The sequence below is a fragment of the Cynocephalus volans genome, chromosome 7, assembly GCF_027409185.1.
Source record: "Cynocephalus volans isolate mCynVol1 chromosome 7, mCynVol1.pri, whole genome shotgun sequence".
Taxonomy (NCBI): Eukaryota; Metazoa; Chordata; class Mammalia; order Dermoptera; family Cynocephalidae; genus Cynocephalus; species Cynocephalus volans.
In genome coordinates, this window is record NC_084466.1 from 76,822,450 (window position 1) to 77,110,807 (window position 288,358).

Sequence of the window (288,358 nt, forward strand, 5' to 3'; positions counted from 1 at the left end):
CTAATCATAGAGTATTAAAATTGTGAGCTTTTATGAGTCACATCTGACAACACTGTCCTTGAGTGCAGGGACATTATTACTTCCATTTTTGACCCTTAGCACTTAGCATAGAGCCTGACACTTACTAAAGGCCCAGTAAATGGTGCTCGAGTTAAATGGAATTGCATCTTGCTCATCTCCTTGCTGCTTCCCCTGCTGATGTAAAGATTGTCACAGCAAAGTGACTAAGCAAGTGTGTGAACTCTGAAATCAAAATACCAGCTTTGAATCCCCGCTCTTCACCAACTGTGTGACCTTGGGGAACTTACTGAACTGTTTTGTCCTCTATTTCTTTATCTGTAAAAACAAGATGTAAATATTAAACACCTTCTAAGGCTGTTGTGAACATTAAATCCTTGTCTGTATTTATATCTATGTCTACATCGATAGCGTGTATTTATTTTAATTATATAGACTGTCTTTCTCATGCCTTCCCAGTGAGAGAACAGACCACTAAATGTCACGATATACAAAGAGAAAACCTCCTACCCTTCTAAATCCTCATAAATGTGAAATCAAAGATGAGGGTCATGTCCATAAAGAAATTACCTTAGCAAATATAAGAGTGTAATTTGCATTGTGCATTATAATCTGCTCAGTCAAAATTTGATTATAAAGTGATCTGATTTCCCACCTTTTAAACATTGCTGTATGACTTTTATGAAAAATTCTGCAAATGTCAGGAAAAAAAGTATTTTTTTATCTGTATTTTTAATGCGGATTATTTTATAAGGTGCTTTAAATATGCTATCTTATTTGATTCTCGTAAGAACTCTGTAAGGAAAATCAGATCTAGTGTTTTGCAGTCCAGCAGTATGAATAATAGACAGTTGGGAGCACGTACACTGTGTGAAGTGCATGTTTCTAATAATCAGCACAGATTTTCAGAGAATGAAATTCTATCTGAGAACCATGGGGCAGGGGCGTGGATGATGGAGGAAGTGGAACTGTGGGTAGGCCTGGGGAGGGGAGACTGAGGCAAAAGGGAAGGGGAGAAAGGGCAGAGAAGGGCAGGAGCAGAGGGGCCCCAGCTGGATGCATTTGGGGGGTTCGGGGAGACGAGCTCACCATGTGTTACAGTCTGCTGGTCTGAGCTACCGATGTGGAGGGCCCTGGAATACCATCTGGCACTAAACGGTTTCCAAACATTCCTACCAGAGCTGTACTGGCCATTGTAAGTGGCTTTCAATATAGGACTGTGTTCATTTGGTTTTAGATATGTGATTACTGATTTACCCATTTAGTCGATTTCTGTTTTCCTCTGGTGAGTAGCACACTTCCTGCTCTAAGTGTAGGATTTTCTCTTCTGATATGGATTATCCAGGAATATTGTATAAACTTTTCTAAAAGTATGAGGGTACTTCAAAAAGTTTGTGGAAAAATAGAATTAAAAAATAATATGAATCGGGGTCCATGAACTTTCTGAGGCCCCCTCATATGACCCATAGCATGCCTTCTCATTTTCTGTGCGGCTGTGTGTGTGAACATGGAAGGTGGCGGGGGGGGGGGAGGACTGTAAGAGGTAGGAGTGATTTCAATGCTCTGCTGAGATTTTGTTTAGTCCCATGTGGCTAAGATAACATTTTTCTATCATGATGCAAAAACCACTAAAATTAATAAGTAGAATAACAGTCTTAGTAGTGATAATTCTGGATAGATAGATGAGTTCTTACCTTCCGGAGTAAGCCCGATATTTTCCATTCGGTATCATTAAATTTACACACATACCTCTTACTAAGTCCAATCTTTCTCCCAAATATCCCTTCATATCAGAAAAAAGACATAAAATAAAATTAAATGTTTTTACTAGAACATTGCTCTTGTTTGCTAGTTCAGATTTTTAAAGCACAGTTATCATTTAACAGCCATTCTCAGAGTAATCTTGGGAGAAAAATTATGCATTAATTATTGTTGGGAAGACAAGCTTACAGCTTTTGCTTTATTTTGTTCCAAACCTTCAGGAGCAACAATAACAAAAAATAATAATAATAATTGTTTTTATTAACAATGAAAAAAATCTGGCAAAGAGAAATACATAAATTACAACAAAAAATTATCATCTGAGAATAAGTTGGATACCTTAAGAGTCTTAATAACTTCCGCTTATGTGCTTAATGCCATGTGGCATGTTACTGATCAAGCCCCCAGGGTATATCTCATTGCCTTCCAAAGCCCACCACCTCCTTCCCTAGAGTGGTCACCTGTCTGTCCCCAGACCTAGCATCCTAGAACTCTCAGCAGCATTTACACTGTTAACTGGAGGGCCCTGGACCTCCCTGAGGCCTTGGCGTCCATCACAGTGCAGTGTCCTGGGGCTTCTTTTACCTTCCTACCTGCTTCTCCAGGCTCATTGACTCCTCGGTCGGCCCCCTCCGTGCAGGCATGGCCTGAGGACTCTTTTCCTTCTTTGGTCTATTGGCAGGGAGGCATCGCACCCACTCTCAAGGCTTCAACCTTCATAAAGATCCACATCTAGGTGGATCTAAGCCTGCATCCACCTCCCTCTCAAGTTCTAATCCCTCGTTCTTGATTCCGGGCTGGACACCGCCCCTGGCGGCACATCTACCACATGCTCCGTTCCATTTCCTGCTCACCCCCACTTCTGGAATGTATAAGTCTCCACTAGATCATAAACTCCAGAACTCTCCAGTAGATCATAAAGTCCATGAGGGCAAGGCTTTTTGTTGTCATCATTTCCGTTTAAACTTGGATACCCTCAGCACTTAGAGCAATGCCTGGCACATAGTCGGCATTTGGTAAATACTGAAGGAAGGCATGAGTGAATACCACCCCGTCTCTACCCACTGCAAACCAGCCTAACTCTCCTCTTCATCCTCTTAGCCACCTGCTATTAAAGTTTGGGCTACCATGATATTTATCATCCAAACTGGGACATGTTTTTAGCATGAAGGGGGGTTCTCTAAGTAATCCTGCTGGGATAACAGGCATAGACTTGGGACGTCTTAGGCAAACCTGATTGAAAGCTTACCCTAATCCTTGGCATTTCTTACTTTTTCCTCCCATGTGTTCACCTGTGTTCACAGCTGCCATGACAGACACACACCTGCCTCAGCATTGCCCCCTTGCTTGGCTTTCCCTTCATACCCCCATTCCCGCCTGCCTGTTCAGGCCTCCTCACGTCTAGCCTGGTTACTATCAACAGCCTCTTGACTGATCTCCCTGAGCCTAACCAGTCTCCCCCGTGTCTGTCTCTGCCATTCTATCCCCACCTATATGTGATCGCCAGATTAATCTTCCAAGGGACAGCTCCAGTAACATGAGTTTCCTACCGAGAAGAGTTGCACTGGTTCTCCATTAACACTGTAGTAAGTACAGACTTAGAACTTTCAAAGTCCTCAACCTTGGACCAATCTACATTTGTAGGTCCATTTGTATACTTGAGACCCAAGCCCTCGAAGCAGCCTGGGGGCCTATTAGAAATAAACAATTCCCTGGTGATCTGTATACACTTTAATGTTTGAGCACTGCTCTACACTTTAACCCAGGTAAAGAATAGAATCACAGTTCTAAAATCACACCCCAAGATTTTAGATTCCATGCTTTGCTTACACTGGTCTTTTTTTGTGGGACACCTGTCCCACCATGTCTACTCACTGAAATTGTGCTAATCTTCCAAAGGTAAACCCTAACCACTACATATATACTCTATCAAACCTTTCCTGTAACAACTAATATTATTTTTGCATTCTCTGAACACTGTCATATTCTATTTCTGCTGTCTTGTTACTATCTCACTTATCTTGAATTATCGAGGTATGAATTTTATACACACACTCATCTCCCCACTATATTATAAGCCCAATATGTTCAGGAACTGTTTTTTATTTGTCTGTTTGGTTGTTAGTTGGTTTTTAATAACGGTAAAATATGCATAACAAAAATTATCATTTTAACCATTTTAGAGTATATAGTTCTGTGGCATTAAGTACATTCACCATGATGTGCAACCATCACCACCGTCCATCTCTAGAACTTTTTCATCATCCCAAACTGAAATTTGCACTCATTAAACATCAACTCCCTGTTCCCTCCTCTTCCCAGACCCTGGCTACCACCATACTACTTCCTGTCTATGGATTTTGGATTCGGCCACTCTAAGTACCTTGCAGAGGCCAAGAGTAGACTTCTCCTTCAGCCCCCTGAAGGTTCTCTGAAAAACCAACTAATAAACACAGACTAATATGAAGAAAAGGCATAAAAAATTTTATTATATCATAGTTCCACGTGACACAGGAGCCTGAAGAATGAAGACCCATAGGGAAAACTCTCTGTTTTTAGGTTCTATGAAGCAGGCACAGCCATGCAGAAACATGATTGGACAAGAAAAATGTGATCTAATGCTAATAGACTGAGTGGGGAAACCCAGCAGGGTCTGCCTGTTCAGATTCCTCTTTGGTCCGTGTAGCATTCCTTCCTCCAGGGTATGGGATAGGGCCCTTTCTGGAATGGGGGTCTGATGACCTACAAGCAGACAAGGTAGGTCAGAAAGTTTCTTTATGCCCAGCTCCAGGACGGTGGGGGTGAGGGGGAAGATTAGAGTATAATTTTAGTCTTTATGGATGGCTTTGGGGAAGGGGTTCTACTTTCTATGACCCGCTTTGGGAAAGAGGGATTCTAGTTCTATGGCTTGCCTCAGGGGAAAATGAGGCAGCGAGACAGGAGGACAGGAGAAGGTCAGAGGACAACTTTGCTTTCAAGGCTGCTTCTGAGGCCTTCACTTTGGGGTGTCACTTCCTGAGCCCCAACACTCTCACAAAAGTGAGATCATGCAATATTTGTCCTCTTGTGTCTTGCTTATTTCATTTAGCATAATGTCTTCAAGGTTTATCCATGTGGTAGCAGACACCAGAATTTTCTTTCTTTTTAAGGATGAATAATACTCCATTGTATGTATGTATCACATTTTGTTTATCCATTTGTCTGTTGGTGGACACTTGTGTTGCTTCCATCTTTTGGCTATTGTGTATAATGCAGCTATGACTATGGGCAGAAACATCTGTTTGAGTCCCTGAGTTCAATTATTTTGGGCATATATCCAGAAGTGGGATTGCTGGATCATATGGAAATTCCATTTTTAATTTTTTTAAGAGTGTCTATACTGTTTCCATAGTGGTTGCACCATTTCACATTCCCCGCAGCAGTGCACAAGGGTTCCAGTTTCTCCAAGTCCTCACCAGCACTTGTTATTTTCTGATGTATTTATTTATTTATTTAAATAATAGCCATCCTAATGGTATGGGTCTGAGATGCTATTTCATTGTGGTTCTGATTTGCATTTCCCTAGTGATTGGTGGTGTTGAGCAGCTTTGCATGTGTTTATTTCCCACTTGTGTATCTTCTTTGGAGAAATGTCTACTCAAGTCCTTTGCCCATGTTTTAATTGGGTTGTTTTGTTATTGTTGAGTTATAGGAATTCTTTATATATTCTGGGTATTAACCCCTTATCCAATATATGATTTGCAAATGTTTCCTCCCATTCTGTAGGTTGCTTTTTCCCTCTGTCCATAGTGTCCTTTGATACAGGAATTGTTTTTGTATCCCTCATAGAACCTACTACAGTGCTTTCCAATGTTATCTGATTAATATTTTACATTTTTAATTTAACTGAGTTCTTAAATGATGCTTAATTAATGATTTATCACTGTACTTAAATTTATGAGGAAATCTGACTAAATATATATAAACTTTGCTTTAAAATTATTTGGGACAAACCCAGTGAGATTGAGAAACCCCAAATATAATCATGAATATTTCCAGGCTTGAACTCTGTTAGGGAGTTCAAAACATTTACTAACAACTCCCCATCATTGTCCCTATATTTAGAATCTTGACACTTCCACAGGGAGGTTTGAGTATTATTTGCTGTTGTATCGCAAGGAAGAGATGAGAAATTATTTGTGGGACAATCAGATGCAAACATTTAAATTCCTTGTTTGGCTAGGAGCTGGACCATGATCAAAGAAGAATGGGAAATAGAAAGTAGCTCTGAAAGAAATAATTGTCAAGGAAATAAGGATGTTTATAAAAATTCAAAATGTACCCTGAAGCATGACTCCTGTTGGTCTTACTGCAATCAGATGTATCACTGATATGACAAGAATGAATGAGACAAGCTAGCGAATATTTGTGGCATAAAAAGAAAAGGATAGTAGGCCCTTTATTATTTCTGAACTGCATTACTTGGCTAGTGTGTAAGCCGAGAAAGCTACTAATAGTAGCCATAACAATTCTGTTTCAGTTTCCTTTCTCACACTCCGACCTTTTTGCTCTGTTTTATTTTTAGTTCAAGAACTTTCTACCACAGATTATCATTAGACCATAGAGTCGCGGTGGGTGTGTACTGCCTCCATTCCATGCCCTCTGTAAAGTAGTTTAATGAAAATTCCGATTGTGCTTGTTGGTTCACATTTGAAAGGATGACATAAAACTCTTTTGAGTAATTAGCACAGCACCCCAACAATAAGATAGTTGATTTTATTAAAAGGTCAAGCAAGTGAAAGTTATTTAGAAGGCATAAGAGATTGCCTTCCTTGGGTCATTTTTATTCGGAATTATGAAACAACTTCAAAGGCATGAGTCAATCACTTAGCATTTCTGGTGCAAAACATGCCCTCTGAGTAAATGTGGTTCAATGACAGCGTCTCCACTGGATTAACATAAATGAGAGCTAATAATGGTGCATTCACGCACATACGTAGGTGTGTTTAAAGGGCATGTGTGGATACATTAGCCGGGGTCATACTTAGTCTTTCATTAGAACTGCCTGTTTACTCATCCCCTGACTTTATGATGAATGATCCATTTGGAACGACTTTTTTATGCACTTTCAGACATACAAAGGTTACATATTTTCCCCTGACTGCTTACATCTAATGCTTTAAACTTTTTTTTTTTTTTCTGGCCATTATAGATGAATTCACTAACTGTTATTTTGAAGTGATTTATCTGATAATTTACATTAAAAGAGATTAACACTAATAGAGAGTCAGAGAGAGGAATCTATAGGCCTTCATGTTTCTGATTGGTTGCAAGTTAAGTCTAAAATGTGGCAGGTGTTTCTGAGACACAATCTATTGTTTTAAGTTTCTTTGAGCGTTAATTGGAATTTAAACAGAAATAAATGTTGTGACTACATTTTCCCAATTTCAGTTCTGGAATAGAAGTAATTTGATATTGTATAAAACGCCTAAATTGAACATGAGGAGTTCATGCATTGAGTATCAAGCATGTACCTGAAATCATATAACTGTACAAAAGAGACCTCAGAGAGTTTCTGTTCTATTTCTCTCACTATACAAAGGAGGGGACAAATGCAAGCCAGTGAGGTGAAGGGACTGACCTCACGTTCTCTAGCTCACTAACAGCAGCACCGGGATGAGAACTCGGGGGACAGGAAGCATCCTGGTTCAGTGCCCTTTTCACTATTGTGTGTTGTCTTCCTTCAGTTAATCCTTTGCATAGCACTATATTAATCAATTCTTGCCTTTTTAATTAGAACAAACCATCTGTAATGATGGAAGCAACAGCTTGTTTCTGTATTAAATATTGAAATTTTCCTCATCCTAACCTCTGCAATGAAAAAAGAATCCTTAAAATAGCCAATATTTTTAACAAGGCAATAAGATGCTTGATAAGTTTTGAACATAACCAGCGCCATTTAGGCAAGGCCAAGCACAAAATGGCCACCAGCCCCTGTCCCCTTTGCCTTAGGAGAAGCCTCATGACTTCTGTGAAATAGAAACCCTTTTGGCTTCCGCATAGGTGCAATTTTCCACCCCAGTTGCATCGGCCAGGTGGAGCTTACACACTAGTGTAATGCTCCCCCTCGATTGCATCAGCCAGCCCTGGTGCCCTACAGCCTGTATAAGCTCTCCCACCCTGACGCCTGGTGTTGCTCTTCACTTTGAGGGCAGCCCTGGCTGCTGCTCTCTATTTTGAGTGCAGCCCGGCAGGTTTCTTTTCTTTAATAAAGCTTGATTGGTACCCGGCATTTCGGTTCACTTTCTTTCAATGCTATCTAGTGTGACATCCTTAATGACATCCTCATACCCAAAATTCATAATGGTTGACATTTATGCACACGGACCCAAGGAGGGCACGCTCTCTTAGCAGATTTTTAGAAAGGACATAGTGTGTAACAGGTGTTTAAGCAAAGCAGATATGAAAAGAAAGAAAAAGTGCTGACCTTTTCTACAGTATGCTGTCAGATGCTAGCAAGGGTGGAAATAGACAAGACATTGATAGCATTATAAAATATCTCTTTGCTCAGAAGATGGTAGAAGAATTGACATCGAAGAAGGAAAGAGAACTTAATCATCTCTCCTATTGAGGATGAACCAATTTAAAGTCCTGTTAGCAAATTTTATACCAGTTTCTTTAGAAATGACGTAAATTGATCCCAAACTTTGAGACAGATTTTAGATGAAACTAATTATTTCTTTGAAATTATCATTATAGTCAAGGCAAATATGTCAAATGAAAGCAGAGCAACATTCAGAAAAGATACACCTATGAATGCTACAAAAAGACCAGGAAATCTATTAAATTATAACTAAACACTAAAATTCTAGGATATTTAAAAAATGGTATTAGTAGGTTTTCACTAGATATTAATTTCTCATTGCCTTTCTGAAATTAATAAAACTGTTCAAACTATTATTCTCTACTTCCCACATCCAGCTAAGAATGAGAAAGCTGTGGTGAAATTGAAATTCAGCTAAAGTGGTATCAGCAGATTTTCACTCTGTATTGACTTCTTGCTGCTCTTTTGAAACTAATCGCACTGTGCAAACCATCATTCCCCAGTCCCCAAACTCAGCTGAGAATGAGAAAGGAATGGAGATTCAGAAAAAGTGGCCCATAAATACCAAAATTAATTCCCTCTTCTAGGAGGGTCAAATGTGGTAAGCATAGCTGTCTATAATAGATTCACTTCAAAGAGCTCTTAGTGGTTGACAGTTATATGAGAATGTGCCAGGCCCTGTTCTAAATGCTTTATAAATATGACCTATTTAATCTTGACAACAGTCCTATGAGGTAGGGGAAATTATCATCCCCATTTTACAGATGATAAAGCAAAGACAGAGGAGCTATAACTTGTTCTAGCAATGGCAGAGCTCAACTGGAAACATCCTGGATAAAGATCATGAACAGTGTGCTTATACACTTTATCGTGTAACTTAGATCCATTTCTAGTATTCTGTGCTATCATGATTATTTTTTGAATATAAAACTCAAATCGCCTGGAGAAATTAAAAGGTTATGAAGCTATCAATATTTCTTGAATCATTTAACAAATATTTACTGAGGGACAACTGTATGCCAGGCCCAAGGAGTCTCTATTCCATTAATAATAAGTGGCTCCCAAAGCAAGATAAACTCTTCTTCCAACTACTTTTAAAATTATCTCTACCTAAAATATATATGTTGCACATACATGTGTATGTGTGAACATATGCACACATCTTTTTAAACAAAGAGAAAGTGAACTTTCAGATATTTCTTTGTATACAAACCTAAAACAAGTGGCAGTGATCAGAAGACAAATATGTGCTCAAGTTGATTTCCATTTGCCTTGAACTGCTAGACCTGTTTCCATTGACTTTGCTCAGGACAGATAAATGAATATCCATTAGAAAAGTTTCTTGACTTACATGCCAGCTCTTTTGGAGTGAGCATTATTTTTTTGGTCACTAACACTGAAATGGAATAAAAGTGGTAATTTTTAAAGGTATTTGAAGGGATACAAGCTAAGTAAAGAGAGATGCATTTTCATTGCAAAAGACCAAATTTAATTTGAGTGTAAAGATCAAGGTGTAGGTAGGGTTTCATTTGTGTCAGCAGGAAAAGAGAACGACGGCACCTGCTAAATGTCTCAATGCTTTCAGAAGCTGACAGAAGTAGAAGAAAGTACTTCTGAAGTGGTGTCTGGGATGCCCATGAGGCTAAACAGAAACACAGATATTAACCCACCTCTAGGTTTGCCAGATGAAATGCAGAACAATACAAATACAGATATATCATGTGGATCGTTTTTACAGTAAAGAATTATTTGCTGTTTACCTGAAATTCAGATTGAACTGGGCATCCAGTATTTTCACTTGCTAAGCCTGGCAGCCCTACTCACTGCCCAAGTCTGCAGAGCACCCAGCTCTGAGCTACTGGGGGCTCCCATAGTGTTGGTCAGAGATTCCAGTAGGGGATGTGCATGGTGATAGGGTGGGTTGTGATGGAATCTCTAACAGGGAATACTGGGAAGGTCTTCCAGAAGGCCGTCTAGTTGGAGGCTGGAAACTCCTGCTTTTCTATCTACCTCCTGGAAGACACACTAAATGTTGGGCTGGCTCCTCTTCATGGTCCTGACCTGGCCCTGGGGTTGGTCTCCTGCTGTCACATCCAGCTGTCCAGGGCAGCTCTCATTCTCAAGCTTTCCTAGTCTACACTCTTGTTTACGATCCTTCAAGGCACAGGTTCATTAGTACTTATATTGCTGTCTCCAACACCAAGCACAGATCCCAGGATATAGCAGATGTTCAATAACTGTTCTGCAAATTTAAGGTTTGTAAAGGTTTTGTTGTTGCTGCTGCTGTTTCCTGCTAATAACAGTAAGGAGAAAACAGAGATAAAAATTGTTCCCTCCTAAAACACTCATTACTTCTCTTAATTCTTCAAAGCCTGTAGAATAAAACAGAGTTGCAAACAATGTCATTGTACTATGTGCCCAACGCAGTGTCTGGTACATAGGAGGCATTCAACAAATAGGTGTTGAGTGAGTGAATGAATACTAATTATGATATTTAAGTACAATGAGGGCTGGCATGAGATTTATCTATATTTCTCAGAAACACCATTTTATTGAAAGAGCTTTTCTGTATTAAGGGAGCTAGGCCAGGATGGGGGAGGGAAGCTGGGACATACTAAGAGTTGGTGGTGGGTGCTATGAGGAAGTGGGGCGGATATTACTCATGGGGTTTACTCCCCTAAGATAAGACGTGTTTGAAGTAGGGGGAGAGACTGAGGATACAAGCAGTACCAAACAGCAGTAATAGAAGTCAGGAGGAGGAAGGAAATCCCAAACCATGTTATCAAGAAGGGGAGGAGAGCTCCTACAGCTACTGGGCCCTTTGGGCACTTTTTCCAAAAGACCTTATATCTGGAATTGACAGACCTACATTGATATGCATTAGTTAGAGATTACTCATCCTGTGTGAGAGATTGATAAATTCTTAAATTCACCTAAAACAAGGAACCTTCTTAAATGTAGTTTGATTTGAAATACTTGTCACATTCCACCTAAATATTGGGTATAGGCAGGGGAAAAAAATAGTCAATTATAAATGAGTTTTCCCCTGAATCATCTCTAATCTATTTACATTATACAATAAGGCAAAAGCATGTTAGACAGGTAGCTAGCTGCCATTTTACCTTGGGACACTTTTCCCACCAGGATGAAAGCAGAAATAGAACAGGTTAAAGCAAATTTATTAATACGACACTCAAGATTTAAGCAAATGGAAGTTAAACTGTAAAGAAAGGTTTTTAATATACAAGACAAGCTTTATTGTTTTTACTGTCTAAAAATTTTTTATCCTTCCTTTTTCTTAAAGAGTTACCCGCCTTCGGGAAGTGATAGTTTTAATCTTTTTTCTTTGTTGCATTTAACTGGACCATAGATATCTTAGACTGAATTTAATTGAAGCCAGCTTGTATGTGGCATTGATTAACTGTTTAAGGCTGAGATCTGTCTGCAGGTTTCAAAACTCAGCTTGAAGTTTTTACCCATAAATGTCCTTTATTAGAAATAAATTAAAGAAAGAGCCCCAAACAACTGGAAACATTCTTTTTTTATGTCTAACATACATTTTGTAAAAGAAAAATGGTCAAAATTAAGCCATTTGGACTAAAATATAGCTCATCTATGACCTGATGAAAGTTGTGCTTTTCCCTTTTTCTTGATATATTTCCTCCAGAGTGACAGGAGGGGCATGAATGTGCATGCTGTTAATGCTGTCATGAATCATTTAGCTATATACTGATTGAATATATTTTTAAAGCAGACTAGGACTACCAGACACTTAAACAGTATTCTTTTACAGCACATGGATAACCTCCTTTCATAACCACTAAAAATCCTTCATAGAAAATAAACTTTTAGCTTGAATACAGAAGGTTAGCTTTCATAATAGTTCATCTTTGAATCCCCAGAAAGAAGCTCCTTTCACTAAATGTTGATATAATATCCAGCCTATCAAATGAAACCAGTGTTTAATGCTTATGAAACTCATAGAACTGTGCAATTGTGCTGTTTTATAAGGCATTAATCCAGAGATCCAATAATATGTACAGTGAAGTTTATCTTGACAGAGAAATCAACTCATTCCTAAGTAAAATAGCCAGACAATACTATCCTTGTTATTGAGCTGCAGGTGTTTAAAAAGCTAAGTGAACTAAAGGGGAAAACTTAACAGTGTCACATGGTGATGAAGGAAGTAAGGCTTGGTTAGTCGGTTAAGGAGGTGCGTAGGAAATTTAGAGGAGAAAATAGAAATCTAAAATCAAAAGCAGGTGCCTGGTTAAGTTTTTATGGCCTTACTGGAAATTATGAGAGCTAAGGTCAGAAACAGGAAGATTAAAATAGTTATGTCTAAGAATCTTTTTTAGAAGAATGAAGTAAAAGTTTTGGAGGTAACCTTGCCATAAAATCCACTGTGTCCAGATTAACTACAGGGAAATCCAGTTATCTAAGAAGCAAAATACTTCCTATCAGCCTCACAAATATTTATTAAATCCCTTCAGGGTGCATAACACAGTTCTGTCCTCTATCCTGTCTTTCTTAAACTAACTATAATATGAAGGTACATCAAAAAGTTCATGGAAAGATTTATGTTATCTTTCAATTCTATTCTTCTGTGTGAACTTTTGAAGTACCTTGTTATAATCACAGGAAGTACTGTTTGCAAGCGTTTTTAACAATTGTAGCCATATAAATTATATATCCATCTACATACTGAGCAAGTTTAAGCTATTCTGTGTCTGTGATAGGATACCTAGAAAAAAAGCCATATATAGCCTTAGGATAAAAGTCACCAATTAATAGTAGTAAGAAAACATTTGCTTAAAATAAAACCATTGATGGGCGAATTTTATAATATGCTAATAATATCTCAATAAATATGTTTAAAAGAAACATGAGGATGGCACAAAAAAATAAAATAAAACCTTGTGACCAGTTAGCTCAATTGGTTAAAGTGCGGTATTATAACAACAAGGTCATTGGTTTGGATCCCTGTACCAGCCACCTGCCCCCCCCCCCACAAAAAAAACAATAAAATAAATAAATAAAACTGTTGAAAAGAAATTAGGAAAAGAACAGATCAGATTTGTGAGCAAGGGTAATTAATGTCTCAAGTGAAAACTGTTTTGTTTTATAGTTATACCAAGAAAAATATATTGAATAGAGAGAAGACAGAACAAAGTGTTTTACTGGTCAGATACCCGACCTGCAATGAATTTATAGTTTGTATGTGAGGGTTACAGTGAGCATGATTTATTCTACAAGGTATTAAAAACCAAGGAATTGCATTTAGTATTTAGCTCTCCCCTTATTCATTTACAAAGTCGCTTTGATGAAATCATGGCAGTTCATCTGCTAGACAATCTTGTGTTCACTTTTGGCTGCCACCACCTAAGGATCAGGGACGAATCTCGAGTCTTGCTACCCCACCTCATCTTCTTTGGCAGGGCTTTCTTCTCCAACCCGGACTGCTGTCATCCAGCATCCCGAGCTGTTCCAATGCACAGATTAACCTCATAACACTGCAATGAAATACGGGACACCAGCTGCCTGCTGTCGATATGCACAAGTGTGGTTTCATGTTACTTGGTTCCCTTTGCCCAGTTTAAAGGCTCTAAACAATGCCTTCCAGCAGCTGCTCTCTCCAATTGCCGTTACTCTGTAGACTCCTCTCCTGGAATCCATTGAGGCTGTGGTGTTTGCTCCAGCTCTTTATACCATTCCTCCCAGACCCCTATTCCTTAATGTCCCCCTTCCTTTCTCTCATCTCCAGGGAACCAGGGTCTTTTTCTGCTTGAGGCTCAGATGGACCTGAATCAACTCGTTTTGTCATCACCTTGCACTAAAGAGGAAGGCACCCAACTGATTCTTACTCTAGAGTTTCTACCTCTCTCCAGATTAAACTCTAGCAGGTTCTGTTGTTACTCCAGCCCTCAGGTATCAGCACACCGAGCCCCTCTCTGTTCCTTCTGATTTCATCTAACCACTGCCTTTCTGCTCTTATCCGCGCCCTATAGCTTTTTACCTCCTCTTTCCTTTTCTTAATCATCATTCTTTTCACCTTTAAAACCACACACAATTGCCCACAAGGCAGTCGTATTTTTCCCCTAGATGAGGCATTATTTATTTTACAATATTATACTCCCACTCAGAGACTCACAACAAGCTTGCATAGTAAGTTTACAGTATACTCTTATGTGTTAAAGATAACCCAATTTTATGTATATAGATATAGATATAGATATAGATATAGATATAGATATAGATTTATATATTTATATATATATATATTTAAGATACTGATGACTATGCATTTATATTTTCAAACAGAAAACTCCGGACTCCAATGCTGGTTTGGGTAAAGGGATGGCATTATTTATAACAAGCTCAGCCTTCTCTATGGTTAAAGGTAGATTTGCAGGGAGGGTGGAGACCCTAAGAAATGTTTTAAATTAATCAGCTTGATTAAATATGCCCCAAATATTGTTAGTTACATTCACCCATAATTTATTACTATTCTGAAATCTGTCCTTCTTGGCTATTTTATCAATTATGACTTAGTATCTACATGTTTGTGTGAACATTTCCTAATTTCTATCTTTTAATGGATTAATGCTAAATATTTCAACATTTGAAGGGTAACACAAGGGACACCTAGCCCTAGCCCACTGTATAGTCCCAATTTTCAATTCTCAATTCATTCAGTAAATATGTATTGAGAATTTACTTGTATTGAGCACCATTTGGTACTAGGGATACAGATGTTAAAAACCCATTTTCTACCCTCAAGGGGGTTACAGTCCAATAAGGGAATGAAACTGTTGCTTTATGGAGCTTCAGTGTATCTTTAAAAAGGAAGAGTCAGTGTCTTCCAGGCAGGAGGAACAGGTGCAAAGGTCCTGAGGCACAGACAGTGTGGTGCATTCAAGGAACTGCCAGCTCCTTTACTTCCTCTGTGCAGCATCAGACCAGTATCGATGGAGAGGATGAGAGGGAGGAAGGTGAGCATGGGTCTGGAGGGGAGTGATGAAGCTTTGAGATAGCCATTGCTGCTATCCCTGGGACATAGGAACCAGACTCAGCTAGAGACATGGCAAGGATTTTGCTGGCGATTCTCACCCCATCATGTCACCAGTCTGTGCAGCTCTGGGACTTCACTGACAGCATGTGGTGGCCTGGACATAGAGTGGATCTATGGGTTTTGCCAGACAGGCATGGAATAACTAGAAACTAAAATAGCTGTGTGTGTGTGTGTGTGTGTGTAACGAGAAACTGGTTAAAAGTCTGGCTCATAGAGCTTAACCCCAGGCTAGGAGGGCAGGAAGCCAAGGAGAGGGGCTGATTAAGTAAAGGAAAAACAAAAGTAAAGATCATGAGACAAGATGAGGAATGCTAAAAGGATGCGTGGTTGTTGTAGAAGCTGAGATACAGGTTCAAAATTTTGGAAGCACTGCAGGTATGGGCGGTGACTTAGCCCAGGCTGTGTCCATGGGAATGAATAGGTGAAATGTAGTGGAGACAAAGGTCCCTGGGGCTGTGAGCTGAAGGATTTAAACTCCCCAGAAGATACAGGACAGGCTCATGTAGCATTGAGAATTCCCGGTGATGACACGTGCTTTCTTGGCAAGTCAGGCACCATTTCTTCATTTATCACATACATTTATTGAGCATCTATTTTGTGCTATACCCTGCTCTAGGTGCTGGGAATCAGTGTCCAGAGAGAAAGACAATGTCTTTGCTCTCATGGAATTTATAATCTAGCAAAGGGGCAAATCAGGCAAGAAACAAAAACAAACACAAAATATCACGTGGGCATAGGCTGTGGTCAGAGTTAGTGGGGTTTGATCACGGAACGGAGAATAAGGGGGCGTGCTCACGTAGGTGGTCAGCAGAGGCCTCGTTGGAGGTGATCGCTCTGCTGAGACCTAAAAGCTAAGAAAATAAAATTCAACAACATTTGTATGTTTTTTTGTTTATTTGTTTTGAAAACACCATGTGTCAAGCAGTGTTCCTGGCACTGGAAATGCAAAGACATAAAACAGAGACCCAGAATTACACAAATAGAATAGAAATATCAGTAAAATCAGTTAAATCCAAAAGATCTCTCAGGACTCCAAAGACAATTCTGAACTTTTAATTTTTCCCTAATTAGTGTCATGTGCTTTCATTTTAAATGGTACCTGCAAATTTTTTTATTAAAAAAAATTTACACCAAAAATGTATTGGCCATTTATTAGCAATAAATGGCCAATCGGGCACAACTGAAGTGATATAGAAAATGTAGTATTTTATCATATGGAAGGAAAATGTGACAGAAGAACCATATATATTAAATGATAAAAGTAATTTTCATTGCCCCAGATACTCTAAAATGTAACTCTCGTCACATTTACGACATTACCAGAAGTCACTAACAGAAAAACGCCTAAAAATTTTAAAAACAACTACTTTTGAACTATTCCTGTTGAAGAAATAAGGATTTGCATCTTGAAGTTCACACTTTCTAAAATATCATAAATTGAAATACACTTTCTATTTACACTCTTTAGAGTTTTGTTATTGATAACATGAAATGTCACAGGGTATTGACAGGACTCAGTCTTCATACTGCCTCACTATATCTGAAAGAATCAGGGACTGGGGGAATTGGAGTTACTTTGAAGTAATCATTCCCTTAAAATGGGATCAGTCGCAGAAATCATTTTAGATACCAGACTTTTCCCAAGGGCTTAAAGATAGATTTGAATCAAAGAATGAAATAGGTTTAAACTCATTACTGACAGAGATGACATTTCTTTAAGGATCATAATGTATTGTTCGACAGTCTTCAAAATTCTACAAATAAGGGGGGAAAAACCTATCACGTTACAGGGACAAGGTCTTTGGTAGCTACATCTATCACATTACAGTCTCTGAAGAATGCACAGGAGCCATGAGGGATACAGTGACAAATGTATTTAGAGATGGAAGAGAACTTTTGAGTCTTGGCCCTGCATCTCCTCAGCTGATAATTTTGTTCAAATTGTAGAACTTCTCTGTTCCTTTGCCGGTTTTTTACTTTGTTTTTAAGTGAATGCCTACCTCCTCATGTGTTTATTATATTTAATAAGTGTTTTATCCTGGATAATACTAAACTAGAGCAAGAGCTTATCAATGATAAAATTCCTAAAGAACATGCCATCCCTACCCACATTCACTAACAAGTTGGGAGTTACTACTGAGATATCTTCAAATGTTTTTCTCTAGAAGGTGGAATATATGCTGCCTGTCTTTAAAGATGCCAAAGGTTTTCTCAATACATATTTGTATAATAAATGTAATCGAGGTGGAGGATTACCCCAGGGGAGAGAATAAGAGTCCCAGCCCCTTCCAACTATCCACACCAAGAAACATACTTATTCAGCCTTAAATCATGTAAGCAGTTGGAACACAAGGCACCAAAGGAAACCTGTGTAACTCAAGGATAGGGACCCTTGTTGAATAAATATATTTTTAAGCATGTAAGTAGGAAATGTACCTGCTCTAAATGTAGATTCTCCCTAATCTTTCATACTATTTAAAATACCTTTCATTTTGTCATACTTTGAATTCATAAAACAGTCTCACATATAATTCAACTTTGATCAGGGTAGAACAAAATGTTCTTTTCTGCATTTGACAGAGAAGTAAATCTACATTTAGGGAGGTTAAAGAGCTTCTACCACTCCTGCTGCTTATCATTCTCAGAGAACTGAATCCTATTTTTATACCTCCCAAATTCATTGCTAGTTTCCACCGCTCTGTAAAGACTTCTTGCTGTTTAGCATGTTACTATTCAGAATTTAGCTGGGATGGAATCTCATGAGAATTACAGAAATGGTTTAGATGAAATAATAACAGCAGCAGCATTTAATGAATGTTCATTATATCCCACATAGCATTCTAAGTATTTTGCATGTATTGTTGCATTTGACCCTTGCAAAAAACTCTGTGAGGAAAGCAGTATATATCAATGCAATAAAGGCAGGTTGTGTAGTAAGCTAAATTTACTCAAACTTTATGAAACAGACGGACTGAAGGATGCCACAAGTGAATGCAAAGATGATTTCAATCACTAGAAACTTCTTCTGTCCAATAGGCTGTGAGTGTCATCAGAGATTTGTGAGACACTCACCTAGGGTCTCCCATGAAGTAAGGATAGTCCCCAAAAGCATACATGAAAAACATAGAAAGAAATTAGAATATCTATAAAGTCAATGAGATATTATGATGTGACATTAAGACTGAAGATTCAAAGCACTTACCTGTCTACATCAGGAAAATACTGAACATAGCCAACATTATTAATCGGCAGTGCAGACCTTACAGCTAACACTAACTTTTGCTTTCAAGGACATGGAGCCTGAAGCTTTTTTAATTAACAGAACAAAACCCCCCAAAAGCAACTGAAACCATTAGCATTACAAGTCCAGCAGATCTAGAGCGTGGCAACGGGGCACTAACACACACCAGAGCATGCACAGATTGGCGACTGTGAGCCACGGGCCCAGCACAAAAAGTCAGAACTTTCAGTGACATTTTTTTTAAATGAAGAAATAAACAATATGAGATTGCATTTCAGAATCTTCAACAACAAAGTTCTGAAATGTAGCCTGAAAGATACACCAGAGGAAGAGTTGCTCCATCCCTTCTCTCTTGGGAAGGGAACACACAGGGAAGAGTTCTGAAAGCACTTTACTTGTCCTGCCCGCAGGAGCAAAGAGAAATGGGTCCCTGCAAGGAAGGTAATTCCCCACAGTAAAGCTGGAAACAACACAAAATAAGGCACCGTCATCACAGGCTCCCAGCAAAGGACTCCTGACCTGGTACAGTTAGAGATTGGGCTCCATTCTTAATCAAAGGTTTCCAACAACAAAAATCAGCAGAGAGTGGAATGTACTTCTAGACCCTTCAGTAATGGGTGATGGTACAGAATCAGAGTTGAACATGGAAGTGGAAGAGATAAGTTAATGGAATTGCAGAGTCGTTGGCATTCAGACATGTAGGAGGGTGGGTGGCACATCCTGCTTTTTGCCTGTGGTTATGAGTGAATATTGATGGGCCTTAATCATACAGCACTAAGAAAAGGAGAGAGAAAAATACCTTTCTTTTCCCATTTGCCCAAGTTGTTCATCACAGGATTATTTGTAATCTCAGAAATTTGAGAGAAATGTCCAAAATTATAAAAGCTTTAAAATAAATTATGGTGTGTCAATCCAACAGAATTTTATATATATTCATTAAAAACCATATTTTAAAAGATAATAAATGGAGAAAATGCTCACAATCTAATACGAAGAAAAAAAAGAAAAGAAATTTGATATAAAAGGCATCCAATTTTTTTAAAATATGCAAATTAAAAATTGCAAAGGAAAATTTACAAATATTATCATCTCTTTCTTCCATGTAGTATTACAGGTGATTTTAATGTTTCTATTTACAGTTTTTGTGTTTAAAAAATAAATAATCGTCAATAATATAATCATGTATTACTTCTATATTTTAAATTAATACACTTTATGTAAGAAGAGAGAATAATAATTACTGACAGTGAAGCAATACCACCATAATCATAATTAAAATTTACATTTATACTAAGGAGCAGATCCTAGTGGTAACTAGTCATCTAAAACTACAGGAATATTCATATAGTCAGTAAATGCTCCTACTATGTGGTTCACTGAAAAAGGCACAAGGGATTCAGAAATAGAATTACTAGTCTCAAGTGGAGGGATTTAGGACTGGTAAGGTGGCTGAGAGGGGACAATTACACATAGTCTCTGGGACAAGTGCTCCTCTGGAGGTGGCCCCACAGCCCATAGCACTGCAGGAACACAGTGGAGGAGGAACCATTTAGCCACTGGGATTTGCAAAAGGCTTCCTGGAGGTGACATCTGAGTTGGATCTTGAAGGATGAGTGAAGAAAAAAATTAGGATAAGGCATTCCAGCAGAGCTAACAGATAAAGACATAGAGTGGAGGAAGAGTAGTGGCTTTTCCATGTGAGTCTCATTATGCTGAAATTTAAGGGAGCAAAAGAGAAAACCTGAATTAACCCAGCTACTATGTGGATGGAGAGGTAGGGGAGGACTGAAGCAGTAGAATGACGGGTGGGGAGCTTAGAATGTCTTCCTGATTTCTTTCTTAGACACTAGGTGGGTGGTAGCATCTCTTGGCTAACATAGGAAATAGAGATGGAAGAACAGGTTTGAGGGAAAGTTTGGGAAATATCCATTAGAAAGGCAAACGATATATGGCCCTAGAGCTCAATAATTCATCTAATATACAATTTTATGGAGCATGACCATGAAGGACTGCTCTAGGCACTGATGATGCACAAGTGAGTAAGACAGACAAGAACTCCCAGAGCTTGCAGTGTGCCTGGGAGACAGACCACAAACAAACAAACAAGCAGAATGTCCAGAAGTGATAAGTGCTATAAAGAAAATTAAACTGGATGCCATGAGAGGGAGTAATGGGGTTATTCAGATTGGGTGTCAGGAAAGGCTTCTTGGAGGGTCTCAGGAATGATTTGGACTAGGACGGAGATGTAATAAGAGTAATATTGTTGGTGGCATAGATTGAATCTTTTCTATATGCCAACTGGTTATTTCATTTAATCCAAAGTACAGTTCTCTAGAGAGGTATTGTTGAGGGGTAGAAACACGCCCACGGTTAAAAGGGACTCTGCCTCCAGCCACACTCAAACACATCAACTTTCTGTCTGCACCAAGTTGGGCCTTAAGAAGGGCCACATGGGGTCTGGTGTGAGAAGGTGGAACCCAGGGGAGGGTGTCACCCAACAGCCACAAGACAAGACCGTGTCAGGAGGAAGGGAACGCTCAGGAGTGTTCAGTCGTCCACATGCCCAGGAAATAGCCACAACAACTTGAAAATGTCCACTAGATTTAGCAACCAGATGATTATTGGTGGCCTTGGCAAGAACAGTTTCAGTGACGGAGTGAGCAAGCCCAGATTGCAGTGTCGATAAGGGAAGACTCCTTCTCCAAGAGACGCAGGACAGAAGCAACGTGCATTATCATGGTGGTGGTTGTTTTGCTTTTGAGATGGTTTAAAGAAAGGTGAGGCTTGAGGGCTGAGCCTGACAAGAGGGAAAGGCCGAGAGTATAGGAGGTGGACAAAGCAACTGATGTTGCAAAGCTTTGGGTGGGACAAGAAGAGATGGAAAGCAGAGCACAGGCTGGAAACTAGGTCTTAGGCAGGAACTGTGACGCCTCTTCCATTGTGATGGGAGGGAAGGTAGGTGGGGGAGGGAAGTGCCTGACTGCTTTTCTCTGAAGTAGGTGGCATTTTCATCTGCTCCAGATGCAGGCCCAGGGTGGGGTGGGGGTGGGGGTGGAGCGAGTACAGGGTTCTATTTAAGGTTCAGCTTTGAAACAGATCTTGTAGAGGAGAGTGGATGCTAAGGACCTAGATAAAAAACTCCAAGTAGCCCTGAGGTTCCCATTGAGTTTGGGACCCCTGCATTCTCAGCAGTGCCATCTGCACAGCTGTGAAATTTCCTCCATCGGGGTGAGCAGCCAGGCCCTGCAGAGAGCCAGGCCATGCTGTGTGGCACAAGCTGCTCAGGCAGCACCTGTCCCGGGCAGATCACTTCAGTCTTTCATCTGGCTTCTCCTGGACAGTCCTCGATTCATGGACAATTCAACAGCCAGCACTAAACAAATTTGCAATGCCAGAATTTATTTTCAAATTAGTCATTTAAGGAAAATCCCTAATCCACCACATCTGAATATAAAATACGTCAAATATGTATAGAAAGTAGTAGGGACCCAGGCTCTTTAGAGCTAAATGATCACTAAAATAACTTGCATGATCCTTGTACTGTTCTATGTGTATATAATGTTACAACTATGGCCTCTGTTTGATTCAATTAGAGATCCCTTTGAAAAGTCAAATACACAGCTTCCTTGGGAATGTCATTATTAAACATTTTGTTGTTATACTATATAACTTTATGATAACACAAATCTTGCTCCTTACCTAGCATTTCGTTACCACTACATGCATAGAAAACACAGAATGTAATCAAAAGGGTATTTGGCATGGGTCCACAAAGCAATCTGGATTAGTCTATAACTGGCTGCCACAGTTTCAAGTCCATTTCTGATCCGTGACTTATTGCTTCATAACTGACAATTTCAAAGCTTTACCAGGATGGTACAAAAAACCTCGTCATTACTTTCTAGCTCATTCTGAAGTGTGTTTCATTCGTGAACATTTTTGAATATTTAAAATAACAAAATAAGATAATAAAGACTATTTTTGCAATCATTTCCCCCCATTTTCTACCAACAATATAAACTGATGGAGGAAATATTTACTAAAAGTATAGAATTGTAGAGGGGATAATTTAAGTAACTGTTAGTTTCCACTCCTTAAGTCAGTAGCAATTTTTATAATTGAGGGAGGATTGAATTTTTTTTTTTTAAATTTTCAAACTTCACAAATGGAGCACCTGAAGTTAAAATAAATGGCTGACTAAATTTTAATTCTTATTTGTCAGTTAGAAAGACATTTAGAAAAAAAATGAGATTCAAGCAATTTTACTGTTTGAAGAATTCAGAGATTCCCTTTTGAAATATTTCTGTTTCCCTCACCAAACTTGCAGGGTAAGACATTAATCACATCAGTAAGTTACATCAAATGTTGTCACAATCACTTTCTCTGAGGTCCTGAAAGTGCATTAGGAACAAAACCCAGGACAGTCTCTGGGGGAGCCCAGGACAGTGACTTGGACACCACCTCATAAAGTCGCTCTCAAAGAGCCAGTGCATTACCTCCCTCTTCCCTACAGGAATCAGAGTTAATTTCTAAGACTACGCTGTTTTTGACAAAATACCTTAAATTCTTCTATTTTTATATTTCGCATCCTCATAACATCAACTTCTTTAACTGCATACAGATTTTAATACTGTATAAGTAGATGCCAATCTACTTTATGTAGCTTCCCTATATTTAATATTCAGAAGTTACTTGCCTCCTGCACCATGGCTATGCAATGGAAATAATATTTTGACTCTTTTGACCATTTTAATGTGATTATTGCAGCAGGATAATTACTTCACTGATGAAACTGGGCAGGATTAACATCTCATGAGAGGGCACCACTATGGAACTCCAAAAGCCCGTCAGCCGGACTGAGTAGCTGACTCCAGGTGACCTGAGTGCAGGAGCACTGTGGCGAGTTAGGGACTGGGGCATGTTTTTGTTATAGTTACTGTGTTGGGGACGGTTTCTGGGACTGAAAATGGAAAGTATCAAGAAATAGACGGAGCGGGGCACAAACCCTGACCTCCGGGTGGAAGTGGGCAGGGCGGGTGGAAGCTCCGCGAGCGCGGCCACGGGGACGGGGACGGGACGGGGCTGTCGGGTTCGGGGAGGGCGGGACGGGGGAGGGCAGGAGCGGAGGAGGGAGGCGGGAGCGGAGGGAGGCCGGGGAGGAAAGTGGGATCGGAGCACGGAGCTGCGGGGGTCCGCGCGTGGCGGCGCCTCCCAGCGCGGGGCCGGCCCCTGCGGCGTCGGCGGCGGGTCCCGGGACCCCGGCGGGAGCGCCGCGCCTGGCCTGTCCGGGGGCCGGGAGTCTGAGCCGCGGGCCAGGCGGGTCGTTCGCGATGAGGACGGATCTACGATGACCAGCAAGCGGAAGCCTTTCCCAGCGCAGCTCAGGAGGTCCATCAGTGAGCAGCTGCGGGACTCCACGGCCAGAGCCTGGGATCTGCTGTGGAAAAACGTCCGGGACCGACGGCTGGCAGGTCGGTGGCCCCGAGACTCCGGGACCCGCGGGGACGGGAGGACGCCCGGGCCCGCCGCCCTGCCGCGCGCGGGGCTCCCGGGCACAGGTTCCCGCCCTGGGCCGCCGGTGGCTGCGGGGCAGGGGTGCCGGAGAGTCCTCCTGTGCCGCCGCCTGCCCGTCCCACCCCGGTGGGTACGTGCCCGGCCCAAGCGGCCCTCCGCCGGGGCTGCCCCTCTCCCCACCTCGCCTTTTCCCCGCGGGCACGTCCACCGAGGGCGTGGGAGGCAGAGTCAAGCCAAGGCACGGGAGCGGGTGGCAGGCTCTGCCCGGCCAGCCTTCCGAGGACAGGGGGAGGGACTGGAGAAGACAGGTGGACAGCTGGTGCAGCTGTGGACAGGTACAACCTGTCCAGCTGTGGGTCAGGAATCCATTACCCACGACTGCGAGAAAGAGAGGAGGTGGTGACTGTGAGCCGAGGGGTCCTTAAAAATCTTTGCTTAGGTCGGAAGGCCAGCCCCCTCCTGGGACCTCCGCCAGCTTCCCTCCGTGGTCTCTGTGCTGCTCCAGGAACCTCTCCATGTAGGGCCCGTGGGTGACTTCAGTGCATGGCCTGGGCCTCCTCTGAGCCATTCTTGGGAGCTTTAGGTCCCTTCAGTTACTGCATCTGGTGCACCCCAATAAGAGAAAGTGGCCCACCTCCACAGCACTGTTCCTAGGCTGTGTAGGGCTTAGGATCTCCAGTCCCCAAGTGTGAGTGACCAAAAGATGCATCAGGAATTGGAAGAGGTGTGGTTGAAGGGGCCTGGTGGTGACCATGAGTCCAGTGTCTGGATCTTGTTGCCTCTGTGTCTTCTCCAGCACTATCTCTTCTGTTGGGCAATGATCACAGGGGTGGCAGAGAGTTCTAGAGAAGAACAGGGTTTGAAGCCTGGGCAGAAGGAAAGGATGTCACGGGTGAATTGCGAGATTTAACTTTCTTTGGGCCCCTCCCCCTTTCATTTATTTAAACTGTGAAACAAGAAGTCTGCTAAATGTTCTGCCCTTGAACCCATGCAACCACATCTCTCCATCAGCCTGACAGCATCCTGGAGTCAATGCCCAGAGTATATCACCTTGAGCAGAAAGTCCTTATCAAGCTAACTAAAGTAGAAGTAAAGATTACAGATGATTCCAGCACTCAATGATGTGAGCATAAAATGTTCATCCCATATTTTCTGCCTAACACAGTGGCCCCATTTAGTAAGCACCCAAGAAATAAACTTTTTTTTTAGTCTGGACCCAGAAATAAATTGTGGTAACCCAGAAGTTTTGACTGTTGACTTTTAAAGACCTGTATGTGCATTGTAGACCTCAACTAATAACAATTAATAACTCTCTCTGTTTTCGTGCTAAATTGTATAATCTACATGATGGAGAGTGTTAGAGAAATTTTTGTGGTCTGGTAAACTTTTGTTGCTTCATAACTTCAGAATGCTGACTGCAGATGTCTCTTTCATAGCTTCTGTTATTTAAGTTTGTTAAGTTTGTTAAATCAATGGATCCTCATGAAACAAGAAGTCTTTCCAGGAGGGCTGCCAAGGCTGTGCTGGGTTTTTATGGAAGCCAAGAGCAAAGATGACCACAGCCCTGTCTTTTTCAAAAGATCTGGAAGGAGAGAGTATAATGTAAGGACTTAAAACTATTAAGATTGCCCAGGAGAGCCATACATTCACATGAATTTTAAACAATGCAGTGAAGGTGGCAATGGAGGGAAAAAGTATTGATTCTGGGAAATAAACTAGAGGTAGAGATTTTAAGGCCATAAATGTATAGAAATTAAGGATAAAAGTGACTTTAGAATGGTAAGTATAAGAGTTGTCTCAGAATAGTGTATTTTTAAAAATAGCGGCACGAGGTTTTAAAATGTTTAATCAGAATATTAATATCTGCTTACCCACAATCTGCTCACTACCCTGCTAACAGTGAATGCCAGCAGGTTATTCAACTGGGACCAAACAATCCTCTGTGAAGCAGACTTCAAATTCTGCTTCTCTAAGCGCGCTGGGATTCTTGCCACAAAACCAAGCCAACTCCATGAAGGAGCTTTTAGATGCAAATTGATTTCCTTGGGTTTTCTTGCTAAGGTAGCTAAAATATGGAACTTTGGCCATGAGACACTGAAATACTTGAGTTATTAATGTTGGCATCAATTCTAGGTGAAAGTGTTCTTCATTTGTAAAAGTGTTCTTTAAATAGTTCAGCTCACAATATCAGAATAACCAACTATATGAATGCACTCCCAGAGGGCATCTGCCCTGCCAAGAGATGATATGAGGTTATTGGCTTTTGTCTGTGTTTTGTTTTTTATCTTTTTCTATCACATAAAAGTTTTGTTTAACTTGCCTAAAGTTTTTTTCTTATTACACATAGTCAATGAGACAGTGTTCAGAGTACTTTATAACAAACTTGCGTTTGTTTTGTAGAGCCTTCTGAAGGCACTGGATTCTCCCTTTTGCTTGATCACATCCCAAGGAAGGAAATCTTTATTCTAACTCACTCTTACTTCTCTTCATGAAAGGATGTCTTGTCAACTGAACAGAAAGACCAAAAAAAAAAAAAAAAAGTAGAACTGTTTCAGTATATTGAAGCCTGTGGATTTCTGTTCTGTGGGACCATATTAGGGAAGGAGGGGATCCATAATTGGAAAGAGCATTTCTTAACATAGGTCACAGTGACACAATCATGAAACCATTGGGAGCAGAAGATATGAATGATGTTCAAATATGTTCACTTCATTGCAAAATTATAAAAGGGAGTTAAAGAAGAACTGATATTGGGAGCCCTTGGGGCTTTCCAATTCTGTGGTAGCTGCTAAATGTCCACCAGATTGTGGCATTTTTGCTAATGCATACTTCTTCATTCCCCAAAATTCTGTTCCCCATGGGGGTGAGCAAGACTTTTTCTCACTGTCATTTCAATATTCATTATTGCAATAATAGTGGTAATTGTTTATTTCCAAACGGACAAAGTTGGTCAATGTTCAAAGCAAGATTTAAATTCAGATCGTCAGCCAAAAGGCCATCATGCCCATTTCCTATTGTGCCACACTGCCTTCTCCCTAGGCCTTGCAGAGACACGTGGATGCCCAAATCCTTACTGAGGCTCTCCATCACTTGCAATCAGATTAAAAAAGAATAGCAAAAAAAACTGGAAAAATTATTCCTCTTTTTTCCCTCCTAAAGTGACAGTGATAACCCTATGCACCTAAAATACTTTGTACCCTGGTCATCCCATTGGGCTGGATAGCATATGGGCTTATAGACATTTGAAACAAACTCACAGCCATACATCTAGCTTGTCAGGCCCCTATGTGTTCACCCCACCCACTACCATTGCAAGCGCAGGAAGAAGGTGCAGTTGGAAACCTAAGTGCACAGCATGTTTCTTCAGGTGGGTGAGCAACAAACAGGTTCTTTCAGCTTCCCCAGTTTCCTAACCAGCCACCACTGGTGACAATTTAAAACTTTTATAGCATCATTAAATTCTCTAGGCAGAAGCATACCCTTTAGCTTTTGGTGTTTGTAAGCAGCTTGAACTACTTTTCATATGTTAAAGTCTGAGAAAATCCAAATGACTTTTTCTGAAGGTTTCTGCTCCTGTATTTTAAAATCCTACTCTATTTTAATGGAAATTTAATCCATATGTTTGATTCCTTTATACTCACATAACAATATTTAGGTAGCTTGTGAACTAATTGATGTCCAAGTCTTTTGATCTCTTTTATAGTCTCATTTTAAGTCACTTCTACAAGACACAGGAAGTTATATTGCTGCCAAGAATATACTAACTTAAAACACTGAAAAGTTTGAGTTTTGTTAGAAACATTAATTCCACCAAATTTCAGTGAGTTCTTATCATGTTAAAACAGGTTCATTCATTCTCAAAGTCAACAGTAACATCCTGTGATGTGATGTAAACATGAGATTTGGATTTTAGTGCAAAACAGGATCAAGAATAAAACATGAGCCATAAAAAAGTTCCTTATTAAAATCTAAATATGTTCCATGATATCAAAAGTACAGGATGATACTAGTCGATCCTTTTCATGTATTTTATATGCTTTTTATTATCACTTTACTTCAAAGAATAGGCCATCCTATTCTGTCGGGGTTTTTTATAAAAAATATCTCTTGAGATGGGAGTACATTTAGATGTGATTTATGTTAAAAATAACCCAAAAAATTGAAGTCAGGTAAATAAGCACTACAGTCAGAAAAGGAGAGTGCATCACTTATAGCAGGGTTTTCAACCTTTGCTATACATAGAATTATCTGGAGCCTTTGAGAAGTACTAATGCCCTAACCCTCTCCCAGAGATTCTGATTTGGTTCAGATGGGGCATGCGTATCAGTATTTTTTAAAGCTCTACAGAAGGTTCCACTGTGCAGTCCAGGTTGAGAACCATTGACTTACATTAAGTACCACATAACTCGCAGGATTCTGGGTGCAGTACAAGGTCATATTCTAAGCCTCTAAGAAAAGTTTTGCTTAAATTAAGTCAGAATGAATTTGTCATATTACAGGGATAGAAAAAAAAAGTAGAATAATAAAAAAAGGTGGGAGGAGTCGGTGGGAGGAGATGATGTCAGAAGCATAGACAGGGTCAGATTAGGCTTTGTTGCCAGGGTGAGAAGTTTGGGTTTGGTTCTATGTGTGGTAAGAGCAAAGGACTTTAAGCAAAGTGACAAGAACTGAATAAATTACTACCGGTAGTAGTCCAGGTGAGAGACCAACAGTGATGTGGACTAGGATGACAGGGATGGAACAGAGAGAAAGGGACAGATTTGGAATATGTCTTAGAAGCAGAGACAACAATGCCGACGGATTGGTTGTTGGAGGTGAGGGAGAGAGATTCCTAGGTTTTAAATAAGAGCAAATTAATGGAGCATAGTGCTATTGGCTGAGATGGGGACAGTGGCAGGTTTGCATGGGAGCAACGAGGAGTGATGAGTTCTCTGTTGGCCATATTAACTTTAGAATACCTATGAGACATCCAAAAGTAAAAGTCAAAGAATTGGGTGTACAAGTACATATAGGTTTGAAAGGAGAGTCAGAGCCAGAGATATAAATTTGCGTGTTATTGGCATATGACACTCTATAAAACCTTGGAACTGGATGGGGCTACGTAGGAAGAGAGTATAGATAAGGAGAAGGGGCCAGGGACCAGATTCTAGGGCATTCTTTGTTTAGAGCACAACATTTGAACATAATTCCTGGAGAATTAGAGAGATAGCAACAGTGTTCTTAAATTCAGCATTCTTCTAGCATGATAGTAATGCTATATTAAATAATCTTTTGTTATGGATTTACTTATTTGGTCCCAGAACTGTGGATGACTAAAAATAATCATAAAAAATATATACCTCACTAATAAAAAATGTCTTTTAATTAAAAAATTACATTACTAAGTAAAAATAAAATTTTTATTTATTTATTTATATTTTTTAATTTCTCAGTATACATTGTAGCTGATTTTCATGACCCTTTACCCGTTCCTCTTCCCCTCTCCTTCTCTCCCCTCCCCCCCATATCATATCTGTTCACTTGTATTAAGAAGTTCAAGGAATTTTTGTGGTTATTCTGTCTTCTTCCCCCCCCCCTTTATTTGTGTGTTTATTTATTCATTTATTTTTAGCTCCCACAAATAAGTGAGAATATGTGGTATTTCTCTTTCTGTGCCTGACTTGTTTCACTTAATATAATTTTCTCTAAGTCCATCCATGTTGTTGCAAATAGCAGTATCTCATTCTTTTTTATAGCAGAGTAGTATTCCACTGTGTAGATATACCACAGTTTCCTTATCCACTCATCAGATGATGGACATTTGGGCTGATCCCCACTCTTGGCTATCATAAATAGTTCTGCAATAAACATGGGACTACAGGTATCTCTTTGTCATGATGCCTTCCATTCCTCTGGGTATATTCCCAGCACTGGGATAGCTGGGTCATATGGTAAATCTATCTGCAATTGTTTGAGGAAACTCCATACCATTTTCCATAAAGGCTGCACCATTTTACAGTTCCACCAACAGTGTATGAGAGTTCCTTTTTCTCTGCAACCTCGCCAGCATTTATCATTCACAGTCTTTTGGGTATTAGCCATCCTGACTGGAGTGAGATGGTATCTCGAAGTGGTCTTGATTTGCATTTCCCAGATGCTGAGTGATGTTGAGCATTTTTTCATGTGTTTGTTGGCTATTCATATATCTTCCTTTGAGAAATGCCTATTCAGCTCCTTTGCCCATTTTTTAATTGGATTATTCATTTTTTTGCTGTAAAGTTATTTTAAAATTTTAATTTTCCATGCCAAATCTCGTCTGCTCTCAGAAAATAAAAATTTTTAAAGAATATTTGAAAGAAAGACTTCAAGTTGTCTTCCCACCATGCTTAAAAAAAGAAAAATGCAGTTAATTAAACAAAAAATAATCTTAGCATGACCACTTCTCTGGTTACTATAACTTGCTGGGCCCACATATAATGGGGTAAGAGCTTTATGTTGGGCAGGTGACTTCTCCAGTGTCATGATACCTGGGAAAAATCTGAACAAACCAAGCTTGGCTCATTGAAAAGGTTTTGTAGATTGATTTTTGCAATATTGCATACAGTTACTGACCTATACCAGTTATGTTTTGCCCATAACAAAGCTAATTGAGGTGAAATTTCTCAGAGAAAAATAGATAATGAACATGTTAAATTTTTGTGTTTGTAAGGAGAATAACTTAAACTTTGCCTAAATTATCTGTAATATGCTGGTTAACTCTTGAAAGCAACACAGTTTCCTCCCGGAATTGGAACAAAGAAAGACCATGTTCATTAATTGGTGGTGGCTGTTCTGAATAAGAGACACAAGCGCAGTTGACTCAAATTCCTTGAGAAGACTATTCGATATGATTTTTTTGTAAGTCACCAACTTGATCATTTCAATATGGAGTGCATGTCTAGTGAAATTAATATCTACTTCTCCTTTGTGCTTTTTAAATTTTATGTTGAACAAAACGGCTTCTAAACTTAATTTTGCTTTGAGACTTTGTAGTTTTCTGGGGTTTATCCAACAGTATATTTCTGTTCTGTTCTTTTGTACATTTAGTGATATTGCAAAATAAAAACAAAAGTGGTTTGAAAAGTATTACAGCATTCCAGGGCTTTTTTCAGAGTCCTTGAATGTTTAGTCTTAAAACAGTTGAGCTGAAGGACAAACATTTTTGTCATGTTTGTAATTAGTCAATAAGTATTTATTGAGCTGTGAAATAGCATCCTCATCAAAGCATGTTAGGTCAGTAGTGCAGGATATTAATTCAGTACTGTGGTTGTATCCTAGCAAAGCACATAAATTTTATCTTGCTACTCAAATCACTGAACTCATCTATTTGACCAGAAATAGAGCTAGCTTCCAGAAATTGCAAAAAGACAGTATAGAATGTGCCATGACTATACAATATTGTATTTGCAAATCTGCTGTGTCAAGCCATCTTTCATTCTCAGGCAGAATATATCCTTAGTAGTATTGTTATCCAAAATAAATTTTTCAGAGTGTTATGGTTCTGTTATTTTGTGCAATAGAGCATATATTATCTATATTTCCTCATGACATACTGTGTTGAATACTTCTTTATCCTATATAGGAAATTAAGTGAACAATAAAGACAATTGCACAACTCCATAAAAATTAATGCATTTACAAGCAATGATATTAAATTGGTAAGTCTTATAATATGCTTCTTACCTTCTCTCCATCTGGATAAAGTGGAAACATTTTCAGGTTCCTTGAAGAATTTTTGGAAGTAGTTTCCACTGAAATGTAATATTTATTATTAGAATAACAACATAAAAATATGAATGTTAGAATAACTGGAAAGTGTAACAAGTGTAAGTTATACTACTCTGTCACTGCATGGGAATGTATGGGTTGTCACAATGACATCAGGAAGATGGCAAGGTAATGCTTCCCTCCCCTGCTTGATGTTGAGTTGTATTCATCACAGACGCTTTAAGAGCAATGATGAATTTCACCTTACCTAACCACAAGGAGTTGTCCCCACAGTCTTGTGAATAAATTGCATCTTTCTTTTAGTGCCAAGAAAAGACTTCATAAGCAATAGACATAAAAGAGGGGCAATTGTTAGAATGAAAATAAGTCAAAAACATTTTTGCAAATTTCAATGATTTCTATTCTTCTCAGAAAGAAAGAGAGGCTTTATGCTGAAATCTAGCTCTTAAATCTAAATCAAAGCAATAATGACCAATGAAAAAGTATATGCTTAACTTTTTAGATAGCACCATAGAAGTGGAAAAGGGACTGAAGCTATTTGGGATATCATATGTACAAAATCACAACTGTAGAATGGGTGATTGACGTCTGTGAAATTAGCATTAGTTCAGTCCTAATGTTGAAATAAAATATTGCCACAACTATGGCTACAGTGCTAGGAGCATAGATTGCCCAGTGTCTTACATGCATGTCGTTTAACTTTTGGTGCATACAACCATGTAGTGGAGAGTGGGGTTGTGGTGTTGGGGCATGATGGAAGATTGCCGGCACAGCATCGTGACCTAGCAGTAAAGAACAGCCACTGGAGCCAGGACTACATGGGTTTGAATCCTGACTTCACCACTTAAGCAGTGGGTCCTAAAGCAAGATAGTTAATCTCGGTGTTCCTCAGTTTCCTCATCTTTAAAAATGGAGGATAAGCATAGAGTTGTTATGAGGATTAAATGAGTTAATATTTTCAAAGCACATAACACAGTGTCCAGCCCATAATACATGCTACATGAGGTTATTTAGAAATATGTATATTTATGGAACAGAGTAGCAGAGACATATGTTCCTGATAAAGGAGATTCTTTTAGTCCCAATCTTAAGCCTCCCACCTCCCTTCACTTCTGGGTTCCTCTGCCTTGTTCCTGTATCTTATGAACCCATTCTAGATTTCATGTTCAAGGATTTCCATGTTCTAAGGCATTCATCTCACTCTCCTTGCTCTAATTGGATTAAAAAGTAAATAAATAAAATGCTAAATGTGTTCTTAGCATGGTTGGCAGTATGTTGTATAGATCCATTAGTGTTATAGCATGAATCATTCATTGTACTAACATTTTGTCTTTATGAAAGATCATCAGTTATGGTTTGTTCATCAAAATCACCATCAACTGTAGAGCTATGCAACTAAGAATTCATTCTCATGCCCATCAAAATCACCATCAACTGTAGAGCTATGCACCTAAGAATTCATTCTCATGCCCTTGGCCTAAATGGAATTTGATGGAGAACTAATTAAAATGAGAAAAATTAGGCTAGATAATCTCTAAGGTCCCATTTACCTTTAAAGATCTTTGAGTTTATAAAACTAAACCATGACTCTAAAAAAACAGCTTCCTAAGTCTTTTAGTTCCTTTTCTGTGTATATTTCATGTGATATTCTGATAGGTGAGACAGAGGAGAGAGAAGCCCAGAAGTATATCCCAGGAAAACTACCAATGTCATCCCCAAGAGGCTTTGGCTACCAAACTTATATCAACAATAGCAACTTATAACGGGTGCCTTCTGCTGATGGAACTACATCTGCCAGAACTGGAGCAGGAACAAGAAGGGGGCACAAACTAGGAGTCCAGAGCCTGCGAACACCTCTCGAATCTCAACAGTCTGTGCTCTACAGTCAGGCAGGGCCAGCTTCATGAGCATGTGACTTGTGTGGTCACTTGGGGTCCCATGCTTAGAAGGGCCCCTCGTTTGGTTTAATGCTCTGTGGCTGCCATCTTGAAATTCTTAGTAATCATTGAAAGGAGGGCCCACATTTTCATTTTACACTTGGCTCTGCACATGATGTAGCCAGTCCTGCACTCAGCAGAAGCCAGTCCCTTGCAGAATCATGGCTTTCTTTGTGAGTTCACCTTCATTGGTGACTTTGTATTATATAAGTAGGATAAAAGCAACCCGTAAGTCACAGGATATTAGATCTGGAAGGGATCTTGGAAGCCTTCCCTTGAGCATCTACAATCAACAGTCCACATCCTGTGTGCCCCTTGCTCTTAAGGAAGGTGAACTCTGAAGGAAGAAAGTGTGTTTGCTTGATTTTATTGCTCATTGATTCTGACAGCATCATTATGAAGCAAGGGAATAGCATGACTCGTGGTGTTTGCAGTTATAATGATTACATTTCAGTTGTTACATATATTGAAGCAAATATTTTAATTAGTTTTTTTTTAAGTAGGTATAATAGGAAATTAAAATAAGGCACAACTCTTGGTGTGCTAGATTTTGAGATCTTTATTTTGGAAACTTCTTAATTAAACTGTTCCTTAATTAAATATTTATTTACAATACTTATAATAGACTAATTCATTAAACCATTTCTGTTGAAGCTATTAAAGCTAATTCCTATGTAGGTTTCACCTAAAATACTTACTAAAGAAAGGAAATTAGGAGAAATAGTAATAAAGCCTATCATTTATCGCCAGGGATTTTCAGTGTATATCTGCCAACATTTTATTTTGTCATTGCACCCATCTGTCTCTGGGAAGAACACTAAAGCTAACCAGAGTCTAGTCTCATAAAGCTGCACAGGTTAAATCCTCCTTTGCTAACAGAAGCTATACATAAAACTCCTTATTTAACAATGAAAAAAATATATATATAATTATATATAGGTATATAAATATATAGATATATAGATATTCATCCTTTGTTTGAAAGTTAAATTTATTATTTCATGCAAAGTATTTCTGGAAAACTGAAAAAAACAGAGTGCATACATTTTCATTTGCTCTTAGGCTGCTTCATCCAAGAATATAGTTGAGGAGTTCTAAATAGTAACATAAATACGTAGGTGTATTCTAATCAGCCAATTCTAGACCATGTTGGAAGAAAGTCAACCCACCTAACAGCAGGGCTCTGGCATCTACCTGAGCACAGATGGAGGTCCAGGAAGAGCATCGAGTGACAGTGGCTTGGTAAGCCTGTTCTGTGTGTCTAACTCTGAACACGAGAGATGTATGAGATGCGTAAGCAGCTTTATCAAAGAGGTCTAATGAGTTTTACCTTCCAGATAAGAGATGTTGAACAGGTTGGAGTAAAACTTTAATATCACAGTCATCAGTATTTAGAAGTTGGAACTATAGGATCACTCTGGAAAAGGTCTCCTGTATCAATGTTCGAATATAATGATTTGCTCACTTATCTGTATTTGCCCTCAGGCTGAAAGTTCCTCCATGGAAAGGATAATGTCTTATTTATTTCGGACTTGCCAGCTCCTTAGCATAGTAGCTGGGATAGAGGTGCACCGTGAATGCTTTTTGAGTGGATGAATTAATGATATAATATTAATGGCTACTCTGCATTGGACTTACTGTATGCAGGCATTGTGCTGAGGACTTCATGCATTTTCTTATTTAATGCCCTTGTTTCTCAGCAGGCATTAACAGGGTCACTGTTAGCACATACAGCACCTTGCTGTGATTCGGAAAAAGGCTTCCCCTCAGGGCTGATGAATTAGAAAAAGGTGCTTCCTGTGAGAAAATGCAGCACCATGAGCATGCTGCTCAGCAAATGCACCCTGGGCTGAATTTCAGCGTACACAACTGTGCACTGTGGCCCTGAGTACTGTTACTATCCCCACTGTATGGGTGAAAAAACCAAGGCGTGGAGAGGTTAAGTGACTGTTCCAGGCATGTACCCACTACTTGTAGCTATGTAGGTTTGTGCAAGTGGCTTGATTCTCATGATCTGTAAGATTTGTGAGATTTGGATGACTCCCTGATCACAGTCCACTCCTTAGGAAGGCATAACAAGTCATGGATGACAATGTGGAACCGTTTTCAGAGTCCTGCCCCACTGTCATCTGAAGGTAACCACAGGGTGTGGTAGAGGCAGCTGACTGAGGCATGCTGGCATCCCAGGGTCTCCATGATGGTAATGATGATCCTGAATACTTGTGTAACACTTTACAACCAACTGTTTGTCCATTAATGTAACAGAACAGTGGCTGAAAATCAATTGACTCTCACAAATGTCCTTTGAGGGAGGCAGGGCAGATGCCATGATCTCTATTACATTAATGAGACAAATGAGGACAAGAAAAATTATGTGAGTCCAGAGGACCCCGGGGCCAGTGAGTGGCAGAAGAGATTTGAACCAGGCTCCTGCTCCAGCGCTTGCTCTCTCGGTCACCTTCCTGCTGCCCCATATGGGCTCTGCTCAGTCCAGGTCCGTCAATTGCTGTCAACTAAAGCGTAGTTCCCAAACCTGACTGAGCATCACGGCTACCCAAAAAGCTTTTCAAAACACAGGCTCCTGGACTCTTCACCAGACCTATTGTGTGTGTGTTGGGGGGGAGGGGGATGTCTGTATGTATTTTTTAACAAACTTCCTGGGTGATTTGTTTGTTTGTTTGCTTACAGCCTTCCTGGCACTGTCCTCCCACCAGCCACTGGGAATGGCCCTAAACTCTCATGGCTATTTCAGGCTCCAGGCCTCCAGCCGTGCACTGTCTTCCAGGTCTGACACTTGTCTCTCCCTTCTGCCCATCTACATCTTACCCAATTTTCAAGGACTGGCTCACGTCCCTCATGATTTTGTTACCAGTGCCACTGTGGTTATGCCACTCCCATGTCACGAGGGTCACCCCCTGGCATGCCTGAGTGCCCTGTGGACCTGCGAAGGCAAGAGGCCTGGCCCTCAAGTGGGCCCACTGTGTTTCAGGCCCCTGATTCAGCATTTTTCCATATGCCATCTTCTGAACCATCTCAGCAAGACACCAAGGTCATGTTCATCATCCTCACTTTAAAGATGGGGTATGTGAAGGAACTTGGCCAAGGTCAGCATAGATTGTAATTGCAGAGCAGGTCTCATCTAGCTTCAAGTTCCTGCCTTTCCATTCACGCTGCTGAGTGATGCTGTCTCGTCCTTGTCTCACTAGCAAAATTCCTTTTGAACTAGAATAGAAAAACTTCATCTTACATTTTTAAAAAACCTTTCACCTCTTGCTGTATAATCCACACAGTAAAATAACATAGTAGTTGAAGAAATGAAAGAATGTCTTCTCTTCTTTTGTGAATCACTGCCTAGCAAGCTTCAAAAAGATGAATTGATATTGATAGAGATATGATGTTTATTTATTTAAGAACTTCAGTATTACTAGGGAATTCCAGCCAACATCCTGTTCTTTCTTTTCACTCAAAGAACCACGAAGTGTTAGAGCACACAGAAGCTTTATACAGTCATCTATTGTATCCACGGGTGCCCCATTTATGGAGTCAATCAACTGAGGATCAAAAATATTTGGAAAAAAATAACATTAGAATAATAAAAATAATACAAATAAAAAATATGGTATAACTATTTACATAGCATTTACATTGTATTAGGTATTATAAGTAATCTAGAGATGATTTAAAGTATACAGGAGGACGTATATAGGTTTCATGCAAATACTTGTATTATGCCATTTTATATCAGGGACTTGAGCATCCGTGGATTTTGATATCCAAGCATCCTGGAACCAATCACCCCCACCATACCGTTCATTTTAGAAGACTTGGTTGAACCTCAAGGATGTTAAATTAACCTGTTCCAGGCCACATATCTCATTAGTGATAAATCTGAGATTAGAGTCCAACTCCGAGTCACACCAAGAGACTGTTGGGGTTACAGGTAGGTTCATACTTGGTCACCCATTCATAAGCAAAGTTCCTATTTCTGAAATCAATCTGCTTGAGTACAAACTTTTATGGTAACTTACTTTAAGAGCAGAGCCTTTCCCGTGAGATGTGTATTTTAAGTGTTTATTGACAGTATGTCTCACTGACTTAGTGACGGATTTAAGGCAGGACTATCTGACTGAAGGACATTAAAGTCATCTGCTTGCTCCCCCCTAAGTGCCGAGTTCACTGCCAGTTACCCCAAACCCTGCCTGCCCTGCCTTGATCCCACCCCAGTGTTGGGCACACCTGCCAGCTTTGTGGGTTTATGCAAGATAACCTTTCCCTATCCTCCAACCTCCTTCTAAGATGGAATTGGAAATTTTCACTTTACAGTGAAAGGAAACTAACATTACTGTTATTTCATGTTAGGGTGGAGAAAATGGACAAGGCAGAGTTGAAATTTAAACATTGTTTGTGATCTCTTTACGATGGAAATGTTCTTTTTCAGCCATTTTATTATTTATTATATTGAGCTAGAGAAAAAAATAATGAGGTTTTTGAAAAGTCCCTCAAATCGTACGACTTTGTTTTCATGGAGACTCTAAGGTTCTCATTCACGTAACTTATTCAACAAATATTGATTAAGCACCTGCTATACCAAACACTGTCCCAGAATCGGGGATTCAGTGCCGAACACGACAGACAAAACCAATGCCCTACCGAGCCTCCATTCAAGTGGAGGAGACAGATACTCATAAATAAAGATATCATATGTAAGTGTCATAAATAACAATATGAAGAAAAACAAACAATGTGAAGGAGCTGGAGAATGAATGGAGGTGGTATTTTGGATCTTATGGTCAGAAAATTGTCTTAGCCACTTCGGGCGGCTATAATAGAATACAACAGACTGGGTGGCTTAAACCATAGACATTTATTTCTCACAGTTCTGGAGGCTGGAAGTCCAAGATCAGGGTGCCAGCATGGTCAGGCATGGGTGGGGGCCCTTTTCCAGGTTGCAGACTGCTGTTTTCTGGTTGTGTCTTCACATGGCAAAAGGAGGGTGAGAGAACTCTCTGAGGTCCCTTTTATAAGGTTTCTAATCCCATTTATGAGAGCTCCACCCTCATGACCTAATTACCTCCTAAAAGCCACACCTCCTAATACAATCCCATTGGGGATTGGAATTTTAACAGATGAATTTGGGGGGGACACAGACATTCTGTCCATTACATAAGGGTTCTCTGGGGAAGTCGCATTGAAGCAGAGACATTCAGGGATCTAGGGGAAAAGAGTGCTGTAGGCAAACGGAATAGGGCAGGGGTCAGTCCAAAAGCTGGACCTGGGGATGTGTTCAAGAATAGGCGAGGGGGTCGGTGGGGCTGGGGTGCAGCGAGCAAGGGGAAGATCTGTAGGGAATGGGTGGACAGCTAGCCAGGTCCTCTGCAGCCTTGTACCAGGGAAGGAATTCAGATAGGATCTTGGGTATGATTTGCTGTGAACAGTTACTTGGTTTATGATGTAAAAGGTGGGAAGGAAAGACAGTAGAAGCTAAGAGTAGAAGCAGTGAGACATTTTAGAGGCCTTCTTGAAATACCAAATTTAGTTCATGTCTCGGTTAAGCCAAAAATACTCTGTTGCTAGTCACATAAGGGCCTATCACTTAATTAGGAGGATGGAGAAAATAACCTCCAACCTTCAGTTTTTTATACAAATGGGAGAAATTAGCTAGAGTCATTCATCCATTTAAAAACATTTATTGAATAAATATCACATGACAGATACTCTGCTATACTCTGCACTGAGAATAAAAACATTAAAAAGATACTGACTAGCCCTCAAGGAACTCATGGACAAGTACAGTAGAAGAATAACAAGATGTGGAGGTGGGTCAGGAGATGGAGCGGCCTCACAGAGGAGGTGGCCTCTGAGTTGGACCTCAGAGGAGAGCAATTGCTGTCTAAGGAGAGGAAAGAGCAGAGCACATGCAAAGAGACAGGGAGGCGTGGAGCAGCACGAGTACTTATGTGATATTGCTGGGATGTGGGGTACAGGAAAGAGAGCAAGTGAAGACAAGGCTGGGAGGTGAGCAGAGCCAGACAGCTGAGCTTGCAGACCTCACAGACCTCATCTTTTGGTGCAGTACCAGACAGTCTGCGAATTCTTTTCTAATTCTGGGATTATATGATTATGTGAGTCCATTTTCTTTTCTCCATTGAACTCAAAAGAAGCCCCTGTTTATTTTTATACTCATCCTCTCTCTAAATTACTTTGCTGTCCAACTTTACAGAATAACCATTAGGGCCTCTTTTCTCACATGGACGTTGCAAAGAGCTTGAGGTCCTCCACGGCTTTTGTGGAACCTACAGGAGCTCCTGGGATTCTTGGTTTCCAGTCCCTCGGGAAATCTTCTCTCTAAGTCTTGGTGCAGTTGCTTGAGTTTGCAAGTTTAAAGTTAAAGTGAGTGTCAGATGTGCCTGTGGTGTATTACAGAGAGTGGGTAGTCTCTATTTTCCACAGGGGAACTATGTAAATTCTTGATCTATTTTTCAGAGTTATTTAAAAAGGACCCTCTCAAAAAGAGATCTGAAATAGACCTCAAAGTCTATACTTATTCATCTGTAAGCATTTATTGATGACCTGCTTTATGCAAGATTGTGTTCCAGGTACTGGGGACACAAAATTGAATAAGTAAAAATCCTTTCTTTCAAGGAGCTTATAACTATTAATGACTTCTTAACAATTCTTACAACTATTAATGACTTTTTACAATTCTCATAAAAAATCTTAGAATTCCATGACTTTAGTATATTTACGGAATAATTTTAGGTCAATAGTTAAAAAGATTTTATAAAATTTTATTAGAAATTTTTGAGTTCTTTGATTATGCATAAGTTCAACCTCTCATGGAAAGCTGGATTTATCTATCTAACTTACTGACTTGAGGCAATAAAAAGAAAAAGGCTGAAGAAAAGTACTAATTCATGGTGCTCACTTGAGAATCTGCATTGAACAGCTGCATTGTAATACTTACCCTTTTTATTCACATGGAGTTGCTCTCTGGAATCTTCAGATATCTGTGGTCGCCCGAGGGCTCTTCAAATGTCACCAGGGCAACAACAAAGTAACACACATGAAGCAGGCTCTCTGTGATATTCTTTATGAAAAGCATTGAATGAGATTATTGCATAACAAATCATCTGCATATGAAAGGCCGTGAACTGTTAGAGAACCCAACTGAAAACAATGCTGAACTTGATTCCTACCTCCGCTAATAACTCACTGGCACCCTCAGAAACTTGTGACCCAAGTTCCCTATTTGGAATGTGGGAAATATTAATACTGTCCTTCTGACCTCAAGGGAATTATGAGTTAAATTAGGGAGATTGTTAAAATGGTTAGAGAAAAACACCCATCTATCCCTTAACCACATTCCTCTTAACCTTTCTTGGCCAACCTTTCAAAAAGATTGATGAATTTCTCCACTCTGGTTGAAATCATTGCTCCCCACCATGGAGATCCTAGCAAAACCAACACTGGTTAGTATTGATTGAGTCCTTACCGTGTGTCAGAGATGATATTATGCACTTCACATGCATTATTTTATTTTATCCTAATGGCCTGTAGGGTCAGTACTATTAAATCTCCATTTTACAATGAGGACAATTCGACTTTAAAAGGTTTTGTGATTCTTGGCCCAGGGTTTCAAAGCTAAGGAGTATTCTGAAGCACATATTACAACCAGATGATCTGTCTTGGGAGCCCTCAAACCTCCATATCTATTAGGATAGAGGAAACTACTTCATTTCACATTCTCTATCACAATTGTACCTAGTTCTTGCTTAATCTAGAAACTATAGATAGAAATCTTTATTATACGAAAGATAATTTCTACAGACTCAGTTAAGTATAACAATTAAAGGGCCCTGTGGAGAGATAGTAGGAGTATATGAAGAGTAAACACCATATGTTGTTTTAGGCATGATTAAGCCAAAATAAGACAGATTTCTAAAAATATACATACGAGAGTACTTCAAACAGTTCATGGGGAAAAAGTCACAGAAAAATAGACTTAAAAGATAATATTTATCTTTCTACGAACTTTTTGAAGTACCTTGTATACCAAAATATTTGTATCCCAATGATATTAGCAACCCACACCCTTATCCCAAGAATGCTTGAAGCTCTTCTCTGGGAACTGCCAGCTTTTGAACTGCACGGGACTGTGAGCATCACTCCTTTTTGGTTAGATTTTAATTTTAGATTCTTGTAGAAGACCAACCACCTTCTTTCTACCAGATTTGACCATGAAAGACTTAACTGCTTTAAAGAGCAAGTCCATTCTCAAAGTGCAGAAATTTGGCACCATAACTGTGTAGTTGAAAGGGGCAGATTTCCCCCTCCTTTTAAATTGTATTTATTTATTGATTTACAATGATAAAAATAACATGTTGATTATAAAACTCACCCAAAGATAATTAGTGCATACTTCTAAAGTGTATGCAAAAGAGCATTCTGAAAATATTTCAAGTGGGCCCGCATTTTAAAAATAAATATGGTCTCCCAAGAGAATTCCTTTAATAGAGACAGCATATATATGGCTATTGTATGTATTTTTAAATGAAAACATTGCTTTATAATTATGTATCTAATCATGGATAAACATACAACTATTTCTTAGGTGCACCATTTTTATTCAAGGAAAATTATAATCGCTACAACTTTTTGAGTGCTCACCATGTATCAGGCACACATGTTACTGAATTTAATACTTAAAACAGTCCTAGCAGGTCAGTATTATACTCATTGTTCGTATGATACAGCCAAAGTTCATTGAGGCTTAGGAACTTTAGCAAAGTTTCATAGCTAGGACAGTCGTCCCAGAAGACTCATGTGCTTAACCATGAGGTGCTCAAGGTGGACGAGCAGCACAGTTATCTGCTTAAATATACAAAATAAATGATAAGAGCACTGCTTGAGTGTTAGTGGACTACTAGAACTGAGGTGAGATAGATTCCTAAGTTAATAAATAAGATAACCCATGTGAAAGCATTTAAACAAAGTCATTTTGTTAATTCTCAAGTTTTAGTACAAAAGAACATCTTCAAGTTGGGTTTTCAATATACGTAATTTGGGGTCCACTTATCAGAAAGTCAGATTGAACAGATTGGGGTTCAGGAACCTGCATTTTTAAGACACTTTAAAAAGAGAACTGGAGGCTGTTGATCTGTGAGCCCCACTTTGAAATCACCCTTATGGCACGTAGCAGATGCTCTCAGTGTAGTTTCCTTTCCTTTCCCTAAATGTCTGAGTACAGGAAGAAAACCAGACAACAGTCTAAAACGGGAAACTCAGTGAGTAGGGTGCTGTGTCTAGTTTACATTTCTTTATTGAAATATACCAAAATGAAATTTCATTTCAAATCTAGCTTCTTACCCTGACGACCGCTTTGTAAAACTTCAGTGTACTAAAGTGGTGTTTAAATGAAGAAAGTTCTCGCAGAAAGCTCTGCTTGATAAATCTCTTCAGAGCTCTCCCAGCATAGGGAGCAGCTAGAGCAGTGCCAGGTGGGGATGAGGGGGATTTCCTGTTTATTCCTGTTACCTATTTAAAATGACTTTCTACATCCTGTCATTTTAGCAGTTGTTCTGAAAGGAAGCTCTTCTATTTAACTCCACTGAAATGTGGTGCTTGTGTTTTGGAGGAGGGGGAGATGGGGATAAATCTCCTTTGCAGTTTTCATCAGTTGATGAATTATACGAGAGGGTACTTCAAAAAGTTCATGGAAAGATTTGTATTATCTTTTAGTTCTATTTTCTCACGAACTTTTTGAAATGCCCTCCAAAACTCCTCCAGCTTCACTTTTCTGCTTCTCAGTAACAGTGACGATTTTTGCCTTCATAGGACAGACGAGGACTTTCTAAGGTTCGTCAATTATGTGACAGACGGTTATTTTGGGAGGCAGCGTATGCATTTTTGACTCATTTTCTTTTTCCTTTTTTTCTCTCTTGCAGTGTGTAACACTCGGATAGTTTAATTCAGCCCATAATGGGAACAAGGGAAGGGAGTAAAAAGAGTCTTTAAAGTACCTCAAAGGAAAAGGTTTTATCAAGAGAGGGATTCAAAATTCTAAGTTGTACTAAGATTTTATATTAATTTTGAATTTTCTTTATTAACTTTCTTTCTTCTCTAGTATAGAATGATGAGGAGGTGTCTGTGGGCAGAACTGTTGGGTGGTTGGTGGCAGGAAGCAGAGGGTGTGGGAAAGGCCGTCATCCTATTTTCTTTTGGAGCTACTCAGGCCTGATGTATCAGCCATTTCAGGGTCTGGCAAAGGCTAGAGATAAGAGTTAAATTGAACCTTCAGTTATTCAGCATCAGTAGGACACAGTGTTGTTTATACTAAAAGTACAGTTGTGCCAGTGAGGTTTTGGGAAATAATGACAAGCTGCCTGTGATACTCAAACAAACTATGACAAACTTTTCCATGTAGACGTTCAGAATCCTTTCAGTTTACTTCGAGAGAGAGAGAGAGGGGCTGGCTGGTTAGCTCAGTTGTTAGAACATGGTGCTGTTACACCAAGGTCCAGGGTTCAATTCCTGTACCAGCCAGCCGCCCAAAAAAATTTTTTTTATTTTTAAAAATCACAGAAGTGAGAGAGAGAAGAATATATATATACTTTTGATATACAGAAAAAGAAAAAAATAAGCAGAAGTAAAACACAGTTTCCAGGGTCTATGAACGCAGGGCCAGTAGGAATGACATTTGTTGCATAGCCTGGGGAAGCAGCACCCATTTTGGAAGGGAAGGTTTTACGGATAAATGCGACATGCATGTAGAAGATCAACATATGAGAACCAATCTGCAAGTACTTATTATCACCTTCAACATACTCAAAAGACACAGGTAACCTTTTTATAGATAATGCAAGTAGAGTTTTTTTTTAATTTAGGCAATGCAAAATGCTTTAATCCCTTGAAAACATACAAATTACAAAAATCACATGTAATGGCTCTTCATTAACACCGAGTAAAAAATAGAAAGCAGTGAGATCCATGGGGGGATATGAAAGAGATGAAACACTAAACATCTCTTACCTTGGAGAATTTACAAGTACGTTCAAGTTGTTTTTGTGAACAGGGTATGGAGGATTTTTTAAAAAATAGAAAAGCCGTCATGACTACCTTGACTTTGATGCTCAAATAATTCTGTATTCAACATCAGCTTTTGGCTTTGTGTTTGATATAGTTGGGTCACAAAGATACATGTTTACAAAATCCATTTAGAACTTTAAATTCTTTATAAAGTAAATCCCGTTTCTAAGTTGGTATCAGCCTTCAGCCTTGGCATAAGGAGCTTTTGTTATATAGGACTAGAGGAATGCCCCAGCTGGGGAAATGCAAGTTAATAGATTCAGACAGATGGATTTTGATGAGAGTCTGCACTGTTCACACCCCTTTGGCAAATGTTTTTGAATATTCTCAAGTAACACACTTAACTTGGAAACAAATATGGATTTGCTTACTTTAGAGGCAATAGTAATTGTTATCATTAGTAATATATAAAAATATCTCTTCTGTTTTTGCTTTGTAGATACTAATTTCATATCTCACATTATATCTCTAGACCTTTTGCTGCCTTGTATATACAGAGAAAACACACTTCAAATTTAAAACCAGGCTTCAGCACAAAATTATTTCAGCTGTTGTGAAATATTGTGCTTTATCTTTTTTTTTACCTCCCCCTGCCCAAAGTCAGAGTAATCGTCAGCTGTGGAAATAGCCTTATGAAATCCCCAAGAGGAATGCAACCTCCTGTGGCTTTTTTTCCTCAGTGGAGACTGTGAGACCAGACCAAAAGGGAATAACACTAGAATAGAGGTCAGACTGGCTCAAGGAACAAGATGGCTTTTCTTACTGACGCCATTTTGTAGACCCGATGGTCTCTTCATGAGCAGGAGGCATATCTCTGGACATACTCTTTTGCCAAAGTCCATTTTCTCCTGGCATTAAGTTAATGGAAGGCTGGAGAATCAAGTTTAAAGTATAGGAAAATGGGAAAGCAGAAGACTGGAGATAGTACTTTGAGGTGGTATAATTAGAACATAAATACAGGTATTCATATATTGAGTGTCTCTTTCGGGCAAGGCACTTTGGGTGCCTCAGGTACAGCTGAAAAACAAGAGCTCTCATAACACTTGCATGTGGTCTAGGAATAGATTGCCTTTATGTGACAAATTGCACAATTATGTAATTACAGTTGTAGAAGTGCTGTCTATGAAAAGAAGGGTGCAAGAGGAGTGTAGAATGGGGACAGACAGCATCTGTAGGGGTGGAAGATGCATCTGTGAAGAATGGCATTTGAGCTAAGTTCTGGAGGGAAATAGAAATTCCTTAGGAGGAAGGGTTAGGAAGAGCGTTTCAGGCAGTGGGAATGGCATGTGCAAAGGCTCAGAGTCAGGAAAGCTCTTGGGTCACAGCAAGGACTGGGAGGCAGTTGGTGTGGCTGGAGCACAGGCACTCAACAGGAGAGGAGGCTGGTGGGCACCACTGACACCGCCTTGCACACCCTTGGTGGAGGCCTGTTCACATAGTACTCTACAGTGCCCCAAGTGGTGGCTCTGGTTGGTGCTACTCATTTCTGTCTAGAAGAAAAAATATTGGGACTCCAAATTTCTTCTTTTATTCTGTTACAGTTTTTACTTGTATCTTTATTTCCATTTCTAAATTTCTCTTTTAAAAAGTGATTTTTAAAAAATCATGCCACTGCTTGTTCATATGGCCTCGCAATTTTAACTAATTTAATATCTACAGGAACCTTGTTTACATTGTATATCTTTCAAAAATTGGACTATTGGGCCGGGCCGTGGAGCACTCAGGAGAGTGCGGCGCTGGGAGCGGAGAGACGCTCCCGCCACGGGTTCGGATCCTACATAGGAACCGCCGGTGCACTCACTGGCTGAGTGCCGGTCACGAAAAAGACAAAAAAAAAAAAAAAAAAAAAAAAATTTGGACTATTAGTTCAAATTGGTAGGAATGTGAACTATACTGCATGATCATAACGTGTATGGATTTCAGTTTTAAAGAAGGCAGTCTCCTCTTTTTAACTTCTGGAATGCCTGGTTTATACAGAGGAAAATAAATCAACTCTTGTGCACCAAAATAGAAGGCTTTCCAGATCCTATTTCTGAGGAGTGGGATACAGTTTTTGCATCTTTTACATCACATCTGCGCCTGCAACAGCTGTCAGATCATTCCTGAAACTCCAGCATTTGTTCCTGTTGTCAGATGTTCAACATTTTTATGAGCAGATGTTGAGTTTTAAGTTTTATTTGAAGAAAACATGCTTTTCCAAGTTGCGAAATATAATTTCTGGTTCATTTGTTAGGAAATGAAAATATCAGATACATTTTTTAATGTACTTACTGTGGCTTAACTTCTCAAACTCTGGAGAACAGCGTAAACAACTTTGAGAACAGAGGGCTCCTGTAGCCTGTGGGACCAGATTTACCAATTGCATTGTTTTGAAGGCTCGTGTTACTAAGACTTAGGGCTATTTATTTGTACACTGTGTACATTACGAGGAGATATAAACCACTCTTGTTGATTATTGTCAACAGATTTGAAAAGTTATTTAAGTGAAGATATTAAATACCATGCTGGGTAGTTACGTAAAATTGGTAAATGAAGTCAATTTTGAAATGAGATATGTGTTAGGCAGTTGCATACATGCTAATATCAACACTGTGACTAATGAGTAGTGAATTGATGGTATGTGCTGAACACCTACTTTATTCAGAACATTCTTTTGCTCACAAGTCATAGCAGAAAAATAAAAAGAAATTAGGTGGCACAGTCCTCTAATAAGTAATTATTTAGTTAAATAAAAATTTAACCTGCCACACAAAATATGCATCCATGATGATACTTAAAAAGTAACAAAATTTACCAAAAATTACAAATGGGTGCTCTGCAAACTGAATTTATAAATACTGAAAGAACAGAGAAGAAAAACACCTATTAGCAAGGATGCTTAGAGAATGCCTCACAGAGGAGAATATTGGCTTGGCTGGAGAGGGAGAAAAGCTGTGGCACTGAAGGTGACCTTAAAGATAACGCATTGATTGGACTGCAGCACTATCTCTGTTGTTTCATCTGTAAGATGAGGGTGATAATATCATATAAAGTATATAATATTTTGCCAAAAACAGAGGGCTAAATCATAGGGTCTCTCAATAAATTGTCCAATTTTAAAGCTCTAATTGAAGCTGATATTGTTGAAAGTTCTTTGAGTCTGATCAACCTGGGTTCAAATCTTGGCTTCATTGTTTGACATTGGGCATTACTTACTATTTGTGTGACATTGGGCTCCATTACTTACTAGCTGTGTGACATTGAGCACTACTTACTAGTTGTGTGACATTGGAACTTACTTTGTACTGAAGTACAAAGACAATATACTAATAAATCAATAAATATATCACAGTGTCAAGTAGAGGTAAGTGTCTGAGAAGAAAAATCAAGCAGATTTTATAGAATAAGGAGTGTGTGGGGTTATTTTAGACAGGATAGTGAGGAAGACATCTCAAGGAAGGTACTATTTGAGGAGAGATCTAGATAAAAGGAGAGAATGAGACTTGAGGTCAGGGGTGCTAGTGTTCAGGGCAAAGAGAACGTGGGGATGTGGCGCAGGGCAAGGATGGAAGCAGGGCTGTTGTGGTAGTCAGTAGGTGAGAGGGTGCCGGTTTGATGAACCTGGGGGTGATAAGAAATGGTTTCACTGGAGTGCATTTGAAGTGCAGACCATCAGGTGCTGGCTGGTGGGTTGGTTGTAGAATGACTCCTCAGGATTTGGTTCAAGAAGCCATTTAATAGGACAGAGAAGCCTAGAGAGGTGCATGATTTGGATGGCTGCAGAGTTCTGTTGGGGACATGTTAGAGATCCAGGTGCAGACAACAGGCCAGCAAGATACAAGTCTGGAATTGGGATGAAAGAGTAGAACCAGGGACATCATTTTGGGAATCATTAACTTACATTTAGTATTTAAGGTCAGGATTGGATAAGCAAATCACCTAGTAAGTGAGTATATATAGAGAAGAAAGGAGGGCAATGAGTGAGCCCTGAAGGACTACGACCTCAGAGGTCAGCAAGGAAGGAATCTCACGACAGAAACCGAGGTGGCAGGAAAATCAGGAAAGCACGATATCTCAGAAGCCAAGAGAAGAAAGAATTTCAGGAAAGAGAGACAAGTGTCAAAAACTTCTGAGAAGTCAAGAAAGATAAGGACCAAGAAATTATCATTGGGTTGGCCATATTGGATGTCACCTGTCACTTGACCTTGACAAATGCTGTTGCATTGGGGTTGTTGGGCAAAAGCCTGATGGAGTGAGTTCATGATAGAGGGGGGAATAAAGAACTGAAGGCAGTAGATGAGTCCTGGGTAGGTGCTGTAGTACATGCTCAATAAATATATTGAAGCATGTATTTTAATATTCAATTTAGAGGCAGCACAATAGATTGGAAAGAGCACAAACTTTGGAGTCAGACAAACTTGAGTTCAGCTCCCATCAATAGCACCTACTTGCTGTGTGACCTTAGGCAAATCACTACCTAAGTCCCTGGGCTTTATTTTCCCTCATCTGTAAAACAGAGATTATAATACCAATCATGCAACACTGCCGAGAGGACTATAAATAATGAATAACCCATCCTGGGACAGCTTCTGAGACACAATAGTCATACTACAAAGTGTAAATCTTATATTACTAATTTGTTTTCATTTACTATTTCATTACTACTTGTTTTCATTTACCAATCAGAACCAGGATTGCTGATATTCCACATTGCTTATTACAGACAAATCTGTAGGCTTTATAACCAGATGGCTGGGAAGACTTTGCAAAAGAGGAGGAGTCACTTTCATGTTTTGGTAGCTGATTGGAAGCTTTCTTGGTAAAGAAGATAGGGAGGCATATTTCTGATTGGGGGTACCACATGTGGATATAGCAGGTGTGTCAAGGGGCTGCCTGCAGGGAATTAGAGGAGATTTGTTTCGAGAGGCAGGCTGACGGTAGAATGAGAAGACCCTTATGAGCCATGCTAAAGTAAATGTGATCCTCATACAATCTTTAAAAGATAAGTTATACATCATGACAGTGATTCCCACTTTTTTATCGAAGCTCAATGCCTCAATAGATCTGAATTTTAAAGCAGCCACACTTGCTAGCTAGAAGAACCAGGTGGTAAATAGAATGCAAGACAACAGCCTGGCATGCACTTTAAAGGTCAATTTACAACCGTTTGAGAGCAGCACAGCTGCTCCCACAGCGCTGGCTCCTGGATGGCAGCGCGATGGAACTCATGATTCCAAAGGGAAAATGTTACATAAGGTTTCCAACTGACTTTTTTTTCTTTATTCTGAGATTTTAGCCTTTCTACTTTTTGATGTTTAAAATGTTAATTGTTTTAATGAAATGATGGTGGTGGTGTTGAATGCCTTCACCTAGCAAAATTAAAAGGTAGTTTAACACTAGTTTTACTCCCCTGAATTTTTGAAAGTTATTCTCATCTATCATATCCCAAAGTTAGGGATCCTCTGTCTTAAGGCACACTAACCCTGACATCTGCCATTGGTTCACTTAATTATAGGGTTATTACAGAGTTTCTAATTACCGTTTCTGTTAGTAGATGATGACTCTGCCAAGCAGGGGTCTTTATGGGTGTTCTTCTCAGGCAGGCGACAACCACTCCAAAGTCCCTAAAGGAAGTTTCCATATACATACAAAATGTGAGGTCTGGTACATGCATATTAATTCACAGCTGTGCTATTTAACTTCCAACCTCTATTGAAAGAGGTTGACCAGATGCTCAGATCAGATCATACTAAATATTCCTGCAAATCTTTCTCAGTTCAGTCAAAGCATTTGATGAATTGGATGAAGTGGAAAAGTGAGGTTTTGCCAGGAGCTTTCATGTGCTAAGTCAAATTTTTATAGTTTTTACTTCACACTGGTATTACAAAGACAGGCATCCAAGGGGAACTGTTTTAACTACAGTAAGCTCATTTTAGTTTACATCAATGAAGATGAGCATATGTCTGCTCCTTTAAAATATTTTAGAAAGTGTCTTGTGTGGTTTCTTACCAAGGATGTTATAGAGTAGACACATCATCCAAATCTTATGTAAACCTTTGTAACTGTCAATGAAAAAGCAGGCTCTCTTCAACTTAAAAAAAAAAAAAATTGTGTGTCATTTGTTTTAGCTCTTTCTCCTATCTATAACCTAAATAATTCTTAGTCAATCACACGTACTCTACACAGAGTATATTACCAGGTATTGGGATTATAAAAGATAGAACTTCTAGTCTCAAGAACTTGATTACTAGTTTTTAAACAGATTATAAAGCACCAATAAAAGCTAGTACAGGGGAAGGACACTAACTTTGGTGTTCAGACAGACCTGGTTTTGAATTCTGGTTCTACTAGTTAATTTTCTTCTTTTTTTTTTTTTAATTTATTTATTTATTTATTTTTTAAAATTTTACATTGTTCATTTTAGTGGAAGAACTAAGAAGCCAATATAACATAAGACAGTACATAATTCAAAAAATAATTTACCAGCCCAGTAGCAGTGAGTACACTTAATGCCCAGATTGAGGCTCATATACCAGGGTACTTCAAAGACTCATATTATTTATTAATTCTACTTTTCCTCAAACTTTCTTTTTTTTTTTTAATTTTATTTTGTCGATATACATTGTGGCTGATTATTGCTCCCCATCACCAAAACCTCCCTCCCTTCTCCCTCCCCCCCTCCCCCCCAACAATGTCCTTTCTGTTTGCTTGTCGTATCAACTTCAAGTAATTGTGGTTGTTATACCTTCTTCCCCCCCCCGGTTTTGTGTGTGTGTGTGTGTGTGTGTGTGTGTGTGTGTGTGTGTGAATTTATATATTAATTTTTAGCTCCCACCAATAAGTGAGAACATGTGGTATTTCTCTTTCTGTGCCTGACTTGTTTCACTTAATATAATTCTCTCAAGGTCCATCCATGTTGTTGCAAATGGCAGTATTTCATTCGTTTTTATAGCTGAGTAGTATTCCATTGTGTAGATGTACCACATTTTCCGTATCCACTCATCTGATGATGGACATTTGGGCTGGTTCCAACTCTTGGCTATTGTAAAGAGTGCTGCGATGAACATTGGGGAACAGGTATACCTTCGACTTGATGATTTCCATTCCTCTGGGTATATTCCCAACAGTGGGATAGCTGGGTCGTATGGTAGATCTATCTGCAATTGTTTGAGGAAACTCCATACCATTTTCCATAGAGGCTGCACCATTTTGCAGTCCCACCAACAATGTATGAGAGTTCCTTTTTCTCCGCAACCTCGCCAGCATTTATCGTTCAGAGTCTTTTGGATTTTAGCCATCCTAACTGGGGTTAGATGGTATCTCAGTGTGGTTTTGATTTGCATTTCCCGGATGCTGAATGATGTTGAGCATTTTTTCATATGTCTGTTGGCCATTTGTATATCTTCCTTAGAGAAATGCCTACTTAGCTCTTTTGCCCACTTTTTAATTGGGTTGCTTGTTTTCTTCTTGTAAAGTTGTTTGAGTTCCTTATATATTCTGGATATTAATCCTTTGTCAGATGTATATTTTGCCAATATTTTCTCCCACTCTGTTGGTTGTCTTTTAACTCTGTTAATTGTTTCTTTTGCTGTGCAGAAGCTTTTTAGTTTGATATAATCCCATTTGTTTATTTTTCCTTTGGTTGCCTGTGCTTTTGGGGTCATATTCATGAAGTCTGTGCCCAGTCCTATTTCTTGAAGTGTTTCTCCTATGTTTTCTTTAAGAAGTTTTATTGTTTCAGGGTGTATATTTAAATCCTTAATCCATTTTGAGTTGATTTTAGTATACGGTGAGAGGTATGGATCTAGTTTCATTCTCCTGCATATGGATATCCAGTTATCCCAGCACCATTTGCTGAAGAGGCAGTCCCTTCCCCAGTGAATAGGCTTGGTGCCTTTGTCAAAGATCAGATGGCAGTAAGTGTGTGGGTTGATTTCTGGATTCTCTATTCTATTCCATTGGTCAGTGTGTCTGTTTCTATGCCATTACCATACTGTTTTGGTTATTATAGCTTTGTAGTATAGCATAAAGTCAGGTAGTGTTATGCCTCCAGCTTTATTTTTTTTGCTGAGCATTGCTTTGGCTATGCGTGGTCTTTTATTGTTCCATATAAATGTCTGGATAGTTTTTTCCATTTCTGAGAAAAATGTCTTTGGAATTTTGATGGGGATTGCATTGAATTTGTATATCACTTTGGGTAGTATGGACATTTTCACTATGTTGATTCTTCCAATCCAAGAGCATGGGATATCTTTCCATCTTCTTGTATCCTCTCTAATTTCTCTCAGCAGTGGTTTGTAGTTCTCATGATAGAGATTTTTCACCTCCTTGGTTAACTCAATTCCTAAGTATTTTATTTTTTTGGTGGCTATTGTAAATGGGCAGGCTTTCTTGATTTCTCTTTCTGCATGTTCACTATTGGAGAAAAGAAATGCTACTGATTTTTGTGTGTTGATTTTGTATCCTACCAGTTAATTTTCTGATGCTCTTTTTCTGTAGCATAGGAACAACAAAACCAATCTTATTAGGTGCTCGATTATATTACTGGTTGTTACAAAAATTAAATGAAACACTATATTCATTCACTTATCAAATGTTTATTAAATTCCCACAATATGCATAAACAATAATACTTAGCAAAGAGCCTGGAATATGGTAAGTTCTTAATCACAATTGAAATTATTTCAAATTTTATTCTTTGTCTTGATTCAGATAACTGGTTTTCTGCCATAATCCTTTCTTCCAAAGTCCCTATCTTGGAAACATGTCTAAACCTTTCTCCTTTGTTCTCCACCATGGGCTGGAGTCCTGCTCCAAATCATTACTGTGCCTGGGAGTCACTGTGGACCTTTACCTGCTTTGTCTGTTGCCTTTGAGTCAGCACCACCTTGGAGCTTCTCTGGACTCGTGGCTGTCTGTCCAGTTCTTACCCCTCAGCTTGGGCTTGGCCTGACATCTCCCACAATTAGGTTTGCCCTCACCTCCTACCAGTGCCAGTTCCTACCAGTGATCCTCACTCTGTCATAGTTGACTGTGCCACGTGTAACTCTCAGCATTGATAAGCCAATGGCAGGGCTTACTTACAGATAGCAGTTACAGATGGCATGTGACGACAGCAAGGTGTGTGATGGAGATACACAGGAAAGGATTCAAATATATAACTATAATATTAAAAATGTCATTAAAGAAAGGCTGAGATTGGCTCAAAGAAAGTTGAAGAGCATTTCAAGGGGGATGCAAAATGGCATCTGTAAATGCTTGGGGAAAGGAGATAATGAGGGTTTTTTGCTAGGCAAAAGTGAAAGTTTTCAATCAAGGTCAAGTAGCTATGAAGTCAGTCAGTTAAGGAGATTTACTTGCCCTAGAGTAAGAAGACTCTGCCCCTTCCTAGCGGTATGATCTTGGTCATTTCTAGTTTCTCAGCGTCCGTTTTATTACTGGTACAATAAGCAGGAGGAGCAGCTGAAAAACGCAGTGTGGGGTTCTGTGGGAGTGCCATGGAGAGCCAGCCCATTAGAGAAAGGTGAAGTTTGGACAAGTAGATTGTGGAATGCTCTCCAGAAAAGGTGACTTTCAAGATAAATTTTTAAATCTGAGTAGAAATTCACCAGAAGATGGGAAGGAGGGAAGATGCTCTGGCAAGGCTGAGTGGCATGTGCAAAGGCATATTTAGGCATGAAAGCACAGCAAGCTAGAATCAAAAGGCCTAGGACTGTTGGCCTCAAATCGGGGTGCCTGAAGGACATACAAATGGAGTTGGTGGCTCCTACTTATTGGGTTCATGTGGATTTTTAACTAATAAAGCAAGCATTTATTCATACTACATAGTAATGAAATTTCACCATGGGTAGCACACTCTTTATTACAAATCCCTTATTTTTCTAAAAACAAACATCTGCAGCAATATATTCATGATATATTTTTTTTAAATTCCCCAACAATAACATTTTAAATTATATTTATTATTTACTGGATGCTTAATTCTTATTTATGTGTGTTTCTAGATGATCTACAGTATTTTGCAAATATCCAACAGCAAATTTGGCCATTTTACAAAGATATTAAAAACAAATTATGAGCTTGGATTAAGAATTCTGATTCTACTAACTGGGATCTAAACATTTTGGAACTCACTGTGATTGGCTTAGAATTGCTATTACCTAGGAAGATGTTATACTTAGGAAAAGACTTCAAGTAGAACTCTGATAAATCTGGCTCAACAAATTGATTGCACTTCATGGAATTTTTGTTCTTTATTATGACAAATTTTCTTGTTACTTTCATCTGAATGAGCTGTTCCGAAATGAAATTCGTCTCCGAGTCCAACAACAGGTATTCGCAGACTTATCTATCCGGCAGAGTTTTTGTTTGTTTTGGTCTGCAGAGGAAAGCCATGTTGCCACATGTCTACTCAAATAAATCAACACTACCATCTCTCAACTGACTCATTTGGAAGGAACAAGTTCACATAGCAAAAAGTATAACATATATCAGAAAGTATTTACTCAAAAAGGATTGAGAGCTGGCAGATTCCCCACTTTCTCCTTGTTTCACTGATGCTGGTGCATGACCTTTGTCTGCATCCTGAGTCAAGCACAAATGCTGAAATGCAGACCATGGAAAACAAGAGGATGGGGCAGGGTGGGGGGAAAGGTAGAACAGGAGGGAGGAGAGAAAAGGCATCTTTTAGTTTCTCAAGATAAGAAGTTAGGTACAAAATGCCCCTGACAAGGGAATTTCAACTTGAAAGACTGTCTTCCCCAGCTAGGTGGCATCTAGAACCTAGGATTGCCATTCAGAGAAGAGGAAAAAGGAAACAAGAAAAAGCATTTTTTTCTTAGGGCAAACTGGGTTGTTTCTTTTTTAAAAATGCACGATGGGTCTGGCTGCTTAGCTCAGTTGGTTAGAGCACGACCTTGAAAAACCAAGGTCAAGGGTTCAGATCCCCATATCGGCCAGCTGCCAAAAAAATAAAATAAAATAAAACCCAACAAAAATCAAGGACTTTATGTAAGACCCACTAGGTACTGAGAATTTTACACAACAGGAGCAGCTCATGAAATTGTAATACAAGTAGATCATTGTACAAAATATGTATATATTGAAACAACACACTATACCCCATAAACATGTACAATTAAAAATAATTAAAATAAAATTTTAAAATGCACAGACTTAAGTATGGAACCTCAGCCTCATAGTCAAAGCAAAGGAAACCGTAAGATAAACAGTAAAAATGTTTGTTGATTGCAGCTTATGTACTTTTTGTGAAGCAAACATGGATTTCATGAAATGCTTCAAGCACAACCTTCTAAAGAAAAACAATAATCACTTGTTATGATAGGAACTATATATTCAACTGTGAACAAATCCTTTAGCATCATTGTTTTTTCTTATTGTAACAGCATTAAGTGTTTTTCAGGGACTGAATTAATCACACCTTTTTTCTTTTAGCAAAGTACTTCACAAGATAATCCACATGTAAGAAAAGCATAGTATAAAGAGTGACTCTTGCCTATTGAGTTGCTTTCCACCTATGGTGAGAATGGGACATAGCCCTACCCCTGGTCTCATCTCCTCTCGTGGCTGCCTGCTCTCTCTGAACCTGCCAGGTGCTCTTGAATCTCTGAGCCCTGGGAATTTCATCTCTGTGTCCCAGAGCCTAAAAGGAGTCCACTAAATATTTTTTCGACTAAATGAACAAAGAAACGAATAAAGTGATAAAGATTACAACTAAAATTTACAGTTTACAAAGTACTTACATTATCTGATTTAATACTCAAAATCATGGTACGAGGTAGATAACTCCTGTCTCCATTTTACAAGTAAGGAAACAGAAGCTCAGAGGGGTTAAGTAGGCTGCCCAAGAGCACAGCTGATAAAGTCACTGAGCTGGGACTCGAACCCAGTTCTTCCCCAAATCCCATAGACTTTCTGTGGCATCCTGCCACCTCTGAGAAGTGTTGTACAAAATGAGTAGAAGGAGAAAAAATAATATCTGCTATATTGAAATTTATTCAAGGGGAAATAAGAAAGCAATCTATTTTCAAAAAGTTCATAATATTGATATTTCATGAATGCCTGCATTCATTTGATTGTTGTTCTTTATAATAAAAGAAGAAGAACCAGCAATTCGAGTTTAATATCACCGGAGAGTTGGCAGAGTTCTATTAACCTGCCCTGCTAGGTTGCCCTCAATGATGTAATTACTGCTATTTGTCAGTCTGTGCAGATGGACTGAATTACAGCCTAGGGATGTGTAACTTTCACTTACAGAGAAGGTGGCTGGAGAGCGCAAATGTTCCATTGTAATCCTAGGAAAATATTTTTTAAAATATATTTCCTTTTTGCAATCCCATATGACTTCCTTTCTCGCAATCTTTGGCTGCTTTATACCTGGAAGAACTACCAGCATCTTTGTTAACAAAGGGGGAATTAGAGCCATCAGTGCATCCAGAAAGGTGTCAGCAACAAGTCTCCCAAGAAGCAAGTGAGTGTCAGCTGCGTGCTGCCACCTAGACTTGCAGGGGAAAAGAGCAACCACAAAGAGTGGCGCTCAGTGTGACCCTGCTTTCCTAACTGTCCAAAGGTTGGGAAGCGGAGGCTTTGCCAGTCTCTATGTCTTCTCTATACATTCCCTTCCTTCTCTCAGGGGAGCACAATGTCAATAGACCCTACATAAAGGTTGTGACCAAGAAGATTCCTATTTTTATGTGTGCTTTTCAAAGGGAGAAGTGATGGGTGATGAACATAAAATCTGGGCCCCTAATGCATATCTTAGACTTTAGTAGATACAGGGTCTACATGCAAGATGTAGATGGAGAAAATGTATGCCAACCATTAAACTGGATCAGAAGCCCTCCCCAAATCCCTTACTGTTCATCCACACGTGCGTGGCGAGGCCTGTGTGTTTCCATATGTATTAGTCCATTCTTGTTGCTCATAACAAAATACTTGAAACTGGGTGATTTAAAAAGAAAATGAAATTTATTGCTTACAGCTTCTGAGGCTGGGAAGTCCAAAGTCCATGTGGTGGTGGTGACAGTCATTCAGGGATCTCACATTGCAAGATGGTGGAAGCAATGAGAACAAGACAGACTCTCCTCTTCTTTTAAAGTCCTCAGAACCATGCCCCTGACCACCATTTTTAATCCATTCATTACTTCACGGTCCTACAATCCAATCGCCCCTTCAGGGCTCCACCTTTCAATTACCATAATAGAATTTCCCACCCTCTTAACAATCACAGTGGGGGCTAAGTTTCTAATACATAAAACTTGGGAGACAATTCAAGCTTCAGTGAGTTTTGGGGGAACATAACTCAATCTACTACACCATAGAATCCTGTGCTTTCATACATCATAATACTTGCATTGTTAGTTGTTCTCCAACCCGTGCAGGGAGGGCTTGTGTCCTTTGTTTCTTTATGCTCAGTATTTTGAATAGTTCATGGCACATGAACTATAGGAATTCACTCATAATAAACAAATAGTTGTTGAATTAATGGGTAAAACATGTAAAATCAACCTGGATATTTTTTACTAATGGAGACACTGATTGCTGACTTACTATGCACTCTACAAGGTATTTTATATTCTTGATTAAGAAACTATGTATTTACTCTGCGTAAGATATTCTACTAGTCACTGTGGAAGGCACGGGGATGTAAAAGATATGAGACTTCACCCAACCCTAGTTTTATCCCCAGGCTTATATAGAGCATTCCTCTTTAATTTGCCCTGAATCTTCATTTTTCAATTCTTTGAGGGCTTAGTGACTGGGATAATATAGGACCTCATTAAATGTTTGGTGAGGGCATGGATATATGAGCCTGCCTGGTACTTGTGGCCAGTTTGACATCAAATGCTTGGGATGAGTAGCTGGTGGGGCACTGATGGAATCCTGCAAGCTCTCACAGGCTCTTTTCCTCAGCCAGTTGTGGTCAGCATTCTTTACTGATCCCTGAAGGCAGGTGCTAACTGTATTCATTTTGTTCCCCTTTACATTCTCAGTCTCAAACACACAATAGGTGATCAATAAATATTTGTTGAATGAATGAAGTTTTTAATGTTTCCTTTTTTAGTCTCTGTAGAGGAGAAATTAAAAGCAAACAAATAGCTATGATGGCAAATAGTGTTAAAGGGAAGTAAAATAAAACATTTTGGGGGGGCTCACTTGTGGCCAAGACAATGTCCTATTGTGTAGGTACAATATTTTTACATAGAAAATTTATAAATTTTAATAATATTTTGGGCAGATCTTAAAGAGACAGGTAGAATTTCAACAGGTATAGATGTTGAAGAGGACATTTACTTTTACTTTTTAAAAGAATTCATACTTTAAAGTTACAAAATTTCTTGATTTAGAGAGGTAGAGTTTAAAAATTATACAGAATTCTTATCTTTATGTCCACAGGGAAAATCAAGTATTTTTAAGCTGAATATTTTTATCACATGGAATGTTGGTCAACATTTCTTTTTAAGATTTAAAAGGGAGGGACTTCAGAATTTAATTTTGTGAAATTACTTTGAAGCATGAGAACACATTCCTACAAGAGTTTGAATTATTTGGGTACCTGAAAATAGAAGTTAGGTCTTTTTCAGAACTAAAGTTCATCTAAATTGATGAGATCTTTAAGAAAAATCATTTTACTTTTAATGATAAATCATATCAAAATATGATATAAATAAAATAGAAACAAAGCAATGCCTAAAACACTTACCTAACCATGTTTAGACATCTGTGGCTCAGTAGCAAAATCAAAAACCTCCAAACTAAGGGCCCTCAGCTTGTGCCATGTCTGCAGTTAGCAGATTTCACAACCTGGGAAAGTCCACAAACTCATCATCCTTGCTGATGAAAAGAAGGAGTTACATTATAACATGACTTGTCAAACTTTATTATACTCATAAGTCACCTGCAAATCTTGTTACAATGTAGGTTAAAATGTAGGTCTGGGCCAGGGTCTGAGATTCTTCATTTCCAACGAGCTCCAGGTGATGCCAAGCTGCTGTGCTGACCTCATTCAAGTAACAAAGGATTAGAAGCCCTTTAAGATTTCCTGCTGCCACGGGGTCCTAGGCAAGGTTTCCAGGGTTCCAGTGTGAACACCATCATCAGATCTCAGCCAGAATGGTGGCTCAACTATAGAACGCATCTAGGAGTCCTTCTCATTGGATGTGCACGATGCTTTTCATCCCTTTACCACTTCGGCTTAAAGGACTGCCCGCTCTGGATGTCTGTGGCATGCAGTATACTCTCTTCATTGTCCCTGTTTAAGTGCCAGGATATGGTGCTACTTAAATTCCAGTGCATAACAGAATGTGCTTTGTGTGACTTCAGCCTCTTGCAGGAATCTAGCAAGTAATTATTGCACTGTCAATCAGAAATTCTAATAATTTATTCAGCCCTGCTCTGTGTCAGAGACTCATAAATGCAAGGTATGTACCATCATTGTTTACTTTGAGGATGAGGACACAGAAGCTGAGAGAGATAAAAGGGAAGTCTAGGATCACCCAACCAGTAAGAGGAGCCAGGGTTTGAGCCTCAGTGTCACAGGCTCCGTTCCACGTCACCTGTCCAAGGGTGGCAGGAGGCTGATCAAGAGGGAGGTGCAAAGATGCACATGGAGTATTGTGGGTTTCAAGAAGTTTCAAGGTAAGGGCAGTAAGAGATGACAAAAGCCACTCAGAATGAAGTGCCCAGGGACTGTGCCAGAAATGATTCTCCTGGATGTGCAGAGGAGGGAGGAGGTGGTATCAGCAGGAATGGCCAGGGAAGGCCCCAGAGAAAAAGGCCTCTGAGTCAGGTCTCAAAAAATGAGTTGGAATTGAAGGAGTGAGAGAGCGTTCCACAGGCAGCAGGGATGGGGTGGGCCCTCTTTCCTTCCAAACAGGAACGATTTCAAAGGTTTTAAAAGCAGCAACCAGGAAGTTCACCTTGACAGGCCTTTAATTCTAGACTGAAGAATTTAGGCTTTTTCCTTTTCTCAGTGGGGGATCTCTTGATGTTTTTAAACAATGTACCAGAACTGTATTTTAGGAGATTAATCTGACATCTACATGTGTGAACAACTGGAGCAGGAAGATAGGAGGTTAGTTTCCTCATCTGCAAAGTGAAGGAAAAATGGTCAGTACCTCCCAGGGTTGAGGGGTAGGTGAGATATGCAGGTACAGCATTTAGAATGGTGCCTGCCACCCAAGTGACCAAAAACGTGAGCTTCAGTGCCTCAGTGGCCTAGTCATAAGGGTGCATGAGCCCAAATTCTGCATTTACTTACATTCAATAAATATTGCAGTCAATTCTTTACTCTTAGAGCCTCTTAGAACAGTGTCATGCATGCAGAAGGAACTCACTGTCGTGTTGCTGGTGTCCTCACTATTCTGCTCTCCTCTCTTCCTCCAGGTAGGTATGCCTTTGTGTCACCTTTTTTCTAACTTTAACTATCATCGAGGCAGCACAATGACTTTCTTTTGGCTTCATGTTGCCTTGATGCTTGTATCAATCTTTCCTCCTTTAATTCAACTCCAGTCATTGCATAAGAAGTCTTTCTGAGCATGCTCTGCCTACAGGCAACAAGTGTGAAGACAGGGCTACAGTTCTAAGAACAACTTAAAAATAAATGGGTGAGTCCAAGTTTTCCAAGAAAAGGACGCTCAAGGTGGAAATTCCCTGCAGAAGAGCTTGATTGGGAACATGTTTGATGTGTATCAGCAGCTATGAGTTTTCATAGGTTACTCGTCCTCTGTAAACTGAGATTTAACATAGTGAAGTAAAAAGCATGTCTGACATCTTTAATTAGAGCAGAGTCAACTGCAGAAGAGAGAAGATATGGGATGGAAGAGGAGGGGTAAAGTGACCACCAGGGCACTAGGTCCCCATGTTTCGTCCTCACTGGGTGGTCAGATGCCCTGGTACAAATCACCTCATCTCTCACATAGAGTGAATAGACAGATCTTAATCAAATAACCATCGTCCCCAAAATGTCACAGTGCAGCTACGCCGGAGGCTACCAGAGAGATGTACAGGTGCTACCTAGAGAGACAGGGACTGTGTCCTAAAAGAGAGGAGTGTTGAACAGCAGTTGATTATATCACCATAGGGGTGGTTAGTGTGATAGTACAAGAAGAGAGAACTGCAAGGCCAAAGGCCTCTGAAGGAAAAAGCCAATGTCCCTGGAACCCAGAGACCAAAAAGGATGATGTGATTTTGAAGCTAGAAGAGGCAGTAGGGGAAAAAGCAAGCAGGTACCAGTGAGCCCTTTTAAAGGATTGTTTTAAAGGATCGTTCCCATAATCAATAAAATGGAGGGCTTAAATTTATAATTTTTAAATCTTTGAAAATTATAAAATGCTCAACAAACAGAAGGCAATTTTATCATCATGTGTATTGTCTTTCTGAAAGAATTGCACCAAATATCATTATACAGCTTTAAAATAGGCATTGTAAATAAGAAAGCATTTATTTCCACTCCTCAAGGAATCAAAGAACAAGGTTTGGCTGTATACTAGGGTCATGAAATACTCTCCAAAGAAAAGTCTAGGCATTCACCTCTTTGGTACATACAAAGTTGGTCATTTCACAGAATCATAAGTTCTTAGTTTAGAAGGGACCTTCCCCACTCACCTATGACAGTTCTGATGTGGTTGGCCACACTAAAATTGAAAGCCTCTAGTGATGAGGACCTGCTAGCTATTGAAAACAGCCTAGTCTGTCTTTATACCTAGAACTTGTTTCAAAGTTCTCCTTCACATTTTGGGTCAGAACCTGCAGCATAATGGGAGGGTGTTCTAAGTGCTTCACGTACATAATCTAATTTAACCTTCACAAGACCCTCAGTTTTATAGATGATACAACACAGATGCAGAAAAATGAATTAACTCTGTTTGTCCAAGCTCATATAGTTAATAAATAGCAGAGGCTGACAATGAATGTAAGTTGACTTGACTCCAAAGCCAATTCTAGGTATTCTAGAACTATACTTTAGAGCCACTAAAAAATAGTTTGCGGGGCACAGCATCCTTTGAAGATCTGATAAAATCTAAAGACCTATGCTCTAGAGAAGTGAATATACACACAACATTTTGTGTGCAGTCCCAGGAATCCAGTGGCCCACAGATCACAAGTTAATAACACCCATGCTATTATGTTCATTGGTTAGAACCTAAACTTCATTAGGACAGAGTTCGTGTCTGTTTGATTCATTGATTCATTCCAAGGATGAAGAACTTTGCCTGACACAGAGTAGGCATTCATTAAATAGTTTTAAATGAAAGTGATTCCAAATGCCTGGGCCCATTTGCTAGTTACTAAGAGCAGGATATAAAAGTACAGTATAGAAGGGGTTGCCTCTGTGCAGAACTCAACAGAAGCACAGAAAGACTTCCCAATCCTGACCACAGAGGACCTTAAGGGACTTCTGAGGTCCAGGATGGGGAAATTATGGGCCAAGTCTTGTTTTGTTTCATTTGTTTTGCATTTTTACCTTAAAGACACTTTCTCTTCCTTCACCTTGAGAAAAGAGCAATGTCTTTAATATTCCTTTTAAAATTCGAATTTGAAGCACACTAGTAGAAATAGCACTTCCGGGAAAACGTTTAGGAAGTATTTGGATAAAAGCATTTAAGACTATTTTGTCCAAATGGTTCCTACTGTCACCACTGTGTTATGCATTTTGTTCATTGTTGTGAGACTAGAACTTTAATATGCCTATGTGCATTTGTAAAGCTGAAGAAAATATCAGCTCTTAGGAAATAATTGTAAGGATATTATATGATATATATTCCAGGTTTTAAAACCAGGAATAGGTAAAAAGATAGTTTCTTAAAATGTATCTAGAGATTGGGTCTGTACAGTTGACAGTTCTGGCCATGTCCATTGAATTTTTCCCCAAAAGGTGACATTCAAGAAGAGATACAAAATCTTTTTTAACTAGTTTGTTTTTTCTTGGGTTAGATTTTGATCCAGTTGAAACAAAGAGTGGGAAAGGAACTGATAATTGTATATACCGGGTCTGCTTGTATATATACGAGATATGTGTGTGCACATTTAAACATATATCTAAACCATTTTGTAGATACAGAAAGGGAGCCCCTAAGAGGCTAAACAACTTAAACAGCTAGTAAGTGGTAAAGGTGGAGTGATATTTGGTGTTTTGCAACAGGAGAGTAATATGATTGCAGTGGTATCCCGAGAAGCTAAACATTCTGTGGTGCTCAGGGTCGACTGAAAGGGGATGAGGAAGATGAGACACAGAGACCGCAGTAGGACTGTCAGTCCTCTGGGCAGGAGGGCCGGTCCCTGTGTGACGGAGGCAATCATGCAGGAAGGAATGGATGTGAGAGGCACTTTGAAAGAGGAACCAGTAGACTTTTGTTGTTGTTTTCTCTTTCCTAGAAGAAATTATTTTATTTTGAACCCTGGGGTTTTTCCTAACAGCATTAGGCACTAAGAGAGTTTAAGCCACATAAGACAGTATCTATCATCTTTGTGCAGGTTTTTCTTTTCCGTCTGCCTTCCATCTGCAATCCACAGAGGCAGCTGGAAATAAGCTGAGGCTGAGGCTCCTGTTCCACACCCCCTAAGATAAATCATTGGTTAGGCGTGATTCCCTCATTAGTTAAGGAATATAATTAGTCATACAATAGAATATTGAAAAATGGAAATTTAAGAAACATCACCATAATGCCACCATCCTAAAAATGATCGTGATTATCTTTTTAGTATGTTTCCTTCTAAACTCTTTTTACTATGCATTTTTTAAAAATTGTAACCATAGTATATATACCACATTATTTGTGACCTACATTTTTCACTTACAACAATGATTGATTAATGCAAGGCTGGGACTGGATTTTCTAAAGCAATCCATATTGAGAAACAAGCCAAGGCCAAGGACAGCCCTTGAAACCCCCAAAGTCAGGGAATGAAAGAGGGTGTTTTAAGTCCATTGAAAACTAAGAGTAGCTTTTGGTATGTTTTATCCTTCTGCGCAACCAACACATTTTTGGTGCTCAGTAAGTATTCTCCTGTGATTGATTAGTGCCAAGTCATCTTGGTGGGGCAGTGCAAGGAGAAGGTAACCATGCCTGGCTAGCTGTGTTGTACTTGGTCTGTTTAGACAGGTCTGTGCTGTAAGACACAGGGTGGCCAGAGGCCACTGCATGCCATGATAAACATCAAGCTCGGAAGATGTAAGATAAGAAATCTCAGGAGAGTCTCTGCATATTTATACACTCACATATATTCTCTGACAACAACAACAAAAAACTCCTCTAGAAAGTTTGTATAAAACGGGCACAATGATGGCTGCGCCTGCAGGACATTAAGCTAAGTGAAATAAGCCAGACACGGAAACACAAATACTGCATGATCTCACTCATATCTGGAATCTAAAAAAGTTGAACTCACAGAAGCAGAGAGTAGAATGGTGGCTACCAGGGATTAGGTGTCGGGGTGGGGGTTAGGGAGATGATGGGAAATGTTGGTCTAAGGATACAAACTTTAAATTATGAGATGAATAAGTTCTGGGGATCTAATGCACATCATAATGACAATAATTAATAATACTATATTGTCTAGTTGAAATTTGATAAGGGCAGATTTTAAGTGTCCTCACCCCACACACATGCAGATGGTAACTACGAGTGGTGATGCACGTGTTAATTAAGTTGACTGTGGAAATCAGTACACAGTGCATACAATATGTCAAATCATCACACTGTATACCTTGAATGTACAATTTTATCGTCAGTTAAATATTAAATAGGCACAAGATGCAAGCAATACCCTTTGCTTCCCTTAATTGAAAGGAGCACCAGGATGAGGAACCTTCAAGGGAAGCTAGCGTGGGTCTAGGTTTAGCAATCTGCTTTGTCTTAGAAAGCAGAGTTGCACCAATTTTGAAAAGATTAGACAAAGGATAGTGTGTTCCACAATGCCAGAGTGCCAGTGGGTACAGATTGAGGGCATCACACATGTGCTCTTAATCCAAGCCTTCCTGGCAGACCACCCTTCCCTCCACCCAAGGCTACAATCTCTGGATTCAGTCTGCACTCCCAATTTCTTCCCCATTATTCACAGCAGTCCTTCTTCTAAAGGGTTTTCTCTAGGCCATAGCCATAATTATTTCCCCAATTTAGCATGTATCTCCCCAGTTTAGAACTCTCAGTGGGGAAAAAGGTGGATGAATCAAGAGGAACATTGTGGGTGTAGCCTTCCAACTTGAGTCTTTGAATCCTAGAGTTATCTATATCATGGTGAGTTTTTTATTTTATTTTAAAATATTTAGTTGACAAAAAAAGATTTATATACTCAACGTATACAACATGATAATTTGATACACATATGCATTGTGTAGTGATTACCACAATCAAATTAACACCTCCATCACCACCCATGCTGTATGTTAGATCCCCTGTATCATAGTGGTTTGAAATACTAATCTCTTTTATTATTTGAAGGAGGGGGTATAGCAGATGGAAGTATTGGTGTAGTTTTTCCCTTTCATAGGCATATTTTTTTCTGATATTTTCTTCCTTGTCTTCTCACTCGGGGATGCATTTCCCGAGGCTCAGTGCTAGACCATGTTTTCCGCTGTGCAGAAGGACTCTACTTTGCTCTGATTTAGCTGTGCCTGCTCTGCCCCCATAGCACCCTTACACACCTCTATCGTAGCATCAGCAATGCAGTCTTGTAACTGTAACTGTTCCATCTTTTGTAGTTATAAGTCATTATTCAGAAGAGGGACAGTGTCTTATTTATCTTTGTACTGTCAGTGCCTAGCTCTGTGCCTGGCATGAAGCATGCATTAGAAATATTTAACTAAGAAAGGGTAAAAGAAAGAAGTCATGTTACCATGAGTTAGTGGCTTTGTCTCTACTTATGACAAAAAACATGCCAGCAAAAGTCATATTTTAATTACACCAGAATCACCTCTGGTTAAATTATTCCTGCCAACCAAAAAGAGAAACCTCCCCTGGCTCCCTAGACATAAGCCCTAAAATGTGTCTTCCCAATCACCTCAGAGCTTAATACCTAAATCCAGACCTTTAGACAGCTGTTTTACTACACTCTCAAATTCTCAGTGCTCCTCTCTTTACAGGATGTTTTCAAGGTTGTTGCTCTTCTTTGCACCACTGTCCGTTCTTTAATGATTGATGGTCTTATATCAGGAATAAGGAGGAAAAACATTTCTATCATATTCTTTAGTATCCTGCTGAATTTATCCAAGAATGTATATGTGGTTTAAATATATAAGAAGTGCAATTGCATTATAAATCCCACACCCTTATTCCTCCACAGCTTATGGCCATGGTTATTTCCAAACTTTACTCAATGCCCAACTGTTGCATGGCATCAGATGGGAAGGATTTCTACATAAAAATGGAGACCAAATCCAGGGCAATAGGTCAGCACATGATCTTAACAATGGTGTACACTTCATTGGGCAATCCCAAACATTTATGAAACAGAAAATTAAAGCATTTTCCAAAAGTTTCATCATAAGATTTCTTTTGTGCCCAAGCTTCCATTTTATATTCAAGTTATAATTCAACATTAAAAAATATATGTATTCACTGTTGTTCAAGATGGGGAAGGAGGTTATAGAACTCTACCTGATATAAGTGAGGACAAATCTCCAAGCAAAGACAAATTCCACCTGAGCTACTAAAAAATCTCTTCTAGTAATCTAAGCAATCCTTTAAAACAAAGAAACAAACAAAGCAAAACAAATGAACAATTGCTTTTATTTTCAATTAGGGAAAAAATAAGTAGGTTTTAGAAAATACTGGACAGTAAATTAATTAAAATCTCCAGCAAAATGATTGAAAGAATTACTAAAAAGATATGTATGAGCATGATGAAACCAAGGTGCATGTTAACACAGATACAGTTTGGGTCCCCAAGAAAGAATAGAACTAAATTAACACAGTTTCCCATCTTGGCAATGTAGCAAGACTGGCCGGTGAGAGAAAGGTGGTAGACACGGTCTGTGATCACCTCAGCAGTTTCTGCCATGATATCCCTATAGAAAAATATAGGCTAGAAAACAAATTGTCTTGGAGAACTGCATCTGATCAGGTAGCTGCTTCCATGAGACATAAACCAATTGACTGAAGTCACTCAGAAGAGGCATGTGTTAGGGTCAGGTGAAGGTTTCTGTATCTGGCTGAGTGCTGTTCAACGTTTCGAGTAAAGGCATGGGAAGCATCCTCATAAAATTTGAATCTGATACAAAGCTACTGTAGATAACTAAAATTTGTGATGCCCTTCAGCCCCTCTTTGTGGAGCAAGAGGTTGCTCATCCCTCCAGGCTCCCTAATTCTCACAAGGGACCTTAAACTGCCATCTGTTTGACAGTCAAAGCATATACATTTGCCACTAACCAATAAAGCAAAATATATGTACTTAAAGCTCTTTCCAGAGAATAAAACCTTGAATTATCTGCTGTCCAAGCCTTATGCAATCTGAGTTGTAGTGTCGACAATAACAACAACAACCATAGTATTTATGATGATTGCCTACAAAGTATGCATCCATCCCTCTAGGCATTCTGAATTCTATCTTTGAAAAAATTCCGATCGTAATTATTTATTCAATCACTTATTCAACTAATCACTATTAATTTCCTACCCTATGCCAGCCTTTGTGGTTGGTACTAAGTGCAGAATGTGGATGAAATAGACATGGTCCGTCCACAACAGTCTACTGGGGAAAGGTAGGCAACACACAGTTCAGAGAGCAAATACATATGTAATTGCAGATTGGGAAAGGTGCTACAGGGACAACAAATAGGGTGCTGCTTCCTTGCCTTAGGTGAATACGGATGGCCCTCATGAGGATGTCACTTAAGCTGATTCTTGAGAGCTAAGGAGTTGGTGATGGGACAAGCTCCAGGGAGAGCATTCCAGACTGAGGGGTAGCACAAGGAAGCCCAGCCAAGCAGACTAGCGAGCCTGGAGCTGAGGGAGACAGGGGAGCAGGGACCAGATTGCCTAGGACCTTGTAGGCCGTGTGAGGAGTTTGGATTTTCTTCTAGTGCAATAGAAAACTGGAAGAGTTTTAAGCAGGAAAATGATGATATGACCTCATACATGGGTTAAAAGATCACAGAGGACAGCATACTAAAGCCATGATTTTTGGAGGCCCTCATAGAAATTACTTTTCCTGAGTAGTGCTTTGTTATACTATTACTGACATTGGAGGATACAGTTAAGAGACCACAGATTAAGTTTAATTACCATACCCAATATTTTTAAGGGTACTGATTCTTTATGAGGATCCAGGAAAATCTTCCCTGGGGTCACAATACCTGTCTTTTATCTTATGGATATGTTGAATTTTGCAGTCAGCCTTGTTTTCTTTTTGCTTTGTCTGAGAGGAAACTGAAGCCATATTTTCATGCACCTCCAGCAAGTGCACAGGGTTGTGTGGCTTGTACTTCTATGAACTGACTTCATCCCTGCTTCATGCTTTTCCTGGCCTTGCTCTACCTTTTCCCAAACTCACTTAGTTGTTTATTTTTCACTTTTATAATATAGATATTTTTATCAGCCATCAGAAAGAACAAGGCAGAAATAAATAGTTGGAGAAGAAAGTCAAGAATTGAAAGTATCTCAACAATTCCTGGAAGTTTAAAGACCTATTCTTAAGTTCAAAAGGTCATTTGTTAAGTATGGGATAGACAACACTCTTCTAACAGCAGATTTATGAAAATGCAGGAACACCACACAGCTTAAGCATTAGATCCGCTATAAAAGAGCATGAGAGATGGCCTCCCACACACGACAACACGTGCTGTAAGGGTGAGTTTCTTTTCTTTCTTCCCTGGCAGACGTTCCCTTTAGGGCAGGGACCAGATCATATTACCTTTATATCTTCCGTAGTTACAGCAGTGCTCTGCAGGCCATCAGTCAATGTTGAATTCATGATTGAGTGAACATAGATTATAAAAATAAACTCCCCATAAACTCAGATGGGATCAGCAAACATGCAGCGCCCTGACTGCAGGAAGTATGCACACATCCTACCTTTGACTACGTGTCTAGAACTCGAAGTTGAGGGTAGGTGCCGTATTTTTAAAGGGATACTGATAGACTGGAGCAGATCCAAAAGAGAGCAATCAGCTTGATGACTAGTTATAAGTCATATCGATGTCGAAGGCAGGGTCTTGGGGGGTGCCTGAGAGTCAGCCTCAACCCACCCGTCCTCTTACCAGGTGTTGACTCCACCACAGGAAAGAATTCAAGAGCAGAGTCACAGTAGAAAGTGAGAGCAGGTTTAGTATAATGAATAGGAGATACAGAGTTCACAGAGTGTGGCCTCGCTCCAGAGACCAAGCAGGGCCCCACCAAGGTTAACACAAAATTAAGAAATACACACTTCAAGTTGAGTACAGAGTGCAGGCTGGCTCAAGAGAGTGAGCAGCTGCTTGGTGAAAGTAAGTTTGATACTAAAACAAAGAAACACACACTCCACAGACAGAGTGCTGCATGGCTCTAGGAAAGTCAGCAGCAGCCCACCTGCTCCTAGGATTCAGCTTTTATAGTTTCACTATCTAATGAATATTCAATTAAGAGGGTGGTTCTCAGTTATGTAACATAGTTTTGCATGTGCTCAGTTGGTCTCTTTTTGGAGCATGTTCATTGGGCAAATCCTATCACATGCACCAAGCATATTCATGAATATTCTGTGCTCTCTAGCACCTCTAGGTCATTCAGAGGATAAGCTCCACTTTACTGAGCATGCTCAGCTACTAGGGTTATATAACCCCTCTCTACTGAGCATGCCCAGACACTGGATTTGCATAAACCAGCCCCTTGTGGTCTCATTCTCCCTGTGTTGGTGCTGAAAATAGGTCCACCTGGCAACAGTAACTTTCCTCTAGGGAGGGCCTAAAGGAGGGGCCTGAACCCTTGGGGAATGATCTGAAACCCAGAGGCTTGTCCTGTAACCAGAGCTGGGGAAAGTGAGCACCTTCTATCTCAATGTGGTTTGATGAAAAGGAATATTTGGCCTACAAAGGAAGATTCTTGTAAGGGATATGTTGGTTGTCTATGAACATCTGGGGGCTGGCCGATTAGCTCAATTGATTAGAACACAGCCTTGTAACACTGAGGTCATGGATTCAGATCCCCATATAGGACAGCCACAAAAAAATAAAAACAAAAACATCTGAAGGACAGTCCTGTGGAAGAAGGAATAGATCTTTCCTGTCTAGTTCCAAATGGCAGAATTAGAGCCAGTGGAGAGAAACTGTCAGGAAAAACTTTATTAAACACCCTGGGGTCCTCTGTGAAATAATACACCCTGAATATGCAGATAGAGTATTAATTACTTGATCTCACAGGGGAACTCTACTAGTAGTTGATTGGCTGGATTAAAAGATGTTGAATATTCCTTGTAAGTCTAAGATGTAAAAACTTTTGCCTATAGTAGTTGCAACAAACAAATGGATTCCACATGAGCATGTAAGAGCCTCATCTAATTAATGTGCCACATAACGACTGTTTACAGGTATTAACATGACTGGTAACACTAAAGGGTTTCATGTTAGTCATGAAAATGTTTCTGACGGCAGTAGGTTTTAACTGAGTCTCACGGGTGGAAGAGCAGGCAACCACATAGTTCCAGATCCATGAGACAACTAAGTAAAAGAATTTTGGTTTGGCTGGAATGGTTGGATGTAGGCAGTGGTCCCAGGACAGGTCAAACTGGATTGCTGGCCATATGAGCTGGAGCTGATGGATGGGTGGCCAGGGTATGGTATAAGAGCAAACACATTCTCCAGGAGGCCTGTAGAGGGGAAATTCACCAAAGACAGTAGGGAGGGCTGAGAGAAAAAATAAGGGAAATCGATTACCACCCACAAGTATTTGCGCTGGGTTATGGACTCCAAATGGGAGCCATGGTCTAGAACTGGAGAAGCTGACCAGAAGAGGATCCAGTCTGAACCCTCCCATGGAAAGTCCTGGTCATGCTGTGAGTGTTAGTTTCACTGTCTTGCCTGCAGTGGGCAATGGGTGTGTGGTACCTGCAGATTGGGAAGATTTATTGGCACAGAGTTGGGTGCACACATCACTAATCAACTGGTAGAAAAATCTCAAAAACTGAGCTTCAGAGCCCACAGAAAGGCTTTGGCATCACCCCACAAGGTTTGGGTTCACGTAATTTCAAAAGCAGCCCTCCAGATCTGATCTGCATTTTTCTGTCTGCCACTTGTAATCTCAAACATTTCCCTACTTGGCAGAACTACCTTGGCTCCCTCCAAGCAGCCTGACGAGGAGGCTGGAATGTGTGTGAAGGAGGAGAAGGAGCTGCAGACAGATGAGAGCACAGTGAGCCATTCCTGGCTTCTGTAAAAGCCCTCCTTAGCTTTCTGCCGCATGTATACAAGATTCCATTGAGCACTAATCTAGGATCATCTATCAAGAGACTGGAAAATGTTAAATACCAAAAGTTTTGTTTAGAGGTCAAATTTCAGACTTTTGACTGTATTTGGAGTGTTCGTATCGAGAATGAATGCCATGGAAAAGGCGAGATGTATGCAGATTTAGCCTTGAGGACGAGCAGAAAGCAGAAGACAGACAACCTGCCCTGCCAAAGAGGAGTCATCAACGAGGCGTGACGCTGTGCCTGGGCAGTGCTGCTTCTTCACTTTAGGACTGGGGGTGGGGGGAGAGTCCCTAGTCCTCAGCTCTGGGTTACTCCCAAGAGGGCCCGTGGCCCTCACTTATCAATTAAGGGCTCTGAGCTCTGCATAGCTTCCTCTTAAGTCTCCCAGATCTCAATCACCATCCCATTGGATGGGAATTTTAGCCATCCCATACCCATCTTTCTATTTAGACATTCCAGTATCACATACAATTAAATAGGATTAGATGATTTTCAGTCTAGTTCTTCCAAACTTCTCTCCCCTATCTGATTTTCCCAACACTGTTTTGGTGCCACAGTTTTTACCTCCCGGTCCCTCATGTGTAGTGGTGAAAGAGTTAAAATGTCATTGGCGTAGAGATCTACAGTGGCTCTGCACTTGCTTGCTGGATGACCTGGGCCACGTGTCACCACTGTGCATTTAGTTTCCTTTTCTACAAAATTGGCTACCTCAGAGGGTTGCTGTGATGACTGACTAAAAGCAGGAAATGCAAATAGCTTAAGGCCTGCGCACAGTAGGTGCTCAGCACCGTCAGCTTCTTTCCCTTTCCCTTCCCTTCTTTTTCACTCTCTTTGGTTCCCGATATTCATCTCTTTATCCTATCCCTGAAATGAAGATTGCTCTTGAGGACCAAATTAGGAGAGAGGAAAAGTAGGTAAAAGCAGAAAACAAATGCCATTCATTTTCCTCATTTTTAAAGGAATTAGAAAGAAAAAAGCCTTGGAAGCCTCAATCCTGAATGATGCACTTGTGTTTTTGGCACTCCCCCTCTCTCTAATTCCTCACGACCTCACTCACTGACCAGTGAAGGGGTCAGTGACATGCACAGAGCACAAGCCCAGAACCACCAGCAGCGCTTTCCTGCATCTGCTAGAATAGAACTGCCCACCCCAGTGGTCATTCTACCACTGGGATTAAGTGGATAAAACTCATTAAAAGGGTACAGGTTTCATAGCAGTGGCAATACGTTAGCATGAAACAAGCTATTAATGACATGCTCATGACAAAATAACATTACCTGTCTGCTTTATTTTTAATCTATATTTAGTGATTTGGAAATACAACATGGCAAAAACGTGGATGTAAAGATACTACTTGGACATAAAATAAAATTTCAGAAAACTTATAATTGAAACAGGGAAGACATGTTCTTGATACAGAATCCTTCATAGATCCCCTTATTAAAACACTGACTAAGTTTTTGAAAAATTAGGCTTTATCCTAAATTGTCTTTCTTTCTATCAGGGAATAAATTTTTTTTATTAATTTGACTTCACTTCTTATTTTTCATTGCCAATCTCTTATGAAATATTATTTTTCATGTTGCATCTGCTTACATGTCAAAGAATACATACTTATGATCTTGATGTTTCAGAACAAAATGCCCTAGGACTTTCAACATGTTCGTTATTATGCACAGAAAGGAAGCACTGTAGGTTTTTTGTGTGTTTGTTTGTTTAAGTAACTTGGCCATGTACACTGTAGTGCTTCTCAGAAAGAATCATTCCATTTATTTTTAAAATGCAGCCAACTCAGCAATGAACTGCAAGGTTAGCATTGGGAATGGCCAATCTCTCTTTAAGTGTTATTCAGAGCTATAAAACAACTACATATTATTTCTTGCCTTTTCCTCACCCTTACTTGGCTTCCCTGAAATGTCCAATGTTCCCAAATTCCATGCTCTTCTCTTCTTTCTGTCTCCACCTTTCTTCCATTCTCTCTCAGAGAGAAAGTGCTAACTGCCAAGCGTCTGGCTTGAACAAAAGGTCTATGACAGCGATACCCCCAATGTTGGACTGTCAAGCCAAAAGCATGTACACAAAGTGGCTGACATTAGCATCTTTATCAGATGGCTGCCAGTGCTGACTCTCTGGGCTTGGCTAAAGGACCTTCCAGGCTTCCAATATGGCAGTATAAAGCTCAACCTTCCTACCATCCACGTGCTTGCTTCTGGCAGACCAGTCGCTAGATCTTAGATCCCTTTTACCTTCTACAAAGGATGCCGTGCAACAGGATAACTTCTAATTAAATCCTAAATAAGAATAAAAAGTGCAAATATAATCTAGTGAGATTTTTCTTTCTTTTTCTATGATGCCAACTTGAAAACTAACACTTGCCTACTTGCATGGTCATCAGAGGAAGCTCCCAATTGGCATGACAGAGTATGCTGTAGAACCGGGGCCTGGAGACCTCAATGAACTTGTTCATTTCTGTGGTGGGGCAGTTACACAGGATGAGCTGCGTCTCACAGTCGAACCAGCAAAAATTCCCACACAGAAAGGTGTTAAGGCTGACCACCATCAGAGAGCTGTAGAAATAAGAGTTGAGGTCCGAATTAAGTCCTATTAAGCTTTCAGTTGAGAGTTTCTCATTATTAGGACTATAAATCCCCAGCCATGCTATGTTTTAGTTTGAGTCAGCCAAAGGTAAAAGCAACTTAGCCATATGCTTCATTATCAAAGAATTTTATTCATTCAGCCCCAGGCTCAGAATTCAATAACATGTTTTCCGTGGACTTTTTTTCTCTTTGCATCAAACAATAGTAAAGAGGAAAAATAGGGGAAAAAACTCTAATTACTCCCATATGCATACCAGGATAAATTGAATTACTAGAAGTTTCCTTAAACACACACTCAGGTTCCCCATCTGCACACATGTGGGCATAGACTCTCCTGCAAAGTCCTTCCCAGCCTGTCTGTCAGAACCACACCCCTCGTTATTTTTTAAAGCCTCTCCAAATGTCTCCTTCTCTAGATGGCCTGCTATTTCCCCCCCAGCCAAAAATAATACTGCTCACCTAGCATTGTGTTTTGCATAACTTCTTTATTGATCCTTAGTAGGTTGCTGACTGTATCTTTGCAACTTCTGCAATACTTCCTGGCAGCGTCTTAAATGTGATAGGAACTTTATAAGTACTTTGCTTCTTGCTGATTAAAAATTGGGGAAATAGAAAAATTAAAGGGGAACGGATGCTTAATAAATAATACTCGTGCACTTTGCCTCTCTGAGTCTTAACAGCCCTCCACTTCCCATCGCGGGCGGAACAGGAGTCTGCGGTGTATTTTAATTACTCTTGGCATTGAAGCACTTGAAGTTTATTTTTCCACTGGAAAAGCTTTATTTGATTCATTTCCTTTTATTGGAGGTTGATCATTTCTACTCGGCTGTTTATGCTTATCTGAAGTAATTTTTTAGTGCAGACGTTTTCTCACATCTGGCTTTTACCTGGCTGCAGCTGCCGGTAGAAAGCGAAAAGGCTTTCCTTAACTGTTAGGGCTTGAAAGCCGTGCTGCGCCCAGGGCTCGTTTCGCGCCTGCTCTTGTCTTCGGCCCCTCTTTTCCTTGCGCTCCTGCAGGGCGTGCGCTTGCCCTTCGCGGCCGCGGCAGCTCTGGGGCGTGTCGGACACTCGCGTTCGCTTCCAGCGCCGTGCGGGGATCGCAGCTGCCGGGGCTGCCTCCTCGGGGTTTGGGGCTGCCCGGGAACGGTCCTATTTTCCTCTCTCTCTCTGATTGGCTCCCCGAGGTCATGTGAGGGCCCGGGGGTTGGAATTCTGAGTTGTGGCTTCTGGCATTCCTTTTTCTTTTTAAAAATCGCTTGGTCTGTTGAGCTCTCCTGGGCTTGGTGCCTCGCGCTTTGGCTGAGACTGGAGACAGAAGGAAAGAGCCACGGGCAGAGGTGGCAAGGGACAGTCTGCCGAGATGTTCAGTCAGGTGTCCAGGGCCCCAGCTTCAGGCTGCTACTATCTAAATCCCATGACACCTGAGGGCCAGGAGATGTACTTGCGATTTGATCAGACGACAAGACGCTCTCCTTACAGGATGAGCCGGATTCTAGCGCGCCACCAGCTAGTGACTAAAATCCAACAAGGTGAGTTGCCGGTAGCGGAAAGGCTGTTGCTAATTCTGATTCTTGTCGGCTCTCTTTCACGCTAACCCAGTTGTTTAAATGATTGTTTTCACTTTGCAGTACACGGATGTCTGTGCCTCACCGCATGTAACTTTCAAAAATAACTTGAGGCTGCAGTTTTAAGCAAACGGTGACAGCACTCAGCTGCCACATAACTCCACATAAAGTGCACAAAAAACCTTCGCGGTGGGATGATAAAACATAAATTCCAGAACTTACGTGTGTCTGCAGAACGGATGAGAAAGATTTACGCGGTGTGCATTTTAGGAGCGTTTCTACAGGTTCCTCACACTCTGTCACATTTTAAATGTGGACACTTGTTTATTTAATTAAGGAATTAAATTAGGGGCGGAGAACTAATGCTCGCTCTGCGCAGAATATTTAGAACATCCTTATGAAGGAGGAAAATGAGGAATTCTATTCTTAAGGCCATTGGGCTGACAACTAGAATCACGTTCTCTTCCTGTTTATTTGATTATGTCAGTAGTTGCCTCCGATTTGTTGATACTGTTTTGCGGGTAAAGGATAAATGTGTCTGTGCGCCTCGAGACAAGCCCTGTGACGTGGCCACGGAAGCGCTAGCTTCCTAAGGCAATGGAGAGAGAATATGGATCACAAGCTGCTAGAAGTTCTTTTTTTTTTTTCTTTTTTCATTCTCAGCCAAAACAAGAAAAAAGAAAAAACCAGCCTAGAAGCCTGTACATTACTAAAACTTATTATTCTTTAAAAAAAAAAAAAAAAAAGTTTACAACATACTTCTTATAGGGTAGGTCCGTAGAAAGTAGAAAGTGAACATTCCTGAGAAGCCTCTCCCTGGTATCCATTTAAAAGACACATACACAATCCACACATGCACAATCAGTAAATGACCACCCCCTCCCAGACCAAAAAAACTAAATTGTTATGTTGTGCTGCGTAAGTCTATCAGGAATTTCTAGGGCCATTATAAAAATACAGTTTTCACTTAAATAAAGGAGTTTAAGATTAGATTGAATGTTAGAGGGGAAGTTGGGGTTTGTAATCATGAAAATCTTATTGTAATGTTTCCAAAAGGAACAATATGTATTCTAGTGAGCGGCACTCAGTGAGATTGTTTCCCTGGAAATTAGGATTTGTTTGTAAAGGTTCAGGAACTGGTTATGTGTGAAGGATACTGATCCTACATACCGGTTTGATTTCAGGAAGGATATTATGTCATTCCATAAACTCTGTGTGCAGATCTTGATTGAATAGAAACAAAAGTAATTATTTCCCTGGCTTGATTTAAAAATACTTTAGGCTTACAATAAAAACCAGCTCCATTCTAGTTTTAGAAACTTCTGACAGTGGTGCTTTACCAGATGCCATCATCTTTATGGACATAGGGGCTTAATAAATTTTTGATGATGATCTGTCATCTATAATCTGTAAATGTTCCTTAGCATGCCTGTAGAGTGCATATCACATTAGAAATATCACATAGAACTAACCTCCTTAGATGGGTTTACGATAATTGATTTCACTAAAAACTTATTTAGGTTCTTCTTGGAATGAGAGTTGTTTTTCCATTGAAGATTTGAAGTTATGAACACACGCATTGTCATTGAAAGTGCCCACTCGCACAGACATATGAGCACTCTAAGTCTGTGGTTCATTTTGCCTAATTAGAGAGTTTGAGGATTCCCATCTTTTTATATTAGACAATGAAATGTTGAAGCCAATGAATGTCTAAAAATTAAAAGTGACAGTTAAGACCATAGGGAAACATGGACGAATTCTAACAGTCTAGTGATTCAGAAATCATTATCTGTTAATATCATACTACCATTTAATAAGACAATGAGAAAGCAGATGCAAAATGATTTTATTGCATTTACTGAATTAGTGGATTGGTTTACTGTCATAGTAGAGAATATTGATTGAGCATTTACAGTGTATCAGGCAGTGCTCTGAGAGCTCTCTATAAATTTTAATTTACTTTTTCCTCAAAAAAATCCTTGTTGGTAAGTTCTGTTACTGTACCCATTTTATAGATGAGAAAACAGAGGCATATAAAGACTTGTCCAAGGTCACGTAGTAAGAGCTGGTATTTCAATACAGCATTATATTAACATAATTTGGGGCATCATTACTTATGATCAGAATTTTTCAAGGCTGTTGGGAACGATGCAAACATGAGTAAGTTGCTCCCCACTGACCTCATTAGAGTGAGATAATCATTGAATGGCATGAACATGATTCAGTGGTGGATACACTCCTGGGGAGAAAAAACAAGAAATAAAGGAATCTTTGATGATGCACAAGGTCAAAATTTGTTACCCAAACGCAGGATGAATCTGAACTTGCTCATCATAGGGTACACTCCAAAATACATGCATCATTTCTCTAGCCTTTTTTAAAATTTTTTTTTTATTTCTGGAGTTGCAAGTCCAGTCAAATAGAGTGTTGTTTTGCAGACTGAAAGTTTATCATCAGTCATACTGCCCATAATCCCCACCCCACATTCTTGCTTGACTCAATAGGGAAATTGTTGTAGAAAGAATGGAAATAATAATGGTCCTTATTTCTGTCCACTGGCAGGCGCTTGGAATGGGTAGGAGAGAGGATGCGGAGAGGGTGGAGGAAGACCGTGTTATTAGGTCAAAGGAAGGGAGAATGTTATTTTTTTTTCCAATTTTTTATTGTGATAAAATATGTATAATATTAAATTTTATCATCTTACCTATTTTTAAGTGTGCAGTTCAGTGGTATTAAATACACTCACAATTCGTAGCGTTGTGCAACCATCATCACCACCCATCTCCATAATTCTTTTCACCAAGCAAAACTGAAACTTTATACCCATTAAACAATAACTCCTCATTCCTCCTTTCTCCCAGCTCCTGGCAACCACCAGTGTACTTCCTGTCTATATGGATTTGAAAACTCCAAGTATCTCATATAAGTGGAATCATACAGTATTTGTGTTTTTGTGACTGGTTTATTTTATTTATCATAATGTCCTTGAGGTTCATCTATGCTGTAGCATATGACAGGATTTCCTTCCTTTTTAAGGGTGGGTAATATTCCATCGTATGTCTATACCATATTGCTGTTTGTTTGTTTGTTTGTTTTTTGATAGCAGCCATTCCAATGGGTGTGAGGTGGGAGAATTGGATTTCTATGTCATTATTTATTGGGTGCAGGTGCACCCTGTCTAAGTCTACACACACACACACACACACACACACACACACAAGCACACACACATGATTTGGAAAATCTAAATCTAAGCAGATACATAAATGTGATTACTTGCTGTGAAAGAATTTTTCATACTATTAAACTTTTTGGTTTACTTTAAATGCTTCAAAACAGTGTGATGTGGCCCAGATGGCAGTAAAGTTCACTGAACCAGAAAAAAAAGAGACAGATGCAGGTTCTGTTTAGTCTCACCTTCATTTCTTTCTTTACAATGGCCAGTTTCAGAACTTCACTGGGCCTTGGTTTCTTGATGAGAAAATAAAGTAGTTGGACAATGATTGCCCAGGTTTATTCTGGTTCTTAACTTTTGCAGTTAACTCAGTAACTCCTTGAACAAGAGTTTAGAAAGCAGGGAAACTTAAACCTAATGTAATAGAACCTATAAAGGAAACAGAGCAACTTTATTATGTGGGATAAATCAAAAAGCATGTAATTTTTCTACTGCTTGTCAAGGAAATGGTAAAGTGGAAATCAGGTTTTTATTCTACTTCTGCCACTAATTTATTATGTGATCTGGGAGAAGTCACAACTTCTCTGGATTTTCTTTCCTCTTTCCATAAATAAAGGGGTTGGATTAAATTATCTCTAAAATTCTACGACTCTGTGATGGCAGGTATTACTTTAAGAGAAAGACAATTCTTATTTACATATTCCTCATTACTTCATTCAGCATGTACCTGAACGTGTGTCTTTGATCCTGTGTAACGCTCTCATTACCCATTTAATAGGAATGTTAGGAAGTCCAGTCTTGTGGACAACTTAAATATCAGCATAACTATAATTATAAAGAAACTGTGGAGACCTTTATTTCTCAGGCGTCCAGAACTGTAAAGTGGAGTTGTTGCATTGCCTGACCTATAGCAAGGACAGTAGGGACTGCAGAATGCCCGTGTGTGTCTCCTCACAATGAGACTTCTCTTCTTGATAGAAAATGTAGAATCTAGAAAATTTATTACAAAGGAAAGTAGTGAAAGTTGGATTCTAATTTTCATTGATTTTATATCTATTGACTATTTTTATATAGATAATAGCACCTGCGTTAAACTCAACTAGAGTAGAACATGCTGGATTGTCGTATGTCCCAGGGAAAGCAAGTGGGCATGGGTGGTGCATTCTCCTACATTACTCCATCAAATGGTATCTTGGGGATTTGCCCAACCTAAGTGGTGAGCACTGCCCACGCCCCAGTGGGTGAGACCACCACCAACTGCGTAGCATCAGCCTAGATTAAACAGTCATTTGTTCTTTTGGAATTGCCCTTTCTCTATGTTTAGTACTTTCTTACCCAACTACTTGCAAAACTGGAGGGTGTATACACTGGCAGAAAGACAGATGGAGCACAGAAAACAGGCTGAGAACACATCAGTCGTGTATTGCTCAAGTTCTTCATTTAAAAAAAAAAAAATAGAGTGGCGACAGTCATAAATTCACATTTCACAAATCAGAGCCTCTTTCTATTCAGGGCTGGGGATTGAAGGGCCTGCACAAAAAGGAGACTGTTTAACCAAAGTTACAGGAAAATCTGTTAAGCGAATAAAGTCAACTAACTTTGCATAACATTTTAAAAGTTATTATATAGTAAAAATGTGAGCAGTCAAGAAATGAGTACTAGAAGGAAATTAGCAAAAGGAGCAATACGCTTATAGACATATGAAACTGAAGACTTTTACTTTACACAGATTGTAGGTTCAATAGCTACACATCACTGCTTTTATTAGCTCTAACTTTATAAACACACATCCCAGACGCAGGCAGTTGCCAAATTTGGATTCTGTGACATTAGTTTGAGTGAACAGAGATTCATTTTCCTCGTATCTTCTCCCCCTCTATCATGAGTGCTTTAGTTCTTAGTTCTGGACAGTGGTCAACTCTTTCTAGTGCATGTTTCCTCATTTCCTTGGCAACTTAATCATGGACAGAGACAGAAGCGCAGGTTAGAAAAAAAAAAAAAAGATCACCACTCCTGGTTTTAGCAATATCAACTGATGACCTCTTCTATAAAGGGGAGTAAACAGGTGGGGATTTAATGAAGAGAGGACATTAATGAGATACGTTCTGTCTTTGCGCTTCCCTAGCTACGAGAACACAGCGGAGAGACTGTTGAAAATACAAGAAGATAGGAGAACCCTACCAGGATATTTGAATGACACAAGGATCATAAAAATCATTTGTTTCCTCCCCAGAGGCAATTGGAATATGATTTTGTTGTGAGAAAAGTTATCATATATTAATTTACATTCCACCTCGTTACCTAAAGGATTTGAGGCAGTTTATAAGAGAATATACAAGTCAATAAGATTATAAAAAGATAAATCTGATGAAAAGAAAAATGTCAATCAATTAATAAGATAAAATTAGAAAGAGATATTCATAGAAATATAAAGTATAATGTCCTGAATAATTATTAATAATGGACTGCAAAGTTGGCTTGAGCTTCCCTCTTCTAAGCAAAGAGAAAAACATGATTGAGGGAAGGTTTAACCTGTCCAAAAGGTAAAAACATGCCAGCACGGCTTTTCCTGGGACTTGATATTTGGGAGCATTTTCTCCTAAGAAAAGAGATGTATGAGAGCAATTTCTCATACAAATCTCATAAAGGGAACACTATAAGTTATAGTGAATGGTACTTTCAGCCTTCCTACAGTGGATTCAACAGCAAGTCTCATTTGATTATTTCTTATAACATCCTGCAGTGGAAGTGGGGGCATCACCATGAATTATAATTTAGTAGAAACATTCTGGGATGAGGTGGGTGGGTGTAAATAAGGAGGTTCAGGTTTGCAATCCTCTGACACTCTGTCTTAATCTAGGAATAGCATGGTGACACTCTGGAGGCAATTTCTCAAAGTCTGCTTCACAGACCATTAGTCCCATTAGATAGATATTCAAGGGGGTAAAAGTTTCTCTGGTTAAGTAATTTGGGGAAGTGCTGTATCCTCTTTCCCTTCTTGGAAATTCACACTTGTGAAAGGCTCAGAGAATCCTGCAGAAAGTAGTTTAGCTTTGCCTACATTGGTATATTTCAACATGAAATCAATTTCCATTGGATATCAAGAAGAGACATCTTGCAAAACCCATGTTCCCTGGGGAACACAATTTAGAAATGTTGATTTAGGAGAGAGAATGGCCTGTGGCTCGTTCAGATAGTTCTCTTTGTAAATATTTCTTGCTTGGATTGAACAGGAGATGGTTGAAGTTGTATTTTGGAAAGTAATGTTACAACTATTCTATGTTTTCAAAGAAGGCCAGCTCCATATACTTTAAAAATCAACTGGGTAAAGACAAAATGGCCATCTTTTTATGAAAGTTAACAACTAAACAAAGATTCTAACCTGATTAGGCAGCCCCCGAGTATTTGTTGGGCAGAAAACTGAGGGAGTCAGTGTATGGGCAGAGTTAATAATTATAACATAAAGAATACAACCAGTCCTCAAATAACTCTACAAGAAAGGCATTGCCGGGGCAAAAGGAAGAAATTACTGCATCCTAGCTCAGATTTGTCTAACCTATAATAAAGCTGAAGTCCTGGGTGGGTAATGAAGGAGTCTGACATTACTGCAGCTGATTCAGAATATTCCATTACTGCTGAGAGGTGGAGTCACCGTCCCACAGTAAAGATGGAAAAGATGCAGGAAATTCTTCAGGACTCTCAAATTCTCCCTGACTGTAGGTGACTTTGTATATGGACTCACTGAAGCTCAGGCATTGATGGGTGGCTCAGAGTCAGTTTCTGACTTCATGGTTCAAAAATATCTTTGGTTATGTGAAGCCTCTCTCAATACAACAGAATAAAGTGAACTGGTAGAAAATAAATAATTTTAATTAGTAGAATCTGTTTGGTTTAGTTGATAAGCAACTTATCAATTCTCAGGAAGCCTGCAAATATTAAGTTATTTTTCTTTCTGCTGGCTAAGAGATAACACATTAGCATGTACATTGTGAATGATGCTTTTTGAGAGAAATTCACAAAATATCAAAAAACTACATCAGAATGCATGGGCATCCTCCCCAAACCCCATGTTGAAAAGTCACACGACTGGAGCCATCTCTTGGGAATGGTGCAACCAAGGGCAGGACAGACTACCATGAAAATGTATACACTATTGCTTGAAAATACATGAATTCTCTTTTTCTGAGAAGCTTGGGATCGAAAGGAATTTAAAAGGAGGACTTGGAAAATAACTTTAAAATTATAGAATATGTTAATGCTGTTAGAAAAAGGAAGTCAATAGAAATAAATCCAAAATGTCTGGCTAGACTCCCTCACAAGACATAGAAATCCTGACAGTTTTAGAAGTCTGTCAAAGGCAGAGCTGACTAAGATACAAATGGCTTGTGCTGCTTTGCCTAACAGTCTGATAACACACAAGAATAAAACAGAGATTATAAAGGAACTTGGCAGTCGTAGACCCAATTTACATGTCAGTATTTTGAGCTGAAGTAGGCATTCTCACCCTGCATTCCAGTTCTCCCCTCTCTGGTTAATTTTGAACATCCTGCGTAGGTATGGCAGGAACTTAGGATTAGTGCTCAGTCTCTATCCGTGGATGGTGGCATCGAACACACATTCGCATTCACCCAGTGACACACTGCAAAAAAGCATGTGTAATCATGAAATCATGTTTTCCTCTAAAGGTTTTACTACCCCCAATTTATTTATAATATTTAAAATGATTATGAGAAATAAGATTCACAAAATCCAGCATTAATGACATTTCAACCTTTCCCACCCAAATAAGACTAAAGTTCTTAACAGAGAAACTTAAAGCATCTCTCCCAGACACATTGAGGGACACAACACATTTCTTACTAAATGCATTTCTCAAAATAGGGACCGAGATCCATTGCAAGGCCCTGATTGTTCAGACTTAGACAAAACCACGTGTTGAATGTAACAGGTTCTTAGTCATCAAACCACATTTTCTACCATTGATCTTCCCTGGGGAGGAAGATCTGCTAACCCCATTCCCTGCCAATTGCATCCCCATTATTAGCATTCCACTGCCTGCTGTGCTTTTACGCGGAAGGTCTAAGGCAGAAAAAGCTGGCTTCCTAGAAGAAGGATGGAAAAAACTTGACAAGAAAGAAGGGAAATTAGTCTTCCAGGATATCTTGAAGAAGCCTGCAAACGAATTCCACTGACTGAGTTCATCATCTGCTGGTCCCAACACTGAGTGTGATACGATTCTGGATTTGAATGTTAGGTGTTAGCAGCAGCCAGGGACACCAACCCATGGGGGTTGCCTGGAGCAGCTCATGAAATGGTAGCACAGGGCGTAGAGAGAAGGATGTTTGCTTTGTTTCTTCTTCTGTGATGGTCTTCCAGGAGTTATTCTGGTGGCCGGATGTTGAAACCTCTGTTGTTCTTAGGGGCAAATACTGAAGCACATTGGTTGAATTTTTAAAAACTTCCTTCTGTTTTACAAATAGTCCTTTGGGATCAAGAATGTCCCAGGGACACCGTCCATTCAACCCAAACTACAAACTTTCTGAACCTACAATTTGGAGCGGTTGGAGGGCCTTGGAATCCTGCAGCTTGAACTTGAACTCTAGCTCTACATCTTCTTAGCAGAGTGACCCTATTTAATGTTTCTAAGCTTTGGTTACCCTATAGGCAAAATGGAGCTCATTATAGTAACTATCTAAGAATTATTGCAAGGATTAATTGAGAGAATATAGTTAAGCACAGAGCACAGTGCCTGGCATGTACTAAGTGCGCAATATAAGAAAAAATATATATTAAACATCCACAAATATGTGACCCTTCAAGATACTGTATCTAATGTACAAAGAGTAAATTATGTACTCCGTACAATGTTTACTCAGACAGACAGACATAATACCATGTTCTCTTTTGTTCTCAAAAAGTGTCCACAACAAATTTGAAACAAAAGAGGATTTTTATCTTAAACTGTAAAGAAAACCATTGCCTTTCCCAGGTGTGGTTTCCCATAGACAGCTATCACTCTCTTGGTTGCTCTGAACTGGCCGGAAATAGCGGGGTGAGGCCAGGTTGCAACTCATATAGATAAATAGCAAAGCCTTGTCGATCTTCACCTTCCGGCAGTAAAAGAGACAATTCTTGGCAGGAAGTGTCCCTGGCTCATGGAGTCACTTAGTAGCAAACTGTAAAGCTGAGAGAGGGCGGCAGTGCTGGAGGAAAGGGGCTGTGCTGTCATTAGACACACACCAGAGTGAAGGGCCAGAAGGGGGCAAACATCATTAATCGGTAATAGATAGCACATTATAGATGGGGTATTCAGGTTTAAATTGTATTCTTTAGAACCCAACTATCTGTTTAACAGTGACCTTTTAAAAGCAATCCTAAAACCATTTATGCTCCTCCAGTGAAAGCAGCATATGCGGTAGGAAGGCCACCCAACTGGATCTGGGGTGACCTTGGGTAAGTCACCTCAGCCTACTGGACCTGAATTTTCTCTCACATAACATGAGTTGTAAACTTATCAACCTGAAATTGACATTCCAGAAAGCCAGTTGCACAAAGGCTAATGCTACGATAGTCATGGAAAATAACCTCAAAATGACAGAATCTGCTTATGTTGTTAATGGACTGTATTAGTTTGCTGGTGCTACTATCACAAAGTTCCACAGACTTGGGGGCTTAAACCACAGAAATGTATTTTCTCACCCTTTCTGGAGGCTGGAATTCTGAGAACAAAGTGCCGGCAGGATTAGTTCCTTCTGAGGCCTCTCTCCGTGACCTGCAAATGGCCATCTTCTCCCTGTGTCCTCACACAGTCCTCCCTCTGTGTGTGTCTGTGTCCTGACCTCTTCTTATAAGGACAACAGTCATATTAGATTAGGGCCCACTTTATGACCTCATTTTACCTTAATCACCTCTTTACAGGCCCTGTCCCCAGATACTCAGATACTGTCTCATTTTGAGGTACTTGGGTTTAGGACTTCAACATACGAATTTTGGGGAGACACAATTCAGCCCATAACATGGACCAAATGTTTTTCAATCTTATTTGTCACGTTGAAAAAGAGAAGGAAAATTAGTTTTTAGGGTGCCTAGCTTACCAGCCACTGTGCTAGCTGCTTGCATGTTTTTGTCTTATTCAATACTCATGACACCCTTGAAAGTGAGTAAAGTACCCCCTGTTTTCAGCAGACAGTATAGACAAAAGATAATCACAAGCTGAAAGAAAATGAACGAAAGAATAAGAGTATATATGAAAAAAAATCTGAACTCCCCAAATTATTGTTATTTTCTAAACTGATGTTAACTTTAAAAGTTTTTTTACAATTTCTTAGAAACTCCAGTTTTCCATGTCTTTATGTACAGAAGTAAATAGAAAAAAATTCTGTAAAATGTATATAAACTTTCTAAAGATGAGTTAACAACTTAAAAACTAAACTGTCTCTTTCTCATACTAACCAAACAAATTATTTAAGAAACTTTAGTTGCACATGTCCTCTAAGGATTTCATTCCTTTTAATTGAGGAATATTCTTCATATTCAGTACTTCAGCTGTGAAAGACTGCATGGGAATGTGATCATTATCATTTGTTGAAATTTGTTCTTAGAGGTGAATGGACAAAAATCTTGACAAATAAGCATTATGGCTTCTTCTGCTTCACTTATTTTATGGGATGTGTATACTGTTAGGTCCCCCTGCATTTAGGAGGTCCGCCACAGAGAATAAAAATATCAGTTAGTGCAGTCTTGTACGTCATAACTTAAATGCTAATCTTGAGCCTCGTATAAGCCTTGTTTTATAGGATGATATTTGATGCCTGCATATGGCATCTTGTAAACCCTGAAAAGCTATTGTAGTGTTAATTCCTTCACTGGCATAATGCATGACAGTTTGTGGAGCAATTCTACAAGCATCGTCTTTCTGAATACATGTATAAAACAGTATTGCTATCTTGGATTAGGAAGCTTTGTTCCCTCAAGTCTGTCTTTCAGTCTCAGAGACCTGACAAATGCATACACAAGTTTTCCTCCTTTGAAATGTTTCTGATTTCATTTTCCTGAATCATTTCTTTGGAATGAAATTTCGTTGTATGGAAAAGCAGGTTCGCCCAAGTGAGCTCTATAGATAAGTGTGGACTCACTCGATACAATCAGGAAACTTGGTGGTAAGCAGCTGCAATTGTAAAACATTAACCATAGAACAGATATTGTTTCAGAGTCCAACCCGCCCCCCCCACCATCTAGAGTAAAATTACTTCCTCACCTCCAGTGTTGCAATTGTATTTCTGAAGAAGCCTTATATTTGTTTGTTTCTCAGTGAGGTTTCTACCGTCACTGTCCCTTTCTCCATCTCTGGTTACCTTCACAGAGGTGGCCCTGGACACTGCAGCTTCTACTCTGTGAGGCTTAGTGCTTTGTTCCCTAATGCCAGGAATGACGTTCGGTGGAAACCAGTTCTTTTCAGCTCATCAGCTGTCAGTCGTGCGTCCTTGGGGCTGCTTGTGTCCATGCACCTGCACCCAGGGACCCAGGGACATTTCCACTGGGTCACCCAACTGAAAAGACTCAGGGTTCATCATGGAGAGGCAAGTTGCCAGCAGAGTTTATCAACGTTAAACTCACTTAGATGAAATATTTGGGTCTGGGATTGATCATCTGACTTTTATATTTTACTCAACAATTTTTAGCTTTGGAACATTTTCAAATTTAAAAACTGTAACAATATACCGATAGCTACTCTTATTGAGGGATCATAATGGTGTACAGGGACTGTTTTCAGCATGACACATATTACTCTTTTATTTCACTTTTGCAAAGACCTAAGAGTTAAGTTTACTTATGTGGAAAATAAACATAGGAAGGCCTAACATTCAGGTCTGACTATACTCATTTTCCACATGAGGAAACAGAGGCTCCGAGAGTTAAATAAACTTTCCCAAAGTTGCACAGCAAGCATGTGGCAGAGCTGGGCTTTGATCTGAATGATTTAGGAGCCCACGTTATTCCTGACTATGCAGCCCCCTCAGCCTCATAATTATAGGCAGACTTGTTTACTGGAACAAAAGGTTTTTTGTTTCGTTTTGTTTTTCATCATTATAGACCTGGTCAGTCCTCCCACCCAAACCAACCCCTCAAGATGTTGGAGGACTTCATTGTGCCACCAAAACCAGCCGCAACTCTGTGTGGCCCTCCTATGCTAACTGCCCTCCCGCTGCCCTCTTGAGGGCTGGCTGGCAGCTCTCTATCATGAGCACTCCGTCCAAAGTAAATGTCAAGGCGACAGGATTCCTTGCCAAAGGCTAGAATCCAGCATGGTTAGGTAGGAACGAGCATAAAAGTGGGGGAAAGGACAATCCGACCTCCTTTCCCCCAGCCTCCTTGCTCTACTTTAGACCCTTCAAAATGCTTCCCTTCTTCTTAGAAAGTGCTGGTGGTGGAGTGTTCATCCTCCTCAAAGCTTTCTCAGGGTCCATGGAGCTCAGGGGCTCACATGACTTTGGAGTGGGCCTTTTCAGACAAATGGGGGGTGGAGCAAGTGAGGAGCAAGGTGAGAATTGGATCAGACCTAAGTTTTCTCTGCACTGTGGATCTGGAACTTATCAGTCCTATAGCACAAGGTAAGCGCCTATCAAATGAGGGTCCACATTTCCAGAGAGACAAGTCCTGGGTGGAGAGTTTTTCCCCAGATTTTACAATTCTGACCTCAGTCATGGCTGAGGCCTGCAGACCAGAATAGTCACAGTTGTACTCTGCACTTGGTGCACAGTAGCCAGTCAGAAGAAAATATCAATGTTCTGCCAACTTCTGCTGTTTGTGAAATCTTGCCAGAAGCAAAACAGGATCAAAAATAATAAACAGACCTCCTCTCTTGCTGCCTGGCTGCAATTTACATAAAGAGATTGATGAACTGACTGCGCTTGTGTGAGTGTTCGGGGAAGGGAATTTTGAAGGAGAAAAGGTTGATTTTGGGGTGCTTGGTTGCATGTGATTGAAGGTTTTCTTGAATGATTGGGTTCCAAAGAGACAACCTATACTATAGATAGTGCTGCTTCTCCAGTATGAGCAGCCTAAATTGTGGACAAGACATCATGACACATGAATTTCATGTAGCCACTAAACTTCTGCAGAGAAGGGAATGAATCTTGAAAACAAAGGAACAATGTGGTCCCTAAGTAGAAGATTTACACTTCCAGTAGAGTGAGAGACCTAACCTGTATGGCAAGCTCAGGGAACTGGGAGACAGGAACTCTGGGGTCTACGGCACTTTTGTCCTAACCTGGTGACCGTGAATATTTTTATCGAACCTCTTGGTGCCTCAGCTTTTTCATCTATAAGATGGGAATAATATTAGTAATAATTCAGTAATATTACCGAGGAAAAGAAAAATCTATGTGAAATTAATTCAAATAGAAGGCATGGTGCTCCATTTTGGTGTGGCTTAGGGATACTGGGCACTTGTTGGGGACCGCTGGACTTCCCTGAACACAGGAGCCACGTACAGCAAGACCCACCTCTCTAGTGTCTTCGGTTGGACACAAAACATCACCACACTTGCTGCTTTTCCTCAAAAAATAATTCCTGTCGCTCCTCAGGATAAGGGACTAATGTGTCACTCTGTGGCTTTGGTTTGTTTATAACTGGTTCCCAAAAGGGCAAAGTCTAGTAATTCTTAGCTCCATTTTAAGTCTTTTTTATATATTTGATATACTGTGACTGAATCTCTGAAACTAATTAGGGTCATTTCAATCTCTAGTTTTCCCTCTCACTTTTCTTCCATTCTGAGGTGTCAATACTTTTATTTTGCATTTTTACTCAGCTAGTAAAAGTTGGGGGGGTTGGGGGTTGTTGTTGTTGTTGTTGTTGTTGTTGTTGTTGAGAGAACAAAGCCTTTTAAAGTGAAATATATTGTATAATGGACTCAGGGACTTTGACACGTCCAAGTGTCATAAATCAAATGCTTTCAGAGTTATGAATTTCTGAATATAAACAGGGCTTCCTACCTAAGGCTAAGCTTTTGTGTGGATGGCTGCTGCTTTAGGCAGGACAGCCTGGTGTGGCTGTCTAGCCAGAGGTCTACAAGCCCCTACGGTGGTCCCAGTGGGTGGTCTGGTCTGTGGAACTAAAGGAATACGATGTCACACTGCCCAGGTTGTCTACTGGGGGAAGACACGCCCAGTGGACTCTTTTGCCATTCTGCCCAGCACGGCCCGGGGTGAAACATCTTAGGAAAATACTGTGAAAGGTACAAGGAACACATGCTTTATAAACATATACCTTCAAGTGTTTGGGTTTTGTTTGATAGTTTGATATCAGTTCTATTTTGTTTGTTTTAAATATTTGCGTGCACCAGTCATGGTAGATTTCAGGGCAAAGGGCAATTACTAAGCTGAGACTTGAGTGGAAGTCTTTGAAAATTGTTAAGCACCCTATATATTTGGTTATTATTTGAAAGGCTGGGGATCTTGAATGAAGTGGAATTTGAGGGGGACCATGAATGAAGAAGGAAGGCGCTTGTTTGGCAGAGGAGCATCTATGCTCCTAGAATGGCTTGCACAAATCTTTTACTCTGGCAAAAACTGAACCCTACAACTTCATTGACTTCTTCCTTACACATGAGGGTGAGACTGACTTCTCCCCACCTCCGCAGACACAGGATGTCCCTGAGGTCCCCTGCAGCCTTTGACCTAGTACAGCACATGTCTTGTTGATAGCTTGCTCTGCTCAGTGAACAGCCATTTAAATAAATTACCATGTTTTGTGATTGCTGTTAATAACTTGACATGAGAGTTATGAAGCTTTCAGGTCTTTGATTTATCAGAGAAAGAATCTTTCAGATGTTTTTTCTTTGGCTTTGGAAGGCTGTGCATTTTTGGAAACATGTAGTTTGTACATGTAGTGTGCGTTGCTGAAAAGCGTGGGCTTTGGCGTTCTGTGGACCTGGGTTCAAATCCTAGTTCCGACTCTCATTAGCTCTGTGATCTTGAGCAAGTGCCATGACCTCTGCAGGCCTGTTTCCTCATATAAAATGAGAAGAATAGTAATGTCTACCGTCTGAAGTTGTGGTGAGAATGAAGTATTATCTCATACAAAATGTCATTAGCACAGTGCCTGTCACCTACTCAAGTTCAATGTGTGTGACTCTAAAAAGAAAACAAAAAGACACTAATAATAAGCAACATGGCCCATTCTGCTATGGGTTAACTGCTTGGGAGGAAGATAAAGATACCCAACCTTTGGTAATTATATGAAGTGGAAGCTAAACAAGGGCCACAGTCATAAAGGATTTGAAATTAAAGGGTCTAAAGTGTCTAAAATGTCCTCAAAGGAGAAAAAGTGTGACAAAGGCAGCTTAGAAACTATGCAATTTTAAACAGGGATTTTCTTAATTAGATTTACCTTTGCAAGCAGGTAGCTATCAAACTCTGGGTACAATAGATAATAGTTTTAGTCATTACGCTAGTGAGACAAGCCCCCATAAGTCAATGTATGAACTTCATCTCTGATATGAAGCTGATAGAAGCCTGTCTAACCTTTGATGGTGCCTTCCCTTAATATTTCAAGTCTAACTTCCTAAACTGAAGCTCTGAATCTTTAAAACACTCGCCTTAGTAACACAGTTCATTGGAAACTAGTGATACATCCTCCTGACTTTTCTCATAAGATGTAGTGAGATAAGACAGAGGAAGCCTTTTGCTCCCCACTCACCCCACCCTCAGGGTGCAAAGAAAAGAGACAGCACAAATGGCAGGGACAACGTGGCTTCAACCTCAAATCCCCTTGGCTTCTTTGCAGACAGCCTTTTAAGTCTTCTGTTTTTACTAAGTTTTGCTAAACTCAAAACATTGAATCTTGAATTTGCCGTAACCCACTCTGCTGACTTGCAGAAAATGAAGTGCATTTACGGTCCTACCGGTTTTGTATGTAGGAACATAGTCATTCATTCACTCACTCACAAAATCATTTGTAAAATACCTTCTCTGTGCCAGGTACTGTTAGGTCATTGGGATACAACAACACATTAAAACACAATCCACACACAGCTTAATGGGTGGACCTTAAATAGGCTCCACAGAGTGTTATAGATGCAGGGATGTAGGGAGAGCAGAGGCCCAGTGGACGGGTTTAAGTTCTAGCTGTAGCTGTTGGGTTGTTGTTGTTTTAGGGTTTTATTGTCCTATTGCTTCAGTTTCCATCCCTTTGTGGAAGGTGTTCATGATTGGTATTACTGGGGGGCAGGGTGGGGAAGGATTCTTACCAGCTGTTTGGGGAATCCTGAGGTTAAGACCTCATATTTTTTTGTTTGGTTGGTTTTTTTTGCCCCATTGGTTTGCCACGTGTAGTTCTTAGAATTTGAATAACTGCATTCTGGTCCAGGAACATGGAATCCTCTCCCTTCTGTGAAAAACATATTGTTCTTGAAAACTCAGAGCCTGTCATCTACAGAGAGCTCACCTCTGTGCTAACCCTGTTACACTAGAGTTTGTGTTCCCCCCAGAAGAATTAGGAAAAGATAGAGGTGAATGTCTCATGAAATCAAGTTTAATAACAGCAATAACTAGCACAAATATTTGAGGGCTACATTTTAGAAACAAATACCACTTTTTCTGCCTCACCCACTCTAGTGGAGAACCTTAGCCTTGTCAATATTTCAACAAATATATGTTCAAAGTTGACTGTGTGCAAGACTTTTGCTGGTATTGTGTACAATGCAAGAATTATATAAAACATGGTCACTACCCTCAAGGAGATTACAATGGAGTGAAATAAGACATATAAACCATCGTAAATATTGACAGTTCAAGGGAGTATATGGTTTGGTGACTAACAGCCTATCAAAACCGGCACTCCATGGAAGTGCCTCAGGAGGACAGTGTGGTCGGCAAAAATCACAGGGAGTTACCCTAAGCAGGGCAAGAGAATGAGTTAAGTATGACTTGAGTAAGTAAGTATGTAGTCCAAATCCAGTGAAACGTGGGGTTGCAGGAAAGAGAGTGATAAAGTTGGAAGAAAAAGTTCGAGGCCATACTGCAGTGAGTTTGAAATTTATTAGGTAATGAGGAGCTTATGAATAGAGAAGTAATGGGATGAAAACAGTGGTTTAGAAAGTTGAATACTTGCACATGGGCTTGAAGTGATCGGATTGAATGTAGTGAGAAGGTAATGGTTACTGAGCATGTGTTTTACACATGTCCTGTCTAAACATGATATATCATTATCTCATTTAATCCACAAAATAGTAGGTACCATCAACGTTCCCATTTTAAAGATTTAAAAACTGAGGTCCGGAAAAGCTAAAGTAACCTGTTCAAGTTAAACCCGAGGGCCGCGTGACGCTGAGTCTGAGTGCTTCCACATGAGAAATGAGGATCTTAACTGTGGTGATAAAGAAATTATAAACATAGGATATAGCTCCGTAACAATAGAAAATATTTATGTGCTTTAGAAAATTATAATGTTTCGAATACCTAACGTATCTCTGCATGCTTTCTCCCCACTCACCATTGAAGAATCTGTTAATTTGAATTTATTACTGTGCCTTCTCCTTGAGATTTTGATTCTACTTAGAGACACCTCTTCAGTGATTTGTGTTATCAGTAATTCTTACCTGATAAAATCTGGGTCACCCTACAACAGAGGTTTTACCAGACATGCACATTTCCTTTCTACTTTAGGTATGATTCTTTTAAAATTTTATTGATAAGGAATAAATAAAATCAAATACTAACAAGAAGTGAATTTAATATGTGTGGTAAGGAGATTTAAATTTTAAACCCCTAAACATTACAAATTAGCTTAATTAGCTATTTTATGTATTTTTTTTAAAAGCCTTTTCTAAAAGTATAATGTACCCGAATAAAAATATAACATGGTACCTGAATTTAGAAATGTGAGTAAACCAAAACACTAGTTAAATTGGGCCAACTTGTCTGAAATAGCTGGAAACCATGAGATTAATTTGTAAAGAAACTCAATAAGCAATTGTCCCTATAGGACACCTGTTCTTGTTTTTATACCAAATTCTTATGTGGTCAACACGTGATCAAGAAAAAGGATTTCAAATGTGAACTCTTCCAGAAGTAATTTAAAGATGCTTAAATATTTTATGAAGTATGAAATGGCACATATTTTTGCCTCAGGCAGGCACCCCACTGACAGAGAATAAAAAATACTCATACAGTATTTTATAAGAGCTATTAATATGAAGTTTTACTTCTCTACCTGAATTGTAGTTGATGTTCGGAATCTAGATACAGGTTAAACCCAAACTAAATGGGGTGACAAAGCCTTCAGGTAAGAGTTTGTGTGTTTCCAGGGGAAGATGCCACATTGGAGACTTGCTTACTCAGAAAATGTACAAATGGCACGCAGTCATCCACTGTGCGCTCTAGCCCCTCTGTACACGTTGTAGCTTCTCGCAAACGCTAGTCTCTTCCCTCCTGTTTAGAAAGCAACTCTTCACCACTTCCCTCAAGTCCAGTCCACTCTTATCTTTCTTCATCAGGACGGTTATCTCTGCAGAGGAAGATCAGCAGAAAGTTACAGAGGGTCAGGCCAGGACTCCCTCCTTGGCAGGTTATAGCACACTGTTCCCTGTGACCTCTCCCAGCACGCAAGAACTGGAGGTCACTGCCCAGCCTCTGCCAGGTTCTTCTCAAGAACAGGCTGCTTCCCACCCAAAAACCATCTCCTGGAGGTTCATGGCTTCCCAAGGGATTGTTCTTCTCTCAAGGCTCACATGCAGTGTCCTTGTCTGATATTTATATGTGAATGCAATTCTTTCCTGCCGATCAAGCTGCTGTATATACATGGGTGACATGACAGAAATCACAACCTCTGCCACTTGCATGTGTCAGGAAGGACCTCTAGACACCACTGGTAAAACGTGGACCATGCCCAGTAGCAGACCCATTCCCTGAATGTTTCTGAGGCCACCTCCAGCCGAGCTCATCCTACAGAACCCACATTCCTAGGGAGCACATTCTTTGGGCAGCGGTGGTTGAACTTCACAGAGGTGTGTTCCATTACTGTTGCTGCTTAACAAACTACCCCAGACTTCATGGCATTCAACAACCATGTCATTATGCTCATGGATTCTGTGGGTCAGGAATTTGGAAAAGATGGTGGAGATGGCTTGTCTCTGCTCTATGGTGACTGTGACTTGAGCAGAAAGACCTGAAGGTTAAGGATGACTCAATGACTAAGCCCTGTGGTCATGCAAAGCCTCATTCACTCACATGAGTGGTAGTTGATGCTGCCTGTCAGTCAGGAACTCAGCAGAGGCTGCCAGCTGGGATATCTATCTATGTCCTGCCCATGTGGCTGCTTAGGCTTTTTTCTCCCCACATGGAGACAGAGTTCCAAGAGTAAGCAAGATAGAGGTGCATGCCTTTTTATGACCTAGCCTCAGAAGTTGCATTGTGTCGCTTTTACTGTATTCTGTTAGTCAACATGGAAATAAAGATTTGCCCAAGTTCAAAGGGAAGGGACACTATAGTTCATAACAGCAACAAGATATGTTTGATGCATTCAATAATTCTGGGGTTTTGTTATTCTTGCTGGCATGTGGCTGGCACCTGAGTGATTCATGTGGCTTAATGCTACAATTAGAATCATCATGCAGTGTGGTTTTGTCTCAAGTGTGAAGAGAGTGCCCGGGTGACATTCCATGCACGCTTGTACATTGTACTAATTCTTTGGCTGTGATTGCATGAATAGTTACATGCATCATCTTGTGCACTTTGACATTCTTCATCTCACTAAGCCCCATAGCCCTGTGAGATAGCGAAAGAGGATACATTCCCGCCCCCTGCCCAAGTTTAAAACAAAATCCAGAATCTCCAAGGTTTACAGTTGGAAAAGAATCTCCAAGCAAGGCTAAGTGGTTCTCAGTCTTATTCCAAACCCTGTTTTCCACACTAAGTTCTCTCATTTCATTCATAACTGTTTTCTTTGCTGCTCACCTCAATCCTTAGGGGTAGAATTAACGTGTTTGGGTGATGTTTTATTGACAATTTAAATGAGATGGGGTTCCTTTACAGCAGTGGTTCTCAAGTAGGGGCAATTTTGCCCTCCAAGGGACATGTGGCAATATCTGGAGATGCTTTTGAAGGTCACATGGGGTAGGGGGTGGTGTTCCTGGCACGTTGTAGGCAGAGGTCAACGATGCTACTACTGAACTTCCTACAGTCTGCAGGACAGCCCTCCACAACAAAGAATGATCCCGCACAAGATGTCAGTAGAGCCACTGTTGAGAAACTCTGCTTTACAGGGAGATTTATAATCCTTCTTATAAAATCCAGGAAACTGGAGCTTAGAGAGCCTAAGTGGCTTGCTCAAGATTTCACAACTAGTAAGTGATGGAGCCAGAATTTCAACACTGTCTTGAGATCCTCAGTCTCATTTTATTTCCTTATGATACTTGTGCTATCCCTGCCTATAGGAAACTTGGAGGGAGAAGTGGTTTCTCTCACTTGTCTCAAGTCCTGGGCATTGTGAAGTCCACCACACCCATGTTATAAGCGTCAGTCCCCGGGATGGACATTGTGCTCCCGCAGTTTGCTTGACTCTTCAGGAGGCGAGGACAGTGCTCACGTGGGCATAGCAAGGACTGGGTGGGAACTGGACTCTGACCTCCCAGACTGAGACTTATAAATAGCACCTGAAAGACTGGAGCTCAAGGTGCTTATGCATGCGCGTGTGTGTGCACGTGTGTGTGCACCCGTATGGTCTGGGTGTGCTGTGGGAGGGCAGTAAGATCTTATCTTACAATGACAAGCAAACAGCTAATTACTTGTAATTTTGGAGATAATTGTTTTCTCCTGTAAACATGCTGAACAGGAAATTAATTTAAACCCAAGAAAGTTCAGATGATCTGCAGATTGTCAGGAAAGAGACGCTCGTTATCCCCTTAGAGCCCCCCTCAAGTCTAACAGGCAAGCTGACAACTGCAGCTGCTGCGTGGCGCTGCCACCACTGTGAGAGCCCCACCCCACCCCCAGACCCTCTAGTAACTGGAGAGAGAACAGTACAGAGTGTCCGGCAAGGGAAGGCCCCAGGCAGGCGTGGCCCAGCTCCCTATTGACACCTGATTCATGCCACCGATCAGAATGTCTCGCTGTGAGTCATCTTTCTGAGAGGCCCATTCATCACTTTGAATTCCATGTCAGTGCAAGAGTTGGCTTCACTCAGCCTTGGACAAATGAGTCTTCGGGTAATAGAGGATAGTTAAAATGTCAGGCAAATGTTATCTCCAGTGACAGACTTGGCCCCCCCTGCTCAGTCTCTTTAGCTTCCCAGTTTGAGGCAGCCTCTCTTCATTTCCAAAAGGGAGGATAAATACAACCCAGATGGTTCGCTTAGATGAAGCACCTTGCTCTCTATCTTCTCCCCGATCGTGGGCCGAAGTTCACTAGGGAAAGCCTTCTAGGCTTGAGCAACAGAACAAAAGGCCTGCCCTGCCTTCCGAACCCAAGCGGCTCACACATACAGTGTTTTAACTGTTCTAGAAAGAATGAAGCATTCATAAGCCATTCCATTTTCAAGAAAAAAATTTCCTGTGACATTTTAATCCCCTCTTGTACTGGAGCATTTTTAGAGTTTTCTCCTGCCAGTCATCTTGTGTGTTTTGTATCTTTCCCTTTTAGCTGAATTGCATATTATGAGCCATGACCCACAATAAAAAATAATGCCACTGTGATCAAATGAAAGTCTCGTTCTTTGGGTTATTCTGGGCTATGGGTCAGCATATAAATGCTGACCTCTGAATGTCCAAAGATGTTATCTGATTGAGGCTTATGTGGAGAGAACAGAAATGAGCTATGAGATGAAAATGACCACCTTGAATCTCCAATTTGGATTATGTTGCCATGAAATAGTTTCTATAAATGATATGAGTGGGTGCCATAGCATTTTTTTCTAAAATGAGAGCTGGCTTATTTCTGAGATCTCTTGTCTGCTTATGGAATCATTGTAGATACTCTATCTAATTTGGAGTTTCTCAACTTCACCGCTACTGACATTTAGGGGCCAGATAACTCTTCTTCATGATGGCTGTCCTATGCATCTTACCTTCTAGAGAGCAGAAGACATCAGCCCCCCCAAGTTCTGAAAACCAAAAATATCTCCCAATATTTTCCAATGATCCCAGGGGGACAAAATCACCCTGGCTGAGAATCATGGGTCTAGGTAAAAGAAGAATACCTAGATACATATAGATGAATTCATTCCTTTTTTCAGTCCTTTGACAAATGTCTCTTGAATGCCTACTCTGTGCCAGAATCTTCTCTGGAGACTGTAAATTGAGAGGTGAATAGATCCTAGTTATTGCCCTACAGGGAAGACAGACATGAATCCAAATAATTACATGAGGGACGTCCTCTAATAAAGTCAGGAATGATTTGGTTGGAAGTTCAGAGGAAGAGGTCTTAATTCCCCTTCAAGTTATCAGAGTTATTCTCCGTTTATTCAGAAAGTACTTATATTTTCAGGGAAAAAATCCTGTTTACCAAGCTATTACACTATAGAGAGTTTCAAAACTAAACTCGTGAATTCTTTATAAATGTTTTGGTAAGGGAAATTTTAATTATCAAATGTAGATGAAATGCCCTAATATCTAGATAATGATTGACGTATAAAATGTATGCATGAAACATCTGAATGAATTGATTGGGTTTTGGAGGCTCAAAGGGCTGGGGGAACCCCGAGTTTGGACAGAGTCCAGGCTTGTTCCCAAGAAGGTGTCTGTCATGCTTTGAAATCACTCTTTTCACCTTTTGTTCACAGTAACAGAGAAAAGTGGATGTTTACACTCCTTTGGGTGTCAGATTTGATAACCTCCTCATAAAATGTTGAGGACAGTAAAATGAAATTGGAATAAACCTGCCTCCACTGTTGAAGAAGACTCGTTGATTTCTCCTCACTTAGAGCTATAGCAAGGAGCAGAGTGCCCAGCCCACCAGCCGGAGACCCTCCCCTTTCTCTTTCGTTGCAAATAAGCATGAAGATGCTATTATAAGGGATGGTTTTGAATCTATGCGAAGTTATACTTAAAATCATTTATATGTTTTCACCATGTGGGAGCCAGTTGTTATTTAACCATTAAGAACTCTGGCTGGGGAGTTAGACAGACCTGGGATTAAATCCAGGCTCTGCCAGCACTAGCCGTTGACCAGAGACGAGTCACCTAACCCCACTGTGTCTAAGGTTCCTTGTAGAAATCGGAAGAATAATATCCACCTCAAAGGGCTGATATGAGGATTGTATGAGATATTTACAAGTTGCCTGTCTAAGTGTTTGGTGAACGGGTGGTGGCAGCAGTATCAGTGACACATCACCTGCCATCCCCCTCACACCAGTGGCCCGTGATCCTGTGCTTGAAAATGGTTGTTTTAAAGATAGAAAGGAGCAAAAACAGGAAGCGTTACAGGTCCATAGAGTAGCTGTATTTATTAAAACTAAAGACTGAAGATTAAAAACTGTTGACTTTCTAATGTGAAGGAGCCACTGGAGGTTCTTCAGCAGAGCCAAGCCAGTGCAGATGAGGGTGGGTGGCATTTGTCACTGACTTAAGAGCTGATGCATTTAAGATGAGCTGCAAGAGAAGGTGGGATTGGAGAAGGGGACATCCGGAAGGTCATCATAGCCTAGAAAAGGCTGGTATAAGTAGACGTAAGTCAAGTCTTTAATTTGCTTTCGGTTCACATATAATTCGGAATATCAGTAATGATTTCTAAACTCAAGCAAAGCTGGTATCGCTTTTTGGTGGTTTTTTGGGCCTGTCCCCACCATAAACAGAGGGGTCCTCTGCCCTTGATCCCTGAGACCTAATGAGAATGTGCTCAAACCACTTTCAGGGCTCTCTTTGCGCGACAATTGTGTAGATGAGATGGAGGATAGTAATGTGGGGACAAAGGAAACATCCTCCCCAGGGCTGAGATGACATCACATCATGGAAACTGACACCCAAGCAAGTGGGAGGTTTAAAAGTGGGGACATTGATGAGAGTGTCATTTTGAGGAGGTCCTTTTCTGTGAATATTCTTGTCTGGATATTCTCCTTATTGATATATTTCTCTTTTAATTGTTAATTTCTACCAAAATCTCAGAATGGGGATATTGTCAGCCCCTATGAAAATGGGGGCCATATAAATCTTACCAACTTGTTCCTCAGAAGATCATTTCACTTATCCATTCCCCCGTGTATTCATCCTACATTTGTTCAGCACCTGTTATAAGCCGGGCAAGACCTGAGCCCTACCCTCCACGAGCTTCCATTCTAGTGGGGGTGGGAGAGGTACTGAGACCATGGCAAGACAGGACGAAAATACAGTGGAGGTGTGAATGCAGGGTGCGGTGGGAAACCCAGAGTCCACGCTAAATGCTCAGGGAAGGCGTCCAAGATAAGACATGCTTCCACTGACTTCTGAAGGAGACACCCAAACAAAGATAGAACAGAAAGATTTTTTTTTTCCAACATGACACTCAAAGAACAGACAGAGGTTTGTAAGAGAAAGATCTCATGCGCTGTGTCAAGCAAAGTGCAAAAGTGTGTTCTGTTCTAGGAAGAGCAAGTTCAGGACAAAGCTCATTTGCTTTACGGAAGCGGAGGCCCAGGTAGGTCCCTGTGGCTCTGTAGTGACCGTGCACAGAGACTTCCATCAAACGGATCACTGCAGCCCTTCTCTAAATCAGCCTGGCCATAAGTGTGTGTGGCTTTGTTTGGTTCTTGTGTGGAAATACTACGCATGAAGATTTCACTGAAAATCTTTAATTGAAATTTTCAAGAATGGTTCTCAGAAATATTCTGCTACTCTGCATTTAGAAACAGCCTGCCAAGTTCTGTAATCCATCCGGGTGCCTTCCAGCTAGAGAGGTGCGAATAATACATACTAAAAAGGCTGGCCTTTAGCGCCTTCCCCCGCATTTCTTTCTTTCTTTCTTCCTAATCTCCAGAACGGAAGATTGCACAGTCTCTTGTGATAATATGTTCCTGTGTTATTAGTCTTTGCAGCCATTAAACTATTTCTCAGTTTAATCACAATCCAATTGAAACTTGTTCTCTTTCGTTCTTTGCAATTAAAAACGCAGAACAACTGCTCTCTAGCACATCAATTTTTTAGGAAAACAGTTATGGAAGCATTTGCTGCAGTGACATCGTATGGTTGGGCTATTGCTTGCTTTAACTATACCGCATGAGTGATGAACCCAGTTCTCCTTGGCAACCAGAACCATTGATGCTAGAGCCAGAGGAGGACGCTTTGAATAAATTTTGTAGCTGGAAGGAGATTTGCAAATAAGGGGCTCTCACTCACTAGCTTAACCCAACGAGCTGATAAAGGGGAGCTGTCCATTTAAAATGAATCAGAGCCTTATCGCATTCATATAAAACAAAATGACTAAATGAAGCAGCTGGAAGATTATGGTGAGTTTTAATTATCTTTTAATAGCCAAAGGGCTCTTGCCAACACATGCTGATAACCTGTCAGTTGTTATATGCCATATAATCTCCATTTATGAGTCTCAGCTGTTACAAATTGGAAACTATATTTACAGTGATGATCTTTCCATGTTAAATGCAAATTCCCTAAAATTCGGCCTTCCTGCTTTGTTTCTGTTGCCCTCTTGTGTGGAATTGAAAAGGCTGGCAAAATCTGATAATAAACACCAACCTCCTTTTTGTTCATAACTTATGACTCTCATTATGAGTATAATAGTCCCAATTCTTTAAAAGTAAGGGTGAAATCATTTCTGGGGTTCATAGAATTTATTTCTATAAATTGCCTACAAATCGTTTTCTAATGGTTATCCACATTTTTTGCAAGTCAGTCTGTCACCTTCTCCTCCTCTCCTTAGGGTTATGCATCTCAAGTGTTTTTGAGTTCCAAGTCTCCGAAGCAGCTGCTATAATGTCCACCACATTCCATCCAGATCCCTGTATTCCATATATACATATAGATACATCTATATATACACAACGCTTGGCATTCAGTACATGGTAGGTCGAGTGAGAAGAGGCTTCTGAAGTTACTGACCCCTGCATGCTGGTCTTCTTGTCTTGACCTCTCTGGTGTCTCATTTCTCTGCTTCTCTTGACTATTTTCACGGATGTCTTTGCTGACAACTCTTGTTCCTCCTCCCAACTCTTGTTCCTCGAATTTAGTTCCAATTCATGGCTTTTATTAATAGTTTTAAGTGGATGGTTCCCAAATTTACATCTGGAGATCAGACCTACACCTTTCTTCCAGTTCCATATTTCAAATTACCTTAATTGAACATTTCTAATCATATAATCATTATCACTTCTAATCAATACGTTTAACAACTGAATATATTAATTTTCCGTCCTGAACCTTTTCCTATTCTTATTTTGGTTACAGCTTCATTTGTTTTTCCCATATTCTTGATTTAAAAAAAAGCTTAGAGTCTTTTTAAAATTTTATCTAGCTTTTATATCCATAATCAAGTCTCTAAGGACTACCATTTTTTTCTTTGAAATATCTTTGGGATCTGCATAAGGATTGAATTATTCTTATTTCTACTGCAAACATTGTGGTTCAAATGAAGAAACTTCTCTATTTACTTTCAACTTTAAAAAAACTTAATATACTCTTATAAACAAATCGTGCTTTATCAAAACCCTCATTGGGCCTTCGTACACCTGTAGATCAGGTTAGCAGCAGCAAGTCATCGTTTTCATCTCTGTAACCATTTGCTGATGTGCTTGTCTCATTGGAGCCTAACTAGGAAGGGTTTCTGCAGTCATTTTGAGCTGGTTCTGATTTGATAAATGCAAAAGCAGTAACAGTTCAAAATGCAAAAGTAGTTAAAAGTGCTATGATTACCATGGAAACAAAAATAGAAGTTTTTGAAAAAAATTGAAAGGGAAGAAAATGTGCTGCATGTGGACCTGGGATGAATAGTTGGTTTGCTGGTAGTTAAACTGTCAAAGGGCTAATGGAACATGGGTAAGTTATGTAACAAGCAAAAAGTGTGGAGTTCATGTGTCCGGCAGTGATTTGCAAGAGGGGAGGAAGTGAGATTGACAGAATGGCCACACTATGGAATGCAGGGCTGGAGGAGCAGCCTCAGCCTCCCAGCCAGCAGGAGCCTTCCCGAGAAGGCCGAGCAGGTGGAGGGCAGTGCATGAAATAAATGCACAGCACCAGCTGGAAGAGTCTCTTAGGTGCCACGCCTGCACACATGCATCCACACGTCAGAGTGTCACAGCTCAGGGCTGGTGACAGACCCAAGGCATGTTCAGAACCTGGAACTCCATGAAACCAAGTTTGAAAATTAATTTTGAAAATGAATCCTTTTTTATTGTTGTTGAGTATATTCTTGACTCCTTTAGTATTTCAGTAGCCTAGTTAACTAACCCAGTGGGAAACTGATCAGATGAAGATAATCAGTTATGTGTGTACATTTATATTTTTTACTTGTACTTGATATAAAAATTGACCTGAACATATATATCCTTTCTTTGGAGATTATGAAGGCTCTCATGCTACCTGTAGACCATCATTGTGAATGTCAGTTTGGGGGAACATAAGTAGAAAGGCCTGTAATTCGTGCTTTCTCCTTAACTCAGAAGAGGTAGAACCCCTGGAGGTTTCTTCCCTCCGTAGCTGCAAGCAAGCATCTGTTTGTATGCCGTGAACCAGCCTTTCCCTGCCCTGAAAGGAGTGTGGCAGAGAGGGAGTATGAGGATGGAGATCTCTCTGGGTGCGACACTGGCCTCTTGGTGATAACAGACATCCTTGGGCTCACGCTAGTTCGGTCTGACTCTAGCAGCCTTGGCAGATGTGGCCTTTGTAACAAGAAGAGAGGATTCATCTCCATGAAATAAATTACCAGCAAGGCTTACCACACCATGAACACTTTCCCTCCTGATTCTCCTCCTTGTGTAGACTCGGGGGTAGGGTGGGTGGCACGGGTGTGCTTGGTGGCAGTAGAACCTGCGAGCTCTGGAGGACGGAGTTGGCTCCAGTCGTGAGTGGTTCTCTTTAGAGAGTGGGGCACATGGTAAATCTTCATCCTTAGCTTTGATAATAATGGTGAAAGTCCCACTTAGCATCTTAAATATGAGGATTTATCTAGCCCTTATTATAAACCAAGAACAGATGTATGATACTAGGGCCCTTCTGTGTATGAATGATACACACATCTGTTTATACATCTCTATGAGGTTTCTGACTTTGTGTATTCAAGGTCACTCTTAAACACTAGAATATAGGTAACACCTGTGAAGGGATTCAGAGACCTAAAACAACACTAAGCAAATCAGTAATAATGACAATACATCACAATGATACTGTCTTACAGCGTCACAAAGGTGCTAACAGTCATGTGCACCCGTTCTCTCTTTAATACTGTCAACCTATTGTCCTGTCTTCACTTCACATCCACTGCTCAGGTGTCTGGCATGTCAGGTGTACAGATTACCCTCTCTGCAGCTGACTAGGCCTCATGCTGTGCCTCTGACCTCAGTCAGCTTTGCACCCACTACCTGCTCAGCCTAGTGTCCCATCTGCTAGGGACCAGCCAGCCTGCTTTTCCTGGGACTCGGGGGCTTCCCAAGACATTGGCCTTTCAGTGCTAAAACTGGAGCAGTCCCAGAGAAACCAGGATGGCTGGTCACCCTACACCTGACAGCCATCATCTCGATAGTGCATATATTCAGCTGCAGCACTAATACATTTTACAAATTGATCACCAATGGGCAGTGCACCTGGAGAGGGTGTGCAGTCCCCCTGGGGACTGTGACAGGCCTGTTCAAAGTCCTCTTTATCTTTTGTTTATTGCTCAGCAAGCTTGTTTCCATAAGGGAGACCTGTACTTTTTTTCCATTTGGTCTAGTTGAAATCCAGACATCATCTGTAGATTCATACCATTTAGAAAGTTTAATTCTAGGTTTTGATGATACGCTTACAAATCAGAGCTACACCTGACATAATCAGTAGAACTGGCCCATGCGCTGGAGGGGGTCACAGCTGGATCAAGGGCCACAGGAAGCACACAAGGCCACAGAGCCATCAGCAGAGCTGGTGAGAAGGCCACCCTGCTCGCGGCACTGACCGGCAGCTGCACCCTCCCCAGGGACATCTCCCTTACCCCCCAGTGCTGCAGTTAGAGCCGAACGTCATGCACAAGGTTATAATAAGTGCTTCAGCAAGGATTGTAATAACCCTTGTTGTGGGTGCAGCCCTCATTTAGTGTCCAACCTAAGTTCTCTCTGTTCTTTGGCAAAATTGTGTTTGTCCTGGCTGAAACATTTACGGCATATATTCTTCCCAGCCATGTTTACACTGTCCATTAGCTTCATATAGTTGTAAAAATGGTTTGTGTATTAAGATCTGTTCTCAATTGCCAGAAGTTGAACTCAAGAGCTAGAATAGTGAGCATCACACCCTAGAACCATGACTGAAAGATGAATATAGGCCCTTCCTTTCTACCAAGGTCCAGGGAGTCTTTCAGGTAGTCCATTTGTCCACAGTCAGAGACCTAAGACCCCAAAGGCCATCCTTGGGGCAGGTCTGTGGTGACGGAGGGCGGCGAACACACACAGTGTTCTGGATGTCGAAAATTAAGGTTCTTTTTCAGTTCTTGGAAATATCAGGTGATCCTGGGATCTAGGTGTCACGGAAGAATTGTTTGGTGGTAACCTTTTTATGTGTCCCTATAGTAACCCCAAAATGTGACCAGGCTGACCTAGGTCAGCTGTTCCGCAAGTGGCATGGGCACAGGTCATACCTTGGGGAGCTCTCTTCTGTCTTCTCGACCTCTCCAGCTTTCTGGTACTCTCAGGCAAAGGGAACACATTTCCATCCCTGACAGCCCTAATCATACCCCACACCAGCACCACTGTAAAACTGTGACTTTCGCAAAATCCAATATTATTGGAAAAGTCCTTTTGGATGAAAATGTTGCCAAATAATGTGAAAAAGGTAGAAAAATGTCTAAACAAATGTTCTTCCAGATGCAGTCTTCAATTGTGTGATTTTGAGCAATTTCCCTCCCCACACCATCACTGTAATTTAAGTGAAACATACACCTGCTGGGTCAATACTATCAATAGTGACAAAATTGGTTTTCCTCCAGCAGCATCAACATCATGTTGGAAGCCTTCTATCCATAGATCTTGAAGGTCAGGGTTTATAAAGTGAGAGCTGCTCCAAGCGGAGACTGGTTGTTTAGTTCATTTGAAAATATGCAGAAGGGAGGGACCTAAACACAGCCCACAGAGTGAAAACCTTCTCAGTCACTTGGTGTGGTTAAAAACAGTGACAGAGGGCTGAGGTGCAGCTGCTCACTGTTCTGAATGGAATGTCCAGCACTGCTGTCACTGCTTTCACGGCAGCTTCTTGAGGCCCCGGGCATCCCAGGGAGCCTCTCCACCTTCTCATAGCCCTCTTGACAAAAATAGGAAGTTTGTAGGGATGTGGCCACCAGGGAGGGAGTAAAGACAGGACATTCCAAATAAAGGGCAGCTTCTAAGACGTAAAAGCTACTCAAAATCTGGGACAAATTGTTTATTTAACCAAAATAAATTGAATTGGAAGATGATTGTGTTTCTTTTTTTAGTACCAGAGGGTCATTTATTATGTGGGAAATATTAAATATAGTAATGATATGAATATCTTATTTAATATGTAATTATTTTTATATCTGTAGCCTTTCAAGATGAATAAAGCTTATTGTTTTGATTTTTAAACTTTATCAGAAATCTGCAGAGATAGAGTTTTGCTATCTTGCCTAATTTGAAAAGAAAGGGAATTTACTTTTGAAATTGCTTTCAGGATTAGGTGTTACTTTTTAATTTAAGTAGTCACATTACTTGACAAGCTAAATAGGGTGCTAAATCTAAGGCTTGCAAGAGCAGACTTTTAAAATCTCCATCTAACATTACAAATGTGTTTTGTTATAGCTTACCATCACGGGAAGAAATAATCCGACATATAGATATGCCTGTACTTTATACAAATAGCCCATTAGATAATGTATTTTCTTTTGACAAGGAGAAACTTTTGGAAGTATAAACACATGCAGCCACTTACTACAAGTCTACCAGCCTCTTACGTGGGGCCGAGATAATGATGTCTTGTGTACTTCCTCTTTTAAAATACAAAAATAAATGACACAGAGACCAAACACTCTGCAAATTAGTGGCTATTCAGGCTTTAAAACTGTACTGAATGCACATGGTTTTCTGATGACGACCACAGCTGGGGTAGATGAATCATCCTAACCTGGCAAATGATTTAGAAATCTCCCATTTTAATGAAGTGATTCATTTGGAAAGAGAAACAACGCACTGAGCATAAGGCCCAGATACTCCAGAAGCCTGAAGTGGCTCCAAGCCACGTAGTCCCGTCGTCTGATCCTACTGGCAGCCCTGAGAGTGGAGCGAGGGAGACCCAGGCAGCCCACACGCAGGCGCTGCCTCCTCATGCTGGATGTTCCCACACACCTCCTCTGCCTGGATTCTCAGGACGATCCTGAGAGGTCAATGTCTCAGTATTTTACAAATAAAAATAGGAGGCTCAGAGAAGCTAAATAACTTGTAACTGAAGTGGACTCCAAACTGTGCATCTTGCAGCTCCCTGATCTTACCCTGTTCTCTCTTCTTTCTCTGTAATGTCTCCCTGCCCTGCCCTTTCCTTCCCTTTCCTCCACCTCCTTCCTTTTCCTGTCTTGTCCCCATGTCTCCCATCCTTTTATTCTTTCATTTATTCAAAATATTTGGAGCTTTCACACCATGGCAGGCCTGTGCTAAATGCCAGGATTCAATAGTGAGCAAGACAAAGGAGGGCTTTACGCTCATGCAGCCCACAGTCTAGCAAATAGGAGCAGAAGTGTGTTCCTTAGAGGCTAAAGGTGGGGAAGGGGCACATAGAAGGGGTGCTTCCTAGAAACAAGAGCTAGTGTCTTAGTTGGTAGACTAAGAATTTTACTTTACTCATTTATTTGTTTCTTTGTTTGTTTGTTTGTTTATATTCAGGATAATTAGTGTTTTCAACATTACACAATATAATCATCTTTCGTGGCCCTGTACCAATTTCCCGCTGACCTCCCCACCCTCTCACCCTCTCCAACCTCTGGTAACCTCAGTTCGGTACTTCCTTTTGAAAGTTCAACATATTATTGTGATTATTGTATCTTTCTTTCTTTTTTTTTCTCTTTTTAACTTGTTTATTTTTATTTTTTTAGCTGCCACTTATGAGTGAGGACATGTGGTATTTCTCTTATCATGCCTGGCTTATTTCACTTAACATAATTTTCTCTAAGTTCATCCATGTTGCTGCAAATAGGAGAACTTCATTTTTTTTTTATAGCAGAGTAGTATTCCTTTGTGTAAATATACCACATTTTCCTTATCCAGTCATCCATCAATGGACATTTAGGTTGGTTCCAATACTTGGCTATTGTAAATAAAACTACAGTAAACATGGGAGTGAACATATCCCTTCGACATGATGATTTCCATTCCTTTGGGTATATACACAGCAGTGGGATTGCTGGGTCATATGGAAGCTCTATCTGTAGTTGCTTGAGGAACCTCCGTACTTTTTTCATAGTGGCTGTACTAATTTACAGCCCCACTAAAAGTGTAGGAGGTTCCCTTTCTCCGCATCCTCACTAGCATTTGTTATTCTCTGTCTTTTTGATAACAGCCAGTCTAACTGGTGTAAGATGACATCTCAATATGGTTTTGATTTGCATTTCCCTGATGCTTAGTGATGTTGAACATTTTTTCATGTGTTGGCCATTCATATATCTTCCTTTGAGAAATGCCTATTCAGCTCCTTTGCCTCTTTTTTAATCAAATTACTTGTTTTTTACTGTTAAGTTGTTTGAGTTCCTTGTATGTTCTAGATATTAATTCCTTGTTGGATGCATGGTTTGCAAATATTTTCTCCCATTCTGCAGATTGTCTTTTGGCTGTATTAATTGTTTCTTTTGCTGTGCAGAAGCATTTTAGTTTGATTTAATCCCATTTGTTTATTCTTTCTTTGTTGCCCATGCTTTTAGGATCTTCTTCATAAAGTTTTTGCCCAATCCTACTTCCTGAAGTGTTTCCCCTATGTTTTCTTTTAACAGTTTTATATTTTCAGTCTTTTATTTAAATCTTTAATTCCATTTTGAGTTGATTTTGGTGTACAGTGAGAGGTACAGTTCTAGTTTCATTCTTCTACAGATGAATGTCCAGTTTACCCAGCACCATTTATTGAAGAGGCAGTCTTTTCCCCAGTGTATGTTCTTGGTGCTGCCTTTGGTGAAGATCAGTTGGCTGCAAGTATATGGGTTGATTTCTGGTTCTCTATTTTGTTCCATTGTTCTGAGTGTCTGGTTTTATGCCAGTACCGTGCTGTTTTGGTTACTGTAGCTTCGTAGTATAATTTGAAGTTATCTAGTTTAATGCCTTCAGCTTTATTTATTTATTTATTTATTTATTTATTTATTTATTTTTGCCCAGGATTACTTTGGCTATTCAGGGTCTTTTGTTGTTTCATATAAACATTAGGATTGTTTTTTCTATTTCTGTAAAGAATGTCATTTGTATTTTGATGGGGATTGCATTGAATCTGTAGATCACTTTGGGTAGTACAGACATATTCACAATGTTAATTCTTCCAATCCGAGAGCATGAAATGCATTTCCATCTTTTCTGTCATCTTTAATTTCTTTCAGCAGTAATTTGTAGTTCTCATTGTAGAGATCTTGCACCCCCTTTTTTAAACTTATTCTTAGGTATTTTATTTTGGGGGTGACTATTGTAAATGGGCTTGCTTTCTTGAATATTTTTTGTTAGTTTGTTATTGGAGTATAAAATACTACTGATTTTTGCATGTTGATTTTGTATCCTGCAACATTACTGAAATTATTTATCAGCTCTAAGAGTTTTTTGGTAGAGTCTTTAGGTTTTTCTGTATATAAGATCATGTCATCTGCAAGCAGAGACAGTTTGACTTTATCTTTTCCAATCTGGATGCCCTTTATTTCTTTCTCTTATCTGATTGCTCTGGCTAGTACTTCCAATACCATATTGAATAGGAGTGGTGAGAACAGACATTTTTGTCTCCTCCTGTTCATAAGGGACAAGATTTCAGCTTTTCCCCATTCAGGATGATATTGGCAGTGGGTTTGTCATAAATGGATTTTATTGTGTTGAGATATTTTCCTTCTATACCTAATTTGCTGAGAGTCTTTATCATGAAGTGATTTTAATTTTGTCAAATGTTTTTTCTGTATCTGTTGAGATACTTATATGGATTTTGTCCTTGATTTTGTTGATGTGGTGTATCACATTTATTGACTTGTGTATGTTGAAACATCATTGCCTCCCTGGGATGAATCCCACTTGATCATGGTGTATAATTTTTTTGATTAGCTGCTGCATTCTGTTTGCTAATATTTTGTTGAGAATTTTTGCATCTATTTTCATCAAAGATATTGGCCTGTACTTTTCTCTTTTGTTGTTGTTTCTCTGTCTGGTTTTGGTATCAGGGTGATGCTGGCCTCATAGAATGAGTTTGGGAGAATTGCCTCCATTTCAATTTTTTAGAATAGTTTGAAGAAAATTGGTATTAATTCCTCCTTAAAGATTTGGTAGAATTCACCAGTAAAGCCATTTGGCCTTGGGCTTTTCTATATTGGGAGACTAAGAATTTTAAAAGATTTCGACAAGATGGGACAATAGACCAAGACACTGGTCGAAATTAAGCAGGAACAAATGTTAACCCTTTCACTGACATTTATCATTATATAAATACAGAATAGGGAATACTTGAATTCGTAGATTTCAGATGAAGTTTGAACCCCCAGCAATATGAAATAATGTGTTAAGAAAAGATGAAGTCTTAAGCGATATCTGTACCAGCATGGATTCCAAAATGAGGGTGCTGGCAATTCCACATCACATCTCGAACTCACTGCAGGGCTTTTTTTAAGGGAGACACTGGTTACAGGATAGTATATATTGTTTTTGAGAGAATAAAATTCTCCAGAATTTTATTTCCCCTGGCAGAAGGTGATAGACACCAACTTAATTCTTATTCATTTCTTTCACTTAATGAGCTTTCCCACAGGGAACTTTTGGCTTGGTGGATATGAACTAGGAGGAGATACTTGGCATCCCACAGTAGCTGATTTTCCTTAACAATACTTAACAACATCTGCTGCTCAAAATGTTTAGGGTACAATTCTCCAGATTTCTTTTTTTTTTTTTCTTTTACTATTTTAGTGTGATCAAGGAGACAAGATAAGCATGTGTAATGCTACTATAAAACAATAGGGAATTAGTTTATGATGGCTTTGGGAATAGAGAAAGAACACAGTATGAGAGTGTGGAAAGAACACTGGCGCTGGAATCAAGCACCTGGGTTTGAGTACCAAATCTGCCTATGTTAATTGTGATACAGACGAGTTACTCAACATTCTCTGAGCCTTAGTTTCCATATTTGTAAAATAATAATACAAATATCTGCATCTCAAGATTGCTGCAGCCATTTGAAATAATACTGATAACAGCTGGCCAAAGTGCCTGACACATTCATTGCAGGTGGCTAAGGAAACCTTGAGGAAAGAAATCATTGAAAGAAAGTAGAGATAGTCAAGGAAGAATTATTGGAAGAAATGTTTTTTGGGATTCATCCTTAAGAAATCATGAACATGGATTGACCGAGTACTAGGAAATACATCACAGGCAGAAAAAAATGAGAAATGAAGATATAAGGTGAAGACTTTGTGTAGCTGCTGTTGTGTTTTCTCTTCAGTCAATGGGGGCATCATTTGATAGCATGTTCCCTTGGGGTTGAAGTTCATTGACAGCCGTTTGTGGCCTGTGATAATCTCTAAGTATATATTAATTTCTCTGCTCCTAAATCCTCACACCATTTAAGAAATGGTGTTATATTTTTCTCAACTTGTTTTTCCCATTTCAATTTACAAAACTAGCAGTCACTTTGATATCATGTAGAAGGTCAAATATTTTTCATGAGAATTTCCATGAAACACATTGTAATGACTGCCTAAAATATAGTGCTCATTTCTGTTCCTTTATCAGAAACATCTGGCAAGAGGACAAGGAGTTTTCTTTTCTTTATTAGAAACTACTGCCCAACTTATTAGTAAAAAGCAGCTTATTTTAAATTTTAAAGAAAGCTAGATAACCTGCCACCCTAAAATCTAAGACTAGGGAGCATCAAGCTCATTCAAGAGATACAACTAATAATTTAAAATATTAATTAAAATACAAGTAATTCAGGTGTTCGGGGTTAATAAGGGAAAAGGTATTAGCGATAAAGAGATGAAGTGATTGGAGAGGTGAAAGAAGAAAGGAAGGAAGAAGAAAAAATAAAATATGGACAAAAAAGGGATAAGAAAGGTGAGAAATGCAAAAAAAAAAAAAAGAAGAAGAGAGAAAAGAAAGCACAAGAAAAGAGAGACAGAAGAAATACAGTGGAGGAATAGAGGAACAGGTGTGGCCAGTGTAGGGGCCACTCTTCTTCCTGCTGGAGCTCTGCTGCCCGGCACCCAAGTTTTGACCCAATGGGAAGGTCGCACTAGAGTCTGAAGTGCACGCATCCCTTACACATTCCCACATGCCCAGGATCAACCCAGACTTCCAGTTGTAAGTAGTGCCTAAAAATTCCCTTGTCATTAAAAATCTATCAAGTTACATTTTCTTCTTCCTCTTCCGTCTTCCTCTTCCTCCTGATGACAGTTCTGACCCACTCAAAACTCAAGACTACAATAGGAATCTAAGTATAAAATGTTGTATGTCCATTTATTCAAAATTAATTTTTAATTTATTTTAACACTTACTTGCACGTGTTTGTGCGGTATGGTGTATTGTTTCAGTACACACATACACTGCACAATGATTCACTTAGGGTAGATAGCTTAGTTTTGTATCCAGTAGTCCACCCCTTCTCCTCCTACCTGCACCCCGGGCCCTCGGCCTCTGGTAACCATTATTCTACTCGCTACTTCTCTGAGAACCACTTTCTCCCCCTTATTTTAGATTCCCCATATGAGTGAGATTATGCAGTATTTGTCTTTCTGTGCCTGACTTACTTCACTTAACATGATGGTTTCCATTTCATCCATGTTGCTGCAAATGATAGGATTTTCTTTTTTTTAATTGCTGAATAGTATTCCATTGTGTATATATACCACAGTTTTCTTTATTCATTCACCCACTGATGGGTATTTAGGTGGATTCCATCTCCTGGCTACTGTGAATAGTACTGCAGTGAACATGGGAGTGCAGGTGGCTTTCTGATATATTGATTTCATTTCCTTTGGGTATATACCCAGTAGTGGGATAGCTGGATCGTAAGGCAGATCTATTTTTAGTTTTCTGGGGAACCTCCATACTGTTTTCCACAGTGGCTGTACCAATTTACACTCCCAACAGCAATGTAAGAGAGTTCCTTTTTCTCCACATCCTCGCCTGCATTTATTTCTGTCTTGTTGATAATAGCCAGTCTAACTGGGGTGAGATGATATCTCAGTCTGGTTTTAATTTCCATTTCCCTGATGATTAGTGATGCTGAGTATTTTCTCATGTGCCTGATGGCCGTTTGTACGCCTTCTTTTGAGAAATGTCTGTTCAGATCTCTATTAGTCTGTTTTTCTGTTGCCATAACAGAATACCTGAGACCTGGTAATTTCCAAAGAAAAGAGACTTATTTGGCTCATGATTCTGGGACAACTGCAACAGGCTTGGGCCTCAGGCTGCTTCTACTCATGATGGGAAACAGCAGGCAGCCAGCGGGTGCAAGGAGATCACATGGTGAAAGAAAGCAAGGGTGAGAGGGAGGGAAGGTGCTAGGCTGCTTTTAACAACCAGCTCTGTCAGGAACTAGGAGAGGAGAACTCACTCACTACCTGCCCCCCTCCCACTGGAAGGCAGTAATCCATTCATGAGGGATCCGCCCCCATGACCCAAACAGGTCCCAACACTATCAAGTTGGGGATCAGATTTCAGCATGAGCTTTGGGGGGACAACTTATCCAAACTCTATCAAGGTGCTTTGCTCATTTTTCAGTTGAATTGTTTTTTTGCTGTTGCATTGTTTGAGTTCCTTATATATTCCGAATAATAGCCCCTTGTCTAATGTGTAACTTAAAAACACTTTCTCCCATTCTGTAGAATATCTCTTTGCTTTGTTGATAGTGTCCCTTGCTGTGCAAAAGCTTTTTAGTTTGATGTAGTCTCATTTATGTATTTTTGCTTTAGTCTGTGCCTTTGTAGTCTAGTTCAAAAAGCACTGGCCACTCCCATTTCATGTAGCATCTCCCCTATGTTTTCTTCTAGTAGTTTAATAGTTTTGGGTCTTAAGTTTAGGTCTTTAATCCACAACTTTTTTTTTCAGCCTAGTTGGGTCTTGAAGTGCAGTAATGTAAGAACCCCTGAGAAAATAATGTAAATTGCCTGAATGAAAAATCCTTTACATCAGTGGTCCCCAAACTTGTCGGCACATTAGAATCAAATGGCCAGCTATTAAAACTTGCAGTATCTGTGCCCACCAACGGGGGTGGTCTTAGGTGGGGTCACACCATCCATTACTTTGTTAGCACCTTGGGTGATATGATATGATTGATGTGAAGCCCATGTTGCAAATCATGCATTTTGGGCCATGGCGACAGAGTGTGTGAATCATGGTTCCTGCACTTACCAGTAAGGGCCATTCATAGATATATTACTGGGATAGATAGATAGATAGATAGATAGATAGATAGATAGATAGATAGATAGATAGATAGATAGATATGTTTTATATATATATCTTAAATTGCAAAACTATATATAGTAAATGTAATAGATATATATAATAAATAATAGGCATATATTTATTGTTAGCAAATTGTAAGACTCTATGATAAATGTTACATATTATATGTAATATACACCCATATTTTAAAATCTTTGAGTCCCCAGAAAAATGTCTCAGAAGACTTGCTGTAAAACAGTGAGAGGGCACTGGTCACGTGGCGCAGTTGTCCTGGCAATGGTGTGGAGAAGGCTCCATGCTGCACAGCATCTGCTGATCTGCCATTTGACCACAGTGCTCATCCCCTTGCCCCATTGCCTGCCATATCAAGCACTAATTCCTCCCGCAGAGGATTCTCTGCCTCCTGGCAGCCTGGCTACAGACAGACTCAGCCACAACACACTTTCTCTTCTGGAGCTTTTTCCAGCCATTCATTTAAATTGGACCAATCTATAACTCGCCATCACCACACCTCCATCTTTGTCTACTGAAATTTTATCCATCCCTCAAGGTCCTTTTCTGTGAGGCAAACTTAATTCTCTTGCCAACAGATACAATCCTTTCTGTCTTTGAAATTCTACTACATACTGTTTCTCTCTCTCTCTCTCTCTCTCTCTCTCTCTCTCTCTCTCTCTCTCTCATTTTATTTGCATTTGTTTCATGGTCATGAATATTTTTATCTTATTTGTTTAATAAGCTGAGTGAAGGTTGAGAATATCTTCTATAACTTTGGACCCTCGGTTATGCCTAGCTAGCACAGCATTCTGCACAGAAAGCTCTCAACAAATATTTATTAAATGGAATTAATAAAATCCCAAAAAGATGTTGATTGAGGTATAAAACTGATTGAAATACGAAACCGAAATTTAGGTGGTGTATTTGTTGAAATAAATCAGCAGTTTTAGAAGATGGTTTTCTATTCCTAAACATACAGACTTAGTAAAGACACAGGCAAGAGCAGCTCATGGTCTCTAATGCTTTCCAGCCAGCATCAACCAGAGACCCCGTGTGCATGTTTCTGGGGTGCATTGGTGCATACGAGTGAATGAATAGATGATGTTCTAGCCAACCCTAACTTAATGACAGTAGCACTTCCCTCTTTTGTGAAACAAGACAGTCACTTGTTCATTTCAAACCTTCCTTCACTTTGATGCTCATGTCTTAAATTATAACCCTGGGATTTACGAGCTTTTGCTTCAGAATATAGACAAAGCATTTATGTCTGTGAACGCAGTGCAATTGCCCTGGTACCCAAACACCAAACAATGGATCACAATACCTAAGAAATTGCCAGGCTTGAGCTTACTCTTTACAGTGTTCCTCCGGATCACTGGCCCACACTTCCCCCTTCTTGCACCCTCAAAATATCCCCACTTGTACAGTGAATGAAATGAAATTGCTGTCCTTAGGCCATATCGTTCTGCTGCTTACAGTGCATCTAAAAGTAGAATCTGGCCTCCCGAGCTTACCAGTTAATTTAATCAACCTCTTTAAATTCTTTTTTTTTAAAGGAAAGAATGAAAGAAATGAAAATCTATTTTAGAAACAAAAATGTGTCTGTGCAGCTTTCTTTTCACATAGAAGACAAAGGATCTTTCCAACAGGACAGAATGACAGTTCTACTTATCTTGCCTGCTCAGAAATTAGATCACTGACATATTTTCTGTTGAAGGAGAAACCTTATCTTAGTGGCTACATTTCAGAATCAATCATCTGCATTTCAGTCCTGCCCCCTCCACAAGCAGGGAGCATTATACAATTTGTATGTTTCAATTAGGTTGCCATAAAAAATGAGTAGCTCCAGGGCATTAGTTTATTACTGGTATCCAGCCAATGTTTTCTTTTGCTAAATGAAATTCTGAAAGCCTCCTTTCTGAGCATAATCACCTTAGGGTACCCACAGAGTGTGGCCCCAAATGATTCAATTACAGCTAATAGTCTATCTCTTCCCTGAGCACAAGACTCTAAAAACCCATCTGCAGTCTTTTGCATTCACAGGCTATGTTTTCTTTCATAAACTTTCCTGCAGGGATGTAAATGCAGATGAGGGTTATGTTCTGTAGACCTTCTCACTGTTGTATCTTCTGTCTGATCTGCTTTTGTGAAGTGCAGTGTTGTGTCTTAGGACAAATTTTCCTCAGTGTATGAACAAGTGAGTTTGTGCATCAGTTATTTCAAGTGAGAAACATTTCCCCATAGAATCAATAGCATCAAAAGTGTACTGAGTTTCCCACTCACCAACAAAAGCATATTTAACTCATAGTAAAATTCACCTCCACAGTATTAATAGTTTACTTTTATTTCTAGAGAAAAGGAGCTAATGTTTTCAATAACTTGAGCTGTCTGGGGCTGCCTCTGACATGCAGCAGTTCCCTGCTCCCCCCCAGTGATAAGGAGATTTGTCCTCCCTCTCTTCAGACACAACTCATTGTGGTGGGTGTGAGTGCAAGGATATGTCAGTTACCTACTGATATGTGACAAACCACTCCAAACCTGATGACTGAAGACAACAATCGTTTATTGGTTACCAGTTCTGTATGTTGGCAGTTTGGGCAGATTCAGCTGGTAGCTTCTTCTGCTGGTCTCCCCTGCTCATGCAGCAGCCACTCACTAGCAGCCTGGTGGAGTCTGTGGCCCAGTATATGCCTAGTAGTTGGTTTCAGCTGAGCTGGAAATTGAAAGACCTCTTCAGGCGTAAGTTGCACAACATCATTTCTGCTTCATTTGTTGGTCAAAACAAGTCCCATGGCCAAGCCCAGATTCAAAGGCTCTTGTTGATGGGAGGAAGAGCAAGTTCAAACTGCAAAGGGACATGCAGGGATGAGAGGAATTACTGCAGCGGCTGTGTAAAGAGTCTCCTCTGGGGGTGGAAGGCAGGGTGGTGAGAGCTGAGGGGCAGGTAAGGAGGGGGAAGGTGACTGGTGACCTTGAAGTTCAGAGGACCTGGGTTCCAATTCATTTTACTGCTTCCCATGTGACCTGGGAAAAATTATTAACCTTAGTGAATAAACAGTTAATAAACACTTTAATTTCCTATCTCTTGAGAATAATTCCTCTCTGTCATGATTGTTGTGATAATTAGAGATAATGCTTATAAACCCATCTAGCAAAGTACCAGTTACATAGTGGCTGTCAGTAAGCAATTAAATTAACACTTCCTGTATCCCCGCCCCTTACATCACAAGAGAACAAGAAGGGATGTCTTTGATTATTTTTATTGGATGCTAATCAGGCATTTTGGAATCAGCTCATGCACAGAGAACTCACTAACTCTCCTCCTAAGCCTCCCCCATCCTGATTCGCAGCTTTCCCAGATTAAGGTACTACCATCCAGCTAATGGCAGGGGTTAGGGGCCCGGGAGCCGGCACGCTGTTTCTCTTACCCCACTCCTGCCTGTTGGCTCCTGCTTTTCTCCTTTAAACCAGTGTTTATGAGACACCTGAGATCTGCCAGGCCTGGGTTTAACAGGTAATGAGGCTGACACTGTTCCTACCCCCAAGGAACTTGTACTCCACTGATACTATGAGTGTCTCCAAGTTCTGTAAAGGAAACAAGATGTGACGAGAAAAAGTAAGGACCTGGAGAACCCATTTTTGCCCACCCTCTATCTCCACAGCACCCCGGTGGCATCTGGGATGCTGTTGTCCCTGGCCTTGTCACCAATGGCCTCACAGCATGGGTTCTCTCCCCTTCACAGTTTGTCCTCCAAACTGTTGCTAGAGATATTGTTCTAGAAAAAAAAAATTATCTTTAATTCCCTACTTTAAAATCCCTATGACTCACAAGATTAAAACCCCAACTCCTAAGGTGGTATCAGAGGCCCTTCACTCTCGGCCTCGGAGGCAGCCCTTCCCTGGCCCAAGTGCTCCGCACCCTCGCAGGGTGCATTCCTCATGAGTCCTTGGATGGGTCACACTCTTGCAGGAACCTGTGCCCTCGCTTCAGGGAAAGTCCCTACTCTGAAATGCACCTCTCTGCTGTCTACCTTCCCCTCCTGTACACACAAAGTTTCTATTTACTTTTGTATTCAGGACTTTAGAACATAATAAGAACTCAGTAAATGTTTGTTGAATGAATGTGAGCACAGTCAGAGGTAGGAGGTAGTGTGACTCGAGGGACAGGCAGCTGAGTATGTTAGAGTACTGTGAGGGGAAAGTGGGGCACATGGCACTGCAGGGCGGGGGCTGGGGATGGGGTGAGGGGAATCCTTAGCAAAACAGCTTTAGAGAGGAAACAGGTATTCATTCCCTAGCCCGAACAGTGAGAAAGGAGAGTCGCGATGGAGAGGTGTTTTCTGAGAATGAATACATGCTTCCAGAAAACAGCAGTTTGGAAGAGACCGGGATTGTTTTTATTGTACAGTGAGCAGTAGTATGTGGCTTCTAACTTATAGAGATTAATAGGTCTTGCAAGCTACAGGAACAGAAAAACAGACACAGACCAATTAAGCCTCCAAATATATCAGACCTAATACATAATAAAGAAAAGGTGTTTTTAAAATAGTTTGTACCTTAAAGCTATTATTAATTCCATACTATTTAATTTTTTTTCCACTTGTGTATATATTCAGACTGAAATTACCTAGAAAATATGTCTGAGGCAGAAGTAAAACTTTATCATAAGCTAAAGCTTTTGTTATAGTTTAGCATTAGTACAAAGTTTAGTTTGCAGTTTTATTCTTTAACAAGGTTTAAGTTATTCCTTAGCTAGATTTAAACATTCATTAGGTTCCTTTTACTCATTCCATTGTTTTTATATTTATTGGTGTCTATTAGTGCTGAGAAATAACTTCGGTCTATTTGCCATGAATAGAGGTCTATTTTGACATTTAATTGATTATAGAAATCAATGGTCCTAAAGTGGTTTAAACACAGTTTTACGCCCATAAGCTCATGGAATTCTCACAACACCTTTGTATATATGACAGAACACAGGTTCATCATTTGTGATATGATTTTAATAACAGCACCCTACACAAGGCATTCAGTTGGAAAGTAAGAAAGAAAAGTATCTCTGTTTGCAGGTGACATGATTTCATATGTAGAAAACCCTAAGACTGCACCAAAAAATGGTTAGAACTAATAAGCAAATTCAGCAAGATTACGCTATATGAAATGAGCATCAGTTGTGTTTCTGGTCACTAACAATGAGCAATCTGAGGAGGAAATTTAAAAAACAATCCCACTTACAATAGCATAAAAAAGAATAAAATACTTAGGAATAAACTTAACCAAAGAGGCAAAAGACTTGTCTATGGCAAACTACAAAAACATCGTGGAGAGAAATTAAAGATATAAGTACATTCAAAAACATCTGGTGTCACGCATTAGGAGACTTAATATTACTAAAATGTTTATCCTACCCAAAGCCATCTAGAGATTCAATGCAACCCACGTTCTACTTTCTGTCAATATGAATTTGCCTGCTCTAAGGACCTCATATAAGTGAAATTGTGCGGTATTTGTCTTTTTGTGACTGGCTTACTTAACTTAGCGTAATGCCCTGAGGGTTCATCCATGTTGTGGCATATGAAAGATTTCCTTCTTTTTGAGGCTAAATAATATTCCATTTTAAGTATATGTCACATTTTCTTTATCTTTTCATTCATCAATGGACATTTAAGTTGCCTGTACCTCTTGGCTATTGTGAATAATGCTGCAGTAAACATGGGGTGCAAATATCTTGTTGAGATTTTATTTCATAGAATAAATTTTATGATTTTAATTCATTCGGCTATACACCAAGAAGTGGCATTGCTGGATCATATGGTAACTCTATTTGTGTTCTTGAAAGACATAATTTGGTCTAACTCTTTTTGTAAAAATGCTAATTAAGTATTATTTCTCTAGACAATAAACAGTTCTCTGAATGTGGCTTACTCTGATTTTGATTGCCAGGTAGACTGTTTCATTTGATTCTGAGCCATAAAGACTTTTTCTTCAATGCAATTGGTATAGTTTATTTTAACAGCAAAAATCTTTTCAGAGGAGATACGATGTTTCCCAGAGCCTCTGTCGAGATTGTAGCAGGCTTTTTCTTAAAAATCTTGGACATGTGCACTCAAGTGGGTGTTGGGAGATGGGAGGATGAGTGGAGAGTGGAAGTTTTTGATCAAGGGATCACAGGAACATTTTCCTATCACCAAGGCATAGGATTACTTGGAGAAGCAAGATGTTGGAGACAGGAAGACCAGAAAGAGTCCGTTGCAATAGTTCAGGTGGGAAGCAAGGCTGATCCAAAACAGGTCAATGGTGGAAACAGAAATAAGATATTACAAAGTGAGGCTTGTTTACTTTCTCGAAGGCAGGGCCCGAGTTTTAGAGCTCCAGCACTAATACAGTGCCTTCCCCCAGCAGGCACTCAATCTGTCCATGTCAATAAATTTATGAACTGATTAAAAGAGAAGGTAGAAGAAAAACAAGAATTACAAGATGACATCATATTTTATTTTGGTGTTTTTTGTGGTGTTTTGTTTTGTTTTTACCTAGTTAGCTAAGAGTGGTGATTCCATTAAGAATATTGAGTGTGTCAAGAGGACAGATCTGACTCCTGGGAAAGACAATGAGTTCAGGTTTGGTCGGGGTGCATTTGATGGTCAGGTAGAAGTTGGGAATCTGAGACTGGGATTTGGAAAGAGGGCAAGGGTGGAGTTTCAGGAGAGGTCCAGAGTGCAGAAAGGGATTAGGACATCATCATTAGGCAGAGAAAATTGAGTTCCTCAACATGGGTGAGATTGTAGGGGGCTGGTGGAGGAAGTAAGGAGAAAAGGTTAATGTGCAGATTTTTGCAGAAGAGGGAGAGAGAAGAAAACTAAGTAGAGAAAACCAAAAGTAATTTAAAAGGGTATATCCGAGGGAAGAAAAAATTTCAAGTAGAAATCAGTGGTCAGAAGAATTAAACTTAGAAGGGGGGATTGAAATGTTTAGGAGAAGCAAATGAATTTGTACTGGCCTCAGAAGATGCCCATAATTTAATTTCTAAAAATTAACACATTCAGTAACATAACAACATTGAAGAAAGCTCTTGGGTAGCTATCGTGAGCCAGTGGGATGGGGAGGCACTGTCCTCACTGTCTTCAAGGGACTGAGGACTGGTTGATCCCTGATGGGGGGTTGCTTGCTGTCACCTCAAAGCCAAGCACTAAAATCATTCCAGTATCAGAGGATTCAAGTTAATAAAAGATTTCTCTTCCCATTATCCAAATAGGTGTGCTTTCCTGACCAGCTTCCTTATGCTCAGTGTTTGACCGTCATACTGCTGAGGAGATGGGGGGGGGGGGTTCCCGAGAAGATTGTTGCTGAAAGCTTCTGATTTAGTGCTCAAAAATTTGGAAATCTCAGCATGTGTACAAAGGCTTAAAGGGATTATCTAGGATGAAATACTGAGATCTGCTACTCAGCACAGGAGATTTTCCTCCAAATCTCTAACACTCAAACAGTCATGCAGCCTCATCAGACCCGGTGGCCTCCTGGCGTCTGTCCTTCCTTACCCCTCTCCTCAGAAATACTGACAGTGCGAATGAGGTATGTCCTGCTTGTCATCCATCAGAGGAGAATGTAAATCAGACTTCTGTCACAGATTTTGATCATGACTTACAAGCCAGCCTTAAATTTTATCTTCCGAAAGAAATGATATGATTCAGTCTCAACAATCTGAAACATTCAACAATAGAATGATTCGGTGTCCAGAAATCAAAGGCATTGGGGGTTCTCTAGAATGCCAAAGATAAAGATAAAGCACAAATTATTCACAATGTGTAATGAAAACAGTAAGTTTTCATCATTTTAAAACTATAGAACATGCTGGAAGATAGGAAGATATGTATATGTATGTATTTATGTGAACTGATTTGGGGAGTTTTCTTTTCTTACCCCAGTCGGGTCATTTCTGTACTTTCTCATTTAAACTGTGAGAATGGCCCGATGTTAATCTGCTACCTGAAAGTCAACATACCCAAGCACATCTGTACTATTGCAGCGTCTCTCAAACTTCACTGTACATTGGAATCCCCCGGAAGCCTGATCAAAACACAGCTCACTGTGTCCCACCCCAGAGTTTCTGATTGTGTTAAGTCCGGAGTCTTTGCATTTGTAGCAAGTTCTCATGTCAGAGGTTTCCACACTTTCTTGGTTCATGGTGCCCTCAATGTCTCAGTAATTTTTTCACAGTCCCCTTAAGTAGGGCTGCCAGACTTAACCGGGTAACCCTATTCCTAGAGTTACAGGTGCAGTCGTTAAGTAATTAGGTCCAAACAACTTAAGAAGTATTTATGTTCAATATTTAGTAGCTATTTTTTAAAATATACTTAAATTGAAAAAATATATTTTATCTCATTATTAATAACCACAGCTACTTAATCATGGGACATGTGCTCTGGCTGGACACTGCAGTTTCTAAAACCTCGCAATCAGGTTGGACATCGTCACCTTTTATTTTTTGTCCCACCCTGATTTTCACACAGCACCTGCCTTTTATCACAGCAACTGCTGGAAACTCAGCTTCACTAGATACAGCTTCATGGAAAGGAAGGTTGTTGAGAAGATCTCATGTTGAAAGCATGGACTACCTTGAATAGCATCTGCCCAGTGTCTGATGGACGTCCAGTGTCGCTCAAAGCTTAAATACTCCATGGCACTCCTGTGAGTTTGCTGCAGTGCCCGAGTGCTCTGGTGCACATTTTGGACCTGGGGGCTCAAGTGCTGCTGATGCTGCTGGTTTGAGAACTCCACTTTGAGAACCACTGTACGAATGGCTCAAAGAGACCAGGAGGAAGAAATTTTCTGAGCTTTTTTGCACTTTCTATGACAATACTTAAGATCCTTAAAAATGTTGGACAGCAAGAGATGCAGATAAATACATACAAATATACCATGAATGACTTTTTATTTTTGTAGAAGAATTAATAGGAAAGGAATCAGAGAATGAATGAATCAAGATACCACAAAGAGTTATCGTTTTGAAGGTAGAAGCAGTTAACGATTGTGTGCAGTTGTTAAGGGACATTTACAACACGATTTTTTCTTCATAACATTTTTTGGTCATAACTAATTAAACCTGACAATGCAGTGAGCTAGGTAATGATTACTGTCCACAAGAAACTGACACTAGGGTACTCCAAAAAGTTCATGGAAAGATTCATATTATCTTTTAGTTCTGTTTGTCCATGAACTTTTTGAAGTGCTCTATCAGATTAGGTGACCTGCCTTAGGCCAAAGAGAGCTTAATTTGATGGAAGCAGAATGCTAAAATCACATTATTTTAACTTTCTTCAAAAAAAAAAAAGAAAAAACTGGCCTATCATTTCATATCATTCAAAAATTCCCTCAAGCTTCACCGTTAATTTTTACAAAAATTATGTAAGGTGGGTGAATACCAAGTAGCCCCATATTACTGATAAGTCCAAGGCTGGTTGTGGTCATGTGCAAGCAGGAGAATGTCACCGAGGCACTGAGAGCCCAGTGAGTGAATGGATAGAAAAGACAGAAAAGTTTGTAGACACTGAACTACACAGAGAGAGGAAGGCTGCTGGCTACCTTTGCAAATAGCCGGCATTGGGTTTCTGCATCCTCAGGAGCATTTTTTCAAAAGAAGAAAATTCAAGGCTCTTGAGGACAAAGGGATGGAAAATCAGCTTATGACAAGAAAAGTGGGTACCAGTCAATAGTACTTCATGTCAAGGAGTGAATGTTCAACTTCTGCTTGATTGAATCACTACTTCAGTGGGGGCCAGAACCAACAGGTTAAAGAGAGCGTATTCAAACACAGCCAGCCTACTAAATGTTTCTGTGTACACATGTACTTTTAAGCCGTGTGTGTGTACAACGATGGCCCTACGTGTCTTCGGCTCATCTACAGTGCCTCAATCTGCAGTGCCTGGAACAGTGCATGCCTTTTGCATAGAGCAATGCTCGATATGTGCTGCTGAGGTTTCTGGAGTGTGGTTGCAGGATTCTGGAGGGAAAGAGAAGAGATGAGAGGTTATAATTTGAGTGGTTGTTTTTCAATCTGTCCTGGAATGTATGAGATGTAATACACCCGTGATCTAGATGATCAAACAGAGTATACACCAAGATGACACCGAATCATGAGATTATTAAAATCTTCAAAGTTTCAGGCAAAGTTCAGTCATCTCAAAAAGTTAGAGAAATGCCACAGGGCCTGTTGTCAAAAAGAGGGATCTGCAGAGTGAGTCCCAGTGTTGCCCTGCTGGCCAGGTGACCAAGGCCATTCTTTAAACTATCAGTGTCCTACCTTGTGGGCCTACACAGAGCTCAAAAGTGAGATAGTGAACATGAGAGCACACTGTTAGTTTTCTGTTATGCTCTCTTCAGCTCAGCATCCAAAACACAGCTCCTCCAAATCTGCCATCCCTCACTCATAATGCAGGGCTCTCAAACGCCCGTGCCTACAGGGCAGGGATCAGCCCGAGTCCCATGTGTGCCATGGATGTGTCCTAGGACTTAAAGCTCTAGGGTACGTGTCCAACCTATAAAGAGCCACTCAGCTGCCACCCATGTGCCAGCCCGAGCCTCGCCTTCCTGGTGCCTTGGGCAATGTGCTGCCCTGTGGGAGGCTGGCCCTCCTGTCCTGAACATCTTCACCTTTCCCGGAACCTAGTGCCTGGATGGCTGCTGAGCCAGCAGTCCTAGGGCCGGCCCAGCCCCTCATTACCACCCTGAGTCCACTGCTGTGGAGACCATGTCACCGTATCTCGTCCTTGAGATAAATTCTAATTGTCCTTTATAGTCGGGGTAATCAACTGTGGGGTTTCCTGGGAGACAGGACCTTCAGCTTTAAAATTGGGATGGGAGATCACCCTACATACGGCCCAGCTTAAACTCTCTCTTCTTCAGAACTAATGTCCCAATCTGTCCAGTAGGAATGGGGTACTATTTTCTCTCTTCCTTATATGCCCATAGCATTCGGATTATGCCTCCATCGTAACCCTTCTCAAATACTGGAATTCTTTCCCCAGTCTTTCTGTTTCCTTCACCAGCTTTTTTACACCTTATAGTTGTGGCCCTTGTGTCCTCCATGGTGCCTTACGGGTGCTTTGCACATCGGGGGTACTTAACAGTACTTTCATGAACTTTAGAAATTAATCATTCAGATACAAAATGAGTAAAGACTGAACTTCGGCGTCATAGTGGACTAAATAAACAGTGTTTTAGAAGAGATAATGTGATTCTCAGATGAATCAGCATGAAGGTTACAGGAAACAGGCTGAGATTTCAGAGAAAGAGAATTCCGTGCATGAAAAAGCAGCTCTTGACCGGAGGGTGATGGGGGAAAAAGTGGGGAGAGCTTGCAAAACTCTACTGTCAAAATCGTTAAACATTGTCTCATCGGCGATGTATCTTGGTTTAAGATGAAGATTTTTTTGAAAGAAAGAGCTAGACAGAGTTATGTTGGAGGCAACATTTCACCTCCAGGGAACCCAGTGGGCTCAGATGAGTATACTTTATATTTCCACCAGGAGGGCCCGCACCCATTTCCCTTTTTAACCAAGGTAAGACCTGCATGTACTGGCTTTTTCCTGTCCATGTTGTGATCGTTTAGTTTCAGAATTCAGGAGTGTGACAGAGACACTAACTAGCAGCAGGGGATGATATTACACTATAGCTGAATAATTTTTCTGTACAGGATTTATTTGGAGACACTCAGACTCAGTGAGTTACCATTTGCCATGGTCTTCACTGAGGAACGCCAGCCCCAGCCTCCTCCTTCACCATGTGGACTGACCATCTGCTTGCAGTAATTGCAAATTCACTTCCAGGCCTCATAAAGTCTCCCTGTGTTCTTGCACATCTTTGAAATGCTGCAGACAATGGCTCTTCTCTGCAATGGAGCAGCTGGCACACTGCAACAGCTGTGGGATCCACCAGGGCTGGTCTGCTCTATTCCTGGCAGCAGGCAACGGCGCGTGCGCACTCTCCAGAAAGGCCTGAAAATTGTAAACCCATTAAGGCTTAACTCCTAAGGGACAACAAAGAGAGCTGCCTTTCACTGTGAGCTCTGTGTGGGATCACAGAGGCTTCTGGCACTGGGGCTTGTCCTTAGGGCCAGGGTGATCTGTAGGGAAAGTTACGAGCTTCTGAGGGAATATTTTCACAGGTTTTCCAAACAGAGGGTTCTTTCTTTCAACTCCATACAACTCTTTTCTGATTGCTGATTAACCAAACCTAGTGAAAAACAGGCCATTTGTGTAAATAGACTAGAAGTTGCATGTGTGTGTATACACACACGGGCACGTGCTGGCGTGATGTGTTGATGTGAGTTTTAATGGCTTTTCTTTTTGTTTTTGTTCATTTGAGGAGGCAGTGAAATGAAGCCGTTTCAAGTTTGACACGGTGGTGAGAGGACTTTCACAGGGCATCTCATCTCTGTCAGTCTTGCAGTGGTCTTTGCAGATGGAATATGTTACATGGGCTGCTTTAAGTCACCCTCTCCCCTTTAGTTGAGAGTTACTACAGTCTGCACCCTGGGGTCTGTGTTGGCCTGTGTTCTCTCAGTGTTCTGGCTGTATCTCATCTGTTTTCCCCTGGCTATTTCCATAGGGTAGCTATTTAGAAAGTTCCCATCTGGCTCATCTGTCTTAAATTACTAGGCTGTTTACTTCCCACCCAGGACGCTTCCCTCTGTTAGTCGAATGCGTTCTGTATTTAGTGTGAGCTCACAGGTCCTAGAGTCCTTTCCTCAGAAGCTCTTCGAGGCTGCTGGCAGTTTTTATTCTGGCCACTTCACTACTGGATTGGTGCTTACTTCTACCGAGTCAAAGCCTGACAGAACCTGGTGTCCTTTTGGAACTGTTGCTGAAGACTTCAAAACCCCCACTTCTTTTAACTTTGCTTTTTGGTTACATAATATAGTTTTGTACATTTTGCACTTCAGTATCTGGCAGTTTTGAAAGAGTATTGCATTTTGTTTATTTTGTCTACAATTATGGTATTTATTGTGAGGTTACCTATAATTCAGTCTTTGCCTTACTGATGTTTAATCAATATTTCTTATTTGTTTTAATTCTGACCTTTTTGATTATGAAACTACGTGATGGAGAAAAAAGCTCTTCACAGGCCTCTAGTGGACATGTAGTGGAACTACAGAAATCTTGTATTAAGGTGTATAAAACTGTGGTGTGGCCCATGCAGGGATTCAGCCAATCACAAAACTATGTCCTTCATTTGATATTTAATTTAAGGATAAATACTGTGTTTGGAGGCAAAGAAAAATAAGAACAATGGTGAAAATCAAACTCCTGGTTGATTTTAATCACAGAGTTTTCTCAAGTTTCCAATTGTGCCTGTTGTCAACTGAACTGAGGTTCTTTGAGAGTTTCCAATTGTGCCTGTTGTCAACTGAACTGAGGTTCTTTGACTAAAGGGTTCATGTTGTCTCCATTTTCTAACAGCAGCTTAATTTTAACTTCAAGGAACAATTTCAAATCAACTGTACTCTTAATTCATTTTTTATCAATAATTTTTATCAAAAATTTGAAATGCCCAGTATTTTAATAGATTTATAATTTAAATAAGAAACAAGCCATTTAAATTTTTCATCTCAGAAGAGTTGAAAATATCATGCCTCTATAAAGAAATATCAGGGGAAGTAATGTTGTCCAGAAGCAGCCCTGTCCTTCTGCAGAGACTAAAATACCCCGGGTTTCTCCCCCAGCCTTGGGGGATTTTACTTAAGCACACCATGTACTTCATGCTTCCATGCCTTGCTTTTACGTTCCCTTTGCCTGAAATAACTCCTCGCTTCCACTACTACTTCACCCGGTGAAATGATCCATCTCCTTACAAATCCAAGTCAAATGCTGTTTTCTATTGCAACCCCCCTCCCCCACCACCTAACAGTTGAAAACTCTGCGTTGTTCAGTTTCACTATCGCATGTCCAGTGTATTATTACAAGTTAAGATAAGGGCCGTGTCCTGTTGATGGGCCTTTGGCATCCCACATATTAGTGCGGTATTGTATTTTGTGATATTCTCGTAATCACTGTACCCTCAATACTGAGCGCAGTTCCTGGCATTTAGTAAAGAGTTTTTAAATTGACTGCTGTTTTTTGTGACGCTTGTCTTAGGTGAAGTTGGAAGTTAGGGAAGGATGCCACATTTTGTCTTTAGAACATAGGTTTGTGTCCAGCATCTTGCCTCCTTCGTATTCCCCCCTGCACGGTCATTTCCCACTTGAAGTGATCTTAAGGCCTTGAATTACCTTTTTCAGGCTATTTGAAATGTAAGCCTTATCTTGAACTTAAAAAAGAACAAGCACTTCAAGGAACTATGCTAGTGAGAGAGTTGTTTGGGGGAATGGAAGGCCTAGCTCTAAATATACAGTAATGACTGGCTCCACTCACTAAGAATTAGACTAGCTGGCCTCCTTCTAGCAGGGGCTTTCATACCTACTTTTGGGTTAAACTTGCAAAGTATTTTCAAAATATTGATATGGAAAGTAGTTCTGGAACAAATTAGCTATCCGCTTAAATCTATGTGGAGTTGAACCATCTGGGATTGTATTTTGAGCTGTACATGAGGACAGTGAGATTATGACGAGTCCATCGCTGCAAGACAGACCTTGAACCAGGATGGAAAGACTGAAGATGAAACTTTAAAGAGGATGGTTTTATGGCCAGCGCTCTGGCGTTACTTCAGATCAGAGGGTGGAGCAAAGCTTGGAGGTTGTGGATGAGACCAGAGCAACTGGTCACCAGGGCATTTTGCAGCAGCCCTTTAGAAGCTACTAATGTGGAACAAAGTTTGTTTTGCTGAAATAATCCACTTGGTTTGTTTTGGGGGCAGGGGTTCTTAATCTGGTGACCTCTTTTCTCTGTAAAACATCAGAAATTATAGGAAAAGAATGAATATACATGCACCATATGCTTAATGGAGAGAACTTTGGTAAGATTCTGGAAAACCGAAAAAAGGTTAATAATTACACATGTAAGAGAAAAATGGGAAGTTTTATAGTATGGGTCGGATTAATAGACTTTCTATCTAAACATTGCCTAGACTAGGCTGAATATTATATTTTCATATATTATCCAATTGTTTGTTTACTAAATTTTCTTATCTCAGTAATAGAATTAAATTTGAAAAGTATTGTTTACCTATCCTAACATATATGGCAATAGCCTGGCAGTAGCCTTTTACTAAAGACTTCCTGTGCTTTTATGAGGCAAAAATGAAGAAATTAGAATGAATAGTTGGGTGAAAATAGCAACTTATTTATGAAAGAATGAAAGATCAATAAAATTCATCTCTAAAAATAACTTGTTTGGAGTTTGTATTAGTTCGCTTAGACTGCCATAACAAAATATCATAGATGGTGTGGCTTAAGCAACAGAAGTTTATTTTCTCACAGCTCTGGAGGCTGCAAGTTGAATACAGCATGGTTGGGTTCCAGTGAGGCTGCTCTTCCTGGCTGCAGGTGGCTTCTCTCACTGTGTCCCCACATGGTGGAGGGAAGGCAAGCTTTCTGGTGTCTCTTCTTGTAAGAACATTAACCCCATCATGAAGGCCCCACCTCCATGATCTCACCTAACCCTGATTATTTCTCAAAGACCCCATCTCCAAATACATTCACACTGGGGGTTAAGGCTTCTACACATGAATTTGGGAAGACACAATTCAGTCCATATCCAAGCTTTGCCAAGCCATTTGGTACAAGTGTTACTTCAGTCATTTTCTAAATTTGTGATCAAACATTGCCATTAGAAGGAAATCACGTGAATATGAAGGGTTTTTTTAACTAAGAAAAGATTTAGAGAACACAAGGCAGTATTTTATAAAAATTATAAACTATATATCAGTCAAAGAAAATTATACTTGAGGAAATGAGAATTGTAGGTGTTTAAGTTCATGGTATAGCTATGTGGACAACACCTAAGAACAAGCAGCATTCATGTGATGCACCAAAGCGCTTGCGTTTTATTCGTAGGACAGCACCTGACAGCCTTACGACTTGGCTTATGTACTCTTACTTTACAAAAGTTCTAACAGGTTAGTTTTTCAGGTTTTTAAAAGATTAAAAACTACAAATTAGACGGAAGAGGGGGACTAAAGATGTACAGATGGCAGATAGAAGTGGTGGCTGACTTGTTAATAACAAAGAGAAAAAGAATAATCATAAAAAGCCAATCTGGCTCAAAAGCCTTACACAGCAGCCTGCGGTCAAAGAGATTCTTATTTCCCAAGTTTTCCCAGTTTCTGGCACTGCAGTTGAGACATATTTGTTGAATGCATGAGTATTTTATTTGGTACAAGAGACATTACAGTATAGCATCTGATATTTATAATGTTGATCTTTAGTGATTAAGAAAATGTTAAATTATATGTGTGTTTTATTTAAAAAGAAAGAAGTGTATCTATCCATTTTTTAAATACTGCCATCCAAAATAGTTATTTTTTTTTAAGTTTCTAATGTTAAATCCTTAGGTACACACACAGAAACCTGCTGAAATACCTCATTCCTGAAATATTCAGGTTTTACTCTCATTTGTTACTGAAAAGAATGGGAAGACTTAGGCAATTGTTGAACTTCAACCATCAGATAAACCACATATGTAGACAGAGTGGAGAAGATTTAGTTATACTCAGAAATGCACAGTTCTCAAAGAAATGTAGAGATGGTGATGTTTTACAGCTTGTATATATTCCTGTTGATGTTGCTGTTGTTGTTTCCTGAAGGAACAGAGACCGAGTTACACTGGCTCAACCGTAAAGAGAGGATGTAATAGTCATTAGGGCCATTTGCAAAACATTCTACTGTGACTCTCCTTGGCATGTGGTGGGATTTCACTTCCACTTTGATGTTAGTCATGACCATGTGACTTGCTTGGGCTGATGAATGTGAGTAGACATGACATGGGTCACTTCCAGGAAGAAGCTGTAAAAGCCAGTGTGTGACTGCCATGTTCCCTTCCTGCTGCTTGGTGAAATTGTTGAGATAAAGTCTCCTTCGGCATACATTCTTGAGGGACTAAGAAGGACTGAGCCCCACTGTCATCCCATACTGGAAACATCACAGAGTGAGAAGTATACGCTTGCTGTGTTAAGCTGCTGAAATTTGGGGGCTATTTGTTACTGTAACATAACTTAGCCTATCCTGACTAAATCAGAGTTTATTGTAAAGATGCAGAACTGTTCCCCAGATCTAAAACCAGGAAAGAAGATACACTGGGGGTTCGTGGGAACTGAAATGAAGACCTAGAAATATCAGAGCTTTATTTTCATCCCATGTCTGCACAGTGTTTCCCATCTTTGTTTCTCTCCACAAGTGGTCAGTTAACTTTTAACTAGGCAGACAACTCCCTCTGCCTCCTCACCCTGTACATTATTAAGTGTAAACTGCTATCATTTCACCTTACCATTGATTCAAACTGCATTTTGGATTATCCGCATCAGTTTCCCCAGAGTAGGAATCTAATTGGCTCAACCAAGCCTGTGTTAGGGCCTCATAGGTCAGGTGTCTTCCCTTTATCAGCTGTGGCCATCTCTCTGTGAGCCTGGGACCTAGGAAATTCCTACACCAAGGAAAAATAATGGTTAACAATTCCATTTACTATGTACCAGGAAGTACATACATGTGTGAACTCATTTACTCCTGCAACCACCATACAGCATAGGTGTTACTATTGCTATCCCTATTATATGGAGGTGTAAACTGAGGCGCAGAGAACCTAAGTAAATCACTCAGGGCACACTGCCAGGAGTGGCAGAGGCAGGATTTGAACACAGGCAGTGTGGCTCCAGAGCCCATACTTTTACCTACTGTTTATAGCATGAATTTTTTTAAGTATATTTGACTTATACAACAAAATGTATTGTGTATGAGCTTCTAAACTGTATCCAGGTTGTTTTTGGTTTTTGTTTTATGACACAAAGTGCAAACATCACTCTTGAAGAACCAAAGTTGGAACTGCACTGCAGTCTATCATCTGATCTGTTGTCCTCAGATAACTCTTTAACAGCTCTCTCCAGACTCTCAATACTGCCAATAAATGCTGGGTAATCTAGGACAAGTTGGATGACTTCCACCAAAGTTTTTTGAGTTGGCTATCAGATCTTAACTAAATTAATCTGTGGTCTGTTTTCAGAAATGAAATTCTGTACTAATCCCAAAGTAGAAAATGAATTCCTAATCCTTCTTTCTCTTTGAAAGTTTTTGTATTTACCAATCATTTAATTTATCAGTTGCTTCTCAGGCCAGTGATCAACATGAAATTAATCCAGTGTTAAGAAGAGTCAGCCTGGGAATAAATAAGAATGTAGCAGTTAGGCTCTGGGCCATATTTCTTCAGATCATTGAGGCACACTCTCTGTGACATTATTCATTACCAAAGAGGAATTTTGAACATTTTGCTGGTTGTTAAAAATTTCAAATGGCTGAGAGTTGTTAGGGCCTTGCCATTTATAAGTTATGTGGATAGCACATAGAGCGGTCTTACTCCATCCTTGTCTCTAACCTGGAGAACTACGGAAGGAAAAGAAAAATAGAAATGCATTAATAGAAGAGGGCATTAACTGTGTTGTAAGAAAAGACAACAGAAAGTACTTCAGGAAATTCTAGATCTGATGCTATGGGTCAAATGTGTCCCCCAAATCCTCATGTATTGGAAACGCAATCCCAGTGAAATAGTGTTAGGAGGTGGAAGCCCACTTATGGTATTTGAGAGGTGGGGCCTTTTCAGAGGTGATTAGATTGTAAGGACTGTGTCCTGGTGAGTGAATTGATCCCTTCATAGAGTAAAGGATGTGGTTCTGATGGCTTTAAAAGGACAGTGAGTGAGCAGATTAGCTCTCTTGCTTAGCCCATTCTTGTCATGTGACACCCTACTTGCCACAAGACCCTGTAGAGAGTTCCCAGACAGAACAAGGCCCCCACCAGATGTGTCCCCAGACTTTGGACTTTCTAGCTTCTGAAACTGTAAGAAATAAACATTATTTCTTTATAAATTACCCAGTTTCAGATATTCTGTTATCAGCAACAGAAATGAACTAATATACCTGTTAATATAAAATACATATTTATAGGCATGGCACCGTGTAGTTGCTCAGGGCCTAAAGCTTAGAAGGACCTCATGCTTGGTTCAATGTTCTGCTGCTGCTGTCTTGAAATTATCAATAATTTTTTTAATCGTGGTAAAATACACATAACACAAAATTTACCAAACAGCCGTGTTAAGTACGTTCATATTTTGTGCATCCAGTCTCCAGAACTTTTTTATCTTACAAAACTGAAACTTTATACCCATTAAAGAAAACTCGCCATTTTACAACAACTCCCAATTCCCCACTCCCCCCAGTCCCTGACGACCACCTGTCCTCTGTCTGTCTCTGTGAATTTGACTACGCTAGGTACCTCACAGAAGTGCAATCATACAGTATTTGTCTTTTTGTGACTGGCTTATTTCACTTAGCATAATTTACCTCAAGGTTCATCCATGTTGTAGCATGTGTCAGAATTTCCTTGTTTTTTAAGAATGAATAATAACATCATGAATTTTGGCAAATAATTAGAACCGGAAACTGATTGTAGCCACTGAAGATGCGTCAGTGTACAAAACAGAAAAAAATCCCTGCCTCATGGAGTTTTTCTTCATGGAGGATGATGGGCACTAAAGCAAAAAGTGAGCTGGCAGTGTGAAGGTAAAGTGGACTTCGGAAGAAAAAAATGAAAGTAAGGGGCTGGCCGGTTAGCTCAGTTCGTTAGAGCCAAGTGTTATAGCACCAAGGTTATATGGGTTCAGAACCCCCTATCCCCATATCCCCCAGCCACCAAAAAAAAAAAAAATTAAAGCAGGGTCAGGGGTCTGATTGTAACTACTTGATCAGGTGCTACAGGAATATGACTTAAATGTGGTCCCTGTGTCCCTCAGCGTTTCAATCTGGACCCCTGTCTATTTTCACAGGGGACTCCTGCCCCTTCCCTGCTTTGCAGTCACGCCCCTGACCTATGGTGTGCCACGTGGTGATCTGCTTCCTCTCTCCGGAGAAAGTTATTTTGAGATTTCTTTTAATTATCCTCTGTCTACCCCCTAGCATCTTACACAGTACCCTGTATACAATAGGTACAGCAAACAGGTTTGCTATATGTTAAAAAATAGGGAGGGAACGTGTGCTGTTTATTTTCAGTCATCCAAGTTCTAGATTTACCTTTAGTTTCTCTGTTTAAAGATATAATCTTACAGGTATTCTCAGTTTTTTCAGCTCCATGTTGTTCAGCATAGCCAAGCATGGAATGATGTGACTTCATCTGTATTTATCACAAAGGTCCTTCTCTGTCTTTTTAATATCAAAATCTCAGAGCCGAGTTTCAAGAATACGTAACCTGCTATCAGCTCTTCACAGACAAGGAAATGAAAGATAAGGTGATATGTTATGATAATGCAGTCCTGAATTCATACCCCTGCTGTGGTAAGATATGGGCAGCATTTCTTACAGTGTTTTACTTAGCAGAGAGGTTTACAAGTCAGACAAGTGTGGGGAAACTGGTATCATAGTGTAGGAATAGCGTGGGCTTTGGAATTACCGTGCTTTGGAGTAAGACCTGGATTTGAATACAAAGTTAGCTAATTCGGTGTGAACTTTGACACCACTCAAATCTCTGAGCTTCAGTTTCCTCCTCTGTAAAGTGGGCATAAAGTGAGGGGTGTGTGTGTGTGTGTGTGTGTGTGTGTGTGTGTGTGTGTGTGTGTGTGTGTGTGTGTGTGTGTGTTATCACCTCTCCAAGCTTTGCCATTAGACCCTCAGTAAATTTTAATATCCTTTGTCTTTCTCTTTAGAAATAATCAATTCCCTGCTTTACCTGTCTTGCTAGGCTGAGAGGTTCCTAATGGGAAGAACCATGCCTTGTTTATCTTTGGCCCCGTCACAGTTCCTGGGCTTGTAATTTTTCAGTGATACTGCAATTTTTAAAAAATTAATGTTAAACTTAATTTTAAAAATATTTAAAATAAGGTGTTCCTTATTTCTGGCTCAGTGCATTCTCCCAGCAAGGACAACACTCTTATCCCTCGCTCTCTTGGAGGTATCACCTTGAATCTTCCTGTTGGGAAGTGCCATCTGATGACAGCCCAGTGACCCAGGACAGCTATGAGTGGAGAAGCCCTGATAGACTGTTTCTCCTTGACGTACAAGGCTCCAAGGCCAACTGCTCCTCGTGAATGTCACTGTGCTTGAACCACGTGTACAGTCAGAGAGGTCACCACAGCCACTCTGGCTTCTTGCCCAGAAAATAAGTGTTCTCTCCATTGCTCAGCCTGACAAGGGGCACGCTGGGCAGGAGCAGGCTGAACAGAGGGGTTTTGAACAGGCCCAGCAATGGAGGTGGGAGGTAGGAGGCACTGATACCCCAGAGTCACGAGGGTGGAGCAGGTCACCAGTTTTCCCTCCCCTCCTCACCCCAAGTGGTATGTCAGCACTCAGTTTGTTCATGTCATCAAAAACAGTGAACTGAGGACATGGGCGGTACCTTTTCAAATCTTGTGTCTTGTGGGCTATTATGGGTGGCATATAGAGAAATATTGCCAGCCATATTCTTGATTCTCTAAAGCTATCTGGTCCATCTCTGGTTTTGGAATAGCCTGCTCTCAAATACTTTAGGGAAATAATATTTTATCTTCCCTTTAAGATACTTAGAAAGTAGAGATTTTGCTATTTCCTGTAGTCTTCCATTCCAGCAGTTCTTAAATCACATCTAACCCATGAAGCAGTCACATCTCCAAATGATAAAACTGACCTCAAATATGATGGGTGTTATTATATCCAAGCTTCATGGATCAAAACTCTATGTCATGATCAGAAGAACAGAATGTCATCAGGTTTGGTGTAAAGATAAATAAATCATGACATATTACAAAGTGAAAGAATACTTACAGGTTACCCAGAGGACACTGTTTGGAGAGTTGGCTGGGGCTTAACCTAAGAGATGAATCTACACTGTTTTTGTTTTGTTTTGCAGAAGTAAAGCAAATATTAGCCTTGTGGGGTTGAGACAGGCCAGGTAGAAAGAGGCCATGCTTCAAGCACAGGAACTTTAGCATGACTCCAACAAAGGGGAAACACGTCTGCTAATGAAACGTGGTCTTCTAGAGGAAGGTTCTTTAAGTGAAAGCAGGATTCCACCAATCAGAGACTAGCAGGCTCCGCTGTAGCTGCTCGCTTTTTCCCCAAATAGTCTATTCCTGATTTCCCTGATGCACTCACCTCTGAGCTGGGGGAAATGTTTTTTTGTTCCCTAAATATATTCTTTTGCAAGGGCAACAGTTTGTGTTTCTTAGGAGAAAAATCACATTGAGAGCCTACTGCTTCCAAAGGATTTAAACAAGATTTTGCTTCCCTAGAAACCAGGCCCTTTTGCTGCTGGTGGTACACAGTGGCACCTCAGTCTCTTGACAGAAGGCTACCTTGAAATTCAAAATGTCTGTGGTGTTTTGAAGCACATCTTAGTTGTTTAAAAAACTCATACACTACACAGCACTGTGAAATGTTTGGTCTTAGCTACCATTACAGGAGGTTTGTGTGTGTGTGTGTGTGTGTGTGTGTGTGTGTGTGTGTGTGTGTGTGTGTGTGTGTGTGTGGTGATGGAAAAGAAAATCTGGGATTTATTAAAAGCTAGGGTGTTTAATAAGTTCTGAAGTCATTGAAGGATTGGTTGTTGGAGCTGGCAGATACAGTTATCATTGGGTGCTGACGTTCCTGCATTTGGATTACTGGGAGCATTATAGTAGAGTAGCTAATCTTTTGTGGCCAGAGCTACTTGCCTGTGTTGATAAGTGTGATTAACAACTTTAAAAGTGAAATACATTAGCAAATGTCTTATAGCTGCCAGGAATGCTAATGGCCACCCACACTTCACGGCAAAATGAGAAACACAAGTTTCAGGATCCTAGGACTCCTAGAACTTTTCGTAAGTATGCCTTCAAGTTTTGGTTTTTAAGTTGGTTTTCATCAAATCATGTAGGGCTATTGTTAGAAAGCAGTCAGATATAAACCCAAAAAAAAAAAAAAATGAGGAACATACTGTTTGCGAGGTTGTGAAAAGGTGATTTTCATTGTAGTTTCAGAATCTTCTATAAGCCTGCTTTTTTTCTCAAACTTCAAAGTGAATTTTAAAAGAGATACTAAGATTGGGGGGAATTTCATTGTACAATCTAGTTCTTGATGCCAACCCTGAATAAAAGTCAGAACTCCAGGGAATATACCAGTTGGGTGAGCCAATGATAGGCGAAGTAATCTTCAAAACAGTGGAAGAGATCCAGCTTAGACAGTGATCAGCCTGGCTTGCTGCAGGGCAGGGGGCTTTGTCTTTCCAAACTGCTGCTTCATTGTTGATGCCCATTAGCATCTCCATCAAAGCAGGCCCCTGTGCTACGGGTTATACCAGAGAACTCTGGGTTTCTCTGTTTAGGATTAGAGATTAACACCCCTGAAAATTTTAAATATAAGATTTGATGTTTACAGGTCAAGGGTTAGCAGACAGTCGGGGTGAAAGAATTAGGTTAGAGTTAAGGTGTACCATCCAAGAACAGTAGTGCTGGTTTCCAAGAGGCAATTCCATCCTTGTAGTCGTGCCAGGAGCAGAGTGCATGAAATTGCTGGCCCCAGCAGGTGGGTCATGCTCTCTGCCTCACTGTGGCTTTCCCTGCTGCGGCTGCTGAATGCCAGAACTTCACGCACTATCCCTATCACGGCGGGAACGGGGCAGGTTCCTTTCCTTGGCAGCAGAAACAAAGAGCCAGCTCTCTGGAGCATCATGTTTGTAGGAAAGATGCGAATATGACAGTTCCCTCCCCCCCCCCCCCCCCGCCATCACTTATATCCTTCTGAGCCTTTATAGCACGTGATTCCATTTTCTCTGTTTTCGGTACAACTTCCCAATGCACAGTAGGCTTTTGCTGACAAGATTTCCCCCCATTTCTCTCTCTTTGCTTTTAGGTAATGTAAGCCAGAAGGGTATAACTTTTGGAATTTTGCAAATACTGCATTGAAATGGAAGTCCTGTACGTACAGTGGAACGTCCACAGAGATAAGGCAGTGCTCACATTTCCAAACAGTCCCTGATGTGGAATTAAGTTCTTATCATTTGAAGTCCATGTACATCTGTCATTACTGTTATGGTTCGTTTTCAGATTCTTCGTGCTGCAGATATGCTGTCTAACTTTTCTTATGGGATCTTTTTAGATAATGGAAGTTTGAAAATCAGGGTCAATAATCTAAGTAGCCAAGCATGTTACCTTGATTTGCTTCAAAACAGAAACATATCTCAGATAGAGGGTAGGTTGCCTTGATCTAGAAACATAATGGTTTTACAAAACTTTCCATTTTAAACAATACTTACTAACAGCAAAGTGAAAATGTATATTTTTATAAGGAAAAGAAACATTTTTTCCTCAGAGAAAGAAAGGAAATTTAATAACAGTTGAAATTATGTGATAGATTGTTATGCCTGTTTAGGAATGTAAAATGCTGGAAGAGGGATTCGTGGAGAATTTGTTTTTAGCGCACACTGTAAACACGGGTTTGTTTGATTCTCAACAGTACCTGGAATGCTTGGTACTGAAATGTGTTGGAAGCATGCATCCTGAGAGCCACAAGCTGCAACTTGCCAAATGGTTCTATGACCCAGAGACTGTGGAAAGTCCCAAAGCCTTCCTTATGCACATTTGCACCTGCCTGTACCTGCCTGCAGGACCCCTATAGATTAGTACATGTCGCCGCTTGCTTGTGCTCTGGGTGCATTAGCAAATCTGAAAGTTCGACATTTCCATTGCCACAAATAAGAATAATTCAACAGTCAAAGTAGATGACATTGGTTTTTTTTTTTTCTGCTTAAAATGGGGGAGAAAACAAGACAGGTGTACTCTGAATACCTGTATGCATGTTGGAAGAACAGTCCGTCACATTCAAGAGGTAAAAGAATTGAATTCTACTCAATTTTTTCATCTGTGAGTTTGTGTGTCCATCCCTCTGTTCTACCATACTGCCCAGGATGTAAAACTATTGGAGAGGAACAGAAGGGACAGATCCTTCAGCTTCAGGTGGACGAGTCACCCACCAAGAAAGACATAGGTGTGCTTCTGATGCCGTTCTGGAGCAGCCTGGCCCCTTGGGCCCACACTTTTGACTACAATAGTCACTGGGATTCCACCAAGCAGATCTCCAGACATATTGTAAAATAAACAAAATAAGTCTTAATATGATTATATTTCAGTGAAAAATAATTGTAGGTATGTAACATGGGTATATATGTACGTGTACATATAGACATATGTATATTTTACATACATAAAGTATGTGTATGTATATGTGGCATACACACACACACACATACATATATATGAATAACAAATTTGGAAGGACACACACCAAACTGTTAATAACGGCTACCTCCAGGGGGGCAAGTGAATTTAGGAGTTGGGAATAAAAACGGGCTTTTACTTTTTTAGTCTATACTTTTGCATTGTTTGAAATTTTTTACAATGAGCCTTATTTAGTGTCATTAAAGTATCTTTAAGAAATTATTTTAAATAATAGTTTATTTTAACATATTTAATATTCTATGTAATATTCTTATTTTAAAGGTTTTAAGTAATTTTGAAGTCATTTTTCTAAGTTATTAAAATATGTTAGATATTCTTTGATTTCACTTTCAGATAGAATAATTTATTAAAAATGAATGAACTAATTTTACAGGATAAGAACTATATTTTTATATTTATAATTATATTCACAGCATAATGCAACAAATGTGTAGTATATTTCTGGTGTGTTTTTTTTCCTAATTTCTTTTTGCCAAGAAATTGGTGAATTTCTTAGTATCCAAGATCTAAACCAGATATAATCAAAAGAAATATTTTTCTTCTGTGCTCTTCGGTCAAGCAAACTTTGGAACTTTTGCCGATTTTCTGAAATGTCCTGTGGGTTCCATGCCCCATGCTGTCTTTATTAGTGAACTAAAATGGTCAAATTGGCCATTCACAACTCTTAGGTTCTTTTTGGTAGATAATGGTAGACAAAGAAAAAGTTTTAAGGAAAAACAGGACCAACTACTCTTCCCAAAACCTCACAACCAAGTCATATTGATAACCAAACGTAGGACCAAATTCTGTCAGATATAAACATTTAGTAACAAGCAAACACACACACACCCAACACACACCCACACACAAATCAGTTCATATAAATAAACTGTGCATGAACTTGAAGAAATCCAAGCTCTTCACTTTCCTTTTAGATGCTTCAACCACAACCTTACCTAAAAGGTTCGCCTGAGATTTGAGGCAAACACCCAGATTCCAAAGGCAGACTCTGCCACTCTTACAGCCGGCATCAGGAAAGCAGAACCCTTCACAGCTCATGGCTGGACATGGGATCGTTTAGGGATTTATACTGGTGCATTCCCACCAGAGATACAGGCAAAAGTTTTACTGAATTTTTACACTGAAATACTTTTGACCAGTCCATATTTCTTGAATACCTTAATTCCACCAAACACACCAGTCAACAGTGATGAATCCCACCAAGCGAAACCCACTTCTCACATTCAGAATGCTAGGAGATGGTTGATGGAGATATGATAACAGCAGGTCTTGAAACAGCCAATTCTGTTGTACAGCTCCCTCTTTACGATGTCAGCTAAACTGTTTGTCACCAGACTTTGAATGCTTGATTAGATGCTAGCTGCACCAGGGTTATAGCTTAATCTAAGTAACACACATGTAATATCACACCATATATGCTCGAGTATTTTAGAGTAAATTACAGACAAGTACTGCAATTATCTGTTCTTGCAGAGAATTCTGTTTCTTGAGTTGAGGTTAATCAAATTTAACCCTTTAAGTATAGTCATAATCACATATATTTTTAAAATTCTAACTGTGGAGTGAGAGATAACATGTATTGAATGTTTCTGCCAAGCTCTGTTGCAAGCATTTTACTTATATTAACACATTTAACCTGTACAACCCTAAGTGGGGTACCATTATTATCCATTTAACAATGAGGGATCACAAGTAAGCTGTTCAAGCTCACACAGCTTGTACCAAACAGAGCCAAAATCGGGCATTTGAGAAACATTGAATAGTCAGGCCTGGCTGTTTGCAGAAAAGGAAACAAAGTCCCCAAGGAGCCATATTCGTTGCCTCTGGGATCTTTACTACATTGCACCTTCTAACAACACGGGACTGCTGTTGAGGTTGCATACCCGCTCCGTGCAACTGGACTCTACTTCTTGTATGTGGTCAGTAAAGATGTCCTGCCATCGAAAACAAAGGGATTGATGATCGAAATATCGGTGCCTAGTTTCAGGATCACAAGACTGAGGACCAGCAGATCTGTCCTAATTATTACTGCTGTGCTTGGTTTATGAACTTGCACTGCACTTAAACCTGGGCATGGATGTTGCTTGGGAGGGTTAACTAACTTCCTAGGCCTACAGTTTGATAAAAATAGGAAGTTTCAGATGTCATGCCGTTTGCTTCACCATCTGGTATAATCCTTAAAGGCTTCTTTAGGTTCCAAACATAGCGGGTGTCACTGTTTGGTCCTTTAAAAATGCTTATTTGCTCAGGCACACAGGTACACATCTTTTGACCATGAAAGTGGTCAGGGCTGGGTTAGATAGGTTTCTCGCACCTTCGGGTCGATGGTACAGCTGCCACATACATTTGAGTACGTTGTCATGGTCCTGGGGAACACAGGTTTATGCAGGAGTGTAATGCAAATCCTGAGGTCCTGCCCTAGGTTCATTCCACTCCCCCATCCTTTGCCATAAACTTACTGTCTGCCTACAACTTCCATATGTAATCCTGAACCACTAGCAATCTGGTGCCCATAGCCAACAAGTTACAACAACTCTCTTGTAGCTGCATACATATTTTAAGTGGCTGCAAAGTATTTCACTATATGCCTGAACCGTAATTTATTTGTAAGTTCCATATAGGTGGGCATTTAAGTATTGTGTAATCTTTTGCAATTACAAATAACGCTGAAATAGAAACGTGTATAGTATGTGTTTGTACACCTGCCTGCAAATTTCTCCAGGAAAAACTCCTAGAGTTGGGACTTTCTTTGACTCATCTCCCTTGACTCTCAACTCTATGCAGGTGCCTCTAGCTCGCTTCCTTTTTCACCGTCACCTTCCTCGTTCAGCCTTCGTGACCTCTTGCTTAAATCATTGCAGTAGACTCCTAAGTGGGTCAGTTTGTCTACTATTCCCTTTACAACCCCTCCTAAACACAGTTTCTACATCTCATTGCTCAGATTATGTTACAACTGTGCTCAAACTCCCCAGGTGTCCACAATTGTTGATTGAGCTTAGGTGAACTCCCTACCTCCTCTGCTAGCATTCACAGCCGTACCACATACGGTTCCAGCCCATCTCTGGAGACTTCGCCCCCTTGATTCCCTTCCATGGTCCCTATCTTCAGCAGTACCAGATGGCTCATGAGTTCCCGTCCTGGCCTTGCCTCCTGCCTCTCCAGTGCCTAAGATTTCATTCCCCATTCTGGGGGTGTCCTGTTCAGGTGTCCTCTTCAACTGTTCTCCTTCAACTCTGCCTGTGCACATGCCAACCACCACCCTCATCATGCTTTCTGGATTCTCCCACACCCACTCTCCAACCTAAACATGATTGTTCCCCCTTGAACCTGCACTCTTTCTACCTCCCACTGTCTCATTTCCTATTTTAGCGATAAGTACACATGCCCTTGTAGACCGTGGCTCCAGCAAGAGCTAGCAGTGCTCATCCTCGAGGTGGCAAGTGTAGAATGCTTTGCACATTATAAGAGCAAAAAAGTATTTATTCAATTAGATCTTCACAGTTGGTAAATTCCTTTACCCAAAATTGGTATACTCCTTCAGCTTGGGGACAAGAGATCACACGCCTAAAGCCATAATGAAAGTAGATTAATTTCCCAAGGTATTTAGTCAAGATCACAGAAAGTCATTGGCAGTGAGGACATGCAACACCATTTAGGAATAATTTATCCTAACAATCCAAGTACTTTCATTAAAGGGATGTTTACAGACATCCTCATTCTAGACTCAAGATCATTGTCAGTAGGACAAATATGTCAAGGAAGAAGTGGGAAAGGGGAGGAGTTGAGTGGTGAGTGATCCAGAAAGCTGGATCAGGACAAAATTCCATCTTACTCTTCAGTGACCCAGAAAGCCTCTCTCCTTACAAATCCCAACCACACATGTGAGTGGACTGCAAGGACACGCAGGTAGTTTCAACCCCAAGGTGTCTGATTTCCCACTTCCAAGCTCAGGCTTCTCACAGTAACCTATCCTCTCTCCCCCTGAGTAAGTAACTCATCTAGTTCAACGTCTCATTCATTCGCTTATTGGACAGACACCAATTGTGTGTGTTCCAGTTCTTGAGGGGCTCTCAGACTAATGACAGATGGCAGTTCCAGGGTTCTATTGAGTGAGAATGTGGAAGGAGAACTAAGGTATCCATCTTTCACTACCCAACCCCACACTGACCTATGCTTACCATGTATTACCTGTCACTGTAAAGTTCAAGTATTCAGCATCTGAGTTATTGTTCTCCCCAGCGTGCACGTTACTACTCTGCACATTATTCCCAGAATCCTTTTATCTTTAGCTCTCCTTATCACAGGCTGTAATATCTAGTTTGGTACCATCCTTTACCAGATTAAATATTTATATGTATTTAATATTCTCTTGTTGTTGAAAATGATACGAAGGTTGAATAATAACAACAAAGTACTTTATTATCTTAATTTAATCTTGCAATCACCTGTGAGGTCTCCAGAGCATACTCTGTGCCTTTCGTGTTTAAGGACACTGCCGAGAAATAAAACTGAGACTCGATTCCAGATCTTCTGACTCTGAATCCTAGTACAGTATTCAAACATTAGCCTTAGTTTAGTAACACTCACGTGCACTATTTGTGCTAAATGTGTGGCCTCTGCTAGTTGATAAGGCTGGATTGTTCTTGACCTTGTAGAATATGCAAGCCTAAAATGCACTGTTCGTGCTACTCACTTGTAGAGCAGACCAGGTGTTACACAGTCGCCTGTTCAACTCCACTCGTTAGCAGTTGACCCGGTGATGCAATCTCTTCCCATCTAGAACCTGAAATGCATCCCGTGCATTCTCTTCATTCCCTAAGTTCACTGGTAATACAAGTATCCAGCAAATCCTCCTGCTATGGGAATAATGTCAATTGAATGTGAGCGATGACCTGAGTTTTAGGATAGAAAATTACACACGCACCAATTTTCTAATGTCCTATTTTGGCTTTTTTCTCTATTTTCATTTTCTTCTTGGAATTGGCCTGCACAATTTTAACATGTTAAAAATTATTTAGTTGCGTGTGTGTGTGTGTGTGTGTGTGTGTGTGTGTGTGTGTGTGTGTGTTTCAGTGGTGGGCATTGTCTTCTGAGTCTTATTAGGAATGGAAAAACCTAAGCCTGTTTTAAAACGCTTCCCCCCTTCCTGTGAAGTTTCAGGCTAACTTAAAATGGGATTTGTTACATAACGTTCACGCTTGACACTGGAGTTGGGGGTGGGGGGGAGGGGACCACGGAGGAGGAGCACGCCTGTTGGTTTGTAATAGACTGGCAGCATTTTCTACTGGTATGTGCCAGAGCTGCAGAGCCAGTTTTTAAAAAGAGGATTTATAGGAAATCCAGCTGTGAGTTTTCATTTTTTCTCTTAGAGCTGGAGGCGGGGCCCAAACCACCCTCAAATCAGGCACACCATTGATCAGGCTAGAATGATGTGGACCAGCCCCCAGACAACAGCTAAGCGCAGAGGAAATAGTAGCTGGCAGAGACAACCAAGAGGAAGCGCTCAGTGACAGATGCACCATCTGTCAGTTTCTGGGAAGCGATTTTCAAGAAAGCAGAAAATGAAATGAAGAAGAGGGTGATTTTGTTTCAAAGGTGCAGCACAGCCTAAGGACATTTTTAAACAAAGTAAGTTTTATTCCAGAGGAAAGAGGTCGTGGTGGGAGAAAGACAGCAGTTACTTCCTATTTGGTCTGTGAGTTTTGTTATTGATATATAAAGTTTTCTTTGTGGTGGATTTGATATTTAGAAGAACATTCTTTTAACAAGAGCTTGATTTATAATTAAAAAGCAGTGTTTGTCATTTTGATTATTTACTTTAAAAATATTTGAAAGTTACAGTAAAATAATTACTTTTTCTTAAAATCTCAGAATTGTTTGATCTCAGACTATAGATATAAGTAAAGACTTCCTTCCTTCCTTCCTTCCTTCCTTCCTTCCTTCCTTCCTTCCTTCCTTCCTTCTTTTCTCTTTTTTTTAACTATGGGCAAAATTATTTATATCTTTTCTCAAAGGCAATTTAGTGAGAAAGTGACCTACCTTTCAGATGTAGAGGCTGTCGGTAAACACTGTCAGTTAGGATGCTTAAGTTCATGGGATAGGTTACTTAAATAGCCATGAATATGACCTGGACTCTCTATGTGCCTTCCAAATAATGTTACTGGTGTTGACACAGTTTTTAAAGAAAGCTGCTTCTGGAACTTCTTCAGTTTATCTTTCTCAAAAAGTTCATTAAGCTCTTTCAGAACATAAGCTACCATATGAAACAATCCTGCTGTTTACATTTAATACATTTTCCAACATATCCGTTTTCAAACAAAGTTGGACTTGTGCTGTTTATTGTTGTATGTTATATCTAAGTGGTTTGCACTTGGCATCGTATGTCGTATATTTTATCAGGCAGGGATTTGTCTAATTTCAAAGGGATCTAAAGCAGTTATTTAGAATGATAAGATTCTATGAGTAATAGAAAAAAGTTTTGAGGGAGAATCATAGGAATCCCTTTATTGGAAAAAGGAAATTCTCTTACAACTTACACAGGCAAAAAGGGACTTGTTTTGCATCAGCGTTAGCAGGCTGTCTAGTCCAAACCAGAAGTGGAAGCTTTGGCTATAAACTCGCAGAAGGAGGAATCACTCAGTGTTATGGCCCAATATGGATGTCAGAGCTCTGGAGCATGTGTGGGAAAATGGCCACAGTCCAAAGTCTGGAATCATTTATCTTCTGGTAGAGTCTAGAAGACAACTGTTTCATGCGTTTTGCAGAAATTCTCGCTGATTGATATCATTTACATGTAATGGTCACTATGACTGATGGTGGGGACAGCTACAAGTCGGGGGGGCAGGGGAAACGTATTGATCTATTTCTGCTTTTCCTGCCATCCTGGTTTCATTAGTGTTCGTAGCACCTTTGAATGAGATTGTGCCATTACTGACGAACATATGGTTTCTACAGGGCCCTTTCAACACGTTTCGTAATAAATGCCACATTTATATCTTTTATTGGGGAAATCAGAAACCGAAAGTTAAAGATTTTTGTCTAACTGTCTTTACAGTAGCTTAACCTGTTACCTACAGTCTAGATTTTTAAAATGAGAGGAAGAAAATACCAGTTGACAGAGTTCTCTGTAGACTCAGTGCAACCCATGCAGTTATTTAGGGATGTGTGTTTGATATTCTCTGTAAAATACTGGACATACTGCTGTTGATGTATAGATTCGTATCTGTATGCAAGGGAATCACATATGCCAGCCTGTCTATTCTGTGCAAGCTAAACTCCCCATGTGCAGACAAATGCTGATACGTGACAGGGTAGCATCCAGACCTGTTTTCCTAATGTGTGAAAGAGTATTTGCCAACTTCTAACAGTATCCACGTCATAGCTTATGAAGACATTTTAAATTTATTACAAGGACCAAGATAACAATCAGAAGCTGTGGTTTCCAACCACTACCCCTTATGTTGCCTAACTTTGTGACCTTGAAGAAGACAATTAACCTTTTAATAAATCTATTTTACTACTTAAAAATATAGTGATTGATTCTAGCCATCTCTGTCTCCCAGAGACATTTCAAATGTCAGCAAGATATGTAAAACGTGTCTTGTGCTATTAGTTTTCAGTACATAAGCCATTTATGAAATTGCCTCCATTTCTTTAGACAGAGCTCTACACAACAATAAAAAACCTGAAAAACCCTGAATCATTAAAAACAAAATTCTATAATCTCATGCAGTAGCGTTTTCGTTTATGGTGGCTTACTCTTGAAGGTACTTATACCCACCTTTTTTCTCTGTGTGGATTTATTCTTTGATTCTTTCATCACAGTTCCCGTCATTGTGTAAGACTAGTCATTTCCTCAAACAAGTTGAAGTTCTAGAAAGTAAGTTAAAATTGGTGCAATAATGCCTTGATTTAGTATGGTTGAATAGACATAATTTTCCAACTTCCTAATGTAAATAAAATAAATGATAGTGCAATTGAAAGTACCTAATATGTTTGTACATTTCACAGATCCATATACTATGGATCTATATACTATTCATGTAAATATATATTATCTTTCAAAAATATTCCTATAAAAGTGACAGCATATAAAATATTAAGAGTAAAAGATAAGAGCTGTTAGTGTGTTTTCATTTTAAATCATTTTCACTTTACATGGGAAACATGATAGCAGCTTAGTATACAGCAAAGGACATCAGAAGTCAGACCTGCCAATCTCAGCTGCCAGTACCACTGGGCTGCACACAGAACCGTGGGCGCCACTCAGGGAACACAGGGCGCATGGTGGCCCCTGGAATTGTGAAGCATGGCACCCTGTTGGCCACCCCATTCAACTGTGTGACCCTGGGCAAGTCACAATTCTTCTGCTGCAACACGGGAATGAGAATGAATGCCTTACCACATGAGGTTGGTGTAACAGTCAAATGGCATAACATGCACAAAAATGCTTTGAAGACTTTAAAGCCATTTAAAGTCACTAATTGAACTTTGGCATCTTCTTCGTTCCTGGAATAGTCCTCTCTTCTCTTTCCTCGTTAATCCTGCCCGTCATTCAAAGGCTTCTCGTAACCCTCTTCTGATCTTCTCAAAGATGCATTTCTTGGAGCCCCTAGAGTCCTTCTTGGAATGAACTAACCTGTTTGCCTCTCATGTCTCCCTCACCCATCACCAAGTGACCCTCATGTTTTACCAGGTGCTTCCACAAGTCCCTGCTCTGCTCTACTAAATACTTTCTCTACTGTGTTTTCACATTCTCCTCACCCCTCAAAGTTACGTAAGCAACCCTAGTCTTCAAAGCCTTCCCCAGCACTATTTCTACAAAGAATTAGAGCCTTCTTCATGAATGGTTCCCTTAGTATAAATTTCTAACTAAGTCCTGATCTTGTTCTGTGTCATTGTTTATCTACACATCCCTCTCCCTACCTGGGCTCCTCAAAGACAGGGAAGGTGCCAGGCTGCTTTGATTCCCTGGTGCTTATCATAGTTTCTCATAGCTGGTTGGTGTTCAAGTAATGTTTGTTGAATAAATGAAAATGTCAGTCTTTCCATCCTACTACTTTGTGGTATACTAGCATTCTACACCTTTTGGGACAGAATCCAGGTACCCATTTGTGTGCCTGCAAGAATTTGCCCATTACAATGTAGGAGCATATAGACCAGTTTAGGCTGGGAACCTCAGATTTCAACAACAGAAAGCCCTATGTGTAATCTCCAGTAGGTAAACTGTTAACCTACTAGTCCTATCTGAATCCTACTAATCACACTTAGATAACTAAAAATTTAAATTGTCATCCAACTGTCTTTATTCAGAGAGAACCTTGATGTATCTGTGGCTGAATATGTTTTAAAAAGAAAATATGACCATCTTTTTGAAAAGCAGTTTGGCAGCATTTATCAATACGCTGTGATCCAATAATTCCCCTTCTAAGAAATTATCCTAAGGAAATTATTTTTTAAAAAGTAGACAAAGCTTTCTGAACAAAGACGTTTAGCATGCTATTATTCATGAATAATATGAAAAGGGCAAATAAGTTCAGTGACTGGCATTATTTCTAAAATCAGAATAAAGTTCTTAATAATCCAAAGATTGCCTGATTGATTACATACCAATCGTATTAACCCAAGGGCTGCCTCTTTTAAATACTTGACATAGAACCAAGGCTATACTTGGAGCAATCAAGTTTAGCAACTTCTTTCCAGGCTCCTAATTTTATTACCCCCCCTTTTTTAAATTTAGAAAATGTTGAAAATGAGGTCAAATGTTGAGGCCAAAGTTTGAAAACTCTTCGATGCAACAATAATCTTAGTGTAAGGAGGGGTCTAGAAGTCCTGTCTCATCCGTGTTCATTCAAAACTAGACTGTCACTGAGAGATGGAAATTCCAACTGGCTTAACTCTTCTCTTGAACTGAGGTTAAAAACAGTTAGAAAGGGAAAACTTGAGTCTCCTCACTAAATGATTATGAAGAAAACTATGTAAATTATGGGAGCTTCTTATAATCTCTTATTTAATCTCCTTTTGTATAGAATAACTGGCAGAGGTAAAGCCATTTTATCATAATAGCTTCTGCATGTTATATCAGGATAAACCGCAGAAAGACTGGAAATAATCTCCCACCAAATCAGGGTCGTGTAGTCAGTTGAACACTGAGCTCACTTAAGAGCTCCATGCCATGGTGGGTCCATGCCACAGAGATGTATTATCTGTCGCTCACCTCTGTGTTCAACAGGGATGCTTTCTGTGTCCAGTTCTTGGAAAAATACTTCAAATGCATCCCCACTACTATAGCCACTCCCTGAAGCGCTCAAGAAAGAGGCTAGAACAAAGGCTTGCGAGGAGCAGGAACACTTCCTCACCGCCTGTCCACCTTGCCCTAAAAGCACAGAGAAGCATGTGCCTTCTTTAAAGATGTCTCTAAGTGGTCCTGTTGGGATGCATGTTTGTTCGTTGTGCTGCAGAGTAAGTGATGTGAGTCCTGTGCTTCAAAGAGGTCTCTGTTTGGATGGTCAAGGAATGCCAGCTTTAGAAACGAGTACAAACAGTGATAAATATAGGCATAAGTCTCCAAATGGGCTACAACTAAGGGACATGCAAGTCAGTGCTGGTGGGTTGGTGGTGGAAGGAGCAGGGGAAAGTGAGTCCTGAGAGATTTACCCTGCAGGAAACCTGAGTCCTAATCAGGAAAGCTCCCTGAGTCGTCTCATTGTCGGCGAAGCTTTGGAAGACGGAGGAGAGACGCCTTCGCGGTGCTGGCGTGGTAGCTCATGCCCCGTGGGTGGCTCCACTTGCAAACAGCGGGCAGCACAAGGGTGAAGATGGTCATTGATCCAAGCTTGAGCTGAGCGCGCTCGGAGTGAGAGCGCAAGCTGTAGCTGGGGAAGGGCTCGTATCCTCCAGCCCAGAGCCCTACAGGACACCAAGGAAGGCCGTGTGAGCTGTCTGCACACCAAAGGGAAGGGGGCGCGAGGGGGCACGAGGGTGTCTGCAGCGACTCTTCCACCTCTGCAGAGCCCTCCCGGAGACCCGCTCACTCTGCACACGGTCAAGGGCAAGAGGACCCTATCTGAACTTGTTGCTCAGGAGCCTAGAATTCAAACTCACTCTACTGCCTCAGCAAAGATTATGCTGTGAAAGCTTCTTAGAACTATGCTTCTCTACTCCCCACAAGAAAACAATGATTTAGAACAATCTCCTGGAAACTGCTGTTCTTTCCACACGTACTTATTATCCTGCATCCTGGACCATTTGTCCTGGGCCTGGCCAGTGACTGGCTGTATACATTATGGGGACAAGCCCAGGAAGGAGAAACCCAGCAAGCAGATGAGGTACAATTTCTGCATTAACCATAAATTCCTCCCTCAAAAGAACTCTTATGTAACACTGAGGCATCCTGACTGGTGTTCTTTGGGCCTTGCAAGTACTTGAATAAAACCACAAAGTAGTTAAGTAACAATAGTGGGAGCTCAGTTTAAATAAAAGCAGTTTATTTTTAGATGAGGATCAAACTTCAAATTAGGTGACCTCTCCATGCCAGGCATTACAGCAGAGTGATATAAGATATCCATATCTTTGGAGTTTACCATTAAAGAGACCATAATTTTATTTTCGTTTTCACTTTCACTGACATTCATTTATTTGATGTTGGTGTATTACTTCTACAAGGACCTAAATACTTATCTTACTAGAGTTCTTGTCTCAAATCATCAGCCAGTGACATTGTATATTTCATTTCAAGGAACATTTATTGAGCATCTACTGTGTGCAAGGAACTCTGAAAATGAGTCAGACCTATAATGCTTTCTGGGGGGTGTTATAGTCTCATCTTGGGGACAGATATGGGCACAATTCAAGGAATGGTGACTTTTATGCTATTTAGAGGCTTAAGGCAATACAGTATGGAGCACATGTTTAAATCTAATTGAAAGAATGAGAAAGCTTTATGAATGATATACAGCTTGGCCTGGAAACATCGATAGATTTCAGTACAAGGCATGTTTAAAAACACAAAGGCTTCAAAGTGTTCAGAATAAGAGAGTGGCCCCCCAGCATGACTACCCTTAGGATGTGTGGAGGGAGAGATAGCTGCGTTAGGAAATGAGACTGGAAAGGGAGATGGGGCTAGATTTTTTTAAGTTTTTAGATGTTATTTTATAAATCCTGTGTAGCTACTGTCAACTTATGAGAAGGGTAGTGACTTGTAATTTGAGATGACTGTTCTGGAAGAAGAATGCTTTACAGAGGAAGCAATGATACCATTCATGGGCCAGGCCCAATTTTAGGCTATGAGCATTCAGGAATAAGCAAAACAGGAAAACAAAGTTTCCTGCCCTCATGGAGCTTGTGTTTCTGGAAGGGAAAACAGATAATGAGCAGCAAAAATAAATAAACTATGTTTGTTTTAGTGATAATAGATAAAGAGAAGGGATGAGACAGGGAAAGCTAGTACGAAAGCTAGTGAGGGAGAGGGTTGATTTTTTCTGCAGCATGTAGCACAGATACGAGGTAACTAAGGAAGGCCTCTTGGAGCAGTGACTTGAGTGAAGACTCAAAGGAAGGACATTTTAGGCAGGTCTGTAAATGTCTGGGGCATTGAGACATTTAGTGTCTGTGTGGCAAGTGGAGGAAACAGACAGAGCAAAGGCTCTGATGCCAGGTGAGCCTGGGCTGCTCCAGAGCTGCCTGGATAGTTGGGGCAGGGTGGGCAGAAGAAGGAGGGGGTGGAGATACTTCAACAAAGCGTCCCTGGTGACTGGTGGGTTCTGTTAATAAGGCATCAGTCAAAGACGACTTGGGGGTTTTCAGCTGAATGACTTATGCTGATGTGTCTTGTGTTGAAACAGAACTTATGAAACATTCAACAGAATTGATGAACTCATCAAGGGCAGAGGGGAAGTTGGCTGGGAGGGACAAGGTAGCATGGGGTGAGGGTGGGAATTGGAAATTGGTGGTAAAGTTTTGGACTAGCTGCCAGAGGAAAAGGAAAAGGACTTCACTAGGTATGATTATAAGGATTGATGAGGAGTGCTTTTAGCTTAACTGTGTCTCGTTTATCCATTCAGCAAACATATATTAGTGCTTACCGTATAAGTAGCATTGTGCCAAGTGCTGGACATACAGAGGTGAAATATGCTCACTGATGGAAAAGAGAGTATTTATCAATATTTAAAGTTTGATTCTTTATCAGATTGGAGAGAATAAGATAACATAAATATTTAACTGAAAACAAGCCCACTTTTCATATAAACAAGCTTTATTGAGCTGATTCTTAAGAGGTCCGTTTTTTAAAAAATCTTTCTCTCTCTTTGTCTATAGAAACAAATAGCTGTGTTCTTCAGTAATCACCCCTGCGTAGATCTGCAGGACTGAGTTTCCAACCAGTGCACTTTGCAGGTGCCTCACATGGGCTGTGGGTGTGCTTTGATAGGTGAGAGGTGTGCTGAAGATACCAATCCTCTCGCCTGGGTCTGGCTGAGCAGGACCTGGCATAGCCAAAAGCTTCGTCTGATCACCCTGGGCTTCTGGCAGCCTAGAAGTTTATCCCAGCATGCAGTGCAAATACAGTGTGCATGCCATGTTGTAAGGAAGGCTGGGAAGCACGTGGTATGCACAGTCTGCATTCATGTTCCCTAGCACGGTAGCCACCCCCCTTTTTTGAATGTACACTCCCCTCAGTAACAAGATTTTGAGCAGTTCTCCCAATATATCTTAATGTATTTCATAAGTTATATAATGTTCCACTATCATTAATATGTCAACTCCAAAAGGCCAAAGTTCATCAACAATTATATAAATCTCTATTTCAAATAGTCTTCCAGACAATTTTAAATTAGTTCAGCTGGCTTCTTGTCTGGTCTAAATCTATTTTCATTGTTCCTACCTTGTAGATGTGACTGTTAACAGGGCCGGTACTAAGAGCAGGGAGATTTCAGCTTTGTTTCTCATTGTTTTTCATTCCTCATGGCTGGTGATTAATATTATCTACTCTTCATGATTTCTCTGCAAGGATCTTTTCAAGTTGCTTCTCCATTTTGCAAGGGTTAGTTCGGTTACAAGTAAGCCACATAACCCAGATATGCTCTTAATCAGGTACAGTGGGCTGCAGTACACAATGATAGACGGCGGCACTTGGAAAGTCTTTACGATACAATGCCCACTGCCCTCACGAACCACCAGCAGGCGTGCAGCTCAAGTGAGGGCTCTTGTCTCAAATCCCAATATTGAATTCTGGCATAATTTATTTTTTTTAAATATTTTAAATATTTAAATAAAATATTTAAAATAAACACAAATAAAATTTCTAACATATTCATCTGCATACTATTTTGGAGACTACTATTCTCTTGTCCTCTAAGTTTTATTGCCTCGCTCCTTAACCTAATGATAAAAACTGTTAGTTATTAAGTGCTTCTCTTCTGCCAGCCACAGTACAGATCATCTCGTTTCATTCTCACACTCATCCTTTGAGGCAGGATTATTAGCTCCATTTTACAGATGAGAAAACTGAGGCTCAGAGAGGTTTATTAACTTGTGCAAGGTGACAAGAAACGGAGACGGATTTGAAACAGAAAATCTTTTCAATGTAATAACTATCACCTTCCTTTCCATCTCAGCTTCCCAGCAAAACTTGTAGTGCCATTATGGCTGTTTGTGTCCATGACACAAATCTGGTTGCTATGGCATCCTTCACATAGGAAAATATTTGTCATCTCCGGGTGGCTAGAACACCAGACAGTCTTCCTGATAGGTGAATACGAGCAGTGATTTAGAGAGTTATAGTGTAGTCTCCCAAGAGAAAAACAGTCTCTGGGGACTTTGATGAAGTAGGCTAGAGATGTTCACATTGTATTTCTACCGCTGTAAAACTTCAACTTTAGTCAGTTGAGTTAGGGAGAGAGTGGCTAAGTCTGCAAAGATGAAAAAGGAGGTACTGAAATAGTGTTCCTTCCTGTGGGGGACCATATATTGCATTAGAATACACGAACATGATGACCCGGTAAAATTAAATCGCATATCCAAAGTAGTGGCAGGATTAGGCATTCTAATTGTTGGTCATTGATTTAAATCATCTCCTTAGTCAGAATTTCTTCCCATTGTACATGATTACATCCAGATAACATTCTCTTCCAGTAAGAAAGGAAGAACAAAGGAAAATAAATAAAACACAGTTTACTACACTCTCATAAAAGTTCTTGCACAAAAAGTGAAGAAGCATGGGAAAATATGAGTTCTTTTATAAAAACAAGCTTTTCCTTGAAGTCCCTGCAAGATTGCAATTCACATAACATATTGGTATGTGTATATGTTTATATAACAGAGGCCATATCACCAGAAAAATGTGAATCAAAGTCTCTGTGGTAGCTGTGGTCATTTTCTAAAGTGACTAACAACATATATAATCTTTTTTAAAAGTGGCTTATGGTTCATTTCTGATTTTTTTAAAATCCATTTTCACTTTCTCAAAAGAAGCCTGTATCTGGGGAGTGAAAACCATTTCTCTTTTCATCTTAATTCTTCACCATTTTGCATTTTTCTTGTATTCTACCTGATACTAACAAAGCATTATAGCATTGAAAAGTCTTCCATTAAAAAACATGACAAATTGTACCTAGTTCATATTAAAGCAATTTCATTGTGTGCTAAATACTTTAGAATATGATGTTTAGCTATAAACCTACTTTCAAACCTAAAAGAAATGTTGGTTAACCTATTTTATGCATTCTTATTATAGAAGAATTTACACTAACATGATACATAAATCGGGGGGGGGGTTGTTAAGATTCAGTCTTAACACTTTTTTTAAAGTGAAAAAGTCAGTTCTTTTAGTAAATGGAATTTCACAGCAGAATATTTCCAAAACGGAGTATTAATCATCCCTCCATATTTAAATTAAAATTTATTTACAAAAATTCATTTAGCACACAACTTTAAGGAATTACCTGTTTTTAAAAGGGAAGTATATTTATGGTTCAAATGTCAAAAAATAAAAATATGGTTATCAGACATGGCCTGTGTTCCTTGTCCCATTCCTGTGCCTTTTCTGCTGAGTTTAGTCCATTGCACGGAAGTCCAGATGGAGACAAGAAGAGCCGAGAGCATGTGTCTGTTCTCTTGTTTCTACCTAGCAAGAATCCCTTCTTTCTCTTTTCCTGTATGAGCTCCTTGAGGTCTCTGGGATCTTTCTGGACCAGTTACTAATACAAAAAAAAAAAAAAATGAAAACCTCAGCTTAAAAGAACTTTTTTGCTTCAGCTCTGAGGGAAAAAAATGCATAATCCTATTATATTTAGTTATCAGCGGCATCCCGACTGCCTTGATAATCACCATGGAGCCACACACAGTACTTAGCTGGTAGATAGCTAAATTTAATTAATAGTACAGATGACTGGATAAACCTCCTCATTTACTTTACTGATCTATGTACTTTCTTTCCCCCATGTTAAGTTTTTGTTGTCCTTTTGTTTGTTTGTTTGTTTGTTTCCTTGTTTTTCTGCTGCAAGTACTGTGTAGCAGCCAACAAAAACTGCAGCAAGACAGCTTTGAGCAGCATGGCTTTGTGCAAAGGTGCGAGGCTTTGGGCGCACACAGAGCAGGGCTGGAATCCTGACACTGTCACTGGTTGCGTGAGTGCCTTCCCAGTGCTCTGAGTTTCCACTGCTCATCTGCAAAGCGATGATAAAGTCGTCCTCAGAGCATCAGGAGGGTGAGAGATAACACAATCAAGGGCCTCGTGCTGTGCTTTGTCTGAGTCTACGTCCAATAACAAACTCTAGGATGCTGGTGTTATTGTTATTGTTCCTCTCCTCTTAAAAAGCTCTTAGAGACTTTGCTCTGACAGGAAACCTAGTGTTCCCACTTAGAACCTTCTAGAAGGAGTCAAGACCTTTGGAAAAATGTTGCTTGATGATTCAACTTTTCCTCCACCTTCTTATCACTAACAACCCTCATTTTCATCAGAGGTTATGCCTTGCCATGTAGATGACATCTTTCTACTTCTCACAATACTTGTTAATATAGTGTTGAACATATATACTTAATGGCTGATTAAAGTATGGATAAATAAATAGGGAAATTATGTGAGCAAATAATTTTTTTTTGGTTGCATTGTTATTTATAATCTATACCCTGCCTTCCTTCAAAAGGATTTGGAAAAACTTTGTTGTTTTTTTAATCCATTTAGTTATGAATAAGTACTAGAATTGGAGCAGAAGCCCTTGGTTGGAGTTACACCATCCCCATGTGTGACTTGGGCACCTTATTTAACCTCTCTGGCCCTTAGTTTCTTCCTCCTTAAGATGGGGATGATAATACCTTTTTAAAAGTTCTTATGAGGGTTAAATGAGCTATTTGTACATAAAGCATTTGGCCTCATGCCTAGCATGTGATGTCAACAAGAACAATGCAGATGCCTTTAGCAGAGTATTTGAAATGCACATGAGTATGAGAGAATTAAAAAAATAATAGGATAGATTTTGTGGGCCCTGTAAACCTTCCTCATACAATTTATATCAAGGAGAACATTCCTGAATATATGTTTTAAAAACTGCAACATTCTAACAGATTCAATAAATTCTAATAAGAAGTGTGCATGATTATGATTAACAAAATCAGGAATACTGGAAGCAAAGTTACCAACATATTGTTTTAGCGTCTAAGTAATGTATTGCCTATTTAGTAAATACTGTAATTATAGCAAATGTTTATTTCCAGCCAAACAACAAAATGCCCAAAGCCTTCACATGCTCTAGAAATTTTTTATTTTTGCCTTTTTAATAACAACTATTTCGTGAATTGCCCACAAGTTTTACCACGCTGCCATGCGCCTGACACTGTGTCAAATGCTGTGGGAACTGCTGACAAACAGACTCGAGCGCGCAGATTCCTGTAACTTGATTTCAGTGACACGATGTCCAAGACCATGTGCACCGAGGGCCAGACTGCCCAGCTGAGTTGAGGCTGGGTGCAGTACGAGGTCATTTACCTAGACTTGATAGTAACTGACTGCCTTCCAAAATGCAGTTTTATTCATCTCCCTACAGTTAGAATCCTGTCTGTCTTCTCATTTTTATTAGAAGTGGATACAAAACAGGGAAAGATACAAATGTTACATTTAAGAATAAAATTGAAAAAGAAGAACCAGTTGCGGTTGATGTCAAGGACAAAGACACAGCAGCTGAGGCTGTGGTTTTGGGGGATGTTTTAGCTTGCTAAGTCAGAGACCACAATATGAAATCACATAAACCGTCTGGATTTCAGCTTGTCAACAATGCTTTCCTAGCAACAAAGTGTTAGACAAACCTTAACTTTCCTACAGTGTTCCTATGGGTTTTCTTGGATTCAGTTAGCATGGGTGTGGCTTTTGTCTACAGTCATATAGCCAGGACATCAGGGCACAGTTTACCTTCTCTGGAATCCTATGACATTGTTGCAGAGTGTCATTGGCTTTGCTGATTTCAGGTACTCTCAGCAGAACATAAGGTTTTGTGCCCAATGTCACACAGCTAGTTAGCCACTTTGTTGGGCCATTCATGTGACACCTCTTGACTCTCTGCAGGGACATCTTATTCTATAAAAGTCTTTGCCCTCTGCAGACTCTCTTTTTTCTATTATATCCTGAATATATCCTTTTTGTAAAAAAAAAAGGAAGGAAATTTTAATAAACCTTTAGTAACAACAATAGCTGGACTGTGACCAGCAAGTAGTTTTTAAACAATTAAATAAAGAGCATTCAGAAGTTACTTAATTTACAATCTAATAATCCACAGGGGCCAATCATCAAACCTTCCCAATGAAAGCTACACTTTCAAAGCTGAAAATCATATGCATAGTTTTTGACATGACATCACTTTAATACTGTTTATGTCATACCTTATTAAAATAAACATGCCTTGAAAATTGTTCTCAAAATTCCAAAGTCTTTTTGGAAACCTGAGTATAATAATGCACTGGAGTAACACTGTTTTTTTTTCTTTTTGTTTTTGTTTTTGATTCTTTGAATGCTTGGATTTTTTTAAGACTATGTAATTTGTACTGGGCATGTTGAGAAATGGGTGTGATATTCCATCTGTATATCCCTTCTTTTTGGTCTGTCATAGTAATACAAAGAGCCACTCAAAAACATCTGGGGTTTTGCTTTCATACCTATCTCAGTAAATCCTAAAAAAAATAAATAAACCAGTTTCGAGGTAAAATGAAGCCCAAACTGGCATTCACTAGCCATGATAAAACTTTAGCCAAATATTTATTCATTGGTTAATGTGAATTTACTGGGTGATCACAAGGTACCTAGTACACTGAGAAGGTGATTTTGTCTCAGAGGGGGTTGGGAAGCTAACTTTTAAAATAACATAAGTCTAAAGTTAGGTTTGGGATCACCATTTTTACAACTATTTAAAATAGTTTAGAGAGGGTTGAAGTTGAACGTAAAGTGAGCTTGAAGGTGGAACCTTTCAGTCAACGACTTCTACTGAACTGCTGCTAGAAACCCAGAACACCTAGGACAGGACAGAGACAGGGAGTGCAAGGTGCAGAGAGCCATTTTGTATTACAGAAGACTGTGCTTACAAAGCTGCTGACGTCTCTGATTTGAGATATTACCGTGAACTGGGCACTGTCTGTAGTAAGGGCCCCAATACACAGCAGGGGGGCAAACGGTCCCTTTCTTTGTTGGAGGGAGGTTCATACAGAGCAGCAGGATGACCTGGAGTTCCCAAGCTGGACTTACTATCAGAGTGCCAGTGGGAGGGCTGCATTTGTTTAGGTAACTTGAAAGGATGACATGTTGTGGAATTCCTCCTTCCTTCTGTCTGTCCTGCCTTCCTTCTGTCCGTCCTGCCGTCCTTCTGTCCTGCCTGCCTGCCATTCTCACTTCCTCCCTCCCTTCTTTCTTATAACTAAAAGTTGGTTATATCTAGCCATTAAATACTGGTTTCGAACGATAGATCCACTCCGGAGATTCCAACCAGATTATAAATGTGCCTGCTAGCACCTCTTGAAAATGCACTAAAGGAATAAAAAAGCCTTGACTTGAAACTCTTCCTTATGATTTCCTGGGGCATCAAGCTATTTGCGATGTTACTGTTTACACAATAAAATGAAAGGAAACAAAACATTTTTAAAAGACAAAAGAGAACCATAAATATAAGGTGAGGGAATCACTGACTTATACCCGACAGACACAAAGTGTCTGTCCCAATAAACAGAAACAGTTGATTTAAAAAAGGAAACACCAAATGTCACTTCGTAGTCTTAAGCCTAGAAATCAAGTTTAGCCTGAAAATAAATACAAAAGTATAAGGCATTTGGTGGGTTTTGTTATTAAGGCAAAGTGTCTTTCCATTTATCACTTTCATGGGCTAGTCTCACTTGCCTAAGAGCTTTCTTTATGAAGAAAATGTGGAGCAAGGAAGCCTTCCCCACCCAGTCAGTGTCCCCTCAGGGGATCTGCCATTGAAGTCTAGATAGCCCCAAACTGCTTTTTAAATGCATTTAATTCTCTAAAACTCATGAGCAATGAAACAAACCTATTCAGTCAACTGAAACAGTTTTTTAGGGAGAAAAATTGAATACTTTTCAAAAGAAGCTGTTTCACAACCTATCTTAGTGTGGGTGTGTATTGAAAGTAGAATGGTTTCTACGAAAATGAAAATGGACATAAAAGACAAAAGAGTTATTGAGTAATATTTAGAGTGAAGTTGAGCGTGTGTGTGAGTGGCTGTGTAGTAGCAAAGTGTACCCAGAGATTTTTCTCAGAACTGTCTCTGTGGTCATTTTTAATTTTTACATACATAATCTTATGACTCATTCAACATTCATTATTCCCATAAACACTGGCCATATACCTACTCTTCCAGGCATTTGATAGCCACTGGGGATTAAATGGCAAATAAGGCAGAGGTCCCTGTCCTCAAAGCATTTATAATATTAACCATCTGAAAGTCTGCTTCCCACTCACACTGGGGGCAGGAGACTCTGCTTCACATCTAGGCTGACCAAAGCTCCCCACCTCAGCTAGAAGCTTCTGAGGCCACCTGGGCACTGGTACATCCACCGGAGGATAGGGAAGGAGAGTGGGTGGTAGATCACATGGCAGATTCACTCTTGTGCCTTTCATGTGCCCTAACTACAGTCTCCTTCATGTGCCCTAACTACAAGGGAGACTGGGAGGCATAGTTCACCCACATTTGTTAAGTAATTAGCTTAGTAATTAAGAAATAGTTAATGACAAACAAAGATAGGAGTCTCAATAAAATGCATGCCCAACCACTTTCTTTTGATCAGGTCTCAGGTGTGCCCAATCAGACTTTTTATAAACGTAATATTCATGAATTTGCTTTTTGTTTATGTATTTATTTTTACCGTCCCTCCTTTCCAAAGTTGCAAATAGGCACTAGAAAGTCAAAGGTTGGAATCAGGATCCTGGAAGTAAATCAAGTATTAAGTAATGGCCAACTCAGGTCATTACTGCGATGGTAATAATTATCTCCTAAAAAATCGAGTCGCCCAGATGGAGAAGGGACCCTTCTCTCCCTCTGCCGACTTCCCAGCCACCCTCTCCCTCTGTCATGCTCTTCACATCCCCCAGGTCAAGCCTCTTACAGAAGGGGAAGTTTAGCCACAAGTCGAACAGGCAGGAAGTGACTCAGTGTTTCCCCAGGCGTCAGGTGTGTGGGCAGGGACAGAGAACTCCAGACTAGAAAAGTAGCCAGATGTGAGAGTGACCGGAGCTGGAATTTCAGAAATGACACCATCAGCACTGGTGAAGCATTTCCCACCTATTTTCATAGCACAACTCGAAGCAAGGAGGTATCGCTCTGAAGCCTACGGAGAACGGTTGTAAACACCTGAAGCAAAGTTTCAAGGGAGGTTTCTGGCAGAATTTATTGGTAATTTGGTGGTGTCCGGGTTTTCCTAATAGAAGCCATTAAACCAAAGAGAATTTTAAAATAGAATTTAGTAAGCCTAAGATTTATTTTTATTTTTTTGCTCTATTAAGATTATTAGTCTTAAATACTCTAAATTTGCTCATATCATCATTGAGTTATGAAATTGGTGAGGGATGGAACATATAATTAACAATATGTGCTTATTGTTTAAATTATATGTAAGTTTACAATGTAAATAGAAACCACACTTGAGAGAAGTGTCATAAAATGTAAAAGCGCTCATGAGCATGGCTTGGTTAGCACCTGCACGATGCTATGAGGGTACTTTTTGCACCAAGGAGGAGCAAGCCTCTTAGAAACATCATCTTTGCTTCTTTTAGCCAACTGTGGAATGTTTTGAAACTCTCTTCATGGTCTTAAAGGGCATGTAAGAAAAGATTTGGAAATTTCAAACAGAAGCATAGCCATTGGAATTATAATGTAACTCTTGAGCTGTTTCTTTGTGAGTAGAGTTCTGTTCACTACTAAAAGACTCTGTTGATCATGTGAATGAGTGGGACATACTCCATCTTACATCTTAGTCCTATCTAGGGGTTTCGTTTCGTTCATTGGAAAGTGTGTGGTTCTTTCTGTTCCAAAAAGAATCCTTTCTCCCCGAGACTTTATTTTGAGGTTGTGATGCAAAACTTTGGTGTTCCTCCTTAATGTGAATGAAAAGAATGAGGGAGGAATCGTGGAGGCTTGGAATCTCAGCTGAGGCTCCACAGGTCCCTGGGAATCATGAGGTTTCTCTCCACTGCTAGCAAAGGAAGCATGAGAGAGTACTGTCATCAGCTCCCTGCTCTGACTTTCTTTTAGCATCTGCATTGGAAGCTTCCTCAGTTTTCCACACAAACATTAATTGAGCCCCTCTGAGGTGCTGGACACCAAGCTGGTGCAGAGAATGCCAAGACAGTGCCTGTGGAGGGAAACAGAAAAGCAGAATAAATTGAAAATTCCAGTGCCAGGGTGAGTGCTGGTGGGTCCGAGGGCCACAGGGACTGCTAACCTTCCTTAGTTTGGTGCTTGTGCAACAGGATTGGCCATGGTCTGGTCGTCAGGAAGGACTTCGCAGAGAAGATAAAACTGGAGCTGAGAATTAAAGAAGTGGGGGCAGGGGAGAATAAGAATCAACTAGTCCGATGAAGGGGGAAGAGGTCATTCTAGACAGAGGGAAAAGTGCCTACAGGGAGCGGAGGATGGGAGTTGGGGGTGGCAGTGCTAGGGAACCTCAAGTCAATTAGTTCCACTGGAGTCTGGGCATGTGGGCAGTTGAGGCACAGAAGGACATACCAGGGACCCATGCTGAACTCCAGAATTGCTTCCTGTTCTTGGAAATTTGATTTTACTTTGTAGGGATTTGAGAACCATGAAGGAGCCTAAGCAGGAGAGTGAGTGATCAGATTTGGGTCTGTCTCTGAAGTCATCTTTACATGGTGTTGGTTGCACTCCTAAATAAAATGCACAGATGACCTTTAGAACATAAGGTCTCCAGCTGTTTTATGGAAATACCTTCAAGAAGTATCCCAAGGTCATGGGTTCAGAATCCCTTACCGGCCAGCAGCCTAAAAAAATTATATATGTATTCAAGAAAGTCTTTATTTACACACCAACACTTTATATTGCTGAGCAGAGATTCTGCCTTCATCCTGTGATCTTTTTTTTGTGTGTGTGTGTGTGTGTGTGTGAGACTGGTAAGGGGATCGCAACCCTTGGCGAGGTGTCGTCCGCACCGCGCTCAACCGGTGAGCGCACCGGCCAGCTGCGCTCCCAGCACTGCACTCTCCCGAGTGAGCCACGGGGTCGGCCCATGTGATCTTAAGCTTAGTCAACATCAGCAGTCAGTTGCCTGTGTGACTCAATTCTTTAAAGTCAGGTGTCTAGATCTACTATAATGTCATCCTGGCTTGAATGGGTCAGAATTTGCCTAAACCCCACATTTTCTGGTACACAAGGAGGCTGTTATTAAAAATAAATAAATAGATCATCTCTTTAGAAGTGAGGCTCTTTTTTAAATTTATATCTGAGCCTCTTCAATGAAGCAAAATATCCAAGAGTGTTTAGAAGCTACATCTTGGAACATCAGTTTGAAGGAAATTTGAAGGAAAGCTTTTTGTATTAAAACAAATATTGCCATGTTATATTTCAACTATATACAGGAGGAAATAAATGAATTCGTTGGGGGTATCTGTTTATGTTCTTCTGCCATTTGGGTACCTCAGTGGGAAAATGTGAAAAGTATTCATTTCAGCAGATAATAATTGCTCCAATTTTTAAGTGCCTGCTCTGTGTCAAATTACATAATTCATTTTGTTCAACAAATGTAAATATAAAGTCAAGTCAAAGCCGTGTGCCGGGGACCAAAATTACAGTGGTGGACTAAATGCCCTTCCTTGTTCTAGAGTTTCTCTGACATCCTTACAGCTAACATGAAGAGTGCATGTAACGTTACGCACCTTTTGAAGCTGAGAAAACTGGGCTTTGAGATGTGATGTGGTTTGTGACCCTACAGTAAGCCCCTACTCAGCGCTGCTCCCCACTGCTACCTTCCTCTCTGATGACTTTTTCATATCTCAACTTGCTGTCTCCTTTCCTTTATCTGTTCCTGCTTTTACTTCATCCATTAAGGGCATTCATTTCTTTCCCCCATGTCTGTCTACTTTTCTAGCCCAAGAAATTAGCAATGGCCATCAGTCTTCATCAGCCTTGCCCACCTACAAGCCTATCTTTTATGTTAGCTATTAATAGTAGCCACAATGGCCACAACCACCACAAACCTGTATTCAGCCCCTACTGTCTGCAAATTCACTGTGCTCAAACTTGAAGTCTACAGACAGATGGAAGTCATGGTTACGTATAACAGGTCAAATGACAGTTCAAGATGACCAGGGATCACAGAGTGGTGATGACCGTAAGCATTAGAAGCATCAGGGAAGACTTCTTGGAGGAGGTGTCCAATAAGTTACACCTTCAAGGATAAAGAAGCTTTATCTAAGCAGAGTAGAGGGAAGAGTCTTCTTAGGCAGACCCAACTTGTTTAGTGCCCAAAAGAAGCTCACCTCATTGCATCACACATTTTTCCTCTACTCCTAAGAACTAACATAGTCATAGCTGAGCATAGGTACATTTCAAGGGAGGGGAGGCATCACTCTACTCTAATTGAAAGGATGTCCGCATCTTCACTTCCCCAGGTGTGCCATGATGAACCAGCTGGATGATTCCCCTGGAGGTATGAATGGGGCAGCCTGGAGGAGTTGGGTTTCCTCTAGGGCATATCTAGGGAGATTTTGGTGGCGTGGACTGAACTAGCCTTCAGAGCTGCTCATGAGGGGACCTAATCCTCATCGCCAGAACTACCCTCTTTCTCCAAGGTTTCACCAGGCTGGAAATGATTCTGGACCAAGTTTGACTTCCCACCACTATTCCAAACCCACATGGAAGGCCTCTAAGCTGCGTGAGATTTCATGTCATTGATTTGTTATTGACCAAGTCTAGAGCCTGGCACTCAGCCCAACCTCAGCCCCAGCAACAGTAACAGCAGGCTTCTCAAGTAGATTGGGGAAAAAAGCTATGAAAAGTGGCATGTGCCCCTCAGCCCCCTTAAATCAAACCAGGATAGGATAAATAAAGCAGGAGGGCTTTTTCAGGGGGGTAAAAGATCCCTTTGCCAAAGACCTGTGACCAGCAGCAACATGGAGGCCGTTTGCTGGGAGGGAAGAAACCAAGGGGATGCAGTTCATTCTGGCTTGAGATTCTGGCAGAGCAGGAAAAGTACTTCTCAGCTCTTTCTCTATCCAGCCTGTATTGGACACACACTGGCTTCCACTGGCTTCCTCTGCTAGGCACTAGCGGTGCAAAAAGTGAACAAGGCAACCTCTGCCCTTGAGGAGCTAGTGGTCGAATGCGGGAGATGGATGTGTAGCAAGAGCAATCCAGTATAATCTCAAAAGGACTATAATAGATGCAAGGAAGTCCAGAGGCCAACCTGGATTCAGGAGCTGATGTCTCAGCTGAATCTTTATAGAAGACAAATGAGAGCAAGTCAGGAAAAAAAAAAAAAAAAAAAGGAGGCACACGGCAGATGAAGGAGAGGAAGCAGCCTAAGCATGAGTGTGGGATGTGCACCAGCAGCCTGGGGCTGTGGAACTCCAGGCAGTTCTGTGCAACTGACGTGAGCCCCGGAAGCAGGCACAGGCCAGGTCACGGAGGCCGTGTGGGCCATGGCCACGGGCTGGGACTTTATTCGCCAGGTGACAGGGGGCATGAAGGAGTTTTAAGGAGAAAGATCATAGCTGCATTTTACAGACGTAAGGAAGGCAAGAAGCAGGGAGACCCACTGGGATTCCGTTGCAGTAGTCCCAGGACATGATGAGGATCTAAACCAAGGCACAGGGAATGGAGTTGGGGAGAAGAGGAGTTTGAGAAATACATTTAAGAGACAAATTTAGCAGGTCATGGGGTTGTGTTGTAAGAATATGGGGAATGGAGGAGAGAAGAGCATAGAAAGACCCCCAGGGATCAGACTCAATTTATTCACTAATTTATTTAACAGATGCTTCTTATATAACCAAGTGTCACCTAAGACAGTGTTCTTTAAATTGAGGGTCTTCATACCCTCAGTTAGTAGATATGACCAGCAATTTTGGACAGGATGGAATAGGATAGGATGAGACAGAAAACGTCAGATGGCCGTGCATATATGAAGTGTAACTACTGTTTTCGTGAAACTTTGTTTCAGTCTATGTGTGTGTGTGTGCATGTGTGGGTGTGTGCATGTTCACAACTATATGTGTATTTCTTACTGAAGATTGTGGTCAAAACATTTGAAAGTCCTGTGATATTCTTTTTCGACGGTTGTGACTGATTGTTCTCAAATATGAATGTGCCCCGATCAGGTTTAATGATTTTAAAAAGGGAGACTGATTCCTTTCTGGGAAAACAGGAAAATCTTTTTTTGCTATGTTCTTCCAAGGTGAAATCTTGCAGTACTCTGTGTGCTTGAACTCCCAAGGATTCACTGCAGAGGGAAAGGGAAAAGAGATCAGAGCCAGCAGAAACAACTCTCCCAGTCATCATCAGGACCATGTCAAATGCCCTGACCTTCAGAAAACATGGTCAACATCGAGATATACAAAGGGTAGGAAAGGACATTGCTGCCCAAGGAAACCTATGGGCATGTATCCCACAGGCGGAATCACAACTAGAACAATGACCTTACCTTATTTTCATAAAGGGTTTTACAGTCTGCAAAGTTTCACAATACATGTTCCCATATTTACAACAGCCCTGTGAATTTGGAGAGACCTGAATGTTTGGGTTGTTTATTGACTTCCAGATCTACACATATTTTCCTCTCAATACAGTCATTCATGCATTCAGTCAACATTCACTAAGTGATAACCATTTTGCAAGGCTCTAGGCTAAGAACTGGAAATGTAAAGATGCAATCTGGTTTCCAATCAGATAATATATACCCGCAATGGCATAATTTGAGAGGATACAAAATCCACATATTTGTTCAAGGATGCTTGCAGTTTTACCTATGACATGTTTACAGAATGCATGTGCATGAATACACATTTGGGGTGGGGGGGAAGAGGGAGAGAGAGAGATTTTCTCTCCAAGTTTCAAAATTGAATATTGATAGTTTCCAGGCACAGAGCAGGACAAAGCTGGCACTCTTTTAAGTCTCTTCTAAGGTGCATAAACTTGTCTCCTTCTTGGGCTAAATGATTCTAATAAAGCAGTCATATAAAAAATTTGAATTTAGCAAATTAGTATGGTGTTATACAAATACATTTTATTTTGGGTGTGAGTTAATTTTATGTTTGATAACATTAGATCTTTTAAAGCTTTGTGTATCTTGAGATTTTTAGTTCAAAGTAATAAAAATGTCTTAATGAAAAAATTGCATAGAGCAGAGGAGATAATTGTTCAAAATTGGCAACTGAAAAATGTCTAGTATCTTATTTTTCTAAATTACTAAAGCCTGGATTGCTCACTCTTGCTAGGATTATGTGCCTACTAGGAGCCTCTTAGATAAACACTGGGCCCTCAGCCTGCTTTTAAAAAAATTGAGTTATCTAAACCTGCATTTTATTAAAAAATACAGTTAGAGACACTTATTGCTCTTCTCTAATAATCTTTCTAGTCTCTTTAAAGTCCTCTTGCTGCTAACTTAATCTTATTCAGAAAGGGGAGAAACCATTCACCTCTGTAGATTAACTATTTAAGATGTTTAAGTTCAGTGTTAACCACTGGAAGATCATTTATCCCCTTTTTAAGTGGGTTTATTTGCAGGCTGAAATCTTAATGAAGGATAATGTTCTGCAGAATGCTGTTTGCTGTTAGTGATCATCTATAAGTGTAAACTTGAAAGGGAGCTCTATTAGCAAATTTTTCTTAAATTTCAGAAAACAAATCTGGGGCAGCTGATGGTGAGATGCAATGAGAATTTACCACTGAACAGGCAAATCATTTGTGCCAAAAATACAGCTGGCATAGTAAATGGCTAGGTTTAAAAATAATTCATTTACTAAAAACCTATGCAAATTGTTACCTCAATTGTTATATACTTACACCTTACTAAAAATTTATGTGGTCAAAAACAAAAGCACCTATGCAACAGTGTTTGCATACAAAAGGCTTCCCAGGCCCCTGAATTCTATCTAAAAACCCCAGGTTAGCAACCTCCAATTCATTCATGAGCCTGAGCCAGACAGACTTCATCTTAATTTTTTAAAATTGTGTTAATACTTACTTGATGTTCTTTATTTTGGAAAAACAAGAGGTTCAGGAGGGCTGCTTTCTAGATTTTCTGTTCAGCATTAGGTATAATTTGAGCAGTCATGAAACACTATTATCATTTTAGACATAAGAGCAAAATATTTCTTTGCTTTTGAATGTAAATGACTTCAAGTATTTGAATAGTATTTGAGTTACTTTCCCAGTCGCCTCCTCACAAAGCAGATCCCTAAATATTCACCTAGGATGTTTTTCATAGTGAGAATGACCTTGGTAGGAAGCCTACCTGGGAGACTCATGACCTCTTGAGGTCAATAACCCTGGGCTCCACATTAACCCTCAGGTCCTTCCAGTCATTAATCCACAGGAAGTTCACATCTCTTGCTCACAATTTACTTATTTGTTCAGTTTTTTTCTCATAACATGGAAAAATAATCTTCTGAAGGCATTTCACTTAATGAAGCCCACATGTCTGATACAGATTTCTTCCCAAGGTTCTGCTGTTTGGTTATGTTTTAACACATCTTTGCCCTTGAGAGCTCCACATATCAGGCACGTGGTAGCTAATATTTTACTTATTAACTGGTAAGCACATTGTAAACTATAATCGCAAGACTTTTCCCCAGCTTGGTGTTTATATCCTAAAAGTAACAGCCTTTGAGGACAGGGCCCTGGCTGCTGTTTTCCGAGTGTCACGTCTTGTATGACTGTCATTACATCTTGTTAAACAGTGCTGTGTGGTGTGAAGCATCATTTAACAGAAAGTGTGTAATGAATCACCCTATAGAATATAAAAGTGAATTGCCTGTTAGATACCTGTCATAAGAAGAATATGGGTACACGTTGCCAGGGGCCATTTGACCCCAAAGTCCTCCTGCAGGCACAGATGCAGGAGCACAAGAATCTACTGCCAGGAAGGCACCAAGTCCCCAGGAATCCCAGCTCCCAGATCAGCAGTGGACAGAAGAGGGGTTGCTGATGGACAGAACCATTCAGCTAAACTTCTGGCTTGAATCTCACCTCATGTGCTAGACTTTTGCTGGTCACCTTCTGCAAAATGCCCCCTCTTGCTCTGAGCCTGGAGGACATTGTCCTGCTCTGGAGGGCTTTTGCTTTCTTGGGTTGTAGTGATGCCTGGAAGGGTCTTTGTCTTCCCTGCTCAGCTGAGAAACCTACCAGTCAGGACCCGGCTGCCCACAGCCTTGCACTCTCCCACGGTGCTCCTACCAGATGTCTGATGAATAATAAATAAAGATAAATACTTTCCACTTCTGAAGGCCAAATGAAGAGGAGCTGAGTGGGGAGAATCAGAGACCATCCAGCAGAACCACTATGGGAAGGTAACAGTAAGCACCTCCGCCCTAGTAATAGTAGCAAATACTATGCTCTGGGTACATGTCCAATCACTTTAGAGTGACTTAATCATTTAATCCTCACAACAACCCTCGGAGGTAGGTACCATTGTGTGTTCCCAGTCTATAGATGAGGAAACTGAGGCATGCTGAAGCTAACCTACCCGAGGTCGCAAAGGTAACGAGAGGTGGAGGCGGAATGTGGGCTCAGCCCTTGAGTCTGCCACTTTTTGCAGTGTTATCTCTCATGTATCTGCTTAGTCTGCTTATGCCCTCAAATAAAGCAGCATTTTCTAACAAATCAACAGGTTCTTTTTAAAAAGTTAATCTATAGAACTAAGTATACGCATTCAATAAGAGGAGAAACGAGTTTTATTTAAATAATAGATATGACATTAGTTAAGAGCAAAACGAAATTAGCATGTGTCTTTATTTTAAGATCCCCTTTAAAGCAATAACAAATCTGCACAAAAATAAAATTGGCTTGTCTAAAGAGTTACGCTTTTGGTGAATTTGCTAGCTTTACAAATTTGGGTCACATTTTCCTTTTGATATCTTAAAGGATTTGGAAAGTCGTGTAGAATCCAAATATTCAAGCAGTCATTAAAACAAGATGTGGAGTTTTTCTTTATTTGATCTAGTTTGTTTGTTTATTTTGTTTTGTTTTTTAAGTGCCACTTTGAAACTTCAGCAAACAGGGAATACCAGGTTATTACATAAAGTGAAACACATCTTTGAAATTGTCCAAATACATATTCAAGAGGTCAAAAACAAGTAGAACAGCTGTTACATAAAATCTCTACTTTCCAAATACCTAAGACATTCAAGAAGGAAGAGGTGGGAACATGGTCCAGGATCTAACCTTAACTTTGAACTTCCTGACTTGTGTTAGTTTAAGACATCCCTGTAGCATCATTTAAATATAGTTCTGGTGTATGAACAAACTTGCACTTGGAATTTCCTTTTTGAAGTCTGCTGAGAATATAAATTAAAACCATATGAGATGTGTCTTAATCCAAAATGTAAAATACCATGAGAAATGTCAACTCAGAAGTAGTCGCTGAAATACATTCACAAGGATGCATGTACTGGTGAAATTCTTTATTTAGAATGAAAGCTTCCAGAGAACTGGATTGGTTATTTTTAACCCATGATTATGGAAGCCTGAACTGATAAAAGAAGATGCTTTTTAAAGTAATGGCAGTAGGAATATTATTCAGCCACCTAGAATGTTCGAGAAGAACATCTGTTGGCTTGGAAGGTGAAAAAGCAAATTACGATTTTATTTAAAAATTGTGTAAAATAGTGTACTTCGCCTGGATACACATACATGTCTTCATAATGAATGAATGAGAGACTACACGCCAACCAATCAATCTCCAGGTGGTAGAAGGTAGAATTATGGTGGTTTTCCCTTCCTTCCTTCCTTCCTTCCTTTTTTTCCTTTCTTTTTTCCTTATTGTTTTAGTTAGTAGCAGAAAATTGAAATTATTTTCATTTGACTTTTGAAAATAAATAAGCATAATATCTTTAGCTGACAGTTTTGTCATTTGTCATACCGCCTTTCTTGGATACAGCTAAAATCCAGTACTGACTGCTCAGCTGGTGATTGAGCTGGTTCTGACAGATTTGCCAGCCTGCGCAGTATCCAGAGTTCATGTCATTGTGTAACCACATCACCAAAATCTTGCAAGCGTGCCTGTTAGCTTGTACTTGAGTGATGAAAGGATTCTTGGTAGCACTTTTAAGTTGCCAATTTGGTTTCCTTTTATCAGTATACGTTAGCCTTGGTTTGGGTGTGTTTGCATGAGTGTCTCAAATCTTAGGTTTAGATGTTACTACTCTTCTATTAGAATTCATTAAAGGAGAAATGTCATTTTTATCTCTTATTCAAGTCTGTTCTTAGAGAAAATGATCCTTTTATACCTGAATTCAGTGAATATTTGGGCAAGCATATTAGGCAAGACCCTCATATTAACCATATTAATAAAAATTGTTATGTCCCCCCAGAACTAGCCAGGAAATTAAATTATATTCATATTATGGGAGGTAGCCACCGGGGCCTCCATTTAGAATTAGTTGTGTATTTAAACATGGACTTCTGCCATTTCCTACTTTGTTCCTAAACTTAACATGTGAAGAGGCCCAATTAAGATTTTGTGACAATAATTATTAAGGCATTTCAGTTGCTTCACTGACTCCATCTTGAGGAACTCTTGGGATTTCGTGGTAGGCAGTGGCTCCACGACTGCAACACCTGAGGATGTTCGTGCGCCTGTTCGTGCACGCAACCTCCCTGAGAAATACTACAAGCGCCTGATGGCAACAATCTGTACCAAATGAAAGAGGAGAATAAGGCTACTTCGCCTCATGGAAAACTTGAGTCAAAACAATCTGGTCGGAAACTATTTGGCTGGAAGAGCATACATTTTCTGCTTTCTTTTTCTTTGAGATTGATTGGGGTGGGGGATTGATTGTTTTCTTTTTAAATTATACTGTTAGGAATATGGGCATGGAGAATCATATTTATATTCCTGAAGAGTCTCCTTGTTCAGTCGCAACCGAGCTTTTGATTTTCTGTGGTGCACCTGTACGTGAACTTATGTGCACACACTCACACACGTGGATGCATGTGAGCATTGTTGACAACATTTTTTGAATTCACATGGGCTGTGCACTGTAGGCAGGGAAGGAGAATTCCAAGCTCATCTCTATGCCACACTAATGACATCCAGCAGCAATTTCAAGTTGAAATAAAGGCCCATAGTTCCTTCCATATGGTTCATCTGTAGAATGAATAACTGACAGCTGTGTTAAATTAGCTTACGCCAGATTATGCCACTTTAACAAATTGTCTCTCCAGTTGCAGTGACGTACAACAGACTTTATTTCTTGCTCACATTACACATTAGCATCTGGTCTGCTATAGCTCTGTCCCCAGTTTCCTCATTCCGAGAACCAGGTAATGGCCCTTGAAAGCATTGCCTGAAACTAGCATACATTACTTCTGCTCATATTTCTTTGGCCGCAGTGGGTCACATGACCAAACCTGACATCAGAGGGGTGGGAAGTGTATGCCTCTCTGCTGGTGGAGAATTGCCAGTCACATGGGAACTGGAAAGGGGACGGGATCATTGGGAATATATATAAAAAATGTGAACATAGGAAAAAAAGTGTACCTGTGTGTGTATGTATGCAAGGGTACTTCAAAACATTCATGGAAGCATAGAATTAAAAGATAATACAAATCTTTCCATGAACATTTTGAAGTACCCTCATATATGTTTTAATCATAAATTTAATAATTATTTTAAAATAATAAAGGTGATTTTATATTTATATATTATATATATTATGTTATATGATATGTATCATAATATATATATATATATATATGGTTTCCCCAATCAAGCTAAAAAAGTGTGATTAAAAACAACCTTTGAGCAACTAGGAATAAACCTACTCCTTAGGTACAGAATTTCCTCGACCCTTTCTACTCCAATAGAAATTATTTTAAATGACTAGATTTGCTGTGAATCCACCTTGCAGAAGATATTTCAAGACCTGGGAAATAAGAATTGTTGATGGAATATCATGTCTCAGCATGTCTGTGACTCTTGCTTTTGGGAAAGGAAGGACGCACGAACACAGCCATGAATCTCTGCCTTAACTGAGTCCAATTAGGTTCACAGTGCTATATGGGTCTTCCAGATTTCTTCCTCCTATCGTCATACAAGGGTTCTTCAAAAAGTTCATGGAAAAAGGAGAGAACAGAACTGAGGCCCACAGAGGTGGGAAAGGAGGGGGGGGGGTTAGTGAAAAATTAGTAAAGGGCCACAAAAAATAATTACAACGTGTAAGGTTGAATATCCTGATTATTATCCTGATTTGAGTATCATATATTGCACACCCATATTGATATGCAATGCTGTACCCCACAGATATGTACAATCATGTTTCAAGTTTTTTTTTAAGTTAAAAACAAAAAGTTCATGGAAAGATTTGTGTTATTTTTCAATTCTGTTTTTCCACAAACTTTGTGAAGTATACTTACTGACAAGACATTTTGTTACACATCAAGGAGAAAGTTGCCTCCAATTATGGGGAGATAAAATGGGTGTTTATAAGCTGGTTCACTGTTTTAAATATTTAGTGATTAATAACCTTAAATTCATTCTAAATAACCTGTATTTTAACTCCTCTTAGTAACTTAGACTATCATGGGAAAAAAATGTTACAAATGTTAGGGAAAAATATTATACTTGGTATACATTTAAGACTTATTCAGGCCTTTTACGTGTCAAAATAGACTTCTTAAATAACTCAAAAAGTGCAAAAAGATGTATCCCTGACACCATGCCATGGGATCTAAGTCAAAGTCTATTACTACTAAAACCCTGATGTTTCATCCTGCACATGTAATTAAGGTTATAAAGCTCTCCTGGGAGGAGGATTTTGGTGGCATATGGTTCCATGTAATATTAGAGATTGCATCATTCATATTCATATATGTAGATGAGATGTATACCCTGGTAGTGATTTTAATAAAACTGGCCTAGTATATGGCCTGAGAAATACACCTTCAGTAAACAGGGAATTCACTTGAGAAATTCTATCTGAAAACAAAGGAGTCGTTTGCCTTAAACAGTACATTAATAATGACGTTAACTCAGCTGTATAAATTATCCTAAGCCAACAACTATGAGCCTGTTGAAATTTTAATACCTTTGATATACTTTAATAGTGATAATTGCATCCACTGCAGACACCTTGTGATGGTTGAGTCATCCTGCTGGTACCCGTAATCTTTCAGAAACAGGGTGCCCACCAAATTAGCCAGTGTACATGATAAAACAGAACGCTGTTCTCAAGCCTACTTTTTTAAATCACTTGGAGATCATGCTGTATTTTCCCCCATTTTTCTTGAGTACTTTAATGAATATTTAAAAAAGAAGACATACTTAGATTGGAGCCAGTTTGTCCACGGAAATTCGAGGAGAATTCTAAGAACAACATTAAGACATATGCTTGTATATAATGATTTCATAAACTGTGCACAATAGAACAGGTTCCTTCTATCCAGCTAAATTTGGGATGAGAACACATTTTAATTTGGCCCTAATGTGAATTTTTGGTCATTTAGAAAGAATACCCAATACCTGTGGGTTAGCTATGGAAAATGATTTGCTATGCTGAGAATAACGTAAACCAAAGTATACTTAAAGTGCTTAGCTGAGAGAACATACTGTTCCCAAGCATGCTAGAAGCACCAGCTAAAAAATCCAATGAGATATAGTAAGTGAGATGAGTCCTGCAAACCCTGGGAGGAAGACTGGCTGTGCTCAATATAACACCTTGCTTGATGGAAGCCCTCCTAAGCCTTGGTCACCGACTGTTTACATCCAAGTCACTAAATGATATTTCCTTAAAGAAAAAGCATGCATATCTCTTCAGATTCACATAGACTTCCTGCCTTCTCCACAATCAGTCTGCATTGCTGAGGTCCTACTGCACTCTTTTCTGCTGGTTACCTGGATGTTATAACCTCCTAGCAGGCAAATGCAGTTGGCAGTATTCAAAACCAAGTATTTAAAAAATAAGCATCATTCTGAAAACAAAGTACAAACAATATCATTATATGGGAAAATATTCACAATGTATTATTACATGAAAAAAGCATCAGCCTAAGATATTACCATATTACCATTTTGACAAATAACATATCAAATTACGTATCAGTAACAGGGCAGGAGTTAAATTTTTTTCTTTTATTGTGACTTTCTGTAGTTCTTGGTACGTTTTCAACACTGAGCATTATAATGAAGAAACATGAAAAAACACTTCGTAAAAACATACCACAGGACATGGTTTGTTCCCACAGTGCTTTGTTCTCAGGCCCAAGGTAATGTGCATCTCACAGCACCAGTGAGAGGGCACCCCTCTACCGAGTCTGTCTCTGGACAGAAGTCACCTAATGATCTAAGCGTATAGGTAAGGCAGTTGAGGTAAAGCCAGTGACTTTCCCTCAAGTGGAATTGCAGATTTGAGGCAGAAGAGCATGCCTAGCACCAAAGCATCTACTGAATTTATTCAGTCAACCAGTAAAAAGGTTTGCTTAGTTTTTGTGCAGACCAAGCTACCAACTCCCTTTCCAACCAGTTGATTTCAACCCCAAACAACTGTTGGCTTAAGGTCCCAAAGCTCCTCGAGCTCCTTGAGGATGGGGTGCTCTTGAGGAGCAGGTCACCCCGTGTGAGTGGTGGTGATAGGGCCAGAGTGTGAGATTGGGGGGCAAGGGGTGTCAGTCCACTTAAACTACGTAGAAGAAGCTCCTCATGTAGTTTCTGTTATCAGAAGTGGGGTAGGATGTTGGACGGGCAAAAAATAGATACCTGCTATAGAATAAAATGAAATGATTATTACAGAGACTAATTACAAAAGTTCTGTTGGAATTCTGTCATGATACCCAGTCAAACAGATTGGATTTTCCCCGGCAAGGTAGCATGGTAACTGCAGCAGACATCTGCAGCCCTTCTGTGCAAGGGCCACCCACACTGAGGCTTTCAGCAAGAGAGCTGCAGTGAGCTGATGTGTTGCTTTGTAGCCCTGGAGCTGCTACAGGGGCAGGTGAGGGTTGCAAATAGAAAATAAAATTGTCAAAAGGTGATTTTAATAGCTTTTAATGCTTTTACATAATATTGGGCTGGCTAGCAAGAGCACAAAAAAGAGATCACACTTTTCTCCTCAAACATCATTGAAATCTCATTAGGCGGATCTTTGTGAAATGATGACGCTAACAATAATGATTCTTTTTAATTCTCCAATCGTTTTGGCCACTGCAAGGGCCCCAGGGGGAATACATTAGCATTTGGCTGATAGGTGTTAAGAGAGAATTGTCAGGAATTAATAGAAATTGCAAGGCTTTTTTAATCCCCCCCAACTCAATTAGATGGGCAAATTCACATTGGATAGTGGTTGATTATACCAGGTGATCTTGCTTGCCTCTTCTGTCACTAGCTGGAAAACAAAAGTTCGTTTTGCCCTTCAGTTCAAATATCAAGATGTTGGGCCTGCAGCTAGGATGGGGGAATGTAAAGGAGGGCATGTGTTTGAGGGACATTTGGGCAAACAGAATGGCAAGTTGGGTGTGGGGAGAGATAAGAGAAGAAGACATCCAACATGACTGGGGTATGGCTTCTTCTAATTTATTATTTACTAATTGCAGTTTTTGTTGTCATCTGACACCTAAAAGCTAACTGCCTACCCACTTAAAAAATAATAATAATAAGCTTAGTTGAGTGATTGATTTAGCTGAGTTCTGGTTAAGAGTTGATGCTTCATGTTTGTGTATGAACAGAATTCCAGTTCATTATCCATGTTGCTTTTGTGAAGAAATGAAATGATCTGGAGAGACTTTTCAATAAAATCTCCCAGCTAGCCTCAGCCCTATCCCACTGCACAACCTGAGTTCTCAGTTCCAGAAAGAGTTTTTCTGGAAGAATCCCTGGCTGCCCACTTCTCCGCGTCTCATGCTCCTTTTCACCCCCAGGGTCTGCCCCCCGCGAGCCTGGGCTGGTGGGGCGCGTGCTTTTCATACACTCGCCACCCACTCTCCTTTGAGCTTTCTGTGTGGTAGAGCCCCCACCTTCCGGGTCTCCTCTGAGTGTTCTTCACAGCCTGGCTCTCTGGGACTCTTGCTTAACTACATTGTGATCACAGTAAATGTAATAATAAAATAGAAAAAGGCATAGTATTCATGTAGTTCAAATAGAAAATACAGAGTTCCATGCTTCCCTCTAAGACTTGCTGACTCATAATTAAGCTTCCAGCATGTCTAGAAATCAGATACTTTCTTGTTACTACCCATTGTATTTTATGGAAGTGGAAAGCAAAGCTGAAGCTTGAAAATGTATGAGGCAACATTTTGTCTGTGACTCGGTAGCCACCCACTGCCTTTTCTATGCGTTACAAATAGACTGCATTTCCTACTTCCTCTGAAATACTGTGTGGTTATCAAGGTTGAATCCTTCGCATACAGAATCTCAATCGAGTACTAAATAGAACCTTGGAGCGATACAATAATTGCCCTTCAGACCTTCCACTTGGAAAGCCCTAGTTAGCCAATGCAGCACGATTTAGCCCAAGCTCCTACATGTCAGAGACTCCCCTCCTGATAGAAACACTCACCAAAGCTCATGCTTCCAGAGTGGTGCCCCAGGTATTTCTGAACCATGTGAATATGGGAGGAATGAGTACATGTTAGGTCTGTGCTGGTCAAAAGGACATGGAAAACCCTCACGTCAGAAACAGAACTCGAGATTTAGAAGTTGTCAGTCCTTAGGTGTGAGAAACACCCTCACCCATCCAAGGCAAAAGGACAGACATGGAGACACGAGGTACAGTGAAGCGAGACTTAAATTAGGGCCTTGCAAGGCTCGGGTGTCTGACGGGCAGGCACATGGAAAAGGGCTGGGGCAAGCAATTTACTCCCTAGTGCGCAAGTCCCTGCTCCCACCTCCTCATTGGCTGGGGTGCACAATCTCCCCAGATGACGTCTAAGATTACCCCAAATTATTACCCCCTTGTAAAAAATTTCTTTGTCTGAGGGCTCAGGACCAGCCCATGAAGAAGGCCCGCCAACCCTGTGAAAGGGGAAACATTAGGAAATGAAGAGAAAAATAAAGGGCTATTGACTCATTACCATCTCAAGGACAACTTTATCTATTCAGCGACCCCCCAGGAATGGGCTGGACCAGTCAGTCAACTTTTGGGCTGGAACTGAATTATTTCTGAAAATGAATCACTTGGATTATTTTCTTACATTGGGGATGTCAGCAGATTAGAGGATGCCAGAAGCAGCAGCAGCTCTGGGACAGAAGCCACCCACCACAGGCTGTTTCCCTGAATTTAACAACAAATTTCAGTCCAACCAGATTTTCCCATTGGAGCCTGAGTAAGAGCTGGCCTTTTGTCAGTTTTCCTAATATATATTAAATAGCTCTGTCACATCAAACATTGTGCTGCACAGACACTGAGCTTTCGACATAGAGGTGTGATCTCAAACCCATGGCCGATGGTAGTGTAGAGCATTTTGACTTTTCCTTTTGGCTATGGAGAAAAATGAACATCACAGTAAATGGAAATACAATGACCTGTCCGGGACCCATCCCAACAACAGAGGAAGGGACCTCGGTGGAGACCTGTTATAACAGGCTGTTTAATTTCATTTGGAGAAAGTAGACTTTGGACAGATGAACTTCTTTTCCCCTGGATTCATATTTATCTAACAGAATTGTGGTTGGGAAGTGATCCAGGATTCACAAGGTCAAAAAGTGACCCGGTGCACATACTGTAGGTTTCTCCCATCTCATCCCACAGCCTCCCCAGCAGGTGGTCCAGTGGGCTGTTTGTACGTCCACAGCAAAAACGGTCACCCAAAGGACATATCCATCTCTTGGGCTTGGCCCTCAGAGGTTCCGGCAGCCGCCTCAAACTGAGGTCTCAATTCTGGATAATCAGCCGTGTTCTTCCAAGCTGCTCTCCACAGCCTGAAACCATTCCAGCCTGCTTGCCGAATGCACTGGGAACTAAGGCCATCAGTGAAATTACGGCAATAAGAATACACTGGATTTTTGTAATACCTTTTTTCATGAGACAATACGTTCTCATAGACTATCCAGTCATAGTCATTCTTTCTTTATCCCAAGAGTGAAAGAATAAAGGAATGTTCAATAAATGTTCTGAGCCTTAGCTTTGAAACGTAAAAAAAATAAAAAATAAAAAATTAAGGATTATAAAGAAGTATTTCCTCCTCCTCCCCAGTCCCCTGGTTCCCCACCTGAAGCTCAGCCTGTGTTCTGTCAACAGAACACAAAGTGGTTTCGTCACTATCCGCGTACACGGGGACGACATCGGGGTCCCCCTCTGCAGACACGGGGCAGGTGCACTGTGAGGCCGGCTCTGTCTCTTGGCAGCCATCTCTGGGTAGCCTGCTCTGCAGGCTTTGTCGGAGCTGGCACCGAGCTCCCGCGCGCCGCCTGGGTGAAGAAGGCAGAGTGCTGGCGTGCGGCTGTGGGACTCACCAACTTCCCTTTCTTGTATTTTTCAGAAACTGAGGCGAAGGAAGCGTGCGCGTGGCTCCGAGCTGCCGGGTTCCCGCAGTACGCTCAGCTGTACGAGGGTGCGTCGCCCTGCGCTTCGCTCTGCACAGCGACCTCACACTGAACCGCGTGTATCCCCTGGCGTGTTTTCACTTCCAGCTCTTTTCTCGAACAGTTTTCTTCGCTTCTTTTCCCCTCACCTTTGCGATGCCCAGGGCTTGTCCCGACACCAACTGAGAAACGGGCGCGGCCTCCCGGCCCGCTCTCCTGCCACTTGCCACTGCTAAGTCCCCTCTCACTACCACAACCCCCGACTCCACGTCTTCCTTCCAGTCTGCTGCCGTCAGCAGCTTTTCAGCACTTTCTAACTTATTTTTCTCCTACTTTTTATCTTTGTTACTCTCAGTTTTCTTGAAACTACCATGAATTAGTTGATAAATTTCCCAGAAGTCACAAAACTAATTGTCTTGAGTTTTCTCTTTGGTTCTGTTTAGTTTATATGAAAAGTGTTAAAGTATATGGCTCAGGTGTTCTCCTGAGTTTTAAGTAAGTGCATTTATCATGGCCAGCATGGTACTTGCTTTCGTTGATTCTTTAATTGACACTTAATAAACTTACTCACCTATACCTTACTTATATCTGAAATTATAACCAAAGCTATTAACGCCTTCAAGAATCATCCGTATACATAGTGAATTAGACCCCAACAATGAGCAGAGGGCACGCTCTTTTTTTCTGCAAACTTTTTTGAAGTGCTCTCATACCATTCATTAATATTCACAACACCTCTGAAGATAGGTATTATAATTATCATCATCCCCATTTTACAGATGAGGAAACAGAGGCCCAAAAGAGATTAACTGACTTGCCCACAGTTCCACAGCTAGAAACAGTGGAGCCAGGGCAGCCGGCCTTAGGTGTCTGTGTTTCTGCACCACTGCATAATCCCTCACTGGCAGAAAGAGGCAGTCTTCATTCTGGCACCATCTGGAATTCACTCACGTTACTTTTTTCAGCAGAAGTAGAATTATTTCTGTTTCCTACTCACACTAAGTTTTAGGTACCCTTAGATTATCATGATTGGAGAGGTGTAGGCAGTACACAATATAAGGTAAGAAAGAAAACTGGCATTTTCAGATTTGACCATGGTCTCATTTCCAGTGATCTCTACACTTTTACCTCCATGAATGAGGTTCCCAATTTAACACAATGCTCTAAGTATTGCCCATGACCTCCAAAGTTGGCATGCACAGTCTATTGGAGCAAAATCATGGTGCTGGAATTTCTTCTCTTTGGGTAGAATCGGTTGTTTGAGTATTTTGCTGATATTCCAAAATGAATCAAGATTTTGCTACAAAAGAGAAGATTTAAGACCAGCGAACTTTGGGTATTTCTGGAAATTTCCTAACTATTGTATAAAATCATCAGGATAGAAGTCAGTGGCCTGCACTTTAGGCAGATGGTGAGTGTGTAAACCCTCTTCTCCGAGTCCACGTCAGGCTGTGTCTGTGACAAGGATGAGCTATAGAAACACAGGCACATAGTATTCAATCCTATCCATGTAAGATTGATTATTCTCATATTTCACACTTACATTGTTCTCTTAAAAGAATTAATTATGATAAAAATAAAAGTGTCTGCTATTTTAAACATTACCAACAATGGTAATGTGCAGTAACTGCTACTCAGGTCAGTGGCTTATACAGACCTTGGTGGCTTGAATATGCTGGTACCCATTCAGGTAAAACAAGGTACACAAACCTTTTTGCTTCTCTCTCTTTTTCAGATTCGCAATTTCCCATCAACATTGCGGCTGTCAAAAACGATCATGACTTTCTGGAAAAGGACCTTGTAGAACCTCTTTTCAGGTATATCACAGGAAGTATTTTTGTTTCTTTCTGTTGTTCAGTCCCCAATAGGTATCACTATACTGAGGGGCGAGTTCGACTATTCAGTAAGTATTTATCGAGTGCCTACTATGTTCCAGACATGTGTCCAGGTTCTAGGTATACTATAGTGATCATCTGTGTTTTCCTGGAGCTTAAATTCTAGTAGGAGACTTTAGACAATAGATTAGGAAAGAGAGAGAGAGAGAGTGAGAGAAAGAGAGAGGGAAAGGATATTTCAGAGAGAGTCAAATGCTATGAAAAAAGTAAAACAAGATGAGGATATAGACAGTGATTGGGGGCCATGGATGGATGGCCACAGGGAAGGCCCTGAAAAACTCCATAAGTGTGTCAAACTTGGCTGCATTTTTTTGCAAAGTCAGGTGATTACATCCTCAGACTGGAATATGTAAGTTCCAGAAATTATATTGACAAACTGGCCTATTTAAGCTTTTGCTGTATGATAGATGCTGTAAGGAGTCAAAGATGTATATATGAATAATTTCCTCCACTTAAAACAATTTGTAGTCTGGTTGGAGAAACCCAGTTGAAGAAATGAGTACACGAACAAATAAGTAACAATTATAGCTTGGTTAATAATGAATGATCCAGTGGAATCTATATCCCTGAGCAATTGAATGCTGCATGAGAGGTGGTATGTGTCTGTAGGAGTTCGAAGTTTCCTAACTGAAGCACCGGACAGAGTCAGAGCTGGAGATAAATATTAGTTACAGGAGATGAGTAATTTTAGCAAGACCATACAGCTAGTTATGGGCCAAAAATGGCCTTAAAACCCAGTGCTCATACCTGTCAGTCCATGCTCTTTCTAGTACATTCTATATTTGACATAGAAAAGGTGCTAGTTTAAAGGGAAATTAATGATGAACAAAACTTTTGCCAACATAAGAGTGACCAATGTATGTTAGACTAGTGTGTAAATAATCTGATCTCTTGTGTGTGTGTGTGAGTGGTGGGTAGGAGGATCCAAACCTGTGACCTTGGCGTTATAAGGCTATGCTCTAACCAACTGAGCTAACTGGCCAGCCCCCTAAATAATCTAATCATACGCTACTGAATCTTCAGACATACATATTTTTGTATTCATAATCTGGTCCCTCTATGGTTCCTCTAAGAAAAGAGAATAGATTTGTGTTGAGAAATGAACTCTGCATGATCAGAAAAACAGTATTGTGGGTTTGCTAAAGTGGGTAAAAAGAGCAAACAACTTTTCAAATCATAAATTACAGGAACAGACTATTTAGACTAGAAAATAAACAAGCACAAAATGCCATTTAGGAGAGTTTGTGAGATGAACGGGTGATTTGGTTGTGATTCTTTAGAGTTAATGAATTGGAAAAGCAGCGTTTCCTTTTCTGCACGCCTAAGGCACTCACCGAGAGGAGCAGGTTCCTCCTCATATGCGTTCATTCCACTCAGAACTGTTCAGCCAATGCCTCAGCCTGAGTTTTCCTCTTAGTTTTAACTAAGTGTATTTTTGCTCGTTGGCATTTTTAAATTTTTTTAATTGTATTTTTTAAATCATTATATCACATTATCTTTTTCCCATAGGATTTTTTGAATTTATGTTTTCTTTAAATTGAGGTCAAACACATACATATAAAGTAAAATTCACCATTTTCAGTGTACAGTTCTTTGAGTTTTGACAAATGCCTGCAGTCATGTCACCACCACCACAATCAAAACATACAACCCCCCAAAATTCCCTAGTTCCTCTTTGTTATCAACTTGTACCCAACTCCTGGCAACCACTAATTTCTTTTTTATAGTTTTGCCTCTTCCAGAATGTCGTACAAATTAAACCAAACAGTACATAGTCTTTCTAGTCTAGCTTCTTTCACTTGGAGTAATGCATTTAAGATTCGTTCATATTGCTATGTAGCAGTACATCTTTAGAAACAGAAAGAAATGAACTATGAAGTACATCTCCAGAAATAGAAAGGATGTGCTACATTTTGTTTATCCATCCACTAGTTGAAGGATATTTGGGTTGTTGCCAATTTTAGTGATTATAAAAACACTCTAAATATTTTGGTAATCATAAAGCCACTCTAATATCAACTTTTTATGTGAAGCACATGTTTTCATTTCTTTTTGGTAAAATCCTAGGATTGGGACTGTGGGGTCCATATGATGAATCTATTTTAACTTTCTAAGAAATCACCAAACTTTTCCAAAGTGACCATACCATTTTGAATTCCCACGAGCAATACATGAGAGAGCTCCAGTTGCTCCACATCTCCGTCAGCACTTGGAATTGTCACTTTTTGTTTTGTTTTGTCTTTAGACATTCTAATAGGTGTCTAATGTTATCGCATTGTGATTTTAATTTGCATTTTCTTAATGACTAATAATAAACATCTTTTCATGTGCTTATTTGCCATTCATATATCTTCTTTTGTAAAATATCTGTTCAGATCTTTTGCCCACTTTTAACTGTATCATTTGTTTTCTTATTATCAAGTTTTGTTATCTCTTAACAGTGTCTTTCACAGAACAAAAGTTTTTAATTTTGCTGAAGTGCAGTTCTTTTTAATGCTCTTAATGTCATACGTAAGAAATGTTTCCTTAACATAATATCATAACTATCTTATGCTATGTTTTCTTCTAAATGTATAATAGATTTATGTTTTATATTTAGGTTTATGATCCACTTTGAATTCATTTTTGTATAAGGTTCAAGGTGATGGGTCAAGATTCATTTTTGCATATCAATGTCCAATTGTTTCAGATCCACATTGAAAGACTATACTGTCTTCATTGAATTGCCTTTGACCATATATGTATGAATCTATTTCTACACTCTACTCTGCCCTATTTATATGTGTCTGTCAGTATTTTTATCTATATGGCATTGTCTTGATTACTTAGCTTTACGTAATTCTTGGAATTCAGTATGTGAGTGCTCCAACTGTGTTCTTCTTTGCCAGGATTGTTTTGGCTATTCTAACTTCTCTGTCTTTCTGTATAAATTTTAGAAACAGCTTGTAGATATCTACTTTAAAAATCCCACTGGGAGTTTTGCTTTGGATTGTGTTGAATTTGTATATCAGTTTTGGGAGAATTGATATCTTAACAATATTTAGTTAGTCTTCCAATTCATAAGCACAGTATATGTTTCTATCTATTTAGGTTTCTGATTTTTTTCAACAGTGATTTGTAGTTTTCACCATATGGATGGTCCACATACTTGGTAGTACCTAAGAATTTCATGTATTGAGGTGCTATTGTAAATAGTACTTTTTTTTTTACTATTTCAATATCCAGTTGCTCGTTGCTGGTATATGATTTTTTGTATGCAAGGGTACTTCAAAAAGTTCATGGAAAAATAATATTAAAAGATAATACAAATTTTTCCATGAGCTTTTTCAAGTACCCTTGCATTGTCCTAGTTTCCTACAATTTTTCTAAACTCACTCATTAGTTCTAGTAGCTTTGTTGTAGATTCCTTAGGATTTTATTACTAAAATGTTAATGAAAGATTACATTACAAACCAAGAACAAAAGTTCTATTACATATTTTTAAATCAGGACTGTGGGGGCAAACATTGTCTCTAATTGTTCAGTCTATTCACAGGATGACATTTGTGGCATAGTGGGCCAACCTTTGCATCTCAAAGATATGGGTGATAAATCCTTATCTACTCACTTCTGCATGTGATCTGAGATGCCTTGATTAAGTTATGGACTTTTTCATCAAAGTCTACACTTAAAAAAAAAAGTCTTTTGGACATGTTATAGGGATGAGCCAGTACAATTAATGTGAAATCATTTAGAGATATAAAGTTCTGAATAATAATACTAGTGTCAGCCAGAAAAATTAGGAAGTCTTCTCTTGTAGGACACATGACCCATCATGATACAACTCGTAGCAGACATTCCTACCCTAAAAGGCATTTCTACGTCCACATGGGCAAGGGCCGCAGTGCTGGACACCACAGTGCTCTTGATAAGGGCCCAGCTTGTGTAAAAATGGTCAGAGTAGCAGGAGGTTGTTATAATTGGAATAACTCTTACGGCAGCTATGTCTCCAAAAATATTATGAAGCAAGAAAAACATTTGGCTGGAGATGTGTGAACTGAGATTCCCAGGGCGTAGGAGCTGTGGGTAGAAAAGAGGCCAAAGGAGTAGTCACACCCAAGGCGAATCGAAGGAAGCAGGCAGAGTAGGTAGATGGAGGGGGCTTGTCTAAAAAGAAGCAGCATGGAGTTTCTTTCCCTTCGTTGCAAGTTCCACTGAGACACAGATTTCCACGTTGCAAATAGCGGAAAGCAGGCGGAAGGAAGATCTCCAGCCCCAGGGAAATGACAGTGCTTTTAAAACTTTGAGATTGATGAACAGTTAATTAGACGCTTGCCCGCTCAGATGGTAAGTCATGGTTAATGCCAAGAGAGTAGTAAAGGGTTGTGATTGCATTCATTTTCCTCCTTGTGCACGGTAGCCAGAGAGATGGAGCTGGTCTCCTGTTTTATTTTTAAGGCTTTGTGGGCTGTACATTTTTCATGCATATTTGAAATGCTGAACTAATGCAGAATCATAAAAGGAATCATAGCCAGAGGGCAGGTAGCTTCTGCCAGCTAGACAAACGAAGTCAGGAGAGCTGAAGGTCTCCTGCAAATGTTATCCCGACCAGAGTTTTACTCGCCTTTGGTTTTCTGCAAGTGTCTGTCTTGTGTAGACAGGCAGTTAATGTCCTAGATCCCAAATGACTCTTGGAAAGTTGTTAAGGATTTGGCTGGCAGGACAGGTCTGGCCTGGAATATGTGGCTGTGTGGCTGTCATTTTTAGGCCCTGGAAACTAGGCAAGTTTGCCATCTTTGCTGAAGGTGTCAATCTCCAGAGTGACAACCATGTCTCCCTGTTGCTGGAGCAATGCTGGCACACAGTAGGTGCTCTGTAAATGTTTGTTACTACAAGTCAGAAGAGTTCACTTTCTGTTATTTTAGTAACCACACGTATATTTCTGTTTTGGTGCTTTTGATTGAATTCTTAATTGAAAAATATTTTCTCCTGTGAGTCATAAAAAGCTAGTTTCAAATCTAAGTACCTAGGTAAGCTAACTGAAACTATAACTGTATCAGAATGGAGGGAGAGCCAAGGTGTCAAAATCGCTTGCAAAATTCATCGCCTTGAAGGAAAATTGCAGCAAAGCAAAGCTCCTGAATTTGATTTTTTAAGGAGAAATAACGTGTTCTATTAGCATTTTGGTTTGCAGTATTCACTCGGGCTGCTAACACAGAGCCTTGATGCTCCAGATGATCTCTGAATTTCTAATTTAATGTTTGGCTAGTAAACCATTTGCATAATTTGTGTTATTAATAGATACTAGTTAATTATAGCATGCACAAAATAAGGGCATTCACTTTGTTCAGCATAGTGTGGGAAAACCATGGGATTGGTTAGAATTATACAGTATATCACTGCCCTTCGTATTTAAAAGGATAATAAATGACAATGACTTTTATATGGGGGAGGAGTGCTGACAAGAATATTTACAATTTACCTCTACACACAAAGGCCTGTATTTGATTTGAGTATGGTAAATAATAATAATATTAAATAATGGTAGTCTTTGTGAATATTGATGATATATTTTAAATATTTTCCCTTTTAGAATATTTATCACGGAAAATGTATACTATTATCTATTGTATTATTATGTCATGTAATAATATGTGACAATTAACCGGACTGACGCCTTGGACAAGTCACTGGGAGAAGGATAATAGGGGGTTAATGATCATCATGGTCACTTCCACTTTTAAAATCTTGAGTCTGTAAATAAATACAAATCCTAATAAACAGTTGTTTTATTTCTTAAAACACTTACAAAGTGCTCACTACATACCAGGCATTGCTCTAAGCATTTTTCAAATATTTATTCATTGAATTCTCATAACAACCCTATAAAATAGGCTCTAACAATTACATTCCCACTTTACAGAAGAGGAAAAAACTGAGGACAGAGGTGTAAAATAATTTGCCCACTAATATCTAGTAAATGGTAGTAGGACTTATCCAGTCAAGAATAGATGAAATTTTGATGTGGCTGGTTTGAAATTTTAGCTTTTATATTTTTTAAGTAAATCAATGTGCAGGAAAGGCCTCTTTACCCTTACCCCTCCCCCCCCACCTGGAACCTCACCACATACTGAACTATATGGGCACAGGCCTGGGGTACAGTCAGGTCCCAATATGGTAGGGTCAGAGATAGAGGATTTCTGTGGTGTGTATTATTTTGTGTGAAAAACATTGATTTTTATATTTTAAAATAATCTTGTATGTGACGTTTTCCATCCAGTTACTCAAGATGACTTTTATACGCCTAAACTTTCAGGAAGACTACACAAGAAGGTACAGAATCAGGTTGGAGATTAAGGAGAGGAGAAGGACTTGATATTTTTAATGTTATTTACTTCTCCATGTATATTTTTAGATATTTTGCATTATTAAAAACATCAGCAATGTTTAAAAAAATGCCTTGCTTTGCCAGATGATAATGGCTAACATTTGGTGAGTGTTCATTATGCACTAAATAGCATGCGAAGTAATAGGATCTCATTCAGTTCACACAACAACCTATGATTAACAGGTGTTCAGAATCAAGGGTGACAAGAGAGAGACTCCTCCTGGTTTGAGAGCTAGCTGGTGGGGACACCCTTCCCTAAGACAGGGAACAACCTGGAGGGGAGGCAAGTCTGGTGAGGGTCGTAGGCAGGGCTGGAGGGAAGATGTGACCAGCTGAGGTGCCTGGGGGATGGGGAGAGGTGGACATGTCCAGTGTGCAGTTGGACATGCAGTTCTGGAGCTGGGTGGGGAGCTGAGCTGGACGAGGAGCTCGCCTGGAGATAGACATGGAGGCACCAGCATGTGAAAGTCTGAAAGGTCCTGGGAGTGGGAGAGGACACCCGCAGACGGCCAGGAGAGTGAGGAAAGAAGACAGGTCTGGGTGCTGGGGAATCTTCATCTGCGGGGCAAGCAGGTTAGGAGGAGGAAAGAGACCCCAAAGTGCCTGTAAGTGGGGGGCTCCATGCCATCCGTCACCACTGGGGCTGTTTTTGCTTTGCATTCAGTTTTTGAACCTCTTTCAGAAATCTCTGGTTGTGATCCCTGCTTCAACTTGGACCAGTTCTTGTTAGAGAAATTATCAGATGTAATGTAAGCAGTTGAAAAGCTAAGGACACCCCATCTGTTTTGTCCAATATGGGCATATGTGAATATAAAATTTCTCTGAAATTCCACAAACTAAAGAAGTCCGAGAAAACCTGGAACTTTTAATTTTTAACCCTTTACTCTTGGGCCAGTTTGGCCATTGTCCTTTATTGACTGGCCAATAGAGCTATGTTTCTTCCTTGAAAATTCGATCGTTAGAACATATAGCTTATTTAAAATTATTCTCTTATACCAGCTAAATCACATCCCACAGTTCCACACACACATTCTGTCCCTGACAACAGGCACATACTCAGTTTTCTTTGTGTAGTTAGATCCCGCGATGCTTAACTGCCCTTCTCCCATGGCTCACGTCCAGGGGCAGTTCCTTGTGGGTTTATGGGCTGGAACAGAGGCAGTGTTCCTGCTGTGGCCTGAGCACTTGGTGGAACAGCCAGAGGAAAAAGCTCAGCGGAGCAGAGGCATGATCTTCGGTGACAGCCACTTGCTGACTTCTGACTGCACTCTTTTTTAAGCCCCCAGACACCATAAGGCCCTCCTGCTCTGGTTTTTAAGGCCCCCACCCTCTTGGAGTTACATGGCAGAGTTGTCTGCTTGGCACAGAGCAGCCACCTGCTCTCCAGAATCAGTGTTTTCCTAAACCTGCCAGCGGGGAGCCTTTCCCATGCCCCGCGGCTGCTCCCTGACTTGCTGGCCTTTGATCCCTGGGTCAGGAACACGTCTTCAGTGGCTTTGGTTCCTGGATGTCTTTGAGGGCCCCGCCCAGAACACCCCTCCGCAGACAGGGCTGGGTACCGCCCCACACAGGAACCCAGGGGGAGAAGTTCAGGCCTCCGGCTTTAATCAGAATCGTCCGGGAGATGAACTCGGACCCCTGGATGATACTCCTCTCATGCCTTTGGCAGGAATATTAGAAACACGCCAGGAAACTGGCCATTAAACCAGCATGGGAGACCTCATGACCGCTCGAAAGTCTGGCAGCTGTAATGTAAAATATGAATCTGAACGGCGAGGAAGGAAAGGGTGCTACTGTTTCCCTGTGCGTGTGCAGGCTGTCGTGTGTCACCCCAGCAGTCTGCTGCAGGGGGAGTCCATGGCCCGGCGCTCTGGGCCCAGAGCACAGCCCCGCTCCCTCCTGTCCTTGGGGCGCACGGGCTGCTCACAGCTGCCCTGCCGTTTCCTCGTTGTGCTGCACGACCCCTGGCTCCGCACGCTGGCTTGGCCGTGCTCCCGACCCTGGCTCCTCTCTCTCTGGGCCCAGCTCCGTACACCCCGGCGTCTACCCCAGCTCGATTTTCCGCCGACCACCGTCCCACGGCTGTCATCGTCGGCTGGGCCTGCGAGGGGCTTCCACCAGCTGCCGGGCGCTCGACCGCGGGGACCGCATCTTCCTAGTGTATGGTGGGCACGAGGCAGTTCGTGGCCTTGCAGCAAGCAAGACTGTACAAATATTTGTTAAATTGAGGTGGAACCTGGAAGAAAAGAACCTGTCAGCTCAGAGTACTGTATTACTTCTTCATATTACGTGCTGATAAATTATTCATTTTCTCCTGCAAATACCCTGCTCTCAGAAGAGTAGCCGGGTCCACCTGTCTCGGCTCTCCCAGGCCCGCTCCCTCCCCAGCCCTCCTGCTCAGCTCCTGCCTGTCTGTTCCTCACTGATACTGCCCTGCCAGCAGCTGAATCCCAAAGGCTATTTTTTTTCTTTTTTATTTTTTTTGGTGGCTGGCCCATTTGGGAATCCGAAGCCATGACCTTGGTGTTATAAGGCTGCACTCTAAACAACTGAGCTAACTGGCCAGCCCCAAAAGGTACTTTTAAGTTTCACACTACTCACTCTTCACTGTGTGCTACAGCTAACCAATGACCCCCTCCTTTTGGAATGCTCATTTTTAGTCTCTGAGACACCACATCCTGCTAGTTCTTGTTGACTTCCTGCACCTCTGACTGTGCCTTCTCTGACTGGCTCCCTTCCGTGGCCCATGCCTTAGACACCGGAGTTGTCCGGGATTCTGAATACCCCCTGGATGAGAGGCTTTAATTATTATGTGTCTTCCATGTATGTCATTCTTATGCTGATTATTCCCAGGCAGGTCTGGATGTTACAAGGGCCCCTAAATTTAACATATCTGATCATGAGCTCATTGTCTCCCCCATATCTCAGCTCCCTACCCATTTCCCTATTTCACTGTTTTCTCTGTTCAATGGCACATTGAAAAAAGCCTGAAATCTGGGAGTCAGTCTCTGTTTCTCTCCCTCTGCAGCTTCCGCACCACCCGATGGCCCAGTCCCCATCTTCACCCAGACGTCCCCTCCTCATCTCTTTGCTCTCTCTCACCTGGACTGGTGGAGCCATCTCCCAACTGTTCCTCTTCAGTTCATTTTCCATCCTGCCACCAGTTACATTTCTCATGTGCAGCTCTAATTACGTTACTCTCCTGCCTAGCCTCCCTCAAGAGCACCCCACAGCCCACACATTGCTCCTGACATCCTCATTTGATCCTTTGTGATCTAGCCCCTGCCTACCTCTCCAGACTTATTCCCACTCACATACTCGCGGTCCTGGACTATAGTATGCTATTTCACGCCTGTTTCCTTTGCCTGTAATTCTCCCAGCCCAGGCAGCAAATTTCTCTTAGTCCTTCATAGCCCTGCTCAAATATTACCTCCTCAGGGAGGCGTTGTCCTTGTGCTCTCAGGAATTTAGATGTTGCTTCCCTTATTTACTGTGTTTATACCCCACACAGGACTATGACATCCTCAAGGGCAGGGAACACATCTTGTTCAGTTCTGTAATCCCAGTACCTAGCCTGTTCCTGGTATTATAGTGCACTCTGTCACATGAACGAATCTTGGTTCCTTCTCTTTTTGTTGACTTTCCCTTTAGAACTTCAAGCTTCCCTCTTAAAATAAGACTACTGTATCTTCTTTACTAATGTATCAACCCTTCTCAAGGATTCTGAAGAGAACAGAAGAAACTGATAAATTTTGCACACATTTCTTCTGGAAGGGTCAACTGCTTTGCTTATGTTAACACATAAATCCAATTTGCTGAAAGCATGAAGAGAACAGGCTTCATCCTGGGTCATGGGTTTTCTCTTTCCATGGAAAAAGTAGAGAGCAGAAGGAAACATCATATATTGAATAGCCTGTGCTAGGTACATGACATAAGCTGTTGTTTTCCAGGGCCTTCTAAAATTCTTCTTGGGTAAGTAGGAGCAGATAAATCATTGAACAGGAAGAAGATTGATCTCAGCTGCTAACTAGGGTGTAGCACCTCACCTGAAAATGAAAGGGCTGGAGTCAGCCAAGCTCTCATGTTTCCTTAGCAAACATTTACTGAATGGGTTCTTTCTGAGCTAGATCCTGTGCTAAGAGTTGCAGATGCAAATAAGATGCAGCTCATAGCCTGTCATATTCAGTACTGGAGAATCAGTCTGTTATTCTGACTATACAAGGTCTACTGCAACCACTTAAAGTCAATCAGTAATCAGACCTTTGTATAAACAAAGTATGTGCAGTTAAAAAGGAAAAACCAGCAAAGCCTTTCATGGATAAAACTTCCTAGGCTTTATGGAGATTAGAAGTTATTTTCCCTGCCTCAAAAGAGGCTCTAATCCAGTGGAGCACACACCATTCTTGCAACAAATAAGATAAATTTTATAATCAAAATTTTTATTCATGGACAAACAGTTTTCCAGGCAACCAGTATTAGACCAACTCAGATTATCTGAAGGATTCTATATTACTTAAAATGAAGTTAGAGGGAAACAAACCCAATGCTAAATATATGTCCTAAATGCAGTTGACTTCACTCACACCAGAATTTCTCAGTGGTTAGGATCAAGTGCGGTGAATCCTTCTGCCTTCTGCTTGGTGACTTATTCTTTTACCTGAGACAGCCAGATCTTAAACAAGCATTTACATCTTTCTGGCCAGATTTATTTTACATTGTGTAAGATAAATCACAGGCCAACGCTACGCCATACCAGGAATGTGTACATCGTTTCAGACCACCAGCATTTTCCTCTTTGGCTTATGGCAAGATTCAGAAGAGTTGGATGGTTGTGTGTATGATGTTTGAAACTGTACCCAGCATTCCTAAGATGTATTCAATGAAGATAATTTTGTAGATAGGATTGAGGACTAATGAGTAAGAGCATAATAAATACAGGTCACTTTACATCAGTTATTTCAAAGCCCAAGAAATAAAATGTTTTTTAGATGAGTATAACAAAAACTACATTTTTTTTTTTTTTTTTTTTGTGACCGGTAAGGGGATCGCAACCCTTGGCTTGGTGTTGCCCACACCGCACTCAGCCAGTGAGCGCACCGGCCATTCCTATATAGGATCCGAACCCGCGGCCTTGGCGCTACCAGCGCCGCACTCTCCTGAGTGAGCCACGGGGTCGGCCCCAAAGACTACATTTTTTAAAATAGACTTTGTTATTTAGAGCAGTTCTAGGTTCATGGCAAAATTGAGTTGAAAGTACAGAGTTCTCATGAACCCCTCCCCACACATGCACAGCCTCCCGATCATCGATGTCCCCCACCAGAGTGGCACTTTTGCTATAAGCAATGAACCTACACTGACATGTCGTTATCACCCAAAGCCCATAGTTTACTCTAGGGTTCACTCTCTGTGTTACATATTCTACAGGTTTTGGTAAATGTATATAACATGTATCCACCATAATTCTCTGCGTTCCACCTGTTCATCCCTCTCTCCTCCCAAGCCCTAGCAACCACTGATCTTTTTACTGTCTTCATAGTTCTGTATTTTCCAGAATGTCAGTGTTTTAGACTTTTGCCATTGATGTATATGATATCTTGTGATTGTTTAAATTTGCAATTCCCTAATGACATGTGATATTGAGCATCATTTCTTATGCTTATTTGCCATCTGTGTATCTTTTTTGGTGAGATGTCTGTTCAGATCTTTTGCCCATTTTTCAATTGATCTGGTTCCTTATTGTTGAGTTTTAAGAGTTCTTTGTATATTTTAGATAACAGTCCTTTGTCAGATACGTCTTTTGAAAATATTTTCTCCCATTCTGTAGCTTGTCTTCTCATTCTCTTGACAATGTCTTTCTCAGAGCAAAAGATTTAAGTTTTAATGAAGTTCAGTTTATCAATTATTTCTTTCATGGACCGTGCTTTTGGTGTTAAATCTAAAAAGTCATCACCATACCCAAGCTCATCTAGATTTTCTCCTATGTTATTTTCTACAGTTGTACAGTTTTATGTTTACATTTAGGTCTATGATCCATTTTGAGTTAAGTTTTGTGAAGGGTATGAGGTCTGTGTCTAGATTCATTTTTTTGCATGTGGATATCCAGTTGTTCCAGCACCACTTGTTGAAAGACTGTCTTTTATTTATTATATTGCCTTTGCTCCTTTGTAAAGGTCAATTGACTATATTTGTGTAGGTCTATTTTGGGCTCTCAGTTCTGTCCCATTAATCTGTTTGTCTACTGTTTGCCAATACCACACTATTTTGATTACTGTAGCTTTATAGGAAGTCTTGAATTTGGGTAGTGTCAGTCCTCTGATTTTGTTCTTCTTCAGTATTGTGTTGGTTATTCTGCATCTTTTGCCTCTCCATATAAACCTTAGAATCAATTTTTTGATGTCCACTGTCTTGTAGTTTTTTTGTTTAAAACTGGGCACTTAATTATTATAATGTGGCAACTCTTTAAATCAGATCCTGCCTCCCCAGGGTTTATTGTTATTTGTGTAGTGACTTTCCAGAACTAATTCTGTACAGTCTGTACCCTTTGCTGTGTATGACTACTGAAGTCTCTATGCAGATTAATCTAGTGGTTGGCAAATGATCGGACGGAGATTGACTTAAACACCTTGAACCAGTACACCTCCCAGTATTCTTGTGACTTTTATGAGGAAGCAGAGTTTTGGAGGTCTTTACTCCACATTCCCACTGAGGTCACTCATTTGTGTTATTTTTTGTTCAGCTTTATTGAAGTATAATTTACATTTGAAAAAATTCACCAGTTTCAAGTCTATAAGTTGATGAGTTTTCTCAAATGTATACAGTTATGTGAGTATCACCACAATCATGATAGAACATTTTTGTTACCTCAGAAAAGTTCACTTTTGCTGACACTTGACAACCACTGACCTGTTTTCTGTCACCACAGTTTTGTCTTTTCTGAAATTTTGTATAAATGGAATCATATTGTGTATGTACTTTGTGTCTGGCTTCTTTCACTTAGCATAATGCCTCTGCGATTCATCCATGTTGTTGCATATATTAGTAATTAGTGCCTTGAATTGTTGAGTATTCCACTGTACAGATATATGACAATTTTTATTTCTATTTACCAGTTGATGGACATTTAGGTTATTTCTACTTTTTGGCAATTTTATAAGTAAACCTGCTATTAACATTCAAGTACAAATCTTTTTATGGACATATGATTTCTTTTATCTTGGATTAATAGCTAAGAGTAGAATTGCTGTGTGAGATGTTAAAAATATATTTAATTTTATAAAACATTGCTGAACTGTTTTGCAAAGGGGCCACACCCTTCTGGAAGTATCACTAGTTCTGCATCCTTGCTAGCACTTAGTGTTGTTAGTGTTTTTAATTTAACATTCTGGTGTATATGTAGTTGTGTCTCGGTATGATTTTAATTTACCTTTCTCCATGACTAAGGACGTTGAACATCTTTTTATGTGTTTATTTGACATTTGTATATCTTCTCTTAGAAGTGCCTTTTCAAATATTTTGCCCATTTTTTAAAAATTGGGTTGTTTGACTTATTGAGTTGAAGAATTGATGTATTCTGTACATGAGTCCTTTATCAGATAAATGTTTTGGAAATATTTTCTCCAAGTAGAGAAGCAATTCTTAAGAGGCAGGCAAATATATTAGTTTAGGAGCAATAAAAAGATCCAAATCTATGAAATCCAATCTAGTTATAGTCTCCAGCTTTAAAAAATAATAATTAGATTTCTTGCATGTGTCAGAAAATATAAAGCACATTCTACCGTGTGGTATATAAAGGATGAGCCCTTTGATGTTTTTTGTGTATTTCACAGATCAAAAACTTTTTCACAGAATAGGATGGTTTGTTTGTGCTTCTAAACCATAATGGAAGAACAAGTTTATTAGATAAGTAAATTTTATAAATAGCAGGCAGTCCTTTCCTAAACAAACCTGTTACAGAGCTGCCAAATGAACAACATCGACTTTTTTTTTAACCTCTCACACTTCTTTTAGGTAGAGATGTTCACACCTGGGGAAATGGCCAAAAAAGACAGGCTGTCAGTTGTAGGAGCAGGGCTGAGAACCTGCCAAAGACAATGAAAGGAAAAGCAATCAGAATGTGATATATGCGTGAACAAAATTTTCGTGGTCATAATAAACACCGATTATTGATTCATCAAAAACTTATGAAATTCTTATTTAATTATGTTTGGAAGAAGCAAAGAGCGAGTGAGAGTGTGTGTGTGTGTGTGTGTGTGTGTGTGTGTGTGTGTGTGTGTGTGTGTGTGTGTCTGGTGAGGGGTGGGAATGGGTAATAAAAGAAAATAAATCATCTCCCGTAGAAAAAAGTCAATAGATAATGACAAACTAAAAGATCAAAAAGTAACAGCATAAACATATTAGAAGTAACACCGAAAGAAACAGAGCTGCCCTTCAAGAGGGGTAAATGGAAAGATGTGAGGAGTAATGTCTGACTCTTTAAGCCACATGCATTCATAATTGTGATTTTTTTTTTTTTTTTTTTTTTTTTTGTGACTGGTAAGGGGATCGTAACCCTTGGCTTGGTGTCGCCCGCACTGTGCTCAGTCAGTGAGCGCACCGGCCATCCCTATATAGGATCCGAACCCACAGCGCGAGCGCCGCTGCGCTCCCAAGCGCTGCACTCTCCTGAGTGAGCCACAGCGTCGGCCCCATAATTGTGATTTTTAAAAGCATTTAAATAAAATTAGATTAAAGGGGTATTTACCAAGAGACTTTCATGAAAAAGAGATTGCAAAATGTTGAAGAGTGAATGAAAATTGAGGATTCTGTGAGCAAGTTGGATAGTAAAAGGAAGGGGTACTGGGTAATCAGTGGAGTTACATGATGGGAAGACAGGAAGGAAGGAATTGACAGTTTGCTTGATTATGGTTCTTTAGGTAGCTAATTAATTGATTAGTCCATCTGTTTAAGACAGAAATGGGTTTAAAGAGAAGAAAGTAGTTGGGAGAGTTTGCCGAGAAGAGCAGGAATACACGAAGTATCCAAGTCCCAGATGAAGTGATGGGTGTTGAAATCAAAAACAAGGTTAAAGGGTCAGCTTTGACCAAGAACAGGACCACGTTCTCCTGTGAGGCAGAAGTGAAGAGTGGCAGAATAAATGAGCATGTAGATATAACCCATGACGAAGGGAAGGATTATTTTAAAATTCATGTCTAATAGCTTATAGTTTCTCACTGGCAGTGGTGACTAAGTCGTCTGTTGAGGGAACATGTCTTTTTGATGGTCTGAGATTAGGAGCCAGCCAAAGGGGGAAAATGAAAGGAATACTAGGTAGCAAGTTTAGGAGCTGAGGGTGAAAACCAAAACGTAGGTTTTAGTCAGCTTGGGCTGCCACAAGAGAATACCATACACTGGGAGACTTAAACAACAGAAGTTTATTTTCTCACAGTTCTGGAGGCTGGAAAGGCCACGATCAAAGTGCCAGCATGGTTTGCTTCCCGACAAGTGCTCTCTTCCTGACTTGTAGATTGCCACCTTCTCCTTGTGTCCTCACTTGGGAGAGAAAGAGAGTGGGTGGAAGGGAAGAAGAGAAAGAGTGAGAGAGGGAGCTCTCTGGTGTCTCTTCTTATAAGGACACCACCTCTATCAGATCAGGGCCCCTCCTGTGTGACCTTATTTACTTTTATTTACTTCTTTACCCCAAGTACAGTCACACTGGGAATTGGGACTTCAACGTATGAGCTTTGGGGGGACACAGTTTAGTCCATGGCATGTATAATTCAGCCTATCATGTGAATTATTTCTCCATTCACACCAAACTGCCTGAGAGCAGGAGAGAAGACAGATGGTTGACTTGATCCATATATGAGGATTAGCAGGAAAGACTTGATAGAGGGTCAAGGTGACATACGAATTGAGGGGCTGGTTACAGTATGGTTAAAATGATTGGCCATGGGTTCCAAGAATGGTGGCAAGAGAAGCCAGAGAAAAGTTGGTTTAGATCAGGGAAGGGGCAGGGATTGGCAGCGTGATGGCAGAGTCCCCTCCGGTCAGGAGGCTGGAGCACAAAAGGGAATGATGTTGTAGCATACCTTCTGTGCCACACTATTGTCTTGGGACATAATTGGTTGTTTCTGCACTTTTGACGTTACTGGAAATAAAGGAGGATTATCAAGCTGGAAAGAAGGTTAAGGTTCATTAATGGTAGTAATTATCACATTTTTCTTTCTTTTTAGACGACTAAATACATTGAACAAGTGTGCCTCAATGAAACTTGATGTGAACTTCCAAAGGAAAAAGGTAGGTGTCCACACCTAAGACCACGACTATACCAACAGAAGCAGCTTGCATCCATAGATTAACAACAACATGAACCTAAGCAAAATTCTGAAATGCCTAACCGTCTCTATTTGTTCTCCAAATATCCCGTCTTGTCATAGCCGTCATAAATAAGTCCATTATCAACCCAGGCTGTGTTGTTTCACCATTTCATTTTGCTTTAGTTTTTATTTGTTTTTTGTTTTTTTCCTTTTTTTAATCAGAGGGTTTGCATAAAGAGGTAAAATATCTCAATTTTTATGGTAATCTTTCAGAAGTATGTTTAGTTGTAAATGTAAACCCATTCTAGACTCAAATATTCCAGAGTGATTAGTAGATTAAGGTAGTTCACAAGAAGATCCATGGGTCCATGCCAAGTGTGTTTTGATTTATTTTTCTCCCCAGTAGCATTTACTTCAAGTACATGTCAAGTACACATCCTCTGTCCGGCAGGTTCATTTGATAATGGCGGGAGGGGTCAGTGGATAGTGTAACGACAAGACACTGAGTCTGCTCACCCCTCACCACTCTCCCCCCGTGCACTTTTCTCTAGTCACAAAGAATCTGGTTCACTTTTAAAAGTCACTGTGCCCCCCCTCCTTTAGGACTTTGTGTGTGCTTTTCCCTCTGTATGAGTTGACACTGGAGATTTCGGTTTTGAAATAAAGCTATACTTTATGGAGACTTACTGTTTTCCCTGAGCTAGGCTATGTACTAACCACACATGATCTCATTTGATCCACTGAGGTAGGGCTTCTCTGTATTCTGACAAGGACAGTCAACCTTGAACAGGCCGAGTCATTTTCCCATGAACTTTAGCTAGTGGCAGAGCAGGGTTTCAACCTCAGCTGTGTCTACCTCCAAAACCAAGGCTCCTAACCACTGTCACATACTGCCTCCCCTTCTCACTGAATTGATCCTTTTTAGGAAATTCAGAATTCAAATTGTTAACTACTTTTTCATTTAACATCCCCACTATGTAACAAGTCAAGCCTCAGTATATTTTGAAGAAGCAGAGAAAAAACATCTTGGAGTCTGAAGAAAGTATTCTTTATTCTGATCTACACAGAGAAATCATTAAATCCAATGGATTTTAAGTCACTCTTCAGTAACCTAATCTTTAAAAATAACTTTAACTTTAATTTCTACTCTAAAATAGCGTGCGCGCACACACACACACACACACACACACACACAAATCAAATGAATTTTAGTTGACCTCACCTTAAAAACAATTTGGGGTTTGAGCTAGGAACCCAAGATTTTAACTAAGGAGGTGAAAGGGTAAAAAACAATATCCAGAGAAATATTAAAACATGAGCAATTTGTCCAAGCCAAGGACAAATTAAAAATGTGGGAATAAACCTCCCAACAGCTGTCTGGCTGAATAGACTCCTTGAGAAGCACACATGCTATTTGAAGCATGAGGGTCAGATGTTTTGATTGTAGCACATGGTTCTTATTAAACTGAACACAGCTATGCCTATGTCTAAACTGCTGGTCTTCAAATGGCTGGTCTCTATGGCTGCCAGTACAGATCTTTAGCTGCAGTGTATCACAAAAGAAAGTGCCAAAAACCAAAGACATGATTTGTTTTCCACCAAGTGGAGTGACTGGATTTTTACCCTGTCACCAGCTTTTCAAAACCCACGAGCAAGATCAGCTTGAATAACATTTGTTAAGCTCTTTATGCTTTACCTTCACAAAAGCTCCTCTGTAAATTGGTCACTTCAGAATTCTGAAATTTTTAATGGATTCCTTGCACTGGATATAGCAGCACACACCCTTCCCGCCCCTACTTAACTAGGTTTCTCAAATGTATGCGCTTGAATAAAATATTGCTTCTCACATTGTAAATTGGAGAGTCATGGCCTGAATTTTCAAATAAATGATTCTGACATGTGGTCTCCACCCACTTGTCAGTCTCAATAATCACCAGCCTCCATGGTTGGGTCTAAGTAGTGACACAGGAGATGTCATGGCACCCATTTCTGTGATTTGCCCTTCACACAATCCTTTATTTTACAGCAAAAAAAAAAAAAGTACAAATAATTAAGAGGGCCTAAGACTAAGCCAAATGATCAAAAATAGAAAGTGAGACTTAAGAACCCAGCACCCTGTGAAGCTTCCACCAACTCTGGAATTCATTTATTTGAAAGAAAAACAAGACAGCAGCATTTCATCTTGGTGTGTCCACATTTTAGGAGATCAAAGACATAGAGAACACTCATTTCCGATCTCCAAAAAGAGAATCAACCTCCAATCAAAGCCCAGACTTGTTTAACTCTGCAGAATAGAGTTTCCTCCCCCCACCCCACCCCCACCCCCACACCCATGGCTTCACTCTTCAGGCACAACATCCTTCTCTCTTCAGGGCTGTTGGCCTATAAAGGGGCTGTGTGTGCTGGCAGCAGCTTGTGTGGTCAGCACACGCTGACACAGGGCTTCCTCTCTGCCAGGCACTATTCCTCAGCATGCACTCCGTGTCACAGAGGCAGAAATTGAAGAGCTCGGTCACTCACTCAAAGCCACGCAGAAGTAGCAGAGGCAAGATTTGAACCCAGGTGTTCTGGCACCAGACTGCCCACCCCCCATCTTTTGAAGACATTCAGAAATGTATTGGGGCTGGAGTGCACTCCTGGCCCTTAGCCTGAGAACTGGAAGGATCTCACATTTCCTTAGCAACACATTCAGTCAACTCAGTTCTGTTGTTTTTAAAGAGGGATGTTTCTTGTCATCTGTACTAAAGTTCACTATTAATTTTTGTCTTCATGGCAAGTTTATTTAATCCTGAAGATTTGGTCAACTGACCCAAGGAAGAAAGTGAAAAATCCACAAATAGGTAAATATGATGAGACCTTATTCATACCTGGTTACACATGCGCTTTTCTTGCACAACAAAGCCACTTGTAAAGCACCAGGAGAAATGACATAGCACCTGCCCTTCTGCTAGATAGTATCTAAACATTTTGCAGGAGAGAAAAGTGGTCCTTTAAGAATCCGAGATGTTCTTCCATGCCTCTGCGAGCATCAGGTGGAGGAGAATGTTCTCGATCTTAGCCACGCACCTCTCTGGAAGATGGAAATCCAGCCAAGAGGATTCAAGAGCCTGAGGACACCACAGTCCAGCCGCCTCTGCTTCGGGCTTCCCATTCCTCCAGCATTCCAAGTGGCACATTCCTGCTTCCAAACAAGCAGACTCAGCCACTTAGCTCCAGTTAACTTTAATGGAAGATACACTTCTAATTTTCTATGCAACTACGGATTAGCTGCCTTTTGCAGCTGTGGACTCGGGTGGGCTCCTGTTTCCAGTGTAAAGATATGGCCAAATTCCATTTAGGAAAAAAAAAAGCCTTTTTTGGAGTGTCTGGTTTGCACCTGTCTCTGAGGAATATATGATTTCAGTGAAGAATGTTCTCATTTTTAGTAAAAGCCAAACATCAAAGGCTCATCTAAATTAAAAACTCCAAGGCACATGCAAACCTGTTCATTCTCAGAAAAATGTTTCTTCTTCATTATTACCTATAAAATTCACACTTGCTTCATGATGATGTTGAAATCCCTGATTATGGTTAGTGCTTATGTGATACAACTTCTATTCAAATCACAGAAATTGAAGACTCCAATGAGGCTATTAAATGAGGAAAGAGGACACATTCCCACATGGGACTCTTTCCTCTTACCTAAGGAGAGTTCCCAAGAGAGAAATAGTGTTTTCAAAAGAAGGTTCTGGTTAAAGTTACAGTTTTAATCAGGCTCTCTGAAATCATGACCAAAGGTGGAAAGAAAAACAGAAACCATGACTAACTGTCCCCTTGTAGCCAGCACCTCCTGGTCTGGATGCCATGGGCATTTCAGAGGAGCTGCAGCTGTTGCCAAGGGTCCAGTGTCCACCCCCGCAATCCCACTGCCTTTACACCCCGCATCTCCCACCAAGTAAGACACCTCCTGGCAGCTCCAGACAGCAGAGTCAAATGAGAGAAAAACTACATTTCATTTCATCACTCCCTTGGTTGGAGAGTATTAACGGTCTTGAATTTCAGATAATTACATGCGAATGTCCTGGAACCATAGGATCTTTGAATTGGAAAGGATTGTAGGTCATGTTTTCCAACCTGCTCCCACTCACTGCAGGATTTACTTTTCAGAACATCCATCACAATCCACTCAGCCTCTGCTAAGAAGCTTCTTGACATGATGAGCTCTTTGCATTGCAAAGCAATTATTTTGTTCTAATTACTAGAAAAGTCTCCCACATAAGCTGAAAGAGGATTCACTGTAAACTAGCTCGTCTGATCCTAGCTCTCTTCTCTTTCCCACAGTAACCCTTCAGCTCTATCCTCTAGACCAGGGGTCAGCAAACAACTGCTCCTGTCTTTGTAAATAAAGTTTTATTGGAACACAATCACACTCGTTCTTTTCACAGTAATGGCAGACGTGAATGGTTGTGACAGACCGTAAGGCCCGTAAGCCTAAAATGTTTAATATCTGGCCCTTAACAGAAGAAGTTTTCTGACCCCTGCTCAGTCTAGAACAAAGTTTACCAGGCTGTCTGTAGTGAATGACTTTTTTTGTTGTCTTATTTTCACTTCCAGTCTGCCACAGACCAAGATACTTTTTTGTAAAATTCCATATAAATGAATTATTAGAAATACAAATTTCTTAAAAGCATAGAAAATATAAGCCTAAATGTTTTAGTATGAGACTCAGCTGACATAAAACTGTATTCCAATAAATATAATCAGAACAAATATAATGGAAAGTAGAAAAAATTACAAAAGCTGTCCACATTTTTTATTGAAAGTGTCTATAATATGAAGAATCATGATTGAGTTTATAACTTTTTTGGTGTTCATCTAAAGTAAACAGAATGTTTAGTCTGAAATAACAATTCACCATACTAAATGCCTATGTCACACTTTGAACATACACTATGAATATAAAAGATTTTTAACATGACTGTCTTTCTTGTTGTTAACTAATTTAGGTTGGATTGACAATAACGCTACCCACAGGGCAAAATGTGTATCTAAAGGGGCTCCTTGTTTTAATACCAGTCATCACAGAGAAATCAGCCTTATAGAGGATGTTGCCTGGAGTAAAAGAAGAGGTTTTGAAGCAGTTTAAAAACTTAGGGTATCCTTTTTACCTTTAACTAAAAATGAAATGATGCCATATTTTCAAAATTCACCTTCAGTCCTTCATCATTAGCCATATCCTACAATTATGAAGTTATAAATTTAAATTATCTTTATATGAAACAATGGATCCTATATGTTATACACTTTGGGTTATGGCAGATAAACTAATCTACTCCGTGCAGTAAGAAGAGTTCACCAGTCTCAAGCTCAGATAGCACAGCCTTTCAAATGGTGACATGTGGTTTTAATGCTTACTCTCAATTTCTGTACCTATCTCACTGAGCACTGGTAATTTGGGGGACTGGCCTCCCCCTGACCACACTTTGAGCAGCACTGTTTAGAGTTCCTCATTTCTAAACCAAGCTATTAGTTCTTTCTACTATCCTTCACGGGAAGTGTGGTTCCTAGATCCTTGGCCATCCAGATTACTCTGCTTTGGAAATGCACCCCTCAAAATGTGGCACTTAGAAAGAACCCATTGCTCCTGGTGTATGTGACCAGTGCAGAATACAGGTGGCATATTCTTACCTTCTGAGTCTTGGGATCCGTTCTTTGGTCATGCATTCTAAGGCTGGCATCTCTGATCGGTAGCCATATGACATGGTTAACTCACATTTCGCTTAAATCTGCCAGAACTCTCAAGACTGTTGAACTAAGTTCATTTCATCCTGCACAACCTATAGTTGGTTTTTGAAGTTAAGGTCATTATACTTGTATTATACTTAATGAAATTTCATCTTATTAACAGGCCATCCTTTAATTCTGTTAGGGACTTTATATATCTCAATATTGCTTTTCCCTAACAATGACGATTTCATCTCTCACTTTAAGGTTTATATGGCATTTTCACATATAATCTTATTTAGTTCTATTGATAAGCCAGGCGAGATGTGTATTGTTATCACTTTTATTTTACAACTGAGAAAACTTGAGTCTCAAAGAGGGGGCCTTGCTCAGGATCCCTTCATGAATAATCTTGTGCCATCTTTACATTTTAAAAACGTGAGTTCTTCTGGCACATTTAAGTTATTATTAAAATGGTCATAACCTTGAGGCATGCCTCCAGAGATCCCTCCCTCAGTTGCTTTCAGTCTTGCGATCCCACTCTTTGGTGGAGTCACTCACCCAGTTACTATGGAACCCTCTGAAGCATCCGGCACAGGTAGCCATCTTGGCTACAACAATATCATGAAAGCCTTCTGTCAGTTGCCTCGCTGAAATTCAGACTTTCTGTATCTGAAGTATGTCCGTGGTCTACTAAACCAATGAGATAAGAGAATGAAGGTAGTTTGGTGTTTCTTCATAAACACATCCAACTCCTAGAGATCTCCCTTTTGCATTTCTAAATAAGCACAAACTATTCCTTTTTATCTTCAAAAGAAATGATTAAACAGATGAAATCTGATAATCTCTTAAACTATCAGTACGCTTCCACAAATACTCTTTAGGAGTCTGCCATATGCTGGATACTCTGTTGGGCCCCAATTGTATACAGAAAACCGAAACTCAAGTGCAACATGTTTTTCATACTGTAGGTCACGGCCCCTTGGTGGGTTAGCAGATGAATTCGGTGGGTCACAAATATTTTAAAAGAATGAAACAGACTAAACTAGACTAGAAAATACCACAGTATAAACAAGGATAATTATTACAGCATGATGTGTGTATGTGTGTGTGTAATATGTACGTGTGCCCTGAGTTATGACAGAAAATGTATTTCTTACTTTGTGTCACTTTCAATAGTCTGAAAGACTCAGCACTAGTGGAAGAAACAGACAGAGCCATTTCAATACCTTTTGGGACAAACTGTGATCATTGTATGCACAGGGTGCTAAAGGAGAATGGGTATTTTTTTCTTCATTCTTTGTCTTGTTTTTGGTTACTTTTTTTTATTACTTTGGTTTTTGTTTTTTTGCTTTGCCTCAAATAACCTAGATACTGCAAAATTTCCCATGCCCTTTTTTTCCAAGAGTTTACCATTTTTCACATGCCATAGCTGAGTTGTAAATATATTCCTAGAGTCAAGCAGACAAGGGCAGGCTTTCCACCTGCAGTCCACGGTACCTAGCTTGCCATCTTTTCTTAGCCTAAATAAAGAAGTCCTTATCCAACTATTATGTGGTATACTAGCATAAGAAACCCGGTTTGAGAGAGGTAGTTAGAACCAATACTAAGTAATGTAGTTTCTATTTTAAAATATCTGTATTTTTTTTAAGTGTTTCTTTTTCCTTCTCAAAAACTGTTAGCTAAAGGGGCTGTTTTTTCCAAATCCTCACTTAATATCTTTTTCTTCTCACTAGCTTCCTGAAATGCACTATAGAAATCCAATAAGCTTGACCTTCAACCTATCATGTAGAAATGGACCTCAGATGTTAGTTTTTACTATATCAATCACAGGGAAAGAGGAAGTTCAAAGTACTTCTAAGAAAGTATATTTTGAGTCATTATCCCAGAGCCTTGCCTCTTTTCCACTTGTACAATTACAACTTTCTAAACTCTTTCACCAAACCTTTATATAACTTTTTTAAAAATCAAAGCTGATTTCCCACCGTGGTATCAAAACTATGAAATTCTTGTTAGTACCCTGGTTTTGTACTTTCTCCCACCTTGTACTCGAATGTTGGAATTTTTCATTTAGATCAACCATTCAGAATCTAGATTTTGAGGGAATAAACAAGAATGGGAAGCTCCCAACCAGTATTAACTGTGTCTGTTTACTTTTCCTCATAAACCAGTTATATTGCAAGATTGAGGGGAGTTAAGGTGGGTGATAGATAAGTAAAAAGGTAGATAAACAATTGAACAGACATTGAAAAATAACAAATAAATACTCCTCAAAGAGGGGCTACTAGGTGCCTTACCTTATTTAATCCCCACAGCAAACGTATAAGACAGGACCTATTTTTAATCTCCTTTTATAAGTGATAGAAACTTACTTTAGAGAGGATAAGTAACTTGAACGCTGTCACATAGCTCTTAACTGGTACCACTGATGCTTGGAACCAGAGCTTAGAACCAGATGCCAAACTAGAATAAAATTAACTTAATTCAATTAACAAGCAGTTACTATGTGCTTGGGATTGGAGAGGATACAAATATGTACAAATGTGTTTTATATGAATAAAACAGAAAAACACAGGCCCTGCTCTTTATGAGCTTACCTGTAAACATGGAGAGCAGAGCTCTTCAGCGGAAGCTTCTAAGTGGGGAAATTATATGATCTCATTTGGACAACACTGTGGAAAGCAGTCTAGATGGAGAAGATGCTACAGACAAGGATTCCAGCCAGTTTTTTACTGCAATAGATGCAGAGAGAGGTGGACAGGGCCTAGACTAAAGGAATGAGAGTGAAGATACAAAGGCAGGAAGAGGTTTGAAGATCATTTCGGAGTGGGTGATGGTGACATGCGTGGTGAGGAGGAGAAAGGAGCTGATGCGGTTCATTTCTAGAGCAAGTGCGACGCTTCAGGTCAGGGGTCTGTGCTGGGCCCAAGGATATGCGAAGGTAAACAAGGCCGTCTCTCACCTTAGGGAATGCAGCCTCTCATCTCTCAGGGGCTGCAAATTCAGGCACAAACCGGACAGATGAGTTCAATGTGTGAGGTGGAGAGTGTGAGGCTGTGCGCAGCTGGGGAGCCCGAGGGGCCAGCCGCAGCCACCAGCCGCAGCCACCCGGAGCTGCATCTCCTGCCAAAGGTCTTCCAGTTTGGAGGTGATTAAACATCAGAGGCCTGGTCAAGCAGAGCAGCTGGATTGGACTCTCTTGAAATGTGATCTCTAGAATGGCTCCCAAATTTCTACTTATAGGAATTCAGTAGATAATTTTGCTGTTACTTACACAGGGGATATTTGTTAAGGATCAGGTTTGGGAGACTAAGGTAAGGAGTGTTAGCTTTGAGATATATTGACACTGAGGTTCAGAAGAGGGGGAGCTGGAAATATGGTCCTGGGCTCAGCGAAGAAGTTTTGGGGAAAAAGTAAGTGCCTTTCATGGCAGGGTTGAGTTTCTTTGTGAAAAAGAGACTGCAGGTGTTTTATATTTAGACTGTCTAGTCAGATGGTAATTACGCCCCCTTTGTAATCAGTTAGGGAAAACTGAGAGGAAGGGAGGATTCAAAAACTGTGAAAGCAGAAAGGAAGAAGGGCAGGGCAAGTTGAGAAGTCCTCTGGCCAGCAGGGAGGAGGAGGACATACAGGACTGCGAAAGGGGGTGGAAGGACTGAGTACAGGTGCCCAGGAAACCCCGCAGGCACTCGCAAATGGGGGGGACAGGGAGGACAGGAGGTGGGCTGCCATGTCTGCTGGTGCCCCACTCCCTGAGAGTTCCCATCTCAGCCAGTCTCCCTGGAAACGAGCATGTTCCTTGATGTCTTGCAGGGTGACGACTCAGATGAGGAAGATCTTTGTATCAGTAACAAATGGACTTTCCAAAGAACCAGCCGCAGGTGGTCTCGCGTGGACGACCTCCACACACCACTCTCTGGACCAGACAGGAATGGGTCCCCAGGAGGCACTAGGATGAGGAACACGACCAGCAGTGAGAGTGTCCTCACAGACCTGAGCGAGCCTGAGGTCTGCTCCCTTCACAGCGAAAGCAGCGGAGGCAGTGACGGCCGCAGCCAGTCCGGCCAGTTCTGTGTGGACAGTCCGGTCATGCTGGATGCCATGCCAGGCAGCAGCAGCCTACCGCAGTCCTCCAGAGACCTTCTCAGCCACCCTTTCCACCCCAAGAATGAGAAACCCACCAGAGCCAGGGCCAAATCATTTTTGAAACGCATGGAGACTCTCCGAGGGAAAGGAGCCCACGGAAGGCATAAGGGGACAGGGCGGACCAGTGGCCTGGTGATCAGTGGGCCTGTGCTGCAACAGGAGCCTGAGTCCTTTAAGGCCATGCCGTGCATCCAGATACCAAATGGACATCTCCAGAGCTCGTCCCCCACCACCTGCAAAAAAGGGCTCCCATGTTCCAGCAAATCGAGTGGCGAGAGCAGCCCATCGGAAAACAGCAGCAGTGGGGTGAGCACTCCTTGCCTGAAGGAACGGAAGTGCCATGAGCCCCACAAGCGCGGGGGCATGTACTTGGAGGACCTGGACGTGCTGGCAGGGACAGCACTGCGGGGTGCGGGGGACCAAAACCACACGCACGAGTTTCACTCCCAGGAGAAATTGATGGTGCATATTCCCAAGGATCACAAACCAGGAACATTCCCAAAGGCACTTTCTATCGAAAGCCTGTCACCCACAGACAGCAGCAATGGGGTGACCTGGAGGGCCGCTGGCATCTCCCTGGGCGGGCAGCAGGACCCCGTTGCCAGGGAGCCCAGGCTCATGGCATCCTGCCACAGGGCCAGCCGAGTCAGTATCTATGACAACGTCCCAGGGTCCCACTTGTATGCCAGCACGGGAGATCTTCTGGACTTGGAGAAAGATGACCTCTTCCCTCACCTGGATGACATCCTGCAGCATGTCAATGGGCTCCAAGAGGTTGTGGATGATTGGTCCAAAAATGTCTTGCCTGAACTGCAAACTCATGATACATTGGTTGGGGGATCTGGTTTATCCTCCTTTCCATCTCCTAATCAGATCACCTTGGATTTTGAAGGCAACTCTGTCTCGGAAGGTCGGACAACCCCCAGTGATGTGGAAAGAGATGGAACATCTCTTAATGAATCAGAGGTCCCTGGGGTCAGAGAAAGGAGGGATTCTGGAGTAGGGGCCTCTCTGACCAGGCCAAACAGGTGGGTGGCATGCTTTTGTGAAATGATTTTTCATGCATTTCATAGTAATTATGCTTTGTTTATTTCTTTAACAACCATTGATAGAGCCCCTTACTAAATGCCTGACAGCGTTCCGAGTGATACATGTGGTGAGGAATTATTTGAACAGAAGAGTCTTTTGGACAGATAAGGTGATTGAACCCATGTTAACTCACATTTATTTCTCTGACTGTTTACCCTTTATTTTGATCTTAGTTTATTCAAAAAAACCTTTTTAGAGCTTCCTAGGTGCAAAGCATTATGCCAGACACTGTATGTAGGGAATCACGGATAACTGAGGCCCAATTCTGTGCAGAGGCTCTTCCCATGACCTTGCGACAGTATTATAAACAAAATGTCTCTACCCCAAATTTTAAACATTTTTAATACTATGAGCAATTTCTGAGATCTAACGTGTGTGCTCTGTAAGTTTGTTTTTGCTTTAAAATGCTGGCTACAAAGTACATAAAACCTGATTTACAAAGCCCATTTCAGAAGCACCCTAGAAAAATGTCCCTGGGAGGACTTAACTAGTAGAAGCACGGCTGTGTGTGCCGCTGGGTTTCTGGAGGAGGCAGTGATGTGTCTTGGGGCTCACTGATGTTTCACCAGCTGTGCCTGTCGCCTGCAGGCTCCATCTCAATAACGAACAAGAGTTAGCGCACAGAGGCACAGAAGGCAGTGTGAAAGTATTCTCCAGATCCCAGACACCTCAGAGCTCTCCCTGTCTCTCTGCCTCTCTGTCTCTTCTTCTCCCTGTCTCTGTCTCACTATCTCTCTGTCTCTCAGACTCTGTCTCTCTGTCTATCTGTCTCTTTCTCTCTGTGTGTCTCACACACACAGTCTCCGCTGCTCTCAACACTTTGGGAACAAATTTGGGAATAAACAAATAAATAAAACATATCACTTATTTGAATATCCGAATGAAACAGATCATATAACTCTTTCTAGATTTATTCCACTTGGAAAAAATCATTTCTTATGTTGACTCTGCACATTTGCATCTTCTGTTATTTGTTTTGTGATTTTTCTTGGCTTGAAAACTATTTTGATTAGCTACTTAGGCATTGGTGATGTCCTGTCTTTCCCGATAACAAGTCCACTTTATGACTGGCTTCTCTGACGGTCTTTCCTGTCAAGGCGACTCCGATGGCACAGCTTCCAGCTCTCGCACCAGCCTCGGCCGTCCCCGACGTCGCCCCACATCAGCAGCCAGACGGCCGGCCAGCTCAACCTGCTGCAGCGCTTCTCGCTGCTGCGGCTCACGGCGGTCATGGAGAAGCACTCCATGTCCAACAAGCACGGCTGGACATGGTGCGTAGCACGCTCACGGACGGGGTCGTGCACTCTCGAGCTAAGTATGCGATTGCAAAAGCTGCAGTGTTTACTTTCTGATATCTGAAGAATCCATTCATGCCTTCACTGGCGATCTCCCGGAGATAACCCACAGGCTCAGTCCTGCTTCCTGCCTTCTGGGGCGACACAGCCCACGGGAAGCATTGCTTTATTTGTGGGCTCTCAGCCGGTTTCCAGGGAAGGCGTTCAGGCTCCAAGAAAGAAAAAAGAGTCCAGTAAAGGGTGATTAATTGTGAACAGAGGAATTAAAAATAAACTTGCCATTAAATAATTCTGGCAGTTTGCAAAGAAACATCTGTCACTTGTACTTTCTGGCCAGATGCAGAGCTCACCACATAGAGCATTGTTTCACTCAAACAGCATTTAATTCTTCAAATACATTTCTACTTTGATTTTGCCAGCAAATAACAATAAGAGTATGCAGTTAACCTTTGTAATAAGGAATTGACAAAAGCATATGTTGGAACTTGAATGTGGATCTATAGCAGATGATTTGGTGGATTTGGATTTGAAAAAATATACAGTAAAATGTGTTAGTAATTGTCCTATGTTATGTATTATGTATATAGAAAAATCAATGGTACTTTTATAGAAATATTTTAGAAGGTTATGCATTGAATGGTCAAATCAATGTATACTTGTGTGTTAAAATTCCCTTTTAGAAGTACAACTGGCGCTAGAAAAGTAAGGACTTAAGCAACATATGTGGTTCATCTTCTTTCTTCCTTTCTCCTCAAACCCCAATGAGATTTTTTTCTTCCTCTTGTAATTTTTAAATTTGTTTTGTTTTGTGAGGGACTTTTAAGTGTTCATCACTTGAGAGATGTGTCAATCACAATTAGATTGGAAAGTTGTCCACTTCACTTGAAAATAGAGTTACAAATACATTCTGCTAATGTGAATCATACTGTTTAATAGTTAGAGACAACACATAGGCGAGGTCACACATAGTACTACCATGTGATGGGATTAATTTAGAGAGAATGTTGAATTGTGCCTGTGCCTGTCGGGTATTCCAACAAAAGCTTGGCTCCCTCTTGCTTGCCTCCACAGCCTCTCCCCACAGTGCACCCCACGGGGCTTGCGTGACCTGGTTTATGTGAATTCTAGGTCAGTTCCAAAGTTCATGAAGAGGATGAAAGTTCCCGATTACAAAGACAAGGCTGTCTTTGGCGTTCCTCTCATAGTCCACGTCCAGAGAACGGGACAGCCCCTGCCACAGAGTATTCAGCAAGCACTGAGATATCTACGCAGCAACTGCCTTGATCAGGTATGGCTGTAAATCCCAAACACCAGCTTGGGTTGATGGAAGGCCAGAACAAGTCAGATCTGTCCAGTGTCACGAAAGACATGCCTCACCAAAAATAAGAGGTATTAGGATCTTTATATGTCAATATTTAATTTGACCAGGCTATGGCCTTGTCAAGCTAGTTGAGAATGTTTCCACATTGGCAAGTTGAATGACACCCCGGAGTGACTACAGAAAGTTAATGTTAATAGTTTTTACCTGTGATGTCTAATATGCATTCCCTGGAAACTAGGAGCTAAGTACTGCCTTTCCTTATTATTGTCCCAATGCCGCCATTGATTTCACAGCATTCTTTTATCCCTGTTACATTATTTTGGAAAAAAGAAAATTAGATTTTTATGTCTCCCTTTACTCCCTTTATTAATTCTTGTCCATGTTTTTTTGTTTGTTCGTTTTTTGGCTTTATTTTGAAGCAGCACTATGACCAGGAAATGTTAAACCAAAGACAGATTTATTTACATCTTTTTAAAATGTGCAAGGAAAACGTGATAACAGTATCAACTAAATCAAATATCCTTCATCTTATAGACTTGATTAAAAAACTCAAGCTAAACAAAAATTCAGTGATCCTGATTAAGGCCAGGGTGCAACCTGTCTGCCATTTACGAAGCAAAGCCTCTGCTCCTCCAAATTAACACCCATTAGTTTCTTAGACATTCCGTCCAAAATAAAAGCCATATTATGCTTGCCAAATTGCAATCTTGAATAGGGGAAATATTTCCAGAAACCTATTCTATTATAGTCTTTGCCCATTGTACTTTTAAATGCCATGTGGAAAATCTGTACCAACCTAAGATCATTTGCACTTTTTATTGATTTACCCTTGGCCTTGAGTTCAGTGGACAAGAATGAGCTAAACTACATGAACTCGAAGATCTTGGCTACTGACGCTTGTGGAGACCCCAATACTGAGACCACACTCGCTTAGAATCAGGATGGTCTCTTGATGAACAAGATGCCAGTTTTCAGTGGAGCTATTATAGGAGTAACTTTTTCATTTGAAACCATCTTTGATTGAACTGAATATATGATCCTCTTTGCTCCTTCCCACTTCTAATTTAAAGAACATACAGATATACATTTTCCCATTTTTAGATGTCATAGTATAGGGTGGAATGGCTGCCGTTATTGTTGTTGTGATGATGGCTGTTTTGTTTTGAGAAATTGCCTTAATATCTCTGATTTTTGAGAAATAAGAGGAGCAGATGACTTTTCTAGGCTGCTCCTCTTTGGCAGGTGCCCCACATTAATTGACTTGGGAATCACATCCCAATGGAACAAGCCAATGAATCTGGTTACTTAAGCATAATTGTAATTTTTTTTCTTATTTTAGAGCTTTTACCAGGAACACACATTAATCAATACTCTGTAAGTGTCTTACTGAGAAAAAATGTGAAGAGGTGGGCTCTGGCGAACATTTGGAAATGCCTACTCTAATCTCTTTTCTAATGCTAAAAGTATTGCAATCACACCATTTGACAAAGGACTTTGTGGCCTCAGTTGTACTTTTGTTGGTTTGTTGGTACAGACCCAAGATTGCGTTTTGTGGAAGGTAACCTTTTATTCAGACACGTGTTTTTCCAGACTTCTCAATTTCCATAAGGGTATATATCAGATTCACCCCACTTTTGGCTCTCTTCCAATCCTTGGCTCTGCCCTTTATTAAGCACAGAGAATTTTTTGCTCCCAAAGCATGGCCAGCTAATGCTTATCAGCAAAAGCTCCGTTAAGAGAAAACAGTGTTCAGGAATGCTTAAAGGAAGCAGAGTCCATCTATGCCATTAGTTCAATAATAATAGCCTTTCTTGACTGCCCGGCATGTTTCAGGCAATTGTACTAAGTGTTCTGCACTCATTGTCTCATTTAATCCTACATCCACTCTGGGCGTGTTAGCCCCCGGGTTCCAGTGGTGGAGCCAATGCTTGCTTGTAAATCTGCTTAACTCCAGAGTCCAGGTGTCTAACCACTGCACTGTACTGCCTCCCTTTAGAATTGCTTTTCCCCAGTGGATTCTGGGGTGGTGCCATCTCCAGCACTGAGGGATACTTTAAGAAGTGGCCCTGCACAACTCAATGATGATTTTACTATCAGGGTTTTGTTAATGGCGTTGGTCATTACATCATGTAGCGTCCTTTCTGTGCGAAGGAGGGAAAGAATCATTTTCTCTGGCTTCACCCCTACAAACATTGTGTTTCTTTTGCACAACTGTTCTGTTTTTAAATTATGAACGTGAGACTCATTCAACCAAATGTGTTTTCCTCTCTGTATTGGCTGCTAGAAAGCTTGGAGCCAAATGTGTGTTCTGCCCATAGTAAATATTTGTAATTTGGGGGGCATGAGTTTTCTGTACCAACCTCTTTCCTAGTTTTACCTACCCTTTTCTTTATTTTCCTTTTGCTATACTTTCTCTTTTTTACCTATTATCTTCAATTTAATTCTGTCTTATTGTATCTTATAGATCACTATAAGTCACCTCACTATTCCACTCACCACAGAATCCTCAGTGTAGAATGTAAACCATTTCTGCTCCCATAGATTCTAAATAATGTATAGCACCAGTATTACTGGTCATATAAATAGACAGAAGGATAGTAGGCACCAAAACATCCTCAGTACTTACTCACTGGCTTATTCTCAATGTCCGTCTCAAGTCTCTGTGCCTTAAATCTGGAAGAATGTCATGCTGAAAAACAGGGTGCTGGCAAGGCTTTGCAGGAAAAAGACCCATTTCATGGATGCAAATACTAATCCTAAATGTAACCAAGATGAATAAGGCAACACTTCTCTTTCTGTCAGTCACATGTCAGAACATCTGTGCAGTGTCCAAGGGACTTTCACCGTAGCCAGTTCCCACCTTATAAGGCACTCAGTCCTGGCAGGGTTTCCTGCCTTGTATGTTCCTCCCTTCCCTTGTCACATAGTGTAGAAGGCACGCAGAGGCCACCCCTCGAGTCCCTATGGAAAAGGAAGGCAGTAATCAGAAGGGAACAAGGGAACATTAGAGAGATGTAAAGAAGAATCAAAGAAAACCTGGCTCAAGAGGAAGACTGCCCTAGAGATTTAAGAGCAAACAAGAGTGAGTAAAAGCTAATGAATCAGAAAAGAGAGGGAAGCAAGAGTAAAAGGAAGGATAGAAACACCGGATGAATGTTCTTTCTTCACCAACAGCACCTCATTGGAACTAAAGAGATTTAGGTCCGCACAGTGCTTGTGACCTGCCTAGAGTCACAGAAGGCCAGGACATCTCCAAATATCCTTCCTCTAAACCACACTTGACTGGGAACCACCATCTGATACTCTCCCAAGTCTTTGGCCTTCAGAATCTTAGGGAAGGAGGCTTTCTGCGCTGAGCCAAACCCCTTCTCCTCATGCTAAGCATCCACCTCAAACATAAGCACCCATGGCAAATAATTGAGCCCCACAGAGCCCTGAAGCATCACCAGCGTGTCACCTTCTGTGCTCCCCAGTGCACAGCTGTCCACATGTGATGAGCACCGTGCGGCATCCCTGTTAGCCCTCGCAGCTGCTGCGGGTGAGACGAGGAAGTTCAGCCTCCAGTGATGAAGCATTTGTGCTCAGATATAGTAGGGTGTGCAAGGAGTCTTGCTTGTTGTCTGTGTTTCTTCCTCTGCCCTAAATCAGTGGATGTGTCACACGTGGTTTCCGGTGCATGTGACATCACTCAGTGAGACGCTAAACCTGTAACACTCAGAACAGGAACCCGCCGCACACGTTTCTTATGAATCTTTTTCTGAATAAAACTGCCCTTTCTTCGTTAGCTGAGCACATTTCTGAAGAAGAGGAAATGGAAGTCCTAATAAACATCATTAAGTCCTGAAAAGATCAGCATAAGCAGGATGCAAAGAAGGAGATTTAATATTATTCAGATGAAATTTGAATTCTCTTGCTGCACTCAGGCCCAACCTCTCCTTCTAAGGGAGCACTAAGTTCTAAAAGCCTAATTATGCTGAGAAGACACTTCATACTCCTATGACTGTCCTCTACCCCACTGCCTGTCGCCTTCCAAAACCAATGATGTTCTGGGACCAGGCATTGAAATGATACCTCGAGTCCTCGCTTTTTCACAGGAAAGAAAACAGTAAAACTAGACCAAGGAAACACTCATTACCCATCCTATCTTGAAAAGGAGAGAGAGATCACATGCAGGAGAGATGCTTGTGAAGTGAACTTTGCATGGCTGGCCACCACCCTCCCCTGTTCAGAGAGGGCACTTGAGCTGTGCTTTAGAGGCAGGTGGGAGTAGGGCCCGTGGTGTAATGTGCAGGACCCAATGCAAAATGAAAATGTGGGGTCCCTTGTTCCTAAATTAATAAAAATTTCAAAAAGGTGACAGCAGAGCATTAAGCCAAGTATGGGGCCCTGTGAGATTGCCCAGGTGACCTACCCATCAGTGACAGACAGGAGGCAAGTGAAAAACATTCCGCTCTCTGTGGGTCTTCCTCATAATGAAGCAGGGGGGATCTGGGCCACCCCCGGGCAGCTGTGACGAGGGGGATGCCCTTAGCAGCAATACATTTCTTTGTTCCCCATTTTATACTTGGGAAAAAAAATCTTTGGTCAAAAATGCATATTTGTCCCTGCTTTGGAAACTTTTCAAAGAAGAAATAATTATCGGTAATCGCTCAGGCCATCACCCGTGTGTTCTGTGAGAACAGATAGGAGCAGCTCTCTTCTGGTCTCAGGACCCCTACACCACCAAAAGGACTTTCTATTTACTGTGTGGGAGCACAACGCAACTAACAGAAGCCTGACCCCCAAACGGCTTACACAGTAGGAAATTCACGATCTCACATAACAATAACAAAGAGTCAGGAAATAGGGCGGTTGCAGACTAGTCGTTCATCAGCTCACCCATATCTTTGAAGACTGGGGCTCTTTCCAGCTTTCCCTTGTGCATCTTCAGCTCCTATATCTGGAATCTGGTCTGATTTGAGACCATCTTTTCTTTATTAGGTTTAGGAAAATAGTTTCCTTCTGTGCTTCCAACAAAAATCCACAGAACCCGCAGATATTTCCCATGTCCCTTGGAAGAGAGGGTGGGGCGGGAAGGTTATTGTCAGAATTTGAGGCAGAACAAAATAAATCCCTGACAACCCTCTGGACATCCTGAGATCTAAGTCAGAACAAGCAGCTCAGAGCCTGCAGCTGGAGCGCTCCAGACATGTCTAAAACAATTACAATAACAACATTTGCCGAAACGAGAAAGAAACTTGGAAACTGAACAATACAAAGAAAACACCACTGGGATGTGTGTGTGCACAAATCAGTGTGTACCCAGACACAGAGCCCGCAAGACATAGCAGACAAAAGCGGCACATGCTCCACAATTGAAACATAAACACCCGTCTGCTTCATCCTTTTTAAAGATCCCGATCAATACTCTTCTCCTGTTTAAAAAAAAAAAAAAATAGGAATTCTTCTCAAATAGAATAATACCAACTCACATGAGGATAATTATTTGTGAGTCACACACAAGAATTCACCTTCAGGGCATTTACATTCTGAGAACTCCAGAACACCACAGCTCTATGGTGTACACAGTCCTGGGCCTCCTTCCAAAATTAGGAAAATCGAGATGTAAACAAACTGAAGACAGATCTCACTTCAATAATCATTCATTCGACATCTCAAATTTTTCTTTTGATAGTACATGCTTTCTTCCCATGCACCTGGATGAAATTTGGAGTAGTTGCCAGATGAAGAAAGATAAATGTCCCTTAGTTTCTTCATGGAGAGTCATCTAATTTTAGCAAAGATATGCATTTTCTAGACTTTCCTAACTTTAAGAATAAAAGAAAAGTAATTAGCATTTTAAGTGACAATACTCCTGAATTGGGACAATTATCCCCTTGATGCCTTCTTGCTCCTGAGTATTCTGATCTGTGGAATTAAGGTGATAAGCCCTGGAACGCAAACAAGTATTACTAAGAATTCTGTTTTTATGGGCACAAAAAGTAGCAGTGTATAATTTCCCCTGCAATCCACTCAGCTGACTTAAACCAAAACCTGAGTATTCTCTAATTGCTTGGAATTCTTCCCTTGCTGTGACTGCAATTTAAAAGATTTAGGGCTGCTATCCATTTGTAGCAACAATCAAGAGTGCCTTTGTCAAGACACCTGAACTTGGGTCAAGTTGGTCACCCGGCACTCAGAGAGGGTGGTGAGATGATCTATGTGCATGTGTTTCTCCAGGTACAGAAGAAAGAAGAGTGTCCCACGCTAGTGGCCACCACCTACCTGTCCAACCATTCAGGAATGTCCCACCTTGCTTTGCAGAAGTGGGCTGATCCGTGAGCTGCTGGGGAATAAAAGAAGTGGAGACTGAGGGTTGAAGGACCAAGTTTTGAACAACTCGATGCCCTACAGACATTTAAAAATAGCACACATATTATTTCACTCTAAGCCAGGCTCCCAGAAAAGCTCAGTTCTTTTTTGGAAAGAGGCAAGTCCAGAGTGGGAAGGGCTTCTAGGCGGCCCAGAGCTTCACCTGCCCAGCCACAGCAGGGGCTTCGTCCTGGCAGGGCTCTGCTCTCCCTCACTTGTCCTTACTAGGAAGATTCCATACTGCCATATTGCTCCATTTATTTGTCAAGCAGGGGAGAAGTGTAAGCCCTATGATGAAAAAAGGCATGAAGTCTTTAAAAAAGCCACCCAGGAATCATTCTTACTAGAGCCATCACTTATACGCATAATAACTAACCAGGTAAACTAGTAAGTGCCAAGCATGATAGAAAAAGCATACATCTCAAGTGGCAAACAAAGGAGCTAAATGGAACATTTCTCAAAAGAAGACATACAAATGACCAACTGGTACATGAAAAAAATGCTCAACATCACTAATCGTCAGAGAAATGCAAATCAAAACCACGTTAAGCTATCTTTTCACCCCAGTTAGAATAGCTATTATCAAAAAGACAGAATAACAAATGCTGGTGAGGATATGGAGAAAGGGGGATGCTTCTACACTGTTGGTGGGACTGCAAATTGGTGCAGCCGTTACGGAAAACAGTATGGAGGTTCCTCAAACAACTACAGATAGTACTATCATATGATCTAGCAATTCCACTGCTGAGTGTATACCCAAAGGATTGGAAATCATTGTGTCAAAGGGAAACCTGCACTCCCATGTTTATTGCAGCTCTGTTTACAATAGTCAAGAGTTGGAAACAACCTAAATGTCTGTTAGTGGACAAGTGGATAAGGAAAATGTGGTATATTTACACAATGTAATACTACTCTGCCGTAAAAAAGAATAAAATTCTGCTATTCAAAGCCACATGGGTGAACTTGGAGAAGATTACTTTAAGTGAAATAAGCTAAGCACAGAGAGAAATACCACATGTTCTCACTCATAAGTGGGAGTTAATAATAATAATAATAAATAAACTGACAGTAATAATAATAAGTTGAACTTTCAAAAGGAGAGATCAGAACTGTGGTTACTACAGTGGAAAAGGGGAAGGGGATAGGGTTAGTGAGAAGTTTTTTAACAGACACAGAACGGCTAGATAGGAAAAATCAGTTCTGTGGGTGTATAGTCAAGCTAGGCGTCTATAATTAGAAATAACTTATTGCATGTTATCAGATGACTAGAAGAGAGGAGATTGAATGTCCTCATCACAAATAAATGATTGTTTTGTAATGATGAATATGCTAATTACCCTGATTTGATCATCATCACACATTGCATGCATGTATAGAAATATAATTCTGTACCCCACAAATATGTATAATCAATAAATTCTAATGAAAAAAGAAATGAAGTGCCAAGGATTTCAAAGAAGGAAAAGCAAATAAGACCCTTACATTAAAATAAGTGCTTATGATAATATTTTGTTCCATAAACACTTTTCAGAAAAATCTCTCCCCAAAAGGGGCTCTGGGTTTGGTTGCTTATCTGGGATCCATCCACCCAGTCCCCACCCACATTATTTCCACCAAACCTTGCATTGACCAAACTTCCTCAAAACCCCTATGAAAGCATGAACACGGGGAATGTTGCCTGCTCTGCTCACTAACAACTCCCAGCAATCACTACTTGAGTAAATGAATAAAATAATAACATCTACAGCGTGATAAGACTTTGCAGGTCACAAAGCACATTCACATGAATTTTCTCATTTAGTCTCCACAACAGCTCTGTGAGATGGGGTGTTATGCTAATGTTCATTTTATAGGAGAAGTCAGGGTTCAGCTACTGCCTAAAGTAATTCGGAAGTTACTAACTGAGATGCAATTGCAGCTCCTGCAGTCCTGGTCCTATGTCTTCTCATCATATTCAGTGGGTTGTCTTAGAAAGAAGGTGTCCAGGGAAAGAGGCAGCCTGGTTAACAGATCCCTGTGGTTTGTTTCAGGTGGGTCTTTTTCGCAAATCGGGAGTGAAGTCTCGAATCCATGCCCTACGTCAAATGAACGAAAACTTCCCTGAGAACGTCAGCTACGAAGACCAATCTGCTTACGATGTGGCAGATATGGTGAAACAGTTCTTCCGGGACCTCCCGGAGCCTCTCTTCACCAACAAGCTCAGCGAGACCTTCCTGCACATCTACCAGTGTAAGTAGAATCAATGCAGATCAGTGCTCCCATGCCCTCATCCACTTAAAAAATTCCCTATAGATTGAGTTTTAATTATACCAGTAATACATGAATCTATAAAGAAGTATTTAAAAGTTATCACCGTACTCTCCTCTTCAGAAGTAACTTTTGTTCCCAGTTTGATATGGAAATCTCCAGGCCATTTGTAATGCATTTGAGAATACCTTTTTGACATCAAAATATTCCTTCTCAATGGGGTTTTGTGTAAGATCTAAAAAGAACTTTCAATAAATTTAAAATGAAAAGGGGACACAATAGGAGTTGCTCTGTGTAGAGGTCTTTATTAAAACTTATTTGTTTTTAAAATTAAGCTCTTCCTTGGGAAATAGGAGGTTCACAGTCAAGTGTATTAAAAAGACAAGAAATAAAAAGTGTGTGTATTTTAATATTAAGTATTTTAATTGTTGAAAATCACACAAACCAAATCAAGGCTTGCTCATGTTTATTCAACTAATTTTTATTTTCACTTGGAATTTTTTAAGTGATATTAAATCGATAGTTCTCACAAAGCCTCTGTAACTAAAATAATCACTGAAATTAAGTTATTGATTAAAAAGTATTCTGCTAAAAGTGATTGTAAAGGGAGATATTAGAAATGAGCATGTGACTCTTTTCTAGATATGATAATGTTATGATTGTGAATTATTTTGATGGCCCACGTCTCAATTCTTTAGAAAAAAACATTTGGTCTGTGGACTTTGAGTTTTCAGCAAAACATGCCTGAAATGGATCTTGACATGGAATTGATCCAATTTGAAGAAGGTCCCTGCTATAGAGAATTCTACACTAAATGTGTTTAAGTAGTCTATAATATTGCAAACTCAAAAAGAATTGTAATCAGTACCACCTGTAAAAGTACAGTAAAGTGGCAGCCCACTGAATAAATATTATTTTGTCAAAGTGAATAGGTTAAGTTGAATTAATGATACACTTTGCTAGAGCCCAAACACAGGGAGTTCATGATGTTGCCGTGAGAGATTAACTGTGTTTCTCAATTAAGCTTCCCTTATGGTTTGGAAGTATCATATACGAGTCTTTATGTTTAATCAGTTCTTGGGTTAAGGTTGACACTAGTCGAAGGCTATAAGCCAGATTGTTTCTGAGATGTAAATGCCTTTGGCCCATACTGCGACTCATGAGCAAGAAGCTTGATCAATGCAGGGCTTTGTTTTAGCTGAGCAAACATTTACTGCATGTGGCTTATGTACAGGGCACCGTGCTGAGCACTCCAGGGCATGTGTGTGGGTGAGACTCACTCTCTGCTCGTAAGGACCTTGCAATTGAGGAACACAAAACATGAGATGAGTAGCTGCGATTCACCAGGTTTGGAGAAGTTCCATAAAAAGCTCACAAAGAGAAGTCCAGGGAAGTTGAGAAAAGGACTTGGTAGGGAGAGTGACACCTGAGGGTTAGGTGAAGCACATTGCATCAGCGTGTGTCGGGAGAGGACTGGGTGTTGGTCTGGCTTGCATGTGTGGTAAATGTTTAATGAGACACCAAATGACACTGCACTAAGCCAGGGCCATGCAAGTGAGGGCAGTGAATATTAGGGCAGGGAGTTCATACTTGATTCATACACGAGTACTGGGGAACCCTCAAGTTTTGTTGATGGATTTACCATTACAATGATTTCAGCTGTAAAGACAGAACCAAAAATTTATAAAACTGTTTAAACAAGGACTTTTTATTATCTCACGTGACAATTCCGTGGCTCAGTGATGCCAGGGCTAAAGTCAGCCTCTCTTGTCTTCCCTCTTAAGGTCACAATAAAATTGCCAGCACTTAGAGTGATCACATCTTCACAAAATCCCATCACAGGCAAGAGCAGAACATGAGGGCTTCTCCTTGGGCCTATGTCTCTTTTTATCAGGGAGATAAATCTTGCAGAAGCTCCTAACATTTTTCTTAGCTTCATCAGCCATAAATGGTTTACATCTTCTCCCCTAAGCCAATCACAGGAAAGAGGAATGGAATTACCATTTTTGGTTCATCCCTGGGTCTGAGGGAAGGGGTCATCTCTCTGAGTACATTGCAGCCCACACCTGAACAGACGTGTGTTTTCTTAGCAAGGAAGAAGGGAGAATGGGTCTTAAGTGGGTGGCCAACCTTGTGCCTACTACAAGGCTGAAAGTCCATCAGAACTCTTTTTTTTTTTTTGACCCATGAATCAAGAAGTGATGTGGAAGAGAATGGAGGGTCAGGAGCTAGCACACTGACCGAGGCTCTGGGTACCTGCAGTGACTTCCAGCCAGTGAGACTAGAAATAAGACATTCCATGCACAGACTCTAGAGTCAAAGTTTCCCAACTACTACTGGGGGAAAGAGGAGCCTGTCCTCCTCCGGCTTTCCAGAGCAGTTCTGTTTTCAGCTGTGTCGCTTGTGGACCTTCATCAAATGATTAACTAGAGTGGAGTGTTGTGTGAGTAATGACGATATTTGAATCTTGCTGATCTGTAGGAGAGAGGAGGTTGGAGCCATCAAAGACAGCCTGAGGTTTGATGACTGAGAATGTGGAAAGTGGAGAAGAGAAAGGGAGCTGAGCTGGGGGTGGGGAGGAGGGAGGTGTTCAAGAATCAACAGGATGCTGAGTTTGAGGTGCCAGTGGCCATCCACATGCTCGTAAATCACCAGCGCTTAGAAATGCAGATCTAGAATAGTCTTCTGAGCACCAAGGAAGGAGCAGGAACTACAGGAGGGTCATGTGTAACAGAAAGGTCAAACAGGATAAAATCCAAAACGAACGCTAAATTGAGGGATTAATAGTTGACCTTCTCAAGCATTTATGTAGAAAAGGATGCGCAGAAGGTATTCTCTGGGGCATAAAGGAACAAGTGAGTAGAAAAGAAATTGAACCAACATTTAACAGACAATCAAAAATGTTGGCATGGGGGAGAGGTTTGGTATACTGAAGTGAAACACTGTATACACACTAGACATCTCACCTATAGTAGCATATTTAAAAGCAGTTTAATGGGCCAAGCTGAATTTATAACACCTATCTGAAGCTTGAAATCACTAGTAGTATCTGTTTTTGCTTCAGTACCAGCAAAAAAAAGAAAATGGTTTTGCTATAATTTTAACAAAATGGTTGTTCTGTATGAATCCCAAATATATCTTGTGCCAGTACACGGGGATGGGTTTCAGAACACTGAATGCATGGTCAGGCTTGTCCAGGAATTTGGATTTGCTGGCTGACCAGGACCAGGAGTGTGACCAGCCCTAGGATGTGAGATCTTCCTATATATAATGGAGAAGGGCATCCCAAATATATCTTGTGCCAGTACACGGGGATGGGTTTCAGAACACTGAATGCATGGTCAGGCTTGTCCAGGAATTTGGATTTGCTGGCTGACCAGGACCAGGAGTGTGACCAGCCCTAGGATGTGAGATCTTCCTATATATAATGGAGAAGGGCAGGAGAGCCCAGCCTTGATAGCCCAAAGGACCACACATCTTTTAGCCCTCCAAGACCCAGGCAGAAGGTCACACCTCAGCCCCTATAGAGCAGCATGCTCCAAAAAAAATTTTTTTGGACCATTCACACCTACCAGTAGTAAATATCCAAGTGCATAAATTTATTTTTAATAATGTAAATACGCTGTGATATACTAAGTGCATATTATAAAGCACACCCAATTCGTATTTTTAATGAATGTGAGAAAACATAAACAGTTTGGAAGTTAAATATTTTCTTCTCACACCTCAAGGGATTGTTACGAGCATATCCCCCCCGCCTTAAGAGTACAGATACCTTACCGTGGAGACCTTTGCTCCAGAGCACAGCATTTTAAGAGTGTTGACAGAAGCAAGCTACTGACTGCGTCTCTGAGTGAGGGGCTAAGGACCGTGAATGAAGCCCAAGTGGGCATTAAATGAGCACAGTGGGGGGCAGCAAAATGCAGCACCTAACGCCTATTTGCTGTGACTTTTCCATTACAGTTCACTTCATGACACTGGGGCCAATTCCCTGTTAAGCCCGCACACCCAGGGCCTACCACCACCACCACAAGGACCAGCTTCGAGGGGAGTGGGACTGAGAAGCGCCATACATTCCCCATAACCTTAGGAAGCCTGGTTCCTCTTCCCTAAGCACAGCCTCAGTTTCCAAACCCCCAAGGTTATGGAACAGGTGACATTGGACCTCCACATAAGGTCAATTGAGTGCATCCTCCAGACCAAGCCCTGCCTGGGTGACTTGTAGGAAAGAAGAAGATGTAGCAGGCTTACCCTCAAGGAGGTGCCCCTCTAGAATGGAATCTAGAGGGCCTGGCAGCTCAACCCTCCACTCATGGTTAGTAGCGCCAAGCTGGCATCATGCCTGCTGCTCCACTAGGGATGGGAAAGCAAGGCTGCTGTTCCCTGACTCAGCGGTTTGCAAACTGTGTCCTTCAGAGCCCTGGGCGTCCTGAGTGGTGCTTCTCGAGCTGTCTGGAGGAGAAGGTGGGTGAGGGGGAAGCCAGGCTGACAGAGCCCCAGGCTATCACCAGCCTCAACTGGAACAGAAGAATGAACTGAAAACAGAAGAGCAGGTTGATTATCCAGAGAGTATGAAAAGCCAGGATGGTGGTGTTGCTTTCCAAGGACTGCCGGGTCAGCCAGACTATGGGTTCCGCAGCTCCCCTGCTGGGCTGGAATTCAGCTCTGCCTCCCACTAGCTATGAGGCCTAAGCATTTACTTGTTGCTGTTGTTGATGTCTCCAAGTGTGTTCACGGGGGGGAAGGTGGGGCTTATGCACTCTCTCCTCTAATGCCCTCGCACCCACTTTCCCTCAGATGTCCCCAAAGAGCAGCAGCTGCAGGCTGTTCAGGCCGCCATCCTGCTGCTGGCAGATGAAAACAGGGAGGTCCTGCAGACGCTCTTGTGCTTCCTGAACGACGTTGTCAACCTGGTGGAGGAGAATCAGATGACACCCATGAACCTGGCTGTGTGTCTGGCCCCTTCCCTTTTTCATCTCAATTTATTGAAGAAAGAAAGTTCTCCAAGGTGGGCTATTCTCAGCAACAGCAGCAGTCCCAAAACAGGCACTCCCCCCAGTTTATTTAAAACAGTAAATAAAGAAAACTGGTCCCAGGCTGTATATCAACTTGAGCATTTGTCAGCATTCGTTTTATGATCAGAACGTGTTCCAAGGCAACCTAACTCCTGGGGCTTGATTCACAGAATTATCAAAGTGGCATTGAAGAAAAGCCCGAGGAGTTTTGTTTTGTTTTGTTTGTGTGCGTGGGAAGGAAGAGAAAGCTACACAATGCAGTGTTTTACAATCTTTAATAAAAAAAAAAAAAAAAAACTACATTTAAGACCAAAGCCCAGCAGCTTGCAGTTAAGTGGTTTCAAATTTTGGAAAAAAAGATCAATTTTTCCTCCCACAGTTCTTGCTGTCCTTGTATTTTTCCAAGGTTTATTTGCTGCGAACTGTCAGACTGCTAGCCTGACTCAGAACATCTAAGATGTGTGGTCATTGTTTTCATTTGCAAATGAGAAAGCCAGGGATCTGGATAGCATCTGGGTACAAACAGAAAACAAAAGAGATGAGCTGGGTATTGTGAAAGCTCTTTGGCTTGCGATCTGCTTAGCATAGTCACATCCAATTACAGAGTCATTCAGAAGAAATATGCCACTGGGAAGCCAGATCAGAAGGACCTCAACGAGAATCTGGCTGCTGCTCAGGGGCTTGCCCACATGATCGTGGAATGCGACAGACTTTTTGAGGTGAGCAAAAAAGGCTCTCACCGCCTTTCTTATAGCTCTTGGAACTAGATAAGACACCTGGAACGGTTGCTGCATTTATGGTTTATATCTGTTTGTTCCTGGTTTTATAATGACAGCAGTACACTCCACAGCTCTGGTCTTTGCCTCCAAGAAATGCGAGCAGTCAGCTATACAATTGAGGCTTTGATAGTTAGGACACTTGAGTGACCATGATGGTGGTTTTCATGCAAATGGTTGCGTCATGTTCCATTGTCAAATTCAAGGCCAGTCAGCCAGTTATGCTATCTTTGATTTCACCTCAGGATGTGATTAGATTCAACATCTGTGCGCATGTGTGCATTCATGAGCATGCATGTGAGATACTGAGCAATCTTTTTACTAAGAGCTACTTACAGCTTATGAATATAGCCACAGATATGTTAAAGTGAACTAGGCTTCTGGCATTCTTTCGGTGGTAATATTGACATTTGTCAATGGGAAAAGTGTGCTAAAAATGTAAAGCTATTTCTAAGTCACATTTGACATTTCCCTTAACAGGTCTATGTGCTTTAAGTCTATTGACAGTGAGCAAAGTTGTCTGAGCCCATGTTTTGCTACACTGAATAAAAATATATTAAAAGGAACAGAAAAAATGAATGGGAAGTCATTGCAATGTTTTGAATGATAAATATAGCCTCAGGAACATATTTGTATTTCCTGACTTTAGGAAGGCCCCTCCTGGCCTTGGGACTGATCTTAGAAAAACCTCTCCAACCCTGTGTGGCCCTCTGCCCGTTGCCCATACCTTGGTTGTTGGTGAAGTGACTTTGCTTTCTCTAACTATGAGTCAGCATTTCTTTGGCTCAGGGTGTTGCTCTCTCATGCATCCATTGGTCCAGGTCCCACATGAGATGGTGGCCCAGTCTCGGAACTCGTACATGGAGGCTGAGATCCATGCACCAACTCTGGAAGACCTGGGGGCGCAGCTGGAGGAGAGCAGGGCAACTTTTCACACTTACCTGGACCATCTCATCCAGGGCCTGCAGAAAGAAGCCAAGGAAAAGTTCAAAGGATGGGTCATGTGCTCCAGCACCGACAACACAGAACTTGCTTTCAAAAAGGTAATCTCAGGCATTGGAAAAAAACACCCCCCAAAAGCCAAGGCTAACAATCAGAGATTTGTTTTTGCTTTAAAAATGGATGCTTTGTCCAAGGGGCTTGGCACACATGTGAACAGTTAAGGCACAGCTACCATTCCAAGACCCAGCATAGAGACAGCTAAGCAACCCCTTTGTGTACTGTCAGACCCTGATCCTGTCTCTGCCCCTTAGCTGTGTGATGTTAGGTAAGTCACACACCTCTGTGTGCCTCAGTTTCCTCATTTGCAAAATGGACATTGTAAGAGTATCATTGTGAGAGGAAGGCTATTTAAAAATCAAATGGGTTTGAACGGTGCCTGGCACACAGTAAGCACTGTGTGTGTTGATTTTATTTTTATTATAATTATTTTTCTTGTAAACTTAGGAATTAAAATTTTTAAATTTTAAACCTGAGGTGCACAGCATTAGTCGTTCCCTTTGCATAATCAGTGATGTTTTTGAAATGCCCTGCGAGGGCCAACCCCGTGGCTCACTCGGGAGAGTGCGGCGCTGGGAGCGCAGCAGCGCTCCCGCCGCGGGTTCGGATCCTATATAGGGATGGCCGGTTCGCTCACTGGCTGAGCACGGTCACAAAAAAGGACAAAAAAAAAAAAAAAATGAAATGCCCTGCGAAGTATGGTAGGTTTTTGTTGGACCCAGGTGACCTCATCAGCTTCTGATGGTGTCTTTCCCCAGGTGGGAGACGGGAACCCACTGAAGCTGTGGAAGGCTTCTGTGGAGGTGGAAGCGCCCCCCTCAGTGGTTTTGAATCGCGTGCTGAGAGAGCGCCACCTGTGGGACGAGGACTTTGTACAGTGGAAGGTTGTGGAAACTCTGGACAGGCAAACAGAAATCTATCAGTACGTGCTAAACAGCATGGCCCCCCACCCTTCCAGAGACTTCGTAGTTCTCAGGTAAGCCTGACTCCGGGGTTTGTGATATTCTGTTGCAAAAGCACAGTGAGAGCTGTTGATTTCAGCACTTCATGGAGTTCTGTCACCTCCGTCCAGCCTCCACCAGGCACACTAAGCCGGTTCCCATTTCCCACAGTGAAACCTAACTTCGCTGCATTTATGCCCGACGTCATGCTTCTTTCACCCAGTTTACAGCTCCACCCAGGCTCTCCAATGGCCCCTCTCCCTGTGGAGCAAACGGTTTATTAGGCCATAAATATCGTTCATTTCCTCAGAACAAAGGACTAAAGATAAGCCACTGTTTGTCCAGTTGCACTTTCTGCCAAATTATGCAAATCGGATCTGACTAGCTTTTCTCCTGATTTTGCCTCTCTCCCCTGGGAAAGAAGTCTTCAGTGTGTAACTCTCAGGACTGGAGTGCATATAACTTCAAAACCCATCTGCACGATTTCAGATGTTCGTAATGAATTACCATGCATGGAAACATTGGCATAGCCCCTAAGGTCCAACTACACTAAGACACTTGGATGTACAATCGGATTTCAGGACCTGACAAGGCTTGCTCAGTCTTGCGTCTACTACTGAAATATATTGCTTGTGTGTGTGTGTGTGTGTGTGTGTGTGTGTGTGTGTGTGTGTGTGTGTGTGTGTGTGTGTGTGTGTGTGTGTGTGTGTGTGTGTGTGTGTGTGTGTGTGTGTGTGTGTGTGTGTGTGTGTGTGTGTGTGGCTGGCCAGTGCAAGGATCTGAACCCTTGACTTTGGTGTTACAAGGCTATGCTCTAACCAGCCGAGCTACCCAGCCAGCCTCTGAAATATTGCTTCTGATTAATTTATGGGTTGAGTTCCAGACCCCTGCTCTTTGGCTTTGGAATGAGACGTTCAACCAATGACAGGAAGTTTGTACAGTACAAGTGCAGTATTGCATCAGAACAAGGATTGAGGAAACTAAAGAACCCACATAAAATGTAGTTAGATCAATTATATGCTTTTTTATTGAAAACCTTGACAAACCCTGCCTCATCTCACAGATCAGCAGTGTAAAAGTAATCACCAGTGAAATTCTCAAATGTGTATTTAAAATAGTTTCTTAATAAAACTAGTTTGATGGCAAACTAGAAGTTACTTTTCACATGGGCTCTGTATGCCTTTGGAATTGGTCCTTGGGACCCTGATTTTTAAAGGTCAGTATTCCCTAAATATATGTGTTTATCTCAGCAACCTTGAGATCCTGGTAGAGAATTTGAGCAGTTATGAGGATGGCTTATTACCACAGTAATTGGAAGATTAGTCATCTTGTGGAGCTCAACTTCATACCGTCACTGTCACAGCAGAAAATTGAGTGGTTGTTCCAGGAGGGCAGCCATCAGGACAGAGTCATGCCCCAGTGTGCCTTCTCCCACCCTCACGAGCAGCCTGAGGGTGCAGTCTGTGCCTGGCACCTCCTTCCTTCCCCGCCCAGCAATGCCACCAGCCTACTAGTTATTAGTCCATCATACCAGCCCTGCCTTGTGCCAGGCGCTGTTGTCGGCTCTGAGGAACACCACGGGGAATACAACAGACCACTATCCTGCCCTTTTGGTTAGGGTTTGTATTTTATCGGGGAGAGAGTCAATAAATAATAAAGGGATAGACTTACTTATCCCAGGGGGAATAAGTAAGACAGAGAGATAGTAAGGGATGGAATTTTAAACAGAACGGTCAGGGCAAGGTCTCACTGCACTGATATTTCATCCAAGACTTGAGAAGGTGGGTGGATGCTGAGGCTCTGAGGGAAAAGAATGTGGCACTCAAGAGGATTAATGATGACAAGACATGATTCCTGCCATCAAGAAGTCTTATGCTGATGGTGCAAGCAGACGGAAAGTGACAGCGTGGTGAGGACGTCCCAAGGCTGACATGCGTCCTGTCTCAGAGCGTCTCCCCGTCCAGGCCAGCACGTGTAGGGCTGGTCCCCTCTCAGGATTGCCATTTTTACCTCTCACTTTCCACCCATGTCTAGCTCCTCAGGAACTTCCAATGAGTGTCACTGAAGATTTTCCCATTTTATCCGCACAAATCTTTACAACTTTCACTCTTCATTATTTATCGCATCATCACACATGAAGAGAGGGTGGTCACAGCCACTGGGAAATTGCTGAGCACTTGTGTTATTCCCGGGTTCTTGTAGGGCATGTGTAATAGTTTCTGTTCATAGATGTGGTGAGGGTCATAGATGAAGCGCCTAAGCCAGGACATAGGATTTGTGAAGTAAGTAACTGGGATTAAAATAATACAATCTATTACTGCAGATCCTTGTAGTAGAAAGAGAAGTTAGAGGCTGTTACACACGTGTTCTTGTTCCTGGCTCCCATCTGCAACCTTCTCCAAGTGGTAACCCGTCTATGCTTGAGTAGCTCCAGTAACAGGGACTCCCGGGGCAGCCCGTTCCATTTTGGGTGGTGCATTGTTACACAGCTCTTCTCTATACTGAGCTGAAGTATGCCTTCCGACCTCTACCTTCCGGAGTCAAATCAACTATATTTATTTCTTTCCCCTCTCAAGAGCCACTCAGGTATTTGAAGATGATTAGCAGGTCCACATGTTTAGTTTTCTTCATGCTAAGCATCACCAGTTCATTTATCCTTCAAGACTTGAATCGAGCATCACCTCCTCCAGGAAGCCTTCCCCATGTGCTCTCCAGTCGCCTCCGTGTGATCCCAGAGCCCTCTGTGCAGAGTGGTGTCACTGCACTCTTCACCATGTTAGAATTCTGTTTGTGTGTCCACTTCTCCTACTGGGCTGTAAATGTCTTTGTGTCATTGGTGGCTTTTCAAAGCCTAGCACATCGATGTGCTTAGTAGATGTCTGCTGAGTGAGTTAAATGACTGAGTCCTAATTCTCAAACTGTAAAATCCCCTCCTCCATAATGGGCAGTGTCTCATAGCAGAGCAGGGCTGAGCCTCAGTTTGGAGTTCCAAACACAGATTTGAAAACTGCAAGACCATTTCTTGCCTGAGTCCAAGAGCTGAGGTCCTTGCTTGAACTGCACTGTGTAGACTTTACACAAGCTGACGGAAACTGTTAACTTAATCCAAGTAACTAGCACTGGAATTTGAGTCTGGGCTTTTGGCAGGAAAATGTACGTGTAAACTTTAACTCTGTGTTCAAGTTTTTCTTTCTCTCTTCCCCATAACTCTGATGTGCGGGTGGTTTTACCAACAGGACCTGGAAGACTGACTTGCCCAAAGGAATGTGCACCCTGGTGTCCCTCTCTGTAGAGCATGAAGAAGCCCAGCTCATGGGCGGCGTGCGGGCTATGGTCATGGATTCCCAGTACTTGATAGAACCGTGTGGCTCTGGCAAGTCGAGACTGACCCACATCTGCAGGATAGACCTGAAGTAAGTGTCACTGCCAAGGACGGCAGGCACAGGGCTCAGGAGTGTCAGTTCACGCAGCACATCCGCCAGGGCCCTGTTCGTCATCTGATTTCCTGTTTCACTACACTTCTTTCTCCCGGCCCTTAACATGCTTTCATGGGTGGTTGCATGTCTCCCCACACTCTCTCCCCCTTTCCTAAAATTCTAGCATTTCTCCTGCAGCCTTTCACTTGCCTTAATTTTCCGTTTTATCGCCACTTACATTTCTATGCTTCTCACATGGTGCACACACACGTGACAGAGCCCAGCGCATAGCAGATGCTCAGTTAATCTGAATCCCCTTCTCTTGTGTTTCTGTTTTGCCTGTCCCCTTTTGCTGCCCCCTCCCATTGCCCTCCTTTGAAAAGAAACTCACTTAAATCCAACCCCTTCAAGAGATCCATGATGCTAAACTGAGTTCTTGGTGTGGGTAAACAGAAATTGAGTTTTCTCGCTAAATTCTAAATTCAGTCTGAATCTTCCCATTTTACCCTGAGGAGCTGGTATCATTTTAAAGCACCCAATGAATACTGAAAAGGCAGAGGGAATACCTGGCAGCCAAGACATTTTCCAGGTGACTGATGACAGAATGAGGCCCTCAGATCCTCAAGGTGGCAGCCCTGAGTTCTATGCAAGTCACTGGTGACCAGGGCCCAAGGACAGCCCTGTCTACCATGACAAATTGCTATGATTTGGGAATAGACTTTCCCACTTCCTTTCTGGTTTCTTTCCCCACAGAGGTCACTCCCCAGAATGGTACAACAAAGGCTTTGGGCATCTGTGTGCAGCAGAAGTTGCCAGGATTAGAAACTCTTTTCAGCCCCTCATTGCTGAGGGTCCAGAAACTAAAATCTGAGTTCTCCCCAGTGTAACATCAAACTCAGGGAAGAGGAAGCTAAAGCCAGCACTTGTGGCAGAGAATGTGCACGTGAGAAAGACAGAGAAGAGGAATAGACTGACGGGTCCACGCTTAAAAACGGAGACACTGAGAGGCCGAATGTTGAAGATGCAAGAATTTCTGAGAACTTTCCTAGCCTTCCTGGAGATGGCTACATCCTTACTAATATAATATTTTTTAAAATGAGAACGTTTATCTATGTTACTTAAATGGGTTATTCCTTATGCATTGCCTAATTTGCTATTTAAAGGCTTCTAAGAAGCATATTCTTAACTGTAAATAAATGTATGTACAGCAGATGTACATATGTGTGTATATCTCTATCTTTACTGTATATATGTAAAATATCAACTTTAAATGTGAGTGTTTGAAAAGGAGCGCGTCTGACTTGATGAGTCCCTTCCTCACATAGCTCTTTCCAGGTCACTCTGGGCCCGTCTCCCACTGTCCTGTAAGCTGGGCAGAACCTGCTGCTAACACCAAATTGTCCAAATGTCTAGTCTGTCCGTCTGCCTCAGGGCCTAACCAAAGATCAGCTAACCAAAGGAGAAGAACATTAAAAGCTTCTTACGTGTTGACGCTTTGTTTCTGTTATTCAAAAACTGAGAGTGGCGTGTTGGGATAAAGCAAGGGAAAGAATATTTACTCCTCTTGAAAGCAAAGCAGTGGGTGAGAAGTCATGACCAGATTTAAGGCTAAATTACGAGTTGCAACTGGGCCCAGCCAGATGCAATTTCAGTGAGATGCCAGATGCCAACGGGCCACTGGCGTCAGTGCCAGTGACTGGAACAGAGCTACTATTTCCTTCCCCCCCAGGAGGGCTGAATATAATAGCTTTCACATACTCACAGCCAAAGGGAGCCTCTGTGTTGTCTCAAGTTTTCCTAAATACATTTCATAATGTTGTTAAATGGCATTCTGTTTGACCAGTGGCCTATTTGGTCACAGTTAATTGGCATTTTCTTACCAATGTATTGCACTGAATTTAACCTTGGATGTCAGACAGAGGGAGATGGTGGTCCTTCAGGAGTCGTGGACCATCACAGGCTTCAGGGAATTCATATTTTGCTATATATGATGCTCTTAAAATATAATTCCTTAAAGTTTTGCAATCTGAAAGACAAGGTTTTTAACTAACATAAGACCAAAACTGTATTTGTTAATTAGTTTTAGACAATATAAACAAGTTTATTAATTCCATGTTTCTTGGTTAGCCTGTTCAAGCTACCTATGCATTGGACCCCACCTTATTTATTATTGTACAGACTAAGAAAATTGACTCTCTTTAACCAATAGCTAATGGATTTAAGTTGGTTTTATTATGATTCAACAACTATAGAGAGGAAGATAATCAATTTATTGTGTTTGGTTTCGGGGAGAGAGATTTTATTTGGTTTAACAGAGATTGCTATCATGATTTAACAACTGATGTTGGAGGAAAAAAGAAAAACAAATGAGTGTTTTCAGGTCTTTTTTAATATGATATGCATTTATTTAATGTTTTCTGTTATCAGTAAGGTGCAATTATTTTACTGAGAGGAATAAAAATGAGTTTGGTATTGTACAAGGAAAATCATACTGTTTGAATTATGACCTAGGAATTTTTCATTCCCCTGTCTACCTAAGAAGGTGGTAGCAAACCCCTAATTTTCTATTTGGGCAATGCTCTGTGAGCAAATGCTCTTCTGCCATAACATCTTCAATTTAGCCAGATATGTTGGATTACTTTATATGCATCAACAAGATCATTAGTGAAGTTTAGTCTGGCTAAACCCTGGTCCTGTTCTAGAGATAGGGCCCTACATGTTTGGAAAATAAGATAGACACACAGAATGAGGCATTGCGTCACCTAGAGCAGTGCTTCTTCAACTTTAACATGCATGAGCCACCTGGGGAATCTTGTTAAAATGCAGACTCTGATTCAATCAGTCTGGAAGTGGGCCTGAGATTCTGCATTTCTAATGAGCCCCAGGGATACCCAGGCTGCTGGCCAAAGACATAGAGGATGCTTAAAACAATAAAAACAAATATGATTGTATTTCTGATTCCCTCTCCTCAAATTACCTTTTTTTATTTTTATGCACATACTAATCACATCACTGCTATGTAACAACACAGTGCATCTTAAAAAAAAAAAAAAGGAAAGGGAAAAAAATGGAGAAAAAAAGATGCATCAAGCTTGTTTGTCAAATACCACAGTATTTTATTCATTGTGATCTTGCCAATGGAAATAAAATATGATATTTCATTTAAATATTATATTTATACCTCATGTATATTTTTACCTCAATTGTTGGTATCAATCATCAATGTAAATAAATCATTGCCAAGGCAAATAAATTTATATACATTAAATATTTCCTATTTTCTATAAAATACATGTTGATTTTCATGCTTCATCCTGTAAATGGAAAACTTGCTTTATGAGGAAAATTTCTCTCTAAGATAGCTTGCCACGACCTTGACTCCTTCGTACTTCTGTAGTCAATATCGTCTCCAAAATGCAAGGATGTTGTTGTTAGTAAACATTCACTCACAGTCTGGGTGTCTTAACCTGGGTCTAAGGCATTAAAGTGATGGGTGGGGATTTTTTCTTTTTTAATATTTCCTTGTTCTTCAATCTAGAAGTTATAAAAACACATTTATAGTGTTCTTATCAAAGATTTAGTGAACTCTTTAGCTACATTTTATTTTTGTTGAGTGGATAAGAAATGGAGACGTGATGAAATGACTTAGACCTGCACCATCAAGCCCTGAAGAGCAGCCACAAACGACTCTGGGCCTCTTCTCTTCCATCCCTGTACTTGCTCTCTCTAGGCTTTGCTTCCAAAAAATAAGATAGCCCTTAACTAAGCAAGCAGGAGCTCCCACACATCCTCAGCTACAGGCTTCAAAAGCCACAGCATCCCAAAGGACCATATGCCCCCATGAAAATTCTCCCAGCTCTGCGCTCATCGTTCCTTCTCTCATTAGCTGAACGTTTGCTCTCATAGGCAAAGGGGGAATTTCAGACCCCTTTTCCTCTTCTATGTGCAAGAGCACATGGTGGTCATTCCACCAGCCACAGGCTACAGATGTTGTCCTGGGAGTGTGCATTATATGAATTCAAGCTTGATTTGAAGCATACTTTATTGAAATTTTAGGTATGAAACTGTTCTACTGTCTTTTGATGTTTAGTCACAGAAACGTCGGTCATGTGACTTCTTCTCAAGAAGATAACATAAAGGGATAAAATAGACCCTAGCCAAGTGGAGTGCTACATGCTGACACAAAGGCAAAATCAACGTGTGCTGACTGTACAAGGAGTGAAGGAACAGATAGCTGACATTACAACACTGTAGTATTGCAAAGCCACGTAGTTTGAATGAATGACAAGGTGCAATTTTGACATTCTGTAGGCAGACTACATTCTTTGTAGATTTTCTTAAAGACGGTGTTTACTTCCATTCTGATGATCGCCCTCATCAAGCCACCTAGGTGACTCCTATACCACATCCTCCTCATGCACAGCTAAGGCTCAAAATTCCAAGTAGTACTGGAGCTCCGAAGCAAGACTGCCTGTGTGAGACGCTTATTCATTCAGCACACGTTCACTCAACACTGCATAGGGTGGGACACTGCCTGGAAGAGGTGCCGATTCAAAGAAGACAGTGTGGAGCAGAAACAGTGACAGTTGCTTCTCATTATTCGTGGTAGTTCTGTTCAATAAAGTCATTGTGAACACTAAATTAGCAAATGCTGAACCATTGCTCCTAGGGAAAATACAAGGTTAGGTTCCTGTGAGCCTCTGATCACAACGTTCTTATCAACCCATCAATACATAACCTGTTGTATTGTGTTTCTGTATAAAAACATTTTACTTAATGTATATTTCTTATACATTAGTTATCAGCATATTCCTTTGTAATAAACCCTAGCCAAGAAAGGTTTTATATTTTCCTGACCCTGGGTAATGTGACTGTACATTTCTTGGGCGTTCAGCCTTACAGTGATGCTCTTTTTACTACACTTACTTTTTATCAGTTGTCATCTCGTGAATGCACAGACTTAGCTGCTTTTCCATCTTCTCCATAGCTTCATCAGCCACTATAGATGTCACTTTAGCACTTTCAGGAGCTGCCTCAGGTACAGATTGGTAAATTTCCTCTTCCTGTTCCTGGATGTACTTTATTGTTGACTTACACATGTTAACATTGAACTCACGACCAACAGCACTGCAGCTCAGGCCTGAACGAAGCTCGTCCAGCACACGCATTTCCTCTGCAAGGTGCACCCCAGCTTTCCTGCCTGGGGACCACTGGACTGCACTTTAGCGCTACACTTGAGGGCTATTGAAACAGTGAAATCACCACCAAAAAGCACAACAATGTGAAAAACATGGCACTAAATACACCATAAAAACATCCCATGTGTTCGGTGTGAGAGTGAAACTAGAAGGCACAGCGTCACGTTGTCCCCCCTGGTTGGGCACGTACGTGCATGTCAGTGACTTGGATTTTCCCACATTCTGTGCATTTCCACATATGACCAGATAATCACTGTGGGTATTGATTTGGGGATTACAAATAACTTTGAGTGAGTAGGTGAATTGTCAAATACAGAATCCATGAACAATGAGTATGGACAGTACATAGCAATATTGGTGGTAGGTTCTTGTGAAATCAGCGCTGACCTCCAGAGCAGTCAGAGGATGGAGGACCTGAGTTGGAGGAGTTTGGGCTTTATCTAGTGAGCAAACTACAACCAAGATGCAGAGACGTGAAGTCACATTGGTTTTCATGATAGAGACGTAAGATGGACTCAGACTTGGCATGTTGCCAGCCCATGTGTGCAGGAGCCGGGGTGTAAAGTCCCCCTTGTTTTTGCCAGTAGTCTTCTCCCCTTTGGTTCCCACATCAGACGGCACTGGAAGTATCTCACTCCCTGGCCTTCCTGAGCTGCTACTAATCCACAACAACCAGCCTTTCCTTTCATTTTAGGACACACTGCTTTCCCCTACTCCTTATTGTGATGTGAAATATTTAAGTAAATTTGGTAATCATCTGACCAACCTTAGAGAAGACACTTTCAAAACTAAAATAATACCCTGATGCCAAGACCCCGGGAGCAACGGATTGGGTCTGGGTGCTGTACAATCTGAAGATGCCAAGAGGCAGTGAGGTGAGGTTACTGGAGGGATCCCCAAGGACACACTCACATCAGCAGGAAAGGCTAGATCGGCAGGCCCATTCCTCCCTCTCCTTTAATGCCCACTGCTTAGCCTTGTGATGAGAGAGAGCTCTGAACCTGGGCCACTTGCTTGCTACCAGAGAGCTCTTTAATTTGTATAAGCCGAGCTTCAGCTGTCACTTGCCTCCCCCACAACTCCAGCATGGCCAAGACGTAGATCTAAGTTCCCTCCATGGGAGCCTGGAGTCTGTCCTCTTCTGGTTTGCCCAGGACCCTGTGGTTGCTAAGGAGATGCTTCGGGTTGCTAACCTGGATGACTGGCAACTTTGTTGAGGATGGCCTGGCATGGTGAAGGGAAGAGTGGTGGCAGGCATCTATCTAGAAGACTGTTGTAACAATCCAGGTGAAAAGAGTTTGTGGGAAAAGAAGTGGGTAGCTTTTTAAAGATATTTCTGAGCTAGAACTAATAAGATCTACTTACTAGCTGGTTGTGGATGGGTGGGGTAAAGGAATTAGCTCAAGGTGACTCTGAGTCATCTAGCATGGAAAAATGTGTGTGGTGAACCCTTTAACTGATACTGGGACAAAGAGGAGGAACACAAATTTCAAGGGGGCAGCAGAGCAGGGAGAGAGCCAGGCTGGAAAGGATGATCAGATGAGCTGTGACCACATAGTGCTTGTGATGGCTGTGAACTGCCCAGCGGGAGACGCCAGCAGCCAGTTGGACATACAGGTCTGTGATGGTTAATTCTATCTGTCAACTTGAGTGGACCAGAAGGTGCCCATATTAAACAGTGTCTCTGGGTGCATCTGCGAGGGTGTTTCCAGATGAGATTAGCATTTAAATCAAATCTGCCAAATTAGCAGATGGCCCTCCCCAGTGTGGACAGGCATCATCTAATCCATTGAAGGCTGAATAGAGCAAAAGGCACAGGAAGGAGGAATTTGCCCCTTTTTTTCCTTTCTCACTGCTTGAGCTGGGACATCTCATGTCATCTTCCCCTGCCCTAGGATTTACACCAGCAGCTCCCCTCAGACCTCCAGACTTGGACTGACTGACGCCACTGGCTTTCCTGGGTCTCCAGCTTGCAGATGTCAGATCATGGACCTTCACAGTCACCAAAATCATCTAAGCGAACCCTTCATAATAAATCTTCTATTGGTTCTGTTTATTGGAGAACCTTGACTAGTTCAAGGTATGAAACTCAAGAGAGTGGCCAGTGCCTGAGGCTGGAGGTGTGTCTCTGGGCTCACTCCAGTTATGACCCTCCTGCCTCTCCAGACCGTACATACAATGGTCCAGTGACACCAAGCCACTCTTTCATGTCTCTGTGAGTTTGCATTGACCTTCTCCCCATCTGATTGGTCAATGACAGCTTGTGTATTCCTAAAATCCCTATTCAGACATCATTTCTTCTATGAACTTTCCTGACCACCCCTCTTAAATTCATTTGTTTCTTTATATATTTATTTTATTGCATGAGTCACATTTTATTTAGGTATTTGGCAATAAATCTAACCCTGCCATTAGATTATAAGCTTTTAAGGACATGGACCATGTCTTACTTAACTTTGAAACTCCACCTCGTAGGACACTTTCTGCTGCATCATTCTATTGGTATTTGTTGAAATGAACCAGGCATATGAAGACTGCATAAAAAGATGACAGAAGCCGTAGAAATGGAAGCCATGGCACACTGTGTAGAGTACTCCAAAGCTAATGAACTAGCTTACATTTTGTGTTTTGACTATTTCAACCCTTCCCAATAGTATAAGGGATGGAGAAACAGCTGGTCTTCCATAAAGTTAAATGTAACTGATTCTGAGAGCAGCAAATGCTGAACACTTGCTTACAACAAATAGGAGCATTTGCTTAGTTCATTTATTCAATAAATACGTTTGGAGCACTCATTATGAGCCAGGCACCAATCTTAGGCATTCAGTGAATAAAACAGACAAAAATCCCTGTCCTCACAGAGCTACAGTCTAATGAAGAAATCACCCAAGAAAGAAGGTAAATAATTAGCCAGGTAAGCTCTACAGAGAAAACTGATAACAAAGCACAGCAGTAGGCAGTGGGGGCAGGGGGTCGCAGTTTTCAATTAGATGGTCAGGACAGACCCTGCAAAGATTGGGTGGAAAACTCCTCCGAAGGACAGCCTGCCTGGGTGAACAGTGAAAATATTCCATTAGAGTTGTGAAAATTACACTGGTGGGAATTATCAATTAATCAATTTGGTGATGAGGAAAAAGGAGTATAGTAACCCAGATCAATGAAACCGCTGGGAACCATACCCACTGATGAAAGCTGGCTACCTCTTCCCAGCCAGTCAGAAGACAGGGCTGGCACGTGACGCACAGACGTTGGAAAGCCGCATGTCCCAGATTGCAAAATTTCATGTCCATGCATAAATGATAACAGAGCAAGACTGCAATTGTTCTAATTTGCAGAAATTAGCATGTGTCAAAAGGACCCTGGATACTTCAGGCAGTTCTCCAGACAAGCATGTCCTGTGTGCCCAGGAGCAGGCTCCCATTGCTCCACTGTGATGTCCTCCCGACTCCCCACTCCACCACCTCTGCTGCCCACAGCCCTGTCAGCTCACTGCCGGCTGGACACATCTCCCTTCTGCTCTGGTCACACTGACACCCCACCAGTCCAACAGGGGCCAACCCAGGTCTCCCCTGATGCCTCCTTATGGAGCTGGTCCAATTCCTCCCTCAGTTCCCACAGCACATCTGGGACCAGGCCATCACTTATAATAAAACTCAGACAATAAGCTGGAAGAAGAAAAGGACAAGTGGAGCATAACTCAAAGCTGCTGATAAAAGCAGCTCCCCTTCCAGCCCATTGACCCAAACCTGACCTTAGAGGCTCTTATCTGTCCAGCCTGCCCCTGCCTTGGCCCCTGAACTCCTCCCCTCTCCACTCTTCACCTGCAGGCAAGGCCTGAGGACCCCAAGCCCACCTCACTCTAAGGCCTGAATCCCCAATGCTTCCTAATGTGTAGAGCACGATAACAAGATGGCAAGAGGAATGTCAGCTCACCTTGGGAGAAGAACCACTTTCGTGCACTTATCTATGGAATGTGGCTCAACCTCATGACCCCAGATGACGAGAACTGATTTGTTTCCCCAAATCTGGGTAATCTCATGGGAGACACCACCACACAGTTTCCTACGGGCATCGCTGAACAGCCAGCCGTGTAGAGGTGGGTAGTGCCCGTGGCTTCGCCACCCCACTTTCTGGGTCCCCATCCTCTCAGCAACATTGAGCAGGACTCTCCTTAGAACCACCCTGTTCTAGAAGGCCTTTACCATCTGTGTGTGTGTGTCAGTCATCCCACCTGCTGAAAAGCTGACTGGCGACATTTTAATATGAATGAGTCAGATAGAGCTACTCCACTACATATTTGTATAATTAAGCCTTTTATCTCTTTATGGGGATCCAGAGGTTTTTGTCTTCTGTTACATGAATTTCAGGCATCAGCAGATGGCTGGGATCTATTTTTGGCATAAGGAAGAGCTTGAAATTATACTGCAATATAAAAAAAGCCTAAACCTGAAAGTTGACCTGACCTTGTCTCCTAAGATAACTTGGCTGGGCAGAAGGATCGCTTCTGTCCAGACAAAGTCCCTCACTCCCTGGGGAGGCTGGGAGCTGGGCCTTTCCAGGACAACCTGGGGCAGGGGAGCTTCGCCTTGAATTCAGAAGGGCTCTTCCTGGCACCCTCCTCCCACCTGACCCTTCCTTCAGCTTGTCCCTCTTCTCTTATTTGCTTCAAAGCTGCCCAAATCTCCCCTTTTCTTCTGGGAGAATCCCTACTGCCTCTGTTTTTCAGGTTTTCCAAGCTCCTCATCCAAGCTCATCACACATGATCCAAAGAGACAAGGGCTGAAGACGTCGTGTGAGGGGCATCCAACTGGAGAGCACTGGGCAGAAATGCGAGATGACTGGAATGCCTGCTACTCACTGGTTTTCCTCAGGGTCCTCCAGTTTCTCTGTTGCTCCCTTGTCTATAGGAATAAAAAGGAAGCAGGGGTAACTCCCGATCCTATTTGAGCCACAGCTAATGATTACTGTCAGCTACAGAGACAGGCAATCCAAAATTATTTTGGAGAGATGAGCTATCCTGGTCTGTCATCTGAAATTGAATATGTTCTCCAAAGAGCAGCCACTGGGAGATGACACCATCGCTGGGCTCTGCTAGAGCCGCCATCCGTAAGACCAAGCCTGGGATGCCAGGACCGCATTGCCTTCTAGAACCGCATTGCCTTCTAGAACCACATGGAACAGAATGCTAGGCACAAAAGAAACTTGGAAGCGACAAAGGACAGCAAATTTCTTCTTAGTTTTCTGTTTTCAAAGGTTCCAGAATAAACCCAGTACTGTATGTACTCAGCACAAAAAACATCAGCCAGCTCCACGGAAACACCCCACCAGCTGTGCGGCACTTCGAACAGAACTCAGCACTTGCTGGGCCCTATCGCTCGCTTTTCAGAAGGCTGTGTGGCCGTCCTAATCTTCCCCACAAATGTCAATGTCCATATTCAAAAGAACCCTGCCCTCCAGCCCTGAAGAATGGTTACTGTTCGGGGCTCAGATTTTTGCAAAGCAGGCATCAGGCAAGATACTTTCACACGAAGTGAGGGATTTTATGCCAGAGCGCACACAGCAGCAGCTGTCGCTTCATAGGAATGGGAGGGGGACCTTCTTTCTCTGAGAACATAGAACACTTTGTAACTTTTGTTCAATGATTTAGGAGTGTAAAAAAAAATTTTTTTTTAATTTTAAAAACCCAGCTCCTCATGTTCCCACATTCCAGAATCAAGATGTTATGCAGAGATTGGAAACAGATTGCTCAAGGTGATGGTGACATCATGAGCTATCACATCGGGAAGAGAGTCTCTGCAGGGCTGGAATTCTCAGGATGGGGTGAAGGCCACCACACTGTGACAAGGGCATCAAGGCCAGAAGAGGGAGCCAGGGCTGAAGAATACTGTATGCTGCTGGACAATACGATAATCCCACCAGGCAGCAAGAAGGCATGGCAATTTGTCAAGATACTTTTCAAAGTAAAAATCTGAGGTTTAATGAGGGGGAATTACAGTGAACCAGAACTTCAGGCCAAGAAGTATGAACATCAGGGAGCTCTTCTGATGCCCTGCATGCTGTGTGCTCTTTGTCTTCCTGCCTCAGATCGTCACCAACCAGGCGTGGAATAAACTCTCCGTTCAGGAAAAAGCGAGAAGACAGCAACAACCACGTGCGCTGAGGTCTTGCTGTGTAGCACGGAATTCTCATACATAGCCACAGACACATGCACACATGCGTCCATCCATGTATATGTGCAGACAATTCGATATGTACATGTGATTTATGTATCAATCCTCCGAACAACCCCACACTATTTTTATTTTTAAAAGAGTAAGTTTAGGCACAGAAAGGACGAGTGATTTCCCTGGAATCATCACTCAACCAGGACTGAAATCTGGGCACTGTGGTCTTTGCAGCTGCTCTCAATGAGAAGGAGGTTCTTCTACGACCAGATGATGATGTAAACCATGCACAGTGGAAGTTGGAGGCTTCGCTTGCTATGAGAAGACCCAGGGCAGAATTTGGCTGAATGGATCTTCCAACGAGTGAAATTTTGAACAAAATTGCAAATCGTCTCCATAATGAAGAAGATACTAGAGACAAGGAGGTTGCACATCAAGTTCTCTGATGAGTTCAGCTTTTGAAAAGGCGATGGGGCACATTAGGAGGGACAACTTCCACCACTTCTCCAGTGGGGCAACTTCTGCCCAGCCCTTCCTAGCACTCCCAGGGGAGGAAAGATGCTAACAGGATGCACTGGGGTCTATGCATCATTTGGACATGGTCACAGCAATGCCATGTGGTCCACATCGTGTGCAGTGGCTCTGTGAGCGTGTGGCTGGCCCGGTGAGTAGAGCCTGATATTCAGATGGATTGCCCCCCTCCCATACCCCCCATACGACCACCCTTGGCATGTCAGGCATGCTAGTCCTGAGACTTAGGTCAGAGTAGGATCCCTTGCCTTCACTACAGTGCTCAGACATTTGCACAGCTGTTAATAAAGACATCTTCTGATTTCCTTCTGCTATTTTTCCTGAACACAGAGATTCTTCAGAGCCTGGTAGGAGGGATCAGTAAGAGATTATCAAGATTTCAACACTCCTGGATCTCTGGTAATAATTAGAATCATGCCTTGTTTCTTGGAAATAGGGCAAAATACCACAAACAAATTCAAAAGATGGGCATCACCTTGAAGAGTGGTGCCAGGAAGCCTGGAGCCCAGAATGTACTGAGATTTTCAGAATGTTCAGAGGACAGCAAAAAAATAAAAGCAATAATATAAGGACCTTTAAAAGGCATAGGTAGTATAAGAATAAGGAGAAGGAAAGGCTAGGCCTCTGCTTGACGTGGACGATTTAATGTCAATAGATGACAAAAGGAAAGCAAAATGATTCCTTCTCTAGGGCATTTGCATCTTTCCAGCCATAAATGTTTCCCTCCTAAAATTTGATTAAAAGGGTGTGGTGGTTTTAACATATGGTCACGAATTATTCGATGCTCCTCCCTTCAAGAGATGTAGCTTAATTCTCCTCCCCTTAAGTGCGGGCTATATTTAGTGGCTTGTTTAACAATAGAGAACTGCAGAAAATTACTTGTGAGGGTAGGTTTTCATTTCTCCTGGGTAAGTACTAGGAGCGGAATTGCTAGACTATATGACGCATTTTTTGTTTAACTTTTTAAGGAACTGCCTGACTGTTTTCCAACGTGACTACACTATTTTGCACTCCCACCAGAAATGAATGAGGATTCTAATCTCTCCACATCCTCACCACATGTGTTGCTGCCAGTCTTTTGCATGGCAGCCATCCTACGGGTGTGAAGTGGCATCTCAGTATTGTTCACAGTTACACATTTTAGGCAAAAATAAAAGTTCCTGGTGACTACATGAATTGATAGAATTTGATTAACTCAAGCTCTGGTTCTTCCTCTTTATAATCATGATGCTGTCATTGTTTATTTCAAATCTACAGTTTAAAAAAATCACAGGGATGGGAAACTGGAACTGAATTATATCCAAAGCAGAGAACAATTCCAAACTCTCACTCTTTAAATAAATCCATTAGCTAAGTCTGCCTGTGCCGGGGAATGACTGTACTGGGGAGTTCTCTGAATTAACTTGCTTGTATATTAAAACGTTTAGTAAAGTATACATATTATTAAAGTATGCTAATTTTAAGCTTCCTTGTATTTTATCAAAACTCAGCAGTCATTGCAGCAATTCATTAGAACTTAGGACTGTAAGACTGGCCCGAAAGCATGAATCTTACTTGTTGGGAAGGCTCATCTCGCAAAGACCAGGAGACAGAGATGGCTGCAATCAAGCAAGAGGTTTTTTTATTCCAGCATGCTGGGGTCACTCCGTCTTCAGGACAGAAGCGGCACCGAGCTCTTAACACGAGCACTTTTATACAGACTTTGGCAACAGGATGAGGTGTATACAGCTTATTGGTCACCTGAGGTGACTTTTAAATTCATTGGTGGCTTTCAGTGGGGTGGTATACAGATGAGGAACTGGGGAATTGCCCAATAGCCCACCCCTTGTGTGGTTAGGCCTTTCCCAGAACTGGGTGAACTTTGGGCAGTTTGGGAAAGTCCCACCACAGGGGCTTGTAAAACCTTGCGCAAGCTAATTACAGAAGCAGAAAAGCTAGTCAGTTAATATTCAAGGGTGGGGGAAGGGGGTTCAAGTCCACATTCCCCCCTTTTTCTTGTGGGTATTTCAATAATGAAATACTGATTCCTGTTGGTTTAATTCCTGATATTGTTGCCTTAACATCATAATTTGAACAGTACTAACACGTTGTCTAACAAAAGCTAGCAAGCGATTTAAAATGCAGGGACCGAAAGTTAGAAGCAATATTAAAATAATTAGTGGTCCTAACAGGGTTGACACGAGGGTCGTGTGCCAGGGGGAGGAGTTGAACCATGACTCAAACCATCTCTGATTTTGTTTTTTTGTTTGTTTTTTTTTTCTTTTTTTGGCTAGGCCTTCCCTGATTTTGGCCATGGAGTTTTTAATTACTCCTGAGTGATCAATGTAAAAACAACATTTTTCTTTTAGTGCAGCACAGAGCCCCCCATCCAGCGGGGTTCCAGACATTGGGAGCGGTGTCACCTTACATAGACTGTGTCCACAACCTGGAACTGGTGAGAAACTTCAGAGGTCCCAGGTTCATAGGTGGCCGCCAGCTGCATCCAGACTTCCTTCTGCACCACTTGCAGTCCTTTTAACCTGGCATATAAGTCACTGTTACTGTGGCAAGTGGGTTCAAAGGCATCCCCCAGTAAAGTCAAGGGGGCAGGGGTACCATAGAGAATTTCAAAGGGGGTCAGGTCGAACCGGGAGGGAGTGTTCCTAGCTCTAAACAGGGCCAAGGGAAGGAGCATCACCCAGTCCACGCCAGTCTCCATGGTTAATTTAGTCAGGGTCTCTTTTAGAGTTCAGTTCATCCTTTCTACCTGTCCTGAACTCTGGGGTCTGTAGATACAATGTAATTTCCAATCGACCCCTAGGTATCTGGCCACTCCCTGGCTTACCTTGGCAACGAAGGCGGGCCCATTGTCAGACCCAATTACCTTGGGTACCCCGAAGTGTGGGAAGATTTCTTCCAGGATTTTCTTGACCACTACAGTGGCTGTTTCCTGCTTTGTTGGGAATGCTTCTACCCATCCAGAGAGGGTGTCTACAAAAACTAGGAGATACTTGTAACCATATTTAACTGGCTTGATCTCTGTAAAGTCTACTTCCCAATATACCCCAGGTCTGTCTCCCTTGGGTCTTTTGCCAGGTCCCGTGGTATTCTTACAAGCATTTACCTTTTGACATGGCACACACTTATAAACTATCTGTTCTGCTAATTGTTTTAGCCCTATGATTTGATATTTTGTCCTTAGGGCAGTCTGGACCAATTTGTTTACTCCCAGTGTGTCCATTGGTGTATTTGTTTAATCATGGCACGTGCTTGTTCTTGTGGCAAGATAGGCTTGCCTGACACTGCATGCCAGCGCCCATTTTCCTGATTGAAGTGGTTATTAGAGTTCCTTGAGATCTCTGCTAGGTCTTCAGCAGAGTACTTAAACTTGGGCCCCTTCAGCTCTGGTATGTCAACCAGCAGAAGAGAAATGGACCTGTGGGCTGCCACCCTTTCCTCAGAATCGGCTAAGTTGTTTCCCCTGGTGATGGGGGAATCCCCTTTCTGGTGGCCTGGGCAGTGTATAATACTCACTTTTAGCGGTCGGTGAAGGGGCTCTAGCAGGGCTACGATCTCTGCCTTGTTTTTGATTTCTTTTCCTCCAGAGGTTAGCAGGCCCCGCTGTTGATAGATGGCACCGTGCACATGGGCAGTGGCAAAGGCATACCTGCTGTCCGTATAGATGTTGATTCTTTTGCCCTCTCCTAGTTCAAGGGCTTTTGTGAGGGCAATGAGTTCTGCCTTCTGGGCAGACGTTCCTGCAGGTAAGGTCTGTGCCCATATCAGGTTCTGGCCATCTACTATAGTGGCCCCTGCCTTTCGGACTCCTCTCTCCAGGAAACTGCTGCCGTCAGTAAACCAGGTGGCTTCGGCGTCTGTCAGAGGCTGATCTGACAAGTCTTTCCGCCATCCATGTGCCTCAGCAAGCAGTTGTTGGCAGTCATGGATAGGAGGGTCAAGGTCAGAGTCTGGGAGCAACGTGGCTGGATTTAAGCTCACTGGGGGAGCAAAAGTAACCCGGTCTGAGTTCAGTAACAGAGTCTGATAGTGAGTCATGTGAGCATTTGTGAGCCAGCGGTTGGGGGGCTGGCGGACAATACTCTCTAAAGCATGAGGTGCCGAGATTACCAAACTCTGTCCCATAGTCAACTTGTCAGCATCTTTTACCAGAACTGCGACTGCCACTATGATCCTTAGACAAACTGGCCACCCCGAGGCTACTGGGTCTAGTTTTTTTTTAGACAGATTTGCTACAGGCCTTTTCCAGGGCCCCAGTTTTTGAGTTAGGACCCCCTTTGCAACCCCCTTATTTCCTGCCACATACAGGTGGAAGAGCTTAGTTACGTCAGGGAGCCCCAGAGCCGGTGTGGACATCAAGGCCGTCTTGATGTTGTCAAAAGCCTGTTGCTCCTCTTTTCCCCACTTGAAGGGCTGACTGTTTTTAGTGCAGGGATATAATGGGGCTGCCATCTCAGCAAAACCAGGTATCCATAGGCGGCAGAACCCGGCAGTACCTAAAAATTCCCTGACTTGTCTTGGATTAGCGGGTGGCGGAATGTGAAACACTGTCTCTTTTCTGGCCTCAGACAACCATCTTTTCCCGTCTTTAAGAAGGTACCCCAGGTAACTGACCTGTCGCTTGCAGATCTGAGCCTTTTTGGTGGAGACTCGATAGCCCAGTTCTCCCAACTCTGTGAGGAGACGCTTTGTCCCTTCCAGACACAGTTCCTCATTGGCTGCTGCCAGGAGGAGGTCATCTACATACTGCAACAGAGTTACCTGGGGGTTAGAGGCCTGGAACATAGCCAAGTCTTGGTGGAGGGCCTCGTCGAAGATGGTGGGTGAATTTTTGAACCCTTGAGGCAGGCGGGTCCATGTGAGTTGTCCTGCTAGGCCAGTCTCTGAATCTTTCCACTTGAAGGCAAAGTAATCTTGACTTTTTACAGCCAACAGTAAGTAGAAGAATGCATCTTTGAGGTCCAGTACTGAGTACCAGGTCCTGTCTGGAAGTAAAGAACTTAAAAGATTATAGGGATTAGGGACAGTGGCATGGAGGCCGGCCACACTTTGGTTTACCTCTCGGAGGTCCTGGACCAGTCGGTAATCATTAGTCCCAGGTTTTCGGACTGGTAGCAAGGGCGTGTTCCAGGCTGATTGGCACTTCTGTAGGATCCCAAGCTGGAGCAAACAGGCAATGTGGGGTCGGATGCCTTCGTGTGCCTCTCAGGACATTGGGTATTGTCGGACAGCTATAGGACTGGCCTGAGCCTTCAGCTCTACATGGACGGGGGGTCGGTTCTTAGCCTTCCCTATCCCTGCAGTTTCTGCCCACGCCTGGGGGTAGTTTTCTAACCACCAGTCCATCTGTCCAGTCTCCCACCCTTGCTTTTCAAGCAATTGGTATTCATCTTCCAGCCTGAGAGTCAGTACCTGGAGAGGCTTTCCTTGTTGGTTTAACACCTGAGGTCCCTCGGGGTCAAAATGAATTTGAGCACCCATTTTGGTGAGAAGGTCTCTTCACAGTAGTGGGTAGGGGCACTCAGGAATGACAATGAATGAGTAGGATACCCGGCCCATGCCTAGGTTCACTGTTCTTTGGGTAGTCCATGAGTACTGCCTGTTCCCTAGTTTCCCTAACTACAGTGGCCAGAATTTTGTGAAGATTTCTTTCTTGTTGCTTTTCTCTTTTTATTTCTTTAGCTTCCTGCTCTTTCTGCTCTCTCTCTCTTCTTTTTCCTCTTCTGACTCTCTATTATGATAAACCTTTTCAGCCACCTGCACTAACTCCCTCAATGACTTATCTTGTAACCCTTCAAGCTTCTGCAGTTTCTTCCTGATGTCCCTACTAGACTGGTCAATAAAAGCAACTGTCACTGTAGCTTTGTGCTCTTCACTACTAGGGTCATACGGGGTAAACTGCCGGAATGCCTCCATGAGTCTCTCCACAAATGCTGACAGAGACTCTTTGGGGCCCTGGATCACCTCTCTTACATTAGTCAAATTGGTGGGGCGTTTTGCTGCCCCTTGGAGATCTGCCATTAGAGCCTGGCGATAGACCTTCAGGTGCTCCCTACCTTCTGCCGAGTTAAAATCCCAGTTAGGTCTGGTCAACGGGATCCTGCATCTATGACATCAGGGAGGAGGGTAGGTCGCCCATCGGCTCCTGGAACGTTCTTTCGAGCCTCCAGGAGGATCTGTTGTTTCTCCTCGGTGGTGAACAGGACCTGGAGGAGCTGCTGACAGTCATCCCAGGTGGGCTGATGAGTATAAAAGACAGACTCCAAGAGAGAAGTTAGGCCTTGTGGCTCATTAAAGCACTTGCGGTAAAGGGAACATAGACCATAAAGGGTTCTTGGGCACTGGGGCCTGGTGTAAGGGCAAAAAGGCGGGGGGCAGGAGACGTGAGCTACGAGGGGTCCATGTTTGTGAGTCAGGTACAAGGTCTTGCCGAGGCCTCATCTGGTTTCTGTTCTCATCTTCGCTGTTATCTCAGGACCCTGCAAGATTTTGATTTGTGCCAGTGTACTTGGCTAGTGCCCACGGTCAGCTTCCAGTCGTTTGGCCTTGATCATTTCTCAAAATTCTACAAGACTCAAAGAAAGAACTGTTAGCTTTGCAAAGTACTAATTAGCTTCTCAGCCTTGTTTTTCTACTTAGTAAGTGGGATAAGAAAGTCAGGGGATTGGGAAGCAAGAGTAGAGAGAAGAAAAAAAAAACCTGTCCTTTAAAAAATCCTCCCCGCCCCCGTAGCCCAGGCTGCTTTAGGTCCCAAAATGGCTTCAGTCCTGCCCACTCCAACAATTCCCCATTGTCAATAGTTCTTTCCACTTTTATGGAGTGGGCTGCCAACTCATCTGACTGCTTCAAGCTGTTTTCAGGGCGCAGTACGGGTTAATGTGGAATGGAACTATTTGACATGATGGAGGACATAGCTCTTGTTACCCGGCTGGAGTGGCACAGAGGATCTAGGGCATTTGTTTATCTATTGTCTTAACAGTTGATTCACAACAGGTGGCTTACTCAGAGTTAGCAAGCTATACGTTAACTGGTACATCAAGAATTTTAAGAACTTACATGAATCCTTTGTTTAGGAACAGGATGTCTCACCAAGTCATGAGTCTCTTCCTTCAAGTTTATGAAACTTTAGAGAACTGCTTGTGTAGACAAGACATCATTTCCCCTTTTTCGATCAAAACATTCCTCATGGAAGCATTGAAGATTAATTTTCTGATTGAAAGGTTTTACTTTTCTTTGTATGGATGCCTCAGTGCTGGGAAGACTTATTCCCAGGTAGACATGTTATTTTATAATTAACCTTTTTAATTGTATACTGTTATGTAAAGAGAGCAAATTTTTATTATATTTATTTAAATAACCATATTACCATAAAAATCAAAAGGATACTCACAAATAGTTTTCAAATTTTGGAGGAATCAAAGAGGAAAAAGGCAAATATTTTTATCTTTGTTTTTAAAGTACATTTTACCAAATTGCTGTAAGTTATAGATAGCTTAGAGAAAAAATTTTCTTAAAACAAAACATTTAAGTAAAGAACAAAAATGCAAGTTACAAAACATTTTTATCAGTTACTTAACTTTGTATACTTAATTTTTGCTTTACTTGATCTTAATTAGTAGTTCTATAAACTCATCAGATTTCTTAATATTAAGTGACTCAGTTAAGGAGCACAGGAAAGAAGAAAGTCTAAGGCATTCTTCCCAGTTGGGGACACTGGTTGGACCAGGGAGGCAGGGGCGGGGGAGCCCTAGGGCACCCCTCACACTCAGGCATGCAGGGGAGGTAAACCTTCGAGAGGCACACACAAGGGGCCAGGCAGAAAAGAACGACAGAACAGCTCCCAGTTCAGAACAACAGGGAGCCGGTTCTATAAAACTATAAAGAATGTTCTGCCCAGACGGGCAGGTGGTCGGTCTCGGAACCAAAGGAAAGGACATTTCAGAGGCAAGCATTGGTACCGCCCATCTGAGGCCTGCCTGGGAAGGACAGAACCTAGGAAATGGGCCTGAGAGCCTGGCTGTCCTGTCCACTGCCACAGCAGCCTGTACCCTGCTTCCTTTAATTCTGCACTGTGCTCACTGAGCAACCGCTTGAGTGTGATTTTTCTCCCTGGCAGGGAGGCTCATAGAGGGATTATGTGTGTGCAGATTTGGAAAAAAAAGATGAGTGAAAAAGAGGACCCCACAGATGGGGTTTCCAGGTCACAGAAAACATCATTCCACCCCCACCTCCACCCTAGAGCATCCCTAAGCCACTGAGCAACTATGCCTGAGTCACCATCTCAGAAGCAGTTTTGAAGAATGACTTTCCAACCATATTAGACATTTGCATGACTGGACATTCTCAAAAACAAGAGCTCATAAATGAAGGTAGAGCCCTAAAAGTGGACTCCGAGTGCAAACGTCCAACTACAGCAAAGGGACTCACAAACACGGCGTGCTCTTTGAAACCACAACCTCAAAATCCAGCTCTTTTCAAAGACCTTATGCTCAGAGCATCATTATGCAAATTTAAATTGTGGTAGGCATTCTTCTTACTGGTACATTAAAATCTCTGAAATTTAGATTAAGGAAGGGGTCACACAAAGTGTCAAAATCCACCAGAGAGTCTTTTGTCATTATTGTTTAATGTGGCCATTCTCCCAGAAATTACTCGCCCATAATCATCTATGGGCAAGATCTGTTCCATCTCTACAGGAACAGAACATTTCTCAGCAGCATGCTAAGTACAGTTCTGAGAAGCCCGAAACTTCGCAAAGCCTGTTTTGTTTTTAGAGGACAATCTATGAAAGGTTTGTTTTCAAGCATTCCGTCTTAAACCTCTACCCTTCCACATAAACGTGAGTACCAAAGTGATTCAAGGAGTTGTTTTCTGTTTCTAATACAAAAAAGAAGCGCCTCTCGGGACAGCAGACTGCCACACTCCAGGCAGGTAAGGTAGGAGTGTGACAGGAGTTTGCTATGAGAGCATTTGTAGAAAAAAGGATGCAGTAATTAGCTCTGAAAGCACTGAGTTTCCCTACAAAGGTCTATATCAAGGGTCATTGAAAAGCTGCACTTGCTTTAAAGGGTCGTTAATTTAACAATGGATATAGCCCATGTGATTTATCAGTAAGGAGAGATGCTGGGCCTTCAAAGATCCTCAGACTTTTGTCAAGATGACGGCCCTGGGGAAGAAGGGATAACCCAACCAGAGGAGGAAAATCAGGGTAAGGGGGGTTAAGTCTACAGCAGGGCTGCATTTGAAGTAGCCTGGAGAAGTCAGTAGCACCCCCTGCGGCCTCTCTTTAAGTCCCAAGTGAGTAGCTGGCCTGGGTAAATCCTTGAAGATTCAGTTTCCCAGTTTTATTGACATTCCCAGCATGGAGTTATCATACAAAGCCTTTGACGGGCACAGATTCCTCCTTCCCTTCTTAATGTGCTAAAACTTCAGCAATTAAGAGAAATGTGGCTATTCAGAAGTTCACTTGCATGGATTTCTATTTTTTGTTTAATTAAAATACTGTCAAATAGGAAGCAGGTGCATGAAACTGCCAAGCTTGACAAAGTGCTCATACAGTGTTCTCTTTCTTTCTGTGGCACAAACATAATGTGACTAATGGAGCAATAAAGAAACGTGGAGTTTCTATGTTTACTTAATAGGCTGGAAAAATGAAAAAGAACTCTCCCCAGTGTGCCCAGGAGAAAATAATTGCTGGCAGGAGATAGTAGCTACAGAAACAATGAGGGAGGAAAGTCAAGTGTCACACAAAAGTAAACTGAAGGCTTTCACTGGCAGCGCAGCATTCCCTTAGTTTTTATATGTCATAAAGAGAACGTAAATGGAGATCATATGATACATGCTGGCTTGTTAAATAATTCAGTTCCCTCCTTCCCTCCTCTCTTTTTCTCTCTCTCTCTTTCTTTCTTCCTAAACCACACTAAGTACCCTGTGTTAACAACCTAGTGTTGTACACAAATACACACACTCACAAACATAACTGTACCAGACACATAACTGTACGAGACATACATTTTTCGTTGCATTAATATTATTTACAGAAATGCAGTGCTATACATCTCCACAGCTAGATTTTCTCATGCAATAATACACCATGGAAATCTCAACCAAATGAATTGGTTTTGCTATAATTCATTCTTTTTAGTGCATGCATAATATTTTATATTATTGATTCAATTGTCCCCGTTTATGGAAATTCATCTTGTTTCAAAATTTTAACTGTATGAATAGTTCTGTAATAAACATCAAACATACATTTTTATGAAACTACATTATGATGTATTTTTATATGTTTGCAATAGCTTCTGAGGAATGAGACTTGTTAATCAAAGTATATGGGAATTTTTATTTTTCGAAGATATGACCATGCTGCAATTAAAAAATGGCTTTAACAATTCGCATTTCATCTGCAAATACGATAGTACCTTTTCCTCTGTATCCTTACCACTAGAGAGACTGATAGTGCTATTCTATTATTTTTTTGCTAATTACATGATTATAAGGAGTTACTGTATTGTGACTTTAATTTGCATTTCCTTGATTACCTATAATTTTGAGTATCCATGTGTTTATGACCATTGTGTTCACTTTTAGGTAAACTATCCCTTTGTGTCTATTTTCCATTATTTGTTGCACATTAGTAAGAACTCTTGTTATTTTAAAAATATTAACTTTTATCTGTCATCTGTGATGCAAACTTTGAACTCTATAATTTCTCGTTGACTTTGTTTAAATATTCTACAGCTTTTGGCTTCATGTCTTGGATAAGAACGGTCTCCACAAACTTTAAATTATTTCTGCAATTTAATTAATTCATTTATCTATTCATTTCTTTATTTTTACATTGAAATCTTCAGTTATCTGGAATTTGTGTATATTCTGCGAGAGAAGTGCCCATTTCTGTTTTTTTCTGGATGGAGAGTCACTCGAACCAGCACCTTTTTACTCATATTGAATTGAAATAGCTACTTTATAATATATCACGATGCCATGTTTTTTGGAACTTGTATCTAGATTTGCTATTCAATTCTTCTAACATGTCTATTTAATTCAACTATTTATTTATTTTATTTATTTACTTAATTACAGTGACTTTATGGTATGTTTTAGTAGCTGCACTCACTCACTATCCTTCTTTAATACATTTTATTCTTGGGCATTTTATTTTTCCACAGAAGCTTTAAGATCATTTCATATATTTTTTAAATTTTAACATTTATTTGTACAGATTTGTGGAGTACAGTATGTTGTTTCAATACTTGCATATACTACACAATGATTCACCGAGGGTGGATAACATAGTAGTTAACAGTAGTCCACCACTTCTCCTATTCCCCCCACCTCTGATAACCATTATTTTAGTCTCTACTTCTATGAGAACCACTTCTTTTTTCTTTTTTTAGATTCCACATATGAGTGAGATCATGTGATATTTGTCTTTCTGTGTCTGACTTACTTCACCTAAGATGATGGTTTCCAGTTCCATCTATGTTGCTGTAAATGACAGGATATCTTTTTTTTAATAGCTAAGTAGTATTCCATTGTGTATACATACTACAGTTTTTTTATCCATTCATTACTTGATGGGCATTTAAGTTAATTCCATCCCTTGGCTATTGTGAACAGTGCTGCGATGAACATGGGAGTGCAGGTGTCTTTTTGATATACTGATTTCATTTCCTTTGGGTATATACCCAGTAGTGAGATAGGTGGGTCCTAGGGTAGATCTGTTTTTGGTTCTGAGGAACCTCCATACTGTTCTCCAAAGAGGCTGTACCAATTTACACTCTCACCAGCAATGTATGAGGGTTCCTTTTTCTCTGAATCCTTGCCAACATTTGTTATTTTTTTGTCTTGCTGATAATAGCCATTCTATCTAGAATGAGATGATAACTTATTGTGTTTATAATTTGCATTTCTCTGATAATTAATGATGTTGAGCATTTTTTCATGTGCCTGTTGGCCCTTCGTTGTCTTCTTTTGAGAAATGTCTGTTCAGGTCCTTTGCCCGTTTTTTAATTGGCTCATTTGGTTTTTTTGCTGTTGAGTCATTCAAGTTTCTTATATATTCTGCATATTAATCTCTTGTCTGATGGGTAGTTGGCAAATACTTTCTCCCATCCTGTAGGTTGTTTCTTCACTTTGTTGATATTGTCACTTGCTGTGCAGAAGTTTTATAGTTCGATGTAGTCCCATTTATGTGTTTTTGCTCTACTTACCTATGCCTTTGTGGTTCACTCAAAAAAGCACTGCCCACTCTCATTTCATGTAGCATTTCTACCTATGTTTTCTTCTAGTTGTTTCATAGTTGTGGGTCTTAAATTTAGGTTTCTGAGCCATTTTGAGTTGATTTTTGTGTATGGTGAGAGACAGGAATCTAGTTTTAATCTTTTGCATGTGGATATCCAGTTTTCCCAGCACCACTTGTTAAAGAGGCTGTCCTTTCCTCATTGTATATTTTTGGCACCTTTGATAAAAATCAGTTGGCTATAAGTGTGTGGGTTTATTTGGGGGCCCTCTATTCTATTCCATTGGCCAACTTGTCTGTATTTATGCAAATCTCATGCTATCTTAATTACTATAGCTTTATGGTATATTTTGAAATCAGGAAGTGTGATGCCTCCAACATTGTTCTTTTTTGTTGAAGATTGCTTTCACTATATGGGCTCTTTTGTGGTTCCATACAAATTTTAAGATCATTTTTTCTATTTCTGTGAAAAATGTCTTTGGTATTTTGATAGGGATTGCATTGAATGTATAGATTGCTTTGGGTAGTATGGACATTTTGATGATGTTAATTCTTCCAACCCATAAACATGGGATATCTTTCCATTTATTTGTGTCCTCTTAAATTTTTTTCACCAGTGTTTTACAGTTTTCATTATAGAGGTTTCACCTCCATTAAATTTATTCCTAGGTATTTTATTCTTTTGGTAGCTATTGTGAATGGGATTATTTTCTTGATTTCTTCTTTGGCTATTGCATTGTTTGTGTGTAGGAAGGCTATTGATTTTTGTGTGTTGTTTTTGTATCCTGCCACTTTACTGAATTCATTTATTAGTTCTGCTAATTTTGGGGGAGTCTTCAGGCTCTTCTATCTGTAGGATCATGCAAAAAGAAATAGTTTGACTTCCTGCTTTCTGATTTGAATGCCCTTTATTTGCTTTCTCTTGCCTTATTGCACAGGCTAGAACTTCTAGTACTATGTTGAACAAGAGTGGGGAAAGTGGGCATCCTTGTCTTATTCCAGCTCTTAGAGGAAAAGCCTCCAATTTTTGTCCATTCAGTATGATATTAGCTGTGTGTTTGTTGTATATGGCCTTTATTATGTTGAGGTGCATTTCTTCTGTACTTAATTTGTTGAATGTTTTTATCATGAAGGGGTGTCAGATTTGACCAAATGCTTTTTCTGCATCTATTGAAATGATCATATGGTTTTTTCCCTTCGTTCTGTTGATGTGATGTATCACATTTATAGATTTGCATATGTCGAACCATCCTTGCATCCCTGGGATGAATCTCTCTTGATTATGGTGTATGATCTTTTTAACATATTGCTGGGTTCTGTTTGCTGGTATTTTGTTGAGGATCTTCACGTCTGTGTTCATTAGGGATATTGGTCTGTAGTTTTCTCTTTTGTTGTGTTTTCTTCCAGTTTGGGTATGAGGGTAATGCTGGCCTCATAGAATGAATTTGAAAGTATTCCCTCCTCTTCAACTTTTTGGAAGATTTTGAGAAGAATTGGTATTGGTTCTTTGAATGTTTGGTAGAATTCAGGAACGAAGCTATCTGGTACTAGGGTTTTCCTTGTTAGAAGATTTTGTATTACTGCTTCAATCTGATTATTTGATCTGTTTAGGCTTTTGAGTTCTTCACGATTCAGCTTTGGTAAATTGTACATGTCCAGGAATTTACTCATTTCTTTTAGGTTTTCCAGTTTGTTTGCATATAGTTGTTCATAATATCTTATGATCTCTAGTATTTCTGTGGTATCAGCTGTAATATCCCCTTTCGTATTTCTGATTTTATTTGAGTTTTCTCTCTTTTTGTCTTCATTAGTTTGGCTAAAGGTTTACGGATTTTGTTTATCTTTTTGAAAAACCAATTCTTTGTTTCATCGATCTTTAGTACCGTTTTCGCAATCTCTAATTTGTTTATTTCAGCTCTGATCTTTGTTTCTCTCCTTCTACTGATTTGGGGCTTGGTTTGTTGCTGTTTTTCCAGCTCCTTGAGGTGTAATGTTAGATTGGTTTTTGGAGTCTTTCTTCTTTTCTGATAAAGGCACTTGTTGCTATAAACTCCCCTCATAGAACTGCTTTCACTGTATCCCATAGGCTCTGGTATGTTGTGCTTCATTTTCATTTATTGCCAGAAACTTTTAAATTTCCTTTTGATTTTTTCTTTGACCCATTCATTGCTTAGGAACATATTGGTCAGATAAGATAGTTGATATCATTTCTATTTTTTTAATTAGTTAAGACTTGTTTTGTGTCTTATCATATGGTCTATTCTAGAGAATGTTCTATGTGTTGCTGAGAAGAATGTGTATTCTGAAGCTATTGGATGAAATGTTCTATAAATGTCTGTTAGGTCAAGTTGGCCTATAGTAGAGATTAATTTTAATGTTTCCTAGTTAATTTTCTGTCTGGGGGATCGGTCCTTTGTTGAGAGTGGGGCATTAAGGTTTCCAACTATTGTTGTGTTCGAATCAATCTCTTCTGTTAGGTCCAATAGTAATTGCTTTATACAACTGGGTGCTCCAGAGTTGGGTATGTATACATTTAGAATTGTTAAATTTTCTTGTTAAATTGATCCCTTTATCATTTCATAATGAACTTCCTTATATTTTTTACTTTCCTTGGATTGAAGTGATTTACATATAGTTACTCTTGCTCTTTTTTGATTTCTATTTGCATGAAATATATTATCCCATTCCTTCACTTTGAGCCAGTGTGCATTTTTATTGGTTAAGTGAGGTTCTTGTAGGCAGCATGTTGTTGGTTCTTGTTTTAGAACCACTAAACCACTCCAACCACTCTGTCTTTTAATTGGGGCATTTAATCTGTTTACATTTAGGGTTATTATTAATATATAGGAACTTGTTACTGCCATTCTGCTATTTTTTTTTCTGGTCGTTTTGTGGATTCTTTTTTCTGGACTTACTGTCTTCCTTTGCAGTTGAGTGGTTTTCTCTAGCTTTACATTTTGCTTTCTTGCTATTTATTTTTAGTACGCGTCTTCTAAGCTTTTGTGTTATGGTTACCACGAGGCTTACAGTTTTAACAAATTATTTTTGTTATGATTTTAACAAATTATTTTAAACTAATAACAACTTAACTTTGATACCTAAGAAAAAATTAAAAAACGAAAGCCAACTCTACACTTTGGCATCATTCCCCCATTTTTTGACAATTTGTTGTTTCATGATACATCTTTTAATATTGCTTTTCTTGTATATGGTTGTTGCATGTGTTAATGTCTTGTTAGGTTTGTCCTTTAGTTTTCACGCTAAAGTTGTTTGTTCACCACCCTTGTGACACTGGAGTATTCTGAGGTTGTCTATGAACTTACTTTATTAATAAGTTATGGACCTTTAAATGTTTTCTTACTGCTCCTTAGCACCATCTTCTTTCAGATTGACGAGCTCCCTTTAGCATTTTTTTTAAACCAGGTTTAGTGCTGATGAATTCCCTTACCTTTGTTTCTCTTAGAGACTTTATTTCTCCTTCATATTGAAGGTTAGTTTTGCCAGATACAGAACTCCTGGCTGACAGTCTTTTCTCTTTCAGCATTTATTCTCTCCTGTCCTGTAGAGTTTCTACTGAGAAATCCACCGAGTAAATGTCTGGGCTCCGTTCAATGTTATTTGCTTCTTTTCTCCTGCTGCTTTCAGTATTCTCTCTTTGTCTTTGGTTTTTGATAATTTGATTATGATGTGTCTTGGGTGTTCATCCTTAGATTGAATTTGACTGGTGATCTCTGAGCTTCCTACACCTGGATGCTGTCATCTTTCTCCATACCTGGGACATGTTCAGCCATTATTTTCTTGAATGTGCTTTCTACATCTCTTCCTTTTTCCTTCTTGTATGCAAATTTTGCAGAGGTTATTTTTCCTGAGGGTTTCCCATATTTTCTGTATTTCTGTTTCACTTTTTCTTTTTCTTTTTTCTTTTTGCCCGTCTGTTTGGATAATTTGAAGTGTTTTATCTCCGTGATCACTCTGTTTGATTAAGTCTGCTATTAGAGTTTTTCAATTTAGATGATGTATTCTTTATTTCTAGAATTTCTATTTGATTTTTTTATTTTAATTTATCAAGATTAAATGTAGTTGATTTTCATGTTCCTTTACCAATGCCCCTTACCTCACTCCCTCTCACCCCTTCCCCCAATCAACAACATACCTGTTCGCTTGTCTTAACAAGTTCAAAGAATTATTGTGATTGTTGTGTCTTCTTCCACACCCCCTCCCCCATTTGTTTGTATATTTATTTATTTGTTTGTTTGTTTATTTATTTATTTTTAGCTCCCACAAGTAAGTGAGAACATGTGGTATTTCTCTTTCTGTGCCTGACTTATTTCACTTAATTTAATTTTATCCAAGTCCATCCATGTTACTGAAAATGGTAGTATTTCATTCTTTCTTATAGCAGAGTAGTATTCCATTGTGTAGATATACCACAGTTTCCTTATCCACTCATCTGTTGATGGACATTTGGGCTGGTTCCAACTCTTGGCTATTGTAAATAGAGCTGCAGTAAACATGGGAGTACAGTTATCCCTTCAACATGATGATTTCCATTCCTCTGGGTATATTCCCAGCAGTGGAATAGCTGGGTCATATGGCAAATCTATCTGTAATTGTTTGAGGAACCTCCATACCAGTTTCCATAAAGGCTGCACCATTTTGCAGTCCCACCAACAGTGTATGAGGGTTCCTTTTCCTCAGCAACCTCGCCAGCATTTATCTCTCCATTTTATCAAATTCTCATCAGGTACTTTTTTTTCTTAAGTCTGTTGGGTTTGCCAGAAATATAATAATAGTATCAACAAAAAGAGTTTTATCCTTTCTTTTACAGTGTTTATGCAAATTATTTTGCTGTCTTTTCCTACTGCATTTGCTAGAACCTCTAATACAATAATAATGGAGAGAGCAAACAACTTTACATAGTTCCTGATCACAGCTGAACTGATTTTAGAGTTTTGCTGTTTGAACTAATGTTTGCCTATTTTTGTAGCCTTTATCATATTTTAAAAGGTTCCTCATATACATAGTTTATTAAATTGTTATTAAGAACAGCTGCTGAATTTTTATGAAAATGGCTTCTCAGCATCTATTGATATGTTCATTTATTTTTCTGCTTTAATATGTTGATTTAATGAATTATATTGCTGGATATCCTAATACCTATACAACCTTGTATTCTTGCAATAAACTCTACTTGGCCATACTATGTTAGTCGGTTAATAAATTGTGAGATTGTCCTGGCTAAAATCACATTTAGAGTTTTTTGCATTTAATAAATGAAATTGATCTTTTTGTGATATCTTTACCAGGTTTTAGTAATGAGATTGGCTTCATAAATACAACGAGAACTTGCCCATCTTCTTCTATAATCTGAAAAAATGTAAATCACGTTAGAATTGCTCATCCTTAAAGGTTAAATAGTATTCAGCTATGAAATTATCAAATCCTATTAATTTTGTCAATAATACATCTTTAACTACTTTTCTAATCTCTTTATATTATTGTCCGTTCAAGTTTTCTTCTTCTTCTTCATTCAATTTTAATAATTTATATTTTTCCTAGGAAATTATCAATTGTTTTTAGATTTCCAAGTTACCCTTTTGAGATTAAAGTTTTATATGTGGTCAAGTACATGATCAACAATTTTTGCAAACATTACATGGATTTTAAAAAACTGAATGGTCCTTAGAAATCACTAAATAAATTAATTTGAGGGTTTGGATCCCTGGACCTGCCAGTTGCCAAAAAAAATTAATATAGAAATAAATAATTTTTTAAAAGATGTTTAATAAATAAATAAATTTGTAGTAAATAAACAGAAATTTATTGAATCTATCTTTTACTACATATTCACTGTGGGCTCAGGAATAAATAGGTCAATGTTCCTCCTGTCTCCCTTTGCCTATCGCCAAACTTTTCTGTGAGGGTACTTCAAAAAGTTTGTGGAAAAATAGAACTAAAAGGCAACATGAATCCTTCCATGAACTCTTTGAAGACTCCATATATAGTGGTGTTTATCACACCTGTTCCTATTGTCTGAGTAACTCCCATTTAGGCTTAGGTCTCAGTTTCATGTCATTGCCCCTAGGAAGTCCTCCTTGATACCTTAGACTAGGTGGCAGAACAGTGTCATAATGCACAGAACTTTTTCTTCTTGGCACTTGTCTCATTTGTAATGATATCATTTCTTGTATAAGTAATAATGTCTTTCTCTCCTGTTATCTACTTAGCTCCATGAGGATGGGATAATGTCTGCTTTAGATTATTGTCAACACATATTTGAACATGGTACAGTACCTGGCACATAGTAGGCATGCAATAAATATGTCTTATATAATGAGTGAATAAATAAATAAATGGTGAACAAATGGTCTCTTAAGCAGAGGAGATATAAATTCAGAAACTGTCACTGGCAATTTTCCACCATGTTGTTGGAAAGCCAGATTACCACATCAAGGACTGTTGAAGCAGACATGTAAGAAAAAAGCCAAGTTGACACATGGAGGAAAACAGAATTTCCTGGCTCACAAGAATGTATCAGTCCCTGTTTAAAGTATGAATCAGAGGCCCAGGTGCAGCCATTCCTTGGCTTTCATAAGACCTGCTGCAGCCTTATAATTTCACTTTTTGTTGAAGCTAAAAACAAAGGCAGATTTCCTTAGTTTTTATCTAATATCTGGTTCAGGATCCCACGTTAAATTTAGTTGTCATGTCCCTTGGGCTTCTCTTGGCTCTGACAGTTTCTCAGACTTTCCTTGTTTTTGATGACCTTATTGTATTTTTGGTACTTTATTCTATTCCTTCTAATTTTATGTTTACTTTATATTCACTTCGGCTTTGTTTACTTTGTCTCCTCTTCTCCTTTTGCTATTTTTTGCTGGTTTTCATAAGTTTATTTTCATTTCCTTTTTTCATTTTGTTAACATTTTTTTCCCACTATAATTCTTTGTTCTCTAAATGTTGCCTGCCTCCCCTCTCTAGGGGCTTATAACAAAAGCCATATTTCTGTAATTTTTGAAATAAACAAGATGTAATTTATTTCCTTCACCAGGATAGTTTACCCCAATTAGATCAGTCTGTTAGAATATTTCCACTTCTCTATGCTTCTAAACTCTACCCTTATCCAGACCAAGATAAACTCTTGTAAATACTTTGCCTGACTTCATCTTTCTCCTCCTTCACTCTTAACTTCTAGATTTTTCTGAGATAGCTTAGTACTTTTAGTTACAGATTATTATTAGAATTGCACTTTCTATTTGCAGTAGCTATGACACATTCCTGGTCCACTATTGTCCATTTGGAATTAACCATGTGTTTATGCAGGGCTGACTATTGTTTCTTTTTGTTTCACATGCTCCTATCTTTGGTGGTGGTGCTGGTGCTGGATGAAGGTGTGTGGTTGATGCTGTTTGGTCAGTTTCCTTCTAGTCGTGTCCTCTAGCATCCCAGATGCATGAAGGTATACTCCCTGAATCACAGCACACCCACCCTTTCCTCCACCCGGAAAGGTGAATGACATCCTGGTCAGGTTACAAGTGGTCCTTTTCTCTCAGTGGTCAATACTTTTCCACCATCTTTTATCTAAGGTGTTGTACATGAAACAGTGAATGACAGTCTGATTCTTTAAGTAACTGGTTAGTTCTATCTAGAAGGTTGCAATAGTTTCTCTTTATTCTTGAAATCTAAAAATTTCCCAGACTAGCTTCAGCGACTATTTTTCCCCTCATCCCTTCTGCTTGGAATTTGGTGAATAGCTTCAATTAGCACATTCAGGTTGCTCTTAATTTCGGCGACATTTTCTTCCTTTGTTAGCATAATGATTGCCTCTTCTCCATCTGTTCCTTTTCTCCTTTCTGGATCTTCTTTTGTTCATGTGTTAGTTTTTCCAGGATAACCCTCCAGAAGTTTATCGTTTTCTCTCACAATGGCCTTCTCCTTGTATCTTTGCTCTGGGTTTTGAGATATCACCTCCAGTTGAATTTCTAGGCCATTGATGCAAGTCTCAATAGTGACCACTATTCTCTTTTAATTCATTTTCTAGCATTTTTAGCTTAAAAATCATGCAAGACGCCTTTTGAAAACTCTTACGTGTTTCTACATTTGGAACAGGTTTTAATCTGCTCATTTAAGGGCTTGCCCTGCATGTTCTGCATGTTTTTCCTTTCCTGTGCTCCAGGACCCCTCTGAACAAGGGCTCAGGTCCAGCCGTTGGAACCCTTCCAACGATGTCATGGAACAGTGGTTCTCAAATGTGGTCTGCAAAGCTCTGGAGGGCCCCAGGACTTTTTCAGGGGGTCTACAATACCAAAACTACTTTCATAATTATACTAACATGTTACTTGTCTTTTTCATTGTGTTTATATTTGCTCTGATGACACAAAAGCAACAGTGAGTAAAATTGCTGGTTCCTTAGCTGATTCAAAACAGTGTCATTAAAATGTACCAGCCGTCATCACACCCTTCACCACCACATACAGAAAAAGTGAAGAACAAAAGACTTGAGTAGTTTGCAATAAAAGGCAAAGCTGGGCTTACCTCCAGCATCACGGAAACTGGACTGTTCTGTAATCTCCCTCTCCCTAACAAACCAGCTCTAATGCTGGAGAAATAAAAGAAGATGAAAATAAAAATACACACAAAATGTGCTTTTCATAAGATTAATGACTGAGAAAAAGAAAAAAATCAATTCTCCTCGGGTTTTCTTTGTCTTTAAAGTCATCCAACACCTAACGTGCTGCTTTGACAACTAGAAAAAAAGCACAGACTGTTCCTAAACCAAGGCTTGGCCCGGCTGCCACCAGGAGGGAGCACTTATCCTCTATTCACGACATTCAAAACCCAGCCCTGCACTGACCGTTTCCTCTGCTGCAGGTCTGTATTTTTCACCAGGATAAAAAGGAAGCTTGGACTCAGTAGAGAACCACATCCTCCTTTTTTCTTCTAGTAATACAGTTTCCATCTCCTGGGAGCAGGACTGGATACTTAATTTGAGGACCCAATGCAAAACGAAAATGAATGCCCCTTGTTTAAAAAGCAGAAAAATGTGCTCTTAAAGGTAATAAAATAAAATGATTTTTAAAAAATATTTTGTTACTTACAAAAAAATAATGGGGTAATAATGATACACGAGTAACAGCATAAACACACAGATTTGCAAAATAATATTTTGGTGTCATAATTTTAAGTAATACAAAAGTGATATCTTGATTGACCATAAGATTTTTCTGGCTGACTTTTCTGGAAACTTATTAGATATCAAAATCTATACATCTAGCAGCTTTATTTTTAACAGATATCATTGAAAGCAATGTCATTCACGCTTACAAATGCAAGATTATAAATAATTTTTGACAATTTTTAATTTTGAGAAAGATTTTTCTGGGCATGTAACTGTTCCTGGAGCTATTAAGAGTATTTTATGAGCTGCGAAAACATTGTTGGGATTATTTGGGGTAGTATCAAATTTCTGATAAATTATATCAAAATGTAAATTTTATTACATCTAGAACTGATGATTCTCATGGAACAATTTTTCTAAAGATTTCACTCTGTACTTTTACATTATGTAAGTCTGAAGTTAAATTTAATTGTAAATTTATATAATGTTATAAAATGATATTTCAGTATACCCCCTGAAATTTTCTATAATTTGTTGAGCTGCCATGTCTACTTCTGCTGCTGCTGCTGCTGCTGTTACAGATCTTGACCTGGCCACTCCTCAGAAACCCATGGTACCTTTCACTGCCCTGAGGTAGGCATGTGAGACATAGGACAACTGCTGTGCATGCCCGAGAGCTGCTGCAGGACCACAGCCACCACTGCCTAGCATAGCTCCACTGCTCACATGCATGCTACACTGGCCCATCAGACATCATTATTAAACACAAAGTCAAAGAGAAAATTATATTAAGAATTTCAAAACAGTCACATAAGAGCATTAAACCAAGTGCAGGGCCCTGTGTGTGCAATTGCTCAGGTCACACCTCCTGCCTAAGAGTCCAGGCACATAGCAATGGTGATTTCTGGTTCCCACTCACTGGTGATTTGGATTGGGGTGTTTCATGCACTTTTTATTGCCAATCTCATAAGTAATTTGTCTTATAAATCTACCATTTACAATCTCTCTTTCTAGAAATGGTGGAGGCCTTGTGCAGTTCCCTAAGCCACCAATTGCCTCTCTTCTCGCAAATCAGCTGGCTATCTTTTCTAGGAAATCAATGTGAACCTAACTTTGAATAGTCATTAATGATGTAAATTTACTGGTGGGTCTTTCTGAGCTTCTAATTTTCCCCAGGAGTTATTAGACCAGGCATAGGGAAGCACTGGACCCATCCAGCCACTGAAAACATTATGGCCATAAATGCAGTTCATAGCACAATTCAGAGTACGATTTCTGGAGCAAGCCTCCTATTCAAATCCCACTTCAGACCTAGCTTCTGGTCAAGATGGCGGAATATACTGTCCCCAGTGTCACTCTCTCCCACAAATTAACCAATTTACAGCTATTAAAAAGCAATGACAGCCAAGCTGGGGCTGCTAAAGCTCGGGAAAAGAGGAGGAGAGACCTACAGAGTTCATGAATGCAGGAGCAGCCATGATAAGAGAAAGAAAGGATCGCTCCCAGCATTTCAAATCCTGGCCACTTAATGGCTGGCCCTGGTGAGCACACAGAGCAAGAGCTAGCAAAAGCTGCAGCTGTGCCCTTCAGATGAAGTTACTTGAAAGCAGCAGAGGAGAAGGGGCTTTGGTGACCCCCAAGACAGAAAGACCACTAACAGGGTTTCTGTGGACCCACATAGTAGTGAGCCACAACTACTGAAAAAAGGAGCCATCAGAGACCAGTGAGTCATTGCAAGAGACCGGCACATGGCCCGTCCCATAGGAAGAGTACAGGGGGAGGGGGAGATGAGCCCACTGAGGGAACATTGGGGCACAGCAAGGACAGTTGACCTGCCCTCCAATCAGTGCAGGACCACTCTGCGTAGACTGGTCAGGAATATAGAACTGGAGGGGGTGAAGTTCACTGAAAAGACTCAGACCCAGACCAGAGTTTCCTTACAATCCAGGTGTACTGGATCTCACAAAACCCAGGAGTACCTACAAAGTCAACAATTGAAACCTCAGCTGCACAAAAATCCTTCCCCAGGGAACCAGCAGAAAAGCAGCAATTTAGCTCACCCACAGGGCTCAAGTGCTGGTCCTCACAGGAAGTTCTCCCATTTTAGAAGTAAGCAAAGGACAACAAATTAGTTCCAGTGCAGAGTTTAACTGGTAGGAACAGTGAATAATCCAACACAGAACTGAAAGAAAAAACAAAATACCGACACACCAGAGACAAAGTTCTGATATTAACTAGTAAAGGTCCCACATCACCAGAGAACACCTAAAAAACTTAGAAGGACCAGAAGCCCCATGGGCTCCCAAGCCAGGGAGAAGGGGAGGGCTGGGGGCCTCAGCCATGCCCTCCAACACCTGCAACCAGCCCAGTGACAACCACTGAGCCACTGCAGGAAGCACCCTGGGCTCCCAAGCTGGGGTGGTGGAGAGCCAAGGGCCTTGGCCGTGCCCCCCTGACATCTGCAACCAATCCAGCAATGACCAACAAATTGCCATTATAAACCCCCTGGTCTCCCAAGCTGGGACAGTAGGGGCTGAGGGCTTCAGCCACATCCCCCTGACATCTGCACCCAGCCCAGCAATGACCAAGCTACAACCAGAAGCCCCCTGCTCTGCCATGGCAGGAATGAGAGGGGTGCCACAGGCTTCAACCACACCCCTCCTCCTTCTTCCTTCTCCCACCCTATTTCTTTCCCCCTTCTTTGGTCCCCTTCCCCAACTACTACTCCACCACAATATCACAGAATGTAAAAAAAAGTAACATTAATAAATAAACTTAAAAAAAAAAACTAATTCCACTTCTACCTGCCCTTTCCTGCTGTAAGCTTTTGGCATGTGCTATGGTTTGGATGTGTCCCCCCACAAATTCAGTCATTGCCAATGTGATAGTATTAAGAGACGGGGCCTTTAAGAGGTGACTAGGCCCTGAGGGATCCTTCCTTGTTAATGGGATCACTGCCCTTTTGAAAGAGGCTTCATACATCACTGTCTTGCCCTCTGCCTTCCACCACGTGAGGACACAGCAAGAAGGCCCTCACCAGATGCCGGCACCTTGATCTTGGACTTCTAGCCTCCAGAACTGTGAGAAATAAATCTATGTTCCTTATAAGTTACCCAGCCTGTGGTAATCTTGTTATAGCAGCATAAATGAACTAAGACAAGCTGTATGCCTCAGTTTTCTCATCCGTTTAAAGATAGGACTTGATATATGTTTATTACTATCCAATTCTAAATTAATGGGGTTTACTCTCTCAGCTTATAGCTGTGATGTTCCTAAGAAGACAAAAATGCTAGCTTTGACTAACACAATTCTTTTCCGTAAAATGTAGAGAATGTTCACTATCACTTTCTGAAAAGGTCTACAAAAGAGCAGAAATGGGAGTCCAGTTCAGGTAGGCCATTAAGAAAGGACAGTTGGGTGAAGACTGATGCAAGGTCACTGAGGACATTTGCGTGCGTGCACGCGCGCGCATGTGTGTGTGTGAAGAAAAGTTTCTGGGTCTGTATATGATCTGTCCTGTGCTTACTTGAAAGAAGGCTCTGAGTTTCCATGTATACAACCAACAAATACACATGGCTTTCACTTGATTACTGGGATTGCTTCTCTTATTTGCATGGCAGCTGTCAGCAGAGTTCCAGCGAGGAACCACAGTTAAGTAACGTAGAACAGAGCACCCCCTCTAACCCACACAAGACAAAGAGCAGGAATTTTTTGAAGTGTTTTGTTGTTGTTGTTGTTGTTGTTGTTGTTGTTGTTGTTGTTGTTGTTTGGCCATAAATTTGAAGCATAAGCCAATAGCAGGGTTCTATAAAAAGGAATCTGAATTTAAAAAGAAATTCACACAAGTTTCATCAGCTTTGCTAGTATGGACTAAAAGGTTAATTAGGGTTAATTAACCAACTGTACGTGCCAATAGGTAGGCATGTTAGAAACTAATTTATTCCTTGACAGACTTTATAAAATATGTGTGACCTATTGCAAGGAAACTAAATTGTCAAAAATAATGAAATTATAACATTTCATTAAACTCTCCCATGAGATCTGTGTTATACAATATCTGCAGGTGTCTTTGCCACTAAACAAGTGGCCTCTGGAAATGGTCACCAAGTCTGTGTCCTTGCCATTCCCCCATCTCCACCTGCCTGAGCCTGTTCTGCTTTCTCAACCAGAGCTAGCATTGGCTGTCCAAGGTTAACACACACTTTTTGTTGTCTGAACTGCCAGCTGTGTTAGGGTCTGATGAAAACCTGAACGAAGAAAGAGGAGCCACTCTGAGATTCTACAAGAGAGGAAATGTTATGCAGGGAATTGGTTATGGATTGAGAATCCTACTTAAAGTATCTAGTCAGAATCTGCATTCCTAGTATTGAATCTGTCCCAGACTGAGCAGTTGTGGGAGAAGAGCTGTTGACATACCATCACTCAAGGTCCAGCAGTAGATCAGACAGACAATCGCTCTCAGACACCTTTGAAGGATTATCCAAGAACAAGATTTGATTTATAGAACTTTTCTTCTAGGTAACTTTTTAGTAATTTTTCTATAAAAAATACTATTTTCGAGAACCATACTTTGCTTAATGTCTGTTGAAAAAAAGTAATTAAATATCACACTGTATGCCAATTCCAGTAAGCCATCATCTAGCATAATCGATGAGAAAGGCACTTCAATATTCATAAACTGACTAGAGTAGAATATTCTGCTTAATAACTCTATTAACTTGCACATATTAAGTTTGTACTAATTATTTGTTGAATGAACTAATCACCAAAGGAAGATTAATGTTCAGTGTGATATTATTGTGACGTTTATTGTATTTTAATTTTTTGAAAATTTATAATCCAGAGTGATACATATAATGAATCTGTTAACAAGAAACAAACATCTTAATATGATCTTCTTTTAAAGGACTGAGAAAACATTTCAATATTTTGTACAGCTCTAGGGTAATCACCACAAATACCAATTATAAATATTGTTAAAGAGAAGTCTTTGATTGGCAAAGCGCCAGATAATGAATTCAACTGAGCCCCAGGTAACTAAAAAGACAGTTAACTCTTTTTAAAGAACCACCTGGAATAAGTTCCTATGCCCTTTTCATTAAGTATTTATTCATACAAGAAATGTTTATCAAGCAATGAATATGCATCCTGGGGAATAATAAAACAAATAACATAAGGTGCCTGCCTTAGGGCACTTTATAATCTAATGGAAGAGATTAAACAATCATACAGGAGGTAGTAAGCTCTAATTCTAATGTTCAGTAAAGTTTGAGGATGACCAGGCCAGATGACTTGAGAAGGGAGCTTTGAGAGCAAATGCCAGCTGATGTCAAGGAGCAAGGATACTCATTAGAAGTATTCAAAGAGGAAAGTGACCTAATCAAAATGCACTTGATGTACAGAATGGACACAAACGAGAAAACCAGTTAGGGATTATTGGAAAACTGTAAGCAAAGGGCCAATAGAGGACAATTGCAGCAAGTACGAATAAAGGGGGGATGCTAGAAATATTATAGTGAAAAGAATCCATAGAATGTCATGCCTGAATGTCTCCAAGTATTGACTGGGGAAAACTAGAAAAAAAGAAGAGCTAGTTAGAATAGAAAGATAATAAATATTCGCCCTTAGACACATCTGGTTGAAGGTTGGATAAACATCCAAAAAGAGACATCCACCATGAATGCACCGAACAACTCAACTCTATTTGCAAAGTAGTTTTATTATGATATTGCTATTGTGTGACTTGTATCCAGAAATAAGACAGTCACTTATATTCCAAAACATTTTCAATAAAACTATAAGTTCCTTTGTTAGCACAATACTTTAAAAGACCTTCAAATGTCATGTGATATTAACACACTTAAGCTTTCAAAAATAGCAGTGCAAGTCACGTTTACATGCATCAAATATGTACTGTTTCCACTTCACTTAAAGGATCATATCATCGCGGCTTTTAGGTTTATGCTGAAGAAAACTAGATCCAGCAACCATCATGCAATCTTGTGACCAACTCAAACCAGGTCTATTGTTTAACAATTGGTTAAGCTTTCTTGCAGACGAAGCAGAGCTAAAACTGGCAAGTCATGCAGCCAGGGCATGCACAGTAGAAAAGGCCTTGACCTCCAAATAACACCTGGAAGGAGGCCAGGACACAATTGGAAGCTGAAACACTGGAGCCCTTTCAGAAGTGAGGGATCTGTTGTCCAGGCAGTTCCTGGGCTGAAATCCACCATTCCATACCTTACCATAGATGGCCAAACTTAAAGCCCACCCAGTCAAAACCTTCCCTGCCAGCACTTCCACATACTAACCTGTCCACTAACCCATAAAAGTTTGACCTAACCCTGGATCGGAAAGACAGATTTGGGCTTGCCTCCTGTCTCCTTGCTGGTCGACCATGCAAGAAAGCTCTTTCTTCTTATCAAAGTGGTGTCACACAGGCTTTCTGTTTACTTTGGGTGGCAAGCCTTTGGTCAGTAACAATTATATAAACAGTGATGAACAGCAATGATCCTGACTTGGCATACTTTGTAGATTTATACAAGGGACAGAGAAAACTGAGATGACAGGAGCTGTGATTTGCCATTATAGTATGATTGGCTTGTATTACAAGTGTTTTGTCAATAGCCCCACAGTTTATGTGACAGCATTGACTCTTCCCTTTTTCTCTCTCTTTAGAGGTGACAGAAGTAGATTCAGCATGACAGCCAGACAATAACGGTAACTCACATCTGGACAATGCTTTAATGTTTGCAAACTACTTTATCATATGATGTTAACACACTTAAGCTTCACAATAACCTTGGGAAGTCGGTGTCATTAACTACCTTATGGATAGATGCACCAAGCACTGAAAAGACATGGTAAACAATTAAACCCAGGTCTTATGACCCCCTCCTGGTGGGGAAAGGCAGGTCTATAATGGTGTCACAGGGTTCATTGCAAAACTATGTTATTTTTTTTTTAGACATCAAGCTGTCCAACTCTGCAATCACCCTTCAAGACTAGTGTCATTGGACTTAACATGTGTTTTTAATATGCTCTTATTGATGCAAAATAGTTCCAATAAAATCAAAATTTATATGTCTCATAATTCATATTTTATCTATACTATCAGCAAACATACACATGATCTTACATGTTTATGATATGGATCTGCTATTTTTTAGCATATAGTATCAAGGATGTTTGTAGCATAAGGCTCTTGATTCAGTTACTCTTCTAACATGTTAAGAATACGGAGAAAGAAAAAAAGCTAATTTTGTCCTTTTTTATGATTTTTGTATATTAAAGTTCTTTTTTAATTTAAAAAGTATAGTCATTTAGACTTCAGTCTTTTTTAATTTTAAAAAGTATAGTTGTTTAGACCTAGAAGCTCTGTTTCAAAAAATGATTATGCATTTAGGGTGACAATTTGTTTGTTGTGAGAACATTATGTCTTTAATTTTTTATCATGACAGCCTCAAATTGGCAACTGTTTGCCATCCACGGCTTCTGTTTCATTCTGGCACTTTCTGCCATTCCAATAAAAACAGATGAGTAGTTCTTTTCTCTGTGTCTCTTGGTATCCCCATTAGAACAAACTGTATCTGTCCCTCAATCAACCATAGAGGGTCCTTAGCCTCTTGCTACCCAAAGTGTGGGCCACGGAAGAGCAGCATGATGGGCACTCTCAGGACATTGTTAGAAATGCAAGATCTCAGGCCTACGCCAAACCTACAGAATCAGAATCCACAGTTTGCCAAGATCCCCAGGTGACTCATGTGTACATTAAAGTTGGAGAAGTGTTGATTTAGATCACTGGTTCTCAATTTTAGCTTCCCATTGTAATCACCTGGGAGTTGGATTCCCATTCCAAGGAAATTGACTTAATGGGCCCGGGATTTTTTTAAAGCTCCCAGGTGATTCTAATGTGTAACTGAGATTGAAACCCACTGGTCTTGATTAACTCCTTTTTTTAAAAAAAAAAAGAACAATGAGGTCCAGTGGGTTAGAGGACTTGTTCCAAGTTACAAAATAAAATTGCCAGTAGAACTAGAAATGAGAAGATCCCTACCTAGCTTAGGGCTGCCTCTTCTGCATAAGAGCCTAATCCGTCCTAAACCACAGACCCCTATTCCTATGCTTGGGAGCTGGCGTGATCCCTGCTGCCCTTCCTCATCATAAGCATGTTCTGACTTTCTGGACACACTTGGATGCCCGTCTTACAGTTTTTGTCTATAGTTTGTTTTCCTCCCCTTCTCTACTAGGCCCACCCTTGAAAGCCATGAAATCAACTTCAGCCTTTTTAGCCTCTTTGTAAATGCCCTTCCTGGTGCCCTGGGGACTGACTCTAAGCATCATCACCTCTAAAGACCCCGCTTCTCCTTCAAAACAGTTCTCCTGATGCAAGTTGAAAATGCTCCATCTCTAAGCTCTTGAGTTCTGACATTCCAGTGTCTGGCTCGGTTCCCTGTGCTTTCACCTTCCTCATCTTCTTGCATCCAGTGAATCTGCTCTTTACACTCCTCCATATGGCCCCATGCTCTCAATGAACAGGTCGTCAGAATCGCTCGGGAGAGCCCCCTTGCCAACACCCAGGTGCTGCCACGTTTCCCCAAGAGCACTTCAGAAAAGGCCTGGTCATCTGCATTTTGACAGTGCACCCCAGGGTGTCCACATCCAGAGATGCTCTTCCACTCAGGGGCTCTCTCCAAGCCTGTAAGACCTTCACCTGATTTCTTGCTTCCCTGGTCACCTTCCTTCCTCTGGGGGTGAGCCATTGCAGCTGTGTCCTCAATGCTGATGGAATCTCACAGCTCATCTTGACAGTCTGATGGCACGAGTAAACCGTGCAGTGTTTGTTCTGGTAAATTGTTAGGTCCATGACAGGCACAAATGAAATAAGAACATTTTAGAATGGTGCCAATTTGGAATAAAGCCTAGTTCATTGTTCATCTTGTTGTTTTTCACTAATAAATATTTTCACTCAACCCATCAATCTTTCTCTAATTACAGTCATGTACCACATAATGATGTTTGACTCAACAAAGATCCACATATGCAAAGGTGACTATACCATATAGCCCAGGTGTGCAGTAGACCACACCACCTCGGTTTGTGTAAGTGCACTCTGATGTTCATGCAATGCAAAGACTCACTTCTCAGAACACAGCCCATTGTTAAGCAAAGCATGACCATACATATCTGTTTTGCTCCTCTCCAGCTTACCGCTACTGCATCCTATTGAAACATATTTTGAAGACTTTGGGCTGCTTATCAAACACTCAGGATACCCATAATTTAAAGCAGAAAAAAATTGTTTTAAAACATTCATGTCATAAACGCAATGCCACGGCCTTAAACACTATAGAACTTGCCATGTGATAACTTGGATATAAATTAGGCAAAGCTTTGATACACATGCAGTTGGAGATCAAAACAAGCTGAAATGTCTTTGGCAACATTCATGCTTAAGGACATAATTAGACTACCACAATATTGAAAGGAAACCGAATTTTACAAGTCAATCAATTGAGATTTTAAAAAGAAAAAAAAGTCAACCTGTTCTAGCAATTTATTAAGTGGCAATGTTTCTGTTGAAAATAATTTATACACACACACAAAATTTTTTAATAAGAAAATAAAAACAAAAAAATTTGAAAAGAAAATAATCTATACAAGATAAACAAGGACACTTAGCATTAATAAGTTTAACATTAATTTAACATTAGCTCATTTATTTAATAAATAAATAAGATCATTATCATTAATTAATTCATTTCTAAAATCAGAGACTCTACCAAACGTTTTTGAATCACATAAAAAATTAGTTCATGAGCCTTCAACTATTTACCAACTAAATAACTAACACACAAACTTTAATGTTTTGTTGGTGTCATTAAATTGTTTCAAAAGAGCAGATGGCACAATATCCTGATATGGAAACATTTTATGCCAAATTATCTCAGGATTCTACCAACCCAACATTTGTAAATTCAAATCCAAGAAAATAATATATTATTATTATTAAAGTAAATGTGGGGATTGATTTTTTTTACTTTACTTCTACCAAGGGCATTCTACAAAAACGCGTATTCAAAGTTGCAAAAAAATAAATAAATAAATAAATAAAGGGCTCCAGTGTGAATTATTTTGAGTATAATAGTACCTGGCTTTATATTATTGAGCTCTAAATATCTAATTAACAAGAAATCACATGCACATTAAGAGTAAGCACAACTAATATAGAAAAAAATATGTCTGGAAGACAACATGCCCAGGATCCCAAGGCAGGAGCCAAGGGCAGCATCCCCACCTAGAAGCAGGCAAGGAGCACACCAAAAACACCATTTCCATATGGGTGGCCCACCACAGCCAACATGACAGCCTTAGCTGCCAAAAAAAGTGGCTCAATGCCACAGCAGTAGTCACAGTGCAGGATGCCCCATCAGACACTCAACTAACTACATTGTCCAGCAGAGACCAGAAAAGGAAGTGGATGTCTCTCTCCTCAAAGCCCACTTCAGAGTAATAAAAGAAGTAACTGCTCTATCAGATGACTAGACATCAACATAGAGATACTAGAAATAAAACCCAAGAAAATATGACACCACCAAAAGAATACAGTAATTCTCAAATACCAGGCCCTATACAGCAGGAAACTCTTGAAATGATTGAAAAGGAATTCCGAGCAACAATCTTAATGAAACTCATTGAGGTACAAGGAGACTCAGACAACATAATGAAACAAGAAAAAAAATTCAGAATATGAAGGAGGAAACTTACAAAGAGATTAATACCTTTAAAAAAGAACATAGCAGAACTCATAAAACAGAAATATTCACTCAACAAAATATGAAACGCAACCAATAGCTCAAGTAGCAGGTGAGACCAAGCAGAAGAAAGAATTTCTGATCTTGAAGATAGTCTTTTCAAAATAAAGCAGGCAGACAAAAAAAAAAAAAAAAAGAATTTTAAAAAATGAAGAAAATCTGAGAGCTAGCAGGTAGCTTTAGGCACACAAACATTCAAATTATGGGTGTTCCAGAAGAGGAGGAGAAAGGAAAAGGCATGGAAAACCTATTCAGTGAAACAATAATGGAAAACTTCCCAGGTATAGGAAGAGACATGGACCTTCAGATCCAGGAGGCTCAAAGATCCCCAAACAGATTCAACCCAAAAAGATTCTCTCCAAGACACATTACAAACGGGCAAAGCTCAAAAAACAAAGAGAGAATCTTAAAAGAAGCAAGACAAATGTGTCATCACCTGTAAGGGAGCCGTATCAGACTAACAGCAGACTTTTCAACAGAAACTCTACAGACCAGAAGAAAATGAGATGACATATCCAAAATACTAACAACAACAACAACAAAAAAAACAGCCAGCCAAGAATACTATACCCAGCAAGGCTATCCTTCAGAAATGAGGGAAAAATTGTATTTTCCAGACAAACAAAAACTGTGGGAATTCACCACCACATGGCCAGCCCTATAAGAAATCCTCAAGGAAGTCCTGCATCTGGAATCCAAAAAACAATAATCAATACCATGAATACACAAGAAAGAACAAAACCCACTGGTAGAACAAAAATGCAATGAGAAAGAGAAAGAAACTACATCTTACCATCACAAAAAAAAATAATGACAATGTGATAATGTCCCTGCTTTATTTCTGATTTTAGTAATTTCAGTCTTCTTTGTTGCTTGGTCATTCTAGATAAAGGCTTGCAAATTTTGTTGATCTTTTTCAAGAATCAACATTTGGTTTTATTGATTTTCTCTATTGTTTTTTAATTCCCTATTTCATATATTTTTGTTGTAATCCTTGTTATTTCCTACTTATATTTGCTTTTGGTTTGGTTTGCTCTTCTTTCTCTATTTTCTTAAGGTAGGGGTTTCATGATTTGAGATTTTTCTTATATTTAATATAGGTGTTTACAAGTACAGATTTCCCTCTAAGCACTGCATGAGCCCTGCATCCTATAAATTTTGATATGTTGAGCTTTGATTTTTATCTCAAAGTACTCTCTAATCTCCCTGTGATTCTTCTTTCTACCCATTGTTTATTTAAGATAGTGTTGTTTAGTTTCCACACATTTGTGAATTTCCTAAATTTCCTTCTGTTACTGTAGTCAGAGAACATATTGTCCATGATCTTAGTCTTTTTAAACGTATTAAGGCTTGTTTTGTGTCAAAAAATAAAAAAAGAATTAAAAAATATGTCTACGGTAGGTACATTATTTATTGAATACTTACTATGTTCAGCACTGTGCTAAAAAAGACAATATTAATTCCATTTCAATGGTGAGGAAATTAAGGCTCAGCAAGTTTTGAGTTACCCAAGAGCACACATCTGTGAGATCATTTTGATAACTCTTTTTCCCTTAGATTTCTATCTCAATTAATACATAGGTTGACTTTTTTTTTTTTTCCTCTACCTTATTGGCTCACAAAAAGGATTTGAATATTAGTCAACAAGTCTTTTCTGGTGTGTAGAAATCATGTCATGAAATGGGATTTTACCATAATTTAGGTGTCCTATCACAGTCATCAGTGCCATTTCCACCCCTCAAGACTCAAGGTTCCTTGTGGTTTTTCTTTTCCTCTTCTCCTTGATAACAAACAATGGGCATTTACCACAAATATACAGAACAAAAAATGTTCCAGGAAATGTCCTGCAACCAGCAAAACTCCAACAGTATTAAATGGTCATGAAAATAGAAAAATTCTATGAGTCTGAGAAAAAAAGCTACAGACTGTAGGAAATTATAAGTATCTGAAGATGACATAATGGATTTCTCTAGAAGTTGAGCTCCATGTTTTTATTTATAGATTAAAAACTGAGCCCTAGACAGCAAGATTACTGACTAGTTTAGAGAAAGTTTGAATAATGAATAAGGAAGGAAAAATTAGTGAGTCTAGAGGTGAAAACTTAGGACAGTAGTAAGTTTTACTACCTTGCTACCTAGAAAGACAGGTTGCCACAGGTTAGTGTATCTAAATTTATCATTCCTCTGAAAACACAAGATTGAGCTGTGTGGCATCTAACACAATTTTTTCATTGGCAGTTGGTCCCCATTAAATCAGTCTCTGCGTAAAAGTAATGGCAATAAGCTAATTCTTTCTATTCAATTATTCTGTAATTCATTCCCACATTTATTCAATTAGTCAACAACGTTTACTGAATAGTATTGAAAGACTCCCAAAGTGGGTAGTCAGTCAGTTCAGGGAGACCCTCCCAAGGAACAGCGAGACCACGAGGACGGATGCAAACAGCAAGAGGTTTATTGATCACACGGGTACCCGGGCGACTCAGTCTTTTGGAAGACTGGCGCGCCGAGTAGAGCTCCTGGGTCCTTTTTATAGCAAAAAGCGCGGGTACAGAAGCGAGAAGCGAGTTTAATTGGTCAGTTCAAATAAGGCCTGGGGTGAGCTTCGGTTATGTGGGAGTCCTTGAAACAGCTGAGGGGCACCCTGGAAACTGGTGGGAGTCCTTGAAACAGCTGAGGGGCACCCTGGAAACTGGTGGGAGTCCTTGAAACAGCTGAGGGGCACCCTTGAAACTGGTGGGAGTCCTTGAAACTTTAACTGACTTGTCTATTTCTGGGAACTATCCGCCCTTTGCCTCGGGCCGGGGCCCAGGTGCATAACCACAGATATCCTGTTCGTTATCTGGTCTCAACCTCAGGCTGTACTTTTCCTATGCTAGGGACTTTTAACCAGGGTAATGTTTTGTGCCTTGCAAAATGGCGTTACTACGGCTAGCTTAAAAAGTTCTTTCTTCATTCCCCCATTTCTTTTGTGGATAGCTCTAATCTTAGAGCGGAGTTAAAAGTTATTTTCATTATCTATAGTCTGATATTTTTGTCTAAGAACCAGGACTTTAATTGTACTTATTCTATCATTGATGAATTGGACTAACCTGTTGATGACACAGGGCCCCAGAATGAGCAACAGAAGAAGGAGTACTAGGGGCCCGGCGATGGTTGATAGTAGGGTAGTGAACCAAGGGGAGCTATTGAACCAACCTTCAAACCAGTTTTGATCTTTTTGGCGCTCTAACTGTCTTTTATCTAGTCTTTGTTTGAGTTTGGCCATGGTGTCTCGTATCACACCTGAATGGTCTACATAAAAACAGCACTCCTCTCTGAGGGCCGCGCAGAGGCCTCCCTCTCTTAAAAACAGTAAGTCAAGGCCTCGCCTATTTTGGAGTACTACCTCAGATAGAGAAGTCAATGAGTCCTCTAACTTGCTGACTGAATCCTGGAGGGCCCGGAGGTCAGTGTCCATGGCAGTCTGGAGCTCGGTTAGGCCCCGCTGGAGGTCTATAGGTCCTTTAATCAGAGCAGCCGAGCCGGTACCTATACCTGCCACAATTCCCAGTAGGACAGCTAGGGTAAGTGTGAGAGGTTCTCTCTTAAACCTGGGATGAGGGTTGTCATAGGCCTGCAACAAAGTTTCTTCAGGATGGTAATAGATGCGAGGAATCAGCTGAACCTGGACACAGAAATCCTTAGACTGATTAAAAACTGAGAGGGAAACGCAAGGGGTGAGACCGGTGCTGCAAGCCCACCAGCTATGGTTGGAGGGGAGAAGGTACTGATGGTCCCCGGAGGAATTGATGGATAGGGTCTGGTTGCAAAGATGTTGATGGGTAGAAGGTATTGTTCCTATACATAACCCTTGTCCTGTGACCTCTGTGAGAGTAAGCTTTCCCTGGGTCCCCCAACGGCAACTCTCGGCGCTGGTATAATTGGCCTCTCCCAAAAAGGCTATTCCTTCATAGTAGGGGGGGCTTATGGCCAGACAGAGCCAGCAATGCTCTGTGGCGTTCGGGTTGGTGGCATTTAGAGCTAGGAAGGCCCCCTGTACAAGACCAAAGAGCCTGTCACCCGTGGTGGGGGGTAGAGTGCCTGGTGATAGGAGGCTCTGTGTAGCAGTGCTCCTTTGTGCCGCGGGGGGTTGCCTGCTAGTCATTGGGAACAGCTTGTTGCTAGGAGGTCCCTGTTCTGCAAGGACGGGGTCGGGGCCCACTGCCACAGTTGGCATATTGGTGATATCTAGGCGAATGATGAACAGTACACCTGGATCGTTTCCCGTCAAATAGAACCTTAGTCCCCAGGTTCTTCCTTGTGCCCAATCTCTGGAATTTTTTCCTTTCTCTGTGAATTTTATTTTAAGGGGGTTACACCAGCCGGTGTTGTCACAGTTTTTACTGCTATCGTTACGTTCTACAGTTATGAGGTCCCATGAGGAACTAGGTCCCCAGTAGACTGTCCCCGTGGTTTCACAACCCCATTCTTTGCAATATAGGGATTCCAGCCCTCCGCACCTTCTAGCTTCTGAAAGGGTCCGGCCATCCCGGGGGCACACGTAGAAGGGGGAAGCGGCAAGCCTGTTTCTAGCTCGGGGATAGCTGCACCCTGGGACCCCCCAGGTGATCTGATTATAAGCTTTTGTGTAGTCTGAATCAGGGGGTCTGATCTGGGCCGAGCCCGATGCTATGTATCCCGGGATATCCCAGGTCTCAATACCCGCCGCCAGGGCACATACATCAGGTTTAAGATCGGGCCACCAAGTCCAAGGCGGCTGGGTAGCCTGTTTGGTCCAGACAACTTCTCCAGTTTGGGACAGTACCTTCCAGGTGAGGATCACAGGCCGGTGGGGGTTCTTACCCGGTGGACTCATTTTTCCGCCGCCGAATACGCAGCTTAAGAGGATGATCAGTCCTTTCCAGCTCCCAGGTCTCGTTTGGTGCCGGGGGTGGTGCAGGCTTGAGATGGGATGCATGGACCCAGGCAGCGATGCCATCAACTTTTACTGCGGTCGGGGTGGTCAGCAATACCAGATACGGGCCTTTCCACCGAGGCTCAAGGTTGCTGGGTCGATGGCGTCTGACCAGCACTCGGTCTCCGACCTGGAACGGGTGGGGGACAGCTATGGTACCGGGCTGATATGCCTCTTTGATCTGGTCCCAAATCTGGGTCTTCACAACTTCTAGAGCCTTTAAGTGGGTAAATAAGACAGGGAGAAAATTATCATCGGGACCCAGTGTTTCTCCCAACTCAAGTATGGGGGGGGGTCCCCCGTAGAGGATTTCATAGGGAGTTAGACCAAACTGGCCAGGGGTATTCCTGGCTCTGAACAGCGCTAAGGGAAGGAGGGCCACCCAGTCTTTTCCACCGGTCTCTAAGGCCAATTTAGTTAAGGTCTCTTTGATGGTTCTATTCATTCTCTCTACTTGACCTGAGCTCTGGGGCCTATACGCACAATGTAATTTCCAATTTATCCCCAGTTGTGTGGCTAGTCCCTGGCTTACCTGAGCAACAAAGGCTGGGCCATTATCTGACCCGATCACCTTAGGGATCCCGAAACGGGGCAGGATTTCTTCTAGTATCTTTTTACATACAGTCAGGGCCGTTTCCGTTTTGGTAGGAAAAGCTTCTACCCATCCAGAGAAAGTATCTACAAATACTAGCAGATACTTGTTCCCATACCGGCCAGGCTTTACCTCTGTAAAGTCTACTTCCCAGTATACGCCGGGTCGATCTCCCCGTTGTCTTTTTCCGGTCTCTCGGTAGGTGGTAGCCGCATTAGTCATGGCGCAAGCTGGACACCGATTGGCGACTTCTTGAACAGTGGACCGGAGGTTCGGGATGGAGAGGCTGGTGCGGCTTGCCAGTTGAAGGAGCTTTTCTGGTCCTAAGTGTGTTAGCTGATGTAACCGCTGAATGAATTCTTTTCCCTGGTCAGGAGTGAGCTCTCTTGGCTTGGTCCTAGCTTGAGCAGGCTCGATTGGCTCTTGAAGCTTTGTAGTTTTTGTTAGCACCTTGACCGACAGGGCGGCTTGTTTTGCAGCCTCGTCAGCCCTCCGGTTCCCGGCCGCCACAGGGTTATTCCCTCTCTGGTGGCCCGGGCAGTGGATAATGGCGACCTGCTTAGGGAGGTGAATGGCCTCTAGCAGAGCCAGAATTTCTTGTTTATTTTTAATGTCTTTTCCAGCAGAAGTGAGCAATCCCCTCTGTTTATATATTGCCCCATGAATGTGAGCAGTGGCAAAAGCATACCTGCTGTCCGTGTAGATGTTGATGTTTTTCCCTTCGGCTAAGCGTAATGCCTGCGTTAAGGCTATTAGCTCGGCCTTCTGGGCTGATGTCCCTTCTGGCAGGCTGCTTGCCCATACCGTCCGTTTGCCATCTACGATGGCGGCCCCTGCTTTCTTCTTACCTTCCGCAATGAAGCTGCTACCGTCTGTATACCAGGCAGGCACTCCGGGCAATGGCTGGTCCTTCAGGTCCCGTCGAGTCCCAGCTTCTTCAGCAAGGATTTCTGAGCATTGGTGTACTGGGGTGGATTCTGACTCGACTGGTAGTAGGGTAGCTGGGTTCAGGACAGCAGGGGGCGCGAAAGATATCCTTTCGTTTAGCAGCAAACTCTGGTAATGAGTCATTCTGGCATTGGTCATCCACCGATTGGGGGGCTGCCGCACAATACTTTCGAGGCTGTGGGAAGCAATCACAGTCACATTTTGCCCCAAGGTTAACTTATCAGCGTCTTTGAGGAGGAGTGCCACTGCAGCAACCGCTTTTAGGCAGGTTGGCCACCCACTGGCCACTGGATCCAGTTTTTTTGATAGATAAGCTACTGGCCGTCGCCATGGTCCTAGGGTCTGAGTAAGCACTCCTCGGGCTACACCGGCTCTTTCATCTACGTATAGAGTAAATGGTTTGGTGAGGTCTGGGAGAGCCAAGGCGGGGGCAGACAGCAAGGCTTTTTTTATGTGGTCAAAAGCCTTTTGATGCTCCTCAGTCCAGGTAAAAGGAATGTTTTCCCTTGTCAGGGGGTACAAGGGTGCAGCCAGGGAAGCAAACCCAGGAATCCAGAGCCTGCAGAATCCGGCAGTACCCAGAAATTCGCGGACCTGCCTGGGGGTTGTGGGAGTAGGGATCTTCATAACTGTAGCTTTCCGGGCCGGGGTCAGCCATCTTTTTCCCCCTTTGAGCAGGTACCCCAAATAGGTGACCTCTTTCTGGCATAACTGGGCCTTTTTAGCTGATACCCTGTACCCCAACTTACTCAGTTCCTGCAAGAGCTTCTGTGTCCCTCTTTTGCAGCCTTCATATGTGGGAGCTGCCACTAGGAGGTCGTCCACATATTGGAGTAATATGACCTGTGGGTTGAGAGCCCTAAAAGGAGCTAAATCTCGGTGGAGGGCCTCGTCGAAGAGAGTGGGAGAATTTTTGAACCCCTGTGGCAGCCGTGTCCAGGTCAGCTGACCTGTGTTACCTTTTTCTGGGTCTCTCCACTCGAACGCGAACAGTGGCTGGCTGTTGGGGTGTAGTCTGAGGCAAAAAAAAAAAGGCATCCTTGAGATCCAGGACTGAGTACCAAGTGTGACTAGGCGGAAGGGAACTCAGGAGGCTGTATGGATTTGGGACCGTGGGATGAATGTCTTGCACCCTTTTGTTAATTTCTCTCAAGTCTTGGACTGGCCGATAGTCATTGGTCCCTGGCTTTTTTACTGGTAGCAGAGGGGTGTTCCAGGGCGATTGGCAGGGCACTAAGACCCCTAGGTCTAAGAACCTTTGGATGTGGGGTCTGATGCCTTCCCGGGCTTCTTTAGTCATTGGATACTGTCGGACGGCCACCGGTGAGGCACCTGATTTCAGCTCTACTACTACTGGTGGGACGTTATTGGCCAGTCCCATACCTGTCTTTTCTGCCCATACGGTGGGAAAAAGTTGGAGCCAGGATGGGTCGATGGAGGGAGAGGCCGGCTTTTCATACAGCCGGTATTCTTCTTCTAGGTTTAGGACCAGGCACATGGTAGAGTGATCTCCCCATGTTACTTGTGGGCCCTCTGTGGAAAACTGGATTTGAGCCTTTAGTTTGGTCAGGATGTCCCGGCCCAACAGAGGAGCAGGGCACTCAGGTATGACCAAAAAGGAATGGGTCACTTGCCTATGTCCGACCCTTAAAAGTCTCTGAGTGGTCCAGGGGTAGACTTTGCTGCCGGTCGCTCCTACTACGACTGTCCGCCTGGACCCTACCTTCCCCATGGGTTGGGTCAGCACCGAATGTTCAGCCCCGGTATCGACCAGAAACTCGATGGGGGTCCCCTCCACTGTCAATGTTACCCTAGGTTCGGGGAGGGGGTCCGAACCTTGACTCCCCTAGTCGTCTAGGGATAGAACCCTAGCTTTTTTGTCGTTTTTCTTTTTTCGGGGGCATTCCCTTGCCCAGTGGCCTTTCTCTTTGCAGTAGGCGCATTGGTCTTTGTCTAGAGGGGGTCTTCCATCCCTAGGTGTTTTCTTTGCCCGGTTGCTCAGGTTCCCTGTCTGCCTATCTCTAGACCCTCTTTCACCTACCACTGCGGCCAAAATCCTAGTCAAGTTTTTTTCTTGGCGCCTATCGCGCTGTCTCTCTCTCTCTTCTGTCTCTCTTTTTTGTCTTTCTTGTTTTTCTTCTTCTGTCTCTCTCTTGTGGTACACCTTTTCTGCCTCTCTCACTAAATCTTGTAAGGAATAATCTTGGAGCCCCTCTAGCCTCTGTAACTTTTTCTTGATATCTGGGGCTGCCTGTCCGATGAAGGCCATTGTGACCGCAGCCTGCTGCCCCTCAGAAGAGGGTTCAAACGGAGTGTACCTTCTATAGGCCTCCATTAGGCGTTCTAAGAAAACCGAAGGGGGTTCTGCCGGTCCCTGCAAGACCTCTCTTACCTTGGCCAAATTGGTGGGGCGCCGGGCTGCCCCTTTGAGACCTGCCACTAGAGTCCGGCGGTAGACCAGGAGACGCTCCCTACCTGCAGCTGTGTTGTAATCCCACTGAGGTCGGTTGAGGGGAAAGGCGTCATTAATGAGGTTCTCGAGTTGAGTGGGGGCCCCGTTGTCCCCAAGGACATTTTTGCGGGCCTCTAGGAGAATCCTTTCTCGCTCCTCAGTGGTGAAAAGAATCTGTAGGAGCTGTTGGCAATCGTCCCAAGTGGGCTGATGAGAAAACATAAGAGACTCAAGGAGTCCCGTGAGTCCTGCTGGATTTTCAGAAAAAGAAGGATGGTTAGATTTCCAATTATAAAGATCTGCTGAGGAAAAAGGCCAATATTGTAGAGGGACCAAGCCATTAGGCTCAGCTGGGGGCCCTATGGCTCGGAGGGGCAAAGCTACGGTGGAGTCAGGACCGGAGCCGTCTCTCGGACTGCGAGGTTGGCGGCTCCTAGTCCCCGCAGCCGGTCCCTCAGGGCTAGGATCACCGGGCGCTCGGCCTGGTGCCGATCTGTTTCCCTGAGGGGCCAGAGGGGGCAGCGGAGCCGCCGGGTAAGGTGGGGGTTCAGAGAGAGAAAATAGGTCATCTGGTGTCGGGAGGACGGGGGGTTGGGGAGGGGCGGAAGGCTTCCTTGTAGGTGGCCTTTGAGTATTTTCTGATCCCGAAACAACAGCGACTTTGCTGGAGGGTGGCACCCAGGGAGGGGGATTCTGGGCGAGGTCTTGCCATACCACAACATATGCAACCTGGTCCGGGTGTCCTCCGATCTCCTGGAAAACAATCTTTTTAACTGCAAAAATGACAGAAAGGTCAAAGGTTCCCTCTGGCGGCCAACCTACGCCGAATGTGGGCCACTCAGACGAACAGAAAGTCTGCCATTTTCCTTTTTTGATCTCCATGGACAGATTGTGAGCCCTGGCTTTGACATCTTTCCAATGATCTAGAGTAAGGGAGAGAGGCGTAAGGGCACCTTGCCCCATCTCGAAAATTTCCAATAGGGGAACGACGACGCAAAGACCTATCACAACTAAGACAAAAAGAAACCAGAAACGGCGACGAGACCGAGTGCCGTAGAAATAGAAGAAAGAGTCCGATGGCAGAGCGCGCCTCCCGAGACGCGGTGAGACCAAAACACAATAATCCTCTGCCAAGGGGTCCACCAGGCGTCCCTGGTCCTCCCCTGATCCTGGGACGTCTCCCAGGATTGCCGGGTGGCGAGCCCCCGAACACGTCTGTTCGCTACCCGCACTTCGCTCCCAGAGCGACTAACCCGGAACAAACTGAAACCAAAATGCGCGCACTCAGAAAGACAGTCAGAGTCACAGGATTAGACACAGAAACGAGACACAGAAACGAGACACAGAAACGAGACACAGAACGACTGCTGGCCAGCTTACCTCCCGTTGGTGGGTCGGTGGTCCCTGGGTGGGGGTCTCCGATCCCGGACGAGCCCCCAAATGAAAGACTCCCAAAGTGGGTAGTCAGTCAGTTCAGGGAGACCCTCCCAAGGAACAGCGAGACCACGAGGACGGATGCAAACAGCAAGAGGTTTATTGATCACACGGGTACCCGGGCGACTCAGTCTTTTGGAAGACTGGCGCGCCGAGTAGAGCTCCTGGGTCCTTTTTATAGCAAAAAGCGCGGGTACAGAAGCGAGAAGCGAGTTTAATTGGTCAGTTCAAATAAGGCCTGGGGTGAGCTTCGGTTATGTGGGAGTCCTTGAAACAGCTGAGGGGCACCCTGGAAACTGGTGGGAGTCCTTGAAACAGCTGAGGGGCACCCTGGAAACTGGTGGGAGTCCTTGAAACAGCTGAGGGGCACCCTTGAAACTGGTGGGAGTCCTTGAAACTTTAACTGACTTGTCTATTTCTGGGAACTATCCGCCCTTTGCCTCGGGCCGGGGCCCAGGTGCATAACCACAGATATCCTGTTCGTTATCTGGTCTCAACCTCAGGCTGTACTTTTCCTATGCTAGGGACTTTTAACCAGGGTAATGTTTTGTGCCTTGCAAAATGGCGTTACTACGGCTAGCTTAAAAAGTTCTTTCTTCAGTATTATGTATAAGACACTGCTAAACACTGAAAAAAAAAAAAAGAATAAAACAGACAAGACATGGCCTCCGCCTTCCCCTCTAGAACGAGGCCCTCCTGTCCCAGATGGTCAACTTCATCCAAATTAACATTTTCTTTGATTGACAGAAATTTCAAACAGCATTGTTCAATATTAAATATTAAATGGAGATGCTAAAGAAAAGTTCAGAAAAAGGAGTAATTTGGATTAGAGGAAAGACTGAATTTATAGAATATGTAAAAAGCAAAGCAGTTTAATTTTACCTGAATTATTATAATATTCAGAAACTAGCTAGCCAGTTTTTCCTTCCACATAAATGTTTTTAAAATATTTGTTTGAATCAATAGTTTAGCTTGTTAATTTACATATCAATTATCTCTAGAGATTATTGAGTTTAGAAGATTCTTACAAAGAAAATTTATTCTTTTAACTTGTTAAATATTTTGGAACTCTTAATCACAATATTAACGTACTTAGGCCTGTGCTGCCCAATACCATAGCC

At 40.9% G+C, this 288,358-nt stretch overlaps 1 protein-coding gene across 3 annotated transcripts; it reads left to right on the top strand.

Moving 5' to 3' along the window:
- The first annotated feature begins 24,022 nt into the window (after positions 1–24,022).
- Positions 24,023–235,894, top strand: STARD13 (StAR related lipid transfer domain containing 13). 3 transcript variants are annotated; one of them, XM_063102265.1, is made up of 14 exons: positions 24,023–24,146; positions 180,891–180,962; positions 182,669–182,750; positions 199,407–199,470; positions 209,007–210,367; positions 211,526–211,699; positions 212,852–213,011; positions 221,426–221,624; positions 226,440–226,650; positions 227,262–227,376; positions 228,255–228,476; positions 229,191–229,408; positions 232,610–232,786; positions 233,543–235,894. In XM_063102265.1, the coding sequence occupies exons 1-14, from the start codon at positions 24,023–24,025 to the stop codon at positions 233,658–233,660; spliced, it is 3,297 nt and encodes a 1,098-aa protein (XP_062958335.1). In that variant the 3' UTR covers positions 233,661–235,894. The 3 variants fall into 3 exon arrangements, with proteins under 3 accessions (XP_062958335.1, XP_062958333.1, XP_062958334.1); XM_063102263.1 differs by lacking the exon at positions 24,023–24,146 and adding an exon at positions 76,217–76,458 and having other exon boundaries at positions 212,795–213,011; XM_063102264.1 differs by lacking the exon at positions 24,023–24,146 and adding an exon at positions 76,217–76,458.
- The last annotated feature ends 52,464 nt before the right edge of the window (positions 235,895–288,358 follow it).

Excerpts from the sequence above, each read along its gene's own strand:
- STARD13 (XM_063102263.1), top strand. The coding sequence starts at position 76,290 with ATGTTCAGTCAGGTGTCCAGGGCCCCAGCTTCAGGCTGCTACTATCTA. Across the intron at positions 182,751-199,406 it reads CTTGTAGAACCTCTTTTCAG|ACGACTAAATACATTGAACA; the intron begins GTATATCACAGG and ends CTTTCTTTTTAG. Across the intron at positions 227,377-228,254 it reads AATGCGACAGACTTTTTGAG|GTCCCACATGAGATGGTGGC; the intron begins GTGAGCAAAAAA and ends CCATTGGTCCAG.